Genomic DNA, 288358 nt, shown 5'->3' on the forward strand with positions numbered 1-288358 from the left:
CCTGAAGTTGTGTTAGGTACTTGACTCTGATTGGTCAAAACCCATAGCAACAATTAACATAAGTTATTTTCAGGAAACTGCTGAACTTTTGTTTTAATGCAGCATTTTCACAGTGGGGTATAGATACTTAAGTGAATACTTCCAATTTTACACATGAAGCAAATTATTTTTCAACCTTATGAGGATGATTGATGTTATGAATGAAAATACAAATGTCGTAAATTTGATCATACAACTTGTTAAAAAGTTAATTTGACACTTTAACCTGTTGATAGCACATCTTCCTACATATTGTATCATTGTTTCCTAAAAGCATGTAGCAGTTTTCATCTTCTCCAGAACAGTGATACATTTGCATGTTCTGTTGCAGAGCCAGGGATGATTGCACCTGTGTATATTCCCCACTGGATGGAGCTAGAGTACCATCAATATCGAATAATTTAAACACAATGCAGCTGCAGAATGGGCTCATGAATCAGTCATTATGTTTGTTGACCCTTTAAATAAATGCTGCTTTTCTGTTTTTAACAAACATATTGTACCTTTAAGAATCAGGAGGAAGAACTCACTGTTCAGAATGTGACTTTGCATTCTTATCCATACTAGTTGCTGTTTTTGTTACTATCTGTCCTCATCACAACACGCTGGAAGTGATAACATGAAATGATTTCTTTTGCTTTAAAGCATGAACTTAAAGAATAAGCCGTGCACTTCCTCTCACTTAGACAAAGCACTCTCTCCACCCAGCAGCAGTGGATGAAGATTTAATCTCTGCTGATGAATGACCCACCGCTCCTCTGTCACAGGCTGCTGAGGAAGACCGCACTGAATCCAACAGACACAGCCAAGTGACAGGAGGATTTGTTTCTCTGATTCCTTTATCTCTCTATCCTGTGTGTCTGGGTAGGGTGGTGAGGGAGCAAACTTTGGCTCCAGTGTGGATAATCTCTGGTTAGAAGTCAGTTAGTCATCTGATACAAGAAAAGGAACTTCTGGAGATCATATTTTATATCTTGACAAAGTAAAATGGAAGCAGTGTACAGTCAGAGGTGTGAAGCTAAAACTTTCACTTAGACAAGGCTTTTATCCTGTCTCATATTTTGTGCTGAATCTGCTATACTGCAGAATTCAAAGAAAGGAGACAAACTATCATAATATTAACATAACTTTGTGATCTTAAAAAGAGACCAGGCAGCGTGAAGCAACTCATAACATCCATTTAAAATGCCATCTACATGAGCCTATAACCTCATAGTGTCACAATTTAAGACCTTTCTTTACAATCATGAGACTCAATTCAACGCTGATTTCCATCACAGCCTGTCTTCCTAGCTAGTCTTACACCTGTATTCTTGCCCACAACCAGCAGTAGGTGACCACTGGTCTAAAGAAAATCTGTTTTAAAGATGTCAGGAAGAAAATATTGTAATTTTTGCACTGTTTGAAAAATAAAGTAAGAATTTTATGTTACGATTCCACAATTCTACAGTTTCATTTAGCTGAAGATTTTGTCCAAAGCTCGTACATCTGAGATTGAATACAAAACCATCAGTATCTAGGCAAGTGGGAACAGCATGAGTAAGTGCAACCTTGGACACAGGTGTTGGCTTGCAGAATTAGCGGCTATGTGCACAGGGTGTTAAGAAGCAGGGTATTCACTACTTACAAATGTTCTCCCCCACAGCATGGTGCTAAATTAGTTATTTCCCTAAAAGTATCTATCAGGGTTTGCTTTAGGATGTAACTGCCTGTGTTTAACAAGTCAGTGCTGCAGTGACCTATAAATCAACCAAACCAATATTAAGGTATTAACAGAAAGCATGAATGAATAAGAAATTAAGACTGAATAATTAAATAAATAAGAAATAAATACTGAATGATTTAATAAATTAAAAATAATACAGAAGAACAGAATATTTACAATTAGTAATTTACCAATCGCTAGAAATTGAAGTGATATAAACAGAGCAAATGTGAGGGATATTACAAATGATAAGGATATTGAACAGTAAAACAAGAACTGGTTAACAATCAGATGAATCTTTAAAGGGACTGGAAAGTGTGATACTCAGAGGGAGGAGTTGTACAGTTCGATGGCCACAGGCTGGAATAACTTCCTGTGGCATTCTGTCGTGCATTTAGGTGGAATGAGTCTTGCACTGAATGTGCATGAGGTGCATAACATTTCTGGTCCAGGAATACAAAGATGGTGAAACAAGAAAGGGAGCATTTCACTCCAGAATATGACCACTGGATATCGTCAAATAGTCCAATTTCATACACACAGTATACCGTTAGTTAAATTAAGTCAGCCAAGTTCAAAACATAATGTATGTTGTACTGGAGCAGTCATAGGGGCTGTTTACTTTAATTATTTATCTATTTATTATTTTTCAAGTAATTTGGGGGGGATTTTTCACCTTTAATAGAAAGCACAGATGAAGAGACAGGAGATGTGGGGAGCAGAGTGTGGGATGACATAGAGCAAAGGGTTGAGGCAAGGAGTTGAACCTACAACCCCTGTGACAAGGACTACAGCCTGTGTACATGGGGCATCGGCTTGAACCATTAAGGCAAACTGGGTCCTCGTAAGTAGTTTCATTTAGATATTTCAAAGCGTATATATACGTTACCCATCCTATTACTGTCCTTTACTCTGTAGGATTTTAAAAGCAGAACATTTGTATATGCATGTATTTAAAGGTGCTGTTCAGTGGTGGTCAGGTGTAGATTTTTCCTGTTTCCTGGAGTATGTTACGCCTTTTATTTGACCACTGCCAATCAATTTGCAATGTTCATAAGAACTGATGAGTCAAGATGAGAACAGTATTGATTCTCACCATGAAGTCGCGTGTACACTTTGTTTTACATGATGATTCTTTGCTGGGTAGCTTTTCCAGTTTTGGCTTGGTCCTTATCTTTGTTTATTGAAGCTGTGAGTGCTCTCACTGTTCGGGCTAAATTGAGTTCATATATTCTGACTTTGGGTGGACATTTTTCTCTCTGTGGCACCACGGCTCCCCTCTGGTATCTGAGCGAGTTGCTGAAGTTGGAAACTCCATTAGGGCGGGCCCCTGATGAAATACCATTAATGGCTCTGCAATCTGGATTGAGGTCGGCGGGAAAGACCCGGCAGTGCAAGCGCACACAAAGCCATAAAGCCTGATGTAGCTGGCTCTCATCGAGAATCCACGGCTGTGGAAGAATAACTGTCCCGGCGTCTGCAGACCTGTTGAATTAAAGGGGGCATTAACTGCTGCTTCCTCTGCATTATTGATGGCTGGCTCCATTCCTGCAGCCATTATGCCTCCTATTTTTCCTCTTGCAATTTTCTGCTAGACGTCCCACTGTCTTCAAACACACTTGGGCGGTGGAGGAGAGCGCGAGTTCAGGCAGAGGGCTCGCACTCCTCCCTGCAGGGTGCTGTTATTTTAAGACCCACCACCACAATCATTGTCGAGGCCATGGTGCCTCCACAACTCCTGTTTCCTGTGTGAAGTGAAAGTAATCACAAAATGACAAGTAGGGGATGATGAGTGTTATGCAAGGTGCCATCTACTGTAACAAGCCTAAAAGAGGCAGTGAGGTTTCCTCTGTGAAGCAAAGACTCACAAGACGCCTCGAAAACACAGCAAATGTGCTGTTTTCATTCTCCTGCTGTGTGACCTCAAAGAAACAAAAGCAGAGACTTTTATTAGATTTCGATGTCACTAACCGGGATTACTTCATGACTCACCTCAGCAGCCACCTACAGTACATTTGTTGTCGAGCTCTTTCTCTTGCAGAAACTAATGCTGCCAGCTTTATCAGCTCTCACACAGCTTGAGACACCTTAGCGCACGCCTGACCTCATCCTGTCATATGATTTAATGAGCAGAGCTGTGTCACAAACCACAGTGTCAGGCCTGTGACAGGAGAGGTCTATACAATGCACTCAAGATTAATGAGGTCATCTCCTTTGTCACTGTGTGTGTGTGTACTGTATGTGTGTGTGTGTGTGTGTGTGTGTGTGTGCGTGCGTGCGTGCGTGCGTGCATGCGTGTGTGTGTGTGTGTGTGACAGACAGGGAGGAAGAAAGAGGCTTGATGACTTTGAGAATCATATGGTGAATGACGTAAATAGGATCAAAATAGCAGCAACTTGGTGAAGCTGTTTTTAAAGAAAACCTTTGAAATGCAGTGTCTTTAAAGTGGAGGAAGTTGAAGCACCAAAGCTACAAATGTCCATGTTCACACAGATCACATTTTTCTCTGAAAGAGAAACTCAAATACTTCTACTCCTGGGTTCCCAGTTTTTAAACATTATACATGTAATAAATTTGAGTCATTTTATTCCATTCTCAATCTGAAACTAGAAAGACAAGGGGTAGTGAAAAATTTGGAGAACCATATTTCAAGGTAAAATATATTTTTAGATAACACTGAAGCTACTATAAGACATTAGCAGTCAACCATTAACATTAATGTTGGAATTTTTTTGTTCTTTCATTCTTTATTCTTTATTCTGATCCCCATTAGCTTCCAAAAAGTGGTCGCTAGTCTTCCTGGGGTCCACACATAACAACAATTGAAAACAATGATTTAAGGCCTCATAATTCAAAGCATCTTAAAAAGATATAATAAAATATTCTGAACATGAAACTATCATGAGTTGCTTTTGTTTAGTGTTTTCTTTGTTGTTTTCTGTCAATTTCTGATTTCATTCTGTGGATTGTCCTTGTGTTTCTTCTAGGGATGTACATTTTAAGTATTTTCCGTGATCGATCTTTGGAAATGTTGACGATCAATTATCGATTAATTGATTAAAAAAAAAACATTATTATTCTTACGTCAAAAAAAGGCCAAATACGTTGTCTTCCCCCTAAATTATATTTTCTACAGCAACAAAATGCATATCACTGACGGGATTGAATACGGGTACATGTTTGACACGCAGAATATCAACGATCAGGCTCATTAAAATATTCTACGCGGACATAGTCTTATAAAGTGTAGGCTAAGACTACTAACAGAAAAGTACTTCAGACTCACAGTGTCCAGTTTTCTGTCTACTCGTTCTTATTGAGAAAAATAATCATGTGTATTCAGTCAGGTGTCAGCCGGGAGCGCAATCGGGTCACTATCAGTCCAGCTGCAGAAAAGCTCAGACGGATCTGATGTTGCTGGTCTGTAAACGTAGCGTACCTGAATTTCCCACCTGTCTGTTGCCTTCGTATCCAAAGGTTAAAATGTCCTGTTTAAAGCTGTCACTCTTCGTGCCCGTGTTGTTGTTGGCAGCAGTTGCGTATTGATCCTCTTTAAAAAAGCGCACGTGCAGACCTTACGCGCAGCCCCCAACTGAGCGTCTCCTCTGTAGCGCAACACCTTTAACAGCTGATTCACATCCAAACATGCTTTAAACTTAAAACACCTCCCTGATAGATGAGTGTAATATGAGACCACATGATGTTTGTTCCACGTGACGGAAAATTGATAACAAAAATGCGTGTTTCGAGTAATTTCTTAACAATCAATTAATCGATAATCGATTAATTGTGGTCATCCCTAGTTTCTTCCCTGTTTGGTGTTCAGTATTGGTTGGGTGATCTTTGCCTTGTGTTTATTCCCTCCTCGTTGATTGTCCTCACCTGTGCCTTGTTGGGCTCACCCGTGTCCTGTTAGTCATTACCCAGTGTGTGTATATAGTCTCAGCAATCAACTCTGAAAAAACTGGACAAAAGTAATTCAGTTACTTGAATCACTCTGCAAATGTGCGTGAAGTTGAACTATAAAATAATAAAAGTATAGCTTTTTGATTCTGGTCTGCATATCTGCTGTAAGTTTTAGAGCTCGACTCAGTCACTGATAGTAGCCTGACATTTTTTGTATTGGCTTCCCTGAGATTTGTGCATGCTGCCCTTTGATTCTGCTTCTATATGTGTGTGTGTTTGAGTGTGTGTGAGCTGTCTATGAGGTAGATGTCCTGGCTTTATGATGATAACACTCTCTCAGGGTGTCCAAAATCAATCAAATCCAAACCCAGATGCCCACCTCTCGTCTCCACAGGCTGTTTCAAAAAGGTTGATATTGATTATTTCAACCATTCCTGCCTTTGAGGGAGGAGGGGGGGACCAAAGTGGGGAACACTGCTCATGAGATGAAGAGATGATAATGCAATTACTGAGGAGAAGCCTTTGAAGAGTGGACAGAAATGCTTGAGGAGAGCGGAAGTTGAATGTCAGAGGTAAACAGATGTATCATCATAACCCTGATGAGTTGACAGGAGCCTAATGCATGCCATAACATGCAAGTTCTTCTCAGTAAGGGACCGTCCACAAATTTGTAGTTATATTTTCATGTTATTTTATCTAATGGGACACTAATCTTACTTTGTTAGGAAGACAGGGAAGGTCTATTTTTCAGATTTTTGACAAATTTCCACTTTATATTATTGCTGTCAAACGATTCATTTTTATAATCTGCTTTAATCGTAGAATTTCCATAGCTAATTGCGATTAATTGCATTTTTAATCACGCTTAAATTATTAACATTTTTTAGTTTGAAACATTTTCCACATTAAAAATGTAGAGGCATGCTTACCAGTGTCTTGATTTGGGAATCAAACGATCTTGGTTACAATGGAGGCTCAAGAGGGCAATCCATGTGTGCAGTTGTTGGATGCAATGGTTATTATTTCAAGCAGACCTTCATCCTACACAATGTAAACCAGCCTGCAAGCTGTCACCACGCATGTAGCTCTAACTGTTGAAAGCTTGTTGCTTGTACAGTTGTCCATGGGGCTCCGTCGCAAACTATCCAGCGTGGCCTGCCCTTGGTGAGGGGGAGGAAGGCTCTATGTACCAGCTGTGTGCTTGGCCAGCAGGTGGTACTTCAGATTCAATGTACTTTGGTGGTAACTCGATTCACATGGGCTGTAAATGCAAATATCTTTGGTCTTGTGGAAAGAAGCATCTGGCAGAGCTTTGAAGTTTGAAGTTTATTTTCTCTTTCTGCTCAAGAGGTTTGTTTTTGCTCGTCATCCACAAAGTTACTGATGCATCACTTTCTGATTTCCCAAAGTACAAGGTGGGACAAAGGTCATGATCACAGCTCCTTAGAGCTTGCTCTATCGCTTGTTTACTTGTTTGCTTTCTGTCAACTCCTTTTTAGAGTATCTATTTTGCCATTTTGTTATGTGTGTTATTCAGAATAAATCCTAAAAATGTCTAAAAATGCTGGGAAGCCTGGCTCATATTCACATGGCAGACATTTTTCTTAGTGACTTACTAAGGGAATTTGAAAAATGATTTCTATCTTGTTCAGAAACATAAAAGAGTATCAGTAGATAGAACATTAATCTATCGACATGATTCATACCATGACCTTTTTTCTGTATTCAGTGGCACAGTGCAACTAACCAGGGTAGCCAATCAATTTTCAAGGAGGGGTCATAGCCACCTCTGGCACCTCTGGATCCCCCCCTGCCAAAACCATCCAGTTACCATTCTTGAAACCTGTCTCAGATTAATGTCTGCACTCTCTCCTGTCGCCTCTATCACCCTCTACCACAGACCTCCACTGGGTGGCGCTAAAACACCAGCTCTGCGTCACCTGCAGCCTGCACACACACCGGCATGAATCCGGCTGCTCTCTCATCCGGCGGACACCTCAAATCCATTTCTCTGACTGCACGAAGACGCTGCCAAAACCCACCTGGAAGAGGAGGATTGTAACCAAAATATCATGCGTAAAACCAGAAACTATGCGTGAATGTCCGTGGTGTTGTCCAGCTGCTGAGGCGCTTTGGTGGAGGGGAAGTTGTGAGTCTGAGGCGGAGGACCAGCAGCAACTTTTATAGACTTTTAAGTCTACAGAGTGCAAGTAGAAAAACCGCCTCAGTTTAGACTTGTTTGACTCGGGGATTTCTCGCGTGGAGAGCTTTGAAATTCTAGCAGCAGAGTAAGGTTATGTGTTTTCGAGGGCGTCAAGAAGCGGAAAGGAAATGGCAATTCTGGTTTTGGTGGTTGACAATGGAGAATAAATGAAAGGGACGTTTCCGGGGGATTAATTGACAGCACATCGACAGGTGAGTGTCATATGTTTTATACACTGAAGTGATACATTTGTGGCTTTTGACGACAACAAAATGTGTGCTATCAAACAATTTGCATCCTGTGAATTTCCAAATCCAAACACCTCACGTGCAATTGCGAAACACCCAAGAAACCAAACGTATTAATAAACAAACCCAATCGATTAGGTCATCGATTGTTTCCCCCGTGATAGATAGTTATTAACTTGTGAGACATCAGCAAGCTACAGGAAACTAATGAGTTGAAGTGTCGTGCAGGTGTAGCTGCGGGCTGCTCAGCATCATGCTGACTACATTCAGAGATCTGTGGAGCAACATGAAACCGTCACTGAAAGCTCAAATTAGAGCAAGAATAACAAGTTTTCCCCCAGAGAGATATGTCTACTCATAGTAGGTGCACAAAGGCTCCGAAGGAGCTGCTCTCTTTGTGCAAATACATGAGGAAAGTTTTTTGGTAACCTACATACAAAGGAAATGAGTGATGTGTGAGAGTGCAGAGTTATGCTATTATGGATTCAGTCAAGAATCCCAAATCTTCCATCTGACATTGCACATACAGCTTGTGAATGAAAGGCATTTAAAAAAAATCTATCTATCTATCTATCTATCTATCTATCTATCTATCTATCTATCTACACATCGTATGCTAAGGATGCAATATAATCCATTTTACAAGACATGTAGTGGAGCAACTTGCTCGTAATTCCTCCCCAAAAAATAGTGCATAAAATTTCTACATCCAAACTTAATTCACCTCTAAACATAAACATGGCTCCTACAGCCGAGTCAAATCTGCTCTGAAATTGGAACCTGGAGCTGAATCACAGTGTGGGCCGTGTCCTCCATCAGCCTGATCCCCCTCAACTCTAAAGTAAGATGAAAAAGAGAAAAAAGCAGAAGAAGAAGAGAGAGGAAAAAGGCAGCCCCAGTTATAAGCGGCTTGTTTGTGACTTAAGAAAAGTACAATACTGTTATCTTGTTGGATTACACTGAGAAGACATGGATGGACTCCCTAATGAAAATGGCTCTTGTGTTTGCTGTCAGCTGCCCTGCACGCTTACACATGCACCCAAAAAGACACACACGCTGTAGATATTCATGATTATGCTTACACACCACTGTGAATATTTCTCTTTCTCCTCACTCTCACTCTCCCTCTCCCACATCTCCTCTTTCCTCCTTTTTCTCCCCACCCCAGTCTATCTTCCCGTTCTTTCATCTGCCCTTCATCCCCTTGTCAAGCCTTGTGCGGTCAGCTGTTTTTTTTCCTCCTCCCTCAATTAGTGCTATCATCGCATTTCATCCTGCGGAATATGGGGATGGTAATAACCTTACACTCCTATTGCAGGGTGATACAATTCTGCTGTGATTAATTGAAGCCCCCTCAGAGAGTCAGAGGAGGCGTACATCTTCCCTTTCACACTCACTGACAGGCAACCCATTATATTGTTTTATAGATCGCCGTCAGTAGCCCTTGAAGCCGCCTGCGGCCCGCTGTTGTTCTGGAGGGTTTTATTGTGCGATGTTATTGGTCGGTATTGCTGACAGGCAGAGCAAAGGCCACCCTGGGATTACTGGAGATGGGATCCCTGTGACTGTTCCAGTGTATTTGACAGTAACGCAGGAAACTTGGAAAGATTTGTGCTCTACGCAGTGCTTGTTGTAAAAAAGTGGGAATTTTTTATGTACCTAAAGGCTTTTAATAAACTTGAGTGTATTCTTGTTAAAATCCTGCAGCCATGACCTTCCTTACTGCACTGTGGCATCCCAACACATTCTCACTCAAGACTTTAAAGTTATATTTTGAAGCCCCAAGCTTAAAATATGACCAAGGTAAAACTTTACTGTCTGCTTTGCACATTCAGGGTCCTGTGGTAAGGTGAACTATAAGAAAATATGCAACTTTTTGTGAAGAGTTTGAAATAAAGCAGTCAAGTTAGTGAAACAAAGCCTGACATCTAATGATTCACATTTTGTAACTTTTGGTAATGTAACATCCTAAACAGATGTTGAAGATGTTAGCATTTTTTCCTTCCTGATTTCAATCCCATCGCAAGACTTGAATACTGGCTGACAACAAGTAACTCACCAGTGCCAGTGGGATTGAAAAAATGTAATCTCTGCTGGCACCACTCTATTGTCAGAATCAGAATCAGCTTTATTCGCCAAGTATGCTTGAACACACAAGGAATTTGACTTTGGTAAACTGTGCTCTCTTTGTACAAGGCATAAGAATAGGAATAAGAATAAGAACTACAATAAAAAATAAAATGAAAATATAATAACAATAACCTTAGCTATAAATACAAAGAAACAGCAAATAGCTTGACTAATATGTACAGGCTAAAAAAATATGATAAAGTGCAGTGGTGAGTTGCAGAGGTAGTTTTACATTATAAAATAGAAGTTAAATAATACAAAAAATAGAAATATGGAATTCTGCTTGAGAATTGTTGCATTGTATATCTACATGTATATTTACAGAGAGTATTTATCTGACAGGTATGACACTGTTATGGTTTAGTGTTCATCAGAGTGACAGCCTGGGGGAAGAAACTGTTCTTATGGCGGGTTGTTTTGGCGCACAGTGATCTGTAGCGCCTGCCGGAGGGGAGGAGTTTGAAGAATTTGTGTCCAGGGTGTGAGGGGTCAGCGGTAATGCTCCCTGCCCGTTTCCTGGCCCGGGACCGGTACAAGTCCTGGATGGGGGGCAGGTTGACACCGATGATTTTCTCTGCAGTCCTTATAGTCCGCTGCAGTCTGTGTTTGTCTAGTTTGGTTGCAGAGCCAAACCAGACAGTGATGGAGGTACACAGAACAGACTGGATGATGGAGGTGTAGAACATGATCAGCAGCTCCTGGGGCAGGTTGAACTTCCTGAGCTGACGCAGGAAGTACATCCTCTGCTGGGCCTTTTTTCTGATTGTGTCTATGTGGGAGGTCCACCTCAGGTCCCGGGAAATAGTGGATCCCAGGAACCTGAAAGAGTCCACAGTAGACACGGTGCTGTTCAGGATGGTGAGGGGGGGGATTGGGGGGGGGCTTCTCCTGAAGTCCACTGTCATCTCTACCGTCTTGAGCGGGTTCAGCTCCAGATGGTTCTGACTACACCAGAGGGCCAGCTGTTCCACCTCCTGTCTGTAAGCAGACTCGTCTCCGTCCTGGATGAGACCGATGACGGTGGTGTCGTCTGCAAACTTCAGGAGTTTCACCGAGGGGTCCCCTGAGGTGCAGTCATTGGTGTAGAGGGAGAAGAGCAGTGGGGAGAGAACACATCCCTGTGGGGCGCCAGTGCTGATGGTCCGGGTGCTGGATTTGATGCTCCCCAGCCTCACCTGCTGTCTCCTGTCCGTCAGGAAGTTGGTGATCCACTGACAGATGGAGGCCGGCACTGTGAGCTGGGTGAGTTTCTGGTGCAGGATGTCTGGTATGATGGTATTGAACGCAGAGCTGAAGTCCACAAACAGGATCCTAGCGTAGGTCCTGGGGGAGTCCAGGTGATGCAGGATGTAGTTCAGACCCATATTGACTGCATCCTCCACCGACCTGTTTGCCCGATAGGCAAACTGCAGGGGGTCCAGCAGGGGGCCTGTGATGTCTTTCAGGTGGCTCAACACTAGTCTCTCGAAGGACTTCATGACCACAGACGTCAGGGCGACGGGCCTGTAGTCATTGAGTCCTGTGATGGTGGGTTTCTTTGGGACTGGGATGATGGTGGAGCTTTTGAAGCATGAGGGCACTTCACACAGCTCCAGCGATGTGTTGAAGATCTTTGTGAAGATGGGGGCCAGCTGCTCAGCACAGACTCTCAGGCAGGAGGGGGACACGCCGTCTGGTCCTGGAGCCTTCTTGGTCTTTTGTCTCTGGAAGAGCTGGATTACCTCATCTTCACAGATCGTCAGCGCAGGTGGGGGGTCAGAGGGGGGTGGGGAGGGGCTTGTGGGGGGGCCAGGTAAATCAGAGTGTTCGGGTGTGGGGTGTGAAAACCTGCAGTAGAAGCTGTTCAGGTCGTCAGCTAGTCTTTTGTTACCTTCAGGGTGCGGGGAGGGTCTCCTGTAGCTTGTAACTTCACGCAGGCCTCTCCAAACTTCTGAGGGGTCGTTGGCAGAGAAGCTCTGTTTTAACTTCTCAGTGTAGCTCCTCTTAGCTACCTTGATTTCCCTCGTCAGTTTGTTTCTGGCCTGCTTGTATGCCATTGTCATGATGATGTGCCTCAGAACAATTGAATTTTGGGAGGCAAATTGTTCATGGTATTAGTGCATTGACTAGTATAGTGGTGGATTTAGCATTTTAGGTTGTATTGATATAGGCACTGTTTACTACCAGTACAAGTATCAGGCTCTGATACTGGTATTGATATTGGACCACTTCAAATATCATAGTGCCGGCTAGACTTTCAAATTCAACAGTTTAGTTAGCGATTAAAATAAAGCTACATCCAGTAAGGTAAACAAAGGTATCATTCAATAATTACAAACACATGTTTAACTATTTAGATTTAGTGCTGTGTGTTTAGTTATGATTAGGCGAGACTTTAAGATAAGTAAATGGGCTTTGTTGCAACATGCTGCTTATGGTTTTTTCTACATTTAAATGTAGCATGTTTCAGTTTGTTGGTATTTAAGATAATAGAAATATACATCACACAAAATACAGGCCATTTAAAACAATGAATTAACAAGTAATATATGTCTGTATAAAAGACAGTGTGCTGTTTTTTAAGTACTTTAAATTGTGACTTCTGAAGTGTTTTTTTAGACACTGAAGAATTAAGCTTTGAAGGTTTATATGTTGCCATTCTGTTGTATTGCTTTGTAAAATGTATTAAGTTATTAATCACAAATATTTTTAAAATTATTTAATATTGAAACAAATTCAATATTTGAGTACATAAAAACAACTGTATGTGTTTTTAATGTTCAGAGTGATATACTAAGTGGAAACAGAAAGGTTAAGTAAATGCTATGTATTTGTGTGTGCATACACTCTTTATGCTCTTTAGGCCAGTTCGGCCATCCCATTCAAAAAATACTGGACACGTTCCTGTTGGACACCAAAAATACTTCTTTAAGATTACCTTTGGGCTGTATAGTCTCTGTATGAGAGGACAGATGGAGAGAGGTAATGTGGGGAGAGAGAGTGGCAGATGACATGTACTACATGGATCAGGACTAGTAGTGTGGCCAGTGCAAAGGGGACTGTAACCTCTTTGCATGAGGCACCTGCTCTACCAACTGAGCCAAACCAGCATCCCCATGAAAACTACTTGCCTATAATAAGACACTAAGAGCTTGGTTATGATTATTACTAATGTCCCTAAGCTATGTAGATACCTCACAGGACTAGCACATGTTATATAACTTAAGAAGCCATCCACTGCACCAAACTGTCACCCTAACTGGACCATTCACTACCCGACTTGAAAGCCAAGAGCCTGAAATACTCCACAGGGATACCTACAGTGTCATATTTTGCCACAGTGGGCTACATACTAAGCTGTTAGGAATGGGAACAGAGAAGACATACATATCTCCCAACAAGTGAAAAAACAAAAATGGTGGCCACTGTTGTTCTCTTTGGTGCCAACAAATATACTGCATCCTTGGCCAGAAGACCAGCAGAGGTTGGACAGATTATCTTGCAATTTCAGTTGTGTGTTTCCCAATCCACCATTACAAAGATGTTGCAACAAACAGCAGAGCCTGAGGAAGGCAGACTGAGGCTTGGGGAAAGTACTTGATATGCATGAGCCACCAGGTGATTTCCAGAGGAAGAGAACACCGTGGATAAGAGGCTTGTCTCTAGTTTTAAGGAGCCACCCCAGGCAGTATTTCTGTTCTCCGCCAGCTTCCCGCTCGCTCTGTCAGATCAATAGGGCATGATATGAGAGTCTGGCGTGTGTTTGCAGGCATGAGACAAAACAATACACTTTAGGATTTTGCTTTCTATGTATATGCGTGTAGGCAGAGCCCTGCTGTAGTTTTATTATTAGGATTACCTGTTGAGACTGCATCACTGGCAAATCTCCTTATGTAGGACTGGTATTTCTTCAATTGTCCTATAGAAAGGGGAGGCCTAACCTGCTTGGGATGCATGTACAGTACATGTGACGGCTCAGGGTCTTGTCACAGAGAACATATCACTGCAGCATGACGAGTTAACCGTAAAATCCAGGATATTGCATCATTTTAGATACTCTGCATTCAACACCAGCCTTGCAGATTGGGCTTAGCCAAACAATAAAAAGTCAGCCATCTATCTACATGATTACACCCGATTTCAGCACCTCTGGATTTGCTGCTCATAGGCTAATGTGTTTAGAGAGCACAGTTTGTTCCACCTCTCAAAGCGCCTACTGGAGCTGCTGAGGTGAATCCATCGAGTGTTTAAAGGGAAATTCAAAACTCAACCATAGCGAACGATCTGCAGCATTGTTACGCTCGTGTGCAGCACTTTCATGTACAGAGGAGGAGGAGGAGGAGGTGGAGGAGAGTACATCCCATGTTTTATAGATGCCATTTAAAGGAGCATGCCCAAGATGGGCTGACTGCAATGAACTGTAACCGCCGACAAAACACCAAGACAATAAACAAACAAATTGGTTTCCTGGAACCAGAAGTGTCCCTCTCACTTTTCCGGGCTTGATCCTTGCCGATGCGGCAAGCTGTTTTTTTTTCCTCCGAGATTAGGCTGGGAAGCACAACTCCATCTCTTATTTATTCATGCTGATTTGCTGTGTGCTTGTTTGGTTGTGGGTGTGTATGAGTGTGTGAGGAGGAGGGAGAGGGTGTGTGTTCACAGCTGAAGTGCAGAAATCTTCCTAAAAGTGTCTGTTTTTGATGAGTGTTTATGAGAATCATGTTTTTTTTTTGCATGTCATGCTTAGAGCACACAATTCTGGGGCTCTCCTTCTTCCGTTTATGCTGTGTTTGTGTGTTGTGATGTTATTGAATTATATCAGTTTTCCTGCTGTTCACTTCAGTGTACATGACTGAATCCAGCCTGCAGGGCTCCATCATGTAAAGTTCAGATGACTCTGTTGTAACAACGGGAGTTAACAGCTCATGTCATGCATCTAAAGGCATCGAACCAAGAGTGGAGTCAACCCTTCCCTTTAACTCCTGAATTTTTCATGGGTGTTTGTAAGCAGAATTTCTCTGCTATGTATGTGGAATTCAAAGTAGGAAGAGTCTCTTTGGTTTGTCGTAGTAAACAGTGTTGGGCTGCTGACTCGTGGAGACCTATTTGGCTTTTGAGCTAATGACATTTTTTTCGACTGAATCAAAACTAGGGTTGCAAACGGGTGGAAAATTTCCGAAAAATGTCGGGTAAATTTCCATGGGAAGTTAAACTGAGGAATTTTGGAAATATTCCAAAAAAAAACTTTATATGGGAATTATGGAAATGAATGGGAATTTATGGGAGTTAACTGGGAGTTGAGGGTAATTTAATGGAAAGGTATCATGTCCAAGCATTGATATTTGTTTTGTTATAAGCAGACATCCATCCAAAATGATACAATTAAAACAGATTTATTTGTAAGTAGAACTTTATCAAGTGTTAAATATTTGATTGAACAATCAATTATTTCATTGAAGAACAAAAACATGAATGTTGAGTTAAATTTTACTCATCCCCCAGACCCAACCCATTCAACAATTAACAAAAATGCAATCCCAACAGAGTCCCATTCAAAATGTTAAATGAAAAGAGCCCCTCTCCCTCCAAAAAAGTCCCATTCAACAGGCAAATAAAAAAGCATCTTCTTGCACGAAATCTGGTTGTTTTAGTCTGGATTATGCTAAAATATATTTTCCCCAACTATATAAAAGTTCCCTATTAAGATCCAACCTTCAGTTTAGTAAGTTCCTGGTTTATTCCCGTTAATTCCCATAAATTCCTGTTAATTCCCATGGAAAGTTTCCAATTTTGAAAATTCCTGGAATTTTGCAACCCTACTACCGGGCTAGCCTGCTAGCTTATATTCTAGCCTGAGGTGTTTTTTACTCCTTGAAAAAGTCTGGATGTCTGTCACTGAGTTGCTTGGTGTGGTTTGAAGTGTTTCCTCCCTTATATGACAATGTTTTGTAGCATTTTTTGCACACAGGTTTTGATAAGTCAGTGGGTTCATCATCAGGGTCACTGTAGGAAAAGTGGTCCCACAGGAGACTCCTGCAGCTGGTTCTGTTCACCATCACAGGGTGTGGAGGGATGTTTACTCAGATGATGGCTCGCTGTTGTAGTGGACATGTTGAGGCAGACGCATTACTTTTCTCTCTCTCAATGGAAGTGGAGGTCCACGCAGTGTAAACATTAATGACTAACAGGTGCATGCTGACTAGCCTTCCTTGCTGATACTGCTGTGGAGATAAGAATATTCCATCTTCTTGGCCTTGAAAATGCTGCTTCTTAGTCTTAGTCACATACATCAGAGCCACATTGAACTATTTGACTTACGTAAAGTACAGAACTATGGGAAATTTTAATACAATACCGTTTCGAGTTAAACGTATGAAAAACGTACTGGATTTCTATGCAATGTTATATGCAGGGATGACATCATGCAAGCAAACTCCCTTTTTCTAAACCCACATGTATCTCTGTGTCCTGGAAATAGTGACCGTACAGTAACAGAGCCATGTGACTCAGCTTAGCAACTCTTCCAGCTGACTTTTTGAGTGGTCCGGATGCTGTGGACAATGGGGTTTGAGTGGAGAAGAGCCTCAGCAGAGCTTAGGAATCCACTCTTCCATGGTGCTGGTTTTGGGCATTAGGCTTTTCTACCAGCTCCACTTTTCTCTCTTTTACTCTCTTTCTATTTCTTCCTCTTTCAGTCCGTCGCTCCGTTCTCTTTCCTCGAGGTAGTCAGTATTTGGCAGCTTTCACTCCTGATACTGTGCCTTTCAGCTGAATTCCCATCAGCCCCTTCTCCAGCACAGTAGCAAGGAACTCAATTCTCCAAGCCCTTAACTGTTGGCCTTGTGAAAAGGTTGGGGAATTGCAGATTTTTAGAAGCCCACTTCTAAACCCTGGCTGCTGTCGGGGTAAGGGAGCCTTCATTTTTTGTTGGCAGACCTCCTCTCTTTCTCTCTGTTTCCCTCTCCCTCTCTTGTGTTGCCTGAGGGCCCTATGCAGTAGGTTTTTTTCCTCTCCCTCTCTGCTCTTGTGTTGTTGTCAAGCTCCACCTCATGCCTGTAATCATTAGACTGCAATTTGGACAGAAAATTGCAATTACAGTGTTTTAAAAATGAGCCTGTCATTTTCTACGCTTGTCATTTCTTTGTGGAGAAAACAGGAGAATGGCGATTCTGTTGTGATTGCAATTAAACCAATCAGACTTGATTAAATTGGCAATTAATGGCAGAGGTCTTTATTTGTTCTGGAAGAAAAATGAGAGCTTTTCTCCTTATTTGACTCGGACAATTACCCCCTGTGGTTTGCTTGCACGATTTTTTGCCGACCCTGCTTCAGTCCTTCTGCCCCTCATCATGAAACAATGGCAGGCCGGCCGGGTTTCTTCATCATCTGATTCCAGCAAATGAAGAGCTGAGGACTCTTCAAAGCAGTCTGCCATCTTCAAAAGGAAATGAAACCCTGTCATTAAGTGTATTGTGCAGAAGCCAACGCCTGAGCCTTGATCTAATGTACAAGATGAGAATGAGAAGCAGAAATCTGGGTGTTATCTCTCCACCATGATAGAATTAGCTCAAGGGTAGCTGCAGTTCAAGCTTCTCTTTCATCCGCTCCAACAGGCACCCTCTATCAGTCAGTCATGAGGATATTACACTGGCACTATAAATACATACAGGATATTATAGCTGTCGTTCCTAGTTTGATTGATTAATCACATGTTATTGTGACTAACTAATAAAGCACAGTTATGTGTCTAAGGGATGTACAGGCTTACTGTGCTCTTAGATTTATGAAGTTTTCCTTCAATGCAGAGAAACAATATTTGTTGGAAGCAACTTAAGAGCACATTACCTTATGGTAAACTGAAGCTAACATAAAACAGACACTGCTATTGGGATTAGGAAGACTTGTCTGGCTGATATTAGAGTGAAGTAGGTGTTCGTTCCCGACAGTTCCTGCCTCCTTTTTGCCTTCAACAACACAGATAAGTGGCTCTAACAGCTGATAGCTTGGTATAACACCCAAAATATGGTCCAGCTCAATGTAGATGGGGCAGTGATCTCACCACGACTGTTAGTTTTGAGCAGGGGTCCATCTTGCTCGGCTGGAAGTGAAGTTAGCAGCATAAGTTAAAAACTCAGTCTCCCCCATTCATTTGAATGGGGCTGCGGTCAGACTTAAAAAATAAATACACGTCGTACAAATGATAGGCCTCTTTTTTCTGAAAAGTTTCTTTTTCGTTATTTATCAGAGGTTAAAAAACAAGGTTTTACTTCTGGATTCACTTTGATTGACAGCTGCCGTAGAGGGAAACTCCATAGGATCTCGTGACGCTACGCTGTAGGGCGGATCTCGTTACCGTGGTAACATAGAAATTACTGTTGCAACACAGAAATTACCGTGGCAACACAGAAATTCTCTACTGCACAGACTGGCTACAGAAAAATGTACAAGATGGCAGCGTTCAGGGACGGGTTTTTTGGCTTCAAAACCATTCAATGGGAAAAGGCGGAGTGACGCTGTCTTTTATTTACAGTCTATGGTTTTGAAGCTCTTAACTTTTCAATGATACTGCAGCCATGTTTAACTATTTCTATCGACATGCTTTCTAACTGTAGACTGTATACAACATGGTTGTAGTCTCAGTGACGTCACCAATTGGTTTCTGAGGTGGCGTTTTTAGGCCCAACAAAGGCGGTCACTTGATAGGAGTTGCTTACTCAGCCTAACTTTCAGTTGACCTAGCAGCAGGGAAAGAGATGGAGTTGAGGCCTTAAGCCTCCTTGATAACAACTACAACGAATCCATCTGTCAGTCAAGTAAACCGCCTACAAAGTATGCCTAATTATGAAAAACTTCCAACTTTAATATCTTCAAAACGAATGAGTTAAAGACAAAATTTCCACCAAGCAGTTGGTACAAATGGAGGAACTGGCAATTCAGATCAAAACAGTTGGTTTAATTTAATTTAATTTGAGTTTATTTGATTAGGAAAATAGACATTAATCAACATTTCAACAGTATGCCTCAATGTAATTATACTGGAGTTAGCACGATAGCTAAATTTCATCCGTAGTCCTAAGGCAGTTACTCGCATAAAAAATAAAACACAAGTTTTAAAACTACAACAGGACACTACACAAACTGACTTACAAACAGATTTTACATAAAAAACATTTGTGACATTATAAAAACAGGATGGACCACATGTTTATTTCCACTCTGAAGATGGGCATTTTAACATGGGTGTTAATGGAGATTCCTCTGCTTTTGAGCCAGCCTCAAGTGGACACTCCAGGAACTGCAGTTTTTGGCACTTCTGCTTTGGCTTCATTTTTTAACATCAGAAATGATACAACCCCTTAAATTCTGCTTGTACAGAAGAGTCACCCAAAATACTTCTACGATCTAACACCTCACTTTTCCTCCACTGTCATCGCAGCTATCTTCTATGTTGTTTTCATGGAGTGCGAGTAACTCCAGCCCATCTGGCCAGAGCAAGACAGTGAGGAATGTTGCCGAAGTTGCATGCATTCTGATGCAGATTGACGTGGCATTTAGGGGTGCAACGGATCAAAAAACTCACAGTTCGGATCGTATCATGGTTTTGAGCCACGGATCAGATAACACGCGGTGACCCGACCAAAACACAGAGTGAAGGAATAACAGTTCGGGGGCCACATATAGGCGGCCGAATGCGGCCTGCGGGCCGCGTATTGACGGCCTCTGTGGGTGCGCAACGGAATTTCATAACGTAGTTCAAGCACATTCAGCATTCACTGTATTCTACAGGGAAACCAAAATGCTCCCATACATTTGACTTACAAGATGCAGGAGGGTTTTCGAGTTCCTCTGCTCCTTCACTTGCCATGACTACCGCTGCGCTTGACGAGTGAGTGTGGATTGAACATGCGGTCATCACGTGAACACGCGCAACTTTTTTTATTTCATCAACCAATCCGCGGACCACGTCCGTGCCGAATCGTGGAGAGTCATCCATACGGATCATGGATCAACGATGATCCGTTGCACCACTAGTGGCATTGCAGAAGATTAGCCCTTTATCTAAATCAGGGCCCCAAATAATGGCCTCACCCCAGAAAAAACAACCAAACTAAAACGGATCTGAGCCAAATATGAGCACAAAAATCTGATTTGTGACCTCATCTCGTGGGAAATACTGTTGCTAACTAGCTTAAGAGTCAGCTAATGAATTAGACTTAAGTATAGATTTGACAACTGTAATACTTTGGGAGCTTATCATTAAATTCCCTTTCAATCGTCCATCCAAATTTGGTCTCAGCTGGTCGTGGTTATGACCATTATGCTGAGCCTGAGCTGTCACAAAGGCTGTTCACAAAGCAGTGCTTAAGTCAGGGAGGATACGTCCATTTCTTTATGCAGTTAATGAGAGAGATCTGTGGGCTAACACCCTCTGTTTTTTCTGCTTAGGTTGACCAGGACACTGTGAGGAGCTTTACACATGTATCTGAGCAGAATCATAACTCCAGTTTAACACTCCAAATACAATACATGACAGCCTGCTTACCGCATTGATCTTGCCATTGATTTTACGAGGGACAATTAGGTGCATAGGGGTTGCAGTGAGGGGACATTTCATGTTGTAAAGGGCTCCTTTCACAGTTGAGCTCTCTGGCTCACACCCAGTTTGAGTCCATGTGAACATATCCTAAGCTTTGAGGCTCTTGTAGATTCCCTTATCATTTTCACTCCTACCTCTACAGTATCTGTTCAGCACAGCAAGGATTTTCCTGTTACTGCAGCACATTTCTGATGCTCAGATTGATGTCCTTTTTTCCGACCAGCATCAATTTTCTGATAAAAGGCGGAATTATAAGCCTTGGGATGGAAAACAATTTTGTTCTCTCTCCCTCCCTGTTCTCTTTCGTCTTGTTTGCACTATGTTTTTCCTTCAAACACACATGATCACACACACACACAGACAACACGCAGTGCAGAGTGACTAATTTCTCTTGGGCTTTGGACTTTGGCGTGAGGGAGGGTGAGAAGTAGAAAATGAAAGACGGAGGAGAAGCGGTGGTGCACTGGCAGCTCAGAGGAAGCCACCCACATCCAAGGAGCCTGATACAAGCGTCTTATCTCATCTTTTTTGTGCCTCCTGTCTGTCTGTTCTGTCTCTGAAACCTGTGCAAGCCCAGAACAACCAGCATGCGTGCAGCCTCAACGGGACTGTGTCAATTTGATCATTGTTTACTCCCCAGTTTCAAGTACTGGAGACACATCACAGGCAGTGTGTGCTGTGTGCCCATCTGCGAGGAAAATCTGAAATCTAGTGTCATGTTTTTGCATCCAATTTGAGCCGTCTTTGCTGGATTCTGTGGAGAGGAATGGCTGCCAGTCAGTAGGGCTTTGTTTACTCTCTGCAACCTGCTGACAACTGGCTGCTACAAATATCAGCTGCTGCAGAGTTACACACTCTGCCTTTGTACAATTCAATGCGATATCAGGCTGAAATAGGTTTATTTAGCACTTTTATATTATGTTACACTCGCATCAGTTATTTCAGACAAACGGGATGTTTGGGGCCCAGCAGTCATTTAGCAAACTGTTGTATTTGCAGAATTTTATTAGAATTATTTTTTTCTACCTCTAGTGAAATAAAGTCTCTCTCCCTGCAATCTGTAGATTAAAAAACAGAAGTGTACGGGCTAGAGCTGCATGATATTGGAAACAACCTTTTAATTCCTGTTACTCTGCCGTTTGTGTGGCCATAGCATTTACAAGCACCAGGAGGAGGTGTTGCTGATAAACATGCTCTTAACACGCCTCTCTTCACTGAGCGTCTGCTTCCAGCTTCATGCCAGAGTATCTGTGGCAGCAGGAGCATTGCGTGAATATTTGCTTCCTACAGGCCTGATACACACAGGCTGTGCATAGCGGTTAGTTCTCTTTGATTTGTACTTATATGACATCACACAGACTATAATTGCAGGATAATAATGAAGAAAGAGAAGCTTGTAAATTTTGGTTTTGCATCAAGCAACAAAAAAGTGGCAGCATGAGATATTTCAGGTCATATGATTAACAATGCACAATTAGGGCTGTGATTATGGTGCATGCACTTTACGTATATATTTATTATATATACATACATATATGTGAATAGATACATTTATTCACATATACAGTATATATTTATATCTTTATATATATTTGTATTTATTTAGATATATATACACTTATTTATTTATATTTATATATATGTATATTGGGATGAATTTCTGAGAGTCCTTATCATACATTTTTACCATTCTTACCGGACATCTGTTAGGATAATTCTTTGAAGGTGCTCCAGTTCAGCCGTGCAGCTTTTCTTCTCTCTACTATAATTTATCAGAAAAAATAACTGTAAGAAAAACATTTTTGCCAACTTCTAGCTCCTCTTTGGTTCATCAGGGAGACTGTTTGATCACTAACCTCTTGGAAAATGGATGAATAGCATCTGGACCAAAACCATTTTTATTAATGGCTGCAGATTTGATGGCTCATTATAGAGATGAGAGAGTTAGAAACCCATCACACCAATGACAGTCAAGTCTGCAGCTACTGCTAATGGCTTCTGGTAGTGAGCCACTGATTAAGTGGATAACTTTATCACTTCCTGACAAGTCATTTAATCTGCAGTCATGCAAGCGAGTTCGTCAATAAAATGCTCATACCTACAGTGTGTCTTTTTGGTGATGCATTTCGCTGACAGAAGAGGGAATGAATGGTTTTGATGTTGGAGTCCCAGTGTCAGAGTCTGATGGTGTTTCATGAAAAAGTCTGTTTACATTTTTAACTGTAATTACAGTAGAACATCGATGTGGTGGAAGGGCTGTATCAAAATCAGTCTAGTGCAGAGGAAAAGAAGCTGCCAAAACTACCAATGAAAAAAAAAAGTTTTAAAAAATTGCATGGAAAGTGTATGAGGCAAAGTCATGTTATTGCTCATTAATTATTGTTTGTTGATTTATTAAACGTTACTGTTGATTAAGAAATACTAATTATAAAGAATATGAAACTTGTTATTGGATTTGGGGATTTGGGTGTCTTGTAGGCTATTTTTGTTCCTTTTTTGGAGATTTTGAGTCACTTAAGTTAAGATAGAGTGTTGTACACAGGCTGTGGGGGGAGTCAGTGAAGGCTCGACTGTTGTACATTTTTTCTTACTGTGTCGTGTCTTGTCTTGTTGTGTCGTCTTTTGGCATCATCTTGTGACACTATTTGAATAAAGTGGTTTGTGTTTTGCACTTTAAAAAGGCCTTAGAGTATATGATTGCGTCAGATACATCAGCAAGACACGTGCAAGCCAGGACTACCAGCTAGCTTACATCTTTATCGGTTATAGAGAGCGTCTCAAAGCGTCCCAATCGACAGTTGTGTCCGAAAGTTGAAAATAACTTGCTGATCTCTGAATTCAGTTATAACCTGTGGAGGATACGTGACATCTTTTATTGTTTGCCTCTGCTTACAGAGTTTCCAGACTGCTGTTTGTTTCGTGCAACAATAGAGTGAAGTGAAGAAATTGGTACATTAGAATACACTGGAACACAAATAAGCTCTAATTTTTCTGGGGAGGATCCCCAAAAATGTTGTCAAAACAATGAACGCCTTTATAATCGTGATAATCATGAACAGTGATTATTACTCAGACTATAATCATAACACCAAAACCTCTAAACGTTGCTTTTCAATTACAACTCGAAGCACTTTATTGTCCCAGTAGGAAAATGTGTGTTGGACTTGAATGCTGCACGATACCTTACAGTAATACGGATAAGAAAGAAAAAATAGAACAACAATCAACAATTCACAGAGAAGTTTATATCAAGGACAAAAAAACATTTTATTAAAAAATAAAACTTTTAGTACATTCTGTATACTGTCTGGATCCATTACTTCTCATCATCCCTGCTCCACATGAAAGCAGGCTTACTGTACTACGGTGTAAATCTGACTTTAATACTCTCAGAATATAGGCAGAGACTCGAGGGCAATGTCAGGACATGCATGTATTTGCCTTGTGTCAAAACGAAGTGACTGTTTTTCAATGCTAGTGCGTAGATGGAATTATGCTGTCAGAATTGCCACAGCAAGTATTATGTAGCACTTAACATGCACTTAAAATGTCACCCTACTCACACTGTGACTTAGCAGGTTTTACTCCTGACACCGAACACCTCTCTGTCTCCTGATTAGAAACATAATGGAGATAATTCTGCTGCCATCCCCTTCCTCCCTTTTGTTCATCCCTTAACACCTCTTCCCCGGCCCCCTAATTCATTTAAACATTTAAAACTGGAGTCTCAATTATTCATGTCCCAGAGCTGTCTGTGGCCGTGGCACGGCCCCCTGCGGCACCCCGAGTGTGCAGAATGCGTCTGGATGGGCATTCTCAGGCTGCTCATTAGTCGATGCCTCAGTTGACGCCAGAGGTCTAATGCACTCTCTCTGTCTGCTTGCTGTCCCTGCCAGTCCTGCATGTCTTCACCTCCGTCTCTCAGATGGAGGGTGTGAAGGTTATTTTTTTCAGAAACGTCTGAAAGTCGTTTTAAAGGTTCAAAAAGTTGCTTCACCCTTATGGCCCAATAAAGGGAAACTATGTTAGACAAGGGGTTAGATCTGCAAGAAAAGTCAGTTCATGGCAGGACCACAGGAGTCAAAACTTGTGTAAGTGGACATCTCATTTCTTTCTTTTCTTGTCCTTCTGTCTCTGAACTTCTGTCATTTTTTTTTTGTTCTTTAAATCTGTATTCGCCTTCTCTCAGCTCAGTGTGTGGGTGGTACACGGTATCCTCCTCTGCTGTTTCTTAATTTAAAAGCAGTCTGCAGCAGAAGGAAAGGTTCAAGGGTTAGAATTCTGAACACTGTCCAAAGGGAACACAAGTTTAGTAATAATTAATAACCATACAAGAAAGACTGACTATCATTTCTGCCAATTAAAGAGAGTTTGTGTTTAGCAGAATAGATGGAAATGATCTATTTGACAGCTCATCTTCATAATTTTTGAAATCCCTATGTGCCAGAAGAAAATGCTGCGTTCTTTTCCCTGTCAAAGTGTCTCTGTAAAGCAAAGTGATATATATACTCACAACAAGTGCCAGAAAAATTGAACAAACAAACCTTTTCTGAGTTTCCATTTTCCAGAAAATAGCCACAGCATCAGTAGCACAAAGTACAACGATAATAAAAGCTCTCTTTCCGAACTGGCTGCCAACACTGTAATGGAAGCAATACAACACTTAAAATGTTCCAAACTCACTCAAACACTGTGCTGCTAAAGTTTAGCTTGCTTTAAGCAGTGTAAGTGGAGACTGACAGATTTTCTGTATTTGCGGCTTCCTGCAGCATTTCGGTTAACTGCAAGCATCTAATAGAATACTTCACCTTCACCTTTTTTTTCGGCTTATCACTTATTCAGTGCACCAGCAAGCATGACATGCAATTCAAATCACACACATTAAAGATGGTGTAAGACAAAAAGATGCATGCTGTGTCTCACTAAAAATCCTTATGGTGTGTTCTCTGGCTGTGACTTTTTCATTTAATTAGGAGTATCTTCACTGAGGTGTGTAGCAGCTGTGCTAAATGTTGTACCTCTATTTTCCATGAGAGAATGTCAACAACAGAATTGTTGGTCTAAAAGAGATTTTGGTTGTATGTGGGTTCAGATTACAAATATAACGCATCTCAAACTTGTGTCAATGTTTCTTGCAGTACTCAGCTTATGTAGCTGTTTCCATATGGTTACATATTTGCCATCTTTTCCTGTTTCTTCCAATGAGGCTACACTTAGGTAGTTGACGGTGTATTTATAATTTGTTAAGAAATATTAGATAATATATAAGTTCCAAAAAAATGTATAAGACGTATTCTCCTGGCTGCTAACTTCTGCTAGAGTCAGAGTAAACACTAGGGGTGCAACAATACGTGTATCTGTATTGAACCGTTCGATACAGTGGTCACGGTTCGGTACGCCCTATGAACCGAACAATACGCAATTTCATTTTTATTTTGTCAACTTCTGACGAGGCGCTCTGTGCTGAAAGTTCAGCGGATCTGCGCTCGACTCCTCCGGACTGCATTGTTGAGCGCAGGTCCACTGAACTGTGTGCTCCTCCCACATTCATTCAGTCCAAGCTGGTCACGTTTGTTTTAACTGTGCTTCATCTGGAAATATATATTTCACCATACGTCGGTCTGCTGGGTTCATATGTTCATGTATGTGTGTGTGAGCGCGCGCCCGCACGAGAGGGCAGCACGAGTATCTGCCGGGTCCCGCTAACCCTTGGAAGTCAAAGCAGAAGTGATTTAAGGTTACCTCTCTCATAGAGCAGGTCTATACCTTGTTCTAACAGACTAAATATCCTTATGTTATTTATCTTATTTAAATGACGGGATGTCATTTCTGTCTCTACATGGTCGCGCGTTCACAATTCTCCTCTGCTCTCTATCGCGCACGGCAGATGCGCACGCACGCAGACAGACAGACAGACAGACAGACAGACAGACACGCACGCGCGCACACACACACACACACACACACACACACACACACACACACACACACACACACACACACACGCAACCCCCCATAAACAGCAGAACTTGTCAAGTGTAGCTCCACCTGATACATTTAATTTAATTTTAATTTAATTTAAAAACTGTGCTTTTGAGCTGAAACAAATGTTGGTAATTTCAATAAACAACATGTAAAAAGGCATGGAAATTTATCTTTTTCTGTATCGAAAACGTATCGAACCGTGACAAAAACGTATCAAACCAAACCGAACTGTGGATTTTGTGTATCGTTGCACCCCTAGTAAACACCTGTTTTTATTATTTTGTTTTTATTCATCTCCATGGTCCCAGATTTCCTGATGTTGTGCTGTCGTGGACATCACTGTGTAGATTTTTGTCACAGATGTATTGATAGGACAACCTTTGTTGGAAATGCAAAACAGAGGTTTGAACTTTCCTCCACTGTATTTGGGCCTGTTCTCTGGTTGCACCTTTTTGGAGTAAAGTTGTTCGAGTTCTGAGCAGCTGGTTCGGTTCAAAGATCCCTTTGACCCCAGATCTATGTCTTCTGGGTGATAGATCTCAAATACAGAACGTTTCAAAGAGTGCTTTTTCTATCATTATGGTTGGTTTGATCACTGCATCCAGAATTATTTTAAGACTTTGGAAATCTGACACAAGCCCAAGACTGAAAGACTGGGTAGATGCAATGATAGAGACGGCATCTTACGAATCCATGCTGAACAGATTAAAAGGTAATACAGAAGGTGGGACCACCTCCTGGAACTGCTTTTGGGCTCTCATAAAAACTGACCAAGACACTGTGCAGATCCCAATAGTATCAGGATCTCCTGTATAACTATTGCTGTAACACTGTATTATTCCAGTCACGTTTCCATTTCTCGTTATCTTTTTGAACGGATGTCCTGTCTGTATATGTATCCTTTATCCTATGTTTGTGATTGTCTGTCTGGCCTGTGCAATGTATCCCAGTATTTTGTATTTCTGTTTCATTTTGTTCTTTCTTTTCATTGTTTTATTTGTAAAACATTGAAAAGTTAATAAAAACTTTAATGACAAAAAAGAGAATCCACTTGAGGCTGGTTGCAGAAACACCGGAAACCACATACACACCAATTCAAAAAAGACGATATTTGCAGCATTAATAAACACGTTTACAGCCTTGTTCAAAAAACGGCTTGGTTCTATGTAGCTAATCTATCGGCACACACGGTATGGGGGGTGAATTTTTTTCTAACGCGACGGTTCAGAAGATATTAAGATTACGAGTCACAAGTCACGGTCACATAGATGTTGGCCAGGAGGCTCAAACTCCACCTCTTTACGTCACACTATGCCTGGTTGTGTTCCGCATTTCCAATATGGCTGCCGCCGTCAATTGGCTTCAAAACAGCGCTCAGGAACAGATGGATGATGTCACGGATACTACATCCATTATTTATACAGTCTATGGGATATACCCTTTGAGATGTACCATCTCGCTTTCAAACGGATCCCATAATATAGGTATTCTAGCACACCAGCATTCAGTTGACGTGATAAAGATAAAATGCGATAAGATACGGTTATAAACATTGCCACTGACATCAATCCATGGCATATAATTTGTTGATGGGTCATTGGCCACGGTTACATGATGTTTTTTAATTCTGAATTAATAATTCCGAATTAAATAATTCGGAATTAAAGTATTCTCCTTCGTGTTAACATGGAAATAGTAATTCCGAATTGAGGTTTACATGGAAAACACGTTTAATTGTTTTTATCCAATTCCTCTTAACGTCTGGGGGTTGGGAAGGGTTCTGATTGGACAGGGGCGGGCGTGACGTATTTACGTTTACCGGAAGAAAACAGATACCAGTTCCTGCTTCTTTCATTTTCGGTTACAACATGGAAGACCACACAATAAGTTCAAATGTCGCTTTGATTTTGACTATAGTTGTTAAAAAGCAGCTCGACACAAACGTACTGCTTCACTTTCGTCAGCTGAGGAGGAGAAGAGAGATAGAGGACCGGAGAAGGGAGGCGGAAGACCGGACTGTGGCGATTCAAAGCCGGTTAGTGCAACGGCTGCTCTACCTCATCCTGAAATATGAGCCCGCCAGCGTGGAGTATGTGTGCGTCATCGCGACAGGACAAGGGAACGAGCATGTGCAGAACGACCGGAATTAATTTAAAGCGGAATGAACGTATACATGATAGAGGAATTATTCAATACGGATTTAAAATCAGAATAAACCAGCTACTTACATCGGATTTAAGTTTAATTCGGAATTATCATTTTCATTCGGAATTAGCTGTTTACATGGTCATTTTAAATCTTTTTAAAGAGGATTTAATCTTAATTCGGAATTAAAGAGGAATTAAAAGACTCATGTAAACGTAGCCATTGTCTGTCAATGAGGCAACTGATTTACTTTACTGATACCAGTGTTGAACACATATGTCCATGCAGCCCAAATTTTTTATTACATATTTTAATAATTACAGAACAAAAGGTATGCAATAAACACTTGTGTTATATAGGTTGCGACTTGATCGCAGCAAGAGAATTAATACATTTTATGTAAAGGCACCTTTCAAAGCACTCCAGGTCACCTTACAGGCCTTACAGGCCGGTGTTTGAAGAAAAGAAGAATACAAAAATTAGTCTGATAAAAGACATGATAAAGTTTAAACAATGAATACAATAAACAGGATGAGATATAGGACAGTGGAAAGGTGTCATGAACATTGTTTTTCATTCACTCAATACCTGTACGTAGGCTACATAGACTTCCCTGAAGCTTGTGGCTTCAGAGGTGCATAGTTCTTTCTGCTGTTCGTCCACAGGTCAGCACCTGATTGTGTACACAACACTCCCTGTGCTATTTCCAAAACTTTGTTCCCAATATTAACAAACAGAGGTTGATTTTTCTGAATGAGAACATGCATTATGTAAAGCGAAGATACGAGGGAGGTCATAGATTAAATGTTTTGTTTAGCAGAAATGTTTCTTAATGATATGTTGTCTCCTTGAGGCTGACCCTCCGGTAAGGAGTGCATGCTGTGTTGTACTGTTTATGTTCATTCAGTAGTTTTTTTAATCTCTTATTCTTCCCAGATTTTTTTAACTGACTCCAACTGTAAGAGCTTGGATGTCTGGATGAATGAATGGCTTTGCTCAGAGGGATTTCTGTTTGGATTGCTAATGCTCGACCTTGATAACAAGCTGTAGAAAGCAAAACAAAAGTCTGGTTCTTGAGGGTTTCTTTTTTTTCTCCAGAAATACAAAGCCTGCAGTACAGGGGCCTGTCACGGATGCCTGAATGCTGGCCTGACCACTGTATTAGAACTGTGCAAGAAATCAATTCAGGAAATATAGAGGCAATTATTTTGTCTCCCACACTCGCTGACAAAGTAGCAGCTAAGCGAGCCAAGAAGAAAATACAGAATTAAAGAGAAGAAAATAAATAAGTCTCTTCTGTGTTGTTTGGGGACTGTGTGTTGAGAAGATGTGGGTGATTTTAAATCCTGTATAGCTCTGCAAAGCAGCTGTAATTAATGAGGTTTGTAAACGTTATTGATTTGCTGAAACATATAGTGATATTTCACAATGTACATGGAGGGAATATCTGCTCTGAAAAGCTTGACAATTAAAACAGGATTCTTGAAGAGTGGGTGTTTAGCATTCATAATCCCTCTCTCACATGCACTCCACTCCTGACATTGTCTGGATGGAGGCATGTATGATTTCAAAGGCCAAAACTGTTCAGCCCGGCTTTATGCAGATTTTTTTTTCCTGACAGCCCCCTGGTAAAAAGTTCACTTAAGTCTGTTTGAGCTGATGTGTGGATGCAGCAGGTAATAGTCTGGAACATCCATCACAAGTAAGGGGCGGGGGGAAGTTGTCGTTCACGCTTTTCACTTTTCACTGCTCACCATAGTTTACAGCATTCAGTTTTCTACTTCTGTGTTTGCACACGAGTTGCTCCAATACCAGAAATGAGCAATACGATACCAGTAAAACAGAAAATTAAACACTATTAATACCTGTTTTTATACCATGGCAGCAAAAAATTAACTCAAAAATGGATTAAGTTTGCTTTAATTTTTGAATTACAACCTGCATATAATGCTGGTACAGAAAGAGTCACTGAACACTGACCAACATCTGACACTGTTTATATTTTATATTGCGTCAGTCATTGTGCATTGCTGTGAAGTTCAGAGTCAGCTGTCTGCAGATTGTGACTAATAGAAAACATAAAGAAAGCAGGTGATGTCGCTGTCTCTCTCCTCAGCTCTCAGTCTGTCTGCATCATTTTTTTTAACAGACCTGTAAATGAGAAGATCTAATAGTGTAAAGGTTGTGACAGTGGGCAGAGCAGAGACACAGCAGACAGAAAGGCGAAAATAATGTCTTATATTTCTGTCTCACTGCCTTGCGTCTGTAACTAGCGCTCCCTCTCCTCACTTTGTCTCCATGTTGATCCTACACTGCTGCTCTCTCTCCTGAGCTCATGGTAGCTTTGGGTTAAAAATACGACTTTAGATCTGCTTTTTTTTCTTAAGCTTTTTTGCTTTTCCTTTTTTAAAGCTTTTATTTTTGGGCTTTTGTGTCTTTATTCAGAGAGGACAGGACACTGGATGATATTGGAAGTCCAGATAATTCAGGACCTGTTTAGAAACAGACAGGAGTTCATGTGTGTAACAGGCTATCTGTCGATTCAGCACTTTGATACGGGTACTCTGGGATATCACTCCTGCAAAGCTTGTCTGTTTCCACGTCTTAATTTAATTTCAGACAAGCTAGAAGACAGATTCTGTTATCTTGTTTTTGTGAAAGCCAGGGTGTTTTACTTCTACATTTAAGCTCCTTATAGCTTCTAAAGAGTCCAATTTACCAGCAGCAGTGCATATGTAAATACATTTGGATGATTACCAAACACAATTGGGAAGTCAGCTGAAAACATTGTCTCAGGAAAACAACTTAAAGAAACTTCTCCATCTGCCTCTTAAATACTGTAAATTAAACCAAACTCTTCAAATTATTTCCCCTGATCTCTATTTTTGATTCATGATTCTGACTCCCGACCGTGAAATCATCCTCATTAGTATCTTTTAACAATTCAAACAAATTCCTGATTGATTCCATTTTTCATTTCTGCCATTACGTCGTGTGAGTTTTGCCATTTCACTCCCTAGTCGAATCTCAGAACCTCATTACGTTTCTCACGCAGAGCCGTTCAGACTCTTATTTTCCCGTCAAATGAGGTGTGCAGAGATCAGCTGTAAGCCATAAGCAACAGAGGCCAAATGGAAGGTTAATATACTCCTCCTTATGCAAAGATGCACAGCTGCCATCTATGTATTAGCATTTGGGAATAACTCAAAGCTCATAATCCTGGGGATAATTAAAAAAGGGCAATTTCCCCCCCTGTTCGGCCTATTATCTGCAAATGAGGTCTGTAAGAAGTGAAGGAGTGATGTAGCGAGGAAAGAAAGGAAGAGATAGTTTGACAGTTAGCAGTTTGTGGAGTCTCTGTAGAATTAACGGTGAGAGACTTGACAGACAGTGATTCTGTATTAAGATATGGAAGATCTCACCCTGCAGGCTGCATGGGCACCATTGGGACCACATAGTTGGACACGGACTCAGGCATTTGCATTACACCAAGGGTATTAAAGGGAATTTCCCCTCATAGAAGAGACTTGGCTTCAGATGGAGCAAGTCCTCTCCAAAGAGCGCGTTTCTATGAATCTGACAGAACATCATACTGACGGCTGTGACGACGAGAATAAATCCTCACTGAAAAGCGAAGAAAGAAGAAAATGAAGCGGTTCTGGCTCACTGCTAATGAACTGTGATATGTTATAGAAGCTGTCACTTCCATCTGTTCAGAAAAAGGGAAGGAAAAACTGAAAGACTGGAGGGAGGGTTGGCTGTATGTTTCTGGCTCATCCTTCCTGCTTGTGTTTTTGTGTATGGGAAAAGCAAAACATAAGATGACGTGCTCATCAAGTAGGGGTGCAACGGATAAAAAAAATCACGGTTCGGATCGTATCACAGATTTGAGTCACGGATCGGATCATTTTTTCGGATCAGCAAAAAAAAAGAGAAAAAAAGAAAGAAGACAAGACAAATACAACTTTGTCCCTCCATTTGTTTTGCAAAACACTGCCCAATAAATAAAAACAACATTCAACTCAAAATGTACTGCATGTGCAAAGCACCCCATCTGTGGGCCCAGTCGTGCCTCATTCCCTGCATTTCATGGCGTGGCAAGTGAAGGAGCAGAGGAACTTCAAAAGTTTCACTCCATTCTTCTCTCATTTGCTGATTTTCACCGTCCACTTTTCTTTGAGCTGCAAACTTGGAACACACCGTTTTCGTGCATTCTAGGGTCCTACAGCTGGCAAAGTGCCAATATGTGAACTGCTCCATAAACGAAAGTGAAAGTTAAAAATTGCACTCCAGCAGTGGACTCAACCCAATAACAGCATGTCTGCGTATCGTAGACATGGAGACAAGTCCCGGTAAACACACGGTGACCCGACCAAAACACAGAGTGAAGGAATAGCAGTTCAGGGGCCACAAATAGGCAGCCAGATGAAGCCCTGCGGGCCGCGTATTGACGGCCCCTGGTCTAGTGGGTGCGCGACAGAGTTTCATAACGTGGCTCAAGCACATTCAGCATTCACTGTATTTCACAGGGAAACCAAAATGCTCCCATACATGTGACTTACAAGATGCAGGAGGGTTTTCAAGTTCCTCTGCTCCTTCACTTGCCATGACTACTGCTGCGCTTGATGAGTGAGTGTGGATTGAACATGCGGTCATCACGTGAACACGCGCAACTCATCAAGTCTACCCTGGATGAATAAAGGTCAACTCATTCAGCTCTTCAGACATCAGCTGTGCATCACTTTAAACACATACTCCAAATACTGAGGCTCTAGTACAATCATGTCTTTGTAGTTCCTTCACATTGGGTTTATTTTCTACAGGAACATTACCTTTTTTTTTTTTTTTTTTTACAACATTAGTTTTCTTTTGTAGCTCTAGCTCTCATTTCTTTTTTCATGATAACGTGTACCCAGCAAATTAAGGACTGCAATTTGGGAAAGCAGAACCATTGCTGGAAAATTGGGCCAACAGATCAAAAAACATGAGCAGAAATGATCCAAACAAACATCCTATTGTAAAAATTAATCACAGTTAAACCAAATTTGTGTTGTATCTCCCGAAAACTGGTTGTTTTTATAGTCTGTGTTGAATGAAATGGACATTGCCACTATGGTAGCATCGACAAGTGCAAGAAGTGTTGTTTTGAAGCCTTATTTTTCACATGTTGGCTGTCAATTTTTTTAGCCTTAATTGTAGAAACCAGTATCTGCTTATTTGTGACTACATGTAATTATGTTATTTCATTTTATTCCGGCCATATCGCCCAGCCCTGTCCAACATTTCGAAATGCCTACTCATCTTTTGGTCAACCCAGACACAAGGTTTTAGCCTCCGTGTAAACAGCTGCAACATGCCTACCTGTCAGCCAACTTAGCTGTTCCACAAATAATACAAATTTAAGTATAACTCTTAGTCTTGATATTATTTAAAGAAATGCATTATACCAATCAATCCCCCTGTACTATGTGGGCAAATAAAAAAATACCTACCTGTCGGCTTGTCTATGTACTGCTAAGCTAACTTGAAACTAAAGAATTTAACATAAACTCATCTTAATTTGAGGCATCAAATGTTAATACTTAAAAACGGGGCGAATAATAGTTGTGCTCTAAGTTATGACCTCCAAAGTAAAGAAGCGAAGAATGTCCTTGTTTGTTGTTTTTACATTTGTCCCTGCTCATGTTATTGCCACCTACTGGCCTGGCATGTTTTTTTTTTCTCAAGATTTTCTCATTTTTATAAGATTCATCACGTTATAAACAGAGGCCTGCTTTAAACCAACATAACTCTCTTGTGAGATAACCAAAATTATTCTGAATTTTGCATGACAAATGTTTGTTTAGGACTTAACCCCTAATAGTTAGACACTGTGAGAAAATGGGTTTTCAGTCTCTATATGTGTAATATTTGTTTTTATTTACAACTAAAGTAACACTAGCTGTTGACTTTTCTCTAGTATTTGTCTTGTGAAGCTCCATGTGGTTCAGGCTGATGTTTATAAGCTCTTTCATCTTCCTGTGTTTCTCATCTTCCAGGAGTCACAGTTTGAGATTTTTCTCCAAGAATATTCTGTTGCATTCATCATATGTATCATGTATTCATGTGCAGAGATACATGTTTGTTTGTGTTCATTATTAGTATACATGGTAAATATGATATACATTCATATTTATGTGTACGAATGTGTGTGGGAGGCACATAGCTTTGCTGTTCGAGCACCCTGGTAGTTGATCTCTGTGAAGGGGTGGAGCAGACTCCAAGCTCAAACACACCCATTCATCACTGAGAAGCAGGAGTTCATTAAAGGAGCCCACGCAGCCTCATGTGTGACTCCTGAACTACAGCCAGCTTCCACTGCTAAACAAACAGGGTCACAGAGTGAGCGAAGCACAATGGAAACATTTCAACAAAAGAAAATGTTGAAGAAAACATCCCCAGGGTAGAAGGGCTCTTAGTTGTATGATTAGACAGATAAATTGCCCAGTACTACTTAACTTTACAAGCATCTGGTAGTAGTTTAGATGATGATCTCTTGATTCTTTTTGCCATTTTAATTCAACGACACAATAATTTCAGTTCTTTAAGTACCAAGTTCAGCTACTGTTTTGGCGCCCTCCATCAGATTAAAAAAATCCCCCCCCCCCGCAGCACGTTCCACCTAGCGTTATGAAATTTGACGGGCTATTATATCAGTACACTACCTACCAATACGTCTCTTGCACCAGTATTTTAAAACCAACAGGAAGTCCTCCATTATGATTTTTTTGGGTTAAAAAACAGGCCAATTTCCAGCCATTTCTAGGGGGCCATCTAGAATTTACTCCTCCAAGGGCCCAATCCACTTCAAATTTGGTGTATAGTTAGAAGAGACCATTGAAAGGGCAAGTAATTTGGTTTGTGTCCAAAACTCAAAGGGTGCAGCTGTGGCGGCTTGTCAAATTTTGACACCTGAAAAACTGTGATTTTTAGCCATAATATGGGATCACACTTAGATTCACTTCAACAATGTTTATCCAGGCCAAATCATATTTGTAGTATCACTAGACAACACTTAAAGAAAGAAATTGTGTTTAGCTTGTGTACAAAAGTCAAAGGGTGTGGCTATGGCAGCTCATATAATTTTGATGACTTAGCATATCATATGAAGTTACTATAACTTAAACATACAGGGTTTATAGCGGCCTTAAAGTTCAAGCAAGATTAGAAACCATCTCTGAAAACAGCTGTAGGCTTTGTATTTTTGTTAAAGCACCTATTAGTAAGAGGCAGGAAGTCTTGCATGACATGATTCAGTGAGATTATATAGCATTTACACTGAGGGCCCAATCAGTGCAGCGTACAGCCCTGGTTCCTCTCGTTCTGCGTATTGACTTAAAGAGTCTAAGTGATATCAGGATATAAGGTATCATGTTTCACCAGTTTATACTTTGCACCAGTGTTCAGCTGTAGGTAAGTACAGCGGATGCAGACAAACAGTTAGAACACCTAATATAATGAAAACATGAAACAAAGAAAATTTAACAGCTCAATGTGAAAGCCTTTCTTTTTTCAAACCCAAAACTTATAAACATGCCGCCATATCTTACTCCCTCCTGGTGTAGAATAAGTAGATATGTCCAAGGATGAAAAACCAGACACAGAACAAAGCTTTTAAAAGTTTCCAGCCGGGAGTGATACTGTAAAGTTGATGGAAAACCCCTATCATCAAAGTAAAACGTGCATAATTACAATATTAACTTTTCTATAGCTAGTGTGTGAGCAGAAAACTCAAATCCTGAGGCATCCAGTTTTATCTCTAATGTATTCCAGTTTATAAGAAATACTGCTAAATAAACCAGCTCTACAAATACTTGCCTCTGGCCCGTTTATTGGGGTTAATAACAAAAAAGCATATGTAGCCATCTGCAGGTTACTATAGCTTGAATTTATTGGTTTAATTAAAAACGTTATATTCTACTACTTAATGTTACAGATTTTTCTTTCCTCTGTGTATATGTTGATGTTAAAGAGCTTGATTTAGGAAGTCAGTGCAGAAGCAGATACAGAAGTCTTATTTGAACTTTATGATAAGTCTGCTTTGTGAAATTAAACATAGAAAGAACATAACTGAAGCTGTTTTAACGGCCTCCAAGGAGTCTCAGAGTAACCTTCTGTTTTAACTCACATTCCTGCATAGTAACTGTTTGGCGTCTTTCACCTTGTTGTTTTCCTGTGTTTCTCTCACTTTATCTGATGATGTAGTATGTGTGTTTGTCTGTTTGAAGTTACACTTCAGGCACAGATAACCAGAATCATTCTACCCCTGCTTGGTGTGTTTCTAAATAAAGAACCTGAGAAAACGTCCCCCTTTGAATCCAAGTGTGACACTGACAAACACACAGGGGAGTAGCTGACAGCAAAGGGCCAGATAGACTCATTTTTTTCACTTAATGTTACACCAGTATCATTATACAGTGAAGCCTGTAGCTTTGCTTTATATGTTTAATAAACTGCAGCTATTTTGTAGCTTTTTGCTTAAAAAAGGATTTGAACCAATTTTTATGCATAGTATAGCATTGCCCTACAGCTGTAAAAGCTCACTGTAAGCTGCCTTAAAACATTTCTAATATCTCACTCTCGCTGTTATTGTCCAGAGTTAACCGTGAACAGTGCAGGTAACATCTTTATAGTTACATTTAAGGGCAATTAACTACTACCTATATGACACTGTCGTTAAAACTCACATTTAAAGGCTAATTCCCTGGATGTATTCTTTAAATACAAAATCTGAAGTTGAAGAGAAGCCATGAGTGTACAAAAACTGCTATTGATTGATATTAAGTAAATTTGCATTTTCTCTTACTGAGGGTAAGATAAAAAAAGATCCACACCACTCCTATATTTGTATGAATATAGAGGTTTAGTAAGTGCAAGCAGTGAAAGAGGAAGCTGTTGAACAAGTAAATATTCCAATGAAAAACTCCCACAATTGTTAAAACTTTGCTTAAAATATTTCATTGTTACATTGTAAGCTTCAACCTTTCTTTAGGTACAGTGCATCCTGTGACAGATTTCTTCTTCATTAGGTTATAGTTTCCTGAGTTTAATACAAGTGAATTTTTTCACTTGATACAGTAGTATCTCCCTAAAATGTTGAACTGTTCCTTTATCATGAATACAGTTTTATACAAATACAAATTTAATTTATTCCTGCATCTTTAAACCGTATCCACTTGAAGAGCAAGACATCTTCTTGATAGTTATTTATTATTGCAATTTCAAAAGAAAGCGGTCAAACATTAGTGGTGCAATGATTAGCCAGCATTTTCAACAATATTGAAGAAATGTATTTAAACCCCTTGATAAACCCCCTTGAGATGTGTCATCTCATTTTAGAGGGGATCCTAAAAGCATTTGATGACAAAATTACTTGCAGATTAATGTAGTTTATGCATAGCCAGTGGGTTAAGTCATTGCACATGTTTTATTTTTACTAGGCATAACTTTGTTTTCAGAGGCTGAATTGTTGGGGAGTGACCCATCTTGCATTCTTACCATCTATTCTGAGAGTGGTGCGTGCAAAACAGGGACCATAAACAAGCCGAAGCAAAAAGGTAACCGCCAATGCAACACCATCGCAATCTTAAGACCTTTGACGTCTGAGAACTGAAAAAACGAAACTTCATCTGTCATCCTGCTGCAAAGAAAACCCTCTTGCTTTTATGAGAGCGCGTTGGTAATACACAAGCATTTGAAGAGGAGGCATGTTGGTCGTCTCCTTTTCAAACATCATCTGTGACATTGAATTAACAGTCTCTAACTTTAAAACCTTTTCCCTGAAACACTTCATCATTTCCTCTCCTTTTCATATGATTTTCTTGTTCCTCTCCTAACACTAAAGAGTGCAGCAAACTCTCAGCATATTGCTCTAGTAACCCCGCTACACATTTGAACAAAGTCATCTATCTTTCATTAACACTACTTATGTTAAAGGCACGATGAAAATATGGTTTTAATTAAGAGTTTTAATGGCATGTGTTGACTTAAAAAGAGCAAAACTACATTTTAAAATGGTAGCTAAAAAGGAGCCATTTGGAAAATTATGCTACTCCCATACTGATAAGTTGATTAATGGTTTCAAAATTGGCTTTCAGCATGCAGAATTGTATCTTTTTCTTCTTTTAAATATTGCATGATTTGCATCTTCACTTGCTCTTTCTCCCACTGCCTGCATAAGATATCATTGAAATCTTGTTTTGGATGCACTGCAAACACCCTATCAAACATCCTGCAGGTCAGCACACATAACTAACATTTTTCTGTCAGAGGCAAACACCCATAATTCAGCGCTGCTTTTTGTTAGGGTGTTAAGGTTTTTGTTCACACCAGGGCAGCTCGGTTCACACAGACAGTTGGAGCAAACCAAACACGGACAGTTGGTCAGATTGTGTTGGACTTCATGTGCTCTGTGACCAGTGGGCTTTTGGCTCTTAGCGTGTGCAGCCTCAGTGACCTCTGAAGTTATCCCCGGCCTTTTTTACAACACACGACAGCTGCACATGCATCACTTGGCTCCTGTTGGGAGCAAAGAATTAGGTTATATATGTATTTTCCTCTTTTTGAATGGCTGTCAGAGTCCTGTGTGAGCTGTTCCCTTGTGTCTGAGAATACTGTATGTGCTTTTTTATATAAATATATATGTGAAGTATTTGATGTATTCTAGGGGTGCTGTATGGTGCTCCTTTGTGTTTTACAGCTGGCGGATGGTGTTGCACAGGAGCAGATGTGGAATTTAAATGGCCTTCTTTTTGGGAAGCAGGTGGCTGAGTGTGATAGATCATAGATGTCATCTCTGGCTTGGCTTTGTCCTGTATTAGCACCGGCAGAATGAATTCCTGTCTGTGGTGCTTCAGTGACACCTGTGTGCATGCACAAGGACATCCAAACATGCAGGCGCACGTAGACACACACACATAAATGCACAGACTCCAGCAGACATTTGGATTATTTTTTTCGTGGGTGTTCAGTGTTTTCGAGCCCGCACACACCTGCAGGGATGAGCGGTGCAGCTATGATAAAGCAGCATTTTCCACCCTGGAATCCCACAGCAGCCCGGTGTAAGACCTTTTCTCCCCTCTAACGACCTGTAAAGGTCCAGCAGCACAAAGAGCTCACAGCATTATCCAGCCTGATGTGGAAAATGTTTTAGCCTCATGTAAACACGTGATTTCCTACTCCCAGCTGATGGAAGTCTTTCACTTTGATGGAACAAGTTTTAGGAGCCTCAGATGTTTTCTGCTGAGGTTCTTAATGGAGCTTCACGGAGGAGAATTAAAATGAACACAACTAAGTGATGTGTTACAAATCTAAATGAGGCCTCAGGAACCTTAAAGCCTGGTTTATACTTCTGCGCTGACCCTACGCAGTAGTGACCGATGCAGACATGAGAACTACAGTGTGGTCCTCCTGATATCCGGGTCACTTGTTTCTGGCCACGCTACGTTATCTGCTCTCTTTTTCACCGTGATTTCAAACATATCATGTTAATTTAGAGCTGATACATGCTGCTGTTTATCACACAGCAGTGATTACATGGAAGAATAGAGAGGAGACGTCGAAGGTGATGAAATGTACAGCTGTTGGACGGCGATTCTAGAAGTGCTGTAAATGCAGGAAATGCAATGCTGTCGAGTAGCCCAATTGTCTTGTGGTCCACGTTGATTCAACACGTAGTTACATTTTGGAGGAGGTGCTCATCGGCTATACGTACATAGGCCTCTGCATAGGTACTACGGGGGCTACACAGTATTGCTACGATGCAGACATGATCACTACATATTTGTGCATTGATGTGTCCGTGTTGTGCAGCAGTACTCCACCGAAATGCTGGAGGGCAGTGTGATCTCTCTGATATTCGGGTCACATGTTTCCGGCCACGCTACGTTTTCTGCTCGCTTTATCACAGTGGTTCCGAACATATTATGTTCATTTAGAGCTGATAAATGTTGCCGTTTATCATACAGAAATGATTACATGGAAGAATAGAAAGGAGTCGTCGAAGGAGACGAATGTACAGTTGATGGGCGGCGATTCTGGAAGTGCTGTAAATGAAGGAAATACAATGCCGTCGAGCGGGGCTTCAATGTGGTTACATTTTGGAGGAGGTGTGCGTCAGCTACGTGCGTCGGCTTCTGCATAGATTCTAGGGCTACGCAGAAGTTTAAACCAGGCTTAAGTCATGTTGCATGTGTGTCAGTACAGGTAGATCTCAAAGCGAGCAGCCCTGTCCCTCACATGTTTTAGTCGTTTATATTTAAATAGCAGCAGCAAAAATGTCAGGAAGGAACCTTAATGCTGACATGTTTATGTTTTCTAGCACAATGAAAAAAATATTTTAGACATTATAACCAGTATAAGTAAACATGCTGATTTGTAACATGCAGGAAGCATTTCCTGCTCAGTGTTAACAGTAATCGTCACGTAGGACTCTGGGGCTCTTGACGTCTGCCCATTGTCGTTGAGTAAGACTCTCTGCAGACTAGGGATGTACATTTGAAGTTTTTTCCGTGATCGATTTTTGGAAATGTTAACGATCAATTATCGATTAATTAATAAAAAAATAAAAACATTATTATTCTTACGTCAAAAACAAAGCCAAATACGTTGTTTTCCCCCTAAATTATATTTTCTACAGCAACAAAATGCAAATAACTGACGGTATTGAATACAGGTACATGTTTGACACACTGAATATCAACGATCAGGCTCATAGAAATATTCTCCCGGACATAGTCTTTTAAAGTGAAGGCTCATAATACTAACAGAAAAGTACTTCAGACTCACAGAGTCCAGTTTTCTGTCTACTCGTTCTTATTGAGTAAAATAAACATGTACGTGGTCAGGTGTCAGGCGGGAGTGCAACCGGGTCATAATCAGTCCAGCAGCAGAAAACACGCTCAGACGGCTCTGATGTTGCTGCTCTGCAAACATAGTGTACCTGAATTTCCCACCTGTCTGTTGCCTTTGTATCCAAAGGTGGGAAATGTCCTGTTTATAGTAGTCAACCTTCGTGTCTGTGTCGTTGTTGGCAGCAGTTGCGTATTGATCCTCTTTTAAAAAGCGCACGTGGAGACCTGACGCGCAGCCGCAGCCCCCAGCTGAGCGTCTCCGCTGTGCGTAACACCTTTAACAGCTGATTCACATCGAAACATGCTTTAAACTTAAAACACTGCCCTGATAGATTAATGTAATATGAGACCACATGATGTTTGTTCCACGTGACGGAAAATTGATAACAAAAACGTGTGTTTCGAGTGATTTCTTAACAATCAATTAATCGATAATCGATTAATTGTGGTCATCCCTACTGCAGACTGATGTGCATCTTTCATCTTTTCTTGCTTCTCAGCAGAAAGAGCTTGAATAGCTACTTCTTGCTCTCTTCTTATTGGTTTTGGTGCATCCCTTAGCATTAGCAATGTCTGACATTAACACTCCGTCTTCGTCTTTTAATATCCAATCGTCAAATCTCCTTCAATTAACCTCCATTCCCTTTGCCTTCATTTATGTCATAGCATGTATAATGCAGTAGCGTTGCAGTAAGTCAGATTGGAGAGATGAATCTGTTTCAACAGCTCAACTTTTTCTGTAAAAATAAGGGGTCCGCACATTTACAAGGCAATCACACAAGTCAGGATGATGATACAAAGCTGTATCGATATTCCCTCCTCCCCTAATGGTACTCAAAAAGAGATGGATGAAAAATGAAATTAAGATAGCATGCATTTAATGCAGTTCTGCGTCTTGTACGATCTTTTAGAAATAATTTCACATACTGCTCTTTACAAAGACATTTTTGTACTTAAAATACTAATAATTCATAATTATTGTGCCCCTGTTTTTGCATCTTTAAAGGTTAAAAAACCCTCTGAAATGACAGAGGTTATTTTTTCATTTTTATAGTAGTTTCTCCTCGTTTCAATCCTGCACTGTAATGACTTTTTACAGTTTTCAAAAACAAACAGAGATCTTAGTGATTATAAATAAAGCTGTCTCTGATTTGATATTGATGCGTGTGCTTTCCCAGGGGCCTTGTTCCATTCGTCTTCTCCTGCTGCTGCGCTTTATCCCTGTGGAGGAAGAGAGGGCGTTTGGAAGGAGCCCACAGCAAACAGGACTAAAAATAATGACTCTGTGGCTCTGTTTGAGCTCTGCTGCTCTTTGCCTTCCCCTCAGGAATTGCTCTCTAAATACACACAGCTCTGAAGCCGTGGCGCAGCTCTTGGCTGTCTGCGTTCCTCCTCAGTCATTTTTCTTAAAATATCCAAAAGGCTTATTGATCTGGCCCCCGTCAGACGCAGAAGCATTGGATCTCTCCGCTGCCATTTTCAATATAACTGTGTTGTTTTTTTGGTGTTTGTGCGAGGGGTCTTGTTTGCTCAAGCTTTTGCAAACACTGAAGAAAAAATCAAGCAGGGAATTGAGTGTAAGTAGCAGAGAAAGTCTGCTAAATTATTGTTATTATTAGCCTGTTATGACATCATCTCTCCGAGGAATCGACAAAAGAGGTTGTGAACAATTCTTACAAAACATCTGAATCTTGTGCCGCCTGACGGAGCTCCTCGATGCTCAATTGAATTTAATCAAATGTTTACAATGCACTAACAGCTTTGAATTTCATGTGTAATAATGATGCAAACCTAAACTTTATTTCAAATGATCGCCCCAAAACGAACAATAATTAGTTAGCAGCAAGAGGTGATGAATCCACGGTGTCCAATCACCGACGGAGAGAGGAGCAACGGGGAATGTGCTTAATTGAGCTCCTACAATTCTGTCTATCTGTCGCTATAGATCCTTGTGCCATATTTGTCTTTCCTCTCCTCCTCTTCTTTCCTTTTTCCCTTTTTTTTCTCTTCTTTTATTTAAAAAATACTCCAACCCAGCCCAGATTCTCTCCCCCCTCTCCTCAACCCTCCACCCTTTCATGACTTACATCCCTAAATTTCAGCCTTCCTCCCCCGACTCCGTCTTCCTGCCTCTGTTTAATTCTTCATTTTCTGCCTCACCTCCCGTGCTTCTTCCTCTCCTTCACTCTCTTTGCTCTGTCAGCCTCCCCCTCTCTCTCCCTCCTGAGTATCACTCCTCCAGCTTCTCCCACACGTCTTCACTGAGAGGCTCCACACGTGGGCCCTTGGTCTGAGCCTGAGTGTGTTTACTGTTCGCTGGTGCTCGTCTCAGAGGTGGCTGATGATACACGTCGACCAGGGAGAGAGCCGTCCTCAGTTCAGCTCCTTTCTATATCTGGATTTTTTTGTTACTTGACTCAGAAGAAACTTTCTGAAGTAAATATAGTTACAGGCATTTAAAAAAAGAGAAACCTCCTCAGGGAGAGTTAATTTCTGAATGTCACCTTGAATATAAAGTTTTGCAGTTGTAGGCTGTTTTACTGCATGTTCCTTTATTTAAATAATGTAAAATAATACAAGTAGGGACATTTCAGCTCCAATGATACAATGTCGACTTCTTAGGGAAAATAATTCAGTCTTTGAAGGATTTATTTTTTATAAGTTATATTTTTGGGGCACTTTGCCTTTAATGGATAGGACAGCTGAAGAGAGACAGAAAGTACGGGGAGACATTCAGCAAATGGTTTAGGCTGAGAGCTGCACCTGCATCCAATGCGACAAGAACTATAGCCTCAATATATGTGGCAAATTCCACCAGATTCATGTCCGGTCTGTCTTCTCGCTCGTCACAGCATCCAGATCTGTAATGTTTCTAATCTAGTCAATGTATTAACTTCCACTGGATCCGCTCCGTTGCCTTCCAGCTGCATCTCTGATCTGGCACTTTGGAGCCATCTGGATCAGATACACAAGACTTCTATTTTTGCTGGATGCCGGAGCACAACGTATAAATCTGCACAGAGCAGATCGAGCAGGACAGGAAGTCAGGCACCAAAATAAAAGTAAAACATCCGGTTAACGCTCTGTATTGTTGCTAAATCGTATTTCACTCAGAGATAATCGTTGATTCGTAATTACGGCGGGGAAACTTCAGAAAACGGTTAGACAGCTATGCCAACGGCCCCCCAATATTTGAAGGATTTTTTTACAAAGAGATATGGACTATGACACTTACTCAACATCAACAAAATAAAAAACTAGAGGCTTACTAATTGGACTCCAATGTTGGCAGGTTATAAAATATCCACAGAAAAAATATTCCAACACAGTCCAGCAGAAGCTTAAAACCACAAAGTGCTTGAGACATGGATGTAGTCTCAGAGCTGTCACTCATTGGTTTCTGAAGAGGCCTTATGAAGCCCGAACAAGGATCTTGCCATATTGGAAATGCTAACTCCAACTAACTCCAGGCTAATCTTGAAGCAGGCGGAGAGATGGAGTTCAATTGGGCCCTAAGCCTCCTTGGAAACCTCCACAGTTTGCATGAAAGTCTGTTGATATTCTGCAATCAGACAGTTAGTCTGTTAAAAAGAGTCCTCACATAAATGTTCCGTCTTTGATTAGCAAGTTTAAGCTTAGAGTAAACGTTTGAAACGCTGCCACATTTGTATCCACAGTGTGAAGCTTCAAGGTGATTCTGTTGATGCATTAATGCCTGGTTGATACTTTTGTGACTGTGCAGAGCATTTCCTTTCTCTCAACGTGTCTCGGAGAGAACAAACAAGAACACAGAGATCACACCTTCGCTGCTGAACTGAGCTTGTTCTTTCAGCTGAGGGTTGCATGTGTAGGTGGAGAGAGCAAAAGTGACTGTGATCGCATAATAAGGGTGAGAGATAAAGTGTATGTCTATTCCAGGAAAAGTGACAGGCTCACTCTGAAGTCAGATCATTACATGTCTGGTGGTTGCACTGTGTTATGGGCTAATCGTGGAGAGCTTTGTGCTGGTGACTCTGAAGAAAGTTTTATTGTTTCTCTTTCACTGCGAGTGACTAACACCTAGGGTAAATCTGATATTTACTGGTATGTTATATAACTAAAACTTTTCTACTGTGAAAGTTGGTTGTAGCTGCAAAAACTTAAATGTCATGTAGCTTTGACAGCAAGCGAGAAAAATAAGTCACCAAACAACAGGCTGGGAATAATAAGCTGATAATGCATTGCAGGTAGTGTTTAAAAATCACCTCGGGGTTGTCAAATAAGGATATTCTGTTCAGGGAAGATTAAAAAACAACAGATTGTCACATATTTCTGGGGTTTGAAACTTGCTCATCCGCAAGACATCATTTGGTGTGTCCCTGTTTGGCAAAAAATTATATAAAAACCGTAAAAAAGGTGATACTCATTACCCATATGGGATTTTTTTTTAATCATACTTAGAAATCCCTTGAATTGAATGGTGAAGGGCTCAACAAAGCACATAAGATCATTACTCAGCACAAGTTGGATTGACTTACACCACATATTGGCAAATTGTGTTCATCAGAAATCAGATGTTACAGATTTTTAAGTCCACTCATATGAAGTAAAACTTAAAAATATAGACCACCAACCTTCCGATTGTTAGACGACTCTACCCACTGAACCATAGCCGCCCTATAAAGACATGAAAAAGTGTCCATTGATTCTGCCTTGTCTATTCGGCTACTTGCCCAAGAGACGGAATGCCATCAAACCATAGCAGACGGCGCCCTCTGCTGTTTAAAAAAAGAGCGCTGCGTTTATTTTTTGTCTTATTTGCATCCATTTTTAATTTTACATGGAGGTATTGTTATGTCCCTATGACATCAGCCCATTGACTGTGATGTGCCTGCCTGGCTCCGAGTCGATCTGCTCAGTTTTTTTATAAATGCAAAATTTGAGAACAATCTGTCTTGGTTTGTCTTCTGAATGTCTGCATGCTGACTAGAAACTGTGAAATGAAAAATGTTGAATCAACATGCAGCCTGAAAGTGGCCAGACAAAATAGCATGTAGTCAATGTTCAAGAGACCCCCCGCCCTGGTTTGAGCACGTGATCATACCCCACCCCCGTGGCAGACAGTGACACAGAGCGGCCAGAGAGGAGTAGACTCTGTACTCGTTTAGTTGTGCATCCTTTGACCGCAGCAACATCACTGTGATGACTGCTCAGGAAAATTCATCCAGGGTTTAAATGTAGCTGCAGAGTCTTGAGCGTAGCTAACAGCTCTTGGCTACTTTACACAGAACCAACAAACATTACAAACTCAGTGAGAGCAGCCAGGACAAAGCAATCACCTCACACCATTGATTCTCTGATTACAATATTAGCCTTGTCGACAGCTGTACTCGCTATGCCTTAACTAGCAGGAGGTAAATATTGCCCACCACTGGGGGCTGATTGAATATGTTTATTTAATTTCCGGCCAGAAGCGATGCAGACAGCCAGATGCCTGATTACCACGACTGTTACCGCAAACTTTAACACTGAGAGACTAAAGGAATGGTATGTCCTCCACTCTGCCACCAGCAGAGACAGAAGTGCAGAGTTGTTGTTTTGTTTTGGTGTCAATGTAATGGTTACCGAGAGTTTGATGTATTTTGCAGACTAATTAATTTATCTCACGCCTCTTGAATGCATCCTCCAGGTGATTCAGCGCTGCAGATCAAACTTTTCTCTCCGCTCTTTCATGCAGGACCAACTCCCTTTTAAAAAGATTCTTCACAGAGAAGATAGTCTGACAATAAAAGCAGATATTCATGCCCAGGCGAAGCATTTTGTCAAAAGATAAAAGCCGTACTCCCCTCTATCTCGCTTTTTCATCAATAGAGAAGAACACAGTGTGAAGGCGAACCCCATTTTCTTCTCTGCACTCCGTGTATCTCTGCAGTGCAATGTGGAGGGTGTCATCTGTAATGAATAGCCCTGAGGTAATTAGAAACACGCTGCTCTTCCAGGAGAAAAACAAGATTGTGAAAAAGTGATGATGAATAAATAGAAAGGAGAGAAAAACATAAATGGTTGTAGTAGGGACGGGCCCTCCTGGTTGAGAAACAGATGTCAGGGCTTTTATTGTGATATCCTCTGCTGTTTGGCAGAGGACGCAGGGGGCTCCTGCCAATTCATTAACCAGCCGAGTAAGGAGGCTTCACACTGTCGGCAGCAGCACTCAAAACACCGCCTGCGTGTCTTGTCACTCATGAGCGTGTCTGGGTGATGATGGGGTGTTTGTGTGTTCGAGTGTGTATATGTGTGTGTGTCTTATGACTGTGACATCTGTGTTTGAATCTCAGAGACTGAGAGGTTTAGTACAGTTTACTTCACTAATATAAAGAGTGATGTTGTCTATCAATCCGGTCTCCTACAAAATGTATCAAGATATCACTCTTTGCTTTGCCAAATGTGTCGTACAATTCTGTGAAAGTGTTGCTGCTGCCTGAGTCCCCCTCTCTGGCAGGCAGTGATTGGTTGGATGCGAGGGGAGACGTAGTGATGTGCTCATGGTTAGGCCTGCAAAACACATCATTGTGACTCAGTAGAAAGTGTTTGGATCCTCAGTTTTGTTGATTTTAATTGCACAGGCCAATATTTGTACATCAATGAATCAAGGTCTGAGGCTTGAAACTGAACTGAGTAAGCTCATATTTACTGGCCAGTTGTTTTTGCATGCCTGGCTGTTGCATGAATTTGCATTTTTGAGGATTTTTGAAATTTGGGTGAGCCTTCTATATCTACAAAAGGAGCAGATCCCCTTCCATGGAGGCTGCCATCTTGCACAGATAGGTTTCTGCAGTAGCAGAAGTAGTATTATTGTTATTATATTTTTTCAACTATGTCAGTACATTGTTGTTTTCCCCTGTCCTGTGTTGTAAGCTGCTGTAAAAAACATAATGTCCCCCAATGGGGGACCAATGAAGTACAGTTGAGGTCAAAATTATTAGCCCCCCTTGTGAAATCAGATAAAACCCTTGATTTCTCCATGAAAATGACCATTAAAATCAAGTGTTTATAGTTTATGTGTTTCCAAAATAACAAAGACAAATGTTCACTATTTTTGATTTGGATATTTTATTGATGCAATGAATTGAAACAAGAAAAGGTAAAAATGGCATGTCCAAAATTATTAGCCCCCTGGCCATTAGTAGTCAATAGTGCGCCCGTTCTGAGCCATACCTGACAACAACCTCTTCAAATAGTTCTTTGCAAGGTTGGCACATGTCTCTGGAGGGATTTTGGCCCATTTTTCCAATGCAAATTGTTCTAGCTGGTCCAAAATACATGGTTTCTGAGCATGGACATTCACTTTGAGCATCCACCACAGATTCTTCACAGGATTTAGATCTGGGCTCTGTACGGGCCACTCCAGGACCTTGGTTTTGGTGTCCTTTAAGAACTGTTTGACCAATTTTGATGTAAGCTTTGGATCATTGTCTTGCTGGAAGACCCAGCGCTGACCAAAGCCTAGACTAAGAGCAGAGTTCTTCACATTATCCCTCAAAATGTCAACATAACTTTCTTTTTTCATGATGCCATGCACCAGAACAAGGCTCCCTGTGCCTGAGGCTGCAAAACAGCCCCATAGTACGATGCTCCCTCCACCATGTTTAATTCTGAGGACCGTGTTCTAAGGGTTGAAGGACTCTCCCTTTCTTGGCAAAACATGAACAACATCCATATGCCCAAAAAGTTCCATCAGACCAAAGGATGGACTTCCAAAACTCATCTTTACCTTCTAAATGTTTACGGGCAAACCTCAGTTTGGCTCTGATGTGCCGCTCTTTGAGTAAAGGGGTTCTTCTGGGACGATGGTCCTGAAGCCCGCTATGATGAAGATCCCTCACAACTGTGCTCCTTCAAACATCAACTCCAATGGAGGTCAGGTCAGCAACAATCATCTTGGCAGATGTCCGGGGCTTCTTGCTTACATCTTCGACTACTTACATCTCCTAAGTCCTTGAAATCTTGCATTTCCTACCACGCCTAGGTTTGTTTCCAACAGAGTTTGTCTCCTTGTACTTTGCAATGATGCAACGTACAGCTGTTCTAGACACTGTAAAATGCCTGGAAATGACAGTATAGCCTTCCCCCTTATTATGAGCCTCCATTATCTTCTTTCTGAGCTGAAGACTGATATCCATTGTCTTTGGCATGGTGAGTAAGAGTAGTCTCTCTCAATAACGTGTTCAAGTGCCCTGTTTGGAGTCCCTTAAGTAAATCTCAATGCTGTTTGAATGCTCAGGTGTTGTTAGGAAGCCAATTGACCAACAGGTGTTGTTAGGAAACAAACTGACTGCTCAGGTGTGTTTTAAAAGGAAAAAATCACAGGGGGGCTAATAATTTTGACCACCCCATTTTTCACTATATTTGATATAAAGTTATCCTAAAAATGTATTTTGCATTCCAAAATGTACCAAAGCTACTAAAGAACACTGGTGAATGTTTGCTTATATCAAGTTTTATCAATGATTCAAACATTAGGCAGATTTTAAGGAAAATGTTCCAGAATTCCTGGGGGGCTAATAATTTTGACCTCAAGTGTATATCTTATCTTATCTTATCTTAGCACAGCACAGATTAACTAGTAAGGCACATGCCTGTCTATGTACTGTATTTAGTTAGTAGCTGACAAAAATGTACTGGGGGTAATGATAATAATTCGGGATGCTAATTTCGAATGCTTGAACATATGTTCACGTATTAAAAATCGAAGAGTTAATGCAAATATTATCTAAATTTAACAGTACAACTTTTCATTGTTTTCACCGGTGCCTGGTTGTAATACGGTATTCCCGCCAGACGGTGGCTATAGAGCATCATAAAGCTGTTTGCTAACTGCATTAAGTAACAGAAGAAAAATAATGCTAACTTCATTGAACTGAAAAAGAAGACAGAAACATTTGTGTGAATTACGTGTGCTATGTTGTTCAGAAATTGAGATAATTGTGGCGACTGAGCATGGCTGTAAAATGTATACAGACACGCTATTGTGTCACAGAAACACCGACACAAAGATCGAGACAGACGCTGCCATTGCCCGCTAATAGCAGCATCTCGTCCAGCTCGATTACGAATAATCGTCGAATACATGCCAGTGATAATCGAATAGTATTTTGGCTTGAAATGCCCACCCTTAATAATAATAATCTTTATTTATATAGCAATTTTTAAAACAGGGTTATAAAGTGCGAAAAGAAGTGACGGGGATATAAAGGAAGATTAAAAAGGTTATGACCGCCAACAAATAAAAGGAAATTAAACAATATTGGAAGAATAAAAACAACAAAAGATAAAAGATTTAAACAAAGATCAGAAATATAAAATATAAAATATGAAATTGTAAAATCCTGCCACTAATACTGCCTGGAAGGAATAAAAATAGTAGTTTTTTTATGCAAAAAAATGTGATAAGAGTTTTTGAGTATAACACTTTACAAATGGAGGGTCATGCATCATGCACCTATCATGCATCACAGGAGCTTCAATCTAGAATCAGACCACCAGATATGGCTTAATATTCCCATTTCTACACACTGCACCTTTAAGGTTAGTTGGTAAACTAATTTACCAATGTTTGGTTGTTTATTCCAAAAGAAGTAAAGCTCCAGTGAGGAACTTACTGTTGTGTTGATTTTAGCGCCCCCTGTGGACAAAGTGATGCCTCTTATCTTGTCCTGTACATAATGAGGTTTTCTGGCAGAAAATCTCTTCCTGTTGTCTTCTAACAGTCAAATGTATTACTCACTCACTGTAAATCTCTGCAACAGAGAAAGTGTGCTGTCAATCATTTGGTCTGACACAAACCCCCTCACAGCTGAAACAGGCAGTAAAAATGAAGATTTAGAAATTGTCAGTCTTATTGCTGATGGATGGTCTTGTTTGCTGTTCTAGGTCAGAAAAGGGCATTGATCTAAATCTGAGTCTATTACATAAACACTTACAAATTCCTTCAAGTAGCTTTAAGCCACAAGGAATACAATATATTGACCTTTGCAAACTAATGATGAAAACTGAGTTTCTCACCATCTTTAGTAAAACAGGACAGATGTTAACGAGAAACAGCAAGGTTGTTTTTTCTTTGTTCTTTTTCTCTTCTACTATGTAATTTCCAAATTGCTATTTTACCCTTTTATATATATTTCACCTTTTTGTAAGAAACATTCAGTAAAAAACCTGCACCATCTAGGGTGTTGCATACATCACCACTCCTTGTCAACCTGCTGCTTTGAGCTGTCATGCTGTGGGGCGAATTGATCCCCTCTCAGTAAAATGCAGCATAAGCTACATCCACTCTGACAAGGGGAGGAGGGTTAGTCATCGCTGAAGGTGAGGTGGATTGGAGAGGAAAGATGCAGACACTAATAGACAAATCAATATTCACCATTTTGAATGTCAAAGCAGCCTGTCTGGACTAAAGATGGCCGACTCTCTCTGATAGCAAGCCTTGTGTTCGTCTAGTCGGATGTTTGTGCTTGTGCATTTATTTCAGAACTCCAGAATAATCCTTGCAGCCGGGGTTCTGCAGTTTAAAACCTGCACATTGATGTGTTTCCTCTGTTTGTGTGCTTTTTCTTTTGTATGTTTGTGTGTGAAAAAAGATGGAGGCAGATTTAGAAGTGAGAGAAAGATGTCATCATCACACACCAGATGCCTGTGTGGAAACCTGCACGCTTCCACCCTGCGAGTCTGAGTCATGTGCTTGTATGTGTGAGTGCTTGCAGGTCACGTCCACACTCATAGATACGTAGATTTGTTTACGGGTGCCCATCTACCTCATTTAACATGCATTTTTCAGTCTGAAAAAAGTGGGATGGAAGTGCTACTAAAAGACAAAAAAGTTGTTCCGCTTGGCTGAGGTGGAAAAGTTGGTGAGTCGATAAAAGCAAAGTGCGACGAGAACATCCAGTGAAGCCGCTGCTCCAGTGAAAAGACTAAAAATAGCAGGAGGAAAAAAACCACAAGATCTGTGCGGGGAGTGTTGCAGAGTAAAATGTTCCTCAAATTATTACATGGAACAAATACAAAGACCCTATTTTCATCAAGCTTTGGACATTATTTTTATAGCTAGAGGCATTTCTGGTGCCTTTTTTAATCACACCATCTCCTTTTTTATACAGCAGTTTATTGGCACAGGACTAAAGAATCTCTGCGATTAACTGCTCATCTCCAGGCACATCATTATATTATCGTACTGGTTATGGATGGAACATTATTTTGCCAATTAAAATTTAACCACCTTTGAATGAAGTTAAAACTTAAGCATCATCTGGATGTAAACCTGTCCTGTGTGTAGCAATACAAGACAAATCTACACATCTTGATTTATGTTCAGTCATCATGCTCAGAGTCAAGGAAACCAGAAGTAGTACAGCCTCAAGTTGTGTAAAAAAATGGACATTCACTTCTCCAGCATCTACAACACTGTAGTTGCCTTTAACAGATAAAGTAAAATGTTAGAAATTAGAAAAACCTTTCCTCCAAATGTGACAGTTCTGTCTTCACTATAAGCCAAACTCTGCTCAGTCAAATACACTAAATGAGTTTCCCTTTCTCTCTAAGTTTGAGCTCCTTCTCATATAAAAGCTGACTCTTTTCTAATTTTACAGACTAATTAATTGAGCTCAGCCAGTTCCCGCTGAAACCAAACTGTACCTGTCTTTTGGAGCATGCCAAGCTCAGGATGACTAGAGAAGGAACCCTCATGAGCCAAAAACTGAGAAACAAGTACCCCAGCCAGGGAACAGTGTCCCTGCTTGAAATGAACTCTGAAGAGTAAAAAGGCAGAATAACAGAGGGAAGCTCAAAGGAGGGAGTGACTCAGCCCAGCTGGACACTCACCTGCATAAGAAAGCGTTCTAGCACGAGGTGATTAAGGCATGAAATGAACATGTTTTTTATTCAATCAAATTCTATTTTTTCCTCTTCAGCATATCTTAGTTCAGCCAACGTCTTCCTGCTTTGTGCTGCTACCATGATTTATATAAGGACACGACTGCTTTTTAAAATAGCACATCCTATTTTTAAAAAACTTCACCAAAGTACTGAGAGTTTGAGTGACCAGCTACGAGCCAAGCATACAGGTGCAGCTAATCAGACACATGTAAGTGGGCAAGTACATCACAAAAGCTGGCAGACGTCCTTATGTTGGCATGCGTTACTTTACATGTATGGACTTAGAAGGTTTTTAGAAACGCACAATACTGGAGATTTAAATTTTTGATTTAAAATATGATGAACTACAATTAAAGCTGCTGTTGGTAGTCGTGACATGAACATCAGTTCTGAGAGATATTTTGAATGTCAAAATATTCTATTAATAATAATTAATAATAATCTACTCCCCACCAGATTTACACTCACCACCTGTAACCCCGCCCACAAAAGATTGTTGTGCTTGTTCTATGAGAAAGTAGCGGCTTCTCAGCCAATCAGGGCGACAGAGTGGGGCCGCCACTAGACCAATCAGGACAGAGGGTCGGGGAGTAGCTCTGATTGGTCCGTGATAATTGGAACGAGGGGAATAATAACATTGCTTGATACAAAGGCATTGGAAAACAGAGATTTCGCCATAATCTCAAATTACTTCACTTACAGATGAGTACCGATGGGTATTATGACCTTTTCTCCAAACCCAGCGGAAAAAAAGTACATGTTTTTTACACCACTCCTACCAACAGCAGCTTTAACTGATGAAATTAATCGCAGTTAATCATATCGGGATAAAAACTGTTTTTTTTGCCCTAGAAATGATAATATCATAAACACCTTTTTAAAAAGAGTGTCCCAACCACCTCTTTTGTGATTCCTGGCAGTAAGTTTTAATATTTCCAGTTGTGCTGGTTTTGACTCCCAGTCGTCTCCAATGGTATGAAAAACATGACCTATGATGATTCATTGCTTGACTTGCAGCATCCATAAAAGTTAAAATCAAGAGTGTCTGAGTCATTGTCACACTAGGCCACCTGCTCCATCACACACACCTTTAAACACCTATGAGACAGCTGTACTTTCATGAATGTTGTTGCATTGAAAACTCTGATACAATGTCAAGTATTAGGGAGGAGGAGAGGACATTCAGAAATCATTATTCAAAGTAAAATGTCTCATACTTTGAAAGTATAATTTGGAAAACAAAAAACAAAAAACAAAAATTCTGCTCTGGCTAAAGCTGCTCTGCCAACATGAGAAACATGACGTCCATGTGAGGAATAATTCAAGATTTGTTAAAAAAAAGGCAACTCTTCCAAAAGAAGCACTCTGAGTATTTATTTATTCTCCTCCGTACACTCAGAGCTGCTGTCCTGTTTGTATCATGTTTGTGCTTGTCTGTGTCAGTGACACATTTCCGTTGTTCTTTATAATGCAGCACAACAGAGCTGAGCATGACTGGATATGACAGGCCTCTCAGGTTGCAGGATGATGTCAATAACAGATCGCTACTTAGCTCCACGTCTGGGACATGATCAGTAGGCTGCACACGCGTGCAAGGAATCTGAGCCTGACTGGGATTGTTCAACAAGGTAGTCTCATCAAAGGAGTTTATCTTTATAAGGCTATTTATTTCAGCAAGTCTTTCAATCTTAGAAACAAGTCATATCTGCCAAAATCTTAATTTTGGCTGCAACAACTAAGGCCTCGTGGATCTTAGCTGTTCACCCACTCAGCAGCGACCGCATTTTCTAGGGAAAGCGAGGTTTTAATTTAAGCAGTAGTTTAACTTTTTGGATACTCAGTCTTTTGCTTTCGTTCAGAAAGTAGTACAAGTTGATGAATGATACTCTAAAAGGCCAGTTTGGAGTCACAGTCGGGGAATGGTTAGTCTAGCTGTAAAGACTGAAAAAAGGGACAAGCAGGCAGCCTGGCTCCGCCCAAAACAGAGAAAATCTGCATCTATGTACGTTAAGTTGTATCTTGTTCGGTTATGGTGTCATTGTTTCATGATGGTAAACTCCCATGTACTGTGTTCATCATCATATGCATACCTGTGCAGGGGAACATTTTGTGAGGGTGTCGTCGTCTCAAAATCTCAGACTTCTCCAACCAGAAATGACAATCTTTATATTTCACCAGCTCTTTTTCATGGTGCCCCATGTACAGAAGATGCAGTCCTTGTGGCACTGGTCAAAAGATCGACTCCTGGTCTCATGATTTGGTGTATGTCATCTAGGGGTGGGAATTGATAAGATTTTATCAATGTCGATGCTGTTGCCGATTCTGCTTATGGATACAATTCCTTATCAATTCTCCTAACGACTCCTGAGGATTTTTTTGAGGGAAAAAAAGTAGTTCTACACAGTCTTCCGCACCAAAAGGAAAAAAAAATTCCCCCAAAATTATGTCTGCACAAGACTGAACATGAACATATTCAACTTGAACACACTGAACAATAGGTTGACCTCATTCTCAGCCGCGTGAGTCCTGACGTGGCCCCTCGAGCCTGGATAGTACTTTGAATTTGGAGAGGAAAAACGCTTTTCCTCCGGGGGGTCATCGCGGAGGTATTTTACCTCCTCTCAGTGCCTCGATTTCAGCCGCTTGAGTCCAGACGTGGCCCCTGGAGCCTGGAGGAAAATACTTTGAATTTGGAGAGGAAAAATGCCTTTCCTCTGGGGATCATTGCGGAGGAGGTATTTTACCCGCACCAGTTGCCTCATTTTCATCCGTGTGTGTCCGGACGTTGACCCTCAAACCTGAGGGAAAGCGTCCCGACTCCGGAAGGGAAGAGGTAGGCTGGGGTTCGCATCCCCGATGCGAACATGTTCACTTTGAACCCTTCTCCACTTCGGTCCGACGCGAACCCCAAGCTTCGAGGCCGAGTCGACAAATGCTTCAGCAGCATATTTGAGGTTTTTGGACCTAGGAGTTCTGCGTCGCAGAGTGTGTGACATAATGCAACGTACCGCGACATGACGCTGTGCTGGGAAATGCATCGTTGAGAAGAATCGATAACATTTGAGGTGTAAAATTCCGATGGAATTGATCAAATGGAACTGGTTCTAAGTCAGTTCCGGTCCCCCCCCCACCCAATGTCATCCCCCTCTTTTGCTTTATTTATCCTGTCTCTCTCAAGCTGTCCAATCAAGTAGGCTAAGATGTCAGGTGTAGTTTCAGACACAGCACATGTGAAGGTCACTATAACTTCTGTCCAAAAGTTGGCCTTGACAAAAGCCTTCACAAAACCACAACATTTAATTATTCTCTTTGATTTGAGTGTATTACACAGCAGGATACATGCTTTGTCTAACACACATTTTTATTTTGAGAGGTGCTTTTCAGTGCATTCAATCAACCTTTGAATAAAGACATGCCAGCTTCTTGCGCCTGCAAGCTAAGCTCTGCTAACAGCTTGCTGGGGATGGTTATTATTAATCATACAGAAAAAAGCCAACAGTAGGAGTATAATAATTACCTTCCTGTAGCATGATTTTTCTTTTGTCCTTCAAAACAAATCCAGAATTATTCTGCTTGATTCATGTCCACGTCAGTGTTTCAGTCAGGACCATTTCCGGACTGAATAATTGGTGTTGAAGAACAGGAATTTCTCTCTTGTCTTGGGTATCTGTTTCCCTTCCTATTTCAGATACCTGTTATTGTGACCTGCATCAGTTCTGTTTTTCTTATTCATAAAAAATGTGTCGTGGGTCATGTTAAGTGTGACTGTATTATTCAAATGATATTCTCACAGAGCAGCGTGTTATTCAGCGCCGTCTTACCTGAGAGAAAGTGATTGGATGTTGTTTTTTATGAGGACTGAATGCAGAGTACAAGGAGAGAGGAATAGTTGAGGTGGAGAAGCTTTGATCAGATTCAAAAGAAAGTGAAAGTGAAACCTGATGAAAGAGGAGAAAAAAGAAAGACCAACAGAAACATGCACATTTCGAATAAGCTCAGAATCAGCATTTAGAAAACATTGCAGGTGTTCCTGGAATATTTTGCTCTTCAAAGAAAGCAAAATATTTTTATATACATGAGAGGAAGGAAATCTTGTGTGCATATTTTACATCAATGTAAGCAGATTATTCACTTAAGCCATGCTAATGCTAATGCTTTGGCGTGCTTTCGCTTTTTTCTCTCCAAATGAAAAAGAAAAAGGTCATTCTCTCAGCAGACCCCTCTCCGCCTTATCTGCACCTCCGCTGCAGAACAGTTGTACAGAAAAGAGGCTTATTTCTGTGAGCTGTACTGTACACTTGGCTGTCTGGAAGGTGATACTGTATGTGCAGGTTTGGGAAGAGAAAGCTGCCAAAAGAGGAAGGTGGAAGAGGAAGGGAGAAGAAGGAAGAAGGAGAGGAGATAATGGTAATAAAAATAGGGTAGAAGAGGAGTGAGGATATGAGGAGGAAAAAAAACATGGAGTCAGCAGTCAGCAGCTTGTCAAACGGCTCTCCAGATTTGCCCTGCACACTCAAAAGGGCAAGAAGGTAGCCAGGCATAGTAGCACACCTCCTTTACGTTGTTTCTGTGGACACATAGAGAAGATCTCATCGTTTTGGAGGAATTCGGTAACAGAAGAAAAATCGAAGAGTTGCTAATTAGATAAGTACGCCTCTGGATCAACTGACGGTTTAGCATCTGTTAGCTACAAGAGTGTGTGTGTGGTTATTTTAGCGTGCTGCGATGCATATGCTTACACCTGAGATTATGCAAAGCAAGCTTATACAATCCATTTAGCATAAAGCTGTAATAAAGTATTAACATGCACAGTCACATGGCAAATAAATCCTGGATAAAAAAACTGCGACTATTTTTGTCACTCAATAAGAGGATGATCAAAGAAAAAACAAAGACAGTTTTCCTTTTTTTCCTTTTTTTAATCAAAGTACAAATATACTGAAACATCCTTTATTTGATTTTTCTATGCAAAGGGAAAAAATCCCTTCACATAAGACGGCACAACGCCATGAAAATGTAATTGTCATTTAAGACAATGTAGAGGTCCATATGAATAGGTGTATCTGTTTTTCATTCCTTGAAGCGTCTCATTAAAACACAATGACAAGCAATGTGATGCACGTCATCTCCATCCTCTCCTTGAATCACACCCAGAGAGGTGTCAATCATTACAGCAATTTAAAAACACATGTAGAGATAAGCCTGCATTGACTTCCCATCAGCTCAGATCAGCTGTCATCACGGTGCTGTGAAGCCGTCAGCACGGTCTGTCATGTTACACCAGCTTCTGTTCTTCCTGCTGCATGATCCTGTCTCCTCCAAGAGTTACTCATTTGTGAATCAAGTGTCATTTGTCACATTATGGATCTAGTTAGGTGATGACAGTTCAACCACATCAAATCTGATGCCGTATCATACCGTGTTTACAGTAAATCACTGCATAAAGAACAAGTATAGAAATGATTTATTGTGTTTAGGTGCAAATGAACTTTTCACTTTTGCACCTGCCAGGTTTCTTTTCTCTCACAGTTTATTATTCAGTTAACATTGACAGGCATATTGGTGGCAGTCAACACTCAAAATTCAGTCTCATATTGAAACAACAAATCTTTGATTTCATACAAAAACAGGCACAATCAGCTACAGGTGATCAAGCTAATGTTAGCTAAAAAAAAATAGGTAACTTTTTGATGCTTTAAACCAGCTTGTTTTAGAAGAGCACAATGTTTAAGGGATTTCAGATTTGGATTATTCAGAAATGCCTTTACTCCTAACCACAATGGATGTGTGTTTATAAAAAAAATGATTAAACGTTGTCACCCATGCTAGTCAGCAACAGAATTTCTAGTCGGATAAACAATTTATATATATATATATATATATGTGTGTGTGTGTGTGTGTGTGTGTGTGTGTGTGTGTGTGTGTGTGTGTGTATTTTACTATTATAGGCCTGTAGTATGCACTGTAGGTCTGGTTAATAACGGCTACTAGGGATGTAACGGTATTGTAAATATCACGGTATTTCGGTATCAAAATTCTCACAATAATACCGTGGCGTGTGACGGTATCAAACAGGAACTCGGAGTACTCCCGCTAATGTAGTTTTTTTCTGGCACCATTGAGTGGGCCGGTCTGAGAAGCAAACACCATCTCCCATGATCCCCTGCGCAGTACAGGAAGAGATGGCGGAAAGCACAGAGGGGGAGCAGAGCGGAAAACTTAAACTAGTGGGACCTCCCGCAAAGTTTAAATCAGAAGTATGGACGCATTTTGGTTTTGCAGGAAACAAAAACGATAGAGGAGAAAACATGACGGTCATGCAAAAAAAAAAAACCAGTTTGCAGACACTGCCAGACCGCGATCGTCTAAAAAGTCGGGGAATACAAGTAGTATGAGAACACACCTGATGAATCATCACCCTGCAGCCGTTTTCACTGGGGGACAATGAGGGATTTAAAAGAGATTTTTTTTAATTTGCTTGTTACTTGAAACACTGGATGTGCCTGCACTGTTCATTGCACTTGAAAAGACCTGTTGGCAGTAGGGCTGTCAACGAATAGTCTAAATTTGAATATTAAAAAAAACGGAGATTCGATTGTGAAAATTAATATTCGACTGTGGAAAAAAAACACATCGGCGGCTGCTTTGCGAGTGGGCGCCCTGCATGACGGGTCAGGGACAGCTCGCAGGAGTCACACATGCACAGCATGAAGCAGACTGCAGAGAGAAATCTTTCCGTCCCCAGATCCTCAGTGCGCTCTGAACGCGTCTTTTCCACCGTTGGGAATATACTGAATAAAAAGAGATCGGCACTGGCCTCTTCACACTGACTGTCTTGTGTTTTTGGCAAATAACCTGTCAGGGCTAAGACCCTACATTGACAGTGGACTAAAAGAGCCCGACAATCAGTGACACTGGGATAGAATGCAGTTTTTCCTCTTTTTTTTATACGAGCGCCAAGAATGTAAGTGGACTACTATTTCGTTTTTAACTTCAATTGATGTGAATAATATTTGCTTCAATCACTGAATGAAGCCTGCCTATATTAGGGACAAGAGTCGGGACCTTTAATTGCTCGCACAAGTCTTGTTCAGCACCATAGACTGTTCAGCACTCACTCAGCGCATTGCGCACAGAGAGGGGAGGGGGGCGAGCGAGCGAGAGGTCTACGGTCTTAAAAGTGTTACGGTATAGACCATTAGCTCATTTACTTGTTTTGTAATGTGTAGGTATGTTTTAGGCATGTTAAATCTGAAATAAAAATACATATACAAGAAGTTATGTCTCCTTGTATTAGTTTGTCCACCTGTTATTGACATAATGCACAAATATAGATATTCGAATGGTTCGAATATGGGATTTTTAGAGCGAATATTCAAACGTCATTTTGGAGCAATTTTGACAGCCCTATTTGGTAGTAATAAATATATGATTATAACATTTGAGCATTATGTTTGTGTTCAATTACAGTAAGTGTGTTTATCCTTATCATTCCTGGCACTTAACTTTCCACACTATGACATTTTTTCAAAGTCATCTTTTTTTTTTGACAATACTGCAATAATACCGTACCGTGGCCTTAATAAGGTGACGATACCGTGAAATTTTGATATCGTTGCATCCCTGATGGCTACTGCCATGATGCTGTAATGCTCTGCTACTCTGATGTAAAAAAGTACAGATGACAGATGGCAACTCCCAGCACGGTGCAGTTTGGCTGTATTTTGATCTAGAAAATGGAGAAGGAGTTGTAAGTAGGCTGTGTCTGCTTAAATTGGCATTTAACTAAACTAGAGCAATACATAACCAGCATGATACGTAGATGTTAACCTGCAAGGAGAATTAAAGGCTGGTGGTGCTAACACTACTAATGTTAGCCACACTAGTCACACACTTTGTGATCCCCACGTTCAGCCGTTTTTTTTTTTTTTACCTCTGGTCAGTTAGCTTGGTTTAGAGGCCAAATCTACTAAATAATTAGGGTTGCAAAGGGGTGGAAATTTTCCAATACATTTCCATAAAGTTTCTGTTAAATTTCCATGGGAAGTTAAGCTGGGGAATTTTGGAAATATTTCAAATTGGAAACTTTCCATGGGAATTAATGGTAATTCAATGTAATTCACTGGAAAGGTATCATATCCAAGCATAAATATTTGTTTTGTTATAAGCAGACATCCATCCAAAATAATACAATTAAACAGATTTATTTATAAGTAGAACTTTATCAAGTGTTAAATATTTTATCGAACAATCAATTATTTCATTGAAGAACAAAAACATGAATGTTGAGTTAAATATTACTCATCCCCTCGACCCAACCCATTCAAAAATTAACAAAAATGCAATCCCAACAGAGTCCCATTCAAAATGTTAAATGAAAAAGCATCTTCCCTCAAGTTTCTCAAGCCTAGCCCTCCATTTTTGCTAAACTCTTTCAGGCAATGGGCTCTTCCTGGGTTTCATCAACATCCTCCATGTCCACTTCCTCAACATCCAATTCAGACTCTTTCTCCTCAGTGTCAGACTCGTTGAGGATGGCTCTGCATAGATATTCAACTGTACTTGCATGAAATCTGGTTGTTTTAGTCAGGATTATGCTAGAATATATTGTCACCAACTATATTTAAGTTCCCGATTAAGAGCCAACCTTCAATTTAGTAAATTTCTGGTTTATTCCCGTTTATTCTCATAAATTCCTGTTAATTCCCATGGAAAGTTTCCAACATTGAAAATTCCCCAGATTTTGCCACCCTGTAAATTATTGACTTTGGTGTATTTAGAACTTCCACAAATCAGAGCGTCTTCAAGTAAAAGTGCACTAAATTAACTGACACCCTTTGTATAGGAGTGAAGTCTGAGCATGTAGTCTGTGTAAATCTGCAACATTATACAGCTTTGTTACTTGACATTTAAACAAAAAATACTGTCCATGACATTAAGCCTACACTCATGTCTTCTGAAGTCATACAATGCAATGGGCTGCATTTTTACAAACAGAAATGTGTACTGTGTCACTCCACAATTGTCATTTATAACGCAAAATAAGCATTCAAAGCTGTCATCCCTATGTTGAGAGAACTATTGGTCATCAAAAGGGAGAAACAAACATATAGGTAGGCTAAATGTAGGTTGTAAACTAGTGTACATTAAAGGAGTTCAACACACATTTTATTCCCCTCTCTACAATTTTGTCTTTAGAGAAAGATAAAGAGAAAAGAGACATCTCTGCTCTCAAACTGCTCTTTCTTCTGCCTCTTGCCCCTGAGCTTCAACATGTAGTGAAATCCAAAGCTTGACAAACCTGCCATGCCTAGTTAAGGTTGTTCGGTTATAACTGGCCAATCTGTGTACTGCAGAAGGGCTCATCAAACAGTCAGTGCTTCATATTTTGTAACCAGTCTGTAATTTCTCCTAGTGAAATACTTTTTTTTCTCCAACGTGTAAACAAGTGTGCAGTGACCTGAGGACAGCCTGTTACTGCTAGCTTAATGATCCCAGCTGTTGCTACATGCTCTCTGCATGCTATTGGCTTCAGGCCACCACACAAACGCCAGCCCAGATGCCAGTTTTTGTACTCACAGAAGCTTGTATATGTGTATGTTTTTGGAATCTTTACAGAAGCTTTTGTTTTTGTTTTCACTGGAAAATAGATTCGTATAGGGTAGACTGTTAACTCTGAAGCCATGCGGTCAATCGAAAGCCAGACACAACAACAAATAAATCAATTCAAGGATGTGAACATTTATTTTACAACGTATATCCCCCAACCTTCTAATCCACTTCTTTCTTTGTAAATGATGAACAAACTGGATTGATTAAACCTCCTTTACTTAAACTCATCTGTTCGGCCAATGTGGCTTCTCAGCAGCAGAAAGGAGTCGGGGCTAGCTTTGACTATACCCCTCCTGTATAAAGCTGAGCTTGCCCTAGACCTGGCTGCATTAATAATAATGAAGAAAGTTACTTCTGTCATAGGCTGTGGGCCATAGGCTGATGCTAGTGACAACTAGCTGGCAGCTGCTAGCCAGCAAGAGTTGTGTGGTGTTTTTTTAATTTTTTAATTTTATTTTTATTGAACATTATCCTATATACTCTACATACAGTTGGTACACTATGACTGAGTGTTTTTTTTCTATCTTCTTTTACAAATGCATTATCTTTAACTTAAAATCAAAATAAAATGATCGTACCTTTTCATGTACACAAATAAAATTATGCCCAGGACATAGTGGTTATTCACATTCAGCCATGTATTTTAGGCAGTTTGGCTTACAGAATTTCACTATCATAACAGTGTAGCGAATATAGTAAAAGGTGAAATTAAATAAATAAATAAACTCAAAAGAAACAAAACATTCCAACTTCTGTAGCTATGAGTGGTGTGGGTTTTAACTAAGCTGGCTTGCTATCTTAGACTCACAGCTTAAGTATTTTAAACAGCCCAAAGATCAATCTAGTGAATTGGAGTGGTTATTTATTTTTGTTTAAATTCCAAATGCATGATGGCTTGTGTGGATTGCCGATGAGTCTTCCTGTGTGTTCTGTTCAACCGGCAACCTCCGGTCTCAAACTATGAAGCCCTTGTGGAAGTGTTATAAACTGCAATTCATTGAGAATCCGCTTGAGGCTGGCTGCAGAAACACCGGAAACCACATAGACACCAATTCAAAAAAGACGATCTTTGCAGCAGAAATAAACATGTTTACAGCCTGGTTCAAAAAACAGCTTGGCTCTACGTAGCTCATTTTCCTACCAGCACACACTGTACGGTGGGCATATTTTTTCCAACGCGACTGTTCAGAAGATATTAAGTTTTAAGTTTTTGCCCAAATAAGGACATTACTGACTTGACTCCCAGGCGGGAACACATAGCTGTTGGCTAGGAGGCTCAAACTCCGCCTCTTACCCCCAACAGATGGGTGACGTCACAGATACTACATCCATTATTTATACAGTCTATGGTTCTGTCACTGAACATGTAACCAACATTTTGCATTTTGGGAGACTTGTGCTTTTGATTAGGAGCAACTTGGAGATTAAAAGCGTGGGAACTTAACATGTTTCGCCTGAAACCAGATAACATGGGGCACCGTTGGATTACCGGTCAAAGCGGGTGCCCCCTATACAGTGGCTGTAGCCCTCGTTACAGAGGTCACAGGTTTGATTCCAGCCTCGACCATTTACTGCATGTCCTCCCCCACTCTCTGCTCCCAAAATTTCCTGTCTCTCTTCAACTGTGCTATCAAATAAAGGTGAAAACCCCCAAACACACAACTTAAAAAAAAAGAGATTGTATGATCGCTGCTCTTCTTTCTACCATTGAGGGATGGAAGGAGGATGTGTAGAAATGTCTTGAGATAATGTGCATTAACAAACACAGCTATTTTATTAGCTCTGTTACTCAAGATGGCGAAACAATGAATGACCCGAAAAGCTTTAAGGCTTATCAATACTTATCAACACAGTCATAAGATCCATCTCACTCTCATCAGGTTCACCTTAGTGTTCAGTACCTTTCATTATTATTAGAGCAGGAGACATTGTCTGTGGGTAGAGTACAAAAATCAGATAATTTATCACAGGAACAATCTTTTGTGTCCTCGGTACAGGTTCAAAACAACCCTGTTCAAGCCACAAATTTAGCAGATAATAGTCTGATTATCAATGCAACAGTGCAAAGACTCAACAAAGGCATTTAAAAAAAAAAGGATTGTTACAAAAAAAGCAGTATTTGATAAAAGGTGATGAATTCATTTCAGAACAACTGCTAACCCTCTGAGGGAAACTGTTTTATCTCTGCTGTCACTAAATCACTGGAAGCTCCACCCATAATCACTCCACCCCCAAAATAGGTTGTAGGTATACTTCTGATGACTCAAAGTGTTTTTACCTTTTGTACTTTTCCTTTATGAGTAATGTTTATCTAATGACGTTCATTGGATTTATTTTTCCACAAGGTATAATTTAGTTTTTATTGGATTTGCCAAAAATAATTAGTGCCTCCTCTAAATAAACCAGCCCCTTGAAGCCCCCCCCCCCTCACTCATGCTTTCTTGTCGCTGCTGCTGGACCTTCACTAATGCATCACCAAATCTGTTTCCCGGAGCTGTGTTTAATCCTGCTGCTTACATTAAAAAGAGCCAATGCAGAGTGGCTCTGTCACCATGGAACTGTCAGGCACTAACACCAACAGGGTTTCCAGAGCAGTGGTGAGCGGACTCTGTGAGACTCATGCACAGATCGGAGATAAAGTGGACTCCTGGATTTTTCTTTTTGTATAATAGCTCTCCCTCTCCTCTCTCATCTCTTCCTCCTCCAACATTTGTGCACTGCTCTCCCCTAGAGGGAGGGGGCTGCTGAATATGTGCAACACTAAGTGGAAAAGAGTGTTAAGTGTGGTTAAAAGGGATAGAGCGGATAGGAAACAGGCACAGAGTGAAATTGGCTTCAGCAGTGTGGACAATGTTGTTCACAGTGGTGCTGCAGTGTAATGTGATATATTTTAATAAACGGCAGTTTCGAGATCATCACCTGAGCTTATTCTAAACCAATCCAGCTGTAAGGTCAAAGGTCACAGGAGGGGCATCAGAGAGAAATCCTGCCTCTTCGCTGTCACCTGGAGTGGTTTGAAATGCTAACAGCCATTGTTGTTTGACAACATGACTTGTTTCATTTCACTCACTCTGGTGTTGACTCTCTGTTGATGTGTTTTCATAAATGTTGCAGCCTGGCTCGGGGAATTGGCGCAGTGATTACTGTACATCAATGCAGCATAACCATTTACAGAGGGATTTGGTGTCTTGTATTGTTTAGAAGAAGTGTTTTCACAGCTGATCTCAACGCTAATGGAAGCTACAAGACTCAACACACACTGTTAACAAGATTTCAGAGGTGTTTGGGGACCACAAACCAATGTCTAAGATAGTTCAAGAGCATAATTGATGGCAACAGCTCCTGATTTGTTGGTGGCTGCTTTAAAAAGCAGTGATCACAAAGACATATTTAATGAGACAGGACGTCTAAGTCCTATGAGGGGGATTTTTCCAGGCAAAGCAACTCCAGGATTTCTAACATTTCTGGGTCAGAAAGCATCCATAAATCTTCCTTATTGAAAATGTCATTCCTTCCTCCGCCTCACCTCATTCCTCATTCACAAAGGGACGGAAAAGAGTGAGAAATAAACAAAAACCCAAAGCAGAAATAAAAGGAAGGATGTCTAGACATATGTTTTATAGAGACAGATTATGGAGCCTCTCCGTCCTTGATCTGCAGATTAATTTTTCATTTACTGAATAAAGAACAAAGCTGAGGAGAAAAAAAAAACGGCTTCAAAGAGTCTCAGTGAAAGTGATAACACAGCACATATCAACATTCACCTGACGTTAGGTGAAATGCCATTAGAATATATGCTGTGCTATCGTTTCGGGCCAAACGCAATGAAAGCAGTTTTCAACCTCGGGGCCTTGAGCTCGCCTTGCGGGCCGGCAACTACACCGCCAATTATTTCACCACAATATCAAGGTTGCATTTTCAAGCCTTTCACGTGCTAATATCTACCTGGGAAAGTGCTTAAATGCAGCAATACTGCATTTAAATCAGCTTCCTTTATGTTGGATTTTTCTCTCTCTCTCTGATTGGCACTCGAGGCGTGGAAGTAAACGTCCTTTGTAAAGTGGTGTCAAATGCTGTCCGAGCTGCAGGATTAGACCGAGACAATGATTAGAGAGTGGGCTGGAGCTAATTAAGTGTTGCTTATGTCTCCGAGTACAGTTTCATATATCAGTAATCCTGTATGACCTCGGCCACTGGAGACCTAGGATTGTTGGCTTTAGACGCAGAAAGCTAGATTATATATAGAATGATGTAATAGATTTCACTTTGTCCATTAACAGATCATTTGACACTGTAATTAAAAACAGCTCGCGGTGATGAATTAATCAATTCCCCTGAGTGGGTTTGTAAGATAAGCTGAGAGAAGTTTTTTTCTCACACAGGAGAGGACAAGGTGCATGATGAGCAGTATTTAGATACTTTGGAGAGGAAACTGACAGGGAGTGTGATTCAAGAGGTGCTGTAGCTGAGTATGTAAGAGGGGGGAGGCAGAGTGAGTGGAGTGTTGGATGAAGATGAAAAAGGGAGGGAAGATGGGGCATGTATGTTAGCAATGCATTAATTATTCATTATTATACAGAGCAGTGTTTGTTCATTTGGCCAGATCAAACAAGATGGAACAGAAACAGAGCAGATAAGTGCGTTGTCTTTTCCTCTTTGACAGTACTTAATAGTACAGCTGTCAAATTTTGAGATCTTAAAGGGGTTATTTGTTTTTTTTTAAGTGGGCTTGAATGGAGGAGATAACAGTTACCACGGCTTCTGTAATGAGAAACTGCCTTGAGTTCCTACACAGAAGCTAAGATGTGTGCTGCTGTGTGGACAAGGCCACAAGAACTACTTTGTCTGCTAGAAAAATTCCTACCGACCGTGATATCCGTAAAGTGACGTTTAATTTGAAGTCTTTCCTAAATACAACACTTTCTGACTCTGATGGGTTACATATGGCATAGTACATTGCACTGCATGCATCACACATGTGTGGTTAACCCTAGAACACTATCGCTAAAATTAGTAACACCATCACTAACGTCTGGTGTTTTTTACCTGATATAATTTACCCAATAAAAAGTACTTGTCATCAAAATATGACAACACGTGACAAATTAGAGTAGTGTTCTTTTATTTTCAACTGTGCCATGTCTAACAAAATGTAAAAATGTATCATGGGGAGACCGTATAAAAATGCTCCAAAATAACAGAAAATTTGGAATTCAGGACAAAAAAAATTCTAAAACAAAAAATGACGAAACTGGAATCTTGGTGTTCGGTCCACCCATTCCTGGGACATTTGAGACTTCCCTGGTGAAGGCACAGTCTCCTTGATGTTGCTCCTCAAACGCAACATATAATCGTTACCCCACAAGAAAATCTCAAGAAGGTCAAACAGCCTAAAGTCGCTGACTACAACTCTAAAATAGAACAGAAAATGTATGGTACACTACACAAAAAACTTCAAGGTGCAAAACAGAAAGTACCATTCCCATCTCACTACCACCCACTAAGTCATCCGCCTCCCACTTATACATCCAGCACCATATGGGTGACCCTCAGGCTCTTCCCGCTTGCCTACTCTGTGCCGTGCTAACACAGTGACATGCTCAGGGAGGACCTGATTATCGCTAAAGTGTGGTGTGAGAGCTGCAGCTTACCCGTGAAGGTTTTTGATGTAACTCTGATGATGCTTGAAGAGGTGTTTTTGGCAGTAAATCACAAATGCTGTGAAACTTTGCTAATGTGCACTGTAGCAGGTACCAGTAGCAGGAGGTACCAGCAGAACATGTTGATGGACCCTTTGTGTTGCTGCTTTAAGAAGTGCAGATGCTTGGAAATTATTTAGACAATTTCTTGTTATTCCCTGACCCTCTTACCTGATAACCTGCAGCACCTTAGCATGCTCGGCAGGTGATCAAGGAGAGAAAGAGCAGTCCTACAGTGCGTCCCTCCTCTTAATGTATTGATGGAAGCGCCTCGTCTCATGTTGAATATGAACCTTCTTGAACCTCTGTTTTACAAGTTACACAAATCAATTGTTTTGACAGGTAATGTTCAGTTAAACATTTCAAAACGCGAGTTGGGATACTTCGGGTGTCTTCACAAAACATGCTGTTGATTAATGATAATAATAATTGATATGACTTACATAGCGCTTTTCTGGGTGCTCAAAGATGCTTTACATAATGTGTGAAAAAGAAAATAGAAAACAAAACAAAACAAAGACAGGGTTGGGCGGGAGTAGAGGTTATGTGTTGTAGGCTTTTTGGAAAGAGAAGGTCTTTAGATGTTTTTTAAATGAGTGAAGAGAGTCAGAGTTGCGGATGTTTGGAGGAAGGGAGTTCCAGAGAGTTGGGGCAGCAATGGAAAAGGCTCTGTCCCCGAGGTGCACATTAATATTGTGAAAAGATGCACAGAGAGAGAAACGGTAGGAGGCCAGGTTGGACACAATGCTGTGTGTGTATGTGCAGTGTGTGTTATTGGTGAAATGACAGAACTGAAAAAAGCACAGTTAATGTATACCTTACAATATGAAATTATATAACATAGATGACAAAATGTGACATACATTTAGGTTATTTTTTAAACAGTGTGAGTGCAGTGTAATCAGACACTGAGACAGGTTCTGCTACTTTGTCACTATTAGCAGATACACGGCTTATCACAAAACGATGAGAACTCACAGGAAAGCTTTTTAAAATTGTCATACTTGGTGTGTGCAGCTTATTTACGTAGTGGATTCACTTGATGTGGCGAACGTACCATATGTTTCGTCAATCATGATCTGCATCAGCACGCTGGGTCTGCATTAAAAATGACTTCATATGTGACTGTGTGTGAGCATAGAACTGAAACAGATAGAATGTGCTGATACTAAGATTATATTTGTTCACAATCTGATATAGTCCTGTTGCACACCCCATCACTGCCACAGGTACAGCGTTTTTCAGTGGAAAACACTGCTACATTTGCTTAACTCAACTATCTAAGCTGTCTACCAGTTCAATTCAACAGAAGTATATGTTCCATAATAAGAAAGGGATTTTAACTGACTCCCAGGGAGGAACATAGTTTTTTCACATAACTCACCATGGCAATGTCATTTTGTATTGAGAAGTCATGGTCATTTTAGGTAATTCTGAAAGGCTGGGTTAAAAAAGAGGAATGCTTAGTGCTAACTGAGATGAGAGAGCAGGCACAGTGTTACTTTCTTGATGTCTTTTGCTTACTCACCTCACCACCTATACAAATGTCCTATAACCTCCAGCCTGTCTCCTTTTTTTATGTATGAATGCCTCTGAACTTAAAATGGTCTCTGCTGTGACTTCAATCCAGGCTTAAATGACATTTCCTTTATAATGTATTTGGCAAAGAAAAGGTGAGATCTTTGTAAGAGTAGTAACTAAACTTTAATGGTGGGCTGACTATTTAATTAGCTTATGATTGAAGTATTTGGTTTATATGACTCATGAGATCTCCCTTCCTGCAGTACATGTTGTTAGTATGATGAATTAATTTTGTTATATCAGCTTCACTTTAGTCTTTCTTTGACCACTGTGACCAGAGACAGTAATTTGTTTCTGGTAAGTCCTGTCTTCTGTAATATAAAATCATGTTTAAAAAATGTTTACTGTAACACAGTCACAGGAAACTCCACTTCATATAAAGCTGCTTATGGATTACATTGAGATGTGTAATTATACGCAGAGCATTCTCAAGAAGTCACAGAGGAGGAGATATCCTTGCTCAGCTGACTATAGGTAAAAGAAATAAACAGTCAACTCTATTCCCTCTTGTGATTGTCTGTGAACTCACTAAAACTGCAGCCTCATTTATACTTTAAATTAGCTTGCATAAATAGGCTGAAGTGTGCCCGGAAAACACAAACACAAGGCTCCCCGCTGCAGAGGCACAAAGGAGCAGCACAGAACCAAATCTTTTGAAGGGACTCTAAAAGGGAATTAAGCAGGCCTGTCAAAAAATGAAACTGGCTCGAGTTTGAAAAGGGATTCTTTTAGCTCCTCTCTTCTGCCTCGCCGTTCCTCCTCCCAGAATGCACAGGGCCCTGCCAAGACTGTGCAGTCCTCCCTCTGCCATGGAGGAAAACCTCACACAGTCTCCTAATACCGCTTATTGTCTTCTAAAGAAAACACTGGAGCTTCCTCTTTTCTAAAACCAGAATTTAAAGACTTGAGCTTGTGGCAAATCAGGTCATATCTTGTTTCTATAAATCTGCCTCTAATATGCATGGATTGATTTTGTTCTGCCGTTTCAAGCAGAGTAGGGATTACCAGATTCCAGATTTCCAACTGGATGTGTACTGATGTGAGGAGCTGTTTAGATATCTGCCTCAAATAATAATAATATGAATGACTTTCTTTGTGCCTTATTCTTTTAAGTCATCTTTAATTCTTTGTTCCCGTTACAAGGAAAAATTATTTTGTTGGTGAAGAATTTAACGAATGTTTCATCTGGATGTTACAAGTAAAAATAATAGTGAATGGCTTGTTTAAGAAGAATGAAATACAATGATTCCTCTGCTTTAAAAGCAAGATATCTATACATATCCCAGCTTATTATATGGCTCCAAACTTAATTAAATAATAACACTTAATGTTGTTTCAGGGAATTATTTATTGATTTAATAGTGATAATATTTCTTCCACTTAAAAATCCTGTCACATTCACAGTTTTGAGCTGCAACCATAGTCACAGTTAACCCTCCAGGCCTCTTAAAATGATTTAACTTAGCTGTTAGTTTATGAATCAGCATCACACCTAATCAGGTTTATCTGCCTCGTCACCTTCGGAGTCGGAGACATTTTCTTCTTTCTCTGTCCTTAAACCGATACTGTGTTCCCTTCATTGTTTACTCCAGTTTTCTATACCTCTCTGTCTTAGCCTACAGTTTTTCGTGTCTTTAACCTCTCTTGCCTTTTCTCCACTGTTGTTGTCTCTTGTCTTGGTTTTCCCAACGTAAACAAACCAATGTCACATCATCTGGACTTCTCTCTGCACACTGAAACATTCACAGTTTGTCCGTCAGAGTCTGTGATGAGAACCGCATCAAGGGATGAAACGGATCACAGATCTTACGGTTTGTTTTGGTTCACGGAGTGAAGTTCATCATGGTTCTGTTTATTTTTTGGATACGCCGAAAATATATAAAAGAAATTAAGATGTGTATAAAACTTTTCCACTCCTCAAACTGCATTTCAAGGCACAATCAATCAATATGCATCTTAATAGCAGGGCTTTCCACTAATGTTATTCAATTAAAGTCTTATAACACCTAATGCAACAAAGATAACATTATTTTATAAAGACCATTTCAATTTTGCGTGAACACTTTATTGTTACATACATTTAAAATGTGTAATTACTACATAAAATCACTTTAGCATAATGAAACATGAAATCAGAACAGTTTACAAATAACATCAGCCTTTAGAGGTTGGAGGAAAAAATGAAAGCACGCAAACACATCAGCCTGTCACCATTTATCACATGCTTCAAATCATGGTTTACCTGGTGTGAACTGACCACATTAAACATACATCACTCTCATGCATCAGTCATAAGCTTGTTTTTTTTAACTGAGACGAGTCAAACTCTGTGAACTGGAACAACTGACGATGTAAACAACTGCCGACTGAGCTAACTAACTCGTGTGTTTGAAGTATTTTTTAGTATCACTGACAGACGTAGGCTACCATAATAATAGAAACTGATGTGTTAGAGGTAGAACTCAGTAAGGCACATTGTACTGACTTCTTACAACAGTATGTGTTTTTGACTGAAATAGTAAATAACACTAAGCATTGCAGCATCTGGCATGCGCCCCATGTAAAGAGACTACAGTCCCTGTCACAGCGGTAGCTAGTTCGACTCCAGACCTTGACCATTTGCTGCATGTCTTCCCCTGCTCTCTGCTCCCCACATTTCCTGTCTCTCCTCAGCTATTCTATCAAACAAAGGCGAAAATGCCCAAAATATAATTTATAGTAAAATCTTATTGGCTGGACTTTAAGGGGTAAAACATCTCATGATGGCATTATCTCCAGACCACAAGTTAAATTCAGTGAGCAAGTAAAGGAGCTGCAGTTCCTAAAGTGTCCACTTGAGGCTGACTTCACAAGCAAGTTAAAGCCTGTATTAAGATGCCCATTTTCACAGTAGAATCAAACATGTTTAAAGCCTGGTGGACCAAAATGTTTGGTCTCTACACCTTTTTTTCTCATGATAACTCAACTCAATTTGGCTTTATTTATTTAGCAATTTTCATACATACAAGCATACAGCCCAAAGTGCTTCATAAAAGAACAGAGAGACAGAAACATCAGAAATTAGTTAAATAGTGAAATACCAAGTCATTAAAAAAATCTTAAAAATAAAATAAAATCAATACAGTAAAATTACTGAAATAAATAAAGCTAGAAAGCTAAATTAAAAATCAGTTAAAGTTATATTATATCAGAAAGGTCAGATGATAATATAATATAAATTAATAATGATATAATAATTATATAAATATAATATTAATAATAATAATAATAATAATAATAATAATAATAATAATAATAATTGTTCAGGTAGCTCATTGGTTTTTGTTATAATAAGGCTCAGAGTTATGTGTTATTAGGCATAGTTGGGGGCGTGGCTGATTTGACTATCAGATTGGCAGCTGTTTGCCGGGCAGCAAGGCCTCAACTCCACCTCTGTGCTGGTATACACAGAGATATACACTATATACACTGAACAAAAATATAAACGCAACACTTTTATCTTTGCTCCCATTTTTCATGAGCTGAACTCAAAGATTTAAGACTTTTTCTATGTACACAAAAGGCCTATTTCTCTCAAATATCGTTCACAAAGTTGTCTAAATCTGTGTTAGTGAGCAATTCTCCTTTGCCGAGATAATCCATCCACCTCACAGGTGTGGCATATCAAGATGCTGATTTGACAGCATGATTATTGCACAGGTGGGCCTTAGGCTCCCCACAATAAAGTTCACTTCAGTGTAAGTCAAAGCAGCACTTCCAATATGGCAGCAGCCATTGTTGTACTTAATAGCGCCTCTTCTGAAAACCAATGGGGACGTCACCAAGACTGCGTTCATTTGTTACACAGTCTGTGGTTGGCTCATCTGACAAAAATACTTAATCTCGTTAAATAATATTATCAAAAATGCAGATGATGAGACTCAGAAGACTATGAAAGTATTCTGAGTGATTGAAACTCTGAATAACCCAGTCCTGTAAAACTTTAGACTGAATGTAGGCTGCCATACGAGTTTGCTGTGGTGTAAAACTGAAAAATAAAGAATAAGCAAGTCTTCTTATTGAAAAACCAAATCCAATTTAACTGGCGAAACGGTAAGTATGGCACAGCCTTATTCTTCTCCACACTACATGGCTTCACTCCAAATTGGTGGAAAATGGGTTAAGCTGCATATTTTATCATTCCCGAAACCAACAAGGAATTTTAGAAGATGTATTTTTGGCAAGATGTTCATGCAAACTCACAAAAACAAACACACATACATTAACTTAACAATACACTGTACCCTGTAAGAGGATTATCACTCCAGAATATTATATTAGGAGGAAGATTTCTCCTTTTTTGGCAGTTGCCTTTTAATTATATTTTGTCGCCTCTCTTCTGTTTCACGTTCACACATTATTGCTACCAAAGTCTAAAAGTAGCAACCCCCTGCAGAGCCAAAAAAGCATAAATGTGCAATGCAGCACATAACTAAGACTCGTGTAAGAGTGTGTCAGGAGAACACAGCGTTGGTGCTTTGCATGAAGTAAAACTAAAGTTCTAAATTGCTCTGAGAATTAGCTTGTCCAAACATGTCAGACGACTCAGTTAGACATCCAATTACATCGTGCTGCTCTCCGGGGCTATCTGCTGTAACAACTTTTATTATCTTCACTCCTATGAAAAATGAATCCAAAACATTCTGCAAAATCCTCTCTAGAACTGGTGAGGGGTCTCCGGGTTGACGTGTAATCCTGAGTTTGTTCATTTTTTTATGGCACCAGTCACGACAGTCTGGGACCCTCTCCAGCAGCTCAGGAGAAGAACTGGATAAGTGGCAGTTGCATGACAACTCGCAGTATACCGTGTTTCAGTGTGTGTCAGCGTCATTGTCAGGGAAAGCCTCTCATTGTAAGCTATAGTACATGAAATCTCCATCTCAGCCGGAGCCGCCCCTTCTCTGCTTTCTTCCTCCTGCCAGACGCTGATTAGATCAGTTTAGCACGGTGGCATCGAGCCCAAACGCCGCCAGAGATGCAAATTTTGTTTTCTTTTTTGTGGCCTGCTTGCCCTTGTTGTTTTCTCTGTCTGCGTTTTGTCATCTGGCATTTAGTTCTTCATGGGTGACTCACTTGCATGGACAGTGTTTTTACCAGATTAAGCAGCCTTGTTCTCTTTCATGCTCTCTGACTGGGCTCCTCTTCATGCTCTCTCTTCCCGTTCCCACGCGTTGTGCTGTGCATCTATTATTTATGAATGCATGCAAAGCTACTTCTGCTGAAGCAAATGGAACGGGAACCCTGCCTTGCTCCAGTGTAAATAATGCATTTGGCACGAAAACTTGCAGCCGTTCAAAGGTATGGGTGGACTCTGGGAGAGAAGTGTTGTCTTGGAGCCTCGTGAATATAAAGCCTGTGTTCCAAAGTGTCGCCCTTTAGAGTCTCTGGCACACAATGAGCTGTCCTAAAGGGGGGCTAATGAGGTACAGTAGTCCAAGTTATTTTTTCCTCTCTACACTTATTATGATGCAGAACAGAGTCTAGCAGCTCCAGCTCCAGCAGCAGCCGCAGCAGCATGGGGACTCATTATTTAAGTGCTACTGTGACTGCAAAGGGTGGCTTGTTTTCCTAGAAAGCTCTGCTCTGCCACAATCCACTCATGAAAGTAGCAAAACAAGCTAATCTTGCCTCTGAGAGCAACAAAACAAACTTTCTGCTCCCAACAGAGAACAATCAGGACAGCAGAGACTCTTATCGATGACCCAAAACTGATTGAATTGTAGTGGATTCAGGAGCCACAGCCCCTCCGGTCTGCATTAAAGCAGAGGACAACCCTGCTCCCATTCACTTTGCCAGGAACCCACTTTATTAGAACCTTATTTCTTTTAACAGCTCATCTCCAGAGCCGAAATTGACCTATTTCAGAGGCAGTACAGTAAGTGCTGAGGTGCAGTGAATAAAAGGGTGACATCATGAAGCTGTCACTATCCTGAGAGGCACACAGCAGTCAATTTAATGTGCTGAATATAGGACAGGAAAAGTTTAATTTCACCGGATTTGAAGCTCCTGGAGCAGCGCTGGCAAAGATTTGGTTTCTGTGTTGAAAGGAATTCAAAGTTCGGGTCGGAATATAGCAGAGAGGCGGGTAAATTATAGGTTTAAATGTAACAAGCTGCAACTCTGTAAGCTGCCATCAGGGGTAGAAAAGAGAGTGATTTATGGAACACTAGGTTTTTAACATTTACTTCTATGCAGAAGTGCACCATTGGGATGTGAATTCTGTGCAATTGAAACACAATGGTATTAAAAAGAAAGAACTTAATGTGCATGTGATGAGCATTTATATTCAAAATGAGAGCTCTTGTCACATTAAATGTCCTGAATGCAAGGAGCATACATTCACAGCATCTAGAACTTTCAACTACTACCATTTTGAAGTATTTTCAATTTAGGGGGTACTGTGAAAATGTGCAAAACTCTGCTTTCAGGCAGAAACCTTGTATCTCCATATTTCATTATTTATTTATTTGTGCCTTACAAAATGTCAGTCAATGAAAAGCATTAAAAAGAGCTTGTGATTGAATCCTGCTCAAAGTTTTGTTATTTAAAAGCTGTATTTTTGGAGATATGTGGTTTTAGCCTGACAGCAGTGTGCTAATACTATTCATACTGAAAAAAGTCAAATCTTAACAGGTGTACTTCTCTGATGTCTTGTCTATAATATTTCATTAGACTCAATAAAGGATATTCACAATCCAAATCCAGACAAACATCTTATTTCAAGATATTGCAGATTAAATATCAAGACCGTGAAGTGAGTAAAAATATCTGCCGACGCAGTCAGCTAATTTTAGGATATTTTTCAGGATAATGTCATATTTCAAGAAACTTAACAAGTAACATTTTGCATACTGCAATAGCAGATATTTTTACTCATTAAAAGCGCTTCAAGCTCATAATATCCTGAAATAAGATGTTATATAGCTGTACTTTTTATATGAATGTGACTTATATTAGCTCTAATGAGAGATTTTTGGCAAGAAATAAGACAAACACACTTGCCAAGAACTGAGGTATTTGCACATCAATTACACGTTATACCGTCAGACAGTTTGACCATAGGTCAAAGATTTTACTCTTACTGTGCACACCTTCTACATTTTTTATACACCCATCGTAAAGGGTCATTCTGAAATTTCTACACATGTACAGAATAAAACATGGCATCTCTTGGATGACTGCTCAGTGCTTTCATGTGCCAACATTCTAATTGATGTTATTTTCAAACCAGGCAAGAATAAGCAGTGAATTAATAAATTAATGAAAAGAAAGCTTTGTGTCTGGACATTTAGTGTCCGATAGGAGTGTATCTTGCTCTGGAGAGAGAGCTGCTCCTCTACTAATCAAATGACAGTGAGAAAGATATTGAACCTCAAAATGCTCCCAAAGGCACCGCCATCGTTGAGTGAGTGTCGTTCTTTCTGTGGAGATTGTCTCAGTGGACAGGTTAGCAGCCTCTGCCATCTGTACGAGTGTGTGTGTGTGTAAGGGGTGACTGTGACATGTAGTGTAAAGCACTTTAAGTGGTCGGAAGACAAGGAAAGCACTCTGTAAGTGCAGTCCATTTGCCATTTACCATGACACAGAACATGGATTATAGAGACCTATTTCCCTTTTTGCATATTTTATGATGCTGTGTGTCTGCGAGGTCGGGCCATCATTGGGAAGAACTTGGGTAGTCTCCATTTGGCAAAGGATCATCACAGTAATCAGGTTGCAAACACTCGATCTGTCATTTTTTTTGCACTATCATTGTTCAAAATTGAAAAATGTACACATAGAAAGGAGGCCCGATGGTCTGTCTTGACCCTGTTGAACTGTGAATAAGTTTGCAATGTTGACTGCATATAAAAATGGATGACAGATGCCTCCTCAAGTTGTAGCAAAGTGAAACCAAAAAACTTTTGCTGTCATCTTGTGCTGATGACGTCATTTGGAGCTAGAGTAGAGATCAGCTAGTGGAGCTGCCATATTGATGTTTCCTCCCTTTAAGACCCAAAACCCACATTTAACTCAAGAACAAAGCAGCAAACTGTTGACAGCACGTCAGGTTTGTTTTTTTACTTATAAAAGTTATTTTTTATAAATATCTCTTTCACATTTCTTTTTATTTATTTTGTAATAACAGTAAATAAAAAAAGAAATGAAATCATGTACTTCAGTAACTCTAACTAACTGATTTTGTTGTGGAAAATGTGGATTTATTCTCTGGACTCTATGTCGACGTTGAAAACCCACCCAAACCTCCTCCTTGCAAATAAATGTAGTGTCTCATTTGCTACAATAAGTTATCTGTGAACATTATCCAGGCTGAAATGAAGTCATCATCACAGAGGGATCAAGCAACAGTTCAATTTCTATATACAAATGTTGTATTTAGGAGGGCAGAGGTGTGACGGCAGGAGCTTGTTTCACGGTTGCTTTGTCTCCACTTTATCTCCAGATTTCGGCCTTTATCTCTCTCTGCCCTCATTTCCTGTCTGCTTCTGCACCGCCCACTATCCAATAAAGGTGATAGTAGAAAGAACAGTCATATCACAAGAGTGACATTATAACAAGTAATGTCATGACAGCAGGACTGTATTAGTCTCTGTCTTGAAGCTGGGAGCTGAAATGCTCTTATAATAAAATGTAAGCTCTCGTTAAAGGTCAAAAAGGCTTGTCCATAGAATCCTTTCATTAATTTAAAATTACAGTATGTGAAGCCACTGTTTCTGAAATCATTATCAGTGAAGTAATTCACACCACACCAACCATAAAACTTATATTGTATTTAAAAAATATGAAACTCAAGGCTGTTTATTAGAGGTTTTACATGCATTGCAATCTTGTCAGAGAGGTTAAAGAGGGCTGCAGGGAGCAATCAGGACTGTTTATGTTATTCTTGGAGGGGAAAATTCATGTTTTATTTTGGAGGAGGGAATACTTCAGCACCACACTTCTCCTGCAAATCATTGAGGGGCAACATTAATTCCACATACGAGGATTGTTGCTGTGCTGGTTTAGTGCTTTGTCATTGTACTCGGGCTTGATAGTTCTTATCTGCTCAGGCGCTCGTTGGAGCTTAATTGTATGAGTGTGAGGACCTGAGTGAACACTGTTTATTCTGGAGTGACTTATATTGCTTTAAAGCAGCAGAATAATTTTCTGCTTCGGTACACACATTGTTGGATGAAATGTGGAAATAAAGCTTGGAGATCCACTTAGCATTACTTTGATCTTATTACAGCTTATGCCAGGCTCATGAATTCAGTTTATGTCAGAATACTGTTCACGCCTCTGAATATTCATTTAAGGCGGTGGTACAGACGGCACACGCAGGCCAACACAGCATTCTGTGTCTGACTCCATATCAAACATGACAACATCGCTGCTGCTGCTGAGGGGAAAATAATTTGGAGAAATAACTCCAAAGAACTTAACAAAACTGTCTCGTGTTTAAAATGCAAATTGCTCAAAAGTGTCCACAAGATCATAAAATCTGTGAGCGGGATATTAATGCAGCCACGGCAGCATTTATCACCACAATTTAGTCTCCGAATTCTGACTGAGTTTTAAATTTTGCATGTGATTATTCTTTTGCAGCTCTGCCAACATTCATGAAAAGGATCCTCACTCACACCAAACTTCAACAAGAGGCACAAAACCCATAGAAATGAAAATCTGTGACCTGACAAACATGCTATGTTAGTAACTGTTCTGCAGACAGGAAGGTTTAGCCCACTCAGGAACACATAAAACAGGCTTTTAACATTTTTAAAGGACTGACTCAATATTTGTCCAGCTGTCTCCTCAAACAGGAAATGCACAAGGAGCACTTTCAAATGGAATAAAACAGCTGTAATGACATAAAACAACCGTAATCAAATATTATGATGTGTAATTACGCTCATGAACAAATCAGTGTGCCTTGAAACAAATCATCACAGGTGGTTTTAACAGTTTGTAAATGTGTTGAAGAAATGAAAAGTATTTTATTCATTGTCAGCACAAGGTTTTGGGAGTTTTCAGCAGTAACTCACATATTTCATCAGCCTAGTCAGTTTTCTCAAATGGGATTCAGAGAAAATTGTTTGCATCAATACTATAGAGCGTATTTCAAAAAATGGATGACATGACAGCTACCCAAAAGAGAAGCCAAAACATTCATCACTCCCCTTTACCACTTCCCTTCATACATACAGGCTGCACACAGACATCTTGCCCCACCCCGTGTCTGTCCCCCTCGTGCATTTCCAGCTGTCTTTATCAGCAGAGTGTTTTCAAATAGTCATATGTTTTTGAGCTGCATGTTGAGAAGGATTGTTGGTGATGACGTATCAAAATGATTGAAAGCAACATGCTTCCTTTCTTTTACAAGATTTTAAAACCGCAACAGGAGGAGTGTTATATTAAACTGTGCGTTAGTGGAGGGAGAGAGACAAACAGCAGACTTCTTAATCGATCACAGATGCTGTTGTTCTCTAAGATGGACAAAATAATAAAAATAGCAGATTAAATTTATAGCTGTTGATTTTTATCATGCCAACATGTGTGATTTTTATGGTTTCTTGTGATCAGTGATGTTGTGTGATAAGAGTGATCATGTGATCAGCGTTATTGTTTTGTTTTTTCTGTGATTAAGTAATGGAAATTTTGATTACTCTCGAAATAAATACACACATTACTTTTCATGTCATGCAAAATGTGAAGAATATATAAAGTGATGGTTCTTTTTTGTTACAGTTATATTTATATTGTCAATCAGAGGCTCAAGACTAATTATTTACCTACTTTGCAAACACCAAAAGATCCAACTGTTTCACATGTATTTTGGGGAAGAAAACCTGTCTTATATTTGGACCAATATGGTTATCATAATTTTTTTTGTCATATATTTTGGGCATTTTTGCCTTTATTGACCTGACAGCTGAAGAGAGACAGGAAATGTGGGGAGTAGAGAGAAGGGGGAAGACATGCAGAAAATCATCGAGGCCGGAAGTTGAACCAGCGACCTCTGTGATGAGGACTATAGCCTCTGTATATGGAGCGTGCTTAGACTGCAGGGCCACCGGTGCTACTAATATAGTTATTTTTATTCAGTATTTTTCCCACCGGACATTCTTGATGATGAAATCTCTATCTGCTGAGCAACAGTACATGAAACCAGCAAAAAAGTAGATACTGGTCAACGGACACTTTGCACCTCATACTCACACAGTCACAAGTAGCCTAAAATGTACCAATCCAATACAGCAGGTAAAGTTTAACTAGATTACAGTGAGTTGAGTGTACAGGTGTGGGGTTAGGGGAAAATTTTCATTGTTGCAGCAGTCCATGGGACCACAGTAAAGTAATCTTTGGTCCCATGAACCAATTTGTTTTTTCATTCCTCCGACTCACTGTTTTTGGCAAAAGTAATGTTTTTGCTACCTCATATTGGTCTGAGCTTCAAGGTCACCTAAAACTGGATTGTTTCATTCGATTGGAGCATTTTAAAACTAGAATAAAGGATCATCTGATCAGCTTGGTCACATGTTTTACTGCCTAACACTGCTAATTTATTGATTGACCTAATAGTTACTTTTTATTGTTTGTTATTTTGTCTTGTTCTCTTTGTGAAACTTTGTATGCTTCTGTTTTGGCCAGGACTCCCTTGTAGAAGAGACTGTGTATCTCGATGGGAATATTCCTGGTAAAATAAAGGTTACATGAAAAATTAAGAATTAAAAAAGGCATAATTTTTTATTCAATAACTTGATTAATGGGCAGAATAATCAATAGACTACATAATGGATCATGTTTAAAATAATGGATTACTGCAACCCTAGTTAAGAATGCTATTACTTCTCAATCTGCAGCTCTTTTGGTCAAATTGGTCTTTCTGTGTCCACACACTAAAGGAACTAAACCGTTAAACCTGACACTATTAGTTGTCTTGTTTGAGGTCTCTTACATTTTCAACATCTGATAAGAGTTTTCCTTCAGCTGTTTATCAATGAAGAATTTGAATTATGAAATATCAATTTAGGATTTCCAGACTGTGATTGTTGAAACTGTCCTTCACCCTCCCATTTTTGTCAATTAAAAATTAACATATCTTTTTATTTGCAGTACATTATAAAGTACTGAGCGATGACTTCTGATGTGAACATAACAGCACATCAACGATCCATTTCCCTCTTTTGAATTTCTATGCAGCCCTCATTGAGATGCTTGAATGGAGATGTACAGTGTGCCAAATGCACTTCAGAGGTTAATTTACATAAAATCTGGCTGAACAGGAAAACAAAGTGTGCTTTTATGCTGGTAGCCCTCTTTAAAACCTACTGTTTTCAACTCTTCCTATGTACCCTGCTCCCTGAGTGTGTGATGATGCAGTCGGACAGCTATCTGATCCCGCTGTGCTGAAACGTGTGTCCGGTGGCACAGAACATGCTGTGAGGACACACGATGAGTCAGAAGCACAATAACAAAGGAGATAAAGGGAGATAGGGAGGAACAGGGTGAGATAGAGGGACGAGCCGACTGTGTCAGAGGACTCCAGCTACACTGTGATGACCTCTGACCTTGCATCAGCGGGATGTTTTCCAACAGGTCTCAGCCTAATGTTGGCTCCTGGAAATAAATACTCTGCATTCCCCTGGTCTGCAGCATCCAAAAACCACAACAAGCCCAAAGGGGAAACACTGGAACATAGCTCCGCTGTGTGTTACATTTACCGCTTTTTTTTCATAACTCCAATTTTGTCAGTTAGCAATACAAACAGTGGGAGTCTGCAAGTCACATGGAGTGTGATGGCTGCAGTACGGAAGCAGAATATTCTATAACAATCCAGTTCGTAACAACACGATCTCCATGGATCCTTGGGTCTTACAATCCTTAAAATGTACTCAGTAGCTACAAACATAAGGAAGAGATAGAACCTGTAATGGAAGCCATGTTGTTCACTAGATGTCTACGAGCTGTTGTTAAATAGTGCAGAGCAGTAGATGTGTCGACTGTGTTGCTGTGGTTTCTGTGAGCTCAGCGGGGTGAGCTCTAATTGATTGGTTGAAAAACCAACAGAGGTAGAGTAACACATCGCTCCTCTCACTGAATACTTTCTGAATTTCTGACTCCGTTCCAAACAAAATTCTTCTTCATCATGTCTTTTATTATGTTTCTAACTTTCTACCCCTATTCTCCCTCTTCTTTTCCTTTTCCTTCTTCTTATTGTTTATCTAGTACATGTGCTTCTTCTACTACTACTGCTACTCAATCATCTGCTTTTACCCCTTCCATTTCTCTACTTTTTCTTCTACTTCTTCTTTCTCCAATTATTTTTCTTCTTTTCCTTTTCTTCCTTTCCTTTCCTTCTCCTTCTTCATCTTCTTCTTCTACTTCTTCTTCTGCTTTTTCGTACTTCTTCCTCATATTTCTCTTCTTTTCCTTTGCTTCATCTCCCCCTTTTACCCTTATTTTCCTTCCTCCTTTCCTTTTTTCTTTTCCCTCAACTACTTTTGCTTCTCCTTTTTGTTTTTCTTCTATTCTCCACTTCTCCTTCTCCATCTTTTTTTGTTTCCATGATCCTTTTCTTTTTCTTCCACAGCATCTTCTCTCTCGACTTGCTTTTCTGTCCTCCCTTCTTTCTCTTCTTATCTTTCTCCTTACTCTCCACCATCTTACACTTCTCTTTCTTCTCATTTTTTCTTGTCCTTTCCCCTCTACCTCTCTTTCTTAGCCCTTCATCTTCTCCTTCAATTCAAAGGTGTGTTTTGTGTTAGAAGTTCAGGCAGATGAAACTGTTTCACCTCGTCTGACGTCTGTTAAATCAGCAGTAAACTGTGACGTCACTCTGCTCTCATTACTGATGGTAGAAACATAAAAATAGATGTGCTGAATTGTTCATTAATAATAAATCAAACCTTAAAACCACGCTAAGTTTCCTCAACAAACAGGTATCCCTGCAGCTTGAAGCGCTGACCTTTACTGGATGGTAATGGATTGGAGTTTAATTCAGGTGTGCTGAAAGCAAAACATGACTCTAGGGGATCACGTAAATGACAACATGCACAGGTGTGATTCTCAAGCCCAAAACTATGCCCTGTAAATCTCCAGTGGAAGTTAACACATTGACTAGAATAGAAACCTATCAGATCCGGTGCCGTGACGGATCAGATCTGGCAGAATTTGGCCGTAAGAGAAAGTTACCTGATAGGCAAAATCCAGGGCTCAAAAATAAGCACTTTAAAGGCACCTCAGATTATTTTACTTCAACATTTGTGTTGTATTTAATAACAGATTGCCTTGGAGTGTTTGGGGATTTTTATGTCAGTATTTTTGCTCGACTTACTAATTTATCTGGGTAATAGCATCTGTACAAATCTAATCAGAGTCAGTCTGTGGGTGAAGCTGAAACTGTAACAATGGGACTAATATAAAATCTTAAATATTTAAAGGTTATTGTCCTTTTACCACAGTTGAAATTACTCCCCTGCACAAAAAAACAATTTGGGAACACTGATTGCTTTAAATAGGAAGGCCTGATTTGTGAAACATCTGGCATTTTTACGAAGGAGGATTCATTGTTAAAGAACTGAATCATGAAAACTGTGTTCCTTTAATACAGCAATAATGAGGCTATATTAGTGATCAGGGAATATGTCGCAATCAAACCTAAACCTGCATGTTGAACCCTTTTTTAAATGTCATTTATGATGTTTGAGCAAAGACAAACAACAAATGAGCGTGAGTTAACTTAACTTTTGGATTGTCTAATGTTTGATCCACCTTCTTTCTGTGATCCTGTCAGATTTACATACCCACAACATCTTGAACTCGGCTGCCAAATGAGCCATATGCTGCTCTGTTAATTGTGCATTTGATTACATGCCATGCACTATTCCCTGAGAAGTTATAATTTTGTCAGGTAATCAGTCCTGCTGAGTTAAAGCTGTCGCTGACAGCCTGTCTGATGCTCACTTGTTGTGTGATTTTTTTTTTCCCCCCATGGCTGCCAGTTGTGTAATGTGCTAATCTTTTTCTTGTTTCAAGTTATCTGGAGGATTGCAGGGGATTTGTGGGTACAAAAACACGCTTGGGGCAGATTCTATCACTTTATGGAAATGGCCAGTCCCTCAATCCATTCATGCAGGGATTTAAGAAGCACGCTCTCCCTCTCATCGCGTCATTGCAGTTCTTTTGTGAAACAGTTGTCCAGACAGCAGTGAGGACAACAACCTCGTCACACACACTGTATGATAGATGTTAGATGATGTTATTATGTTTAAGAAAACTGAAATTTGGAGAGCCGGTTTGGTTCAGCACTAAAGGTAAGCACTCCGTATTACAACAAGGACAGATTCTTCAGTCCTTGTTGTAATTAAAACCCTGGCCCTTTGCTGCCGATCACCCCCCTCTCTCTCCTCCCATAGATCTGATCTTTCAAGTACTGTACACATGCAACTACCACTGCAGCAGTATTAATACATAACAGCAGCATTGGTTAATACTATACTATAATTATACTCTGAACTCTTGAGTTACAGCCTCTGTATTGTAAAGGTTGACTTCTTTTCTCTGTAATGTCTGATATCTTATAAAGTAAACTATTAATGAAGTAAACAAAACAAAAAAATGGATGAATGTTGAAAGAAATAAAAACTCAGCCCAATAATGCTCAAACTAAGATAACCTTGTTTGAAATTCTAGTGCACAGCTGTGTCCTTATCCATGGGCTGCAACCTTTGGAGAACCCAGCCTTCTTAGTCTGCGTAGACCGGTCAGGCTGAACTGAACTGAGATGGTCTGGTCGACAGAGGATTCTCTGTTTAGCCATTCTTGCCCATACGCTAGCGTCACATAGCAGTGACCCTAATGTCTTGCAATGGGTTTGTAGCTATGGGTAAACTAATGTGGCTAAATACCTGGAACCGCTAGTGTCGCGTAACTAATACAACCATCACCAACATTTCAAAGAAAACTTCAAGTTCCAATTCTTGTGTCTTTTATAACAATCGTAAAGCTTGCTTTTGAGTTAAATCCAAACTATAATTTAACAGTGCGCACCAATCAAATAAAATGGTAATACAAAGAATTATGGGATATGTTGGGCTAGAAGGTTGCTCACATCCTCTTCAACCGTGAAAAGTAGGACAAATTTGTTGGTCGCATTTGGAGAAGCTTTCAAAATGGGACAGCCTTCGACGCCCCACAGTGATGCATTCGGTCTTCAAATGCAGCCTTCAAAGGCTTCAGGCCCTAAATTGAGGCACAGCTATAGAGAACATTGGAGAAACGAATAAATCATAAACATTGTCATTAAACTGATGATACAACCTTAAGAACATCTGGGATTTGAATTTTCTTGCTGAATGCAACACCAAAAAAAAGTCTGGGATGATCTGATTCACAGCTGGTATACATTGATTAGTGTCTCACAATGTAACATCACAATGTAAGATCAGGTTTTAATTTCTATTAAAAAAAAAGGGAATCTGGATGTAGGGAGCTGTAACTGAATCAGAAAGTCCCATTCATGAAGACCTTAATGTAAGGTTGATTTTTCTGTGTTGTTACTACATTCCAGCTATCTCCATGTTTTCTCTGTTAGTGTAAAATCTGTTTCGTGTAATTGAGGAATTCTTGGCCTGGGGCATGACTGCTGGCACACAACACGCTGTGTGTCACACTCAGAGAAGGGGTAAACAAAACGCTGCACAGAAAAAAGCAGCGTTGGTTTTTGTTTTGCCCTCCAACCAGAGCGGCCACCTCCAGCTCGTCCACTCTGTGTCATGTATCACAGCTGTAAACACACTCTCTGACTTAGTGCTCCCATTAATTCATGGCTGCCACCAAACAAAAGGTGCTCAGAGGGAAGTTTGTTGTGGGAAAGATGTGCGTGAGTGTGTGTGTGTTTGTGCACATTAATTTGTCAATTATGTCTATCTGTGAAGCCATTATCAGAGAGGAGGCTGTTTCCTCAACGAGGAGCCCTGAGACTCACTAATAACAGAAAGAGCAGCAGATCAAAGGCTGCCAGGAGTGTTATGTTGCTGTGGTTGCTAGGAAACTCTAAATTTGCCAGTAGTAGGATATTTATATAATATTCACTGATTCCCCCAAAATAACAAAGTGGATGAAGTTAAACACGACCAAGAGTTTACAGTCATGCTGGTGTTTACTTACGGCTGTTCTTCAGCACAGCGCTTCTTTTTGAATACCAATATTGGTGTGCTTACAAGCTACCAATCATGATGCTAATACGCTTTTTATGGTCCCCATGTTCATCATTCTGGATATTAGTATCGGACAGATCTCAAGTGAAATGCATGAACAGTTGCTGCAGATGGCTGATCATCATGAGTGGAGTGTCTGTCTGTTAAAAAGGATGTTTTTCTTGGAGCTATTGCCAAAAGTTGCCAAGTGTTAGCGTAAGTGTCATGATGGATTAAGATTTGGTCTCTGTAGATGATATACCAAAGACTACAGTTTAGACCAGAGTTTCTTGAGATGAGGGATGTGCATAATCAGTCAGTTAAACTTTTGGCAGCAATAATCAGCTAATAGTCTGTATATACTAGCGTTTTGGTTTACTGTAGGTCTGAACGCACGTCAAAATTACATATTGTATCTTTAAGATAACAATGAAAACCAATTTCTTAAATGTGAAATCTTAATGTATGTGCTCAATCACACTTCTGCCATCTAATATAATGCTACAAGCGTCAAATAGGTATGTACAAACCTTAGACTGTATAAATAATGGACGTAGTATCCGTGACGTCACCCATCTGTTCCTGAGCGCTGTTTTGAAGCCAATTGTTGGCGGCAGCCATATTGGAAATGCGGAACTCAACCAAACTCAGTGTGAGATAAAGAGGCAGGCTTGAGCCTCCATCGCGTTAGAAAAAAAGAGACTGCTTGCCGCTTGGTACAAACACAAAAACTGCAACCTCTCTTGTTCGTTAGCAGGCAAACTTCTAACTTAGTAAATAAACTGACAAATAAGACAGCTTACATTTTAATGGATGCACCTTAACCTGAGATGAAGTACACACTAAGCAACAAAACTTTTCAAAGAACTGGGAGCTTATGTATAAACTCTCTATCCCCCATGCTGCAGGCAAGCTGGTGTGAGAGCTGTGTCTGGGCAGCTCCCTCTGCTGGCCACCAATGGTAATTACTCTCCACCGTCTTAAAGCAACAGGCAGCCTTTTTTTTTTACAACCTGGATGTAAACAAGCACAGATGACCGATGGCGTCTGGCAGCATGATGCGGTTTGGCAATATTTTGATTTAGAAAATTAAGATAAAGTTAAGCTGTGCCTAGTTAAACTGGCATATGACCAGCACAGACATGTGAATGTAAACCAAGAAGGAGGACCAAAGCCTTTCGTGCTAGCTCTGCTTTCATTAAGCATTCTCTGCAAACCAATTTGCCATATTTTACACACAGACTCCCGTGTGTAGTTTTAAATAATTCGTGCTCAATTTTGGCAGGTTTTTAACTTTAGATGAATCAATCACTCTGAATTCAAAACTGAAGTGTAAAAAAGTGGACAATTCATATAAAGTTTGAATGTGTTAAGCTCTTTTAATTGACCATATTAACACAGTGGCCATTTTTCTCTGGAATCACACTCAGGGTGGAGTTATTGTTTGTCCACACCATATCAACTGATCTAAGTGATTTACATATATAGTAGTATATACTGGTTTTATTTATATATCCTAAGCCTTATTTACATTACAAACATAATTTAAGTTGTCAAGGTTGATTATGCAGGCAACACAAAACGTCAGGCCAGGTCTGATGAAGTTCTCAAAAAGTAAATAAGAATTAAATTAAAGTATAAGCTTTGTGTGAATCCTTATAAAAATGAATTTGAAAGTTAATATCTGAGGGAATATTAAATGTGCAGGAGGTTTTCAGTCCTGCTGTGGACAAGCCAGTGAAAACGACTTGATGCAAAACTGATCTCCATACTAAACGTGTGTGTGAAGGAGTGAGTGTGTGCATATGTGTGCCGGCAGCATGTAAAAATCAGGCTTAACCTCCCTCTAAATAGGTTTACCCTGATCAGGCCATTTTGTGATGAGCCACCTGCTCTCAGTGCCACATCCATCAGGTGGAGTAATTTTCCTGTTAACCAGCTCCAACAGGCCACCTGAACACGACCAGACACAAGATGGAAATTGTAGAATTAGATGCTCGAGTAGATTTAAATCATGTTTAGAATAAAACCTGGCGTCCTGCTGCCTGACGCCAGAATCTACACTCTCAGACATTTCATTTTCAGCAAGCAGCATGCACTCAAATTCCAATTATATCTGGAGTTCAGCTGTCAGAGTAGATTTATTAGTTTTCTCATTTTCTTCTTATCATGGACTGCTAAAAAGTTTAAAAATGATGGTGCACAGAAGGTGAGAAATGAACGTGGATCTGACTTTTTTTTTAAGTAAACAGAAGTAAAATTGAAGTTAATACACTGAGAGTGAGATGGACCCTCGAGCTGGTCTCATTAGAAGTCCTGCGTTTCAGTGTTTGATACATCTGGTCATGATAAGGTCAGGTGGTGCAGGTGCTGTGTTAGTTTTGCAAGAAATATTGAGTACAGGTGAAATATTGTTGCTAAGCGAAGAGAGGAGATTCTGCACCATGTTAGTACTTGAAGCTTCACATATCTTTAAAGTGTTTATCTTTTCTCATGGAACATATTGCTGATTCAACTTTTCAAGAATCTAAAACCCTTAAAGTTGTACATCCATGATATGTTATTGTAGCAGATCTGCCTCCTTGCTTTTGTTGGACAGTTTGCCATCATCCACCTTACATGAGCTGTTTGCATGGGCATCATTTTTATGCGATCATTTGATATCAATCAAACCGTGTTCCACTCTGTAGCAATGCACCTCTGACGGTGCTTTTAACATCCAAATACTTTTTCATTGACCTAAAGGTTGATTTATACTTCTGCATCTCCCCTACACAGCAGAGGCTGACGCGGAAATGAGCACCACATACTTGTGCGTCGATGTGTCTTTGTCGCACAGCAATTCTCAGCCGAAACGCTTGAGGGCAGTGCGGTCTCTCTGATAGCCGGTCACCTGCTTCTGGCCTGCTACGATCTCTGTTCACATTTCCACAGCGATACAGAGCGTGTTATGTTAATCTACAGCTGATACATGTTGCCGTTTATCATACAGACATGATTACATGAAGAATAGAGAGGAGGGCATGAAATACACAGCCAATGTGCGGGGATCCCAGAAGTGCTGTAAATGCGGGAAATACAAAGCCGACCGAGCGGACCACAGTACTTGCGGTTTGGTCGATTCTACGGGTAGTTACATTTTGGAGGAGGTGCACTTCAGCTACGTGCGTAAGTCTCTGCGTAGAGCTCTGCGGACCTCCAGCGTAGGCTATGCCATCCATTTGATGCAGAAGTATAAATCAGCCTTAAAGAGCAACCCCCAACATCTCTGAAGAAATATAAATCTGGAACATCTGATGCCTTGTTTTCATTGTACACAATTGTCATAAGAAACTGGAGCAGTTACCTTGAAATTTGAGTTTCCAGATGATGTAGAGCAAAATTACCGGATAAGAAAAACAACTCAGCCCTCACCTTTGTCTGGGTGTTTGTGAAGGTGTGTCCTTGTCTTTTTAGTCGCTAACAAACAGCAGAATAATGCCCCAAAGCTGCTGTGTTGTCAGATACAATACCAACAAGGGGGAAAACAAAAACAGAGCTTATTTTTAGAAAGCCATTGTACTGAAAAAAATAAGTCTATGATCTTGATTTAAAAAGTTGTGCTGCCAAATTAACCTGTTAGCTTTGATTAATTAATCAGAGAAAAATAACATCACCCCTTGATCTCTACTTCTCCACCTGTTGTGAGGAAAGGCACTCTCTCCAAACACACACATAAAGAGACACTTGTCCAAACTCTACATGCATTGATTTACGTACAACCCTTCCCGTTCCATTGGAATCTCCTCCTGTGGCTGTTTGAAGTTTGTAAAATGTTCCGTTGTCACTCATGACCACGTTCTTTGGTCGCTTTGAGAGAAACTCAACTTCTATGACTTTTAAAACTCTGCTGATGAAGAGAGAGAGAGAGAGAGAGAGAGAGGGAGAGAGGGAGAGAGAGAGAGAGAGAGAGAGAGAGAGAGAGAGAGAGAGAGAGAGAGAGAGAGAGAGAGAGAGAGAGAGAGAGAGAGAGAGAGAGAGAGAGAGAGAGAGAGAGAGAGAGAGAAGGGGGGTTAGGCAAGCAGCTGTGCAGAAAGCAGTGTGTGTGGGGGGGTAGTTTGGGAATTTACACTTAATAAGGTCAATATATGGTACAATTAAAACGTGGAAGCTAAGTAATAACTATCCTTATACAGGGTTATGCAGTATGTCTACCTGTAATGCAAGTTTCTCATGTTATAAATATATGCAATTAAGAGCACTTAATTAATCACAAAGCCTGTAATCATTTAGGTTAATTTTTTTAATCGCTCGACAGCACTATTTAGGAGACCAAATGGAAACAGGCAATTAGAAGTGAGGCAATGAATAAAGCAAGATAATTAACACAAAACATCAAGGTAAACGGAAACTGAGACAGACTGATGGTATTGAGTTCCTTTTTGTGTAAATGTTAAACACTAAGATAACACGCTGAAATCAAATGTTTGAGGCGTTTTATCAGCATTACTTGGGAGTATATAGTGGCACAGATTGTTTCTCATCTGTTTGGTGTGGTTTTAGAGTGACACCTTTTCTGTTGATGCTTAGATATGTGTGTCCTCGCAGGCTTGTCTTTGATTGACAGGTGTCTCAGACTATCACAGAAAGCTCTCAGGGTTGATGCTTGTTTGCCTCACATCAGATCCAAACCTTCGCCAAAATCTTGCATCAACACCTGACAGAAACAGGCGTCGACCAAGAACCTGGGCTTTAAATCATCCCTTTAGAAATCTATGTCTGAGTTGTCTATATTTTGAGCCCTTACGATGTCCAGATTGCATCAGCTCGTCTGATACTGTACAGAATTAGAGCCTCTGGTAAGATCTCCCTCAGCTCTTCCTCTCAGTACAAAGACAATCATAGCAAACATCCGCCTTCAGATGTGTGCCTCTGCCAGATAAGCAAGAGTTAATCTCTTTGCGTGAAACCAAACATTTCACTAATTTGAGTGGCTGCAGTGTAACAGAGTTCAAAGCAGAGCTGTGATTTGCAATTGCTTTTTCACAAGAGAGGATAGTTGTGTTGGCAGTAAGATGAGCCGCTGATTGCATTGCCACTCGGCTCTCTGCAGGCCTCTCAGATGGAGATGCAGAGTATTACTGGACAACAGCCCCTCCGAAAGTACATGAAGATTATAGAACTGAGCACATTAAGACGGAGCACACAAACAGCATTACTCACCTCCCAGGTAGCAGGATGACAGCTCGTGGGAGAGGAGGAGACAGAGAGAGTAAACAGACTTCATTTGTTCTCGCTCTCTCCACAGTTAAATTGGCATTATAAATTGCAGTGTGTTTATGCAGGGTTGCCAGCTCTCTCACTTGTGGTGTGAGACGAACGCATTCAGCTTCTGTCTCACGCTGCTCAAACAAATCTCACACTAAGCCACAAAGCCAATCTTTCACGAAAAAATATATTATGTAGGTTATCAGGCTTCACTGCACAGGAGAAGTCTGATTATCAGTCTTTTGTCTGCATTATGACCTCAATATTGTTCCATAGAATATTAAACGGAGCAGAAAAACATACATTATGCATGACTTTAGTTGAAGTAAATAAATCAAGTTTACAGGTAAAGTTTGGTTATGTATTATAGGCCAATTTTGAAGTTGCCTTTCGGACCAATTTATCAGATTCCTGCAGCAGCAAAAATGATACATCTCCAAAGACTGCACTAATGCAGGTGGCACAGCAGTGGTAACTTCATTAATTATTCCAAACTATTAATTATCCCTGACACAGGGACAGGATCAGTCAGGATCTTGGGGATCTAATTCACTCTCCTTCTCCACTTTCCAGAGCTTCAGACAAGCAATCCATTGCATACAGATTACATTTACACGTTACAGTCAGGTCATTTGTAACACAGCACATCGGATCACCAGGCATCATCCAGTCCCGAGAATTCACAGAGCTTCTTATATCAGATACATATCAGGTTTTATTAGGCTACATTAGATGTAATTTTACCAAGAATAACACTAAAATTACTATTTTCAACTGCAGTAGTGGTACATCATCTTTTTGGATCCAAGTTAGCTTTGCAAATGAATGGAGTTTTATTTTTAATTCAAGAGAGGTCAGGGCTCTCAAGTCACGCATGTCAACCTGTTCACATGCTCACACGCCACACTTTGTATTTCTCAAGCAGAATAATTACTAGGACAATGCCAACCCAAGTTGTGCCGCTTTTCCTTAAACTGTGGAACAGGTAGGAATCAAGTGGGTTTCCCGTAGAGTTCAGAAAGAGCCACGCACCAGCCAATTTAAAAAGAAAGAAAGAAATATAGCTACCCAACAGCCAATCAAAAAATAGCATCCCTGTATCCGGATAAAACAACGCAACAATGTTACGTTCCAAAGAAAAGGATGCACATGTGCAATGCAGACTGACCGCAGATTAGAAGATGCAGGGAGCCCCGTATCAAATGTGTACAGTCATCTAGTCAATTGATTTCGTAGAATATTTACTTAGCGAAATTACTACTTTTTCACAAAAATAAAGAGAGCTAGGAAGAGATTAAGAGAGAGGGCAGTGAAATTGTTAAGATAAAGGACAAAATAAAGCCTATATAAATCTGGATAATTACGATGAATACAATCCGCTGTCAAAATCTCACTCTAAACTGAGTTCAAAACTTGAGAACCCTGTAACACTGTATTTTACATCAATACACATCTAGAATTAGTTCTTTAATACGTGTATTTGAATATATAAATAAAAAAATAAACTATCTTCTATTTTTGTGAGACTTTCTACAGATACTTTCAGGGCTAGCTAATTTACAGCTGTAGATAGTGAGCTAATTGCTAGCATGACAGACAAACAGAAACATGCAAACTATTTAATTTCAACAGGGCAAAGAGCTTTCATTTTTTCTTCTTTCTGCAATTTTTACTGAAAACTGTGCAGATTCATTCAATAAAAATCTATGAAGATGGAGGAAAAATATCTATTCTGACTAGCTTGCTAACTGACAGATAGCAAGCTGGTTTGCTTGGTTGCTAACAGAACAATGGGTTCACACAGTTTTTCAGAAGTTTGCGTGTCATGAACTGATTTCACAAAACTGTCTCTATATTAGTCTTTTTCTGGAAGAGTTTTTAGATGGTAAACCAACAGAGTTCAAAGTTTATAGGTGGTAAAATGAATGTGCAGCACAGCTAATTTGTAGCTTCCTCCATTTTAGTCTGTGCTTTCTGTTGCCTGAGGTTAGCGCTGTCAAGGCTTCCTGAAATCTTAACACTGAATTTTGATGCAAGTGTTGACCCTAATATTAAACTTGATGAGCTTGAAAAGGTTTATTTGTCCTATCTGGAAGAAAACACGGTCATGCTTGTGAGATACTCGGTCTAAATAGGGCTGTAACTGATATGTGTTGTGATGGTGTTTATCCAAACTTCCTGACGGCATGCACCTGTGTATGTCTCACAGCAGGCTTATCCCTAACGCAACCAAGGCATCCAGTTTAAGCTCTGTAGATCCAAGCTTTGTGATTTCAGGAGTTACTCTAATTGACTACCTCTGACTGCCAAGCTAAAGCTCTGGGAGCTTGTTGGCATGCGCCCAAACGAGCCAGCCTGCACATCTGAGTGTTTGTGTGATGTAAATATGGCTGACCATCGATGTTTTTTTTTTCTCTTTTCTTCTCTTCCAGAATGCAGGAGAGGGACCTCCAGAGTATGTGCAGAAAGGCGCTGCTGCTGACCGTCTGTATGGTATCTCTCTGGGGACAACTGACCAGTGCATCGTCACACAGAAGCCACATAGGTACAAAATCATTGTTATTTTTCCAGCCCAGAACAACCAAAACCTGCTACTTTTGGCTGATCAGCAGCTCCACTGCAGGGGCTGAGGGTTAAAGATAAGTACTTGTGTAATATAATTCATTCATTTTTCTTTGTTATTCGTCTTTGCCCAAAAAAAGTCTAAAAAGGGTGACCTAGAAAAGTGATTTAATGTATTCAGGAGAATAATGGGAGCTTTTGACTTCCAGGAAGGAAGGAGAACAGACGGTAGCAGAATCAAACTGTGGAAAATACATCAGCAGGAGAGATAATTATAGATATTTTACGGGCATTAATGGCTTTTATAAGAAAACTAACAAACATATGTAGAATTATGCATGCAGCACCCTGGTATTATTCCTGCTGAACTGACTTTAATAACCATTTTCTAGGGAAGATAGATCATTATCTCACACATTTTTTTCAGATTTAATTCTCCTGGAGATTTTAACCTGCAATCCCTTCATCTTTAACTATTTTTATAGACCTCTTATACAGACTATTTTCTCTTTTTTGCCACTTTATATCTCTGCATGTGTTGCTCCCAAAACAGAATTTGACAGCATTAACAGCCTTTTTGTTTATCCTTTACAAAAAACTATCGCAATAAAAAACACATGATGGAACTTTTACTCATTATTAAATTGTAACACATCATGTGTTGGATGATTTGTCGAGAGTTCTCCCACTGACTGTATTTTGGATACATTTCCCTGGCTTTTCGAGGAAGCAGACATTTTTAGTTGAGCTTTCTCTGTTTTTCTGCTCATCAGTGCGGCAACGATGGACTTTAAGGTTGTATTTTATTTTGTGCACATTGAAGTGAAGCAGTTGGGCGGTCATACAAGTCAGGCCTCACCTGGAAAAATAATACCAGCACAGTTAGTGTGTGCATACTTGTGTGTGTTGGTGTTTAAATGTTTGTGTGTGTGTGTGTGTGTGTGTGTGTGTGTGTGTGTGTGTGTGTGTGTGTGTGTGGTGAGACATTTCAAAGTGATGTCCCTTAATGGAGCGATGGCCTGATCCCCGAGTGTAACGGTACAAACTGTGACTTCACATTGAGATAATGAGCCTTATTCCACTGGAGGACGAACAGCACACGATGGCTGGAAGGGAAAAACAACTCCATGTTATCAGGGAACAAAATCACAACCAGCACACGAGTTTGATAGAGCGTCAGAAATCCAGAGCCATGACGGGTTAGACAAGACAGGGAGAGGATGCTTATTGGTGTCATGAAACAAGTAAGGGATAATATATAGTGAATGTATAGTGGAGGCTTATGCAAATTAGTATCCCAACTAGGTGGGTGGGATCCAGGCACAAACTGGAGAGGCCTTGTTTTGGCATATTGATTTAAAAATGATCATTCAGAATTTGTTTTATGCCACAGTGTCAACGGCTCAATATGCTTTACATTGAGGATACAAACATAGAAAAACAGTAGATACACCCAACATACATCAGACACAACAAACAGCAATCAAACAAAAAGGCAAGTGTTGCCGCACATGCAGCCAGTCACATCAGTCATCATATTTACATGCACACAGTGTAACTTTTCATACGCTCTGGAAAATAAGGTTCTGAGTTTAGCTTTCAAAGTAAGGACAGCTTTTATGGATCTGAGGTCAGCAGGCAGTTTGTTCCAGAGAGAAGGGCTGCAGTAACTAAAAGCCCCTTCAACAGAGTTTGATCTGACTCTAGGTACGGTTAAAAGTCTTCCACCTGATGACCTAAGGGGCCGGGTCGGGTTATAGCCTATGAGCAAGTAAGAGATGTACTGATGAGGTGAACCATTGAGCGCCTTGTGGACTAAACGATTTTGAAAGTGATTCTGTATTGAAGAGGAAGCCAATATGTGCTGTTGTGTGGCATTAAGAAAATAGACAAATGTTCAGAAACGTTATTGAGTTTGGAAAAGCTTCTACAAAGGTAAAACTTTTCAAGTCATAAACAAAAAGTTAAATCTTTGTCCAAACATTTACCTCCAGTATCTCAGTTTTTTTCAGTTTTTGAGATCTTCAGAGCACTGTTAAACCACTGCCAACAGTTGTAAGTTTTCCATCTTTACACATCTTTGTGTCTGATATTGTGAGACAGCAGTACTTAAATGGAGGGCAGAGAAGGTAGTTGTAACCGCTGCAGAGGGAGACAAAGGCAGAGACATGATGTCAAAATATTGCGATTACTATCTTGCATGTATAAATGTTGAAGTAAGTGCAGCAGAGCCACTTTGAAATCATTGATAATGACACCTGTGGGATGCTCTTTTTGATAACAGGAAGTATAAAATGTGAAAAAGGTCAACAAGCTGTAAATGATTGTGAGCAACTTTTGAGTATGTATTATGTTCACTCTTGAGTAGTGTGTCTAATTTGTGTTAAAAGGTCAGTATGCATATCAGGAAGCTTTGAGTGTATCGCTGTGACCTTTGTTCTACGTTCCTATGCACAAAGGAGCTGGAAGAGCTCACCTTTGCAACAAAAGGGCAAGGTGAAGAAACAGCTCCATGGAGATCTCAGTTGACAAAATATAACTTATGAAACTTTGATAGTTTGTCTTTCACCTCGGGAATCTTAATTAGCAGTGGTGGAATAAAATCTTGTTGGCATATGTTGTACTTCATATTCAGTATAAAATAGATTCATATTTCCACTTGTCCTTTTTCTTATTAATATAACTGAGGAGCATGAGATAACATATTCTTTCATAGTTATAAGACACTGTTGTCCACATACTGTTGTGTTAATAATGATGTGTGACATATTGTGTTCTTACATGACGATGCCTCCATGCACAAATGAAGTATACAGTATACTGTATAGATATAGTTTTTAAAGTTTGAGTAGCCTGCAGAGTCCTGACCTCAACTCTGTCCAAGACCCTCAAATCATCTGGAACTTCGACTTGATCCGGGCTTTATCGCCCACACTAATGCTGCTGTGGCTGCAGCAAGAGGCCAAATCTTTTTCTCCATGGAGTGCAGACTTTTAAAGCGGCATATGAACGGTTTGGTTAATGTGCTATGTTCAGCTGAATTTGCTGACTGAACTTGGACTGTGCTTAAATAGCCCTTTCTCTAGTTTTCTGACCACTCACACAGCACTTTTACACTATATGACACTCACCCATTCAAACACTGATGGCAAAGGCTGAAATGTACAAATCATTTACAGTCTCCTGGAAATATATGCCAATGGGAGCAATTTGGGGTTCAGTGTCTTGCCCGATGACACTTTGGTGTGTGGACTGCGAGAGCTGGGATCAAACCTTCTGATTTAGAGACAACTGACTCTGCCACTGAGCAACTTCCACCCCTTATTCTGGTGTACTACATCTCTACGTCACTCATGGGGAAACACCTAGTTGCAACCTCTGGTGTTGAAAAATGAAGCCACCGTTAAAGTGCAAAAACTGCAGTTCCGGAAGTGACCACTAGAGGGTGGCTGCAAAAGCAAATGAATCCTCATTACAGCTCATACTAAAGAGCCCTGAATTACAGAATTAATCCTGTTTTCAGCATGGAACCATAAACCTTGTTGGTCCCAAGCGTCTTAATTGGTGGAAACATACAAGGGCAGAATTTTTTTAAACATCATCTTACATTTATGAAGCCTTAGAGTTATGCATAATTAGGCATACTAGGACAGACAGGTGAGTGTGTTGTAGCCGTATGCTAGGCAGCAAAGCTAAGGCATCAACTCCACCTCTTTGACAGTGTCTAGATTCACCTGGAATCAGTTGGAGTCAGTATCTAAAATATGGCGCCATCTTTTGGCTACATAACGCCCTTTACAGAAAGCAACGTGTGACGTCACTGAGACTACATCTATGATTGATAGTCTGAGTATCACATTTTTACTTTATCACAGTCTCATGATTATCTGATCATTTTGTTGAATATTTTCTGAGCACCTTTGATAACTGTGGACTGACTGTAGAGTGCTTAATCCCTCTTGTTTGACGGATATGTCAGACAGGCCGTTTAACCTTCAAGCTTATGACGCCATCTTTGCTCTTCCTCCCATCCTCCATCTCTCCTGGTCTGTGTGCTTATTCCTGTTGATTTATTAAGAATGAAAGAAAGAGGGGGCCAACACAAGCAGCCCGGTCCCCCCTGTTCTCCACGGGCCACACTGACACTTGGGTAATCACGCAGTCCGTCCCCGAGCTACGGAGGTCACATCAAGGTGGGCTCTGATAAACAAACCTCTTTAGCCCCTCTGTTTATTGAGGTGGGGGGCTTTGCCAAAGCAATTGAACCTTTCACCACAGCCTGAGTGAAGCATGCTGAGCTCACTGCACACACACCAACACACACACACAACCCCTGTAATAAGACCACTGCATCCCCCAGAGCACCATCTGCATTCATTAGCCAGTCATGAAAGAGTGGAGAGGAGGAGAGAGGGCGAGCGGAGAGTGATCTGTGGAGGGAGAGCGAGTGTGATAACAAGTACCTTTCGGCTGTGCAATTTGTTTTGGTCCTGTCGATTGGATTTAGACTGATGGTGTGCCTGGGTCAAACAGCGGCCTCATTACTCAGCTATTTAGATACTTGGTCACTTTTTTCCCCTAACAGTAACTCGCTCTGTCTCATTTGAAAAGCAGTAATCAAGCTCTGTCTGTGGTTTGTTGGTCAGTGTAATGCGAGGGCAAATGCTGAGATGTGGTGAGGAGGAAAACAGGCGTGAAAAATACATTCCCTGCTGAGGCTGTGTGATGGCGGCGGCTCTACTTCTTCTTTCTCAGATAAAAAACGCTCTAAGCAGCGCCGTTTACAGGTCGTAAACTCTGTTACGTTTTTTAAATATGAGGCATTAAGCCGCATAGCTCACGGATAGCTCCACAAATTGGAGGCAGAATGACTTTGGAGCTCAGGTTTAAATCAAGGTCCCATGTTATATTCACAGAGACACACAAACACGTATACACACACACACACACACACACACACACACACACACACACACACACACACACACACACACACACACACACACACACACACACACACACACACACACACACGCATACACACACAAGGGGCTTCGCTGCCTTGTTAGTAAGATGAAACTGTGCACTTGCTCTCATTTGCATTCAGAGGAATATTTCCATATTTGCTTATGGTAGAGACTTTCTAAAAACCGTGCGACAAAACCTCTAATGGCTCAGTCTCAAGCTGATTTTTATACTTCAGGGGATTCTTTTGTGTTTTATGCAAATTGGCTCAAATTTTTTCCCTCTTTGAAATTTTTAACTTTTTTTGGTTTCACATTAGGAACAAACCGATTCTCCAGAGACCAAACTAGCAACACACGCATGCTTTCTTGATGAGAGTATCTTTTTCTCCTATAGCTGGTAAAGATTAAGAGAGATATATAGTATGCCACATCAACAAAGTTTTTAAATCAAATTGTCTTCACCTGATAGTTATCCTCGCTTCACTGTGCAAGCCTGAAGAGAAAAGGTCTCTGAGGAACGCTTTGAACACTTGATAGGTCTTGAGGAAAACAAGCAAATAGGTACATTTTTAGTGTGGAATTATTTTGGAAATACAAATTAATTTAATTTGTGACACTCTGTCTCAAAATTGCTTTGGGAAAGAGCAACTTACTGTTCTTTGACCAATGAAAACCATTATTTTATAATTAGAGTGAACAAGAAAATAAATTCTGTAACAGAAATGATGATGAAATTATTTTGCACTGCATGGTTGTCTCTTCTTTTTATTCTTAACCAGAATTTCCTCTGCTGTCATTTTTTATGTTTATCTGAGCCTCAGAACAGTCAGAGTTCAATTAAAGTTCAACAGGAAGTCAAATGTACTGTATGACCATATGTGTCTACTGAACACCAGACTGACTCTTTTCCCATGCAGCACAGTGATCAGCTGGTCATCTGAGCTCACAAGTCAGTGGGTTTCTTTTGTGTTGGTTCAGTCTTAACAGAAGAAGTTGTGTGATTGTGGGCAGTAGAACTTAATGAGTTTATGTAATATCTATCATCATAATACAGAGCTATAAAGGAGACTTCACAGGGGCGTGTCGAGAGAAGTAGCATAAGGTGGCCTGGACCTCCACTTGAAATCTGATAGGCCAGTCCACAACCCCAAACTATGATCGACTATTGACCCTGTCAGAGGCAGGACTTATGTTAAAATCAGCTACCTTAGCTGTGTTGCAACTTTGCTTGTAAGTGTAGTGCATTTCCTCTGGTTGGTATTTTTTAATTGTTGAAACATATCTTCTTTTGAATCCCTGCAAGAATAAGCTTGGAAGAGTTTTATGGTGCTACTCTATCAGGTTACTTTTTTAAAGTAAGAAATAAATATATTCACATAAACGTAATGTCTGTATGACACTTGATTGTTGTCAAAGAGATATAAGGGGAGAATAGATGCTTTTTGTGCATCCAAGTTCACACACACACTTCATGCCACCCCTGCATAAGTCAGCCATCCAGTTTGTGCCGCCCCGTTAAAAAAGTCTGGATCTGCCCCTTTTTACACTTACTTCAGATTTCTATAACTTGGGCTTTTTATCATGAAATATCAATTATCCAGAAAACATACAATACACTGCATATCGGCACTGCAGCTGGAGAAAAGCTGGATGCTTATATTTCTCATTTAAACTAATTTTAAAACAAACAAAAACATGAGATATACTTAGCTTTGTGATGTTGTTTTTTTTTAGAATATATATAACATGAAATAAGTTGCTTTATTGTGCTGGTGATGAGTCAGATCTAATGCAGACTTTTAGCATATAAACTGCTAACTGAGCCAGCCGTGAGCTCGTCAACACAAATTAAAACTTGTGCACATTGATTATGAAATGACCCCTATGGTGGGGATGGTGTTATTTGGTATTGCATATCATTTTTCTGATCTACTTTGGACAAAGCTACGCCCACTTCCACACAGAACCAATAGCTACAATAGTTCACTAAATCCATGAAACAGTGGGGCGGTGCTTTAGCTCGGCTGCTGAAGCATTCACCTCATGTGCCGAGGGTGCAGTGAATGTGGTTATTGTTCAGACCGCCACTTTGCTGCATAATGTACCCAATGTTTCCTGTTTGTCCTCAGATGTCCTGTCAAATCAAAGAAAATGCCCAAAAAATAATGCACTCATAAAGCACATTTCTAGTGTACAAACCACTCAAATTGAGTTGATTATGAGCTGAAGCTATAACGATGACAAAGAAATGTCTCACCAAACCATTCTCATTATCTCAGGTGTGCGAGGGCTTTCATGATAAGAAGAAGTAGACATCATTTCATCCCAACTAGACTGGAAACCATTGATGCTTTCAGCCTTTTGACTTCATCCAAATTGTGTTTACAACTTTGAAAAGATTTTAGACTTTAAAGTTAAGGATAAGAGATATATATGTTTAAGTGGATGTTATTATCATATTCAGTCATTGGTATAACAGAAATAAAGCTTTTTGTGCAAACTCATTGGGGTCTGGAAATAAAGTCATATATTTCTAATCTCAATCTTGGTATTTCCTTTTAAAGTATTCAATCACTTTTAGAAATGTATTTATACTCAACTTTTTTGACCCCAGATGCACAGCACTCTCTTTTGTAAGACAAAGAAAAAGAGAAGGGCATTAAAAGTAAGCGCAGAGTGAAAAGCAGATAAATCTTGCCTGACTGTAGAACAGGCCGCTGGTTTAGTGTCTGTTCACAGGTCACAGAGTGCCTCATTTGTCAGTTCAGCAACACAAATTACAGCAAAAACATATCGGGGCATCATTTTAAACTCAGCTAACTCAACCATTACCCTGCGCAGTGCATTTTCCTCCTCATTATTTCCCATTGAGAGCCTCACTCTATTTATTCCTCCAGTTTACTGGCCTGTAAGGACCTGAGTAATGCAGTACACATATCTGGATGCCTGTTGTTGTGTTAGCATATATCATCCTGCTGCAGACTCCACGCAGCAGGTCAGCGTGGAACCTTTGCCCAGAGGTAGCATGACATTAAACCGAGCAGCAGCAGCAGGTCACCCCCACCCCGGGGATGTGCAGGGATGTGGCTGCGGAGCATCCGTCCTGACATTTGGAGAGCAGGTGGACGACACAATGCTGGACGGAGATAGCGAGCAGGGGGAGATTGAGATGGAGATGTGGGGCTGTTTGAGATGCACTGCGGGGATGACAGGGGTCAGCACGCCCCATCTCCTGGTGGCAGCCAGCGAGATTAGAAAACCATCAAACGTCCTCTGCTATACGCGTCTGAATGGCAGCTGTATAGATGAGCCCTGAGTGGCTGCGTGTGGCCTTGGTTGTATCCTCTGTGTGTGCAGTTGTATTCTCTGTGTGTGTGCTTGTATCCACGGTGTATGCAGTTGTATCCTTTGCGTGTTTGTGTGTGTGCAGAGAGAATGTCAATAGTGTTATTCCCATGCTTAGAGGAAATCAGAGTTCACTCCTGGGCTTGTTCTTTTTACCATGTGGGTCATGTTATGGTGATAAAAAACAAGAATGGCTTTTTATACATCTGCTTTGAGGCAGAGTTTTAAGTGGAACTTAATTTCAGATCATTCAAATCATTTTATTGTAGTTTTGACTGTCCTCATTGTGGGAAGAGTCCTGAATGGCTCCTGATTTTAAATCTGCACCCTTCCACACCTGAAAAGCTCAGACCCAGAACAGACTCATTCTTTGAACCATCTCAGAATCAAACACAGGCCCCATCCTACATTTAATACATTAAATAGGCTAAGTTAAAGGGGTTTAAATTTCCATTGCAAGAATAAGGCCACCATCTTTAGTTTAAGCTGTGGTCTTATTCTGCTGACCTAAGTCCTTGTAGGAACTGTGACAACCTACGATTTGGCACATTTTAATAGTTGTCAGTAGGTGTAACCAAATATCTTTAAATTGGCTCCATTGGTTCTGAACTCAACTTAACCAGAACCAAGGAAAATGACCTCAACACACCTCCTTGTAATGCCTCCCGTTTTTTTTTTTTGAGAATTGATTTTTAAATGCTCACCATTAAGCCTATTCATGGCTTCTCTCCATGCTAGTTCTGATCTACATTGTCACAATATAAAGAAGTGACAGGTGACTGAAATATTGCAGTGAAGATAACTACATGATCATTTTTTATTTCTTATTTCTCCAGAAAAAAAACAACCTAATGTTTTCTCACAAGCTGCCTCCCAGTGTTTAGTTATTATCCCTTAAATTTATGAGCGATGATGATATAAATGAAGTCCAATTGGGCATGAAACACAAGCTGTCAGATGATCGATGCACACTACTTCAACAGATGAAGATGTTGTTTAAAAGAAACTCTTAAGGTTGGCTGACGTGATATGAAACAAAAGAAGGAAGGCTCCATCAATATGTGCAACAAATATCCAAGTTTCTTCTGAATGGAAATGTTAGCTAGAAGTTTGCTAAATGATAACAAAAGCCTCGATAAAATTGAAGTGCTTGAACGAATGCCTCTGTACTTAAACATTGAAGACTGCAAAGGCGGAACTATTTTAGTCTCAGATTGTGGATTCAGATCCCATTTAAGGAAGCAGGAGAGGCACGACTTGTGAATGCACAGTGGGAGCTCAACACACACTTAGACATGCACATACACAAAGCGCTGTTCTGCCCTGCTGGCTTCGAGGCTACACATTGCCACTGTCTTCCACCAATTTCACCTCTGTTACTATCTCCAATGGAGGATTAGGTGGAAAGGCTTCATTCAACTATCCAATGGTGCCCTAATCCTTGTGCTTTTATTTTACTGATAATTTACATATCCTACAAATTGGCCTGTGGTGGCCTACGCCACCGGAACAGCATTACCATCTTTAAAAGACCCAGGCCTGGTTTATGTGAGCTCCTGATTTTGGTTATGCTGATACTGCCAACCCTAACACTTGGCCTCTAACGGCCCTGAGAACTTTGGGACAAGATCTCCAGCAAGAGCCAACATCTCAATAGGGTAATCATGGGCACCTCTCTTCACAGGTGTTGCTCCAAGTTAGGCCCACAACACCTCAGGGAGGCTCAACAGTTAGCTCCTGCACCCCATAACCACACCTATCATGTTAGTTCTCATTGGTCATTGTGCCTACATGCAAAGATGACAAAGAATAGTGAGAAACAGAGAGGAAAGAGATGCAAGAAAGAGGACAGGGAAGGCAAAGCCAGGGACAGAAGCCTGTTTAAGCTTGTGCTCTCCCCGCCAGATTAGACTGTACGCTCTACCTCTCCCTCCCCTATTGTCATGAAGGATGAGAGTAGAGGAGATAAAGAGATGCACGGTTATCTCTTAACTTTAACTTTGGCTCCAAATGGCATCTCCTAATCCAAAACCACTGAGTTGTTTTTCATCTGACACCGTCTTTTCCATCTTTTGCTAACTCCAGGTCCCCTGTAGTAATCCAAAATTTTGCCTACTCTTAGTGTCTGTGCTCCTCCTACATAAAGGTGAATCCACATGTGGCAGCACTGTAGCATAGAGTGAATTACTGCTCTGTGTCTCAGTGTGGCAGATAGGACTCACACTGTGTCAGAATCAGATACGCCGGCAGCCTTCTATCTCCATCCCCGCTCTAATTACAGCTCAAATGTAAACCCATTATCCCTCGCCACTTTATGACTTACCTCTAGCTATTCTCCAACTCAAAGAAATGAGGATTTTTGGATTTTGATAGAAATCGGAGTTGAGCCTGGTGATAACGATTTAAGCTGATGAATGCAATTAGCAGAGGAGTGCTAACAGCATGGCGGTAATTGGGTCTCACAAACTAAGAGCCTGCCCTTACTGAGCAATTAGAGCAACCTCCTTTAAAGTTACTCATTGTGATGCTGTTAATGACCCATGCTTGGTTGAAGCCTAGCAGGAGGAGGTACAGTCCTCTTTTAGATTGGTCACAGCTCTTTTCATTGTTTTGTGTTTTAGGCGTAAATTTAAATGTGTTGAAGAATTTGTGAAGTGATTAATTAGTAAGTGATGGTGATTCTGTGCTCCACAGACTGTGTCATATGAGAGGCAGCTCGGTGCATGTTGCTACATAACATTAACTCTTGAATTAGTGACTTGGTACAATTAATGTATCTGAGAGAGTAATGGTACAGTGCACTTGCTTTCAATAACACTGTGCCCATGCTGAGGCAGTGTTATTATGAATGATAATAAAGGTGGGAGGAGAAGGCTGGTGGTGAAGCCTCTTTATTGTTATCTTTAAATTGGATACAGACCACAAATCTGTTGACTGACAGATGGTGTATGGACAGATGATCATTAGCAGAGAGTCTGCACTGAAATAGACCAATCTATACAACCATTTTTTGCTATTACTTTCTATTTATTTGCATTTTTAGATGGAAAATTGCTATATTTAATGATATTTTTGTCTTATGAGGGAGAAGGAAATCATCTTTTTTTCTTTCTATCCAAAAGTTGTGTTTTTTTTTCTTTTGTACCCCAATCACTAATTTGAATGCAAATGTGACAATGTGGGAGGACTTTTTTGACTTATTATGAACCATATTTAAATGTTTAACTCAGTTTTAGATTTAAAGCTGAGGTTTGGTTGGTGTTTTCCCAGGTTTACTTCTGCTGTAGATAGCAGCTTTTTTTGCTCTTTTTTAAGAACACATTATGTATTGAACACATTATGATCATTTAAACCAGTATAACAAAAAGTGTATCTAAATCTGACTACCAACCCCAGATTTAATCCCAATGGTAAGAATCTCATTTCACCTTTATTTTTTATTTCAAATATGGTGTTCCCACATGTCCTGGAAATCCCGGAGAGCCTGGAAACCAGTTGACCAATTTTCTAGTAATGGAAAATACATGGACAATAAAGAAGAGGCAAAGTGTCCTGGAAAATTATTTAAACATTCTCCTCATTTAATGTCAAAGTTCCTCAAAACACATGACATTTTCATTGGGAATGGCTTTATTATATTATGGATAATATCAGATAGTGACTGTAGTTTATGGACAGTAGTATTAAGAATTGGCTACACGCTGCTAACACCCCCAATTTGTATCACACAGTAGCACCTGCAAGTTGGATCACATTAAGGTGATATTACAACTGTAGTGGCCGAAACTTCAAATGATGTAAAAAATATAATATTTCAAATGTAAAAAGATGAGTCACTGCTTGCTGCTTACTGTGACTTTATTAGGTGTCTAGATTAATGTCCCTTTTTTCTCTCTTGTATAAACAAAAGACGAATAATGTTAAAGCTGACGTGTTTTTTCAAAGCTCTTAGGTTTGTGAGTCAGTGAGAAGAGAGTTTAGCTTTGACTTGCCGGTCTCTCCGAAGTTCTCCTCCCCAGCTGTATTATTCTACTGTACAAAGTATCTCATTTTCTATTTATAGATGACAGCTCTATTCAAAGTGGGACAGAATAATGTGTGATGTAATACTTTTTGTTGCTGGTTAAGCAAGACAAAATATAAGAGGGTGATTTAATAAGGATTCAGCATGACATAAAAAAAACACAGTGAGACAATCATGACACTGCAAAAAAATCTTGTTAAAAGTGCAGGATTTAGGTGCATTATGGTGGAGAGATGTATACATTAATTGACTTAGATTGCTTTTGAGAGAAGTATACACAAAAAAAATGAACATGCCACACATAAATAAAGGAGGCAGAGAGGTAATATCTCTGTAGTAACATATGTGGAAGATTTGCTGTTGGGATACAAACATTTAGTAGCAGCAGCATCTGTACCTCCATTAAAACACAGATTATAGCTCCTTTTTTTTTTTTTTTTTACCTATGTCTCCTTTTATAGAATATTTTGAGCTTACACATGTTAAATAAGCCGCCCTAAGCTGCACAAGTTGTTCACATTAATGGTTAAGTTAAGTTGTGTTAGCGTAAATGCTCTTCAAATGCTTTCAAGACGAGTAGAGTATTTTCTGGAGTGGCAAACACACTATACGTCTGTGAAGTGTATCATAGGCATGAGACGCAGCTTTTATTCATAGCAGCTCTAATAGCTTCAGAGGAGCAGGCAGGGATATCTGAGGCATGATGGGAACAGAAGCAGACAGGTGCAGCCATACTCAGAGAAGCCTGAGACGGGCTAGTGCAGAGTCAGTCAGATGGAGGAAAGACAGGAAGGCTGGAAATATAGTAGTATTTTCACCCACAGAACTATTTTAGGACTGTTTTTGTAGCCTCTCTGAATATGGCTTGAAATGGTAAAAAGTATACTTAGAATTGACTGAGTGTCTCTTTAAGAATTCACACAAATGTGTGAAAAATAAATAAACACACCTCTTTTAAACTTAGACCAGAGGCAGCTCATTTAGCTGTTTATTTCTATTACTGTGTGGATGTTGTCCATCACATTTGACAGAAATAACAGAAACACATTAACGGCACATGTGATAACTGGCTTTGTAAAGCCCATGACAGTATGTCAAAGTCTTTTAAAAGCCCTACCAAGAACAATATTGATGTTTGTTAGTCACTGTTGTGTACAGTCATTTACTGCATGCTCTCTACTTAATGATACAAGGTGGTACTGTTGTTGCAATCTCTAATTGACACACTGAGTACAAGGATGAGGATCCAAGATGGCAGTAACACTGGCCCACATCACTGCCAAACATGTAACACATGAGCAATAATTGTCTATCATAGTTACTATAGCTGAATGGAGCCTGAGAAGGAAATATATTTACTTGTGATTACCCTACAATTGACAGGTCTTAAGTTTTCCGAAATAACTTCACAATGCAGATTTGTTAAAAGTAGAAATGCAAGTTTCGTCAGGTCTGTCCTCAAGAGTGACAAAAGAAAAACATTTCTTAAGATGTTTGTTGAACCAGTGTTAGTTTTGGCGGCTATTTTAGATTTAGTCTTAGTCTTTAGACGAAAATGCCTGTTATGTTTAGTCACATTTTAATCTTTTCAGCCCTTTATAGTTTTAGTGTAGTTTTAGTCGGCGGAAACTCAAAACATTTTAAGTTAAATAATTCAGCCTGTCCTTGCTAAAATGTCAAAAGAAAACATTCTTGATGTGACCTCTGTGAATGTATCTTGATTCTCTAGATTCACAGAAAAATGCCATGAAATGACTATATCGCACATTTACGACGGTCCCTAAATGCACCTCGCAGCGACAGAGGCACTGGACAGTCAGTCAGTTCACGGCACTCTGAAATGCATCTGCATCTTTCAACAAGTAGTTTATCAAAACTTACTAATTGTGTCTGATGTTTTAACCAAACTGGATTAAATCAAGCTGAAGACACAGAGCTTTTCACGGTGATAGCGGCAACAACGTCAAATAGTAAACAGACGTCCCCCAGTTGTGTCTTTGTCACTAACGCACACTGGGGGTAAAAATCATCAATGAAGATGAGACAGATGCATGGAGGTGAGGGGAGCTGGTTCATGAAGCACACCTGCTGCAGGTAGACACCAAGCTGTGTCCCTCAAATAATATCTCAGCCTGTCCCAGGAATGCATTACTTTTATTTCTAAAGATTAGACACAGCGGGAAAAAACATGGATTTTGAATATCCGACAGTCCGCCACTAATGTTTTCGTCTCGTCATCATCTCGTCAACAAAATCAAAACCTCCGCTTGTCTTAGTTTTTATTATCAGTGATGCACTTTAGCTCGTCATAGTCTCGTTTTCGCAATGAAAAAATGAGTCATTGCCGAACATTTATCGTCAGAATTTTGTTGCCGAAATTAACACTGTGTTGAACAGAGGTCGAATTCAATCAATCAATCAATCAATCAATCAATCAATCAATCAATCAATCAATCAATCAATCAATCAATCAATCAATCAATCAATCAATCTTTATTTGTATAGCGCCAAAGCACAACAAACGTTATCTCAAGACACTTTTACAACCATAGGAGGTCTAGACCACTCTGTGTCAAATTATTAACAGACCCAACTTCAAGACAGGGTAAGACTCAGTCTTGCCCCACCTTAATCCACCATGAGCATTGCACCTCGCAATATTTAGCGAACTGAAACCTACATGACCTTTGAGTTTTAAATGGGAAATAATTCCTAATATTTTGAAATGCCTACTTTTATCTTCGTAACTTACAAGGCTTTCGCAGATTTGGGTTCCAGGGGCTCTACAGAAAAGTGGCACTCTTGTATGAAGCTGCAAAATATCACACATTGCAACAATATCTTCGCTACAGCAGAGTATCTAAGCTAGTGCAGTGCAGTTTGATGTTTTTATGCAAAGCAGGTGACACAGAGAGAATGGGTGTGAGTGGATTGTCTGGTAGTTTTATGGGGTTTACAATATCAGTCTTGCAAACTATGATTGACTCTCAGACCAGCGTCCCCTGACTTATCAAACATATTTGATATTTACAACCTGATGTCCTGACGGCTCCCGCGGTGCTCAGGGATTACAAACTTCAAAGATCTACGACTTCATGCTGAGTTTATAGTGAGTCGAGGCAGGAGAATCATAAAAAAAGTTACAAGGATGCAAGAAGTAAATTTCTTTTCGGTCTGCTGCTGGCTAAAAGTTACCAAAGGTGAAATGGTTAGTCTAATTAAGAATCAGTCCTTTGAACGTTGAAATGAGCTTAACATGGACTTCTAATTGGTCATCAGGCCAGTTAATGTACAGAGCACATTTTAAGAAGAAAAATGTTAACATGTGCTTTTCAAAGTAGGTACATGCATGATATCAGGCAAAAATGAAGCAGATTATAACTGAAAAAATTCTGGCTTAATGGTCATAATGTTAGAGTTTACAAAAGACTTGCACTTTTTGAGAGAATAATTTGATGTCTGAGCTCTGTAGTTATCAAGTGCCCACTATAAATGAGTAGGATGGGAAAAATGATAACCATAGCTCCAGTTCACTGTGCATCGAAAATATTTTGAAGGAATACTTTATCCTTCAACAAAACAAAGGGCATAGCTAGCCTCCATTGGACAGGAGAGCTCAAACAATAGCTTATGGCAAGAACATTACCCCAAAGAGCATTTCTCTCCCTCTTGGTGTCTCTCTGCAGAGTGTGTGACGCTAGATCTTCACAGAAGAACAAACCCGTACACCAGGGATACAGAGGAAAGAGAGTCCACTAATCAATCATGGATGTTGTTGTTCTCTAAAATGGATAAAATCTGAAACCAGATGTAATAGAATTCCCTCCAGGCGTTGCTGAGGTGTCACTTTTCTGAGAAAGAGATGGACATGAGGTCCCAGGGACGGTGACTTTTGAGCTTTGCCCACCAATATGTAATTAGCTGATCCAAGAGTCCAAGTGGTGTCATATTTGAACCTATTCCCTCCAGGTGTCTCTGAGGTATCTTGTGATAAGACTGGCCATAGAAGTGCACTTATGGGACATTATGCCGTCACATTAAAGCTGATCTTTGATCTTTTAGGGATTAAATGTCATCACTTGAACATTTTATCCCAGTAGACATTTGGTGAAATGGTGTTCAAAGGTAAGAAGGTGGTTAGCCTAGCAGTTTAAGTGCTACAGGCTACAGTCTTTGTCGGAGCAGTCGCTGGCCATGACCCTTTGCTGGATGTCTTCCTCTGCTCTCTACTCCCCACATTTCCTGTCTGTCTTCAGCTGCCCAAAGAAGAGGTAAGAATTCTCAAGCTGTGACTCTTTTTGAGTGATCACTGAGAATTTGACCTTTAAGATTTCACCACCAAATTGTTATTGGTTCATCCTTGAGTCAAAGTGGACGCTTTTGTGAACTGTGCAGAAATTCCTACAAGACTTTCAAGAGTTATATGGATAACAAGAATTGGGAAAATGAAGCAAATAATGCTATTGGCCACAGCTTTGATTTGTGCAAAGCATTAAAAAAAACATACACTACAGAACACCAGAACTAGAGGAAAAATAATGTGTGTAAGTCTTGCCATTAATCCCATGATAGCTGTCATACTCATGTTGCAAACAAGAACTGCTAATTGCTAATTCAGCATATTTTAATGATGCCGGTTTTCAAACAGTGCGAACAAATGCAGACTAAAAAAAACAGGAATTAGTGAAGGCTGCAGCGTAGCTCCCTGAAGTCATGGCAACCTTTCTGTTTGTATGGGACATTTTTCAGACTGTAAACTCTGAGGTGGAGATAAATAAATTCTAGACAAGAAAGTGAAACCCTAACAGCTTGCTTCGAGACATTTTAGGTGTTCGTCACGATCCACTGAAATTCCTCTGATTGTTTCTTTTCTCCCTCTGAGGGCTGGTTGTTGTAGCTCCGCCGTCATTAAGCTCAGCGAAGGCTTTCCAACAGCTCCACATCTGTCTCTAAATTAGCCCATAGTCTTATTTGAACATGTGGGAAAAGTTTAATGTCCTCTGTAAACGCTAATTCCTTGTACTTAGTATTACAGATTTGCAGCCCCCCGATCGTAAATATAACACATTTGCCTTAACAACTGTCCCCTGAATCCTCTTTTTCCTGGCAGTTTGATGATATAAATCCTAACAGACATTTATGAGCACTCATCTGTATTCAGGCGATGCTGAAAGGGAAGTCTGGGCAAGTCGTGAGCCGTTCAGCCTTGGGTAGTTTCCCTTTTTATTTTAAAGTAATGCTACGCTATAGCCTGGTGGTTATTCACTAAAGGCTGGATACTGGCTGAATAAAGTGAAATGTAAGCTTCTTAAATGCAGTCTATCACTTGCTTCCCTCCGTCTTCCAGCTGCGCTCCATGACTTTTTCGCCTTCTGGCTCACATCTCCTCAGGAATGAAGTGCAGCGCCGAGTGTCCACATCGGACCATAAAAACAGCAAAGCGAGGCTGAGCATCAAGTTTATGTGAATGGACTGGAGCATAAAATGTAATGGGTGGAACCATTGGAGTTCGCCTGAAATGGCTTTTTTAAAAGGTTTGTCGACATATTTTTCAGCAAGATGGTCTATTAAAAAGAGGAACATTTATATTGAGCTGTCAGCGGGTGGACAGGTCAGATGCTCCTTTAATAGCGTCCTCGGGCAGTCCGCAGTTCAACAGGGGGATCAGTGCCGATGGCTGACTTACGGCTAATGAAATAATATTGTTTTTTGGGGCAAGGTTTGATTTAGAGCAACTGGTTAAATATACCTGTCAGTTAGCAGCATTGTTAATGTAGCAGCCTGACAGATTTAGGAGGGAATAATCTGTAATCCTCGGCTACGAGTAATTTAGAGCAAACTGTTCTTACATCTTTAGATTTTTCTCGTTGCTCTAGTCGGAGCACACTCTGTCGTCCTCTCCGTCTAATGAAGATGGATCAGTCTGCACTCCGCTTCATTGTGCCCCTGTCATTGTTACAGAAATGTACAGTTTAACAAGGGACCATCTTCCTCTTTTTAGCGGCACCAATCCTCCATGTTTCATGACACAGTGCCTGTCACTCAGCTCTGAAAGGCTTCGTTGGAATCTGCTCAAGATGAAAAACACGGGAATCCAGTTGGATAGTGGGATGGCAGCCGTTTAGAGTCGACATGACATCTGCTTGACAGATAACCAGCGTGTGTGCATGCCAGATGAGAGACCAGAGAGAAGAGGGGATCTCCAGCCTCTCTATTGTCTGCTTCTGTGCTGTGGAGACCAAACACAGTCACGGTGAAGCTGCACAGTTCAGGCTGTTTATCCTTATTCAAACACGCTATAAGTCTAGTTCTAAGCAAGAGCTGTTTACTTCTATATAGACATTAAAACAACTAACTTAAAGCTCCTGTGAGGTGTTTTAGCTGGTTATGAAACAGACTGAAATTAATACAGATTTAGCCACACTATTAGCAACAACACTGATTACTACTGTGTTGTGTAACCTGTAAACGCTGCTGCGGGGTAGCATGATGGATGAGGCACACTGTCAAAACAGCCTTTTTGTACTATTACTATGATAAAGATTTACTATATAGGATATGTTTGACAATTAAAAGGAAGCTTGAATAGATTGTTTGGGAGTTGAAACTGCTTACATATGTACAGAACCAGATCAGTCAAGAGTCAAGAGTGCGCTGCTTTGGCCAGAGGGGACACCAAGATCGATACAAAGTGACAGTTCCTTACAGGTGGACAGGTCTTTTGTTTAAATCACAGCTTCAGTGCCTAGCTCAAGATGAGATCAGACTGAGTCCTGTCTGTAAGATGGGACTGGATCTTATCCTTGATGTTGGGTCTTTGATAATATATAATAATATAACAGAATACGGTCTAGACCTGCTCTGTTTATAAAGAGTTTTGAGATAAAATTTGCTGTGATTTGGCGTCATATAAATAAAGATTGATTGATTGACTGATTGATTGATTGAGTTAATGTGAGCAATAATAACTCAGTAAGATCGTTTTAAGAAGGCTTTGGAGTTAACCACTGCTATGGACACAGCCGAAACTTTAAGTGTAACTAATGGACTATTTTCAACGAAAGAACAACAACCATTCAATCAATTAAGAAATCAATTTGAGATGTATAATGTTTCATTTTTTAAAAAGTAGCCATGTAAGAGATGGAGTAATGTAAAGTGAACCACGTTTAGGGTGGGATGCCAATTCGCATCGGGGTCTTGTCTCATCCTGTCAGGATTCTATTTTCCATAACCACCCACTAACCACTCATTATCCCTTACGTATCAGAACCTTTGGATCATCCATTCACTTGAAGCCACTACCAGGAGTTTTGGACTCTTAAATCCTTTCACTGGCTCCCTGTTACTTTTAGTATCCACTTTAAAACTCTGGCACTTACTTACAGATCCCTACAAGGTCAGACTCCAGATGATTTGTCCGAAGTCGTTCACCCCTACCAAGCAACTCGCCCACTCAGGTCAAACATGCTGTTCCATGTACACACCCCAGCATTCATGGTGACAGAGCTTTCCAGGCTTTAGCCTCTGGACTATGGAATGTTCTGCAGAATCAGTAGATGCTTTTAAAACTTTGTTAAAAACAAGAATTTGGCTAATCATCCCACTACTTTTAATGCTCTAAGTTGATTGTTCGTTGTAACCCAGACCTTGTTTCTCAAATTCTTACACTTAGACTACTAACGTTTTAAATATTTGACCACAGTCTCTCTCTAACTGTGAGGGTGCCATGTCAGATTTATTTTTAAAACTCATGTTTTCTTACTAAAAGCCATTTTGTTTGTCCTTGAAGTGCAGCTAAAGACCATCAGGAATGTGTTCTGCTTTGCCCATTTGCTTTTGAATGTCCTTGTGCAAGTGACAAGATATACAAATGAGATACAAACAAACCACTCACCAGAAAGTCTCTCTGTAGCTTGTAATGCTCAAATCCTCCAAACTGTGAAGGTGTTTCAAAAGGATGCAGCTCCACACCTTCAGTCTCCTCTTTTAAGTCCTGTGCTCTGTCGACTAAACCATAAAACCTCACTTTCTCCCTTCGAGCCCGTCTCACTGTCTAGATTGGAAAAACAGAATTCAGGAAGCAATTATACTCCCACTAAAACATATTCTAAGCTAGGCAATTAAGGGGCGGGCAAAGATTTCCCCTCAGCCATGCATGACCTTTAGCCGTATGTTAGATGTGAGCGGACAGTTAGGAGTCATATTTGTTTTCTAGATATGAGCTAATAACACAGGCTGACTCACCAATTTCCTGCCTATTCATGCAAGATAAATATTACTTATATTGCAAACAGACAAAGTTGTACCGCAGATGGTCTAATTTTTGTCAGTGATACGATGAACTGGGAGTAGTACAATTAAGAATGAAGAAAATAACTCTTCTGTATTCACTGTAAGAATTTTAAATCAATTTGCCATATCTTCAGACTTGCTGGCTTCAGTTGAACTCCCAGTCGCAAAGAGAACTCAATAAATGTAGTCTAGACTGAGTGTGACAACAAAACACATTCTTTACACAGATGCATCAAAATGATTGTATCAGGCTTTAATACAGGAAGTTCTCTGGTTTCTTTTCTTATTATTGCACAAATCAGTGCATAGTCTAAGAGTTGATATAAGACAGAACACTGATGCTGGGCCTTTTCTGCCAGGAAAGCAAAATAAGAATGACACCGTGGGTGTTTGCCAGCTTCTCCTTGCCAAATAAATCCTTTGAACAATAAAGAAAACCTCTCAGTAGTTACAACTCTGCAAGAAGATAGACTACAAGACAAGGCAAGATATGTTTGTGTTTGTTTGTTTTATTGTTTTGTTTTTTCACTTATTCAGGCGGTCAATGAAATGAAGCAGTAACGTGGCGGTGCAAAACAAGAGGGAGTGCTGTCATTTGGTCACAGATTAGGAGAGTACTACAATATGACCTTGTATTTGATCTTACTGTCATAAAACAGTGATACAAGCAACATATGGTGGTAAACAATAACAAACAACATTTTTTTTTCTTCAGGGATATAATTATCATAGTGTTTCCACCAACACAACGCAACTCCTTCACCTGACTGGAACTTGGCTGTTAGCAAGCAACCAAACATTTTCCTGCACACTTAAGTGCACATTTCAATTATTGTAATGTCCATATTTATACCCTACAGACTTGACAGGACAACTCTTTGCTGTAAGAGAACTTATTCAAAATCAATTAATGGAGTTCAGAAAATCCATGGCTGAGTGATACTGAAGCAACATCCCATTAAAGGGAGTGATGTTGTACTGAACATCAGCCTGCAGCCTTAGACCTTCGACCAAATCACAGCAGTACTGATATGCAGGACAACATCATGGCCTTGAATGTGATACTGCATTTATAAAAACAGTTTAACAGGTGGTGTTTAGTGATCAGTTGTGATAGTTTGGAACAGATTTTCAATTTTTGCTTCACTGAGTCAAATAGTTCCCCAACCTAACTGCAGCTGATGACTGTTAAATGACTGTTAGATTTTCCACCAAGCTCAGAGTAGTTGTATTTTGTATTTTGATCTGAATTGCTCATTTCTCTGTTCACACATACTGTTCCAAGGAGAGTTTTTTAAGAGTCATTATTTTTTAAGGATATTAAGGTTACAGGTTTTGCATATTTAGGGGCAGTGCTGACTTTACTGACAGGTGGGTACGTTGTTGCTTTTAGCTATACTAAAAAGGAGGTAGTATCCGTGTCTGAAGTGTTGTTTTGTTGGCGAGTGCCATATTGGAAATGTTAATCACAACCTAACTTTGTCTGAGCTAGTGTGAGGTAAAGAGGCAGGCCTTTAGCTTTTTTGCGGACAGCGACAGGGTGCCCGCCTGTCAATCAAGTCAGCCATGCCCCTTAGTTGGGCAAAACTCATAAGTTTAATATCTTCAAAGATAACGAGTTGTAAAAAAAATTAACTTCTCGTACAGTGTGTGCCTCTAGAGAAATTAGCGATTCAGACTGAAACCATTTTGTGAACCAGGCTGTTAACATGTTTACTATTGTTGAAAGATCGTCTTCTTTGAACGGGTGTGTATGTGGTTTTCGGTGTTTCGGCAGCCAGCCTCAAGTGGACGCTTGATGAACTGCAGTTTTTAGAACTTTCGCATGGGCTTCACATTTTAAGACTGGAGGTTGCTGCTTGCTGACAACTGGCCTCAACTCCGCCTCTTTGCCTGTTGTTAGATCAATCAAAAAATAGGTTGAGTCAGCATTTCCAATATGGTGACTACTGTTGATAGATGTTATGATTATATCTTTTGGTGCCTTGTGCACAAACTTAGGAACAAACATTGTGCTGCAATGTATCTGTGAACAACATTTGAAGAGGAATTATTAATAATGGTAATAAAAAACTAAATATGAAGTTATTCATCCAGCGAGGTGAGAGCGGGGACACTAACAAACACAGAGCTGGCAGAGCTGAGGGGACTGATTTTTACCATTTCCTGTTATTGTCTTAAAAAGTCTGCATCAGAAACCAATGGATGATGTCACCAAGACTACTTCCATGTTTTATACAGTCTATGGTAGTGTTAACTTATAGTAAACTATCTCAGTGATGATGAATACAATGGCTATTTTCAAATCAGATCACAAGGTCAGAGCTACCTGTAGAATAAATACAGAGTTGAACAGCTGTAACACATTTGGCTTCTTCAGTGGTATTCCTCGTGTGCAGCAAAGAAACTTGGATGAAAATATTAGAAACATAAAATATTTTATTTTTTGTTACAGCTTTGGCACTTTTTTTCATGTTTTCAGAACTTAAATTTAAGGAAGGAAAGACAATATTTTTATTCATGTATCAAACTGAAGTATTTCAAGTACTTGTGGCTTATGAGGAAAATATAGAAAAATGCTCCATTTATTTTTTGTTTCTTGGCATTTAAAGATGAGGTGATGAAAAATTGCCTTGCGCTGGAAAACCACACGATGAAATGAGAAAAGGACTATAATGGTTCTCTGATGGTGTGTCTGAACATCCCTTATTACATTTCCAGCGACTGTCTGGAGAATGAGTAACCATGTCAAGACAACACTTTCCCTGCAGAGGGCTGAGTCTCTCTCTGCTGCTGCCGCTGCTGTCCCCGGGTTTAATAACTTCAGTAGCCTTTCACTTATAAGGCTGTATGATTCCTTGAGGGACTCCAATTGATCAGTCAATAGTGGGCTCTAACATCTTGGCAGCCAGATGAATGGTACTGACATGGACTTCATCTAAACCACTAAAGCATACACTCGGGGATTGTGAGGGCCCACTCATCTGTTTCTATATTCTTTCTCTCTAAAGATTGTCCTCTGTGAGTCAAAGATTAAAAAGTAACAGAAAATCTGCCAACAGGAAACTGACCTAAGAGAATAAAGACAGATGAGCAAGCAAAACTCACTTTTTATATTTCAGTAACTCAAACCAGTTTGATCTCAAAGCCTTGTGTTGCAGCGGGATTATGGTTGGACTGTCAAATAGTTAGGGTGCTTCCAAGGGAAAATAAACTGCTGAACATAACATGCACTCCTTTAACAATATCTTCAGTATATTATTTCAACTAGGACTATGACTATTATGATAGTTGACAAGTTACCATTAATAGAACTATTCATCTAATTTTTAGATGATTAATTGCTCTTTTTTTTTTTTAGCATGGCTCAGCATGTGAGTGTGGGAGTTGAGCCATAGACAGCCTTGGACTGATTTAACCATAGACTGTATATATAATGGACAAATGGATTTGAAACCAAAATATCCCATCCCAGAACACTGCCATCTTGTAAATCTTCTGCAGCCAGAGTCTGCGCAGTACGGAATTTGTGTGTTTCCACGGTAACAAGCTCCGCCCTACAGCGTAGCGTCCCAAGGTCCTACGGAGTTTCTCTCTACGGGAGCTGTCAATCAAAGTAAAACCGGATGTAAAACCCTGGGGAGCAGTTTTTGCGGCGGCCCTAACTTCGAGCCGAGTGAGATGAAGTCCATTTTATGTACAGTCTATGTATTTAACTCCTGATTATTATACAAATAGTCATTTCAAAGTAATTATAACAGATTTAATGCACATATACATTATTTATTGGTCATTTGTGACGAGTTTTGACACTTATAAATACTCCAGCGGAGTCACGAGCTCTTGGCAGATGGTAAATGTTTCACTCTAACTGTACAAGTTTGTTAGCACCACTGTTTGTGCATTAGGTGTTTTTTGCAATGAGGCTTAATTGCACAGAAAGGGGCACATTTTCCTCCAAATTAAACCATAATGTCTCAGTTTAACGTGTGCAAACAACACTTGTTCACAGAGACTTTATTTGCTCTGCAGTGCAGTTTGTGGAGCATTTAACCCTTTGTGCATAATTTGTGAATTTGAGTGTCTTTCTGGCTCATCTGCACAGCTTTAGCCAGTGCAAATGATTCAGGACCCAAATTTGTAATCCATCAAAGCAAAGTTAGGTGAAGGATATTGATAATTGGTGAAATTGTTTTTTGATGAGGACAGAAATGAACATGTGCTTAAAATGTCCCTTTACTCTTACCTCCTGCTTCAGTCTGTCACTCAGATGTTGACTTGTTTCCTGGGTCCTGTTTGGCTTGATTGCCAGCTTAGCAGGTTTACAGCTCAGAAGAGATCAGTCAATCTTTTCTGAATATGTTAATCCTATTAAACACAAGTCTTTGGAGAGTTCTCACTACATTTCCCAGCAGGCAGATGAACAAATATGTCATAAACCAATACCTCAGTCTGTGTCTTTGTCTTTGCTGCTACATGAACAAATTTAATGCTGCCAGTTGTATTGTTCTACCTGGAACTATTTTTAATACCCTCTCTCACTCTCCTCTAATGAGTGTTTTGTTGGTGTGAAGCTGGCAGCTTTAGCACCACAGGCTCAGCTTTACCTGAAAAATATACTGCAGGTGTTTTTATTCAGCATGTAGAAGCTTTTGAGTGGACTCAAACGGGTTATCAGCATCAGTAGCAAACAGTATGATTTGAATCATTACTTATTCATGGTCTGTCTCCATTGTATGGCCTAAAACCTCTGTTTTTATGACTGCCGCTGTTTCTGCGGTCTGGGCCTGTGGCCAGGACATGACTCTGTTTTCACTGTTTTGATCTGCCTCCACATTTTTCCGACTGAAAAAGGCCGGCTGGCGGCTTGCTCTATGAGGCCAGATTGAAACAGAAAATGCACTCTGTATATTTTGCTCTCCATCCCTCTGTGGTGAATAGCCCATGGATGCTGGACTTGTTGCTTCATGCCTCAGTGGATAAAGAAGTTTGTTGCCTGTCAGGCCGAGACATCCATTCATGTCAACAAGGAGGTCAAGAAATAGCATCTGATTTGATGTTAATCCAACCGAACAGGTCTGAGCACTCACTTTCTGCTTCCTGTGATTTGTTACTGAAGTCTGTCAAGTGCGCTTGTTTGATCTCTGCACTTCAGATGACCAGGTTGTTGATTTGTCTGTACTCTGTTGGTGACTAGCTGCCAGTTGCTGTATAAGTTGTTTAATTATTAAAGCATTTAACAAGTTATGTACTTCAGTAATTATGTTTCTCCTTCCTCCTAGTCTTGGCGCCCTCAGTAGTTTAAGGATGTTCTGGAGTGTAAACAGCTGATAACAGTGTAAACCCTGTCTCCGGTTCACTGGTTCATATTGATTCCTTTGCTTTTCAACACAGTCATTAAAAAGAAATCAAGCTGTACGTCTGCTTTGCCGTTATCAGCTTTCTTGTAGCCCTCATGTTAGACTTTTTCCTCTGAGCACCAGAAAGAACACTCCAGAGTTATTGCAGTTCACATCCTTGATAACCTGCACTGATTCTTCCAGAAATAAAGCCCTTGGAAGATGAAGTAATATTCAGTTTGTAGTAAAGATTGAGTCACGCTCATGTTGCAGATTTGCTTTTATGGCTTTATAACTGTCATAAAGATATTCAGTTATAATGCTAAGTCTAGCACCAGTGTTTGAGGGTGTCCGATATTAATATTTGGGTGTTTTTGTGTACTTGGACAGGCACAGAGAGTATCATCCGACCCATCTCAAATTCTTCTCTCAGACTTTGAGCTTATAGCATCTGGGGGACGATACAGATCTCCTCAAATCATACTTAACCGTTTTAAGAACTCATTTATACCTAGATCAATAAAAATGTGGGATGGTGTTCCTTGAAGCTGTAAGGTTTGTGCTAAACTAGAGCTTCATTGTGTTGTCATCTTCTTTACTTTATCCATTGTGTATAATGCAGATCATGTGTGTGATGGGCAATGTGCAATAAATGTTTGTTGTTATCCTGTTATCCACTTCCCTGCTTGGATGTGGATTGTTAATTATTTTCCTTTTTTTTTTTTTTTTGTATTTCTTATTATTATTATCTATATTATAGTTTCATTTTGTTTCATTTAATTTCAAATTGTATCCTATAGTATCGTATTCCTTCATTTTGTATCGTATAATATCCCTTAGTTTAATTTATTTTCACATTGTAGTGTATTGTTCATGTCGTATCTTATAGTATCCCCTCGCTTCATATAAATAAAGCTTGATTGATTGATTGATTGAATGATTGATGTATCCTTTTGTTTTGTTTTGGTTCATTTCTATTTTTTTTTTAATTGTTAGCAATTCCAAAGTAAGCTAAAGCCTAAAATGCTGTTCCATTAATCTGTAGAAGGAAACTATGTCACATAGAAGCTAGAAGTCTAAAGAAAGGTTACTGTTTTTCAGTGGACAGGTTGACTTACTGTTTGTTTACTGGGCAATTCTTGGTGATGATGAGTCACTCTACCACTGTGATTTGTTTTGATAAATCACATCATCATGTTGAGTACCAATGTTTTTGTTTCTGTGTACAGATATTCAAATAACAACATCAAATTGTGTGTGTGAGCTCACTTGGCAATAAGGCTTTCTGTAATCTCGAATCTTGAGTAACATATTGACTAAAATATATTCAGAGTGATACACTTCTCTGATACAATGAACCTGTCATTGTTTTGCACCAGCTTTTACATTATCTGTCGAATGACGGCACATTTGCTTGACTGGAGACGCACCTCTGCTGTCTCAAAGTGTTGATTGGGTTTCACAGGCTGTAGGTTTGAACTTACTAATCCTATTTCATTTCTGTAAATGATAGATTAGAATTTTGATAAAGTTCACACTGCTTAACAAGAAAAAGGGGATGAGGAGATTTTGCAAAGGTAAATTTAATGAGAGCTTTGAGGTGTTAGAAGTTATTTTGTATAAAATGAGATTTTCTTACATTTTGAGTAGACAGTGTTGAAGTTAGGTCTCAGGAATGATTCAGCCTCATACTTAGTCACAAAGCATATTATTTAAAATGAGTAAGGACTCTGTGCGTGCTGTTAGATTTTATGTCTGCAGGTAGATTTAACCTTGATGCAGAAATGTAACATAAAAAAAAGGAGCACAAAGAAAATAACAGTATTTAAGAAGTCTTTGGATCATGTCACCTTAATGACACGCTCTGAATACTTATTCACAGACTCTTTTAGACATGAAGCTGAACAGAATACTTCCTCTGTTCCTCAATGAAAACAGAAATGTCCTGTGTGTTATGTTAAGCTCAGTTAGTATAATTGATTACAGCTTGGTTCGGTCGGTGAAGTCTCCCAGTCAGTATCACAATGAAAGCTGTGCCTCTGATGTTCATCTATCCCCTGTTGTGCTTCAGTTACTGTATCTTGTGCTTGACTGGCCATGTGAGGCTCATACAGCTGGTCGTGCTGACAGGTGGAACGGCGTGTTGTTCTCGATGCCTCCCCACCTCCGTGTTATATCAATTGTTTGATTGCTGTACCAGCTAAAAGGAACCTGTGGCTTGGCTCTAACCTGTAGGATTAGGTCTTTGATAAGTACAACAGGAGAGCACTTCACCCAGAGACTGGCAACAAGTTTTAAATTGACATGAGAGAACAGAGATGCTCCATAAGGTTCAGTCTCCAGAGGAATTTCCCAGTGCCTTTTTTGAACTGGAAGCAGATTTATTTTTAAACATAGCTCAAATGACAAGTTGTTTTTTAATGGATATGAGGCATATGATATCTCTTTGAAGATATCAGCTTCAAAACATACCTGAATCAAAAAAACAACTAACCTAACGAAACTATGGTGTGCAATTATTAGTTGTGAGTTAACACAAGATGACATGTAACTGCATAAAACATCCTCTGAGTACTGACACTAACCACACACAGAAGAAGAAACGATTGCAAGTTTGAGGACTATAACAACAAGCTCAACAAAGCAGTCATTCAGAACAATGCAAAACATGAAACACAAGAAACTTTCCAGTGATGGTGAGAAAGTGTAAAGTAACAGAGAAGGGTCCTAGATTCATTGTTCGGGATGAGAAATGCAACTCATTGAAAACAAGGGATTCCGTGCTTGGTTGAACACCAGGAACCCAGTTAGAGTTTACTATGAGGTATTATTGCGACACCACTCTGCTTTAACTCAACAAAACAGTGTGCCAGCACTTATCAACAGGTTTAAAAGACATTACAGCAATGAGCTTCTCCTCAGATATCTGTGGCTCTGACGTTTGCCTGGTGTCGCTCTTTAGTCTAACAGTAAACTGGTAGGACATGAGTTACTCACCACACAGTGCAGCGTTACAAGCTTCCACAGATCTCACACCGGTGATTCACTTCAGACTGCCATCAAGGAAATGCTCGACCATTGGCAGATTGTGCTGGATAAAGTGCATGTCAGTTTGTCTGCACTGTTTTCTGACACAAATGTGATTTAAAGTTTACTTTTTTTTTTTTTTCTCGTATAATGACATTTTTCTTTTGTTACACAGTTATTTTAATTCTCTCTTTAGCTGACCTATCTATTAAAGGTGAAAAATGTCCCCAAAAAGAACTTAATTTAAAAAAAAAAATCAATCCAAAATAATAATATGTGTGTGTATATATATATATATATTATGGCAAGCCATTCAGGAAATTAATATATTGAATGAAGTCTGTATATATTGAATGAAACTCGAATATATGGAATGAAAGTCTGGATATATTGAATGAAACTCGATATATATGGAATGAAGTCTGAATATATGGAATGAAAGTCTGAATATATGGAATGAAACTCGATATATATGGAATGAAGTCTGAATATATTGAATGAAATCCTGAATATATTGAATGAAACTCGATATATATGGAATGAAAGTCTGAATATATGAATGAAAAAGACGTCATGTATGGCCTGCACCATCTTGTGTTTCTGGGATGTGATACTTTTTCCGGTTAGACGTAGCATTTAGTAAAACAACCATAAGGGAGGCACGAGAGGATTTCACTACAATTTATTTAAAGAAGGGCTTATCAACCCCTTGGGTAATGCATGTGCTGTTTAGTAAAGCTGTATAGGAAAAAGAAACCCACTCCTCCTCTCTGTTAAGTTGGTTTCATCCAAAAGTGATGATTGGACCATCTGCAAAGACAGACGAGAGAAACACGGAGCAGTGGGCTGCAGAAGCATTTAGCAGGGTGGTGCCAGTGAACATGTGAAAATATTAATATCACAGGTTATACACACTTCTACAGAAGCTGAAGATATTGCCCCTTCCTTATTCAGGTGGTTCAGTCCTGTGGCTCGCTAACTAACTTTTGTTAAGACTTGTGATAATGTAGCATCCTGTTTAATGTTAACAGGTGGAGCTCATACCTGCGTGCATCATCTGACAGGTCTCTTTGATTACAATGACACAATACGATTATAAGTGGTGTATTCATAGAACTTATTTTAGCTTTCATTCCATATATTCAGACTTTCATTCAATATATTCAGACTTCATTCCATACATATCGAGTTTCATTCCATATATATCGAGTTTCATTCCATATATTCAGACTTCAATCCATATATATCAAGTTTCATTCCGTATATATCCAGTTTCATTCAATATATACAGACTTCATTCCATATATATCGAGTTTCATTCCATATATTCAGACTTCATTCCATATATTGAGTATAATTCAATATATATTAATTTCCTGAACAGTTTGCCATATATATGTATATATATGATAGTAATTACAACCATTTAAAATATTGTATTTAATATTACTTTTATTTAAGTTTTATTTAATTTAAAGATGTATTTTATTTATTATTATTATTATTATTATTATTATTATTATTATTATTATTATTATTATACTACTAATAGCCTGCAGTCTCATCCTTAACTTATGGAATTCAGGTTGTTAATTTAGTCCTGGTATCAGATCAGATCAGTATCAGTGACAGGTGATACCAAAGCCCCAGTAATCAATATTTGGGTCTAAAAGTCAGAATGTGTGCACCCCTCCTTTTTTTCACCCACATTACAGATATCAAACTAAAAAATCACACAATCTTGTCTGCAACCATTTGTCTTGTAAAGAGATTTAACTGAGCGTCTATTTTTACATTTAATGTTTGAGATTATTTGACAGCTAAACCCTGCAAATGTAGCAGCTTTGATTATGTTGTCATTTAATCCACTTGTGTGTTCAGGTGCTGTTTTATTTTCATGTTTACTAAATGAAATCCTCTAACTTTGCCTTTCATGTAAAATCTCTAAATATAGACCTTGTTGTTAAGCAGACTTTGTCGACCACTTGAATCCTTTTATCGTGTTTTACACCAGCTGTCACAACACACCTGTCACATGTTCAACCCCTCTGCAGGGAGCTGACAAGGAAAGATATGTACCGACGCAGAGAGGAACATTGATTTGAAGCTGTATTATGTTCAGTGACAACACTGCTAACATTAATACCAAGTAGTTTTAAAAACTGCTCCAAAATGTGGATTGTGGGAATGTATCGGCAAAGTTACATAAACATGATTATAAGGAGAGGTTTATCACCTCACCCTAATTCTGTCTATTTGCTGTATTGATTAGTTGAAACTTATGTAGATTACAGTCAGATATGGAAGGGGAGGATAAGTTGAGTTTCCTCCTCACACCTCTGTTTAGATTCAGTTTGCATATTGGTGTTTATCAATCAGCGATCGATGAATCTGATTGTAGAGCTGAGTGCTCTGCTGAAGAGTGGTATTGATCGGTTGGAGGGTTGGGCCTTCTGCCAGTTCTCATTAGTGGTCTCTGTCCTTTCACCTTTCTTCCCCTCTCATCTCTGCCTCTTGCTGATGCGGGGCCCGCTGATTCAAACTGATGACAGTCCTAAGTGCTGTAATAGAATGTATTGATCACAGGTGTTGTGAGTCATTTACACAACTGCCTGGATACACACACAGAGAATACAACCAGGCAGACCTTTCTCCTGCATGTATGTGCTACACATCCTGGCTGCTGTATAAAGAGCAGGTTTGTGCAGAGAACAAGGCTACAGGGTGACCCTGTGGTTAGACAAACCATTTAACAAGCAGACACTCAAAGGTTCAACAGTCCCTCTTTCATTGTCAAAGTGTCCTTGAGTTCAACATTGACCTCTTCGCCGCCATGAGCCGCAGCTCTCGCACATATATGCATCATGTGTGTTTGAGTGAAACATAACGCTGCTGTGTGAGATCTGCCCGCAGCGTTCTCTAAATAATGAATGAATATTAAATGATTTATAGAAACATTCTAGCACATTTTCAATTACTCAAACACTCTTTAAAAGTCTTTTCTTTTATTGTCAAGTAACATTTCATCAGACAGAATCAGAAATTCATGACAAGTACGTTTAAAGTGAGAAATAAAAGATGTGTTAATAAAACATGAACATTCACTAGAGGTTGACAGATTTTTTTAAGGCCGATACAGGTACGAGTAATTGGTGAGTCATGAAACCGAATACCAAATATTCTTAACCGATATGCATCAACAGGAAAAATGTCCAATGTAAATCTGTCATTCATAACACGAGACTACTTCATCACTAATAACTATAGGTGCATATGTGCAACACTAATAAAGCTGAGTTTGTATCTCTGATAATGTGCAGCTCTAATCGTTCATGTTTGTTTTAAACCGGTCGTACAGGTGCTCAGATTTATCTCTTAAGCTGCTGTTGGTAGTTGTGATATAAATATTAGTTCGGGGAGAGATTTTGAATGTCATCACTACCCCTCCCCACCAGATTTTGCCTACTTCTCATGCTCATTCTATGAGGAAGTAATGCCGGCTTCCCAGCAAATCAGGGCAACGTAGTTTTTTTTTTTACCCCATTCCTACCAACTGCACCTAAGTTGGTGTTGCTGTAGTTGATGGTGGGACATGAGGTGAGAAAGGGTGGTGTGAAAACCGACCGAGAGGGAAAGACACATCTGCAGCCTGGCCAAAGCAGCACTTTTTAATCAGTTCATTAATTTTGTTAACGATTCGTAAAATGAAATGTCATTCTGGATAATCAGCCAAATACTGAATATCGGCCCCTGATAATCGTCCAGTCGACCCCTAGTATACATAATTACATCTGCTTTCAAATCTATACAATTATAAGCAGTTAAAACACAGTCAGAGAAGTATCCTTATATTTTAAAGAGGTAAAAAAAAAAAAAGTATGTTATTGATTTTCAATTATTGATATATTAAGGTGACCGGACTTCTTCCCTATTACTGTTGAGAATGAATCACTGTTGTTTGGGGCTTTCGGCAAATCAGGATCAGTATATAAACCAGCCTTGTAATAATAAATTAAGTGTTAATTCATCCTACTCCTCGAGCACATGTACTGTTTATTTATGATAAATATGGCCGATGTTGTTTTTGTTGATTGTTTATTTCTGTGCTGTTTTTTTTTAACATGTTCCAAAATAAAGACATCAATTAAGAAAAGGTTTTTACAGCTGAGTTAACCATCACCTGGATGTTGCTTTACTAGAAAGAAGTGAGATCAGTGTCAGTCTTCTTCACTTGCTCTTCCATAAACGTCAAAACTATTTATGAAATGTTGGCGCTCTGTGAACAATTTTATTTTCACTTCATTTTTCTGTATTTTCTTAAAAAAATTTCAGTGGCATACTTTAATGCTTCTCAGACTGTGAAGTAATATGTCCTCATCCTAGTCATGTTTTTCTCTCGGGCAAAAGCCTCACTATAAATATCTGACCAGCAGTTGTCAGACAGTTCATGCTTGTTTCTTCTATATGGATCGTTACCAGCTTGGCTTGACCCCGGCGCCCTGCTCTCTGACCTCACTTCCTATCCACACTGCATGGTGGTTTCAGCTCCAGCCTCAAGAGTGAGCGACCTCTGCACGCAGCTCCACTTTTAATCAGTAGCTCTCTCCACACGGCCAGACCCGACCAGCCGCTTCCCGCACCTTAATGAGCCCGAGTCTCAAGCTGACCAGCGGCTGCTGGCACTGTACAGCTTTCTTCTCTCAGCACGGCAGAGTGGGTGGACATACAGTAAAAGTACAACCAAGGAGAGACAGTGTATAAGACTTGCAGACAAGGTGAAGAAGACAAACTGAACGAAAAGGACATGAATCAGGGATGATGCAGAAATATATAAGTCATAGGATCCACCACATATCTATAACATTTACGAAGAAGATGCAGGGAGGTCTGATCCGTCACGGATACTGGAAATGATACAGTAGGATAGGATTTCTGTATCCCTCAGACTACCAGATTTATTCCTTACAAAAGTCACACATCATTCAAATGGCATTACAGGATTTTCAAGCAACTGCACAGAGAGATACCAAATAATGTGATTATATCATTTCACTGATCTGCAGTAGTGACTGTAAAGCCCCCCCCCCCCCACCCCCTTTTTTTTTAAGATGTAGGCACAGACATTTTTTTGTGGAGGAAAATCATGTTTGCTGTCTGTCAGAGATGCTAATACAACAAAGTTTGTTTGTAGCCTAATCTGTTGCAAATGCAAGAGTGTGAGGTCTGGAGTAGACTCCTGGAAGAGATTAAATATGTTTAATTGTGCAGGCTGCAAGCAAAATGGTTTCAGGACTGAAAAAAGAGAGACCTAGCATGAAGGCTGGGTGAAAAGCATCGCTCAGTGTTTGTTGATGAGAAAAAAAAATCATATACAAACCTTCACAGGCAAATGTAATATTTATGGGCAGATGTGAAGACCATGTATACGTTTGGTAGAGTGTAGTGAGTTGGGGAATTCAATGATCCAAGGATACAAGATGGACCATGAATGACAGAATGTTTAAGCTTGTGAAATAGCTTTGGAATTAGTGCAGGCATTTTTTCCCTACCCATGCATGACATTTTCAGGGTTGAATAAATCAAACAAACTATACTTATTTGCACGTTTATATCTTTAGAGATTTATTTGTCCATCACCTTTGTGTGTTTTGGTATAAGCAGAGGTATGTGTGGAGGTCTCAGGGGTGGGGGTTGATGGGGAGATACACTTGCCTTAACTATCCGTACTCGTGCACATTATAGCTGCTGCAACTCTCCTATTGTTGCATCAGCCGCACATGTCCTCCAAAATTAACATGAAGCAGACACAAGACGCAGTGTGCACATGAGCGATCTGACAGCAACACGTGTAGTTTGTCCTCCCTATGATCCGGTGATTTGCATCTAGTGTCTTTGCTCATCAGACCTCCTGTGCTTGCCTTTTGTCCACGTGTACCTATCACTAAACAAAGTTGGAATATTCCATCCGAGCCTTCTAACTTCTGAGATTCACTTTGACCGAGGGGCGTGCTGGTGGCTTAGGGATAATAACATGAAGGGCAAGGAGCCTGACCTGTTAGTGCTCAGCAAGTTTCTCCTGGCTGAAAGGCACTCGATCGCCAATTGTTGTCTTGCCTTTTGTGGGAATGTGAATAGCACCTTATTGATTGGTGGCAAAATGTTTTTAATGTTGTAGATGAGATTTTGGATTGCTAAGCTAATGGGAAGATGGAAGCTCCTTTGCAATCTATTTTGCAGTCCAGTCCCAAATTGAACATCTTACGGGTGTAATTAAGGCTTATCTGACGGGAATGTCAGAACTTTTCAAATGCTTTTTTTGTTGTTTTTTTCCCAACAGCCCAATCTGATTGTTGCGTGTAAATACACAAACACGCTCAGAATGACGATGAGCCCATGCAGAAAAGTAATGAATATAAACTAGAGAGCAGTATTGATGTTTGATCAAACTTATTAGCAGTGAAAACAGTGTCCTCCTAATTGATATTGTAATGTTCTTTCACACAAATAAGCAGTTTAGTGATGTTCATTAAGTCATTTTCAAGAGGTATGTGTGTATTTTGATGTTCTGTAACTACATTAGTGTTATCCCATCGGAAATAGTTCACCGCTCGTCCCTCTGGTGGGGTTACAGGGTCAGAGGAGAAGGTGTGTTTCTCAAGGATACAAAGACAGGTGGAGCTGGGTTCAAAGCTCAGCTCCTTCACCTGGGGATGACCTGGATTCACGCAGACATCATGATTGGATGTTTGAAAACAAGAAACAAGAAAAAAGAAACAAGACTGTGCTGTGAAATTACTCAATGCCCCCTGACAGACCTGCTGTGTCCCCCTGTTATCATAGTCTTTGTCGAGCTAGATAACAGGCTTCTTGTAGAAGCTTCAGTTTTACTGTAGAGACAGGAGAGGGCTCATGTTTTGCTTTCTACTTCCTGAAAGAGGCGCGAGAAAGGGTATTTCCTGTTCATTTTAGGATCTTTACCACTACAAAATATTAGTTTAAGATGTATGTGTGAAGTATTTTCACTGTAGTGGAATGATGATGTGGATAAAGCACTAAACCAAAAGTTCAATGTACCGTCTTGTTTATTGTCCTTTGAGCCAAAGCTGTGCTAAATTCTAGTTTGCCAAAGATTAATTTGTGTCCATAAATAGATTAAAAGAAGTCAAAAAGCTTGAACCGCACTGGGTGACATGTTTTTTTACAGCATGTATCTAAACAAATAATAAGTCTGTGTACACCAGAACAGCATCCTCAAGGTTCAAGGTTACTTTATGTCCTGTGAGGGAGGAATTAATCTATAACCCAAATTTCAAAGAAGTTAGGGCGCTGTGTAAATGTTGATAAGAACAGAGTTTGATCTTTTCTCGGGAGTGATCGAGTGAGCGGTTTGTTTTGGCGTAGAGAACTGTCCTATCTATCAGAGGTCATTCGATGTGTCCTTTCAAAATAAAAGCAAACGATATTTAAAAATATAGCGATAATACTGGATATTTTCAAGCAGAGATTATGAACAAAGAAGCCCAGTTCCACTGACTCGTTTTTAATTGGACTAATAGTGGAACACTATTTCAGTGAACACAGATTTTGTTCATAACTCTGATTGAAAATAACCAGAAATCCTTGTTTGGCTTTTATTTTGAAAGGACACATCAGAATGGCCTCTGCCAAAACAAACAGCTCACTTGAGCACTTCTGAATGACTTGCGGTAATTGGTACATTCCTTTTTCATCAGAATCTGCCGTTTGTACATTTGTTTTGGGCTAGTTAAATGTTCCATCGCTTTTAAATTGTCTCAATAAACAAAACAAAAAAGAAAGTGTAAAGTTGAACATCTGAGCGTACAAAGCAGACTTTATTAAGGCCAAAACCTATGATTAATTAATTTATTTGTTACTGCATGATGCTTTGTTAAAAAAGTATAAAAAAAACCAACCTGAATTCCTGTCTCTGAACACCGTCATGTATTCTAACCCTCATGTGTTTTTCCTGTGTTTCAGTTCATGTGAAAGCGGGTACCTGTGAGGTAATTGCTGCACACCGGTGCTGCAACAAGAACAAGATTGAGGAGAGATCCCAGACTGTCAAATGCTCCTGCTTCCCTGGACAGGTGGCGGGAACAACGAGAGCAGCTCCATCATGTGTAGACGGTACGCATGCCTTCTTCTCATTATGGTTCTGGTAATGATTTGTGACTGTCTGTTAATTAGGGAGGAAATGTGCTTCGAAATGGTGCGAAAATGTCACACCTGTCGCTGTATTATGGCAGGAGCGGTTTATTGTTGAAAGCTGAAGAAGAGGAAACACAGAGATATGTATTTTATTGTTCTTACTGTTGTGTCCTGAAGGCTTTATAATCTTCCAAATCAAATCTCCCAGCAGTTATTTGTTCACCCTTTTGTCTGTAGAGGAGATATCAGAGCAGAAGGCCAGGTCATTTCATATCACGTCAAAAGTGGCCTCAGTTACGTGTGAATCGATCCCTATCTCCTCTCCTCACACAGAACGGGCTTCCTCTATTTTGACACTTCTCTTTTCACTTCAGAAATGTCAGGGGAAGCTGTTTTCTCCCCTGCAGGCCTCCTCTGAGCTGCTAAGACCTTGATGCTCCAACCTCTGCTGCACGCTTTATTACCCCCTCCTACGTACAAACATCCACCCGGCTCACACCTGAGCACCTGCTCACAGCGCTCACCGGCTTGACATTGACCCCACAACCCTTTAATTCAGACCTGGAAACACACAAGGGCAGGACTGACGGATCAAAAGACGCTCTCTTCAATCACTGGGAGTGGAGAGAAACCAAAGGCCCTTGTTGCTTCAGACGAGGCTGAACCAGCTACACTTGGTTGTTAATTGCCTCCTGTTCTCCCCTTTCTTCCTGTTTTTTAAATGACCATCTTCTTTTTCCTCAGCATCCATAGTTGCACAGAAGTGGTGGTGCCAGATGCATCCCTGCATGGATGGAGAAGAGTGTAAAGTGCTGCCAGATCTGAAAGGATGGAGCTGCAGTACGGGAAACAAAGTTAGACAACCAAGGTGGGTTTTCTTTCCTTGAATGTTCCTCTCGATATCCTTCAAGTATTCTTCTTTGGAGCCAATGAATTAGAGCCAATGAAATGGACTGTAAAATGCACTGCTTTGGATAATAGTTGTGACCTGAGAATAATGGAGGAGGGCTCTTGAAGTGTTTGAAAGGAAGAGCTAAAGGAAAGAGAGCACAGCAGACTTTTTTTTTTATATCTACTTGAGATGAGAGCAGAGCGGAGCAGAGTAGAGTAGGAGGCAGCAGGAGAAGAGATGTGACTCACAGGGGAGAGGCAGTGAAGTGTTTCTTAAAGCAGTCGGCTTACAACAGTAGAAAAGGGTCAGTTAGGTGCTGCTATCTATTTAGCATCAGCTGGGACTTTGTTGGGGAAGTGTTACTACTTTTCTTTTGTTGTATTTGTACTTAAGTAGCTTATTTCATAGTAAATCTGAATGTGGATCCAGGAGCTCATTCTGAAATGTCGAGGAGAGAATGAGCAACTTTTTGGAGGAGTGAGGTCTCTGGTTAAGCTGCTGCCAAACTCCTATGCAACACTCGAAATCCAAATACCTCTGAAAAAGTCTAAGATTTTTAAGCCCTCTTCTACAGATGTCCTGCCTGCTTCTGGTTAAACGTTTTCTCTTAAGATATCAAGTGTGGTTTAGTTTGTTTAACAGAACAATTGTCTTCATTTAGACTTGAAAATCATTGAGAACAAAGCCCTCATTTACAATGACGTTGAGCATGTAAAAGAAACATTAAAATGCAAGACAAGCAAATAAAAAAGAGATGATCAATCAGAGTTTAAAAAGTTTACAACTTAGGATTTTTAAAGTGCTTTGTAGTGAGTTCCAAGCATCCATCCATCCATCCATTATCTTGACCGCATATCCCGTTAGGGGTCACGGGGGGTGGAGCCAATCCCAGCTGACTTTGGGCGGAAGGCAGAGTACACCCTGGACAGGTCGCCAACCTATCACAGGGCAAACATGCAAAGACACAATCATTCAGCATACACTCACACCTATGGGCAATTTAGAGTGACCAATGAACCTTGTGAGCATGTTTTTGGACTGTGGGTGGAAGCCAGAACCCGGAGAGAACCTACGCATGCACAGGCGAGAACGTGCAAACTCCACACAGAAAGGCACCTGCCCGATTGGGGACTCTAACCAGGAACCTTCTCACTATGAGTCAACAGCATCATCCAAGCTCTGGTGCAGTTTTACAAAAAGGTACATTGCCTGCACTCAGACAGCACTCTTTTGATCTTTGAACGATTCAAAGAACTTTACATCTACGCAATCTGATTGCAGAGGCTGGTATGCACAGTGCACAACCACTCACTCAATCACTACTAATCACCCTCACACATCCACAAACCTCTGGCTATACCATTCAGTGTCTTGCCCAAGGACACACAAACATGTAGACTGATGAGCTTGGATTGAATCACTAACCTTTCAATTGCTGGACAACAACCTCTAGCACTGTGCCACAGCCTGAAAACATATATTTAAGTCATCCTTCAAGTTTTAAGAATATGCAGAGTAAGAACTAATGAGATTAGAAATAAATAATGAATGGTCTAAAGATTTTTTTTAGTGCAAAGAAGCAAAATGACTTTGCAGATGCTTCAGTGGGTTGTCTTTGATTTTTGTTTAGTTAGAATTATTTTCTGTGTCTGATGTTGAAACAAGGGATGTTTGCGTTTAGTCAACTAATGATCAATGAGATAGAGCCGTATGGAGGCTGTTTCTGGTTAGACAGGCAAGTAGCATAACATCTCTACCAGAGCGATGTGTAACAAGCATAGGCAAGTGGATGTTAACCTGCAAGGCGGACTGAAGGTTGGTGGTGCTACCTCTGTTGATGTTAGCCACACTCAGCAAACTAATTTGACGTAATTGACCTGCAGATTCTGTGTCTCCGTGTTTAGTTGTGAATAATTAATTGTTGAATTTGAGTTTCCATTTTAACAACTAGGACTTTAGTCACTTCAGAACATCCCTAGTGGAAACTGTCTACTGAACTCTGTAGCAAACTTAACAACCAGACTAAGGCAGCTTCAACAAATGCTGTTTTGTATTTCCAGGTGGAGTCTGGGAATAATATGTCTATTTGTCCCACTTCAACATGTCTGTCACAGGTTTAGATATCCTGTATTTAAGAGCAAGCTGCAGTCCAAATGTATAATGCTCTTACTCAGGTTATTTCTGATTTAGCTTATCCAAGAATCTAATGGATTAGCTAAAGCAGTTTTGTGATGAACGACTTGCTATCAGTCTGGAAAATCAGAAACCCTGATGTGGACCCACGCAGTGCAGACACACTGGATGAAAGCCACCAGAAAACTGTCAGCATAGGGGCTCTCACAAACCGGTCCCTCCTCACTTCCTCTAAAGTCTGTTTGAAGTCCCTCCCACAGCTGAACGAAGCACCCTTCTTAAGGTGGAGGGATCAGATGCAGTGCAGGAACTTTATGGAACCTAAGCAGTTGACTTGATTGAGCATTTAGCATTAGCTTATCACATAAGTCCAAAACATGAGAAAACATCCCCATCTTCTTTGGTGATATTTCTTTCTCATAGAAATCTGATTATTCTCAATCTGGTGTTTATAATCTGTCGAATTTTTAGCCCCTGTAGAATGTAAAACACATGGAGGGTGTAAGACTAAAAAGGGGTTAATAAGAGTGTAATGTAAACTTTAAGATTTTTGCACCTTATGATTGCATCATTTATCTGATAAAGCAGTCACAACACAGATTTTGATTCACAGTGCGCCTTGCATGACTAACGATGAAATGTGTGACGCCTAGTGAGTAAGCAACATCCAATGCAGACTCGTTGTTCAAGGGTCTGACAACCCCCTCTAACTCCAAACTCTGAGGTTTCATCCAATGTTGCAGACTGTAAGTGTGTAGTAAGAGAGTGTAGGGAGCGTTTTGAGAAAGGCCCAAAGAGTTAACTAACATTGATCACTGCAGCTTCATCATAAAACTACAGTGTGAAGACAAACAGAGCAGAACAGCTAGAAACAAATATTCAAAGATGTCTCTTTGATTCTGTCTAATTGAAGTGAACTACAGCTGTGATAGAAGCCTTCTATTCAAGCAATATTTTGTGTCGAGACAAAACCAGAAAGCAGCCAGCTGTTAATGCTTCCTGAGAGAGTGAGTGCAGAAATCATTAAATATAGATCAGATATTTAATAACAGGCTTTATCTTTAATCTGGAAATTTACTACATGAATAAAAACTTCCCAAACACAATAAATGTCGAGTTTGAATGAGATTGGATTTGTTTCTCTGAAATCCAGAGATACCTCTGCATTATTTTTATTATTTTTTAGCTTTTAATATTAAAAAAGAACCTGTGGAGCTTTTAGTAACTTTGTGACATTATGAAGACTTTTCTGTTAAACTGATGCCACTTTTACAGCATTGATGAATTTTCATGCCTGTGATTGAACAGTGATAAGCACTCATGAATAATGTGTACTTTGATGTAAAAGCTGAGAGCCGTTGTTATTTAAAGAGACGAACTGCAAACAGAATATTTAGTGTCAAAACTCCTCATGAATAAACATGATGTGTCATATTAATTTATGCAACCAAACATAAGTGTTTGTGTGGACCCGCCGTATAATCTCACAACACGTCTGAATTACAGGGTTGGAAGAACATGTGTCAGTTTGATTCACTTGGAAAGTGATAATGATATATATTTATTATTAATTAGAAACAAACTCTCAGATGAGAACAGGAATCATATGGATATTAATAGATGGAATAAACAGAGGGAGGATACTATCAGGGGACTCGGTTCTCGCCTGGTGATTTGGGTGACAAATGAGATATGAATGCACGCAGCACATGACAGCTTTACAAATGGAAAATCAATTATCACGTCTGTAATAAACAGCAGGATTGTACACCCATGAGTTCATTGGTACAAATTGGAAAAAGCAGCCACTGGGGAATCACACAACAACACTGTTGACTGAGCAGAAATCTGCCGCACATGTTCATCATCTTCAGGGTGTATAGCATGAAAACTACAAGGGACCACATTTACAATGTTATATAATGTCTGATGTAGTAACACACTATATATCATGTAATATGAAATTACTCTCAAATCAAAAGAGTGACATTTATCTTCTCAGAGCAGTGTTTCTTTGAAGCTCCTCTGAGAAACTTTTAGTTAGTGTCGATTTTGGCGCCCCCTGTGAGCAAAGATGTTCATCTCATCACTTTTCTGCTCTTATTCTGAACCCAAGGTAACAATAAGAATGCAAATAAGTGATATGATTCTTGACATGTTGTGCAAAACAAATATAGGTATAGGTTACAGAAAGACAGATCAGAGATAGGGGGGGAGTAGAAGTCACGTGTTGTACGCATTTTGAAAAGGTAGGTTTTGAGTCGATTTTTAAAGTGATGTTTTTGGGTGTTTTTGCCTTTATGGATAGAAAAGCTGGTGGGAGACTGGAAATGTGGGGAGTAGAGAGGTAGGGGAATACATGCAACAAATGGTAGCGGCCCGGAGTTGAACCAGGGATCACTGCGACAAGGACTATAGCCTCTGTACGTGGGGCCCACACTTAGACCGCTAGGCCAATGGCGCCCAAGTGGATTTCTATATGAGAGAAGAGTCAAAGTTGTGGATGTTTGGAGGGAGGGAGTTCCAGAAAGTTGGGGCAGTGATGGCAAGGGCTCTGTCCCCCAGGGTGCGGTGCCTGGTCTTGGTGATGGGAAACGAGTTAGGGAATGGCGTTTGTGATGATTGGTCAGGTATGCGGGGGCAAGGTTATTTAGGGCTTTGGAGGTGATGAGCAGGATCTTGAAGTGGATTCACTGCTGCATGGGGAGCCAGTCAAGGTAGTGTTTCCGTCAAAAAATCTCCTCCAGCTTTCTTTTTAGTCAAATGTGTCACTCATGTTGAATATTTGCTGTTGAAAATCTAAAGACAGGCTGTTTCTTCAGTGTGCCGTCAATCATCTGGTCTGACACCTTCCCCCCTTCAGCAGTTTGTTTGTAAAAATCACATGGTATGGATGGTTCAGTCTTGTTGCTGATGGTCTAGTTTGCTTTTATAAGTCATAACAAGGCTTCAGTATAAATTACAATCTGTTCACAATCAGTTAAACTCCTGACAGGGACCATAAATAAACAAGCTTCACGAAAAGACGTCTGAAATCTAATCCAGAGACAGATTGATAATTATCTCACTCTCTTAACACAACCCCAACTTTTATTCAGTAATTGCAAAAACATGGTGTCCTATTTTATTGATTAATCAATCCTTTAATTTATAAGTTTTATCCAGGGTTGACCCTGCTTAGCTTCTTGTATCAGATGAGATATGTTTGGGGTGGTATCAACACGAGCATGTAGAATTGTTTGCAGGCGAGATTCTGTTTCACTGATCTCCCTGATTGCCATGAGTAATGAGTGTCTTGCCTGTTTCCGGCGTCAGGTGTGAAGTAGTAGTCAGCCAGATGTCGGTCAAAATGTCAACAGCTACTCCAACACAGCCTTCAAAAATCTTCTGAACCACAAATTGTTCTTTTTATCTACAATTTCTAAAATATGTGAAGGGTCTTTTCAATCAGTTTTTCTACTGATGATGAAACTGAAACTTGATGTCGGTCACTGAAACCTGAGTGGGAAAAAAAGCATTTTTACCATTTCAAGCCCAATTTTTTCAGAGGTTGAAAGGGTAAGAGAGAGCAGGCCTGTGCCTGGTCCTGCCTTTGAAAAGTCAGAGGAGGGCTTGCATATGACTTCAAAAGTGCCAGCCAGAAGCAAAACAATGGGAAAGCCAGCGCAGGGAAAGACAAACAGACAACAAACAAAAGTCCCCCAGGAAGTCAAATCGTCGAGTGGGATGTGCTGAGACAGGGTGAAGGGCTCGAGCTGTAGCACTTCCAGAGATTAATAGAGGTTACGTGGACGTGTGTTTTGGGTTTCGGGCGTGGTAGACCTGAAGTGGATGGTAGGTGAGAAAGGGAGGGCACTGTGGGCCCTTGGCCATCCATCACAGCCCAGTGTTTGACTCACCAAACGCCTGTAGTTGAGCCGCCTCTTCCATTATTCATGGCTACAGGAGGCCTAGACGAAGCAGAGCTTTTTATTTTAGCCGGGTTAATAATTCATGCCCTCTCACACAGCCACAGGAAAGCAGAAACAGAGGCACAGACAAGCAGGGGTCCAGGTGGCTAGTAGAACCCGTCAGAACCTTGACTCCTTTTTGATTTGGGAGTCAGCGGGGGTCGCTCTATGCTTGTGGCCCTGCTGCCTCCCACAGAGAGCCAGCGAGGGATGGCCTTAGTGTGCTGGAAGGGCTACGTGCCAGAGCTTCCTGGACTGTTAACATCACTCTGGGGAATAAATAGAGGCTGTACTGAGGATCAGGATCAGGCACTCAAGTATTTCATTTGTGAGGTGGCAATTTCCTCCAAGAGGAAGTTCCTAATAAATGTACCTGGATATTCAAATATGGAGATTATCAAACTTTTCCTGCTTAGTGAATGGAATAAAGATTTATTTGAAATACTTTTGTTAAATATATCAGAGTTTAGTCAAATCCAGTGTCAAGTTGTCAAAGCAGGTCTCTTAGATTTATAGATGATGTCCAAGTGGAGCTTTTATTTGCAAGTTGCACGTCCACGACAACCCTTTTGGGACTATCAATGCCAACTGTTTAAAATTAAGTTGCATTTCTACATTTTGCAATACTGCTGCGTCTTTTCAAACAGCAAAACAAAAAAAGACAGAAAAAGCAATACCAACATTTAAGTTGTGTCCATTCAAAGCCCCCAGGCAGCAAGGTGAAGATTCAGACCTACAGGTTTATGAGTTTTTAGTCTTTGGCAAAGTTTAGTCCAAAAGTGCAGAGATCTAAGTCTAGTCCCAGACTTTACTTATAAGTGCAGTTATTTCTTCCTTGCAGTGGAGTGTATATTAGATCAACTTTTTTGAGTGGGGACTTTTATCCTTTATTAGAAAGTTAAGCTTTGAGAGAAAGGAAATGTCAGGAGAGAGTGGGGGATGACATGCGCCAAATACTGCCTGGACAGCGAATCGATCCTGTAATGAGGGTGGTAGCCTCTCTACATGAGCCACCTGCTCTACCAACAGAGCTAAAACGGCACCCCACAAGACAGGGTTTCCAAAACTCCATTTGGGGGGGAAAAACAGACTTTGTGTCTTTCAGTTGATTGTTTTATTTCATTAATTTCATCTATGTGCAGATCACATGTTCTCCCCTTGCATGCAGGGGTTAATTAGGTTGAACAATTAATTAGTGAAGGTAGATTGACCCTAGATGTGAGTGTTGGCCTCCTTGCTAACAGCTACAATGTGCCTACCCGTCGGTCAAGTCAGCTGTGCGACTTATTATGCAAAAATTGTAACCTTGATGTCTTCAAAATGAATGAGTAACAAATAATTTACCAAATATACAATGTGTAAGAAAAAAAATCTATTCAGGCCATGAACATGTTTTGCATAAGGCTGGTAACATGTTTATTCCTGCTTTGAAAGTGGTCACTTCAGAATGGTGTTATATATTGTTATAGGCAATTCCATGGCTTTTAGACACCGCCTCATGTGGACAGTTGAGGAACTGCAGTTTTGAGCACTTTCACTTCGGCTTCACTTTATTCTGTATTCTTTATTAGGATCCTCATTAGCCTCCACAGTGTTGTTGCTAGTTTTCCTGGGGTCCATACAACAACTTTTTAACACTGGTGATTTTCACTTGGTTGGGATATGCTCAATATTCCTGGAGACGTCAAACTTTAAACCTGAACAGCCAAAGCTCGGCTCTGGCTTTAATGTAAGATTTGTCAATCTTGTCCTGATATCCTGATTTTACTTGACCTATTTTTATGGTTCATTTAAATAAATTATAAGGTGATTTGTTATACCTTTTACCGTCACATTATTGGATAAGGTGTTGCCTCTTTGATCATAACTCCACTGACTTATCTCTTTCTTTCACACTGTGTTAAGTCTGAAGTCCTCAGCTTTGTTAAATGCTTTGTCTACATCAGATATATTTTTGTATGGTTGGTTAATTTTTTAAGTAGTTGTAGTTCATGTTTTTTTTTTTTGAATGATTACACAACCCTCCATTTCAGTGCGTGCATCATATAAATAATTTATTTTGTGATGTGCAGCGGGGGGCTACTGTTGATAAAAATGATGGTGTCGCTTCACCTCATGATGAAGTCACATCAATAAATCAGAAGTCCTGACACCCTGCAGGCCTCCTCCAGGACAAGTGCAGTTGTTCCCTCTTTCTCTGCATGTCCGGGAGTAGCCAGTTTTATAGTCCTGCTGGTAATGTCAGGAATTATAACCCCAGCAGCTCCTGCTTTCACTTCCTATCAATCAGAGGAGGAGAGGGCAAAAGAACCACTGAGCCTGTCCTCCTGACAGGTGCTTTGATGCTTGTTCAGAACGTGTGGACGGCTGATGATGGATGGCTGTCTGAGGTACATGGATTTTCAAGGCGCAGTGGAAATATGTCTTAAATTTAGTGGACCACTGTGTGTGTTTTGCCCTGGTAACCTTTATGACATTCAGCTTAAAAAAGTTTATTACACTGCAGACTTAAAATCTTGTTTAATTTCATACCACTGATTTTGAACCGTGTGTCAGTTTTTAGCTTTCACTCCTCTCCATCAGAAGCAGGAGCTAAATAACTCTATTGGTGATTGATTTGGTTTTTATGGCCCATTAAGACATCACTGGAGGCTGACTCTGACCGTGCAATTTGCAAATTTAGAGGAACATTGCAACCAGAAATAATACATTTCAATGAAAGTCTTAAAGTATAAGAAAAGACGATTTCAATCCAAAGAAAAGTTCAGCTTTTTCATACCTTTATTCAAGTAGTAATGATACATGAGCATATGCACACACATGTTGTGCATCAGCAGCTCTCCATCAAACGTAGGGTCTTAGTTTGTTTGTCAGTGTCTTTGAACCAACAGCTGACCAGTCAAGTGTGCTCTTTCATCCTCAAGCGATTTAAGCCTTAAACTTTGAAGAGCTGCTCTCTGTTCTCCTGATTCCTTTTAGTGTGTTTACTCACCGATAACCCTCACAGTGACACCCACAACACTGCAGCACACTAATTGCTTTAATAAGGTTACTCTTTTCTTCAGTTCTTTTCTTTGCTTTATGCAGGGTTTTTTATACCTCTTATCCCTTTCACTCTCCCTGTATAAGTAAACATTTCCTGTAAAAGCTGCTCCTGTGACGAAAACTGTGTTTTATTTGTTTATTTTAGGGCTGGATCCCATTTAAGGTTTTCCTAGTTCATTAGCAACTGTTTGTCAAAGCCAATAGTTGATTCTTCTTTGTACATTTATAATTGGCCTGTTATTTTTGACTGGCTATGAAACAGACCTAAATGAACAGTGATGCCTCATTTTGACCTTCAAAAACAAACAAGACCGTTAATGAAATGTTTATTTATCTATATTGTCATTTGTAACAACTGTGAGGGGGTAGGTTTAACAGCACACTGGAGTAGCAGCCTTTTTTACTGCAAATATTTACAGTGAGGGATACATTTAACTATTAAAAGAATATGTATAAAACTAAAATCTTCTAAAATTTATATGGTACCACTTTGATCAGGGGGGGCGCCAAAATCAACACAAATAGAAACTTCCTCAAAGCAGCTTTAATTATACAATGGTTTTATTTGTCGTTGAGGGCTGAAAAACTATTTTGGCCTGAGAGACATTGTAAAGACTAAAACTGTTACACTGTGCTACATTACAGAAAATAGCCATAAACAAGCCTTAAGAATATCAATTTTATGGCCAAGGCAGAAAGTCGGACATCAAACAACAATGCCAACAGCTAATGTGGTTTTATTCTGGATGTGCCCAAGAACCAGTACAGAGACTCAATGTTATTCTGACGAAGTCTCTGTGCGACCATGTTCCTCTCAACTGTAGTTGCGACACTGCTGGTTTTTAAAGGCTGTTTAAGCTAGCTTTAGCATGCCCCATGGCAGTTAATATAAAAAAAGAATGGTCGTCAGTTGTAGAGGTGAATAGCTGTGTGCATTCAAACAATGGTCATTTTTCTTTGATGCCATGCTGACAATGGTAAGCTAAGATGCTGTTAGCCAGGCTGCAGTAGTGTCAGGTTTATGATGAACAATTAACATATCGCTAGGTTTGAATTTCACCATTGATTGTTTAAAAGACACAAAATAGGGATATCTGGTCTGATTTGAACCTAAAATAAGAAATTTGATAGTCCATGAGATACATTCAGGCATAAGCCAATGATAGCATTAAGTTACTAACTTGCTGGTGTTAGCTAGGTAGCAGGTGAAGAATCACAATGCTTGTTTGTGTTACACCATTAAAATATAGAGTGGTACATTTCTTGCTAATATAATTATATCTACAAAGCATCAGACTGAACCAAGTGATAGAGCCTAAATACAAAACTCTGGACAGATTCACAGTTGGAAATCTGTTTAATGAGAAACAAGGTCCAGAAACAGCACAGACACAAGTGCCCAAAAACAAGAGACAAAAGAAGAATCGAAAAAATATACATAAACGGGTCAAATCTGTAAAACTAATAGTACAAGGAATGTTGGAAAGCTTACATAGAGGTACAAAGCAAACTGGCACAGAAGGAAATGAAGACTGATTTTATTCATGCATGGGTAGTGGGGACTGTTAGACCCAGGTGAAACACATTAGGGTAATCACAGAGGAAGGAAACACAGAAAGGCAGGAAGTAGAACCTCTGCAATGAAAGACAATATACAAAAATAAAACGGAAATCACAAGACATGAAACATGAAGGTAACAAAAAAGCTTGACTATCCTGGAGACGTGACGGGAAGTAATTGAAAGCTAATGTTAGCTGTTATTTAATTGTAACTAATATACTAATTAGTCATCAAATGTGTTGTTTCACCTTCAACTATTGCCTGATAACCTTACACATTTTCACTGTCAATTTCCCTTTTCAGTTGCCTATCAAATGGGGATGAAGCAGTGCAGATGTCATTCATACAACCTCTGACCAGGAGCAAAGCAGTACATACATATAGCATAGCAACATTTGAGCCTCCCAGTCATCATCAGAGAAAATTGGCGGCCATATAGGCATTATAAAACGGGAGAAATCTGTCTCTGATGTTTAAACTGAAAAGATAAAAACTTTCAATATTACAATAATCCGCTTTCATGTTCGTGTAATTTCTTTCTGTGTTGAATTTGGGGCCACTACAGGAGATCCAAAATATTGCTGCCAGAAAGAATGTGCCAGTGTCCTTTTCTAAAAATGTTTGCCTACAACAATGCTGGAACCAAACAACCTGGATTAATATCACGCATAAATGTTTGTCTACAGCCTGCTGCTGCAACAGTAGCAGGACCAAATAATTTTCATACGCTCCCTCACACCCATGATTCCCGAGGATTGTCACATGGAGGTGAAAATTAAATTGTGGCTCCCCAAACAGCGAGCAGCGTGTTTCAGCTGCAGCTCAAAGCAGCAGAAAAATCACACTTCCACAAACTATTAGAAATGCACTGCTTGGAAGACTGATTGTGTTTGGTAAACCTGTTGTCGGTTCATCTTGTGTAACCCTGTAACTCTGAATTTAATCACAATAATTCCCTGATATTCTCACATGAGCACCTGTGTTCAGTCTGTGTGTGTATGTGTGTTCGGCGGTGCCTCCTACATCAGAGGGCATGTCAAAAAGTTACCCGTGTTCTACTTTTAAAGGACAAACCAACAAGGAACAACATTCACCTCGCAGAGTATTTTTAGAGTTATGCTTAAAGTGAGAATAGTACAAACTGAATCTTTCAGTCTTTGGCTTAATATTCATGGAAACGTCTGAGAATACTTATGCCAGCAGTATGCCATCATGAATAATAATATTCCTCCTGTTTGCATGGGAATCACTGAGCATGATGTACATTGCTTTACATCTGACTCGGAGCTACACACTATCTTCTCACTTTTTCTCTGTGTAGCACCACAGATGTTTGAATTCTAAACAAGCCATCTGGGAGTATACACACCTTGAACCTGTCAGGCTTGTGACAGACAGGATGTAGATGGGTGTGAAGCACAAAGCAAGAGTTTGTATGGATGAAGAAGCCACTAATGGAAGAAGAGCTGAGGCGATTGATCAACCAAGAAGTCGATACATATACAAAAACAATCTGTGTGGCTGAGCTAAATGCTACTAGCAGTATGTTCATGTTTAAGCTGACATGATGCTTTTCTGATGTTGAACAGATATTGTTCACTATGGTCCATATGGTAGCTGAGGGTGTTCGCATGGAAATGGTAGCATTTAGAACAACGTATAGCTGGCTTTGCAGGAGTCTGAACATGAACTGGACTTTTGGATACCTTGAATTTGTGTTTTTTTTTTTGTTTTTTTTAGAAATATATATATATATATATTTTTTTTTATTAACAGTTTAAACAAAACATATACACTTGGCTCACATATATCATGGTTAACAATGAAGTTAAGTTAATAAAGGTGTCAGGCCCAGGATTGACAATGTGTATTGCAGAGGTGCAAAAAATAAAAGGAAAAGAAAGTATAGGAATAGATAAATGCAAAATAATGATAACAATAAAAAGTTGTGTCTACAGCACAAAGCCTCTTGTAAGAATAGTGGAAACATTTAGCCCAATATATACCAGGAAGGGTTCCCATGTTCTACGCAAAAAACGTCTCTGGAATGTAGTTTACATGTTAAGCAGTCCAGTAGGACATATTCAAGTATAACTCTCTGCCATTGTACCTTGGAAGGGACTCTGTAATCCAATTTAAAATAATACATTTTCTGGCACAGAAAGTTAACATCTTATAAAGTTCCCTCTTATATTTGTCAGTAACAGTAGCATTAGGTATACCAAGAAGTAATGACAATGGTCCACCTTTGGTATTAATATGTAGGATCTTGTTCATTTCTTGTTCGATGATCTACCAGAACCGCTGGATTTTTCTATGACCATAGGCAGTGTGTGAGACTACCGGTTTCTGTCTTACACTTTGGACATTGTGGGGATGCATTTGGGTTAAATTTATGGCTTGATGTGTATTAATGATGACTGGTGCTAGATGGACTGTAACGGGGGAACCACAGTGATTCCAAGGGAGCATGAATAACATCAAATTCAAAAAAATTCAAAATCAAAACCAAATGTGTATCCCTCCTGGGTGCAAATGTGCATCAATTGTGTGCTTGTCAATAACTACTTGGGTTAACAAATTATTATACCTTTTGTTTTTCTCTGCCCAGAATGCTGGTCACATATTATGTCTAAGCTGTAGCACAGCCACTCTCCAACAGCCAAGGTTGTATCTCCAGTAAATGGAAACTGCTATAATGCTGATGTAAACAAGCATTTAGGAAAGATGATTTAGCAGTGTGGCACAGCTTGTCAGAATTTTGATCTAGAAGATGGAGATAAAGTTGTATGTAGGCTGTGTCTGGGTAATCTGGAGTATAACGACTATACCAGGGCACAAAGGTATGTGGATGTTTACCTGCTGGAAGGACCAAAGGATGGTGGTGCTAGCTCTTCTAATGGTAGCCACACTCAGTTTGTGTTTGATACACTTTGCTATTTTGACAGTTTTTTTGCGGGGGTCTTTTCTCACCTTTAGACTGGTCAGTTGTGATTTAAATTTCCATTTGAACAACAAAGAAAATCACACAGTGTGGCTTTAACATTGGGTTGTTAAGTTGAACGTGCCTTCTCCTTAAATTTTGCTAATTTCTGACCTGCTCCCATGAAAAGCACGTTCTAGTTTGAGATCTTGAAGGCAGCTCTTTCCTTGGCAGCGTTGAGTCAAACGCTTCCAGACTTTTTGAATATTACAACAAGATGTTGTATCAGTTGCTGCCATGTCGTTGTGTTTTACCTATTGTTTCCCTGTGGCTGTTTTGCATATGTTACACTCAGCAGGGGTAATAAGGCGGTGAGATGTCTCACTCCTTATAACTTATTTTGTAATGTTTTGTTTACCTGTTGCCTCCCAGTTGCTGTGTCACATGCCCCTCTCTCAACAAGGGTAATAAGGATGCAAGATTTCTCATTCCTCAGCAATTCAACTCCAGAAAAACGATATTATGTCCGTGCACAGCATGAAAACATGTGCAATGCCGTCCCCAACGACTCGTCAACTTTTAATTCATCAGCGGCTAATTTTGTCATCGATTTTTGTTGACTATGTCAACAAATTGTTGCACCCCTACTTGGGATTAAGAGGGCCAAAATGATCTCTGAATTAATTGAGAAGTTATCTTCAGACTAAATGGTGATGAAAATATTCTTGAGGTGCAGCCCTTATTAAGACAACGTTATAATGTCAAGCCTTTGGCATGGAGACAAATTATTACCGAGAAAAACTGATAGTGTTGTCTAGACAGTGTTTAAAAACAGTTATGCTTTTATGCTCAATTTGTATTATCCCTAACATATTTGTTTACACATCAAACTAGTTTTTTATCCAGATTTGATCATGGCAACAATTCATATTTGTTAAAAATGACTCAGCTCTAATAAATACAGCAATTTCATTCTTCCTCTCCTCTCCCCCTGCTCTGTGTCACACTGCTTGTCAGACAGCTCTGGTTCTGAGAGTGTTACTACTCTTTGTCATCAGTAATGACTCAAATCCCTTTTTATCCCCTGCATCCATTCATGTCACCGACACAATTTTTGTCTGACTCCTGGCTCTGTTTTCTTTTTCTCTCTTTTTTGTCCTCTCCAGGTCACACGATAGTCATCATCTGATCCAGGATAACCTTGTTGGGAACCAGGCATTGTTTCTTCAAACTTCAACGTAGGACATTTGGATATCATGTGTTTAAAAGATTGGGGGAAACCGGGGACCAACGAGGACAAAAACCACGGACATTCCTCTGATGGGATGGACAAAAAGGAGCAGGGAGTTTCACTTTAAGACTACATTTCCAGAAAAGATTCCTGACTTTAGATCCAGCATCAACAGTAGCTGAACTCTACTGCCCACCAAATCTCTCTTTGTATTATAGATTTGTTCCTATTGACTCAAAGACTCCGAGAACCATGAAGATATTTATTGACTGACAGACTGTGGAATACACCAGAAAAGAGAAATATCACCCTTAAAAACAAAACCATGTGATGTGAAACTTTTGTGTTACTTTATCGCCACAAAGAGCCCTGAGACTCTTGATGCATATCTGTGTTGAAGATCAAGTGAGATCATAAGCTTTTTCATTCCTTTTAGCCTTATGAAGCAAAAATCTCTTATGTTTCTTTTTTGTTGGGAAAAAAAAAACTTTAAAGTCTTTGGCTTTCTTGAGTTTGTTAGAATGTCTTCTTTTTAAAGACGAAAGACGATGCCACAACAATAACACCCACAAAAACATGTAACGATGTTCGGCTAAAAGTCACCGAGGGTTAATACAGCTGAGTTCTGCCAAAATGTTTTAATGGTATATGTTGTTTTCAAAGCCTGGTGACGACCATTGATACAAACATGTCAATATTATCTCAATAAATCTAACTAAATGGAAATCAGTGTTTGGAAAAATCTGAGTCTTTACAGTCTGTGTTAATGCTCTTTGTGTTTCAGACCTACAGTAAGAGCTGTAGAGGCTTTAAATCTGCAGGTCAAGCTAATTATGCGCCAAAAAATCAGAGAGGTTAAAGCAATTGAATGTTGTGTTCAAGTGAAACTAAGGGAATACAAAATCACAACATGTTCCTACAAAGAGAAAGTGAAAACTCTCTTTGTCTTAGGGTGTAAAAACTGTATTAAAAGTCAAATAAATCTAGTCCAAAGAAGAAACTGTTCTACTAGTGCGCACTCGAACATAACCTCAGCTTACTTTTGCTCATTAAAAACGGCCCTGCTTTTATTTTGTTGAATTAATGATACCAACCAGTGATTTGTGATGGGTTGTTCTGAATTCTTTCCAGACATTGCCGAATCAAACCCAAAATCTGTATATGAGAAGTGAACTTAAGCTCCAGTGCCTGTCTCCACAAACATCCTCAGAGTCCTCTCAGAGAGCTCACACCTTAGCTTCAAACTTCCAAGCAAGGAGTCCAGCTAGGAGTGATTCAGGAACACTATCAGAGCAGATCTGGGCAAAGCAGGGATTAATACTTGTACCGTAATGAGGAGGCGTTGTTGATTCCTTGGCTAGGTATGACACATACTTTCCAAATCTGTGATTGGCTGATCCACAGAATGAGAAAATATATAATAAACTCTCCTCGAGATAATGAGCACAGAAGAACGGTGTCTGATTTGGAGAAATACAACCAGAAAAGAGGTAATGCTTCCAGGGATGTCTAGCCTGCTACTGACGAGTCATTACCACAGCAACTTGTCAACCAGAATAGAGACATAACTGCATTTCCAGTCTGTCATCCAATTATGGTCACTACTGGCTCAAAAAATCCTGAAATACATAACTCAAGGTTTCAAAATTCTGTTGCAGTGGCTTTATATAAGTCTTTCTGTAGAGTCCGTGTTCATGTTTTTGTTGGTGCATCTCATTAAAAGCTTACAAAGCACAAACTTTCCATGGAATTCAGACCTTGTAGCATCAAGCAGGTGGTGGAAAAGAAATGAACAAAGACAGAAAACAAAGCACAAAAGAAAGGGATTATTCGTCCCTGGTGTTCTGAGTGTGGTCTGTCCAAAGGGGAATAAGATGTCCATCCATTCTGACCTGTTTTCACTTCTCTTATTGTTGTTACATGTTGCTCCATTCTCCTCTCTGTGGGAGCTCAAAATGGTTACAGGCAGGCCGCTCAAAGGAGGTAGAAAATGGTCTGAGATGTATTCATATTTCACCCGTATGTGGCATTTACACCTTTGGGACAGGAAACCATGGATTAATAATGCATGGGGCCCTGTTCTGACACGTATCTGAAATGTGATTTTTCTCTATAGCTGACATGTATTTGGCTACTAGATCAACATCAGCATAACATCTGTGTATAAATAAGTCTATTTGTTTCAAAAATTTGCACATTGAAGCAGAGAAAGCAATTACGAGGGCGTCTAGACTCCAAACAAAACACCTATTAATGTGGGATTTTATATTTGTGAGTCAATTTTCCTCTGTAATTGAAACAGTGCATTCACTGCACAATGCACTGCTCCTTAAACTAAACATAATTAATTAGGCAAAAATGTAGATGGCACGCTTCCAAAGATCAGACCCAAGGGACCAGCGCTGAGGGGGGCGGGGGTTGCGGAGGGCTGCTGTGGTTAGCGATCCAGGTTGCCTCTTGTTTGGTTTGAAATCATTAAATTACAGTAATGACTAATTTCTCATTCCTGCATGCAATACGCCCGAGACCACCATGGATTTAATAAAGAGCTGGCGATGAATTACAAACAGCAAACGGCTAAGGGAAAGGCTACGTGATTATACAGAGTAATTCAAAAGTGCATTAATAAAACAATACAGAAACATTGCTAAATCATTTGAGATAAAGGCTATTTGCATAATTCATTAAGATTAATCAGACCAGGCAATCCACCGCAGTGCACTGAGGAACAGAGAGGGAAGACATGAATCCAATCCCCAGGAAAAAAAGCCTTTCTATCTACAAACAATGATACAAATCTACCCTTGGATCAGAGAATTAACCTCTGTGCACTTTACAGCCCCTGCAGTGTTGGAACACAATCCTTCAGTCATTCACCTTTATGTGGGCTAATATTCTATTAATATTGAAAGATCTTTTCATGCCATAGCTCCTGTGGGTTTTGTTGCTCTGCCATAAAAGACCTTCACAAAAGTTGAATGGAAATGTATTCTGCGTGTTTGGAGGCCGCAGTGTGGATGTGAGGGCTGGCTGTTTGATAATTCTGTGTGCAGCTTTTGACTTCAGTGTTTCATTCTCTGCAGTACAATGAGCCGGGCAGGATGCACATGGGATGAGTTTGGCAGCGGTCACGGATCACAAATTGTAGATAAGTCACCTGTTGTGCGGGCAGAGACCACCTGTTCACACCACGATCCTCATTCCAGTCATGTTGACTTTCATTGATGTTGAAAGGAACAGTTATGCCTGTAAGATTTGTTACTTTTAGGATGGGAAAACAGCGTACATCAACTGTTAACAGCTTTTTTACTGTCGGACAGCTGATTAGATGTACTTTTTTGCTTCAAGTGGATTACATTTTCTAGTTTTAACAAGTCAAAAGAGCAGCATTGAAGCACTATTTAAAAGATACACAGCTCAGCATCCAACTACCCCAGTATTTACTACATCACATTTTCTTTTCAGTGGTCTTTCATTAAGCTTTCAATAAGAAATGGATATCTCACAGCAGAGCTGATAAAAGGGCTGTCGGTCAGCACTGCTGAAAGCTTCTAATTCATGCAGTAATAACGTTAATTCACTAAACTCAGAGCGACTTGATGACATTGTGCAGATTTGTTCTTTACAACTCTCATTTACAAGGGGCAATTTTCCACTTATGGGATTGAGCCCTTTGATGTCATAAAGTTGTATTATATTCCAGGTTACAAGTCTCATAAACACAGATAAACTGACAAATTGTTCCCACTTTACTTCTTCAAGTTTGATCAGGAACTGAAACAACAATACTTAGCTGTATAAAGGAGGATATTTGGCCTTATGTCAAGCTTAAAAACATGTTTCATAAGTCATTAGCTGACATAGACGGTAGTTAATATCCAGGCTAAACAAATTCCTTGCTAACATTCCAGTTAGCAGACTTTTCCGCTAGTTAGTTTGTTTACACCAAAGTCATGTTTTACTAAGCGAGTTTTGGAATATTGAGCGTGAAGAACCTGATGCTCTGCTAAAGAATCGGTTACTATGTGGTGTGCCGCATAGTGCCCACTATAAGATCAGAAGAGAGAGATCTTGTACGATCTGTCTTTTGTTATCATTAAAGTGTGTGGTCAATCAGTAGGCATGGAAGTGGCATCATTTAGTGAGATTCGGTATGTTACAAAAGCAAGGAACATGAAACACGACAGTATTGCAATATCCTCTCTGCGCTTTGCACCCTAAACCTTACCTCACAGGAAAATGGCCACCTTATGAATACAGCTGATATGTACAGCAAAATGAGACTTGACTTATCATCTTATTAGCTTAACTTAATAAACATATTTCTAGCCAACAGTGAATCTACAATCAGTCTGAGAAGAGCTCTAAAGCTGAAGAATCATAATTCAATTGCCTGTGAGTGTAAAGATGACATGTTAATATTATTTACATGGGGTTATGTGCCAGACTTTTTCTTGGCCCGGTGCAGTGACTCCTTGGACTCTCTGCTAGACCCATGGCAGCCTCATGGCAACAAGGAGCGTTCAGCTCCCTGCTGCCTGCCAAGAAATAGTCTGGCACATATGTCTTTGAGCTAAGCTAAGCTAACTATCTTGCACTGATAGCTTAATTCAAACAGACATGAGATTGGAACTATGTTTCTTCTCACCTATTTTCCTGCAAGAAAATGAGTAAGTTTGTTTTCAAAAACAACTCACTACTTTTTTTTTAAAGCAAATATAATTTTATAGTTCTGACGTTTTTTTATCTTAATAACATTTTCCCAGAAAATTATTCATAATTGTCTCCTATTTGATTCCCATCAGTAAGAAAAACAACTAAGAAACTACATTTAAATCATCTGGCACATTAATCTTCCCCAGCCTCACTCTACTAATGAAATTATTTAAGGCGGGTCACAGTGTGCAGGTTATTAGCTTATGGCTGGTTTCATTGCAGGTTTTACAGACTGATGCCTTTGAAGCTGTTGATTAAAGTCCTCCCACTCCTCCTCCATGGAATAAATTCCCTGGTCAGCCATCCGAAATAGAAAATATTTGTAAAATGGCATTTTCTATCTCTGGTCAGGGAGCTGCACTCATTTTTATTGGAAGTAGATGACATGAGTCACCAATCCTGTTTTTAATGGAGGGCCATATGAGGGCAACACAATCTGATTTTAGTTTCTCTTTTTTTATTGAGGAATATGTCGAATTAATTCAGGTGACAGAATAACTGAATATAAAACCAAGAGCACTAAGTAATTAGTCTTTTAAGGCTTATCAAACAACAGATCGGATCCAGAGATTGATAGTCATTTTTTTTTTCCCAAAATAAAAAAAGGGCAACAAAAACACATTTAGATCTATATCAAGATAAGGTCTTGCACTTTTCAAAAACAAAGCTCTCACTTGCACAAACACCATCTGGTGGGTTTGCCGAGGCTTTATCTTGACAGGAGAAATTAGTTTGAAAAAACTGTCAGATACACCACGCAAAATTAGATTTTCTCATTTCATAATGAAAGCTGACGGACTGTAATGAAAAAACGCTCGATCTCGAAAACACCCGAGATGAACTGTAAGAGATGGAAAAACTTTCCCACTGCTTTTTTCTTAATCCAATTTTGTTATCCTCTCTTTTCAATATCTGGAGTATTTTTCATCCCATAAATTGGATGTTCTAATTCAGTTTGGGTCGGAGTTTGATGTTATTTCTGACGGCTGTTTGTGTTACTCTTGTCATCCATAAGCAGTTTATTTTGAAGTGAGTTGTGCCTCTCCCTCTCTCTCTCTCTCTCTCTTTCTCTGCACCGCTGTGACCCGAGGCATAATGGGATTATCCTTCTCAAGGCAAGAGGTAGATGCCTTGAATTCTAATATCAAAGTATTCCTCGCTGTACCTGACCCCCCCCCCCCCCTCCTCCTCCTCCTCCTCCTCTCTGTGTTTCTCATGCCTGACTGGACCAGGAGGCGATTAGCTCATGAATCAGGAAACAGCCCCAAAGCTGCTTCGGAAAGACTTTCACACATCTTGTTGAAGCTTCCTATCCAAAAAGTTGTTTTTTTTTCTTCTTCTTTTTAGGCTATTTTAAAAAAGCCTATGCTGTACCTTTCATGCATCAACAAGTATTGTGTGAAGCTAATCTTTTTCTGTAGCTCAAAATGCTGCAGAGGAGTCTGACAGAGCTGCCCTGCTCAGCAAATCTGAGGCCGTGCAGGATCCTTTAGGTACTCGTGTCCAAGTACGCTGTTGACAAGACATTAGTGCTGGCGAGTGCATTTGCTCTCCCCCCTCATCAGAGACACTCTCAGCTCCCACACTGCATTATCACAAAGCCATCGGGGTCAGTGAAGAGGCCTGCTGTAATTTGAAAAGGAAATTATATTTAGTGGGACTTACTTAAACAGAGAAAAGCAGAGGAGAAGAAAGAAGAAGAAGAGAGATGAGGGTGAGGAGTGGGTGTCTACATGCATGTGGGAAGTTTAACAAAAGGTGAAAGAAACTACTTCCTTTCCTGGCATTCAGTGAACAGGTTAATGCGAGTGAACTTTTGCAGTAAGCTGAGATGTGTATCTAGATGGGCAGAGAGAGAGGCGGACACACAAAATGACAGTCTGATGGATTTCTAACGGCCTTTTCTCTCCTTGGCCCTATTTTGCAGCGTGTCACTGTGCTATCATTCATTTATTTACTTACCTCATTTCTTGACACCTTGAATGACATTCATTTCTGTGTTAATGTCAGGTTACAACATACCAGGATGGAAGCAAGCTGCAATTTTGTTGTTAAGGGTAAGTTAAGGTGAATGGTGTGCCATTCCTTTCTTAAATGTGTGGTGTGCAATTGTTTGTCACTGCTGTAAGATGCAGCTCGATCCTTTACTCGGCCACATGACCCTCAGGGTTTTTGTTCTGGGTTGAAATATTTCAAAAAGTATTGAAAAGATGGATGTGTAATATAGGAGGAGCTGGATAACGTTGCTGGGGAGTATTATGTCTGGGGCGACATGCTTAGCCATGACTTGAAAAATGGAATTGGATGTGATTGAGTCCACATCTTTATGTATCCATCAGAGCTGACACTAAGATTTTCCAAGATAGTGGATTTAATGAAACTCAGTGCTAAAATTCAATGTTATCAATCTGATAATAAATTCAGGTATAATGACAAATTAATCTGCAATCAGGGTTGAACACGGCTTTGCACCATGTTCTTATTTGGGCAAAAACTCGTAGTCTTAATATCTTCTGGACCATCGAGTTAGAAAAAAAATGAACACCCTGTACAGTGTGTGCCGATAGAGAGATTAGCTACGTAGAGCCAAGCTGTTTTTTGAACCAGGCTGTAAACATGTTTATTAATGCTGCAAAGATCGTCTTTTTTGAATTGGTGTCTATGTGATTTACGTTGTTTCTGCAGCCAGCCTCAAGCGGATTCTCTGTGAATTGCAGTTTACAACACTTCCGCACGGGCTTCATAGTTTGAGACTGGAGGTTGCCGCTTGGTGTCTCAGCTACAGCTTGTGTCTTAAGCAATGTCATCAAACATGTAGAATATGGATCAGATTGAACATTGTGTACATGTATTACTAATGCATCCACGAGGTATCCAATAATGGAAGTCTGATATTTTTGTAAAGCTCTGTTTGGGCCGGGACTGCAGTCATACATGTTAAAACAAGAGAAGATTGAACATTGTCAGGGAAGGTTTGTACAGCTTTCCATAAGGTGGCGCTATGAATCTGACTTTATATTTATCTTGAGCGCTGTTGTGACCAGAACTTTCATGATGCATGAAAGATTTGGAGTAGATTTAACATTGTGTGTGGGAGTTTTGTACAGCAATTCCCTGTTTTATGTCAAAACAATGGCATTGGGCATCTTGCCATAATCTGAAATTTGAATCAAAAACGGCCGACCTCCTGTTGGGTTTTGGGTATGGGTCCAAGAGACGTTTTATCCGGTCATGGTCTGAAACATGGCTACCAGATTTCTTTCATGTGGGGGAAATTTCCTTGAGGGGCTTCTTGATTGAAAATGTTTAGTAATTTTCTTCACCTGCTTGGTCTTCATGGGACACCAGAGGCAAATACCAACACAAATAGTTGGTATTTGGCATTATGGTAATAAGAAGTGGTTGGATAATCTTGTGACAAAAACGCAAAGTGGGAATCTAACATTTCTTGTGTTAAAAGCAGTTTGCAGATGTCTACATATCAAATCAAATGCCTGGGAAATAGCCCATAGTACATTACCTAAATATACTTGAGGCTATTTTAACAAGTATGAGATGAGTGATTAAACTTTTAAATGAAAACCATGAGATCCAAGAAAGTTCAGACTTATTTAAAATGTTTAATTTAGTTCTATCTTGTTTGATATTTTGGTTGGTTTTTCACCACATTGGGACCAACTGAACTTCATATACCATCCCCACACAGCCATATGGTGGTGAGCAGGTGGACCGTGGCGATTAATACAAATGATTTATCAAAGTAAATAGCTCGAGCTGCTCACTCTTCATTCCAAGTCTGAGAGTGATTTAAGATCTTCGGCCCTTGAGGTTCGGGGGAACTTCCTCCAACAGATGTTCTTCACTAATTATCTATTGTAGCACAGATCCCACAATCCCTCAGTTCCTCCGCTGTCTTCCGGTGGGAGCATGGTCATCCTTATTTTATATCCTTGGCTTGGTCTTCACTTACCTGGGGCACTCCTCTCCATCTGTGGAGGGAACCAGAGAGACACACACACTGGCTTTAGCTGTCATTTTTAAGTGCATACACCCCTTTATCCTGACGTGTAAGCTTGGGGAAGAGTTATTTAAAGTGCAACAGTTCACAGCTGGTATGTTTCAGCCTGTTTTGCAAAAAAAGCAGCTGTGGCGTGCTGTACCGAGCCTCTGATGAAGATGTGGTTATTTATGGAACAGACCTTTAAACATCTTTGCAAGGAGGGCATTTTAAAGCAAATTCAAACAAGCAATTCATTCAGATTCAATTTATGCATTTCAATTATTGGAATGAGTTCAATGAAGGTGAAAAAGCACACAAATGAAAGACAGAATTCTGCTTTTTGTGTGGCGTGCTAGCAGATGTGACTCGATTCAAAGGTACTCCTGCTGCAGAGTTAATGCTGTGTGACTCCTCTTTTCAACAGAGTTTAGCATCCAAGACAAAAAATGACTTTTCTGCTCTTAAGACCATTCTCTCCAATGAGCATGTTGGCACATTTCTTCCCCATGAATAATTCAACAACAGAGCTTTGAAACAGTGTGCAGTCTTTCACAAACATGGCCTGAATATTGCAGTAAGGTAAGGTCAGAGAAAAATGGCAAGTTTGGTTACATAGCATAAGACAATCAGCTGGCTAAAACTGCAGCCTTTACTAGCAGACTAATGGTCTAGCTGGTTGAGAAAACCCTGATTGTACACACAGAGAGGATTCCAGCAGCAGTACCTTAGACAACCCAAGCCGGGGCAAAGCAGAGCGAGAATGGATTAAGAGATGCTTGGCTGCATTTCGCAGTCCTGTCAATGTGGGCTGTGGCTGTGGGCCGGTGCAGATCTGAGAGACGCAGGAAGGTCATCGCCGCTGGGAGAAGGAGGCAGTGAAAATATTGTCCTGACAAGATGTAGAGTGACTTTTGCAACCCGAGGCTTTTGTTGCAGATTAAACCGACTTGGCTGATAGAGGAGGTGAAGTCAAAGGAGGTGTAAAAAGGGGGGACTTGAAAGGTGTTGATGCTGCCACCTTGGAAATTGCAGTGTCATTCTCAAGATCAGTTTATGTAAGAGTTTTAGAGGATGCATAATGAGACACTGTTAAATTTCCTGTCAATCTTACTGGAGTGTCACCTCTGGGTGCTAAATGAAGGGGGACATGTTCTTCCACTTATGACTTAGTAATAAGTTAAAATATCTCATCAACAAAACTGCACAGTGTCATGTATATTTAATTCATGCTCTGTATTTTCTTAACACAATAGGCCCCATGGTTGATACAGTATATCAGCTGTAACATAACATATTTCCTGCACCTGATCCTGACTTTTGGGGACGAAACAAAGCTGATGTTTTTCTATATTTGAATAGCTTTTAGAACATCCAATAAAAAGGACAAATGCAACGCTTTAAGGTCAGTTTTTCCACACATCCATCAACAAGAATCTGCTCCAACTGAAGATGTGAATATTTCACAAGATATTACAAACATAGTTTCAAAGTTTCAAAAAGGCAATGTTTGTTTCCTTTAGATCAAAAGTTTCAGACACCACTTAATAAAGAAAGAGTGCTTTGTTGGGAATCTTTCAGCCATGATATTACAACTCCCTTGGCAGTGGCGCCCAGGGCATCAAAATATGATGATTTAGGCATCACCCAAGCATTGGTTTGGCATTTTCAAGGCTCTGCAACCAATGAAGCTCAAATTAATATGCAGTGCCCCGTAGAACCTACAGGAGTAAGACAGAAAGGTAGCAATAATAACTGAGCAATATCTGATTAAAAAACAAAATAAAACTCACATTTTATGAGTTCTGGACTAACAATAATACATATGAAATTAATATTGAATAATTTCCAATCCTTGATTATTCTGAGACACCTAAACAATTTGGTTATCTTGAGGCCCTACTATTTGGTTTTATTTGGTTTCGGTCAAAGAGTATGGTTTGGGGTTACATAAGAGTGTGAACGGCATGTATGAAACTAACATTACCATGTTATTTTACAAAACTACGAAAAGCACCTAGATTGAAAAGTGGCCATGCCAGGTGCTGGTAGTTCAATGGCCGGTAGTTCTGCATCACTGATCACCAGACCAGTGTGGCAGTCCTCTCAGTGGTATTCGATCAGTTGGGATAATAATAATTTCTGTCTTCATTGACGCCATTAATTAAACAAAGTGATGTACGTAAATTCATGTACACGTTTCTCTCAGCTGTCTGTCATGTGTATCGAAAGTGTGGTTGTTTGGTTTTTCTGTGAGGACATAAAAGTATTTCAGCCTTGACCTGTTAGCCTAGCCATCATAGCCAGTCAAAGCAATCGATAGCAGACAGAATGCAATCACAAATCATAAAAACCTTTGCTTTGAGGTGAAACTTTAAACATCTAGTCTATTGTGATCAATGTAAAGTTCGCTGTTTTTATTGGCATATTTATAATTCGCATAGTCGTTGGGTTGAATGTAATGATGTAATGTGTAACTGCATTTTATCTGCTGTTAATTATTCTGACTGGTTATAGTGGCCATCGACTCAGGCTAAATTATGTTTATTTCATCACAAAGGTACCAAACTTTCAATACATATGAAAGATGGATGAGAGAAACATCTACATTTATTTATTTATATAACTATTTTGCATTATTTTGTCAGTTAGACATAAATATGTGTAGTTGCATATTGGGGACCTGCACACTGGTCCAGCCAGCTAGCATTTTACACAGCTCAGCAATAAACTCATAAGTGTTTTGATGGTTGAAAACAAAAATAAATATTCAAAGAATTAAAATACAATATTTCAAACTTCGGCTACACAGGGAATCTTGTAATTTGTATAAATTCATTATTTCATAATGGTGCATATTTCTCTTGTGACAAGCATTGCCATACAAGAAGATGTTTGTTAAAAATAGTAAGCCAATAACAACAACAAAACATTGCTGTAATGAGAACTTAGTGACCTAAATATCTGTGTTTACACTGTATCAAATTAATTTATTTGGGAATCATCATATCAGATTTCAGTAGCTTAGTTTAAATCTTCACCAGTAGAAGTGTAAGATTAAAACACCCAGATTCATTAAAGACACAACAATAATAAAAACAATGGTTCAGGAAATCGTACAGGGATGTTTTTTAATTGAGTAATGTTTTACGATCCTTTCTGGGCTTTTTCCCCCCTCTAATCGCTCATTAGACTTGCCTGTTATGGAACCGTCATGCAGCTCTTCTGTTTATGTTCTCATTGGCAGTTTAGGTGCAGTTCTGGCTCAGTCCAGAAAGGCTTCAGCAGCTCTCTCCATTAGTTTGGCTGATTCAGGGTTGTTAGCCATTTTTAATTTCCCATTAGACCCACAAAAATTCTTCATGTTCCCTCTCAGGTAACTCATTAATTTGCTGTGATGCATATGAGATGGTGAGTGAGGGCCTCTTGCCAAGAGTTGGTTAGCGTTTTTATGCATAAAAGAAATACAGAGTGGAGCAGATGGTTGCATTAGGGACTGATGATACTGACACAATCTAGCGTGTGAATGTGTCTGTGTTTTTGTGTGGGTGTGAATAAATTACATACACTCCATGTGTGCGTATTGTGTTAGGATAGTGGGTGTGTAGATCCCGTATTTCATGCTTTTGCTGTACCTGCATGTGTGTACTGCACACTTCTGCACATTTAGCTTGACACTTGTGAACACTGGTAAATAATGAATTTGCACACCTGTGGAGAATGAAAGCAGAAATCAAATACTGGGAGATGCATCGCAATGCTTCAATTTATGTTTGGACCATAACTGAGGGGAATGCTTGCTCATTGACAGCACATTCTAGCCTTTAGTGTCAGGAAATGTGAGGACTAACAGAAGGCCTGGTTGGCTCCACACTGCAGGGCTTCTCTTTCATTTAACTTCATGTGAGTCTCTGTGCATGTGTGCGGTCTGTTCTGTGCTCTGTACCTGTATCACCATTCCTCCCTGTGCGGTATCTCCCCATGACTCCATTTTTATAAACATACAAAAAGGTAAGTTTGCTCTCTGGTGGATTTAATTATGTGGTATCACAGCGGTGGGCAACAAACCTCATCAATTAAGCTCATGTGAGCAGTGATAAATCAGAAACTTTCAGGTCTCAGTGATTTGGAGCTGCAACACAAAACCATAACGTTATTGGTTGATCAATAGGTTGGCATGCTGAGGTGAGGATAGCTAAATCTGTAGGGACTTGGTTTTGGAACCAAAGGTTGGCTGGTTCAAATCCTGTTAACCGCTGCCTGCTTGGGGCAATGTTCCAATGGCAGCCCTCTCACTCTGATTTCTCTATACATGTTCATACAGTCCTGCTTTTGCATGATTTCAGCCTGTACTATCACCTTTATTTTGGTGAAGCCAGTTTTCTGATTGTCGATCTGCCGGGCTGTTCTATTCTTGTTTGTGAAATAGTTCAGAAACTCATGGAGGAATAATCTCTTAAATTGGGTCAAATTTCCGCGTTGTCTCAAGGACAAACCGAGTATACTTTGGGGTCAAAGGTCAAGATCAGTGTAACTTGTAACTGTCCTTCCCATTCTTCTTCACACTATATTTTAGCAAACCTGAAATAAGTCCAAAGTTAGGCTTTATTTTCATGTGTCATAAGTAGGGGTGGGAATTGATTAGATTTTATCAATGTCAATGCCATGGTCGATTCTGCTTATCAATCCAAATCCTTATCAATTCTCCAAACGATTCCTGAGTATTTTTTTGAGGGGAAAAAATTGTTCTACACAGTCTTCCACACCAAAAAGAACCATTTAATTTTTTCCAAAATGATGTCTATACAAGACTGAACATGAACATATTCAACTTGAACATACTGAACAATAGGTAGACCTCATTCTTGGCCGCATGAGTCCAGACACGACCTCTCAAGCCTGGATGAAAAGACTTTGAATTTGGAGAGGAAAAATGCTTTTCCTCCAGGGGTCATCGCGGAAGTACTTTACCGGCTCTCGGTGCCTCGGTGCCGGTGCTGGGAAATTAATCGTTAAGAAGAATCGATAACATTTGAGGTGCACAATTCCGATGGAATTGATCAGTTGGAACCGGTTCTAAGTCGGATCTGGTTTTCGATTCCCACCCCAGTGATAAGTAGCTTTAATTTAGTTTTGTATTTTCCTAGTTCGAGGTCTCTTGCAGTCATTTCCTGTTTAATTTTGGTAAATTGAGCGGTGTGTTTCTTGTTTTGTTTGTATTTCAGTAGCTATTTCATGCATTCCCTCATTCCCTTTCCTGTGTGTGTATTTTCGCTCATGTTTCCTAGTTAAGTCTCTCTTGTTTCCTGTCTTTTATTTTGTAATTTTTTGCTTCCTGTGTGTCTGGTTTACTTCAAATTCCTGCCCATGCCCTCCCTTACGCTCATTAGTTTCACCTGTGTCTTGTGTCACACCTGTATTTGATTACCCTGTGTGTCTATAGTTTCTCTATTTTTTGGTTCTTTGTGTCTCTACCATCTTCCCTGTGGATTTTCCTTGTGACTCTTGTGTTTCTTTTCTTAGCTGGGCTTTGTGGTTTTTCTTGAACTTCCTGTTCATGAACATTGTTGATTTTAGACTTTGATAGGGTAAAGGTTTCATTTTGAATTGGATTTCTAGAGGTTGATGAAGGATTTGAATCCAGTGGAGGACTCAAATTTGATTGACATGTGGCTATAAGGGCCGATATGTCAATATATTCGAATGAACCTTCCAATGACTAAAAATAGTTGCACAGCATATTTATTGACGTCTTTAAACAAGAATTTATTAGCAGTGAATGAGTACTTAGCTGGACAGATCAATTGATAAAAGACAGATTGAATAACTGACTCATTATTGATTATTTAGAGTTTAACCTTGGCAGTGTGGAAAAGCCTTTAAACCATTCAGACAAGGGTGGAGAAAGATGTAATAATACGTGGAAAAACAAAATGTCACATTGACAGCAGATCAGCTCAAAGGTTTCCAATTTAAAGAAACCTAAGTTTATTTTAAGATAAATACATTTACTTAAAGGGCATTACGTCCAACGTTGCTGCAGGGAAGTCACAGCCTACCTCTAAAAACATGTTAATTGATACCCAAGGCTAAATACCTTTGCTTCAGTGCTTCAAATATTTCAGAGTGAAAGCCTGCATGTCTTTAGTGAAAGAATTGTAAAAGTCAGAGGTTCATTGTTCCGAAAGTTGACTTACTAAATGGAAACGTTGAATTAAAGTGAAGTTTGGAGTTTAAATGCAACAACCAAGCGCTTTCTGAAAAGAAATAAAATACATATTTTTGTAATGTGCAGACTTCTCAAAGATGATGAAAAATCCGAGACGTGGAAATAGTAATCAGAGTGAAGATGAAAAGAAGCAAAGGAGCCCTCATGAAAGAACCTCCAAGGGGCTGGAGACATTGCAATTATAGAAACTATTGACTTGTGTTTCCCAAGGTATGATCAATTGCAGCGAAATAATGACATCTCTGTGTTGTTTTGACCCATTCACAGTGAAGGCAATTTATTTTGTGTGACAGGAGGCTTGCTGGGGACAAACTGGCTGATGTGTGCCAGAGATCGGGGAGAGGAGAGGTGTCAGCTGCAGAGGAAGGTCGTTTCCGTGAACATCAGCCTCTTTAGGATGTGTCCTCCAATGTTTCTCTTTCAAATGTTTTTTTTTAAGGAGAAAACCTCTGTTGATCCTCTGCAGTCGTAATAAAAGATAGCCCTGATGTTTCTTGTGCATTTCTACTCATGTTACATTTCTGGCATTAACTGGGTACTATTATTAAAAGGCAGTAGTAGACCTTGCTCAGGCAGTTGAATATGATCACAAATACCATATTCTGCTCTTCCTATTTCTAATGCACTGGCCATGACTTTTTAATGATTACTAAATATAAATTTTACCACTTTGGAAGCTATGAGAAATGGTTTAGTCCAGAAAGGCCAACTGACTGCCGACTTCTTTGGAACAATAGAAACATAAACAACATGAACAAATATATAAATATATAAAATCCTTTAATCAAACGCTTGAATGGCATTTCTAATAGGAAATAACATTTCCTTCCTGTCTTTTATATTTTCCATCTCTGTTGCTCTTTGATTGTACAATGAAGACATCCAAACTGGAGATGCTAAGCTGTTGAGTCACGTTGTCACTAAAAATACAGTTGCAAGTCTTTTTGGATATCTTTTTCTGTGAAGCAATTTTGTAACTCTACTGAATGAAGTGAAGTCTTGCTGTTTATTTACTTTCTTGCTGGTTTGGTGCTTGTGTTGCAAATTTGTATCGTTTATGTTGTTTATGTTTTGGTGTCTGCTGCTGGGCTGTAATTTTCTGTCTGGCTGCTGTTCAAACATCTGTTTGAAGTATTTTGCATTAAATTAATGTAAAGTCAGAGCTCTTTAGTGGCTGTTTGTCTTTTGGTGTTTACTAGGCATTTTTGGTGTGATACTTTTAATGTCAGTGATTACCATAATGCTGAAATAAATCTGTTCATATTGAATCATGGTGACTTATTCTTGATAATCATGCTTTTGTTTATTGTTGAGCATGAAGAGTCTATTTGAGTTGGTTTTGCTGCATGTGTCCACCTCTTGTTGACTGCGATTTGCCTCTGGTGTAGATAATTGGGCATGTAGTAAAGGGTACTATTGTGTACACAAGGCTTGTTAACAGAAGTGTCCTGTTTTTGCTCACAGCCAATTACCATTACTTTATCATAGTTTCATAGCACAGAAAGTAAAGGCCCATCAAATTATATCCCCACTCAGCCGATAAAGCAACAAAAACTTAACTTTAACTCGAAAGCTACTGATTTGTTTCATAGCTTGCTCCAAAATTAATTGCTTGGCTATTGTACCCCACTGAAATGCCAATTTTGGTCTTCTATAAATGCTCTGATGGACATGCAACAACAACTTCATGTCACGTGTTTGTAATTTTCTGCATAGCCTGTGGCAGAGTGTAACGTTTACTGAATTAAGACTTTTCTGTATGTTTTATATGAAATGGATCTGAAGTACTAGGAAAGTATTTCAGCTTCTGTGAGGACTTTTCAGATGGTAATAAAGTAGACGGATATTAATACTGATACCTGTGTATAACCTAAAAACACAAATGAGACCATCTGGGAGAAGACTGATTATTTCTATGCAGTAATTTTATATGCCTGTCACCCCTGCTGCAGGGTATAGGCATCAGTCAAGGTGATTAATAGGAAGCTGCCAAATAAGTTAGTTTTCATTTTCCATGCAAGAGATTCAATGTGATTGGTGCGTTACATGTTTTAAATAAAGAGGGATGAGATGTTTGTCTGAAAACACTACGTAAACATTAGGGATGGGCATGTCAAGCCAAAATACTATTCGATAATCACTGGCATGTATTCAGCGATTATTCGGAATCGAGCGTTTCTGACAGCAGGTTTGAAATATCAAGTTGAGACAGTAGCCTCACTAACGCATCATTTGTTGTGCAGCAGGTATAGACAGTACAAGAAAACACTCCATGACACACTTGTCCCATGGGGGCACTGGCAGCGTCTGTCTCGACCTTTATGCCGATGTTTCTGTGACTCAGCAGCGTGGCGTGTATGTTTACATTTCACAGCAATGCTCAGTCTCAGCAATTTTATCTGTTTCTGAATCTCACACAACTACACACACATTTCTAGCGACTGATGTTTTCTTTTTCTTTTGATATTTAATGTAGTTAGCATTCTTCTTCTTATCCTGTTGGCTACTTATTGCGGTTAGCAAACTGCCTCAAGACGCTCTTTAGCCACCTTCTGGCAGTAATACCGTATTACAACCAAGCGGCAACCTCCAGTCTCAAAATATGAAGCCAATGCTGAAGTGTTATAAACTACAGTTCATCGAGCATCCGCTTGAGGCTGGCTGCAGAAACATCAGAAACCACATACGAAGACGATCTTTGCAGCAATAATAACATGTTTACAGCCTGGTTCAAAAAACGGCTTCAGTCTGAAGAGCGAATTTCTCTATTGGCACACTCTGTACTGGTGGTGAGTTTTTTTTTCTAATGGGACGGTTCAAGAAGATATTAAGATTGTGAGTTTTGCCCATTTAAGGACGACTGACTTGATTGACAGGCGGGAACACTGTAGCTGTTGGCGAGGAGGCTCAAAGCCCACCTCTTTACCTCACACTAGCTCGACAGACGTTAGGTTGAGTTCAGCATTTCTAATATGGCTGCCGCTGACGATTGGCTTCAAAACAGCGCTTCTAAAACAGATGGGTGACGTCACGGATACTACGTCCATTATTTATACAGTCTATGATTACAACAAATTAGATAATATTCGCATTATGTCTTCGATCTTTAATAAGTGCATGAATATTTGACTATTCGAAAATCATGTCTAGTAAACATACAAGAAAAAATGGCATAGATGGACATCCTGCTTTGACCACAGGGGGTGCCAAAAATGACACAAACAAAGAGGTCCTCAGAGGAGCTTTATGATATAGAAGCAAGACGGGGTACATTTGGTGTGGATTCAGAGAGTGCACTGTGGTTTGGTTGTTTTACTTCATTGTGGCTGTATGGCGTCCTCTGGGGTGAGTTTTATTATAGGCAAAACTCTGTTGCTTGTCGCCAAAAAGAGTGTTGAGAGCCGGCAAATGAATAAAAACATCACATTTAAATTAAGAATCTTTATATCATAGTAGAGGTATGAAATCTCGAGTGCATGTTAAGGTTAGAACTATTCTTGCTACAGTCTGTCTGTTCAATCATTGATGTGTCAGTGATTTTATTCCTGCCCCACATAGCTTGCTATTTAAGGTTCATATACTGTAACCATGGTAAAGGTATCCACAGGCCTCTGTCTGACACAGTGGTAAGTGCGCGGCAATATTTCAGACAACTGTCACGCAGAATAAGTTTGAGTCTGTCCTCGCTCCTCATGGACTCACTCTGAGCGTCTTTCATCCAAGAGAGTGAGCTCTATGTTTGAAATGATCTTTCCGTAGGGCTTTCACTAGCCATTAAACGGCTTTGTCAAAATTAATGTAGTAATGATTTATTGATGGTAGAATGCTACATGTAGCTCCTTTAATCACAGCTAAAAATGTTTAGCATATAAAAAGAGCCTTCCTCGAGGACTTATAAGTGACTGTCTGGTTGAGAGCAGCAGATCGAAGTGATCATCACATGGTTTGGTGCTTTTCCACCGAAAATGAACTCCTCTTTTACACTCGCACATCTGTATTTCACTTTGACACAGACAAATGGGACAGCGGGGACAGTAGAAAAAGTACTCCAATTCCTCTCGCCTCCTCACAGAAAACGATCCATCAGGCTCCCAGCGACCCCTTCGCCTTAGCGTCTGCCTTGTCTGCAAATTGCTGAAATCCCAATCCCAAATCCACTCACACATCCATCCTAGCTTTATTGCTGCTCTCTCCTATGGCTGGAAGGACACATCTTGGGTTCACTAATCTGTAATCCGTCCACTGGAGGAGTCTAGAGATAAGCTGAAACTAACTAGTACCCTGTCTCATGGCTGCTTCACCCATCATCTTATAACCAGCCAGATGACTCCACTCTTGAGATAGATAGTTTTTTCTGTAGTTCTCATTCTGTGGAGCACTGTGGAATCGATGCACTTTTATAGCTCACTCACTTTTCCAAACACGGCTGAAAAGTGGGTTATATCAGGTGATCTTCACTTTTTAACTCCTCCGAAATGTCATTTCCCTGCTGTTCGCCGCGGCCTGGAACAGCTGACACAGATGTTTCTGACATATGTTGTCATGACTTTCAAGACAGTGCTGCTAAACAGAAAAGTCAAATAAATGTGCAGCATTTTAGGTCACTGCACCTGAAGGCTCCAAACAGATGGTTTGACTTGAGTTCTCTGCCCGACCTTTTCCTTGGCAAACATGGATATTTAACAGTAGTTTGTTTGTACAAAGTTTAAAAATAATGTTCGTACATTTAAAAAATAAATAGGAACTCACTACTCCAACAATGCACTGGTTTCAAGGCTTCATTTTATCCAGTTTTTGAATCAGCTGAAGAGCTCTCCCCTCGACTCAACTACGGCATGTATCAGACAGAAATGGGGCGCCGTCCCCCGCCATGCAGGTGCTGATGTTCTCAGGTTTTATACAAATGAGGCTGTCAGCTCTGAGCTGTCATTGCCATGCAGTCATGAGAAAGTGGGGGAATTCTCTCCAGATGTCAGTGATTATGCTGCAGTGGGATGATGGTTTTAGTTACAGATCTCCCAGTGGAAAGCTTCTGTTTGTTTGTGTTGATGTTGTTTAGTTTTGAAGCAAGATCATATTTATGTTATGTTTACAACTCAACGACTTACCTTATTTCACTGTCTGTATATATATTTTTTGGGCTGGGTTAACCATACCTTTTGCAGATACTTTGATCAGAGAGGAGAGGGGATAGAAGTGTGTTACTTAACACTCATGATAAGACTAGAGTGGTTTACTATGAAGCAGGGTTTGTGGTTATTGAAGTAACTTCAGGGTTAACTTTTGGATTTTCAGTACTATGAAGGTGGTTCACTCCTTACCTCTGTAGTAATCATACAGGTAACTTATAATGAACTCCTAACCTGCTCTGGGGTAGGTTGTACTCAAGATCTGAGATCATTTAGTAGAAAACTCCGACCACTGACCAATCAGGTCACTCGATCGTGGAGCTCAGTGAGCTGATCATGAGGGGAGGGGAGAGAGATGGACAGGACACTTTACCTGAATGATCTGATATATGAAAAATACGGATGACAGTTATTGATTATCTTTCCTGACATCTTACCTCAACAGTGATAAAAACAGGTTACTCAGGTGAAGTTGTTGTATTGTATTGAATGTTAAATATGCATGCTTATCACTTTGAATCATGGTATCATTTTTATAAGTCCTATCTCCACACAGCTCCACTTGATACCGTCAGGTTTACAGCTTAAATATTAGGTCTAAAACCATCACACATGCCACAAGATTCAATCAGAGTTAGAGATCATTCCAGGGATTAAACAGGAGTTATTATAGTCAGATCTATCCACAATAATAATGGGAAATAAGACATAATTTGCGCATTCACTCTCAGAGTTTTTGTCTTATATCTCAGTTCTTCCTTTATGTTTCAAACACATCTGTGTTGATGTTAGTCTGGATTATGAGTTTAACTTCTTCATCTCAGTGTTCTGAGTTTGAAAAATATGATGATGTGCCGACAGCACTCTATCCATGTCAGTGATTGGTGATATGTTGCCTACTCTGGGTAACTCTAGTTACACTTAGCCTGATCTCCTTTGTTCGGTTAAGTGAAGCCAGATCAGGAAAAGATGTCTGGGATATGTTGAACTGGCTTTGTTGTATGGGCTGCAGGTGCAACTACAATCAGTCTCAGTGAGGCTTGGTTCACTCGGCAAGTCTGAGTGGAAGAGTCAGTTGTAGCTAAAGCCAGGTTCATACTTCTACGTAGCCCTTTTTTGCTGCAGGATTCAACGCACGCCTGACATGCACCTCCTACCAAATGTAACCCCGGGTTGAAACGACATGGACCGCTAGTACTGTGATTGGTCTGCTGGACGGCATTGTATTTCCTGCATTTACAACACTTCTGGAATCACCCTCCATGGGCCGAACATCTTATCTCCTCTGACATCTCCTCACTATTTTTCCATGCAATGATTGTTGTTTGATAAACAGCAACATGTATCGGCTAATAAGCTCAGAATTGCTGTGAAAAGGAAAGGAGAGAATACAGCAGGACCGGAAACAGGCTGTCAGAGAGACCACACTGCCCTTAATCGTTTTAGCGTAGTACTGCAGAGCTATGCAAACACTTCACGTAGCTCTACCTTTCTGGTGCACTCAGACCCAGAAAGGGAAAAGGGACAAACAGACAGGAAGCTGAAATGTGTTCTTAACAAATGCTCTGTTTAGAAACCACTTACAAACTCTTTCATTGGCCCTTTTTCAATACTTTTTATTTGTATTTAATTATCGGAGAACAAGAATAACATGGAGTATTGCCTCCTTAGTCTTCTATGTGTTTTGTATTTACATGTTGTAGGAGTGCAGTTACAGTACCCCGAGGTGAAAATCACAGACTCTGTTCTCCCTGCAGCTCTTGTAATTGTTTCCTGCTTCCAGCCTGTGTCTGCATCTGTGAATCAGAAACTGTCCCACATGTTTCACGACAGCAGACCTCTCAGCAGTGTGACCTGCTTCGTCAGCAGGGCCGTTTTTAATAATGCACACAAACATGACTTCATTAGGTTTTCTGGACTAAAGCTCAGCTGATACCTCGCCCTTGACATTAAACAGAAATCCGCTCTTCATTCCGTGCACATCTGCAGCCTCTTACGTCATCTTCACCTCTGAATCACAGCCTGCATTGATAGTTTTCACCCTTTTTTTAATTGACGTGTGAGAAACCCTGCAAAGGCCTTAACATTGCAAGCACAACTATATCTTCTCATAAGTGGAGCAGAGAGAGGGAGACTGAAAAACACTCTCTTGTTCTTTCAGTGATGAAGGACTACAGAGTGATAAGAAGGAAGCACACATTTCATGATGCAGTTTCTTTAATTAGTCGCCCAGAGTGTTGAGAAAACAAAGCGGGGAAGAGGAAAAGGAGGAAGAAGACGGAGGGAGATGAGGTTGTTAATTCCACCGCTGTCTGCTCGCATTTGAGCACTCATTAATCTGAGACGGGGCACACCCTGTTGTCTTGCCCAGCATCTTTTTTTTATAAAAACCAGCATTAGCACTTGTGCTGCATTGAGAAATTGTCAGTGATGTTTTAGCAGGAGAGGGAGAGATGTACGCTTGTAGCATACTGAGCTCCTCAGCACTTGAGGCCTCCTCGCCGGTGAGTGAATCCATAACAGTTTTCCACACAAGTAGATCTCCTGGACTGTGACCTTCAAAGTTTGCCACGAATACCAATGATGTGTGACCACTTCCACACTGAACGTATCGTTTGCTGCTAATTGAGTTATTGTTGGCAGAGACAAACAAGCTTGCTCCATTTGTCTCGCCATTAGCGCTGATGTGATATCAGGAGCAATTTGGACATATTTTATTTTTCCCTCAATTAGAGTAATGTAATCTATGTTTACAGAATACATCACCATGCACTAAAAATATCCATTGTAATTGGGAGGCAGACAATTAATTTAGAGCACAATAAGTCAATGGAAATTGAACAAAGGGTTATGTTTGTGTCATTAACTCAGTGCAATTGGCAATTTATATGCTCTGTGTTGAGCTGTGAACATCATCTACGCATGCATGCATATTCATTACCATGGCCGCTCAATTCACAGAGCAAGAAGTCTGAACAAAGGTGAATGAGAGGCTGAACCCTCTAACCATCCATCATTATGCCGGCTAGAAGCACTCTGGGAGCTGAGGGTGGCTGCAGTGAGTGTTTTTAAGTACGTGTGTGTGCGTGCTTCTGGTTGGCGCGAGAGTACGGGTGCAGAGGGTTTCTCCTCTCTCAATCCTCTCTGCTCTCCACCTGAGGCTTTGGCAACTCCTCTCCTCCCGAAGCCTTGTCAATAGCAGCTCGCCACCTCCCTTCTGCCCAGAGGAGAGCACCACTCGGCCGGGTCCAGGGCGCAGCCGGGCCCCCCTCTCCCACTGCCATTAATCCACTCCTTCGGCAGGCGGAATCCATCTCCCCTCGGCACCTGTTTGACAGAGGGTAAAAACAGGGATGAGATAGCAGGCCGCGGATCAATCCCTTCGATCCCCTTCTCCATCACAGCGGTCATTCATCAGCCAGTGGTTGTTGTTGTTGATGTCGGTGTTGTTGTTTGGCTTGACACTGCCCCGTGCCCACTCACTGAAAATGGGGCTGTTGAATTATAGCTAAGCACAAAGATGTATTGTTATTGGGCACGTTTTTAGTAGCTATGTGAAGTTACCTTAAACAAGTTACCTTGACAACTTTGTCAGTCTGTTTGAACAGTGACAGCTCAAGGAATTGTAGTTTAGTTGTAGTCTGTAAAAAGTCATCACATCTCAGTTGCTACATTTGAAGTCATATTTTTGGGGGCTTTATTGCCTTTATCACAACGCCAAATCACAACAAATCTTATCTGAAGACTCTTTACAAACAGGGCAGATCTAGACTGTACTGTTATATTATTAACAAAGACCCAATATCAAAACAGGATAAGATCCAGTCCCCTCTTGCAGACAGGACTCAGTCTGATCTCATCTTAATCCACCATGAGCAGAGCACTTTGCAGCATGTGGCAAGGACAAACTTCCTTTAACAGGCAGAAACCTCGAGCAGAACCAGACTCATGTTAGGCAGCTGTCTTCCTCGACCGAGTTGGGATTGGAAAGAGGGATAGAGGGAGATGAAGAGAGAGATGATACTGATAAGAAGGATAGTAGTAGTTGTAGCAGCTGCAGTCTGGCAAGTCTACAGCAGCAGGCCGTTTATGGCAGCGACTCAGAGGAACCTATGAGACAAGGGAGCTCAGGGACACCTAGACAGGACAATGGTTAGTAACTTTAATACGGCAGGGAGAGGAGAGAGATAGGATCCCAGTGTGCCAGTATGTCAGTTCCCCCCAGCAGTCTAAGCCTATAGCACCATAACTAAGAGCTGGTCCAAACCTGAGCCAGCCCTAACTATAAGCATTATCAGAAAGGAAAGTTTTAAGCCTAGTCTTAAAAATAGAAAGGGTGTCTGCCTCCTGGACCCTTACTGGTAGATGATTCCAAAAGGACATAGGGTATAGAGGGACATGATTTATACGATATATGTGCGCATGAAAATGCTACATCCTGGATATGATCAAAACCAGACTTCTAACAAACTACTCACAAAGAGCTACTGAAGTCCATGTAAAGGCCCTCAATATGTTTACTGTTTATGTTGTTGTCTTTGTTTCGTCATGAAAAAAACCATTGAAAAATCATTGTTGTTGACAAAATGAACAGCTTTCTTTACGTCTGTTTTCAGGCAGCTGATCAGATCAAAACAGGAAAATTAACCGCTTCTCTTTGGTCTCTGAGAAGCAGTGAAGGGCATATTTGACTATGTTGTGACATTTTGTTTGGAGAATGTCTTTGAATTTTTTTGTTCCTCGCTTGGCAAGTTTTTAAAAAGGATTAATTAAAGTGATGATTCTTTCATAAACGACAGCTGCAAAAACAAGATGATTAGTAGATGAGTCAGTTGGGAATAAATTACTTGTCAACTTTTTTTCCACCAAAAATGTCAAACGTTTCCCGGTTCCAAATTCTTAATGATTAGAATTTGCTCTTTTTTTGTCTGTATTATGATAAATGAAGAGCCTCTGGGTCCGTTGGGTAAAAAGCAGCCCCTTTAGTGAAGTCATTTAGGGGTAGTATATGGATTTCAACATAGTATACAAACTTTTGACACTTACGATAAAATGATAAATGATTCATCACATAAAAGAAAGTGTAGATTAATCAAAAATGAAAATGATCTGTGTTTGTAACCCAAAAATAAACACAGATACTTCAAAGTAAATGTTCAGGATGGGATAGTCAGATGGCTGTGGATTACACAGTGTTTGAGATTATTCATCAGTTTAGAGGCTAATCTTTCTTTAAGATTATAGCTCAGGCCCAATGACGTCATAACTTTAAAACTCCTGGTGATTGTGTCCATGCTTGTCAGGCACATCAAGGAGAAACTCTCCCCTCCAATAAAAACTGCATTGAGGTGTATTATGTTTGTTTCTGCAGTAACCTGGACGCCCTAATGTTCCTGTCCCTGGCACTTTGCCCTGTGCCTTTAATGATACATTACTCTGTGTTGTGCAGCCACTGCTGACAAGTTGGGACGGCAGCTTTGAAGTTTGTCCTTTGTGTGTCCTTAATAACACGCTGCAGCTTTAAAGTGATTGGTGGGGCAGCGGTTCACCTCCAACATGACGCCAAGGTGGAAGTCAGAAATAATAAAAGATAGTTTGAGTCAAAAGTATTCAGTTTTATTACATGTGATGGTGTCATAAATACTCAAATCATACACAAAACACTGAAAAAAAACATTCAAGGGTTTCCTTGTTTACTTGATAAAAGAAAAGCATTAACACATTTTATATTTTGACACTTGAACAAACTGTTTTGATTTCTCAGTAAATCTTCTTTCATGATGGGGGGAAGTAAACTGACTCTGTTTTAGTCATGCACGTCACTCATGGTTCCAATCGCTTGCTTTTAAAATGACAAACTTTGACAAACTCTTTAAATCGTGCAAATTTTGTTTTGGATGATGAAGAACTACAGCCAGGATGTGTTTTTGATTTTTCCATTCTTAAAGGAACATGTGTCTCATGTTGTGGAGGATGCTTTCAAGACTCTTTGTATGAGGTGCTTGACAATAGTATTTCAAGCAAAAACACTATATTGGATAAAAACTGGCATCTGTTTGGGGATTATTCGTAATCATGCCAAAAAACGCACACAGAGTAGGGCTGATCATTATTAAATAAAGCTGGTATGTCAATATGTTCATCTTTTTGCTAAATATATTCCGATATAACTAAGAAGCTAGTAGCTGGGGTTAATGTAGTGTGATTTTATGTTTATCAATTGAGAATTCAATCATACAATCACAATGTCACATAGTCTGTTTAATGTTGGATCCAGCTCTCTCTTTTTTTTTTTTTGCCTTGATTGATAGGACAGCTGTAGATAGACAGGAAATATTGGGAGTAGAGTGGGGGAAGACATGCAACAAATGTTAAGTTGAGACAACAGCAACTAACACAATGCAACATCTGTCCCATTAATGCTCCGTTTGTGTGTCATGTTAACCAGCACTGGGACGGCAGCGTCTGTCTCGACATTAATGCCTGCGTTTCTGTGACAAAGCAGCCTGTCGTGTATGTTTACATTTCATAGCCAGGCTCAGTCTCTGCAATTTTCTCTGTTTCATCTTATTCAATGCGGTTTGCAAACAGCTTTAAGCTCAATAGCCTCCTTCTGGCAGGAATACCGTATTACAACCAGGCCTAAACAGAATGTTGTGATGACGCGAGCAAAAACTGCGGCCAGTATGCTCTTGTCTGGATAAGGGCCAACATGTCTGCATCCGTTATTCCTTCAATTGCAGCACTAAAGCGTCTTCTAAGCCAAGAAGTTGAGACAGACCACGGAGTGAAAACAATAAAAAGTACACTCTTAGAGTCTGTCAGCACACGTTTCACTGAGATCCATTTGGATCCTCTGCACTTCATCGCGACTGTACTTGATCCGCGTTTTAAAGATCATTACTTAGCTGTGAGAATAAAGCAGCGCGCACGAGAAATGATCCAGGCCGCGATAGATGCGGAGAACCCGCTTGCCTTGATTTTGCTGAGGTTAGTACACAGTAATAGCCAAAAATATAATGGTACTAATAATTGGCATAATCATTTTTTTCGGTTTTTGGCCTTGGTTTCCTCATTTTCGGTTTTCAGTTTCGGCCAAGATTTTTATTTCGGTGCACCCCTAGATAATATCCCCATTAACTCTTTGATTTTTGATAAATGAACTAATATTCAAACATTTGAAAATCATGTCCTATCCCTAAATGATAAGTATATCATATACAGGGAATGCCAGTCAACGAGCCCCCTATGTTACGAAACTGGCATGGAAGCTATGCTATCATGCTGCAGACCGGGTCAGATCTAACATATAATATACAGTTTAAAAAAAGGTCAACCCAAACACAAATATCGGTGTTAGTGTACCCTATATTTAGTCATTTTTCAGGGCTTTTGCTTTGCCATCACAACGTCCATTAGTCTCTGCACTATTAGTGGATGTGACACATGCGTGTTCCTCCGCCTGCATGTCACTGACCTCTGTTCTGATGTAAGTGCTCTGCAGGGTTTCTCAACAAAGGCACCAGGCTGACAGGGATCCCCATTTACTATTCAAAGTACAGCATAAAACCCCCTTAAATAACAACTAACTATTCCTTTAAGAAACCTAGATGATATAAATGTACAGCTAGTCAAAGTGAAATGGCAGCTGACAGAATATGCAGGAAAGAAGAGAAGCTCAGGTTTGATGAGAGTCTGGTGTTATAACCTTTAGGGAGCGCATTCCTCTGCCCTGTCATGCACATTGCAGCACAAAGAGTCAACAACATCTCAAAGATCCCAAGGACCACTCGGCCACACAAAAGAGCCAGTCCCACTGCTCAGCATCAAAAAGGCGAGAAGAAACAGCTGCAGCTGAGGCTGTGCCACACCCAATCCTGGATGGCTTCAGAGGCTGTGAACTCAAGATAGCAGCCTTTGTTGGTGGGATGAAAGGGGGCATTCAAAATTCACAAAAAACCTTCACTATACAAGTGAGTTGTACTTAACTTTAGAGAGAAATTAATGAAAGGCATCAGTGTGCCCTTTATTCTCTTGCATGATGAAACCGTCAACAGGGGGACAGAGCTGCTCAGAGATTCTTGTTGAAATACAAGCTGCTTTGCTCTCTATGAACAAAATGTCTACATTAGAAAATCCACAATATGTTGTTGTTCTAGGGAAGTTGTTTTAACTGTTCATGAAATGATCCCTATTGTGCTAATCCTGCTAAGAATCAACGTCCGTCTCACCAGCTTTCCTCAGGTTGAACTTGATCATTGTGTAAGGAGCCTTTCTTTTTCACTTTAGTGCTCTGCAGTCCATTTACTTTGGTACAGACAGATAGAGAGAGGGAGAGAGAGAGGAAGAGGGGTACTTCTGATCAGCAGAGTTCTTTGAAATATTTCTATAACACAAAAAAGCTGTATAAATATTTAAATTTGTAGGGTTCATGGCATGGTTAAGTGTTTGTTTGTCCTAAGCCAGTTGCAGCAGCAGTATCGTTTTCATCAAGTTCTCCGTGCTTTAAAAAACATAAATGTACTGTCTTTGATGTTTGAAGAAGTCCAATGTTTTCCTGTTAAAAATTAGTCACACACCACTTTCTACAGGGAAGTGTGTAAGTTTCTATAACAAGAAGACTTTATTTCTCACTTGTGGCTTGGAGAGATGGCAGTTTTCCTCTTGTGGCTTGTGCTAACTAAGGCTAAACATGGAGGATGTTGACATTGATTTGGTGGTCAGACTTATAAGGCGGTGAACAACTGTTTACCAAAATGTTATAATGTCAGAGTCGATGGTGGGTTTGTTTTGTTTTACAAAATGAGAGTTAAAAGCACATTCTCTCTGCCCACTACAGCAGCTTGATCTGAAATCTTATGCTTAAAAACATGGGCATTTGGGGTATGTCTCTAACATCAGTATGACTTGTGGAGCACTAAACATGTATCAGTAATGATCATGCAGTGAATTTACAAAGAAATAGATGTTTGGTTCAGTTCTTTCACCAAAACTACTTGGTTAGGTTTAAAAAAAAGATGGCTTGCATTGAAATATGTACTCACACTAGTCATGGCAATAACATATACGTAACTTACCCTATCTCATGTATTATACGATCATCACAGTGCACAGTATTTGACAGTGTTTGAAACATACATGTGATATGATATATCTTAAAGGAATATAAACCTTAAAGACAGAATAGCTGGGCAAAAACAAGACCACATGCAAGATGTGCAACACAAAGCAAAAATATTATGGAAACACTTCAAATCTCCATAAACTGTTGAGCAAGGCATCACTCAGACATAAAATGGGCAAAATCTAAGAAAGACCTTGGAGAAGGCATTTACATTTAAGTTACCATCGCAACTAAAGAAGACCAAGGTTTGTTCTGACGGTGAATTATTCGTCAGTAGAGTTCATTCTTTGTGCCAAAACTTAAATGAACTGACATGGAGGGCAGCAACAGTTTACATTACCACCGTAGATGTACTGTATGTCAATGTTTTTTTTTTTTAACTGTTTATTTAGATTTTTCACAGCTTGACACAGAATTTCTACATTACTTACATCTATATAGTGAAGAAATTAAAATAATAATAATGAAGAAAAAAATGAAAAAATAAACAGTTACATATAAATTTAATATATAAAAAAGTTTAATAATAATAAAATAGTAACAACAAAAATAAAACATCACCCTAATGACAGGCATTTTCGGCAGGGGTCAGGGCCAACCGTACCTTCCAGTTAATAGTAAAAAAAAATTTGTAGGTCATTGTTTTACTATTCTACAACATAGTATTGCTGCTTAAATAAGTAGATGGGGTGTAACATCATCAACATCTGGCCAGTGAAAACAGTGAACGTAGAAATGCATGTGCATGGCCAAAAGTCCAGCGCAGTATTGAGTATTAGGGAAGACGTTTTGTGCAGTCTACAGCAGCCTCATCACAAGTGTTCACAGCTGTACAGATCAGTTTGCATGGTTTGTCTACTGTTTTGGTTATCATGAAATACAAAGAATATTCGTGTCACTGCTTTGGGGTAAATTCTAAATGCAAAACTTACTATTTTTGATAATGCACCCAGTTTGAGGATTCCTGCACGATTAACAGCATGAGTTCACTGAGAATCTCAGTCACATTGAAACAAAGCTGGTATAAGATAAGATCCGATAATCCTTAATTTGTCTCCACAATAGGGAGATTTGCAGTGTTACAGCAGCGAAGTGGATAGTGCAAACAATAAGAAGCGTATAAAATAGTAATTATTATAAAATTATGAACAATTAAAAGTAAATTAGCATATCCTAAGAAAAGTATATACAGAAATAAATAAGTAAATTTACAATATATTTACAAAACCAGAGATACAGTAAGAAATGTGCACATCTAACTAAAAAAACCCAAATAAATGAATATTAGATTCAATCATATCAGAAATCAGCACCTTGTGAATCAGATTTGAATCTGTTCGGGCAATCAGCGGTGATATCCAGCCCTGTCATTGACATGAGGGAAGAACCAGTGGACGACCCTCCCACTCTGCTAACCCACTGAGCATGTGTCAGGCACTGTCGGTCATCAGAGGAGAGGGTTACAGAGCGAGGGGTCCATTAGTTCATTGATACTAATGGTCGGCAAATACACTGGTGTGGCTCGCCAAATTGGAAACACTGTGACAAGAAAATATTCACAGTTTGTTTACCTGTGTTCAGCCCTCTTGTTTAAGGCTGCCTTCTTACCTTAATGGTACTCCATACTAAAGGCACATGCTGTTGCCCTCACAGCTTGGATGCTGCTGTTACATCGACTTTAGGGACTGATTTGCCATCTGGCGCCGAATGAGGGGCTACTATAGCTGAGTTAGAGGAGTCGGTAAACCATTCATTGTAGGGTTTCTGGTCCTCTCTACATTGAACATTGTACATCAGATCTTTTCTTTACCTTCGACACACTTGGGTATTCTTTCTCTTTACTCTGTGCGAGCATCAGCAGAAAGATTGCGTTAATGATTTTTATTTTCTTAATGTTTGGCACACAACACCGGTATATTTGAAGCACCATTTGAGCACTATATTTTTTGTGCAGTGATGTGTAGCCTGCTGTATGCATGCTAAACCTCTGGTGTCTGAGATGCCCTTGTGCGTCTGAGTGGGCCATCATCATGCCCGGGTGTGATGTGCCGGCTTTCACAGTGTGCTCTGGGTAAGGTGAGAAAAACCGGGGAAGTGCTATGATGTACTATATCAAGAGCGAGCTCAGAGGGCCGCTTTGAGCCCTGAGATGAGAAAGATGACAGTTCAGATGAAAGTGTTTCACTGTATTGAAATAAAAGTTCTGAATAAAACAGATGGTGAAAGAGTTTTAAATTTACAATAAGAGCAGCGGGTGGTTTGAGAGTGTCATCCTGTTTATTTGAGGACCAATGGAGATGGAAAAAATCCAGATGAAAGCCCACAAAGCAGCATAAATTCGGTAGAACATCGTTCACTGGAGGCTAAATCATAGTTAACATTAGTTGGCAGTGGACCTTTAAGAGTGTCACAACGTCCTGTTTTAGCTTCTGGGATTTAAGCTAGGCATGCTATGGGGTCTGATCCAGCTCTTTGTAACCCAGAAGTGTTTCTCCTCTGCGCTTTAGCTGGCAGATAATTATTTCGTGAAAGAACATAAAAGCAATATGTTACCAAGCTTTTAATGACTGGAAAAGTCTTGTTTAAGACGTGACAGACTTGTTGGTGTCAGTGATAAAAGGTGTGATTGCTTCCATAAAGAGAGTGTACTAAACCCCAAGGATTGGAGTTAAATAATTGCACCAATAACTTTTGCTGAAGTTTCCCCCTCTCTCTCCCTTTACGATTTATATGCTAACCATGTCCCCAAGGGTCCCTCCCTTTTCTCTTTAATTTCAGCTATCCCTTTTTAATCAATTTTCTTTTATCTCACTGCAGTTTGAATGCAGATACTATTCTATTTAATTTTTTCAATCAAGGGTACATGTGTGTGAAGCATCAATTATTTATTGAAAAAGGGACCCACAGAACACGTCTGTGTGGATTAAAGAGTCTCTCACCCAGAGAAGATTATGTTTTCTTAGAGTAAGTGAATGTGATGCTCGGTGCGGTTCATTGGCTCATGAGGTGAAAGTCAAAAGAAACAGTCTTCCCTGACGAAAAGAGAGAAAGACAGAGTGAGGAGGAGGAGGAGGACTGGGCCGGGCATGCTGCAGGGGACTGAAAATAAAAACACAAACAGCGAGGAAACAGAGTGAGAGGACAAGCACGGGATAAAATAACAGCTAGTTGGTAGTCACCGAGCAGAACAGGAGCGATGTAAGCCTGCTGTTCTGATGACAGGTTGCTGTGAGGATGGCGCACACACCCAGAGAAAATTGACTCACTGTAAATGACACAGAGAAAAAACATTCAAATAATCCATAAAGCTGCACATAATGCAGCCCAGCATCACAGTGCTCTGTGTGATGCAAATCTTAAGTATCAAATGCACCTGCCTAAGTATCTTGTGTACCATACCACGCCAGTAGAAATCCCCCATGGCCCTTTTAGGTAAAGTATTTAGACTTCTCCTGACTACGGCGGAGGCAGCGGCTTACATAAATACACTCAGGTTGCCCCACATTGGGTTGGGGGGCAAACCACCCACACTCGATTCAGTTCCTTCCAGTAATGAGCGTCGTCTCATTTGACCCATTTAGTGTAACATTATGCTTACCCAGCTGGTACGGTTTCAGCCTCCTCTGCCCTCCCCTGCCATTTCCTCCCCAGCAAAACTACCCAGAAGAGAAATTCAAGACACTGATGAACAGACAGGCTGTTAATAACCCTTCATATTAAACCTGCAGAACATTAGCCCTCCTCTACCTTGCTCTCCTAATGGAGGTACCGCAGTCCCAGTTTGCCATGCAGCAGCTGCAGCAGCAGGCCGCCTCTGATCTGCGTGACCCCTCCAGAGAGCAGTCCAGCAGCTGGGCTGCCTGGGGAGGACATAGATTCCTTCCTTCCTTCATGTCCTGAACCCTGCCCTCTGCACTCATTACCTCTCACATTCACCTACAAGGAGGTGTGGGTGATGCTAAAGAAACCTGTTGGTCACATTTGGCACCTGCAAACGAAGATGTGGAAGATTTCTGTAGCACAATAATGAAAAAAAAAAAAAAAAAAAAAGCATTTCACAGCCTGAATATCACAGTGCTGTCTTTGTGTTGTTTTGTGCAATCAGTTCCTTCAGCTGCTCCAAGCTGGAGGACTTCTCTGTTGTAGCCTTTTAATGTAAGAGTTAATAAACAGCTCTCCAGTGTGTCAGCTGCTGTAATTGCCTACAGGATGACTCATTCCACAATCAGATTGATGTGTGTTTTTTGTTTTTCATCATGTAAAAAAAACAGTGCTTCAGCTTGATAAAAAAAATTTCCCGTAGCATCCCACTGGAATCAAATTCCTCCACAAAGTTAACTATTAATGAGGAACAATAAACAACGGAGAGAGCTGTTTATTTGCTCAGAGGACCAGTGTTCAGTGCTCTAGTAGTTTGGTTTCAGGGTTGTGAAATGTTTCTACATTATGTAGTGACGGGTCAACCCATAAAAAGTGGACACAGTCAGTGCTTTGGGACCTGTAAGACGAGTGAAGTCCAGAGCTGTGTCTGAAACTCTGACGCTCTTTTCTTTTCTGATACAAATTCAGATACTTAGACCTGAGCATTGGTGATATAGTCTCCACCATTAGTATACCAATACAATCATGCATATCAGTGGTGGACTAACTTATACAGTACTACAAGTCATTGTTTTGATGACATTACAGCTAAGAGTTTTGCATACAGTTGCACTTACTTTAACTCTTTCTGTCCCATTAAAGTTAATAACCATAGACCTTTCTGGAGTTCCTGAGCTCCCTTGTCTTGTAGGTTTCTCTGAGTCACTGCTGTAGTCAAACAGTTTCTGTGGATGTACCAGACTCCAGCCACTACAGCTACTACTATCCGTCTCACCATTATCATCTCTCTCTCTTCATCTCCTTCTATCCCTCTTTCCAACCCTAACTCGTCAAGGCAGATGGCTGTCTAACATGAGTCTGGTCCTGCTCAAGGTTTCTGCCTGTTAAAGGAAGTTTGTCCATGCCACTGTAACTTGCTAAATGCTGCAAAGTGCTCTGCTCATGGTGGATTAAGATGAGATAAGATTGATTGATTGATTGATTAAGGGCATGGCTGCTTTAACAGGCAGTGGAAGGGTTGTAGCTGTTCACCAGGAGACTAATAAACCACATCAGCTCCCTGTCGTTTCTTGGTTGATTGAAAGTTTGATTTAGTCAGCTTTCGAATATGAGAACACAATCTTTGGGCTTCTCTCTAGAAACCAATCGGGGACGTCACTGAGACTACTTTGTTTCATATGGTCTGTGGCTAGCTCCAACAACTAATTACAAAGAAATGGATAATGTGCACTGAAGTATAATCTGCATTGTGTTAAAAATACTTATTTTCACAGCCAAAGTCTCATCCTTCGTAGGATTTAGAGGTGGAATTAAAAAGCTGGCAGGTTAATCTTTTTTTGAGAACTTTGGTCAGTTTGAATTCATGTCATTTTCAATTTATTCCAAAAATAACAAGTTGTCGCTGCTACAAAAACCTCTCGAACCAACTCTGCAGGGTGATCTCCTTCCCTGCTGTCCAATATTGTACTTTGTATATCCCAGGCATTATTATTTGCAAAATATTCCAGACAGCTGTGTTCGAAGCTCTTTTTTAGAATCTGGCCACTGCTTTTAAATTTCCGCAAAAATGTAACATAATACTATTAAATGTTGTTCCATGAGATGAACAGGGAATTTGTGTTGGTGAAATATGATTTCTTACAGTTTTCATAGCAAGTTTTTGGCATTCAGTTTTTTTTTGACAAGAAGAAAAGAACAAAACTTAAACCCATTTTCAGCCAAGATGACAGAACATAGTAAAATGTTCTTTCTTTTTACTAAAATTTGACAACCAGGCAATTTTTTTCATTTAAAAACCTATCATAAAACTGTCTGAGAAAACCATGACTACAATTACACTAAATTGAATGCTGACTACAATGAAATTAAAATAAAAACTGAATTCCACTGACTAAATCTCTACTCAACAACACAAGAAACAAAGAATAAACAATGACTGAACTAAATTCAAATTACTTGTAAGAATGAACACAGCACGTAAGATGTTTTTGCAGCTGTGTTCTCACTTTGTTTTGTTTCCAATCATGAATTAAACAATAAATCCAGCAAAACCTGCAGACTCTGAAATCCATGTCTGGTGGTTAGTGCCACAATATGCAAAAAAGGGCAGGGATGCAAACAAATGACAACGGCTAGCAATACAAACACTTTATTTTAGGATGTCAAATATTGTTTTTGCATATTAGCAGCTTATGTCTACCAAACTGTCTCAATCAGAGTTGGTCTTTCTCAGTCTCACTTCCAGCCAACTTGTGTGTTGTAGAAGTTACTCCACTAAATGGCCACAGTAGATATGCATTCACTTCTAGAAACATATTCCAAATAGCCATAAAATGCCAACACACGACAAAAAGATCAAAGGATGCCTCACAAAGCTTTATTAATGTCAACCTCTCCAGTATGTTGGGTCAAACTAGAATTTGTACCTTATTTAAACATATCAAAGCAGTAAAAGTCAGCTTTAACACTACCCTGTTCCCTCATTATTCTATTTATGTCTCTTAAATATGTTTCTCTTTTGGTTTTTAGATCTGGACTCTCATTGGGGTTTGTGCAGCTCACCACACTGCAGCTTTAAGACCTTTTTCTGTCCTGCCAAAAGTGTCCATGAGGCACTTTCAGGATGCAAAGTCAGGAAAGGAAAGACTGATTGTTTTCCCCTCCAGGTGTGGGCGGAGCTTAACTGTTCCTTGTTAGGTGGAGATGCACTTTTGATCGGGGCATCAGCATAAAAAATCACCTGAAAATGACAGGGATTTCAGTCAGTGAGAGGGGATGGAAAGTAGAGCAGCATTACACCTGCAGAGCTGGATTTATTCTGCATCCAGGTTGTCCAGCTGTGCAAGCTCAAACAAAGCCCACTTCATCATAATGGAGCTCTGTCACAGTGGATTGAAGGCTCTTGTAATGAATAATTATAGCACGAGGAAAGAACATGGCAGAATACAAAACAGAGAGAGAGAGAGAGAGAGAGAGAGAGAGAGAGAGAGAGAGAGAGAGAGAGAGAGTGTGTGTGGATGGGGCACTGTTGAGAAAACAGGTGTGTGACATGAATTATACATCTGGAGAAATGCCACAATACTTCAGATGAATTCATTTCACATCCTCTTGAGCTTGCTTGTGTTTGCAGTCACAAGCTGCGCCTTGTTTGGTAGATGAATCCAAAACATGCGAAAAGCTAAATGTGGCACAAGAAAAATAGATATACCGCAGTGGTTGTTTTCGAGGAACACGACACATTTTTAGATTCAAGTTAGTGATGCAATCCACCTATGGGGTATTTTGTTAATTATGCTCCATAAAACTTAATTAGAGAGGACACATGCACTGAATGCACACGCTGCCTTTGCTGTGCTGCGGTCCCCTCTGTTGATGACACACACACACACTAGAAGAACACTAACACACACACACACACACACACACACACACACACACACACACACACACACACACACACACACACACACACACACACACACTCACACACTCACTCTACTCTCTGTGGTGTCCTTGCCTGAAGCCACGCACCCTGCACCGGGGGTCGCAGAGGTGGGAGCAACAAGCCGTGAAGCAGGGACTTCCAGCCCAACAGTTGTACTAGCCTCTGACATCCCCCTCTGGCCCCGGTAATGACCAGATACTCTGGGACCAAGGGGGGACCTGGTCCAGCTTTTAAAGAATGAGGACCCAGCAGTGTTTTTAGTCCAACAAGTGTACAACCAGACAAGATTCCCAAAAGGACTGGGTCATGTGAAGTGATGCCGGAATAAAACCCTGTCAGTCCGTGATATCACTTGTCACTTTTATTTAATGTTCACTGAGGTGCAAGACAAGTGGTTTATAGGTGTATAAAAACCTCATTGTGGATTAAAAATCAAGAATGATGTTGTTAAAATTACACTTCAGGACAGCCTATGCTTCCCAGCAGAGCAAATAATTGGATTTGTGAACTGCTGGCTGCAGAAATGTGCATAATTAAGAAAACTCAAGGATTTTTGTCACCTCAAAACATGTTTACAGATCAATTGAGAAAGGTCCTCTCCTGTCATTATGCAGGACATTTATCATACACAGTCAGAAGTGGAAGACGAATATAAATCTCTAGTCCACAATCATTACAACAGATTACAATTTTTTTAAAAGACTGAGCACCCGTCTGTTTCTGGATCTGTTGTCACTTTTGATTAATCTGCTGTAGTTCATCTCATTTCCAAATATTTTCACCCAACTAGTTTGTCACTTAATAATGTCACGAGGAACACAATCTTGGAACCCACTGGCTGTTGTCCAATGATGACATCACCCCTTGGAGTGATAAAGCACGTCCTGCCTGGAATTGTTTATTGAGAGGTGGGGATACAATGTCAATGAGCTGATAGTTGTACTTGCATGAAGCTTTCTTTGTTAATTAAAGCTAAATCATTGACTGATAACTGTTTCGGTCAGGAACACTCATCATAGATTGTAACCATGTATTGCCAAATGGAAATACAGTTATACTTGGTGCTGTAGGCTCTGCTTTTTAAAGTGCTCCCCAGGTTGGCCAAGCAACATGCTTTGGCTTTCCAGGGAGTGCATCGCAAAGTTCCCTGCAAGGGTACAAACAGACATTTAGAGAAGATAGGAGGAGGTAAAGCTTCACCAGCAGCAGCAGAGTGTTGGCAGCATTGGTGATGCGGTGATCGGTGAGAGGGAAGACGTGTTTAAAAGGACCGCCTTGCTGTTAGAATGAGCTGTGATTGGTCGTTAGTGATTGGAGCAGGGCTTATGACTTTCTGTCTTGCATGAACTAACGCAACGCATCATTTGACTGCAGATGAGGTTGCATTGCAGCCAATGGCATTCTGCCTCTTTTGCGCTCCAAATTGTTTTCCTTCATGTAGCCAGAGTCTAAATAATAATAATAATTGGACTACAAATTGACTCTAGAGCACTTACAAAGTCGTAGTATACCTAACAGTTTACCTTTATGTTGCAATTGTTGTGCTGATAATGAGGGATGTTCAAAAGAAAGAAAATTAAAAATCAGACTTACTGACGAGTCTAATGCTCAGAAAAGTCAGAATCGAGCGCAATTTCTTTGAAATAGGGAAACACAGGATCCAAGAGTCTGTGAGTAAACTATGTCAATTTGGTCTCTTGAGTATGGCTTACATTAGCAGAGCTAGCACCACCAGCCTTCATGCCTCCTTGCAAGTTACTGTCCTCATGCCTGAGCTGATTACACATCACTCGACTGATTATATGGCATTTTAACTCGGCACAACCCTAAAAAAACTTTATATCCATTTTCTAGATCAAAACACTGACAAAATTCACCGTGTTGTGAGAGATACCATCTGTACTTCTGTACAGATTAGTAGCTTATTAGCTGGTAGATGAAGCCATTAACCAGAGCTACAACCCTAGCTAGTGGTGGATGGCTGTGCTACAGCTTAGTTACAACGTATGATCAAAAAATATAAATAATTAGTTGAACCGACGAGTCATTCTGTTGCCATCTAGCAAGGTTGAAGGGATTTGTTTAATTGTTTAGTTGACTGAGAGTTCACATCCCAATTACCGATTTTCACTGTATATTAAATCTTGATCTCTGAGGTTACACATTTTTCTCAAAACCGCATTATGTCAGCGCCCTTCAAAGCAAAATTTTGGCTTCAATTTTTTGTAAGTATTGGAGGAGATGGAAGCGTACCGTCCATATTAATATACAGACATTGTCATCAACACAAGAAAGTACATTTGTATCTGTTTGTAAAAATATTGTACATTATAATTGTTTCTTTTAGTTTTTGATTTGAAGTTGGCAGTGATACAAATTCACATCAGTGGAATGTGACAGCAGATGAGAAAGGACTCACAGAAGACAGCTGTGTGGGGGACTTCAATGATTCATATTTCTTGTTTCTGCACCCGCAGATACCCGCACAGAATAAGGTGAAAGTGTAATCTTGAATGTCAGTAATTGGTTGCCTTTCACTCGCTCTTATGCTGTGATTTGATCACTTATTCACAATCCAGAGTAAAATCCCCCTCTTGTAATGACTTGTGGTTTCCAGGATGGATGCCTTTAAACCCTCTTATTGTTGGATTGTGCAGAAACCTCAAGGCTGGTGTATGAATATGTGTGTTTGTGTGTGTATTTATGCACATGTGCACCCACCAAGGACATTATGCTGTCTGGGGCTGCCTCCTGCCTTACCTTCGCCATCCTTTGCCCGTCCTTGACAGATCGCATGGATATTGGCTGCCTGCTTAAGAAATAACACCTCCCGTCAAGTTGATAGAGGAGCTCTGAGGAGCCGGCTCCTCTTCGTCTCTCTCTCTCCGGGATGTTTACATCCAATCCTCCAGGTCGCCGTCTCAGCAGTGATCATGTATTCAGTGGGGATTTGGTGAGGGGGGTGCGATTGGAGAGAGATGGGTTGTAAGTGCTCCTTTGGGAAATAAGGGTCACCTCTTTAATCTCCGACGCGGGGGATCTCTCCAGCCTGTGTTCGGGCTGTGTGCGTGTTGTTATTCGGCCCGCATGCCAGCCTCTCAGTGTATACATTACACGTGTGTTGGTGGTAATCTTACTGTTAGTGGTGGCTCTCTTGTTGATGGAATAATAAGGGAGGTCACAGGCTGCTGGTGTGTGATACAGGGCTTTTTGATTATCTCCTGGATTATTGGATCGTATAATATGGGAGGTTCACTTCAGACTTGAATCAGGACTCAGTGCTGAGGTCTAATTGTCCTGAATTTATTTGTCCACCTGACTGGAACATTACTATGGATGGGATCAAAGTAGTTACACAAATACCCATTGGTTAAGACAAATGAAGGAAGCACTTCAGAGCAGACTTTACAGTGGACGTTTGGTAATAGTACAATATTCCGACCATACAAAGCAGTTATCAAACATTAGCTCTGAATAGCCATATATGCTATTAGATTAATTCAGAAATTGATCTTACACTCTGAGACAGCACGCTTTTCTTACAAAAATTGGACTTTCATACAAATTGTTTTATTCATGGATGAAAAAAATGTGTTATCATGCTACAAGTTTTTCTCTTGTGTTAAACTATGAAACTTTATATAACAGCCCTGTTATGTATGAGTGATGCAGAAAAGATGTTAGTTTTCATCCTTGTTTAAACGTTTATATCCATCTATACAGCCTGCTCAAGCAGCAGAGTCCTCCCTGTCCCTCCTGTCACTCATAGTGGTGTAAGTTTATCTTGTCTTCATCCTAATCAGCTTGTGGAAGATGTGTTATGTCGATCAGTGCTGTGCTTGTGTGCCGTAGATCCACTCACTTATATTACAGTATGGAAGTGACCTTTTTTACCTTGTTTCTCGTACCGAAGTTGATATTCGACTATGTTTCATCTCATTCTTTAAAAATCTAAAAAGAAGTGTTTTCCTGCTGCATTTATTGAGAAAACTCGAGAGCCTGACAGCCTTCTGACACTACTGTTTTGTCTGTGCTGTTATGTCAATCAGAAAATGTGACGTGGGGCGTTGATGTGAAAGGGAACAATGAGGTACTTCACTGCCTCGTCCTGAATATATGTTGGCACATAAAAATGTGGACTCTGAATATAAGACGCCAAAAAGAGTTCTCTATTTGGACCTTAATGGTTTGTTTTTATTTCATTGCATTTGGGCCAATGATGTCTTGATCTGCCACACAACTACATGTAAAACTGTCAAAAAGCTGGCAGATACTGGCTTACGTAAAACCTGCTCCAGAGAGTGAAAGATGAACCAATTTTGTTGAGACCATCTTTATCTGAGGATTGGTAAGATGTATATGATTACTACCATTAATACAGTGCTTAGAAAAAAAATCAATGGTCCAGCTCAAGAGGACTAAAAGCTTTAAGCATTTTTATGGTTTAGTATCGGCTAAATAAAGCAGATCAAAATCCTGTTTTTCTAGTCTTCAGTTTTTCTGAAAAACATGCTAATTGTGTTCCTGCACTGCTCTCATTAACTGCCGGACTCCGAACTATGACCATTTCAATTGATATTGATATGATAATTACAGTCTGTGAATGTCAAATATGACAAGTGCATCTGAATTCTGACCAAGGTTGGAAAAATGCATGTCTGACTCTGACTCCAATTATCTCCTTCTTGTTAGCAAATAACAGCATATGAGTCGTTCAGAATGCTTTTGGTTTAATCCTCCGCTCCAGCACAAAATTAGACAAAATTGCTAGTTTTTAAGAAAGATCCTCCTCTCTATAACATTGTTTTTCTATCTTAAGTTGATTGTTTTTCGTCTATCTTGCATTATTGTGCTGACTCTACTAAGATGCCATTAGCTTTACTTAAACTTAATCTATAGTTTAAGAAGATCAACTTCCCAGCTTTGGACCTGGACCTTCAATATTGGTTCAAGTAGTCTGAAAAGTGGGCGACTCACCCATATTCGCATCAACTTTATTGGATTGTCCAAACATAAGTGTTAGAATCTGTTTCTCTTTTAGCTCAGAGAGCTTTGATCTAGTCTGCTTGAACTCCATGCCCATTGCTGCTAACAAAGTTGATGTCAAAAGTCCCGCCTCTTTTTGATTTGCTTGGTCAGTGATGGAGTCACTGACGCAAAAAATAGCTGGGGTCCAGGTGGTGAAAATGCTGTAGTACAGTGCACTCATTTTGAAAATAGGTGCTGATTAAAGAAAAGAAAAGTGGGCTCTGACTTTGATTTGATCTTTGTTTCTGTAACATCCAACATCATAGCAAAAAATTAATTACAAACTTGTAAAACATGCTTTTAAAACATGATTTCTTTTTTTTTATTGCTCATGAGGGATGTAATAGTATTGTAAATATCGCAATATTTCGGTTTCAAAGTTCTCACAATAAAGCCGTGGCATGTGACGGTATCAAACAGGGACTCGGAGTACTCCCGCTACTGTAGTTTTTTTCTGGCACCATTGAGTGGGCCGGTCTGAGAAGCAAACATCATCTCCCATGATCCCCTGCGCAGTGCAGGAAGAGATGGCAGAAAGCACAGAGGGGGAGCAGAGCAGAAAACTTTGGCTGTTTCCGAAATCGCCTACTATACTAGCAGTACGTACTGATATGTCCAAAATTCAGTATGTAGTAAGTAGTATGTGAACAAGAGCAAAATCTGCAGTATGCCAAAACTCCCCAGATGTCTACTGATACGGGAAAATATCTCAGTATGCATCGGACCAGTCTGCCTCGCGTACTGTTTCCCACAATGCACAGCACTCGTTTTGCTTTTTCTTTTTCCTCATTTTTTGACGGGAGGAAATCTGTTTTTGGGTGCTGTGAAAGTTATCAAATTACATATAAACCACTTCCTAACTTTTTAAATCATAAATGGATGCTAAATAAGCATTTTATTTATTGGCTTTGCCGTTGTTTACTTCCGCTTTCCGAAACCGGAAATCCAGCGAAGTCTGGCTCAGCATGCTGCATGACAGATCGAACAGAACAGTCATACTACATACTGAATTCAAACGCAGTATGTAGTAGGCAATACCTACTGCCTACTACATTAGTAAGTAGTATGTAGCAGGCCGTTTCGGAAACAGCCTTAAACTAGTGGAACCTCCTGCGAAGTTTAAATCAGAAGTATGGACGCATTTTGGTTTTGCAGTTAACAAAAACCATCGAGGAGAAAACATGACGGACATGCAAAAAAAACTGTTTGCAGACACTGCCAGACCACGAACGTCTACGAGTCGGGGAATACAAGTAAAATGAAAAGCCACTTGATGAATCATCCCCCTGCAGCCGTTTTCAGTGGTGGACAATGAGGGATTTAAAAGGTTGGTGAACGCGCTTGAGCCAAATTACAAAATTCCAGACAATGAAGACACTTAACTGAAAGATTTTTTTATTTGTTTGTTACTTGAAACACTGGATGTGCCTGCACTGTTCTTTGCACTTGAAAATACCTGTTAGTAGTAAAAAATGTGATTAGAACATTTGAGCATTATGTTTGTGTTCAATTACAGTAAGTGTGTTTATCCTTATCATTCCTGGCACTTCATTTTCCACACTATGACATTTCTTCAAAGTCATCTTATTTTTTTGACAATACCGCAATAATACCGTATCGTGGCCTTAATACCGTGACGATATCGTACCGTGAGATTTTGATATTGTTGCATCCCTATTGCTCATATAACTTTTCTTAAGGGGCCCATCCATTCGCATAAAACATAAAAATATATTACTACAATTTATCAGTATTGTTATACAGCTTTTTTGTCCATTAAAGTGGAATAAAATCATAGAGATGATCAAAACACTGCCACAATGGTGCTTTCCATCTGTAACGTTTGTTATTTCTTTCCCTTGAAATGCTCTAGTTAAGTCTGTGTTAATAGAAAGCTGTTTGAGGATCACTGTGTCTTTATAGTGCACACTCTTCAGCTGACTCTTAGTGCTTATTGGGTCTCCTATGTACTGTTATTCCGCTATACAGAAAGTCTCACTCTATGAACGTTAGCATGGTTATTTCTGACTCCTCTCCCTCAGCTGCTTTGGCAGCTTTAGTGTGAAATCCTCTGAGAGTTGTTTCTACTGGAGTCACCAGCTTTTTAGGGTTGGAGCTCTTAATTATGCCGCGTGTAAATGAGAGGACTGAAGAGAGAGCTGGCGTGGCTAGCCAGCGGCCCCATGTGAGGGTGACAAAGCTTATAGCTGCACAGTGGCACTCTCAGCCTTAGGCCCTGCACAGATGAAAAGAGGACAGAGAAAAAAGACTGAACATAAGGCATGTATGCTAATGTGTCAACTCAGTAAGCTGGCAAGAGGAGGAATAAAGCTGCTTCATTTCCAGCACTGCAACCCAAAGCTGATAAAGTGAGACACAGACATTTTACTAATTACACATGTATGCTTTTACATGTGTTTGTTGTCTCATATTTTGGCATGAATTAGAGTTTGAGAACCTTTAACAGAAAACTAATAGAAACAAGATACAGGATCATTTACTCTGCTCTTTCTATATCTTGGGAGTCATCTTATAGTATTGCATATCCTATTTTATCTCTGTCACTGCATAGGGTGTAGAACAGCTAAATCAATGTGGCTTTGTCTTGCTGAGTTGAGTGTTTGTGTGGGTATCAGTGACGGCAGCAGTGTTGCATGCATGTTTACATTTTACAGTCACGTGACACAGACTCTGTATGCTCAGTGGTCAGTTCTCTGTGTGTTCCAGTGAGGGGCTGCATTAAAGTAACATCAGATAAGCGTTTGTTGCAAAGTAATCATGGAAAAAAGAAAGTGGTGATATCATGAAGGGTTCAGGTCATGTGACTGACACTTCTTCAGCTGTCAAAGAACTTCCTTAGAAAATAATATATAAACAAAACTGAAGTTTAGGACAACCTTTGCCAGGCAAAACTAGCTTAACATAAGTCTCTAGCAAGCAGATATCACAAGTGTTGAAATATGAAGCCAACTAACGTACTCGAAACTGCATTCCTTGAGTGTCCACTTGAGACTGGCTCCAAAAGCCCTGGAAGATATGATACGATACGATAGGCTACTATACGACAAGATACACTATGATACAAATGATATGATATGATATGATACGATATGATATGATAAGATATGATACGAAATGATATGATACTTTGCGATGCAATGAGATACGATACTATACTATGCAATACGATACGTGATACTGTTACTTATTGGCTGATCTCTATGGCTATCAGGCTAGGGGTTGAGCTTACCTAGTTAACACCTGTGTAAATTGGGAGGTGAAGAGTTGATTAGATAGGTAGAACAAGTGGGAGACAACCAGAGAGCAGCAGCCGTTTTGAGAGTTTCAGGAGAGGAGAAGATTGTAGCAGAAGATCCTCCTTCTATGTTTTGTGTTGAGTCTTGTCTGCGTCTATACATAACCAAACTGTCCCTACTCTCTAGGACTTTTAATTGAGATAGCTAATAATTGAATTTAACTGATTTTAGTTTAAAACTTTTATCAATACCTTAAAAATTCTCTGTTCCTCTAACATGTATTTATTTGGAGGTAACAATTAGAAACTTTCCCGCTTGACTTAAGAAAAATGTCCAACTGTGTGAACTCCATTACCTGAAACATTCATTATTAATGTAATAAATGGATTGTGCTAGTGATAATTTGCAGGTTTACTTCAGGGGTTTGGATGTCTCATTACTCAGGTTTGTTTTAGACCTCCTGTCATCTAAAAAGGAAGCTGGACCAACAAACACAAAGTCTGTAACTTACAAATTCTTTCACTTAAGTGCTGGATTCAAGAGTTTCATTTCCACAAGGCTGAAAGATGTGGGAAATGGGAGTCAGTCAGTGAGCGGGTGATGAAGAGAGAGAAAAATGCGGTAGAAAGCGAGAGAGACAGCGAGAGTGGGAGATAGAGAGAGAGATAGACGCAGAGATGCAGGAGAGACACAGCGAGAGAGAAAGAGAGAGGGAGACTGAGAAGTTTGGAGAAAATGTGATTTGGTCTGGGTGTTTTGGGCTGCATGCTCCATTTGCCCTCCCTTACAGAGGGGGAGAGTGACGGGCATTGGCAGGAATTGAATCAGTAGATTAAACACCCCCTCCTCCTCCTTCTCTGTCCCTTCTTTTTCTCCTCGCTGCTCATTCTCCCATTCCTTTGACGGGGGAAAGGTGGTGGAGATTGCAGGCAGAGATGTTCTTGCCAAGTGCAGCTAAGGAGCCTTTGTCACAGGTAAGATTGATTGGGTGATTAAATATCCAGCAGTGGAGTATTAGTAGCCACTCTTGACCATTAGTGCCAGGCAGCAGCAGAGATGCATTAAGAAGCTGTCGGTGGCAAAGGCTGAAGCTCTCCTCCAAGTTATCAAATCCTCCGTGCTATCATGATGGAATTCACTCGGGCCGTGTAGCAGCGGAATCGAAGAGTGGAGATAATAAAAGCAAAGGCCTTACATCGAGTCAGACTGTGGAAGAAACTGATAACCCTCAGCACATTCGGCAAATATATAAAGCTCAGCTGACACGCAGCAACAAAGATCTATTCTTTTACTAGTGTCAAGAGCGAAGATCTGTATGTAGATCCCTCACTCCCTGGTTAAAGAAGACTGAATACTGCTGAGGCCTGATGAAAGTGCAGATGTAGGAACAATCTTAATTTCAAATTCAGCTGCTTCAATGTAAACTACTATTGTTTGATCTGTAAAATGACAGTGCAAGGTGCCAACCAGATTAACACCAACTTCCCTTTAGTTTGAAACATGCTTTCTTTCCCCAGTCATAATAAATCAGCAGCTTAGAGATGCTCTCACCAGCTCTGCTGTCATTGCCTGGATTGCAGGACAAGATCTTGTTTCACTTTTCATTGTCAGAGATGGTTGGAGCTCAGTAGCTCTTCAGGCTACTCTCACATCTATACTATAAAACTTTCATTATTTTCTGATTCTTAAGATCAGCCCAAGATGTGAGTAAAGCTTCACAATGAAATAAATTTCAATTCTGTCACGATTTTGGCCTTCCCACAATTAGAAATACATGATTGCAGTGTTGTAGCACTCTCGTCCGACTCGAGTCACGTTCTGCAGGACTCGTGACATGACTTGGACTCGAGCACTGATGACTCTTGACTTGACTTGGACTCGAGCACCGATGACTCGGATTTGAGCTCGGACTCGAGCATTGACTACAAAAGTACCTGGATGACAGAGAGGAGGACTCGGGCTTATATATTGATACAGACTGTCTTAATGTTCATTTTAGATTTTGTATGTTTCATTAAATGTATTCCATTCAGAGCGAGGGCTGGCACGAGCATGTTCACGTGATGTCTGCCAGGATTAAAAGACGCTACCAGCTGAGCAATTTTCTTTCAAAGATTTCACATTAAATGCAGCAAGAGCAGAGTAACATGTTGGATATTTAAGAGATCCATTCAGGAAAGAGACAAGCTCAAACTTTAACAGACATCTGTCTAGGATGAACTGAACAGTGAGAGAGATGCTTAAGTTTCTTGAGACCGTTCATCACTTTACTGTGTTAGTATAAAAGTAATATAAGTGACTAAAGTAACTAAACCATAGTTATTAAGTTGTTTGGTTAGATAGAATTCTGATTAATAGTGTTAGGGCTGAGTTTATTAGACACCAGCAGTGATCCCAATGCAGCAGAATCTCTGAGCGTGTCCACTCATCAACAGAAGCGTGGTCCGCATTTACGCACGGCACACAGCGCTGTGGCTTCATTCATTAATTAATCTCCAGACACACTGGCCGGATTTCATTAGAATCTCACTGCAGTGGCAGTTAGACCTTGTCAATTTACTAAAATCAAAACTGAAAATCAAACCGTCCACAGCGCTGGGGGAGAGCGGATCGTACAGGATCAGACACATTATAAATGTCCAGTAAAAACTGCAGATTCTCTGATGTCATATTAATCAAGATAGTTTCTCACCAAACAGTCTGTAGCGTCCTTGTGCTCTAACGTCTTCTGGTAAAAAAAAAAAACATAAAAACATTCACCTCTCCCTGTGTTCGCCCCTCCTATCTTACCTGCCCATCCAGGTGAAAACCATCAAACTATCAAAATGCTTACTAAAATAAAATAATAATAATGCACATGACATTGCCCTTAATATAAACAACAAAAATAAATGATATAAAGTAAAATGATTATGAATATATTATAATAATTAATATTTATGACATAAATGATGGAAATAGCTCCAACACTAATGTTAATGAAATAAATGTGTTTCCTACACAGCCAGTCTAAGAGTCAATAGTTTGGATTGAAACGGCTGCCCTCCTTGTAATACATAATATTACCAGTGAGGACTCAACTTGGACTCGGACTCAAGTAATGAGAACTCGACTAAGACTCGGACTCAGATTTTTCTCTGGTGACTTGGACTTTACTCGGACTTGAACACAGACGACTCAGGACTCGACTCGGACTCGGATTTGGTGACTCGACTACAACACTGCATGATTGATGGTGATTATGTAAGGGATAATCATAGCCTGTATAAATAATGGACGTAGTATCCGTGACGTCACCCATCTGTTTCTGAAGCACTGTTTTAAAGCCAGTCGGCGGCTGCAGCCATATTGGAAAAGTTGAACTCAACGCAACTGCTGGTGAGGGAGTGTGAGGTAAAGAGGAGACCTTTGAGCCTCCTAGCCAACAGCTACAGTGTTCTCGCCTGTCAATCAAGTCAGCTGTGCTTCTCATAATGGAAAACTCGTAATCTTAATATCCTTGAAATTGCCACGTTAGAAAAAAATTCACCTCCTGTACAGTGAGTGCCAGACCAAACAAAAGACTATATGGTCTTCTTTTGGAAGTATTTGAAGAAACACGATTTATGTTACGATTGGTTCTCTTTGTAGGCTGTTTTCTAACTAATATCAATGTTTTTTCAAAGACTCACTTACATTCAGTTCTCTACAAACACTATTCCTCAGCAGTTCACTTTGCAAGAACATATAACTTCTTGTATTGTAACAGGTCTGATCTCACCAGACTTATCATAACTTAAGATGTAAAAGCTTGTTAAGTGCTCATCAATTATCATCACATCCATCATTCATCAAGTGTTTCATTAATTATGTACACAACCAGCACAACTTCTGAAACCCTTTTTTTCATCAGTCATTTCCACACTTTCTCTTCAGAGGAGTTATTACATTTTCACTTTAATTGAACGCATGCAGCCATTACATTTCTCTGTTCTCAAGGCCCAGCTCTTTAATTTCATCCCCTGTGCTGTGATTCCACAATGTAAAGAAATGCCTTGAGACGATATTTTCTTTTCAAGACCTTTAGGTGATGGAAGGATGAAACATTTTGTCCGCTTGGATCAAGGCTGTTTTTTTCAGTTGAATATCTGCACTACTGTAAAGTCTTTTTGCTGCATCATTCAACATATTTTGATTTCAGACTTTTACCTTTTGTGCTGAAAGAAAAACCCCATTGTAGAATTTCTTGTATCGAACAGCCAGATCCTGATTCAGGTATGCAGCTGCAGCTGGTGGAAAAATTCCACACTCAGCACTGGCTGGCCTGTGTTTTCTCTCCTCTGCCCTCTGATATCAGAGCTTTGATCTCTATATCTGTGAGGTGGAGTTAGAGACTGCAGATAGACAACTTTTCTTCTCAATCGATGAAACAATGCTGGAGGGGTTGAGTCACCTCTTCCAGATTTTTTAACCCTTACTTCGCCAAAAACCTTCCATCAGAAACCAGCACCTTTGAAGAAGCAGCTTCATTCAATGAAGGGATGGTATCTTATTCAGTAGTTCACTTTAAATGGATACAAATATGTGTTGATGTGACAGTTTTAAGATTTATTCATTGGTCAACCACTAATTATTATTATTAAGCTTTCTTAGATTAAAGCTTGGAGAGCATTTTCCTAATTCAAAGGGTAAAGGTGAACATACTTTATTAATCCCAGTGGATTCCATTTTTCACTCTTGGTTCTTTGTGCTCTTTTTTTGAACATTTTGCATACACTCATAGTTTGATATACATAAAATCATGCACAAACATGCTATGGACATGCACTTAGCAGAGATGTCAGAGTTTGGAGGCTGCCATCAACCAGCGCCACCCGAGCAGTTGGGGGTTCGGTGGACCAGCACCTTGCCAAACTTGTCGACTCTGGGACTTGAACCGTTGACTCTCCAATTCCCAAGCCAAGTCCCTATGGACTGAGCTACTGCGGCCCATGTTTATGTGTTTATATTATTAGGAAAATAAGACAGTTACACCCACAAGGCGAATTAATCTACAGATAGGTTAAAGGTTACATTTTGCACATTAACATGTTTGACCCAACTGAACTTGATTATTTATGAGCATTGCCCCTGCTCAATTGCTTTCTTTTGACAGGATGTGGTTATCATTCTACAAGGGACAACCTGATCACACAAAAAATCATGTTGAGATCGACACCTGGTGTTAGCTTGTTTGTATATTAATTTGTTAGCCGTGTAAACAGCAGGGTAATGTGTAGTTAGCTGGTTTCCTGCTCTATTCACTGTCCTCTCCTCTGTGAATAAAGGCGTAAAAGCCCAAAAATATCACTTTAAAAAAACAACAACGAAAGAACGGTTTTGGGGACTTTTGTGACCCAGTTGAGCGATCAGGGTTTTCTAGCGCAAGACTTTTTTTCCGTACAAGAAATTTGAGTCAGATGGACGAATGATGAATAAAATGCTAAATAATCATTATGATATTGGATGAGTCTCAGGATTACATTACAGCTGGTGGGTTGCTGCTCTTTTTTTCTCCATATAAACTGTTTTTAAGCATGATACCAAAGCCCTCAGAAATGCAATACTGTCCTAATAATAAACAAACACCAGACCTTTACGGACACCAAAAGATGTGTCCTTTTCCAACAGTCCCAAACTGAAGTCATCTGTAAAAAACTGTTGATAGCAATCTTCTTAGCATGAAGCCTAACCATTGACAGTATGGTATCAGTTGTTTATGTACAACCTGAGAGCCCATTGACTACCAACTGTTGATGACACAACCTCTGGGATTGAGGGCCAGTTTATGGGGCTTTAGGTGTAGCAAGAAGTAAGCAATGATAGACTTCAGACTGAAACTTGTGTTTCTGTGCTTTGCCATTCAGGTTGGTAACTGCAAAAGATTGTACGGCTGCAAAGAGACAACTTTTAAGACAAGATTTTCATCTAAGGTTGCGTGCAGGTATCAGCCTGAAGGATGTTTGATGATTGCAGATGGTGTCTTTGTAAGTAATTTTTTGGGGCGTTTTGCCTTTATCTTATAGGAAAAATGAAGAGAGGGAGGAGTAAAGTGGGGAGTAGAGAGTAGGGGGTGACATGCACGAAAGGCTGTGGCAGGGTGCAGGCTTTGGTTTAGGCTAAACTGGTGCATTGTTTTTCATCCTGAATGCTCTCAACGTGGACCAAAATCTGTCTCTGTGCCTAGACATTCAACATTTTTACGTAGAATCTGAAAAACACATTATATTGTATATTGTGTATTGACTTCGTGAATCAGCACTATCTGAATTGAATATGACTCTCTGTAGCAGCATTTTTCCAGCTGTGAAGCCATTTCTCCTGCAGCCTGCTGAAGACATCTTGCAGCTGACCAAAGTGGACTCAAGCCGCTGTGAGGTAATATGTCATTTGCCAGGTAGATAAACCTCCTCGCCATGCAGTGTCTCCATGTTATCGTGGACTCTGGATGCTCCTCGCTGACCTTTTCCTTTGAGGTAGTTACGCTGACCTGGAAATTTTACTGTGCTGATTGGTTTAGGGGCTGGAGATGCAATCTGGTGATGAATACTGAAAAGGTCAAGGCAGCCTCTCCGAAGCAAAGCCGTTCTGTTGGGTTACATGCTGTCTAAAATGCATCTGATAACGTCTCTTTCGGTGCTTGCGTGTCTCTCGTTCATTTCCTTTATGTGTGTTTGTAGAAGATTGTGTCCTGGATGTAGTGTGCGTGTGTGTGGGTCTCTCCTCTGGTGAAAACTCATTAGCATCTAAAATGATACAGGAAATAGAGTGTGCTTTTCTGTTGAAGGGTTTGACATCTTTATTGACACAGAAGGAAAAGTGATGAGATACTATTTGAAGACTCATCATCACTTTAATGTACTGCACAAGTTTATACAATGTACTGCAGGGTTGGTATTTTTAATGTAAACCTTATATGCTTGAATTTACTTCTTCAGTGACATTACTGCTCAGTTCACTAAGGACTAAATCAAACATTACCTCTGGTGTTAAATTCTTATTTCAGGTTAAACATTTTCTACACTTCTCTATTTTGGTTAGTGTTTCTGCAGGAAGTTTTATGCTAAGTTAAATACATATTTAATTCTTATGCTTTATATTGACAAAGAATAATGAGACTGAAGTTTGTTTTTTGTTCAGTTCTCAACCAAGAAAATGTTCAACCAACTTTGCAGCTGTGAACTTTTTCAGAGGAAAAAGACTGAAATAAGGAGAAAGATATGAGCTGACTGGATGTTAGCCAACAATGGCTTTCAACCGTAAATACAGCGTCTGCATCAGTGTCATTATAGACTTTAATGTTTTTGTCATCAGACTCATTCCTTTATGTTCGATGATGCCATTAGAGAACACCTATGGTACCAGATAACAGCTGTTAGGCCATCATAACTGGTACCTGAAGAGAGGAAGTTGTGCTTGAGTACTCCCTCAAGCCTTTTTGACTCATCATTTTGATTTGAGCTCACTCTTTTGGCTTTTGATTTGGTTTCTTTAGGTATGCTATATTGACTTGATGTGTCAGTTTCAAGAAGCTGCTCACATACAAGACTATAGGTTAGGGTTGCAAAAGGGTGGAACATTTCTGGTAAATTTCCGGTAAGTTTACGGCAAATTTCCATGGGAATTAAGCTAGGGAATTTTGGAAATATTCCAAATTAGAAACTTTCCATGGAAATTTATGGGAATTAATGGGAATTGAGGGTAATTTAATGGAAAGTTATCATATCCAAGCATAAACATTTGTTTTGTTATGCAGACATCATCCAAAATAGAAATCATCTGTGCATGTGATGGAGGAATGCACAATGCATGTAGGGGGCGTAGTCTCAATAGCCCTGCAGTAAGCAGTGTACTATGTGAATGTGATTGAGGAATAGCATAGATATTCAACTGTACTTGCATGAAATATGGTTGCTTTAGTCAGGATCACCTCTGGTTTTTAACTTAACTCTAAAAAGTTCCAAGAGTGAGCTGCCGAAGGATCTCAAGCAGCAGTTGGGTACATACATTTTTAGACACTCGCTTAGGTACTCAGGAGCCAATCCATTTATGGCTTTAAAAGTGAGTGTTAAAATCTTAAAATTAATTCTAAAACCGACAGACAACCAGTGAAGAGAGGCTAAAATCGGTGTGATGTGTTCCCTTTTTATCTATCTATGTATAGATAGATAGATAGATAGATAGGAGAACCTAGAACTAGACAGATGTGGAGCTGTGGTGGGCAATTTGCCTACTGACTAAAAGCTACATTGCCCCTGCCTGTCAGTTAACTCAGCTGCACCCCTAATTGTGTAAACTCTTTGTCGTAATATCTTTAAAATGGATGAGTTTTCATAAAAAAGACTCCCCTCCTCCACTGCCTTCTTCATAACAAGTTATTCAGACCGAAACTGTCTTTTTGTACCAGACTGTAAACAGGTTTTTAATGTGGACACAGTTTTTTTGCACTTCTGCATTGTCTTCATTTACAGCACCAGAGGTTGCTGATTGCAAAAAACAAATGTATGCAAAAGCTTCTTAATTCTTCTGCCCATAAGTGGTTGAACCTTGCTTGTGTCCTGTTGTTTGCCATTTTTACCCACCTGACGCCTACTCTGTTATTTCACAACATTTTCATAAAGGCAGAATAGAAAGTGGTACCCATTTGTGCTGTGTAATATTGACACAGTATATCTCACTCAGAGCCTAAATGTCACTCCGGGAAAGTCAGGGCCTTTTTGGTAATGGCACATGGTTGCAAATGTCAGGAAAAGTGCATTGCTGATGAGTTACTGTTGTCTGGCAGCTTTGGGCTCTGATGCACAGAATGTCTTTGATATGAGGAAAATACTCTTTCCTTGAAGTGAACCGGACATATATCAGGATTAAAGCTGGACTCCATCCTTCTGATATTTGCTCTTACCCAAATGTGCTCTATTTCTGTCTGACTCTTTGAAATGGGGCCTGTAATGGTGGACTTAAGAATGAATATTATGCTTTCAGAAAATCAAGTCACCAGATGAAATGAAAAATGAACATCTCCCGCTTTTATCAGATTAATGCAGGCTTTGATGCTCATTCATACCACATTATTAAAGCTGTCTTTATTTAGCTCTGGAAAATATTGCTTCATAACCTAAGTAATTTATTTACCAGCAGTATTGATGACTCAATAAGAAACAATCACAGTAATAGTTTAGAGTCATCCAGGAAGAGAAAAACTAAATTGACATCCGAATCTGCTTTTTTTATTTCAATTCTTGGTCTGTAGAGTCTGCACATTTCACGTCTGCCTGTTGACACTGTGGCAAAAATATTATATCCTGCCGGTCGAGAGATTGAGGAAATAATGACAGAGCAGCCAGAGGAGCTACTGGGCCCCAACCTGATGTTAAAGTGGCAGTGATAATAACAACAATGCTAAAAGTTATTTGCGTCATTTATGTTAGAAGGCGTGACAAATGCAAAGCCCTGAGGAGAAGGAGATAAATGTTCCTGCAGAACTCTCACCTTGTCTAGTGTTAGCTTCAGGGGAAATGTCCAGTTTAACGTGAATATTAACAAATAAGCAGGCTTTTGGGTGTGAATAGGGATCCTTCTTCCCATGTCAGGATACTAATTTGCATAACCACCTGTTCACCATACCTTACACCTTATATATGTCCTTATAACACAGTGGTAAGCAGTGCACTTCCGTATTTTGCTCTTCCAGGTAGAGCACATAGGAGGCAGCTAGGTGCAACCAGAAAATAAACAGCAGACACCAAATGCTGCACAGTCTTTGCTAGCTATACTTTTTATTTTGATGCACAACCTAACTTGAAGCTGGTTAGCTTCTGATATGCATCTCACTGTGGCTTATTTTATTGTGTTTTTACCTTTACAACATACCATCTTTCACTCTGTTTCACAGCTCTTCATAGTAGATTGTATGTAAACGAATAGTCAAATAAAATAAGTAACAAAAAAATGGCATGACACAGTTAGGAAGAAATGTCCCCAAAGGATCCTTTGTACATCCATGAAGATAAGTAGCCTTTGTTTTCAATGATACAGGGTCAGTTAGCTTGCCTGTTAACAACTTACTGAGGATAGTGTCTCTATTTTCTCTCTTCTTTCATATTCCTCCACCTCATGTTACTTTGTTCTCTTAATTTCATCAGTTTATTCAATAAAAAAAATTGAAGTGAGATGCTACACCTCTCCATGCTAACAAGCTTGCTAATAGATGGTATTTGTAATACAAGCTCCTGTCCTGTAGCTGTGTGTATGTCTGTCCTCCTTTGTAGAGAAGATTAGACTCTGGCAGAGGAGAGTAAATGAAAGTAAAGTGTTCCTCACAGCTAATGAGCTAAGATAGCTTCTTCTCTGCTCTCTGTCCACACAAAGGTCAGCTCTGTCAAAACACACTGTTAACAGTGTAAATTCACAAAAACAACTGTCACAACAAATAGGCTTCTTCATGACTATGTGGGTGTGGTTTGATCAAATTTACTTGACGGTGAGGAAACAATTCAGTAAAACACAACTACCAAACTTATGCACATTTTGGTTTACATTGTGCTAAAGCTACCATCATTTTCCTTCTTAGCCCTACTGACATCCTGACAAACGGATTTTATGGAAATGGCAGGCCAAATTACCAGAACTGCTCCACTTTGACATAATAAGGTGTGTTTATGCAGGAGCCTGTTACCTATATGTAATGTTGTCTTTATCTGATTCCTATATATAACCCTAATCTCAGGAGTCATCTGGCAAAAAGAAAGGCAGAACACTCATTACATTTTCTATTTTCAAGGTTTTTATTTCAAGTTTAGCTATTATTTTTTTACTATAATGGGTAAAATGTACTATTTAAAGATAACTTAAAAAAAACAAAAACATTCTGGAAGACATCTCACGACCCCCCCGTTTGTGTCTTGCGACCCTTCAGGGGGTCCCGACCCACACTTTGAGAACCCCTGCTCTAGGAGACCGATACCGTATCTTGTATTGGAATAACTCTATTCAGGATCTTCAGTGTCTTAAAAAATGATCTGGTTTTGTGAAATTGTTGGTTTTTAAATAAAAAAAGATGAACTCCCTGAGGCAGTTTCTGCAGGTGAACTCTTGTAAGAATAACAGTCTTCTTTGTGCGATTCATCCTGCAGAAACTTCTATGAAGATATCTGCAGCATCTTATTTTGCTGTTGGTTCCTAATCCTTGTCACTTCAACCCTGAACAAGACAGGATGCTGTAAAGCTCTTCAATCCTCCGTTACTTGTATTGGGTCCCATCATCCTTCTTTTTTGTCAGCAACTCAAGCCTCAGCTTCTTCTCCTACAGCCGAGTGAAATTCCATAGCAGCTGAGATTATAATCTATAGAAGAGGAATGATTTTCTCTTATTCTCCCACCCCTTCCCTCTCTCTCTCTTTAGTGCTCAACTTGCCTTCTTAGGCCTGAGAATGATTCTGACTTCAGAGGGATATCTCCCCCTCACATCCGTGGCTCGCACTGTGCCAATGCAGAGTTAGCCTTTCCTTTCATGCTGTGCCCCTGGGATTATCATATCAATCTGCGTGACCTGATTACCAGCCTGCGGTTGGCTGCTGGAGCACTGGATCAAGCGATCCCTCCATCGCTGCTGTCTAATTAACACTAACATGTCATTTCTGCACTACATCACTGAATCCTCCTCAAACCATGGTTTGGCAGCTCTTCTCGCTCCACCCGCAGGGTTCAGATAGGTCAGAGCTCACAGGATTGATACAACATGTGCAGCGTGCAGTAGACGGATGGTTTACCTGCTGTGTAATGGAGCTGAAACGATGAGGCAATTATTCTGCAGTTCTGCGAACATTAGAGCCATCTCAAAAAAGTTATAATTACTGAAGTGTAGAACAGAAATGGTTCTTCCATAACAGAGATAAGATCGGTTTCAGCTTCTGGCTCCACCTCTCTGTGCAGCGCTGTAATCTGAAGATCTTTGGGCTTTGTTCTGGAGATTCACCGTTTTCTGATTTCTGATATTTTTAAGGTCTGACCTGCAAATTTGGAATTTAGGCGAACCTGGTTATCTTTCTTTAAGGAGCTATAATGATATTATCTTGAGGCAAACTCAATTGTATGGTCATAATATAACACTAATTGTTAATTAGCTTTTAATTAATGTTATTTAAAATCCTCAAAACTGCACCAGATAACATGACCATCTCTCATTCTCACTCAAACAAATTTCCCCTGGAAAGTTACAAGTGCAGCACCCTTTACTTCCTGTATTCTTGTGCATTTTTATGCAATGGTCTTTATACATGTACAGTACAACACAGGGTGTATTAGATTATTAATTAGAATAGTACTTGAATTAGCATTGTCTGTATTAAATGTGGCTATGAATCCCGAACAGATCTTTTAATCATGAAGCCAACTGAAACGCTTTTTAACTATCTGTGTTGTCAATGAAATGTTAGAAATTGATAGGAGTCAGCAGTCTGGTGTCTGTGCTCACAGTGACACAGAGAGAGAAAGAAGTCTCGTATGAACGAGTCATCCACAGATTCCAAGGGTTTTTGTGAATCCACACGACATTTAATGACCGAACTAAATTATTGGTGGTCACATTCCATCGTGTCAGTGTTGGTGCTGCTGTACCCACAGTATGACTCTTGTGACTCATCACAAAATCAAATATATATGTCACCAATCATGATCCTAACTGTGTGTTTCTGGTCACCGACCTACTTTAGTCTCATAGTTGGAGGAAAGAAGCAGTATGAAGTCTTCACCTGGGGTTTGGGAGTCATAGTGTTTCATTTATTTATTATCATTTTACTTTGAAAACTATTGAATTGATACATTTGAGAACTTCTGTTAAATTGGTTTAAGCACATATTTCATTAGTTGCAATTTTTTTTCTACATTTCTTTTCCATGAGGATTAAACACTTTTCTGTGTCTTCACAGTATCAAAACCTTTCCCGTGTTTGAATTTTGTTCACATTAAACCACTACGTTTGCAGCACATGATGGTTTTCATTGTCAGTCAGCCTCCCAAAAATATGATCTTTGAGTTTTTGTTTTTTCAAAGCTTTTTGATACTTTCAATTTTTGGTCTGTTTCATGTGTTTTTCTTTTGTGTAAAGTTACATCTTTATATAACTCACTGCGATGCTTTTATGTTGAAAAGTTTCACTTATTGAGAGAGCAAAATGAAAATTCCTTACACTGTCCTCCAACAGCATCACTATTTTGTTTGACCATACCAGTTCAACCATTATCAAGGAACAAAAACACTCAACAGAAGCTCAAGAAAATTGTGAATAATGCCCATTACAGTATACTTATGTTGTCTTTTACATAAACGCCCAAGATCCAAAGGTAGCCCAGCATTAAAAACTAAGGTAACCAAAGAGCAGTAACTGAGTCATTAAGTGTTTTTTCAAAATATTAAATTTTTCTTCAAAATTCTTTAAAAATGTCTGAATACCAGTTTTTTATTTTTATTTGTTTTTCGAATAATAATAACACTGATAATAATTATAGGAATAATTATTATCATAATTGTATCTCATGTAACAATTTTTAGATTTTTCTTGATTTTGGCGCCCCCTCTGGATAAAGCTACTCTTGTCCCATGTTTGTGTTTAAGTTTTTTTTTTTGGGGGGGAATCTAACCTTGCTTCAACAGTCAAATGTATTACTCACTGTTGTTGTAGCAGTGTGTTGTTAGTTATTTGAACTGACACCTCCCCCTGCAAGTGGTTTCAGGCACTGAAATTTCACATTAGAAACAACATTACACTTTTTTGCTGATTGTCTGCAGTGCTCTTGCAAGTCAAAAAATAGCATCACTGTTAGTTTGAGTCAGCTTCATAACGAGCCAAAAACTCCTCACAGGAACTTTAACTAATATAAAGCTTTTTATAAAACGTGAAGAAGTCACCTTGGGCTCCGGGAACATTGCAGTGTTCAGTTTTCTAACCAGTTTTCTTCTATTTTGAAGACTTTACTGTTAAAATACCAAACACATAAACCAACAGTGTAAACAATCATTAGTTACAGCCCTCCTGTTCCACTCAGACGAGAGAAGGTCATGCTTTTGCTCCTCATTTATGGGGTTTCATTCCCCACCGGATCGCCCATGCTGAAAATGATGCTGTCATAATACTGCGGTGCCTCACATAAAAGCTTCTGCAGAAACGGCATATGTTGTGGTAGTTAGCATGATCACAGGCACATCGGTGGATGTTTTGATTACTGGAAGTAGCGTCATGTGATCGGGAATCTCACCCAGATGGATATTAGAGGGAAGCGTTCCAGCGGCCCGTCATTAACAGGTGTGTAATTAATTCCCCATGATGAGCCGCTGTGACATTAATGCGGGCTGACTGTGTGGTGGTCCGCTCTGTGGGACTTAAATGACGACAGCCAGCCAGACGTGTCCTTGTCATCGCTGTGTCTGTGTGGCCTCATTACTTCTCTGGCCACTGACACCTCTCCTCCTCCTCCTCCTCCTCCTCCTCCTCCTCCTCCTCTTCCTCATCTTCTTCTTCTTTCCTTGCACACTACACTCCTACTCGTTGCTCCGTGCCACAGGATCGGGGTTTATTTGTGGAGCTGCGTGTTAGGACTGGATTCACTTTGAAGCTTTTGGAGATAAACAGGTCAGCCTCTCTTTGCTATTGAACCAGGTAAAGGTGAATCATCGCCCCTGACAAGACAGGGGTGTTTGCGTGTTTGTGTGTGTGGGGGAAAAAAAAGAGGAGCAGACAACACCTCATTAGGTTGCACAGGCTATGCATTGTCGTAAGGACAAAGTTGTTTGAGATGTCAACGCACGCCCAATAAATATTTGAATTATTCATAACAAATTGAGAAATTCATAATGTCCCCGATTAGCATTTTAGCATAATTGATTCTCAAGAAAAGATGGAATAATAAATCATTGCTGGTCTTCTTTTGCATGGAAGATTCACCTACATTATCCATCCAGCCCTTCCCTCCTCCTCCCCCCTTACTTTCCCTTCTCCGCAATGCTTTTTTCATCTGCCATTTGTATGCTTTTCATTACCTATCTGCTCCCTCATGACATACCAGTAATAGCCTTGGAGGCATGCTGGTAAACAGTTTTGACAAATTAAAATCACCCAGCTCAAGTGAAGAGACTAAAGCTGTAAACCAGGGGGGAGAAGAGGAAGGGGAGGAGGAGGGGGAGGAGGGTGCTAGCTCTGCTTTCCAAAGACAAGGCCGGTCCTGAGTGCACACCGTGTACTCGTCCACGGCTTTACTTAGCGAGCTGTTGCTACACACTAATCCATTTCCCTTAAATCTCCAGTGTAAGCCCAAGACAATTGCCCACTCAAATGTGTCATCTGTGAGGATGTTTAGAAACACGGTGATGGAGAAAAGTATTAGAATGTTTTAATGAATCTCATCCTATCCTGCCGGTTTCTGCCATGATTGCAGGAGTTCCCAATACAACGATTAGCACCTCAGACTCCTGGGTTTTCATCACAGGGAGAGAAAATGTGTGTGACGGTGACAAAGACATAGAAACGAGTGAAGAGTAATCCATTAAAGATGAAAAACCTTATTAATCCTGTGAACAAAAACATGTTTGTGACAGGCGTGTTAAATTCAAAGCAGGCTTATTAATCCTCAGACCACCAGTCATTATTTTCTCCTCATATAAACCTATTTTAACATTGATTTAATCATGTTGCTCAAGTACATCTGTAAATTAAAATGTGTCATAGCTAGTCATAAAAAACGAAGCTTTTAATGGAAACTGGCAGAAACATTCACCTAATTTATGTTATGTAAGCATGAAATAGAAATGATTATAGCTGCTTTATACAATCAAAATGAAAACAACAAAATTAAAAAAATACACAAAAAATATTTCACATTGGGAAGGGGATCGAAACCAGGTTCCTTTAAAGACGCGGTCCTGCATTTTTGTCATGTTGAGCTCACCGGTTCTGCCGTAAAGTCTCATGGGGCAGATGATAGTTGCTTGCAGGGTGGGCTGAGTGTGCAGAGGTCTCAAGTTTGGCGACATTCTACCAAAGCAAAGGAAAAGGAGCAGCAAAATGCAATTTATGTTCAAAATAATTTCTTAGAAAGGGAGGGGACACAACCTCTATGGCCAAACACTTCAGCATCAAAGTGCTGTATCCTCCACTCCTCCTGCCATGCCGTCATCCTCCTCCTCCACCTCCACCTCCTCTCAATGCAGCTGTGATAACTGTGATCAATTTTTGTAGCAAGTCTTATTAGTGAAAAAAAAGTGATCCAGTGAAATCTGTGTTAAAACCAGCTTGGTGTGGATTTGGACTTTTGGTTAACTCCTGGTGTGATAACCTTTAACACACAAATGACAATGTGTAATGACAAGCATAACAGCATTGTGCATCAGATTAAACCAAAGAAGCAGTACCTTTGACTCCTCCGCTCCAAGCAGCCATCGCATCACAACCAAACTTTACATGTCCTGTTAGTCCATCCATCCATCCATCCATCCATCCATCCATCCATCCATCCATCCATCCATCCATCCATCCATCCATCCATCCATCCATCCATCCATCCATTTTCTGCTTATCCGCGTCCGGGTCTGAGAGGCAGCAGTCCAAGCAGATAGACCCCGACATCCCTCTCCCCAGCAACATTTTCCAGCTCCCCCTAGGTTATCCCGAGGCGTTCCCAGACCATGTGGAATATATAATCCCTCCAATGAGTTCTTGGTCAACCCAGGGGCCGAATGCCTGAACCATCTCAACTGGCTCATTTAGATGTGAAGGAGCGATTAGTTCTGATAGTTCAAAATAGTAATCCAGTGTTGAAGTCTGTGTTGGAAAGGTCACATTATGATGTGTTCAAGTTCAGGTCAATAAAATGACTTTTAGGCAAAGATAAACAGAAAGTCTTCGATAAAGGAGGAGGATCTATGCGAAGGCCCAATAACCGTATCGTATCGACATCAGTGTTTTTTGTGTAAGCAACAAAACTTTGTTTGCATAGTATTTTACAAAATCACTTATTACCATCAATTTAAAACTATTTCAAAAACTAATTTTTCTGCCTTTTTTAAAAGCTGAAATCCAAATCAATAAGAAATATAACTTTATATATATTTAACTGTTTAAAAAAAATACATTCAACTTTTTGTATGCAGACAGCAAAAAAAGTATTGAAATACATTTGTTATTGAAAATTATAAAGACCACTTTTTATAAACCTTAAAAACGTCATCTAAAATGTTTGTGGTCAGAAGCCCAAGTTGCTACTCCACTGGTGGTTACTGTGAAACGTTATTAGTACAAAAATGTTTTTAAATTCCTGCTCGACAAAATCACTTTCCATCCACCATCTGAGACTTATTTTTAAAAATCAATTTTCTGATTCATTTTTAGGCACATACCCATTTATTTTTTCACTGAGTAGCTAACAGGAAGTCCTTAATCATCCCTCTTTAAACTGTAACCAACATGTTTACTATGCAATCCTGGTCACCAGCAAAAGTATAGATGATTACGAAATGAGTCTCCCAAACAGAAATAACACGACAAAATGAAAACATTCACACTTCATTTCTATTCATCTGGAATTTATGTTGTCATGAGTTCAGAATGATGCACTGCAGGCAGTTCTGGTGCAACATTATCTGTACAAAAATGTTCTTAACTTCCTTCTCGACAAAATCACTTCCAATCCAACACACTATCCATCTTCATTTCCTATCATGGCTGGCTGACAGGGGTTTCCATCATGTGTCATTATTGGTGCATGAGGCAACTCAGCGGAACAATCCACCTCTCTGGGAAATGCATCAATCACCGGCTCCTTGTCCCGCCCTGACAGCTCGACAGAGACAACGGGAGCCAGGTCCCAATGTTAAGGATGCACTTGAACCTGAGTGGGATTGGTCTGAGGAAGGCTTGCTCTGTATACGGGAGGTAATTAAGATTAGGGACTGAATGTGTGACAGCTGTAATACCTACCTGAACACCTGACAGGCTTTAGTTTGTCTGACATTGTGGACGGATGAAGGAGGCAGAGCTGTCAGAGCAAAGCCTGAGCAGAGACAGGTGTAAAGACCCCCCAGTGGGAGAGGAAAACATTGGAGTGATAGATGAGTCAGTCTGTTTAAAAGAGACACGCTGCCAAATGATACATGAACAACATGCTGTGCAGCTTACTGTACAGTGGAAATGAAACCGTCATTTGAGAAAACCAAGGATGCGTGAAAACACAAAACACGATAGTAACCATCTTTATCAGAGAAATTAGAAACCTCAAAGCCTTAAAGCTGGGGTTGGTAGTCTCAGAAAACTAGCATGAATTTGAATGTAGCATTCCCTCATGACTCCGTCTAACCCCTCCCCTCCTCCCTTGGAGCTCCTCAAAAACTATCAAAACTCTGTAACATAGGCACCAATGCCACTGTTTGGACCTGTGATGACACCTGAGGGGTATACTACGAAGCCGGATTTGCAGTTATCGAGGTAACTTCAGGGTTAACTCTGGATTTTCAGTACTACGAAGGTGTTTACCGTCTTACCAGGGTAGATAACCATGGTTACTCATGCTGAACTCCTAGGTTATGCTCAGGATCAGAGATCAGTTTGGAGAAAACTCCGCCCACTGACCAATCAGCTCGCTCGATCACAGAGCTCTGTGAGCTGATCGCGAGGGTAGGTCAGTGGAGAAGAGATGGGCAGGACACTTTGTCTACCTGTATGATTTTATATATAAAATACTGATGACAGTTAGGGTATTGATTATCTTTCACATCGTACTTAAACAGAATCTGAAGTCAGATTATTCAGATTCAATTGTTTTACTGCATTAAATATAAAACTGCGCGTGCTTATCACATTGAATCATGTTCTAATTTTTATTTCTCCACAGCGCTCAGTTTGTAACGTCAGGGCTGCAGCTGAAATATTACGTCTAAGACTTACACACATGACACAAGATTAAATCAGAGAGAGAGGTCACTGTCAGGGAATAAACAGTGTTATTACAGTCAGATCTTTCTGCACTAGTGATGAGAAATAAGACGTCATTTACGCAACAGTTTTTGTCTTATCTCTCAGTTCTTCCTTCATGTTTCAAACACAGCTGTGTTGAAGTTAATCTGGATTATGTGTTTAACTTCTTCATATTTTTCTTATATCAGTGCAGTGTTTGAGATTCATTTCGATGTGCTGACGGCAGACTGTCCATATCTGTGATTGGTCAAATGTTGCCTTCTCCGCCTTGTTCATGTGAACGCGCTCAGGGTAATTCTGGATTGACTCAACATGTTGATAACCATCTTCGTGTGACAGTTTAGCGCGATCTCCTTTGTCAGATTCAGTGAAGCTGGACCAGGAGAAGATATCTAGGATATGCTGAACCCGCTTCGTAGTATACCCCTCTGATGGGTGCAGGTATGAAGGACTGCCAAGGTGTGACACAAAGGGGTGTCATTTTCTGAAAAAAGTGTGACTCACCTCTTTAGGTAGATGTTGTTGTGTAACTGACTTTTACTGAGTCCGTTTGCTATGAATCATCCCTACCTGTGTTTTTCACACCCTGTTTTATCATTAATAATGATCCGTCATACCTCAGCATAAGTTGCATTGTCTCAAATTTGGGTTAACTTAAAGGTAAAAATAGAGCGTGCTGCCTGACGTGATGCATCAGTTCGGTGTTCAGCATTAAGACATACATCAGGGGAGTTTCCTAGCTGCAGGTATGACATAGAGTTTATTGAATGCTGTTGTTATAAATTGGAAACTATGATAACTGTATAGCCATATCATAACCTGAGGATTTTAGGTGTTGGACTCACACTGGAGCAATATGATGTGTTTGGACGAAAGCTGATTCAGATTGTTTAATCTGAGTTACAGGCTGGAGTTGAATCACTGGATCTGTCATGTTTTATGTGACTATTTGCCTCAATAAATGTCTGTCAGAAAACCAAATACGGTCACATCTGGGTTCATAACACCACCTGTACTGACTTTCACCCTTGACTCCTTTAGGAACTGTGACTACAATTACTTCTGCCTTTTCCAGCACTACTAGAGGTCAACCAGAGCCCTGTTTGGTGAGCAGTTAGGCTCAGATCTATGAATCTTTGGATGTCAACCAACTTCCATCATTGTGTTTTATCTGTGGAGCACCTGTCCGTCTGTCTCTGCTGATTGGCAGTGGCACTGAAACTTGAAAATCAGACAATGGCTGTAATGTGGTTTGTATTACAGCAGGAAGGTAGCAGCTCAAAATAAACAGGTTTGCTGTTGTTAAGTTGCAATAAATGGATCCAAGGGATGCCGACTGAACTACATGGTAAAGCAGATTTATTGAACATCAATCAATCTTTATTTTTATCGCACCAAATCACAACAAACATTATCATAAGATGCCTTTACAAACAGAGCAAGGCTAGACCATACTCTGTTATAATATTAACAAAGACCCAACATCAAGACAGGATAAGATCCAGTCCCACCTTACTGACAGGAGTCTGATCTCATCTTAATCCACCATGAGCAGAGCACTTTGCAGTATTTAGCTAGTTACAGCAGAAAGGACAAACTTCCTTTAACAGGCAGAAGAAACCTCAAGCAGAACCAGACTCATGTTAGACAGCCATCTACCTCGACAAAATTGGGGCTGGAAAGAGGGATAGAGGAGATCAAAATTCTTGGATTGTAAGGTTTGTCTGCATTGAGACAAGCTTCATCTTTAAATGCTTTTAATGTACTATAGAGATCTGCTCAGCTGTTCTTAATGCAGACAAAGATCATGAGAACGTGAGGAAAAGATCAACATTTATAGGCTTTTTCAAGACAGGGTCACATAAATGTTTTCCTCGTGCATCGTTAGCCTTTGGATTTTTTATTTCCCCATCACAGAAAAATGTGCTTCCATTTGGTCAAAAAAAAAAAAGCCTTTACAAAAGCACTACGTTTTTTCCTAAGTTTCTTGTCCCACATGTCCATCACAGCAGGAAGTCTTCCCTGTTGGACGAGGAAGTTGGTAAGTGGGGGAAAGGAGATGAGTCCTTGGAGGTGGAACATGCCATCAAAAGCACGCTGTGAAAGACGTGGTGTGATATTTACAAGGTGATGGTGAACAAAGCAGCATAGACCCACGCTATGATGAAAGATTTTGCATTTAAAGACGGGTGCAAATGGACAGATGTGTGGCTAGTGGCTCTGCCTGAACATGATTCTCCTTTTTCAACCTTTTTTTTTCATGCCGTTACATGTCCCTCTTCTGGACCAGTTGGTTTAAAGATCATCACCCTTGCCTGATTGCTTGCTTGCAGTGAATTTATCCAGATATCTACTGTTGCATTCTCACACCAGCTCACCCTCACTTCCTGCAGAAATTTTACCAGGGAGCTGTTGGCATTCCCACAATCGGTCAACCCTGAACATTTTAGGATGTTTTTTTAGGCATTGGTATTTCAAGCAAAAACACTATTTGATAGGAACTTTTCGATGGTTAATCAAATTGTTCCCAGCAGTCAACAGTCAGCTCTATCGCAGCATCATAGCCAAGAAGAAAGCAGCAAATTGAATGGCTCTTGTGTATTTTAATAAACAATAAAAGTTTGAGATCGGAGGCATACAGATAAAACAAAGAAAGTAAGACTGAGTGTTGCTTGGGTCATCTTTTAGATCTGAGATGTTGTGACTTGGTTTGACTTCAATTAAATCCTTGGGGAGGCTCCCAGTCAATCTGTGATCTTTATCAACGCGCTGCCTCAGATCTCTATCTCCCTCTGCGACCCAGGGGAAACACAGACGACTTTCATGACAATGCTGCGGACTCCCCGCTATTCCTGTGCTGCCCCCCCCTCCCTCCTCTGCCTAACAATGCTCCCACTCTATTGACAGCCTCAACCTTGAGTCCCCAGCCTCATTTCTTTACTCGCTCTGGGTATCAAACTAAGTGAGAGTGGAGGTTGAATTTGTGTTTTTATGCAGAAAATGAGTCAGCTCACCTGGGAAATTTACTTGATAATTTGACTGATATAAAAAATATCATTCCTCCAAATGTCCATTATTATTTTTGGAGCATCCAGAAAAATGATTTGCATAGCTATTTAAAAAACAAGCCACGTTTGAAACTTTGAAAAAAATATATGCACCCAGATAAACACACGTAATTTATACACTGTAGTGTTGCAGCAGCTGCTATATCTTGATCGATGCAATCCTCACCAACATCCCCTAATCTCAGGCTCTCCTCCCTCACAGAAACTGTCCTCTGATGGTTAATTACACGCTTTGATCTGGGTTTGTTCCATCTGCATCATATTTCATGTTCTGTAATTGTGTTGAATATTCACAGGAGCTGTCATCAGCTGCAGAGCTCCAGCACGGGTGACCTGTGCGGGTGTTTTTGTTATTGTATACAGGCTGCACTCTTAAAGGTACAGTGTGTGGTATTTAGTTGCAGAACAGACTTGTTAGAAATGGAATATAATATCCATAACTATGTTTAAATGAGTGTATAATCACCTGAATTTAAAAACCATTTGTACATGTTAACTTAGAATTAATTTTATATCTACTTAAGGAGCAGATCCCCTTCCAAGGAGGCCGCTGTGTTTCTATGGTAGCACAGAACGGACAAACTATTAACATATGTATTTTTGCATTTAGTGAGAGGCTGCACAAAATGCAATGGTTGGAAAACAAAGACAATGGAGAAGAAAAAGAGGGTGGTTGTAAGTCACATTGATAGTAAAAACTTGACATACTAAATTCAAACGCCGTATGTAGTAGGCAGTACCTACTGCCTACTACATTAGTAGGTAGTATGTAGCAGGCCGTTACGAAAACAGCCATAGATATCACTGAATATTCCCATTGCTACACACTGTACCTTTAACTCTTTAAATACAGAAGCTTGGTCTGTTGGCCTGAGTTTATAAATTTGACATTGAAGCTACAGGAATGACAGGGTTCTAATGTGACAATCAGTGTTCTATTAATAAAATGTATTCTTTGAAACCTGTTGTAATTGGAAGAATGATTAGTTATCAGCTAATAATCAAGTCTAGGTATTAAAATCTGTATTGGAACATCTAAAGCACCTAATGGACAATATAACATGTGACTTAAAAAACTTTGGTAACTTTCAATGAACTTCACTCCTTGAAACGATTTAACAATCACTGGGAATCGTTTCAAGGATGCTCCATCACATGACCTCAGTGCCATTTCAAAACAACGATCCAGAGGACGGCATCAAGAAATAACTGCAGAGGTTCACATACAGTCACATTTTGAAGCTTTTGGCCGCTGTGTTTAAGGACTTTGCAGTGAGAACAGACTGATACAGACTGTCTGTGTGAGAGAGCCTGAGGAAGTGTTTGACTTTAAACTGCATCTGGAGATATTTGATGCTGTGAAATACATCTCTCTCTCTCTCACACAAACACACACACACACACACACACATACTCGTATTTGCCACTTTGCGGGGCCCCACGTTTTTTACCCAATTGTGGGACCCACCCTTTCCAGTGGTCCCAGGCTGCTGTAAAAAATCAGGCAAGCTTAAAAAAAATTAACAAAATTTTCAGTGACTTCAGTTAATCCAAATTCTAAACTTTTTTCTCTGTGCTAGTTTTTTGGCTACTTATGGGACCCCGTTTCTAGCATTCGTCACTTGTGGGATCCACTTCCACACACACACAAATATTTCTAGCCTTTATATCTTAGCAGGGACCATTAACTAAATGGAGATATCAGTTGTTTCTTTAGTTTGTTTTTTATTAACAAACAAACTGCAGGGCTGCAGCAGAGGTTTACATTCAGATTTACATCCTGCATCTCCTCTCCTCACATTAGGTAGACACAGCAGTGATGTGATGATTAAAAAACAATCACCCGCTGAAAACTCTCTAAAGTATGGTGACTTTTCTTGACAAACGAACCCCTTTATCTTATTTAAGGTTAACATTTTTCATTCTGGAACTACCATCGGTCATTTTTTTTACAGAAAACATTCCCTAAAATGAACTCTGCAACACATTTTGTCTTCAGTGAGCATGTGTTGTTTGTGGATAAAGACAGAGTGACTGTCAGACAATATTTGCATTTTAAATGTTAATAATACAAACTAAGGTCTGAGTAAAGTCAACAACAAAAACAGCTCTGTCTAAACCAACTTATGATGACTGGAGGCAATGGCTAAAACAACAACTACACATAGTGTATTTAACTTAAAAAATGTAATTAACTACACATAAAGTAATTACTTTAGTGTAATAAAAGCTCATTATGTTATAATCTGAACATACTACAAAACAATAAACACATTACATTACAACAGCGTAATGTGCCTGATGAAATAAGCTACATTATTAAAAAGTTATAATATAAAGTAAGCCAGAGTTTTGTTATTTTGAGAAAAAAGTAAAAAAAGAATTGCTGCATGCTTAGTTTATGTTATAATTTTCTCATAATGTAATAACTGATAACATGTATGCAGAAAACTGTTAATGCTGCAAATCAAGTGCTGAGTATTACAATGAGCTTTGGTAACAGGAAAACAGCTCCTTGTGTTGATAAAAACACAACATAATAACATAAAAACATGATAACATTGGAGACTTTGACGTACTTTAGTATTTGAGACGTCCTTACCGGAGGTAAAACAGAGCACAAACATGTTTTCAGATCCTCTTCAGTCTCAGCTATATGAAGTAGATTATGATATAAACATATTTTAACATAAAGTGGTTAAATTTATGACTACTGTAACACATTCCCTAAATCATTTCAGGAATAAATACAGCCAGACTGAGTGGGACATTGGTGCACCTGAGCTCAGTTTATGTTATAATGCAAGAATCTATTTTATATGTGTGAGACTTCAGAGAATATAAAAACATTGTTGAGCTTTGTTTTGCTTCCAGTAGGGCTATGTCAAATATTATAGAACTTCCTCCTACTAGCCTATCTTTTACCCTGTTCAGTGAAACACTTTCACTCTATTTTTCTTCGCAGAGAAGAAATTCGATTTTTAATAAAGTATTTCACTGCCCTCCAGTCTCGGCTCTTCAGAGCTTGAGGTTCTGCAGTGATGCAGCGCTGACAGTCCTCCTTCCCTGGGACTTGCGCCATCACAATGAATTTCTTTAAATGTCGTCGTACTGCAGCACATTCTTCTGGTGTCCAGTTTCTTTTAACAGCGGTTTGTTTACCTAAATGGGCATAAAAAGGACAAGTTACAGAGTTTTGAGAATTTTAAATCATAACTAGAACTGAAACAATATCAGATTGATTCCATTGGTCATCCAATGAAGTACTGACTTGGTTGAGAGACCATACAGGACTCTCCCACAGTCAGAAAAATATACATAGTTTTACCAACCATTAACTAAATGGGTGCCTTATAGCTCTTTTACACACAACCCCCTAGGTGTCACAGAACTAAAACCTAATAAACCCAAGGTGATGGAGGTCTTTTAAGTTAGCTTATCCATGGTTTAGTCAACCCCAGATTTAAAATATTATCCAGTCATTTTAGTTCCCAGGCTGACAGTAGTGCCATACCAATGATGACCCTGTGAAGGAGGTGGTCTATACTCTTCATGCTGAGCTTCTGGCTGTAGACCCTACTATGTGCTAATGAATGTTCACAAATGCAAAGTGTTGTTCATCCACATGCAGAAAAAAAAATCAAAAAGGCTTCAGTTTTTGTTGTACTCCTACCTGTGTTCAGAACTTCTGACATGTCCCCTTTATTAAAATGATGTCCTTCATTTCCCTTTTAGTCACTGAATTCATCCATGAAATAATTCACCAAATAGACAAAACATCTTAAAAGGAATCAAGTTAATCCCATGTCACTGTCTACCTACTGGGTGTGCAGTGTTTCCACTGCCACACGCAAAACATAACCCACGACTTTTGTGACTTACCCAGACAGCCTTACCCTGGTCCCCCACACATGCATTACAGAATTCAGCGCAGGTGAGGCAAGTAAACTGAGTAGTTTAAGTAAGCTATGCTGTGTCAAGTATTAAGAGAAAATAAACTGATAAAATGATGTAGTCCAAGTTAAAGTAATTATAAACATGTTTCCAGATCTATGGCTCCAAGTTAGAATTCAGCTGAGGGATTTCTGGTTTTAAACTGCTGTAATTGGCTTTTTAATTCGACTCATAGACATTGTGGTCTAGTTACTTAAAGCACAACAAAGATGAGACTGCTGAATACTAACAGGGACTCAAAGGAGAGTGTTTCCCCAAAGCGTGTAGAGCTTATACTGTATATCAATGGCAGTCATCAGGTGAATTTACTTTCTATATTTTCTGAAAGTGAAGCTATTCTTTCTACTGCATAAAGTAAAGATAACTGTAAATCCAATAGGTTTAACATGTCTGACCACATTTTATTACACTAGGCATGTCCAAGATGGCGACCCAAGTCTTTCTTGGTTCAAATCTCACTTTTCAATTGTTTTGGTGAACTTATTTCAGCCATTTAGTGAGCTTGTATTTTTTCCTTGATTCAAAGATATCTTAATATCAGTTAAAAAACTTGGGAACAAAATGTTGAAGCTTTTCAACATGGAGGATTTTACAGATAATTAACAAATCTGTTTAATCCCACAACTCACCACAGTTCTCCTAGCTTTAAATACATGCATATTTAGGGCTATCTCCCTCCCTCACCTGTGGTTTTCACAGCCTTAAAACTTTATCATATAATAGAAATCCATGTAGCCTATGTGATACCATGATGCAGATACCAGAGCTTCAAGCTTGTCTATAAATCACAATACACATTCACAATCCACAACTACATGAAACTTAAATGTGTCTATTCCTTTGACTTAGCAACCCACAGTTTGTGGGATTGCATATCTGTTCATTCACTATTTTGATGAATTTAATGACTTTTGCAGTGAAAAGAAAAGTATGACCAACCATTTCATAAAGGAAACAAGTCAGAGTTATGAAAAAACAAGAACAAATTTTGTTGAGAATTAAATTTAGTGGATTTAGTTCCTGCACCTCTGATTGCAACAGATAGTTACAGGCTAACTTGGTCTGCTAGAAGTTTTTTTTTTTTCTGTGTTCTCCATCTATCTAGCTTACTACACACTAGGCCTTAAAGTTGCATATTAAATGTCACACAGTCAAATAACCTGCCTTGTTCTTCTTAACTTACTTCTCTTTTTTGCAAACTTCCTCCTATGGTTTTGGGCAGACGCTGTAGGGATGCTTTTTTGCAGTGATGCGGTGCTTGCCTCATCTTCTGATTCCTGGGCTTCTGCCATCCTGGCTTCTGATAACAGAAAATAGTTTAAACAAATAAACAAGACAGCTATTGACTAAAATATGAATATAAAGTAGCTCTCAGTAAGCTGGCTGCATTTTGGTCTTTGCATACCTTGTTTTGTCATTGTGACAACTATGAAATTGTAGTGATAGACAGTAAAGATTTTATACAATTATATAATTATTACATGGTGACTGTGTCTTTTACAGATAAATGGACAGAATTCGTCCATTAACCTGCCTTATTCTTCTCAGCTCACCTCTAGTTTTTGCAGAACTTCTCTGGTTTTGGGCAGACGCTGCAGAGGTGCTGGCTGGCAGTGACATCATACTGTCCTCATCTTCTGACTCCTGTGCCTCTGTAATGCTAGCAACTGTGTACAAAGAGAGGCCATTTTTAAAAAGCAACCGTGCAATGAGGAGGCCACTGAGACCTTGCAAGACAATGAGTGCACTGACTGGGAAATGCTCATCTCCCAGACAAGTATGGCAGAAGCTATTGATGTTCTCACAAATTATATTATCTTTGTGAACAAATAGTTATTGTATTAAAAGTGATAATGATAAGAATCCAGGACCACTAACAATTTGAAAGACACAAAAAAGAAATCAGCTTTTGCTTCAGGCAACAGGACTGAGGCTGAACTTATTCAAGGCAGGCTAAATAATGAAATAGTACAGGAATTATCAGACAAAGGTTTTCCGAGAGGCCAAAACCAGGGATCTCTGGAAAGGTGTTAAGACATTTGCTGGCCTTCCAAACACTGAAGTCCAAACTATGCACAGCTTCAAACTGGAGTGGGAGGAACTGAGTACCAACCTTGTGTACAATGTGCCTGCTTACACTGATATATGTAGAGTTTTCACCCAAGGGATATTGAGGGGGTGCTCAAGAGAATACATGTGAATAAAGCCCCTGTTCCTGACAATATAAGCAGATGCCTGTTCGGAGCTCGACTATAACTGACATTGGAGGTAAAGGGCAGTAAAACTAAGCATGTTTAAGGGTGTAGATATCTTGGCAACCCCATCAACGACAAGCTTATTCTGAAGAGCAGCAGTAAACTGTTATTCTAGAGTTTCTTGGCCAGCCAAAAGTATTCTGAGCTTTCTATGGATGCTTTGTGGAACCTTTATCAACCCTTTAACAACCCAGTGTGGTTTGGTTCAATAAGTGCTGAACTGAACCCCTTGAACAAGATTGTGAGGACAAGTAACAAGATCATCAGACAGGGACAGGAGCTTCTCAGCAGCATCCACAAGAGACTTACAGGAATACCTCATAAATTGCAGAAGAAAACACATACCCAACACCCACTAGGCCCCCATGTCCTAGTTATTGGCAGTTAAAGTGTCAGAGCCATACCTGAATGCTTTTTGTCCTTCTCAGCTTTGGAACAACTTCAATGTCTGATTGCACATCGGAATGGTCCCTCATTTGAATCACTAAGAGGTTGACAAAAATCTTGTAATGTCTCCATCTACAAATGAGAGTTGTGTTGGGTGAAGGTTATCTCTTTTTGTTTAGTAATACAAACCTAAATGTTAGAAGGAAATACTCTAGTTATGTCAGAAAAATTTAGTAAATTTATCCCAATATGTTGTCAAATGTGGAGGTAAGAATTAAAAAGGCACACTGTTTGCAGAAATGTACTGAAATGTTTGAGAAAATATGAATGGAATGAATATTTACGACTAAAAGGGCAGCACCTACAAAAAAACAACACCAAGCTCACCAACTAGAGCAACAGACGTGCAATTATGACTATCTGACCAATTATATGTATGTCTGACAGTGTAGTTAGTAAAAGAGGTATTCAGTTTGGAAGGTTTTAACCTTTAAGTGATAATACAGAGCAATAACAAAGAGTCTTTCAGGACAGCAACAGCCTCCACTCACCCTTTGTGAAGCCATCTCAGACTTGGACTGAGTTGAAGGGCCCTCTGTACCGTCATCACTTGAATCGTAGAGATCATCAGAAAAATCTGGAACTGTTTTCATCTGCAGAGTGATATTATGGTGCGGTTATACTTTTTTGTTTGCATTTATCAAAATCAATTACAGGGAAAAGATTAAAAGGGTAAATGACTGATCAATAAATTATTGGTATTTTAAGTGTCAAGGGCATACCAGAATGCTTTTTGTCCTTCTCAACTTTGGAACAACTTCATCACAGTGTGGACCCAATGGCTGGTCATTTAAACAATTCTCATTGGTTTCATCACTGTCGGAATAATCCACCAGGGATGATCCTCTGACAGTAAATTCCTAAACATCATAAAAGACAAAATAATCAGGTGGGTTGAGCATAACATCTCTTATAAACACTGCGGTGCAGTTACCACAAGCAGACTATACATATTTCACTCCAACTGTGCTGGGCTGTTAGCACCAGTGTTTGTGATTTAGCTGTTATTTGTAATGAGGCACAGGTAATTATGAAAAAGCCTGTTTTTTCAAAAAGTGCAAAAGTTGCCCAATCCTTTAGTACAACAGTCCCTCAGTATCGACAAAAAGCTAAAAGATATATTCCTGGACGTAAAAATATTCAAGAGTTAGAAAGTTTTGCGTATGTGATGAGATTTTTCTAATAAGCATAAAACTTTTAGCCAAGCAGAATTATTTTTCTAGGAGTCTCATAAACTCTCACAACATCAGAAAAGAGGCTGCACAGTTCTTATTCCAAAAAGTTTTCTTCATCATGCAGCAGTTTAGAAAGTGTAAAATAAGAACAGGGAATAATTATGGTAACTTTAATAGTGAGAGGTGTCACCCATTGAGAAATAATTACAGAAAGAGAGATCCACATAATGGGCCCCATGAGGGTCATTCTTAGAGGTCTCCCTATCATGACATCACAAAAGAGGCCTAAAATGGGATCTCACTTCAATAAATTTTCTTCAGTATGCAGCAGCTCAGAAAGTGCATTATTTGTAGTGTAAATACTTAAGTTTTGATGGTGAGAAGTGTTTTCCTGTAGGTTCACAATCACTAAAAAAGCAGTTCATACGGAGGACCCCATGAGGACATGAACTGAAACTTGTGTGTGTGTGTGTGACCAAATGGCAGTCAAATAGAAACTAGTCTGTCAAGTTAATAGTGTACCCTGTACTGAACTCAAACACATTCATTCTTTCCATTACCTTTGGGCTAGCATCATCATCATCATCGTGGGAGGATAGATTAACAGGAAGCACAGCCATCTCTTCTTCTGCTGCTGCAGGAGCCTGCTTGTATGTCACCTGGTGTTTAGATATAGAACAAGATGTGAGGGCCCCATGAGGGTCATTCTTAGAGGTCTCCCTATCATGACATCACAAAAGAGGCCTAAAATGGGATCTCACTTCAAAATATTTTCTTCAGTATGCAGCAGCTCAGAAAGTGCATTATTTGTGGTGTAAATACTTAAGTTTTGATGGTGAGAAGTGTTTTCCTGTAGGTTCACAATCACTAAAAAAGCAGTTCATACGGAGGACCCCATGAGGACATGAACTGAAACTTGTGTGTGTGTGGAAGAGAAAAGTTGGAAAAATCCTTTGCATGAAGAGTAACATACAGGGCCCCATGAGGACATGAACTGAAACGTGTGTGTGACCAAATGGCAATCAAATAGAAACTAGTCTGTCAAGTTAATAGTGTACCCTGTACTGAACTCAAACACATTCATTCTTTCCATTACCTTTGGGCTAGCATCATCATCATCATCATCATCACGGGAAGATAGATTAACAGGAAGCACAGCCATCTCTTCTTCTGCTGCTGCAGGAGCCTGCTTGTATGTCACCTGGTGTTTAGATATAGAACAAGATGTGAGGGCCCCATGAAGGTTATTCTTAGAGGTCTCCCTATCATGACATCACAAAAGAGGCCTAAAATGGGATCTCACTTCAAAATATTTTCTTCAGTATGCAGCAGCTCAGAAAGTGCATTATTTGTGGTGTAAATACTTAAGTTCTGATGGTGAGAAGTGTTTTCCTGTAGGTTCACAATCACTAAAAAAGCAGTTCATACGGAGGACCCCATGAGGGTCATTCTTAGAGGTCTCCCTATCATGACATCACAAAAGAGGCCCTAAATGGGATCTCACTTCAAAATATTTTCTTCAGTATGCAGCGGCTCAGAAAGTGCATTATTTGTAGTGTAAATACTTAAGTTTTGATGGTGAGAAGTGTTTTCCTGTAGGTTCACAATCACTAAAAAGCAGTTCATACGGAGGACCCCATGAGGACATGAACTGAAACTTGTGTGTGTGTGTGTGACCAAATGGCATTCAAATAGAAACTAGTCTGTCAAGTTAATAGTGTACCCTGTACTGAACTCAAACACATTCATTCTTTCCATTACCTTTGGGCTAGCATCATCATCATCATCATCATCACGGGAAGATAGATTAACAGGAAGCACAGCCATCTCTTCTTCTGCTGCTGCAGGAGCCTGCTTGTATGTCACCTGGTGTTTAGATATAGAACAAGATGTGAGGGCCCCATGAAGGTTATTCTTAGAGGTCTCCCTATCATGACATCACAAAAGAGGCCTAAAATGGGATCTCACTTCAAAATATTTTCTTCAGTATGCAGCAGCTCAGAAAGTGCATTATTTGTGGTGTAAATACTTAAGTTCTGATGGTGAGAAGTGTTTTCCTGTAGGTTCACAATCACTAAAAAAGCAGTTCATACGGAGGACCCCATGAGGGTCATTCTTAGAGGTCTCCCTATCATGACATCACAAAAGAGGCCCTAAATGGGATCTCACTTCAAAATATTTTCTTCAGTATGCAGCGGCTCAGAAAGTGCATTATTTGTAGTGTAAATACTTAAGTTTTGATGGTGAGAAGTGTTTTCCTGTAGGTTCACAATCACTAAAAAAGCAGTTCATACGGAGGACCCCATGAGGACATGAACTGAAACTTGTGTGTGTGTGGAAGAGAAAAGTTGGAAAAATCCTTTGCATGAAGAGTAACATACAGGGCCCCATGAGGACATGAACTGAAACGTGTGTGTGACCAAATGGCATTCAAATAGAAAATAGTCTGTCAAGTTAATAGTGTACCCTGTACTGAACTCAAACACATTCATTCTTTCCATTACCTTTGGGCTAGCATCATCATCATCATCATCATCACGGGAAGATAGATTAACAGGAAGCACAGCCATCTCTTCTTCTTCTTCTGCTGCAGGAGCCTGCTTGTATGTCACCTGGTGTTTAGATATAGAACAAGATGACAGTGAGCTCTGACAGGAATCATGAGTCTGGACATATTTATAGGTCACAAAAGTTTGCTCACATAAAACTGTCTTTGAAACAGCATGTCACTACTTTTTAATCTATAATATAAAAGAGACATGACTTTATGATCCATCTCTATGTAAAATCTCATGTAAAAATGGAAATAGAAGACTTGACTATTTTTATGTTTGTAACGCAGATCTCTTTAGCACCAACACACCACTTTTTAAGTGCTGGTTTCAGCCTTGTGTAGACAGTTTCATTAATTAGAATGAAGCGTGATGCAGCAGTTGCTTTAGGAATGGTCTGTATACCTGATATGTTCAATGTAGACAGCCCACAAATGTATTACAAGAACTACTGGTCTTCAAATACAGCCATTAACCAGTTTCAGGAACTTCCCATGTCACTATTTCTTCTTAGAAAAATACACTTTGGACACTGGTCTTACTATGACTCAAAGATTCTCAATTACAAGACCTAAGTTGTGTGAAGTAAACTTAACATCTTTAAAAATCATATAGTGTGACCAATGCATGATCTAACAAGCTCACCTTGTTACGCCATGGCCATTTTGAATCACCATAGTTGTAATCAAGTTCACTTCCTATTTCTATGTTCTTCACAGCAAACAGACACAAATGTGGCTTGTTGTTTACTATAACTTTTTTCATGATGCAGTTTGGAGATGTGTGGTTGTCATTCACTAATCTTCCAAGGGACCCATCTTCTTTGGATGCATCAATACTAAAAGATAAACAAAAACAATACATCAAACTAAGTGCTACTCAAATATCAACTTTTATAAAGTGTATCTTCACAGTTTTATTTGAAGAGCCACTTAAGATTTAAAGCACATTAAGTCTAACATTTTACTCGTTAATTTATACATATTTAAATATGTTTCAGGTCTAAACAAGAAAACCCTAATTGCTACTAAAAATACATCTCATATACTTACCACCACTGGCGTTTCTGCCAATCAAATTCATACAGGAATGTACTCTGTGTCTCTGAGTAGTGCCTTGATCGGCATTCTTCCACTGATATGAATTCACCCCTGTACTCCAACACAAAAGAGCCTTGCTCAATTGGTTCGGTAGCAAACACTCCTCTTCCTACAAGGACACAGAATTAAATAAACTTCAGTGAAAGACATACCAAGTTGCCTTAACCTTTCCCATACAGCATGAAAAAAAGTCTGTACTCTGTAGCTCCCTTGAGCTGACCCCAGATTAATATGTCGTCCCCCTCCTTTGGGAAGATCTGTGAGCTGTATTCCGTTTCCTAAATGCTCTGGAAACATACCATCTTAAATAAAGAGATGACTTTATCTAGTTATTAGCCAAATTGAATGCATGATGGTCACTGGTCTAATGATGTACCATCATGTGTTAACCATGTGACCCACGAGTCTGTATTTAGGCTCTCTGTTTGCTTAACTAATTCTGCGCATTAACTTAAAATGTAACCTCTGAATATGCCTGACAGTTGCAGTGTTCAGTCCTTTTTACATTTTCATTACTGTCTTCTATTGGTCTAGCACCTACCTTAATGGTATTTGAATGTGCTGGACACTATAAATACAGCAGAAATAAAATTAATAACTCAAACCGGCTATATTTGATTTCACCAGTGTGTACTTGAAACTTCTTTGATGGAAGTCAAGCTTATTTAGACATGCCTATACCTGAATGCATTGGATTTTAACAAAACATCAGATTGAACACAGTTTTTTTCTGTAAGATATCTTCTGACAAGTAGCTTAAATATTTCTTCATTCTAAATGTGTGTGTTAATGAATAGTATTTAGAAATGCACTGCTGTAATTTGCAGCTACCAAAAGGGCTTGAGGTCATACCTTTGATATTGTTGATAAATCTTTCTGCAAACCATGGCTTGTCTCTGGAAGACAGAATGTACGACATTGCATCTTCGACAGGCTTTATCCTGGACTTCCTTTTGGACATCATGGCTCTGTGAAAATATTTTTATATCATTACACAGCTGTGCTATATGAGAAAACAGATGGTCATTAACTAACTTAGTGATTTCAATGAGACATATTTATGTTCGAAGGTTTGTGATATTCGTTGCAAAGTTATCAGAGTAGCTTCGCACCGTATTTTATTTATTTATTTTCTCAATTATGAGAACATAACATGTGGTACGAGTATCGCTATTTTGTATACATGCTTCAACTACTGTGACTCCTCCACATAGATCATCACCCCTGAATAATTACATCGGTTGATTATTTCATAACTCGTGTTACACTTTAAAGGGTGGCTCGGACCACAGGTTGTTTACCTGACTAGGCCCGAGCCTGCCGTGGAGCATTTAGCATATACCGAAGCACAGAGTTTGTGTTACAATGCTTTGTCTGGCAATATGTGAACCTTTGTACCACTCAAACATTACGTTACGTGTGGTCGGATGGCCCCTTCAAACGCAGTCAGTTGCAAAATACAAGCCTGCGTTGAACACTATCAGCACTTAGTTGTAAATCACCTGTACGTTAGCTCGTAGCTTAGCACAACAGTTTCTACCATAAATCAACACTTTCATAGTAAAGTACGACGCTAGTATCCCCTCAGAAAACGGCAACAACACATTTATCTAATAGCTCACCTGACGTCTTTTAACGTTAGACACCACGTTGAAACTCCGCACTTTAGGTATCACGATAGACTATTCCACCGTCTTCCCCTCGGGTATCTCATGAATATTCACGGGCTTAATTAGCCATGTGCTCGGCTGCGCGCATGACACACGGGGCCCGCTCAGAGCATCCACATCACTTCTCTACATACTCAGAGCATCCACATGCCCTGAGCATGTAGAGAAGTGAAACACAGAAAGTAGGTCCATCTTATTTATATGTTTTTAAATGTAATAGCTCTCAAAATAACTAAATGTATCCCATCGAGGAGTTCAATATGAAATGATGACAATGTAATTTATGCCCAAGGTGACAATATCCATCCAACTATCATTCATGTTGTAATCCATGTACCAACTGGAACATATATATATACCCTAATTACATCAAAACACCATTTATATTAAATTATGATCAAATTTCAATGTAGGGTTCACTGCATTGTCATAAATTAAAATGGCAGGCTGTATGCAAGTGAAAGCACAGTCTCAAAAGCTATTGGTTAGCAGCTAACTAGCTTCAGCTAACAGACGCAAGCAAACAGTCTGACATAGTTGTATTTCAGGTGACAATATCCATCCAACTATCATTCATGTTTTAATCCATGTACCAACTGGACCATATATATATACCCTAATTACATCAAAACACCATTTATATTGAATTATGACCAAATTTCAATGTAGGGTTCACTGCATTGTCATAAATTAAAATGGCAGGCTGTATGCAAGTGAAAGCACAGACAGTCTCCAAAGCTATTGGTTAGCAGCTAACTAGCTTTAGCTAACCGAAGCAAGCAAACAGTCTGACATAGTTGTATTTCAGGGAACAATGCTATCAGTACTCCCATATTCTTCTGTTATCTATCTATCTATCTATCTATCTATCTATCTATCTATCTATCTATCTATCTATCTTCTTATGTAATACATTTTAAAATATTAATGAAGTTTATGTAAAATAAAATAAAAACTAGCAACCTGTAGCTAGCAATTAGCATTCAGTGATCTAGCTGCTAATTTTAGCAGCTAAAATTAGCAATCTATATAGAATGGTACTTTTTATATATTTTTAAGGAGAATCGTTTCTTGTAGTTGCACAAAACTCTACACAGTCAAAAAAAATGAATTTTAAAAAAAGGAAACTCAAAATAAACTTACCTTATGTGCAAAGTTCTTCAGTCAGTACAGCGCATCGCTCTGTGTTGTTATGACAAGTGCTTCAGCTCACAATCAAAATCCTGTAAAATCCCGCGAGACTATGACGCTTGATGTTAAAGGCGTCTCATTGGCTAATATGACACACACTTCAGGAAGTGTGTGTCAGGCTGCAGTGGCATGAACAATCCTCTAGGGGTTCAGAAAGCACACACACTTCACACCCACATTTCCACTTTTTGTCACCTTGTGGGCCAAGTAAAAAAAAAGCATGAGGAGTATCAGGGAAGGCTCCTAAGCTATTTTAAATCAATAAACGGTTTGGGGTCCAGCATTTTGGCCCCACAAGGATTCATGGCCTCATACCGTTGGTGGGCTACCGGTGGTATGGCCCCACCAAGCGAGAAATGTGAGAGCACACACACACACACACACACACACACACACACACACACACAAGTTAAACAATGCTCAGAGAGCAGAGCAGGAAGCTGGAGGAGAGTTTATTCTCGATGGACTCGCAGAAAATTAAATTTCCTTTTGCAAAATCAATTCCTTTAAGTTCTCCCTCAACACTAAGAGCACATGCATTTATTGCACACATGAGAGGAAATATGGCATTTCCAATACATTCAGTATAAAGTACTATAATATCTGTCTACTCGCCTGATGTATTATAAACTGTGTGTCTTTAACAAGTCTACAGCTGTGATTTAAGAAGAACACTGTGCTGTGATGAAAGTGTTTGTTCGGTAGTGATGTGGCAGTGTCTCTCAATCTGTTAGATCTGTGGATTCTAATGAGAATGTTTGTGATGAAAATTATGAATCTGTTTCTTTTTATAATTTTAATTGATTTGATTTAGTTTTTTGTGTAAGAAAGGAATCTTAGCATAAAATCTGACAACTCTTATGGATCGGGTTTGGTCATTTATTATGGCACAGTTTGATAATATGGGACTACGATAATGGTTACACAGCGAGTGGTGATGAAATTAATACTCTGGAATTGTTTTGTTAAAGACATTTTAAATAAAAACATTTAAATAAAATTAAGCTAAGGACTTTGTTATTGAAAAAACATGATTTATCATACATTTTCAACATTTTCATCAGGTTATTTGGACACTTGTGCATTTATTGATTGCTTTTGAATGAATACTCATCATTGCAGCTGTTTTTATTGGTTTCAGTGATGTTGCTGGGTATGCACTATAAACTCACCAGCCTTGCTTCCCAAGGGAACACCTCATCTTGTCCATACAGAATGATTCCTTGCAGGGTTTGCAGTTTTAAAAGTTGGGTAAATCATGTATTTATAAAAGTCTGAATTAAACAAAGATGCTTAATGAAGGAAAACACTATCCAGCATTTTTGCTCTGACATGTCATCACTCAACTGTGCGCAAGAGTACTCTTGAGTGCTCTTAGATTTTGTCCTTGGCTAAGAAGAAATCACACTTAATTTTATAAGTTTGTTACTTTGATAAATGTCAGAATCTTTTATAAACTTTAAGTGGGTTTCAACAAAATTGATTCTGAAGAATGGTTTATGAATGAGCCCAATGTCGACAGTTTTCTTCTGTCAAGTGTTTTCTTACCTTCCGACCAGTCAGATAGTTTGTATTTAAATTTCAGTTTAAATGATGATGAAAAGAGTCGCCTCAGAACATCCCAAGTGAGTACGAGCACTAAAAGATAAAATAGTCAAAAAGGGCAACTTTGAAGTGTTGTTTGGGGAATTATTCCTTTAAAATAACTGATTTCCTAAGTACTTTAGATATAAACTAAAGCTTGCAGGTAACCTTACATTAGAAATGTTAGGATATTCATCACCCTCTAAGCCTAAATGCATTATACAAATCCACACAAAGCCTCCCATGTTCATTTCACAGTATTTGCAGCTAAAAAAAGCTTCTCCAGCATCAGCAAACACGCACCATTAATTCATTATTCCTCTGGAAATTGTGCCACCGGCTCTGAAACCCCAGATCGCTCACATGTTGTTAGTTGGGGGACAGCAGCTCCTCTCTATCAGCGCTGGGTGCGTTGGTGGCACATGATGGATTTCAGAGCGCTGCTCTTTCCATCTCCTGACTGCACAGATTGCCTGGGGATGCTGGCGGGTCCCTGACAAGCACGGCCTCCTCCATGCCTCACCTTGATCAACATTCAGCGGTGCCCCTTGAATCCATCACGGGCCGTGACAACACGCCCCATTTTGGGGCTTTTTATATCACGGCGGATGATGTGGCGGCTGCTGGTCGCTGCTGGTGGTCGTCACAGCAATGATTATGATGTAGTGGTGGTCTCAAAAACGGATAGGGAGCCTTTTATTGAAGTTCGATGTATAGTGTATTTTTGATTAATAAATAAATAGATGCACTCATCATTTAGGTGCCTGTCAGGGTTGTAACATGGTGAGTAATGTACCGTATGAGAGCAGGAAATGTCCCTGAAGCATGCTGGACCTTTTTTTTTCTTTAGTGATTCAAAGAACTGATTAATAATCGTTAGAAAAGATGAGGGCGCTCAAAGCCTCATGTCCTTCCTTTGTCCTGCTGGGAACAACATGACTGCTTGCATTACATCATACTGACTTAAAATGGACCCTGACATGAAATTTCTATGTAGCACATACATAAGGATGTAAATAGAAAGCTAAATCTGGAGCACAATACCACAAAAGCACTTAAAGCAGATGTCAAGCAGTCATTCCTGGCTGTTTGATTCCTTAAAGAGTCTCTGTGTGGTTATTCATTTGCTGGAGAAGAGGAAGGTATTTCCGCTGCTGGAGTGAGAAAATTAAAGTCCCCCCTTCAGTGTTATTACGGCTGGATGGTCTAAACTGAATCAAAAACAGATGACCCAGATAGCTAATAATATTTCTTTGATAATTGCACTTTTGATCAAACATGATTATGGATTCTAATCTACTCCTCTGCACGAACCCGTCTTGAGTAAATGTTTTTGTACAGATTAACTGCCACAGTTTACCTCATTAAGCTCCATTTGTCACATGGCTCTGTCATCAGCAGGCGGGATATGTTGTGAATGAGACTGCGGGACGATTAAATAAAAGCCTACATCATGCAAATGCAATTCGTAATTATGATTGCACGTCAAAAAATAATTTGCATGTTATTTGATCGTATCCCCCACTGACTGGACTGATGAGATGAACGATACCGCCGAGGTAAACAAAGATCTGACGGCTGACACTTGTGTTATTTGTCCAACACTCATTTCGAATAATGCTTTAACAATTATACGTCATGGGGGGATGCTGTGCTGCAGGAGTTAATCACCTTCCCATTAGTATATTTTACAAAGCACCTGGTGTGATAAAAGCATTTGTGATAAGAAAAAAACGGATGAAGGGTAGAGATGTTGTGACACCATTTTATATTTTTTTTCCTTTGCTATTCTGATACTTTAATTTGTTCAGTCGTTAATACAGAGTGTGATCCAACACTAATGCAAGCCTGTTTGGATGTCATGGCGGCTATCATTTATGTATTACCTGGCTTGAGTTAGACACTTGATACTTCACATCAACACACAAATATAAAAATCTATCCCCGGGACAACAGCACAGACTGAGCTAAAACATTTATGAAATGATAGCTGATATTGAGGTTTCCAAAGTGGGGGCGGAGACCTCTTTGGGGGTCACAAGATGTATTACAAAATGTTTTTTTTAGGTAATCTAAAATTGCACATTTTACTAATTTCAAAAATATATATTGACAAAAATGGTTTCATTTGAAATAAAACCATGCAAATATTTTTTTTCATTAGTTTTCTGCCTTTTCTCTGTTGCCTGATGACTCATGAGGTGAGGGTTAGTTTACAGTTAATTAACAAAAGCATCAGTTGCAGCAGGTTCATTCATAACAGCATAGGAAACACAGCCAAATGTGCATGTAGGTAGGCAAATTGTCTGCAGACCAGCTAAATGTAGTACGAAGCAATGTTTAAACACTTTAAGGGACAGTGGGGGTCACAACAAGAGTTGAAGTTGCCTCTTAGCAGGCATTACTAATCAACCACTGTTGCATTCAATTCAGTGCTCCCTTGGTGCCGATGATGATGATGATGTGATGAATGTGGAAGCATCATTGGCAAAGAAGGCTCACAGATTTCAGAGTGGCTGAAAGGCTTTGAATGGCTCAGCTTTGGAAACGGCACAATGCACTGCGTTCACTGTAAAGCCTGTGGGACGGAGGTTATTAGGGCCCGAGCACTGCCACGCAGTGGCGGCGAAGGCCCTATTGAAACCCTAAGGAATAGTCTTTCTAATATTCTTCCGCCAAGGAGATTGCATTTTTGGAGCCCTGAACGTGCATGAAAGCGCGGATATTTTTGCACACGAATCAGTTCTGGTGAAAATGTTATGGGTTTCGCTAAAAAATTCTCAATAATGTGCTCACTAGCGCCCCCTAGAGTTTTGAAAAAACCCTCCCCATAGAGGTTCTTTTGAGCTACATGCATGAAAATTAATACGCATATTCATGGCATCAGGGCGCACAAAAAAGCCTCTTGCACCCATATCCGAAACTCAACAGGAAGAGCGCCACCTAGCTTTGAAAATTATAAATGCCGCCCAAACAAGGGTATATACTTTCTCTATCTCCTCCTAGGGCTTTTCTCTGATTCAGTCCAAACTAGGCACATTCTATAGTAGACACATTGACGATTGAAAATTATAAAAGGAATTCTGTTCAGACTAAAATTGTGGGCATGGCACACTGTCAAGTTTGGAGGTTTTCTTGGCAATCTGCCAATAACTTTGAACATTTGCACCACCTAACGCAGTATATACTCTCAGATCTTGCTTTCACATCATGTGGTGGCAAATATCAGGCGGTGGTTACATGTGGCGGTGGCTCACATAGGCGGCGGCTGCAGGTGTTGTGAGGCCCGTTCATCGCCCCTTGCGGCTTTAATTGTGGTTGTATTTGTTGTGCTCCTACATTTTTGCTGGTGCTCCTGATTTATTGAAATTTCGAGCACCAGCAAAAATGAGTAAAAAAGCTAATTTGAGCCCCAACAGAGTAAGAACCATCAGGAACACAGCGATTGAAACACAAGTAGACATTTCTTTAAATTTAACAAAAGCAAGTAGAGAACTTTGTTTTTCTTAGTTTTCTGTAATTAAATTAAGTATGCGTCTAAAATGTTTCTCTACAGCAGTAAAAGTGGAACAGTTACGAATTACAATTATGTGGCCTTCACTCATCCATCATAGTGTCTTAAGCAAGATTTGAAATGCATCAAAACTGCGAAATGACTAGAGATAGGGATAGAACGTCCAACATCATGGTCCAGAATTTTCAACACCCTAAAGTAAAATAAAAATTCAGCTCATCGAGTCTACTCTGGAGTCTGGTGAGTCCTAGAATACAGTTTTATTTCTGAAGTAACAGTCACCTCAATCAGATAACTGGACTGCACAAAAGTACAACAATTGTCTGAAGTTTTGGGATAAAACCGACCTGCCAGCCAAAAAGTATTAAACAGCACAAGAATTCTAGTAGCTGTCGATGATGGCAGAGCGTGCAAAGAGGTCTGAAGTTTGGAAACATTTAACTAAAGAAAAAGAAAAGGAGGAAGCAAAATGTAATTTGTGTCCCAGAATTGTTTCTTAGGAGGGAAGAACACAACCTCCATGGCCAAACATGTCAGCATTGTGCATCAAATGAAACGTCCAACATCATGGTCCAGAATTTTCAACACCCTAAAGTAAAATAAAAATTCAGCTCATCGAGTCTACTCTGGAGTCTGGTGAGTCCTAGAATACAGTTTTATTTCTGAAGTAACAGTCACCTCAATCAGATAACTGGACTGCACAAAAGTACAACAATTGTCTGAAGTTTTGGGATAAAACCGACCTGCCAGCCAAAAAGTATTAAACAGCACAAGAATTCTAGTAGCTGTCGATGATGGCAGAGCGTGCAAAGAGGTCTGAAGTTTGGAAACATTTAACTAAAGAAAAAGAAAAGGAGGAAGCAAAATGTAATTTGTGTCCCAGAATTGTTTCTTAGGAGGGAAGAACACAACCTCCATGGCCAAACATGTCAGCATTGTGCATCAAATGAAACTAAAATGCAGCCCCCGTCCACTGTCAGAGACTGAAGAACCTCTGTCAGCTCCAGCTGCTGCTGCTTTGTCTAGTGTGTCAACAGTCTGTCATTACTGGGTCAGTTTGTTTTAGAGAGGAAAGGATCACTAAGTTTTATTTGTCTTCAGTTAAAAAGCTCAGGAACGACCAACAATAAGAGCATCCTGACTTTAAAAGAAGCAAAGCACATGCAATCAGATGGAGTTTATGTTAGCAGCAGATTAGCTTGTAGAAAGCTCAGACTTGGTGTGATGGCTGAAGTATCGTAGACAGATCTCAATCCGAAACGGCAGTGTAGCAGCTTTCTGTGTAGACTGCTATGTCAGAGCTGCAAAGATAGATCAAGATATTTGTTGCTTATGAATCATGGTATTGAAATTATAAGGTTAGGTACTCAAAAATACCTGATTCTGAGTTTTAGGCTGTATTGGATGCATTTCACATGCTGGCTTGTAATTTGATAAACTCAAGTTTCTCAAGCAGAGTAGTTAAAGACACTGTGTGGATTTTTCATGTTGAGTTGAGTCTGTAGCGTTAATAGACTGTATAAAATATGGACGTAGGATCCGTGACGTCACCCATCTGTTTCTGAAGAGCTGTCTGAGGCCAATCGGCGGCGTCAGCCATATTGCTTCTGTCGAGCCAGTGGCTGTTTCCGAAATGGCCTGCTACATACTACTTACTAATGTAGTAGGCAGTAGGTATTGCCTACTACATACTGCGTTTGAATTTAGTATGTAGTATGACTGTTCTGTTCGATCTGTCATGCAGCATGCTGAGCCAGACTTCGCTGGATTTCCGGTTTCGGAAGGTGGAAGTAAACAACGGCGAAGCCGATAAATAAAATGCTTATTTAGCATCACTTATGATTTAAAAAGTTAGGAAGTGGTTTATATGTAATTTGATAACGTTCACAGCACCCCAAAACGGATTTCCTCCCGTCTAAAAATGAGGAAAAAGAAAAAGCAGAACGAGCGCTGTGCATTATGGGAAACAGTACGCGAGGCAGACTGGTCCGATGCACACTGAGATATTTTCCCGAATCAGTAGACATCCGGGGAGTTTTGGCATACTGCCGATTTTGCTCTTGTTCACATACTACTTACTACATACTGAATTTTGGACATATCAGTACGTACTGCTAGTATAGTAGGCGATTTCGGAAACAGCCAGTGTGACGTAAAGAGGCAGAGTTTGAGTATCCTAGCCAACAGCTACAGTGTTCCCATAGTCAGCTATGCCTCTCATTGGAAGACTCGTAAACTGAATATCTTCGAAATTGCCCCCTCACAGTATGAGCCGATGGAGAAATGAGCTATTCAGACTACAGTTCGTCTTTTGCAACAGGCTGTGAACATGTTTATTTCTGCTGTAAATATTGGCTTTTTCCCACTCATGTGTATGTGACATCCAGTACTTCCGGAGCCAGCCTCACGCGGATCCTCGATGAACTGCAGCTTTTAGCACTTCCCCATTGGACTCATATTTTTAGACAGGAGGTAGCTGCTTGGTAGCGTTCCAGGATGAGGACTCTACTTCCCATGAGCACCATCACTCACTGTCGTGCAGATGTGGCTCTAACCCAAATGTGCATTTTTTGTGGATGTGAATGAAACATAGGTCTACTTCATAATACTTCTTTTTAATACAACTTTTTGCAGGATGCAGAGTGATGAAGTAATGTTTTGACCTGTTGCTACATAAATCATTAACTAGAAAAACACTAACAAAACTGTGTAAACTCTGATTTATTACAGTTAATGAGTTTGTAAAGAGGAGCAGAAGTTCCAAATTAATGATACCCGTCATAGTCCTCGTGTCATGACGTGTGCGCCAATGTCTCAATAAAAGTCTGAATTTCTGAAACATTAAATCCTGTTCATAGCCAGTTAGCTCTTTTAGCTAGCAAAGCCCTGTTTGTAGAGGTTCTCCGTCTAAAACAATACTTCAACAGAGAGCATACGTCTTTTTACTAATCCTGCTCCAGTATCAGACATGAGGACAAAACATTATCAAAAAATAGTATCTAAAAAAACCCAACTCCTCCTGTTTGCTAACTCACTGCCAGAACTCTAAACATAGACGCTTCTGGGTGAGTGCCGAATATCGACTATGTTTTATTCTTTGGAAATCTGACCCAAACACAGACACTAAAACTCAGTATAAAGAAATAACCAATCCTGTCCCTGATAATCTCATTTTACTATGTAGGTCATGAAGAGGCATCAGTGTAAGAGTGAGACTTTCAGAATCTGACTCCTCACAGTGCCTTTAAGAAAACAACAGCAATGAAACGGGTGTGAGTTACATAACAAATAAAGCCAGCATTGCCACTGTACTCTGCACCTTGGAGGCAAACTTCGCAAGAACACACATGCTGCCTCTTCCAGGACGAAACACAGCTTGAAATAGCCTCAAATTTGCTGTGTAAATACGGTTGACTTCAAAGTCAGATTCCCCTCCTTCTCCCTCTGTGTCTCCGCTCCCTCTCTGCGGCGCCGGTGTCTCTCCCTGCAGATGACTGCTTTTATTTGATATTAAACTAATGAGATTTCCATTCTGAAAGCATATCCTCTCGCTCTCCAGTCTTAGAGAAGATTTCATTTATGTATATACCCTGGAATGATATTTGTTTTGCATATTTACATAAGACATATCCACCCTATCTATATGTCTCCCAAATGCTAATGTTTTATTCATATATTTCTCTGTCATTTGCTTTTCATATCCTCTGCCACTTAAACCACATAAACTGTCAAAAAGACTGATATGTGTTATTGGTGTATTGAACATATAATTCAGTTTGCAGCTTATGTGGGCGAGGGCTTATAAGCCTGAATACACACACTCTCAATCAAATAGAGCAATTATAATTGATATTCTGTGAAAAGAAGTTATTGAAAAAATTACTTTGCTCTGCGCTCTTTTGGGATGCCTGTTTTCTTTATCTTTGCGGAGAAGAATCATAAATTAAAATAGCTTTAATTAAAAACGCGACATACCATTAACTCCCAACGCTGCTACGTATTGTGCTGCTCTGCATGTGGCAGCAAGAGGGACCAATAGGAGGCTTTACCTCAGAGCTCCACAGTGAACTTATACGATGAGTGTGATTGACATCACAGTCAGGAACATGACAGTGAACGCCTCCTCGCTCGCTCAGGAAAACATCAGTTTGTGAGCGACAGGAATCATCGCTAATATCCATCCCTCTTAGGCCAAACACACCAGTGCACGTACACTACACACACACACTAACACACACTCACAGGAGTTGTCTTACATCAACATACACAGCGTCAGAGAGCAAAGTGTTCAAAGTCCAAGTATAAAATATGTCCTCCATAACTGCTGAAACATGTCCAGGTTGTGCTCTACCCGCCGCCTCACTCTGTCTCTCTCCATATGTCTCCTGTCCTTGGCACATCACACACTCTCTCTCCTCTCGCCACACACTCACAAAAACAAGCACACAAGCGCTGAATTATGGATGAACCCTGTGACACTGTGATGATACATTTGTCACATCTATACAAAGTCATTCTTTAAAAGGTTGTCCCTCTTTATGCCGCCTAGAGTTCACATTTTGTCACTTGACATTTACGGAGAGGCTTATGACGGCCGCGAGTGCTGATGTCTCACTGCCGCTGACACTGAATCCAGACGCCGCAGACACCGACACAGACAGCACCTGAGGGCAGGAGACGGTGCAGAACACAAGCTCCATTTAGAGTCTGCTTTGAGGTCCAACTGAGCTGTTCTGTGTTTGTACCGGAGCAATCCAGCGTGGCAAAGACAATCATAGACTAATCATAGTTTCTGAAGCAACAAGTGAGCAAAGTTCAAATAACAAATAGAGTCAAGATAACTCATCGGATAAACATAGTTACATCTTATGAAATGTGGGTCCAACAAACGGCTTTAATATCACATTTTCATTTCTTTTCACCCAGCATGCATAAATTTTACTCTTTGGATGGAGGCCATTGTATAATGCCATGCTTCCACTACTCGTTTGAGTTAACTTTTCTAGTCTTTCCGACCACTCAAAGTGATTTTACTCTGCTAGTTACATTCACCCATTCACAACACATTCACACACTGATGGTAGAGGCTGCTATAGTAAGGGGCCGTTAGTATTGGCTTATCTAATTCGTACACATTCACACAATTTGAACAATTTGGGGCAAGGACACCTTGGCATGTGACTGCATGAGCTGGGATCGAACCGCTAACCATCCAATTGATGGACGACCAGTTCTCTCCACTGAGTCACAGCCGCCCCATTACAAAGAAATTTAAACTCAAACTAGCCGACTCCTCTGACAGTATGAAAATGCTCATAAAACAGGTTTGGCCTGACCAATCCAACATAAACTCAGATCACAGAGTCTGCAGGTAAACTATCTCAAATTGGTTTGCCATAAGCAGAGCTAGCACCACCAACCTTTGGTCCACATTGCAGGTTAACGTCCACATGTATGTGCTGGTTATGCATTACTCAAGTTGAGTGGTTATATGCTAATTTAACCAGACACAGCCTATATACTACTTTATCTCCATTTTCAAGCGCAAATAGGCCGTGCTACAAGATGTCCATGTGCCATCTGTGCTTGTTTATATCTGGGTAGTAGATAGGGATGCACCAAAATAAAAATTCTTGGCCGAAACCGAAAACAGAAAATGAGGAAACCAAGGCCGAAAACCGAAACACCCAAATAAATGATTATGCCAATTATTAGTACCATTGCATTTATGGCTATGTCTGTGTACTAACCTCACTAAAATCAAGGATCTCATCGAACATATAAGACAACAAGGGTGCGCTCTGTTCTCCTTCCTGCACTGTGTGCTTGCTGTCTCCAAGCGGGTTCTCCACATCCATCATGGCCTGGATCATTTCTCGTGAGTGCTGCTTTATTCCCACATCCAAGTAATGATCTTTATAACGCGGATCAAGTACAGTCACGATGAAAAACAGAGGATCAAAATAGATCTTACTATAACGTGTGCTGATAGACTCAATTTTTTTTACTGGTGCATGCATTTGCACCGTGATGAGTGCCTGGACCATAGTTTCTTAACTTTGGCAAAATTACGTGAAATAGGAGGCCCCGTCCGCAGAGAAAATAGCCTAGCTTACCTGCCGGTCCTCTGGGAATTTTCTCATTAAAGGGGAAGAGCTCACCAGCACACATTGTGGCTAACAGGAGCACTAATGTACTGTAACTCATACGACCCCACTTCAAGAAAACTGAAATAACCCTTTAACATAGACAGTCAGCGTATTAGCATGCACATACTTAACCAGGGCACTGTTGGCTCATTAAAGTAACATAGTCCATTAAATGTCAAATTAATAAGTTTCAAGTTTCTGCATAATTCTGATTTCTGATAAAGTTTGGAATTTCACCAGTTTCAGAGCAAAAACAATATTTGTTCAAACTCGATGAATGACTCCCTGCGAACTGCTCGCTGGCTGTTCTTTGGGCATTCTGAAAAAAGAACAACAATAACTGATGTTCGTCCACAGCCCTGATTCTGTATAAAGGAAACCAACAAATTGGCTCAGACCGAGCATCACAACATAAATTCAGCCAAATAGCAACAGGTACCAGTCGTGCACTCTGACCTCTGCCTCTACTGGCTATTCTCCCTCATACACATTTTGCTAACAAGGAAATGAGCTACATCAGGGTGACTGCAAAACATTTCCCCCTCTTTTCACAATGTGTCACCATGTGCCAAACATTTCCAATGGGTGACATGTCAGGACTGCAGGTAGGTTGGTTAAGCACTTGGACTCTTCTCCTACTGAGCCATGCTGATGTGATACAGGATGGTGTTTGGCATTATTTTGCTGAAATAAACAAGTCTGTTCTTGATGGTCTTTGTCTACTTGGAGAGGTATGATGCTCCAAAACCTGCATTATATACACATCACTACACAACTATTCCAGCCTTCGCTTGCTTGCTGGCATCACAGTCAAAATGGGCGTATCATTTTCAAAAAACTTTTATATATCTCAGTCTAAATAATTATTTTTGGTTTTCAACATTTTCGAATCATCACATGCCGTTTTTATTTACACAGCCTTCCAGGTCTGGTTGTATATTTTGACAGGGTTATCTCCCGAGCACCATACTCATCTTTAACAAAGCTAAGAGATCAGAGGTTTGGCTGTTCAAATCTCCCTCAATAGCTTTTACCCCCCAGAGGTGATGTAGCTAATATGTCATTCTGGCGTCTAACAAATGCCTTGATGTTTTCTCTGCATTTGGGAAAAGGAAATAAGCAGGATTTATTGTAGTGTGAAATAAAAACCGAAGCTTTGATATAAATATTCAATTTATAACATAATGAGTCAGATTTATATTACTATTCCAACTGAGCTGGAACGTCAAAGCTAAGGGAAAACTCGCATGTTACAGTATAAGGCAGTGAAAATAGCCCACAAACCTGTAAATGAGCCTTGAGACCTGTCTTCAGATCTACTTGGCAAAGGTTTGCATTAAAAACGGTTTCTTTCATTTTGCCAAATGGGGCCGCTCTCAGTGTCTCCTGGCTCACAGATGGCCGGTACGGTTCCGCCTGGCTCTGCGAATGGGCATTGATTCAAATGAATTTCCATTACAGAAAACTGGCTGGCTCGAATAAATCATAATAAAAATGGAACTTGTGGCCTGTCATCTCTCAAAGATCGGCTACCTTGGGACACTGCTGAAACCTCTCCCATCATATGCCCCAGTGAAGCAGAGACGATGGGAAAGAGCAGAGAGAGAGGATTTCTGTGCCAGAGGGGAAGATTTTCAAAGGAGATTAAAATACAGTTCACTTTTAAGCGCTTCCTTCCAACTATAGTGTCCACTGGTTACAGCTGTGAACGTTGCTGGACAGTGCATTCACTCCTTCATGCTGCTTTATCCTTCTTACAGAGACCATATCATCTGAAATTAGTCTGATAAATCATCCACGCTTGATGTGGACAGTTTTAAATGCTCAAAGGTTTAAATGGCTGTTCTGGAAGCAGGATGAGGTGTGTGCCGTGAAATACTTAAATTAATGGGATGGATAAATGTCAGGCAGTGAGGTAGTCTGTTACTTAGAGCAGTTGTGTGATTATGGTTTGTCACTTCACACAGACAATAAACATGTCAGCATGTCACACTGCAAACCGCTGCTTCTTACAAATTGGTCCTCTGGGAGTTGGTGTGTGTTTTATTTTTTAAATGTCAAAACTTTGGTCAAGCCTCATGAGGAATGGTTTCAGTCTCCACCTGAACACTCCCTGCACCTTTAACAGACAGAAGGACCTGTCTATTTAATTCTGTGAGGGATTACTGTAAAAAAAAATATGTTTTAAAAGTCTCAGAAGCTGAGAGCATTGTTTTTAATGTGTTTACTCTGTAGTGGAAATCACTACATATGTTTGCAGTCAATTCTCTTTGCCTTCAGTGTTTAATCTTGCCTTTATGCTTCACACCGGGGTGGTGTCTCCCCTAGTTTGGATTCTATTTTGCATTGTGACCCACTCACTATACATTAACCTGTACTTAGCAACATAAACCATGTGTTAATGTTTGTGTCATAGAAGTGATGATATCAGCAAGCTAAATTTTTAAAGCTCATGGGAAGTTGCTTGTTAATAACCCTCACCATGACTTCTTTATTATGGAAATCTCATCATAAGTTAGCTGTAATTTTGAAACGTAATGCCACTGACCAAGCTGTTGTGTTTGTAGAGTTTGGAGTGATATTCATTGGCAATCCAGAGAACTAACCAGTGGCGGCAGATGGCTGTTCCAAATTCTGCTCGAGGTCTCTGCCTGTTGAAAGGAAGTTTTCTTTGATGGGACTTTGTTAAAGGCACATTAAGTTTTCATTTCTAACCTAGAACAATGGTTAACCATTATTTAAGAATCAACGACAAATGGTAACTGCTTTCATTTACACAACTTGGTGTGTTTTTTCCCCATTTGGTGATCCCCATTGAAAGCAGGGACCTCAGCACTCTGAGATCTACCTTTAGGAATGATCAGAAGGTGTTTGAGCCTTCAATGAACAGGAAGATTAACTAAAACGTTTAAGGGTCTGGGAGACAAAGTGCTGAAAATCCTTTGGAAAACACATAATAATTGTATATGTAATGGACAGTAAAACGGTGCTATAGACACATCTAATGAGCATGTTTATTTTCTAGTAAGTAAAAATCATACTGAGTGGATTCAGAGATTTGCATGCTTTGATGAATATTTGTTAAAATTACAACTGCAAATCAGTGAACTACCACATAAATACATTTGCATTATTTTTCATAATCCTTTGCTGTTTGTGGGTTTGTTGCAACATCAAAAGCTCTTGATTCTGGCACTACATGGAGACGAGTCATGTTTTAAAACGCTCACTTTCAAAGAACAGAGGCTCATTGAAGTCCAACTGTTCATCTCGTGAAATCCTCCGGCTGTGTTCAGTGATAATGTTGTATTTATGTCATCATTGTAGTAGCTCTGTATCATTTATATGCTTAAAGAAAGATATGACTTATTAAATAAATGTTGTAGTGGGTATTTTGGGTTCAAATGTGTTAGTTTCATTGCAGTGTGCTGATTGCTGTTTTTGTGCCTCAGTTTCATTGTTGGAAAATAACTTTTGCTCAGCTGCAGGATATTTTCAGTCAAGCTATATCATAATATCTGCATTTAAGATGAGATTTCTTTCCAACTGCTCATTGTACACACAGAGGTAAGGGCTCACACACATCTACAGGCAAAACAAAGTATTTCATTAAACTTAAAGATGCTATAAAAGAAAAGAGATGAAAAACCAAAACAAACAAATGACATAAAGCAGAATGAGCCGTATTGAAAACACACAATAACGCTTCATAATGTGAACACATGGCGCCTGGATGCAGCATTAGTCAATGAGCAGACGTAATAATGCAGCTTTTTGTCTTGACTCAGCAGCACACACTGCGATTCCCACCTTCATCCACTTTACTTGGACAAGTTTATGCCCCAAACATTGTCACTCATCTTGATGAAGAGTCGACACCCAAACAACATCTCGCCCCAGGCTTAGCAGCTAAAAAACTCATCACAGGAGATGAAGGAGCAGATGGCAGACACAGCCGATCTGTGAGTGCAGATGCTGTTTGGTCCCATCATGCAAAGCTAGGTGCACAGCGTGAGCTGCTGCTGTACCTCAAATTGTCACTGTCATTGAATATTCAAGATAATCACTAATCAGGATAATCAGATATAATTAGAATGTATATGTACACACTGTACAGGAGGTTCTTTTTTTAACGCATCTGTTCTGATTTTGTCAAGGCTGAGACTTGTTCATAAATTTCTGTAATTGGTAGCATGGCTGAGTTGACAGACAGGAGGGAGCATTGTAGCTGTTTCTCAGGAGGCTAAGAGTCGCAAAGTTTTGATGAGTCAGAATTTTCAATATGGCGCTTGTGTGACAGGTTGAAAAGCATTATATATGTTAAAAAGAGTTTAAAAAGAGTTTTCTAGGTTCATTGTTTATAACAAAGCTAAAAACTACATTTGGGATAAAAACAAAATGATTTCATACATTTTAGAGAGTGATTAAAAATCATCTAGAAACATTTAAGTCATTTAAAATGCATAAAATCAGTTAATGGTTAAAAACAAACAGTAATGACGAGTGTTTAAATATACTCTTTTACTATGTTTTCTATTGTGGAAAAGTAAGGTTTATTCATGTTGATCTGTGATCTACTTAGTAGTCTGAGTCAGATATTCATCTGCGATCGATTGCTTCGGTCTCCACCTGCAGAGTGGGGACATTGCATTTTTTTTCTGCATTCTATTAAATGCTCTTGATGAGGAAACACAACACGATCACGCTCGTGATTATTTCTTCGCTTTTTCAGGGGTGTAACACTTGCTGTCATTGGGCTTCAAAGCAGCTATTCTAAAACCAATGAGTGACATCACGGAGAGTACGTCAACTTATTATACAGTCCATGAAGAAAATGTAACAAACACTAACACAAGAATTATTGAACTTTCCATAATGTGCGATTTGGTTAGCAAAAGAGATGCAGTGTTAGTCCAGCCAGATCGCTACTGCGCATGACTTGGATTCAAAATCGGCAAACATCAAGGCCGTATTTTGACTTCTATTTTTTAACACTGGGAGGATATGGAGGTACAGTCAATATTAAAGTACAGTCAATGGCTGGAACACTTAAGGCATGCCATAATGACACATGGACAAAGGGGTGGCATAGCTGAGTTAACAGATAGTCAACTTTTGTTGAGTCAGAATTTTCACAATGGCGCTCGCCATCTTTGGGCTTCAAAGCTGCTATTCTCAAACCAATGGGTACCATCACAGAGACTATGCCAGCATTTTATACAGTACATTAAGAAAATTTAACAAACACTAAAACAAGAGTTATTGAACTTTCCATAATGTGCAATTTGGCTAAGGAAAGAGACACAGTGTTAGTCCAGCCAGATTCCTTTTAACAGGCAGAAACCTTGAGCAAAACCAGACCCATGTTAGACAGACACCCGAGTTGGGATGGAAAAAGGGATAGAGGAACGTGAAGACATAGATGATAGTGGTGAGACGGATAGTAGTGGTTGTAACAGTTGGAGTCTGGTATGTCTACGGCAGCAATTCAGAGGAACCTACGAGACAAGGGAGCTCAGGGACTCCAGAAAGGTCTATGGTTAGTAAATTTAACTCATAGAAGTCAGATTTGACAGCAGAAATCTTTTATTAGAAGTGTTCATAAAGCAGACAGGTTGACTTAATACGTAAACCAGATTATGAAGGTCAATTGTCCCGCTGCACATTAATGCAGACAGTTCACATTAATAAACATTGTTTTAGATTTTCCAGCCAAATTGCAAGTTTCGACTTAGTTAGATGTTGATAGGCACCCTACAAAGATTAAAAGCTTAGTTTAATAATTTCATATTTAAACAAATGACCCAAAAAAACACCACATTGTCAGAGTGAGAACCACCCATGGGTGAACGTGGCCTTTGGACAGCAGCTCAGTGCAGACTTCCAGAAGCAGAGCAGTGGACAGGTGCAGGTGTTACATACAAGCTGCCACACAGCTGTGGACACTGATGCCACGGGAGAGGTGAGAGGAGCAGACAGACAGACAAACAGACAGACAGACAGACAGAGAGACTGACAGATGGAGAGAGGTTCAGAGAGGGACACACTCGGTGCTTCACAGTTCAGAAATATGCACTGAACGAGACAAGATGTAAATGTATTTACTTTAAATTTCAGTCATTACCAAAGAGGCTGGTTTCCAATCCCTCCAGCTGCAGCAGTTCATCTCAGTGAACTTTGACCTCTAAGCAGCCTCGCTCTCCCACTCTGGCTGTAATCCCATCAGGCTCCTTTCAAATGCTCGGCTGCTTGTGAGGGAGAATAAATGGGAGGCAGAGTTTAAAAAAATATATCTCAGAATTTGTGTAAAAACTCAATAATTTTTCAGATTACTGTGCATGCTGATGTTTTGATCTTCGAGGGTACATTTGGAACTCAAAGAGGGAATATTCCCTGTGCATTTCTCTGACCAGTGATGTTTTAAATTTCGAGAGCAAACACACATTAATATGTAGACCTGTGGAGGCATGACAGCCCAGACTCCAGTGCACATCGCACCATATGTTGCTTATTGGTAGGAAAGAAGTGCTACCAGATTTTCTTTGAACATGCTCTATTTTTTTTAGTTAATGGCATGTACATTGCCTCGAGGACATTCTGAAATACTTACATAAAGGCACGATTAAACGAGTTCGATTGCAAACAGAAGTGACTGCAAGCTCTTCAACCTCTGTTTGTTGAAACTTGAATGATATTTAAGTCACCTGACAGTCATGAGAGTTTGAAATAATCACTCCACGTTTGACTACGATTGGAGAAAGAATGTTTTCTTTTACTTTTCCAAGTTTTCTTTCTTTGGCTGATGTTGAATTTACACAACTTCACTTATCCTAACTATTTGATAATGTAAAAATGATCCATCACTGAATCCAGTGAAACACTACACAGAGTGTTGAACGCACTCGTGTAGAAGGAGAGTGGAAAGAGAGCCAGACTGAGAGACTGTGTTGAGTTGATGAGTACAGATCCGCCTGTGGGTAGATCAGACTTTCCTTATTGAACTCCACGCTGAAAAAAGGAGATCATCCATCTCTGAGAGAGACAGAGTGCTATTACTTGAAGATGGACTGATTGTGCTCGTGTAACAAGTACTGCTGCTCTCTCAGCACCAATTTAACTTACACACTGCGTTTCTTCTCAAGTGTGGTTTGTACATCTAAAAATGAGAGTATGAAGTGTGTTTTATGTCTGTTTGTTGCATCAACATAACAGTGTTTGGCAGGGTGACTCTACTCTACATAATTACATCCCAAGACTAGGTTGTTTTTATTCAGCTTATGTTCTTTCCTTTGAAAACCATGACATTGAATCAGTCCCCTGCTTTTCAGCTAGTGAAAACCCTGAACAACTGCACATCACATGTGCATGCATGATTTATTTTAGGGGAAAGATGTAAAGCTACCTTCATCTTCAGTAACAAAGGCCATACATATCCATGCGTTGCATTTATACCTGGACACAATGCAAACACAATGCAGGTTGCTTGTCTTGATGAAATCAGGCCGATACTCAAGAGCTTATTACTACATTATCCTCATCCTAAAATGCAGAAACAAATTGCAAGTGGTCTTATTGACAAGCATAGATCACACTATAAAAATCCAGCATCCTGGGGCATCATGAGGCATAGTGGTTAAGTCATGCGCCCCATGTACAGACGCTATAGTCCTCGAAGCAGTCAGCCCGGGTTCAACTCCAACTTATGGCCCTTTATCGCATGTAATTTGCCACTCTCTCTCCCAGTTTCCTGCTCTATCCACTGTCCTATCCTCTCAATAAAGGCATAAAAGCCCAGGAAAAAAAAACACAAAACATCAACAAACACAGCATCCTACAATGCTAATGGATTGTAATGGACTTTCTGTCATGGCGAGGGTTAGGTAAGGTTCAGGATGAGGTAATCGAACACACATGGAGTAGGAATGTGCATGTTTAGTCGACTAAACAATACAATGTTGTCCCTCTTGTATTTTTGGCGCCAGAATTTTGATCAGTACTCATTATTAATACTTATTGTAGGCATGAAATGACGGCCATATGTTGTCGAAGTTGGCTGTAAATAGGCTGAGTCTGATTAAACTGGCATATGACCACTCGACTGGAAGGATGTGTAACCAGAACAGGTATGTTGACATTAACCTGCAAAGAGGGTCGAAGGCTGGTGGTGCTAGCTTTGCTAATGTTAGGCACACTCTGCAAACCAATTCAACATTTTTTACCTGTTGTTTCTCTGAACTGTAGTCCAGTCAATTGATCTGAATTTAGGTCTCTGTGTAAACGACTGGGAAAATTCGTAACGTCCCTTGCATGGATGTATAGATTGAGAACCAGTCCTGGGAACGGCATTGGAGACATGCTGTTGAGCCAGAATGCGGCGAATTATTTGCACAGTGTGTCAGATTTTCATATTCCCATGAAAAGACCAACTTTATTTCTGGTTTAAAAATGAAACGGCACTTAAGCTGTGTCTTTGCTGGTGTACACACACAAGTATCAAAGACAGGTATTTGCCAACTGTTATTAGCCAACTGTTGTTAGCTGAAGGTGGTTTATTTTTTTAATGGATCAGAGGATGGATACTCTGATTCTTCTTTGACTTGAAATTCATTAATACCAAAAACAAACACGGCCTGAAAGTTCTTGTGCTGGTTTCAGAAATGCCAGCATATAATCAGGTCCTGCCCTTTTTCACGTAAAGGCCACAGTGCACCAAAATTAATGATCTCATTATTTTAATGACCACAACTCCATGCACAGCTGGTTCCCGATGCTGTTGTTTGCTGCATTACTTTGCTAAATCATTTGAAATGAGTCCTCACACATGTTATAAAGCTGTAAATGTCCGTCATTCTAACGCTCTATTATACAAGTCCCAGCAGTGGAGAGTGAAGAGGAGACGGCTCTCACAAGAGGCCGCTGACCAACACGGGCCTCTGGCCAAGATGTATCATTCTGTGGCATCATGGATAATTGAACAACAAAATTGTAATTTCAGGGACCAGTGCTCAATGTCTACCCTCTTCTCCTTTCAAAGCAAGCGGCTGATTGTACACATCTGCTGTGCTTTCACATTACTGTCCAGCTCAGTGTTGGGTTTAAAGTATTGTCAGAGGAAATGAAAACAGATCATTGGAAAAAAATTAAAAACACTCAAGGTTAATGATGTTTCTGCTCTGCAAGGCTTTCACTATCAATACAAGCTTTGTCTTAATAAGCTGAGTTTATAATGAAAACTACACGGCCGCTCAGAGAGTAGGCCAAGGCCAATAATCCAGTCCTCAATGAAATCTGCAAACACAACCACTATTCATGTCTCACTAGATTTACAAGAGTATTGGAGTTATGCAAGTTCCATCCTTTCCATAGACCCGTGTTACAGTTTGTTCAGAATTATCACATTTTCAGGGGTCTGATACGGATCTAGGTTCAGTGTTTTTTCCTCGGCCGTGTCATAACAGTTAGGACAGTGATAGGGCTGCACAATATTGGAAAATAATAATATTGTGATATTTTTCTTTTCTAGAATATGAAAAAAAACACATGAATGCTGTGTCATTTATGTTCTTCTAAAAAATCTAAGAATTAATGTTACAGTTAAAATTTTTACAATTTTGAAGTTTCTAACCATAGACCTTTCTGGAGTCCCTGAGCTCCCTTGTCTCGTAGGTTCCTCTGAGTCACTGCTGTAAACGGCCTGCTGCTGTGGGTGTCCAGCTTCTACTATTCGTCTCACCATTATCATCTCTCTCTCTCTCTCTCTCTCTCTCTCTCTCTCTCTCTCTCTCTCTCTCTCCCCCTCTCTTCATCTCCTCTATCCCTCTTCCAAACTCCAACTCAGTCGAGGCAGATGTGTGTCTAACATGAGTCTGGTCCTGCTCGAGGTTTCTGCCTGTTAAAAGAAGTTTGTCCTTGCCGCTATAACTTGCTAAATGCTGCAAAGTGCTCTGCTCATGGTGGATTAAGATGAGATCAGACTGAGTCCTGTCTTTAAAATGGGACTGGATCTTATCCTGCCTTGGTGTTGGGTCTTTTTTATATATTCTATATTTGTAAAAGCATCTTCAGATAACGTTTCTTAAGATTTGGCGCTATATAAAAAAAGATTGATTGATTGACAGATACAGACTCCACGTACAGCGGTCAGCTCTCTGTTTGTTCAAGTAAACAACCTCCACGGCACAGATAGAGAAGCAGATACTTCTCTTTTCACTTCTCTTTCAGATTATTTTCATTAAATGTAAAACAGTGTCAGAGTGCAAATCTCTTGTATCCTCTTAGTACACCCCCAAAAATAACCCACAGCATGTGCATGCACAGTGAAAAAAACCAAGTGTCAGATAAGGACTCAAAGTGTTTGATGCAAAGACTTTTTCTTCCTTTAAACCATGCCAAAACATCAGGCTTTAGGTAGAATTTTCTTCGTCTTTGAAATTAAATACGAAACCACGCCATGAGGCGAAGTTTTGTTCAAACCCTGCAGAAAATGTGCACTGGAAGACTTAATACATTCAGTAAATATACTAATCTTCTGGCTGACATCTTTGACCTCAGATTTTATGTTCTGCAGGGTCATACTGAGGGTAAAACTGTTTTAAACTCTGCTGACATCTTCAGCAGCCAGACACAGTTCACATTTACTCACATTGTCTGACTTACTGTGCTGTGGAGGAGTGATACAAAGACAAGCTTCTGAAGCTGTACATTTCTTCTGATTTTATAACACAAACATGCTCATTGGAAATGATTTTAAAGTGCTTAACAATAAATAAATGACATACACAAAGTAATCCAGCTTAAATACACAGAATAAGCATTTTAAAAGGGATAGAGTCAAATTATAATAATGATGAGATGAAATGGGAAAACTAGTTGATATATTAACTCAGAAAAAAAATAAAACTGGAAATAGAATTCATAACAAGAAGTGGAAAACAAATCCCTCTGAAAGTACATGAAACATACAAATTCATGTAAAGTGAAACATTTTAGAAGAAGTGCATGAGTGGGAAGCAAGGTTCAAAAGCTGCATAGTAAAAGTCAAAGATTTCCCGGTAAAGAAAAGCTACGTCTTTTAAGTATCTACCGAGAAAGCCTCACTTATTTCTATAAGCAACATTATCTAGCAGACTTCACACAGTGTTTCTTTGAACCCCTCAATATGGGATAATGTCTGTGGATTATGGATATACTAACAAAAATATGAAAGGATAAATAACAAAATGACCTGTTTCTATTTGGAGTTAATCCAGCATTTTCAATGTTATGGACAATATAATGCATTATTGTTGAAGAGCATTTCTCCTTATTGATTTGCAGCATTAATCACAAAAGGATGAAACATCCAAAGACATCAGAGCATAAAGATCACATCCTCGTGAGTGCTGGGAGTCGTCTGAATTATTGATGCAGCCCATGTTTTCAGAAACTCGTACTTCCAAAATGTTTTCCTAGCAAAGCAAGGAAACATTTGTTGTTCTGTGCTTGATGGTTGCTGGAAAGTTGCTGCATTACACTGGAAACCTTCACCCAAGTGAGCATTTGGCTCATCGACTGGGTCAGAGTGTCTCCTCAACTGCAGCTCTTTGTGGGGTGTTTTCGGTCTGTAGTCATCAGTACAAAGAAAAGTGGTCCAAGGCTCATTGATGAGGAGCAAAGGCTTGCCTGTGTGGTCCAATCCAACTGACAGACAATTTGAGCTGGAGCCCAAGTCATTGTTGTTTGTTTTGATAAAAACGTGTCAGAACACACTGTGCATTGTAGCTTGTTGCATATGCATAGCCGCAGATTGGTCAGGTTGCCCATGCCTAACCCTGCACTGCCCAAAGTGCCTACAACAGACACATGAGCATTTAATTATTCCTACCCGGATAGTACCATTCAGTTTATCAGTTTGTGGCCCTGTCACAGGTGGTGCAGTGGAGAACAGGCAGAGCGAGGGGGTAACATTGGGTTACGTAATGTAACTAATGGACTATTCAGCACCTTAAAAGACCTGTGAGAAACTGAGCAAGTCTTCACACTGCTGCAGCAGCAGCAATCTGGGATAAGCCAGTTTAATACCAGCCGCTTCAAACACAGTGCCAGAGCGAGTCAAAGGTTAATGAAAGGGCACCTGGTTGGGAGGATGAAGACATGGCAGCAGGCAGAACTGGAGGGATTAGCCCTGTTCTCATATCAAAGGCATCCCCAGCCAGCAAGGCTCAATCTGGATTTGTGCTGAAATCTGTCTCCATTGCATAGATACTGGGTCCAAGAGCGGGCGAGCGGGGCTCTTCATCTGCTCTCATACCCTCCACTCTCTCTGAATGAGCTAGAATCCACTCCTTTAACATTATAACCCAGCAGCCTATGGATAAAAGTTGGTGAAACAGTGAAGTTTTTACAATTACTTTGAGTTTTCAGAGTTCAAGTGAACAAATCATTTAACACAATGCAAAAACGCGTGGCATAACATCATGTATTTAAATCACCTTCATTCTCAGTTATTCAACAACTGACATGTAGTTATGTTGACAATTTGTCTTCTGTTTCTTGTTTCAGGCAGTTTGCCTTCAGTCTAATCTCTTTTCAGACAACTGTGGGAATTTCTCTGTTTGGCACTCAAACACTCATGGGTTTCTGATTTTCTGTGCCAACAGCAGCCATCATGATCAATGACCACAATAGTGCTGGTTTCACCGGCGGTCTGTGGCCAAGCCAAAACACCAGGTCCAATAAGTTTGACTGATAACCTAATATGTCTCATTTCACGAGCTGTTCCTTTACTTCCTTCAATCCTTCATCTTTCCTGTCACTTTTGGACATTTTGATTTTTTCATATCTGGTCCAAACATCTTGTACTACAACTCTGAAAGTTTTTTGCAACTCTTTCATTTTTATAACTTCTCTTTCAGTTCTTGATGCTCACCAGAGGCAGGCATCATGTGGAGAGGCTTTTGTTGGTCTCTCAATAGCAGGACAGTCAGAAAGAAGTTTAGCTTCTACTTCCTGTAGAAACAATGGTTGAGCAAGATGCGGGGCCTCTGTGAAAGGGGACCGGCTCTTTTAAAAGGCTCATTCCAGGCAAACAATAACTAAATTATTTTTATATTTATCAATTTCTTCCAAGTCTGTTCTGCTAAATGCTGCTGAATACAACACAGTGTAGCTTTGAAAAAGAGTCAGGTACAAAATCTTTGTAAAACTCAGTTCAAGAACGTAAAGGTAGGGTAAAACGATAGACTGTATAAATAATGGACGTAGTATCCGTGACGTCACCCATCTGTTCCTAAGCGCTGTTTTGAAGCCAATGGTCCGCGGGAGCCATATTGGTAATGCTGAACTCAACCAAACATAGTGTGAGGTAAAGAGGCGGGCTTTGAGCCTCCTAGCCAACAGCTACAGTGTTCCCATCTGTCAGTCAAGTCAGTCATGTCCTTAAATGGGCAAAACTTGTAATCTTAATATCTTCTGAACTGTTCCGTTAGAAAAGAGTCACCCTCTGTACAGTGTGTGCTGATAGAGAAATTAACTACGTAGACCCAAGCTTTTTTTGGACAGGCTGTAAACATGTGAATTGAATGGGTGTGTATGTGGTGTCCGGTGTTTCTGCAGCCAGCCATGTAATTGCAGTTTCTAACACTTTCCGCATGGGCTTCATATTTGGAGACGGACGTTGACGCTTGGATAAAATAGAAATCACTGTCCAGAAAAGATGAGACAATTGTCCAGCTATTTTCATGTTATAATGGGCAAAATCCCCTCTCTGTGCAACCAACAGTCATTTGAATATCCTAAAACTGTATCTGTCAGTCAGTATTTCAACCTTATGTGGGAGGGGTGACGGCGGATGATCTTTGTGTGGGTCTGTGTTGTTAAAGAAAACAGAGAGTGTGTGCTGACTGAAGGGAATAGTTGTGGCAGAGATGGATCTGCCGTTCTATAGGCATCTTCATAAATTGGATTTAGCAGCATAAGACAGAGCTATTTAAACAGTGCAGCTGCTCCCTGTGGTCCCACTGTCTAACAGCATTTCTCCAATATGCTCTTTAGAGATAGGACTACTGTATTTTCATTAAAGCCAGCACAGTTGTTATAAGAACAGATTTAATGCTTTTACTGCAAAGTCATTAACGTCAGGCGTCCTTGTTTTTTTAAGGTGCTTTTGTCCTGAAGTGTCAATGAAATGAATAATGTGGAAGTTTATCTCTCTCTGGTGGTAAAATGCTGTAAAACATATTGAATTTGTATTTTTCATCTTACTTTTCAGATGAATTTGCTCTTTTATGACGGGTCAAATTAATCATGATTGCTCATACATAAACATATTGACAGATTACTTGTGGTAGGCTGGTGCATCATCAAACTAAATTCCTCATTAATTTGCATCTTTCTATACAGCGTTAATCCCCAGGCACCAATAAATGAGCGTTTATTAAAATGGATGTTCTAGTTTGTTGAAAGTAATTAATGAATGAAAAATTCCTCACAGAAGAAGAAAGTGACAACAAATCAGACATTTGTAATTGGTTTGGACATCATGCATCTTGTCTTTTGTCCATCACTTTATCAGGAAATATGAGTCTAATGTTTCTAACAACATATCACTTGTTGCAAGAACAAGGCTGATGTATTTGGATTTAAATATTTTGTAAAACCATAGAGGATTATGGAGCAGAGATAGTTAAAGAAATGTTTCTTGGTGTGAGTATTTTGGACTGCTTTTAAAGATATAAAATATATTTTTGCCCTCTAACATTAAAAATCAGACATTTCCTCCAGCAGGTCAGAAGTTTCAGTGATCCTTTAAATTAGCTTCTGCCTTTACTGAATGGTTACTTTGGATGATAAGATTAGAATTTGCTCCCCTTATAAAATCCCAGCAACCTTATTTTGTCCCTTATTCTGTTCATCCACATATTCTAAAAAATAAAAGTAAAGAAAGTGAAAAGTAAATAAGTAACAGAGCCCACATTTCGACTCCAAGATTATCTCATGTCTTAAAAATGTATTCTTACAATTGCATCTTAAGAAATATAGAACATTGTGAAAAAGCTCAATGTTTAAACATCAGTCATTGAAAAGTGGTAATTTATATATTATAGGACTCATTACATGCAGACTAAAATAGTATCAGCATTTTTCTATTTGATTTTGATAATTAATACCTACAGCTTCAGAAAGAATCCCAAAAGTATTGGAATATATTTTTCAAGTAACTTTACCAATTTTTAAGTTGATATGATAAATAGGACTTTTTTTTTTTACAATATTCTTATTTTTTGAGCTGCAATAGTGTGTAAAATCTTGGCCCCAGTATTTAAGTAACTAAAAGAAAAATCTGGTCATCAATAATTAAAGAAAGATTTTAGAATTCTCAGTGAAAACTCTTTTGCCTGAGTATTTTTTTTTTGCTGGTCAAACATACAATAAGACTGAAATTGAATACCTACGATACAACACATGACGTTACAATACCATACATTGCATTACGCTACATTACATTACATTACATTTTGTTAAGTTACACTACGTTAAGTTACACTACGTTAAGTTACGTTACGGTAAGTTATGTTAAGTTAAGTTATGTTAAGTTATGTTACGTTCCGTTACATTATGTTACAATAAGTTAAGCTACGTTAAGTTATGTTAAGTTACGTAAGTTACGTTACGTTAAGTTACGTAATGTTACGTAATGTTATGTTACGTTAAGTTATGTGGACATTAAGTTACATTACGTTACATTAAGTTACGTTAAGTTATGTTACGATACGTAACGTTAAGTTATGTTAAGTTATGTATGGATACAAAACAATACCATACAAGACAATAAGAAACAATATGGTACAGTATGATGCAATACAATACAGCATGATTTGATAGGATATGATATTGAACGAGAGAATACAATATGGTATGATACGATACAACCCAACATGACAGGACATGCCATGACATGCCACGATACAATATGATATGAAATGATACAATACACTTCAGCAAAGTTTGCCTTGGGCCCAAGTGCTCCACACATTTGGCTGCCTCCACAGTTATATTTATGAGTGCAAACAAATAATAATCGTCAAGTTAACAGAGAAGCACATACCAATGAGAACAACAAACTGATAAATATATAATGTACATTATCCATGCTCACATAAATCCATTGGTGATTATTATGGAGTGTATGGGTAATAATAGTGTTTCATGTACAGAGGACACTTAAGCAATGTGATTCCTATTTTATTATTGTATTAAAGATGACATATAATGCAAAATCGACTTTTAATGGTTCTCTACCTGAAATATGTGTCCCTGGCATGTCTACAAACCCCCCCAAAATGAAAATAATCCATTCTGCCCCTGTTCTGATTTTCTCCACCTTCTGTAAATGTGTGCTGAAACGAGCCGTTTCAGTTTTCAGTGTTTTAATGCGTGACAACGCCATCTGGTCTGTAACGGTAACGGTCAGAGCTCGGAGCTTGTCAGCCCATAGACTGTATAAAATAATACTGAACCCCTCTTCCGTTTTTCATTTCCTGCACACATGTGTGCTAACAAGCTAACAACTTAGGAGGGAGGCATGCTAGTTGTAGGCTGTCTTAATAAACACAAAGGTCGGTTTTACTCCCCCACGTCTGCAGATTTGAAGATCTAGTGAATGATTTTTATTTTTCATGGAAAAATGTTAGTGCTAGCTAGCATAGCCACATAGCTACATGTTCGTAGCTGTGTACCAAGACCACACGTCGACATACTGACAAATAAAACAACAAGAAACACAAAACCTGTGACCAATCGTTCAGAAAGGTCCTGCTGCAGGCGCCTCTCCGTCAGGATCAGATTCTGGATCAAATTCAGAGGGTTGAAGTAATGCGGGTCTGTGAGCAGCCATGTATATTCAGCCAACATGTAAACATTAGATCAACGTGCTGGAGAGCCGAGGCCACATCCACTTCTGGAGGGGGCGTGGTCAGAGAGCTCATTCTCATTTAAAGACACAGACACAGAAAACAGCCTGTTCTGAGCAGGGCTGAAAAAGAGGGGTTTACAGGCATGCCAAAATCTGATTTCAAAGTGGGTTTTTTTAGCAATAAACTTTAAAGACATGTTTTGGGGAACTCTTAGACCAATATATTTTGATGAAAAAGAGAAGAATATGTCACCTTTAAAGCCCCTGTGAAGTTTTTGACTGGTTATGAAACAGAGTGAAAAATAACAGATATGCCTCTATGTGACCCACAAAAACAAACATGACTATCAACGACAAGACTGACGATGCCTGTGTTATAATTTTTATTGCCCACTGTCAGGGGGAAGGTGTGAGACAAGTCAATTTACAGCATGCTGAAGAAACCTCACTGTTTCCACAGCAAATATTCACAGTGAGTAATTAGATTTCATGTTAAAACAAGAATGTACGACTTACACATGTGTAGAACAAAATCAGCAAAGGTGTGAGAGGTACCACTTTGTCCACACAAGCCAGAATCAATACAAAGTGAAAGTTCCTCACAGGAGCTTTAATAGCTTCACAAAAACAAGGAATGAGAGCATCTTGAGGCTATAAAAAAATAACATCAGAAATTGTGTGATTAAATGTCTTTTCATCAGCATCTTTTCAGACTGATGAGCATTGTGAGAACAATAAAAATCTTATATTTATTTGCCTGGTTGTCCCGAGTGTTTTATGATAGAAAGCTTCTTGGCATGGTTTAAGAATTAAAGCTTGGCTGTAAGAGTTGGCAGGCTAGTAGCAACTAGATGAGGTTTAAAATAGCCATTTTTAAATGGATGCACCCTTAAGAACAGAGAATGTAATTTAAGACAGATTGAGCTGGAGGAGATATTTTCCCTGTAGATAAAGATATCAAATATGTACAAGTATGATGTTTATTTCTTTCAGCCTGCCCACACACTTCATAAAGGTTATGCATCGACCCACAGCAACACAGGAAGTTGTTATCAAGTAAAAGTATTATGCAAATAATTTCGCCAAGTTTTCTTTGATGTTTAACCTGGGCAATTTGTTGGGCGATTACTGCAGCAGAGTGTGAGACGTAGGCGTGAGTAATATCTCCAGAGATGAGACAAAAGGGAAAGATTACATGTGTTTTTTATAATTTGACCAACACTTCTCTTCAGTCCTCTGTGACTCTGCAGCTCGGCAGTGTTTAATGCAGCAGTCTGAATGATCCCTACATACATGTATAATGAAGCCGAATGCTAATCACCTCCATGTGCCTCAGAAGTCTTGAAGGAGAGAAAATCCTCTTAGTTCTTCAAAGTGCTTCTTCTTTTCACCCTTTGACAAGTTTTTAGAAAATGTTATCACTTTTAGGTCTTTAAAATATCTGTGGTGCCTCCCAGTACACCATTACTGCTCTTCAGCTTCTTGTTCCCTTCAATTATGTGCATTTGTGCACATCAACTGTACTAATTACCATGGTTAGTGAATGTCAGGGGGTTAATTTAAAACTTATGTAACACAGATGTAAGACTAGCTGTGAAGTTAGACATTTAACAAACAGATTTGACAAAAGTCTCTGTCACATAGATCCCTTTGATTAAACTGCAGTTACATCTCAGGTTCATCCCACAAGCCCCCTAACCTTCAATACAAACTATTTTGTTGTTCCATTTCTTCTAGCATAAGACATTTTCTTTTTTTGAAAATATAAAATGTTTACCTTCCCAAATCTCTGATGTAGAAATCTGGTTAAATGAAATTAAGATGTGATGGGTAAGATTTGGTCTGAGGCACAGAAATAACTTGGTTAGGTTAAGAAAAGATGATTGTTCGGTTAGTATAACTACCTTGTTTACCTTGGAATGTCTGGGTTGCTGCAATATCTGAATTCCCCCCGGGGATCAATAAAGTAATATCTTATCTTATCTTATCTTATCTTATCTATCTTATCTTATCTTATCTTATCTTATCTTATCTTATCTTATATTATATTATATTATATTATCTTATCTTATGGGACCCTTGTCATCATTTAACCTGAAGTAATCAGAGTCGTATTAATCTAGTTGTCAACCTGATTTCTTTAAGAGCTTTTCCAATAGACTGTTTAAAACATGACGTAAACTCAGGGACATCACCCATTGGTTTCTGAATAAGTGTTATGAAGCCCAAACATGGCGGCCGCAATATTAGAAATACTGACTCCAACTAACTTCTGTCCAAACTGTAAACCAGCAAAGAGGGTGGGCTGTGATGTGCCCTTGATTTCCTGCTAACAGCCACAGAGCGCCCACCTGTCACTGAGATTGGCTCGTCCCTTGTTAGGCCTAATTATCCAAACTTTCAGTTTTAATATAATCAAAATGGATGAGTTAAAAATGTTTTTACCACCGTACCATTGATACAAATTATAAATGAGGCATAGAGATCATACTTTTTTGTACCAGGCTGTAAACATGTTTAGTTCCTCTGTAAAAATGTACATTTTAGTATGGGCATTACTAGGGATTTCTTGGCTTTTGGACCCTGCCTCAAGTGAACACTCAAGGAACTGCATTTCTTTGCACTCAGGCTTTAGCTTCATTTTTCATGGCATCCCTTAAGAGGTTTTAGATGGTGTCAAAGGACAATCACCAGGATGATTGCTGAGAATTCAAAATATAGACAATAGTTCAAATCCTCCTGTAATGTTTTAGCCATCCGATAGTAATCAAGCATGTTATTGAATAATGAAACCAGCAGAAAGTATGCTTGAATTCCAGCTAGGGCAGTCAACTCATGGTTGTTGTGGCTGAAAGCATTTGCAACAACAATATTAATGTGAAAGGGGACACGTTACTTGACAAACTTTACTAATAAACACAACAAATGTACTTACGTGTCATCGCCTACTTCACTGTCTTCTTTCACATGCGATTCTGCGTTACATGTTTTCTACAAACAAATTGTCTTTATCGTAAATAAGACCTCCCAAACTTGCAAGGAAACTTTTGGGTGGGGGTAAAGTACCTCCTCATTTTTATCTGTTATTTCCTCTGACACAATTTTTGCTGCAGTACAAGCCCTGCCCTAAAGGCTAGCTAGCTAGTCTTCTTCTTCTTCTTCTTCTTCTTCTTCTTCTTCTTCTTCTTCTTCTTCTTCGTTTTCCTATGTTTTATTGTGGGTAGTGAACCACATTTACCTCCTACCATATACCAATTATTTGTATGGTATTACTATACATTTTTATTTTTAGCACATTTAGCATATTATTTAATTTATTTAAAAACAGGATTATCCTCAATACTGGTACATTGCAAAAGCCCCATTTCCAGCAAAGGACCCCATCATCCACAGACTGTGTTTGACACTGCCAGTTTGTGCTGAATAAGTCAGTTACGCTTCATTGTTTTGACTGAGGATGATACTCAGCTCTGAAGTAAGTGATAATGAAAGAAAAGATATCCTGTGATTTTGCATAAAATAGAAGTCAAGACAGAAAAAACAAACAATATCTACCAGGTTAAATTACCTCCTTATCTCACTCCTCTGCTTTTTGTCTTTGTGGTCATGCATGTGGGGTTCAAATAAGATAAATAAAAACAGTAGGCGTGTCTTTGACTGAGGGGGGTTGATGTTTAAAAACAGCAACCAACTAATCCTACTCATTCTTCCTTTGGAAACTGACTCATTTAATCCGATGAATCACTTTTTTTAACGAGAGGATCTTGATTTGAGTTTTTGGACCTATTATACATTGATGACATCAGGAAATCATTTTGAAAATGGTCAGCCATAAAAAGAAATGGCATTCAGTCCTTTGAAATACGGTAACAAAGAGTTGTTGCCTGTATTGTGAGCAAACCAATCCTGCTTACTGCTGTGCGTAGTCACCACAAAATACCCAGTATGAGCCAGCACGGATCATGCCAACAGTTTTGGAGTCATAATATCTTATTTTTCTTGGCTTTAAAAATCAAATAACCACTGAAAGACATCCTCAGTTAAACCTCCTGCTGAAACTTAGTCACTTCCTGTGGATAACAGTTTCTGTTCTTAACTAACTGTATTATCTTTTGTTTTTCTATAATCATGTACATCAAATTATTGAGTGTACGATTCATTATAACACTCTGCTTGCATTAGAGCTTCCTGGTAATACTCCTGTCTGCCTCTTATTTTGTTAGCCTTGTGTTTTTGCCTCTTGCTTTAAAGCTGTAGAAGTGCTTCTCCTTGGAGCCATTTTTGGGGTCCTCTTTCAAGGACTCCTTTGCCTCAAGTTGCTGCATACACTTTTTGATTTTCCAATTGGGTCATTGGTCATGTTCTGATAGATCTCAGTTGAGAAGGCCAGTCTGGAAAAACAAGTCAACAATGTCCTGGCATTTTTAAAATGGATTTTGATCAGAGTTTAAAACCCTGAAAACTCATTAGAGCATATTATTTCTGAATATGGTCATTTTGAATCCAACAGCTCTTTAATTTTGAGACAGTTATCCCTCCAGCACAATAAAATATAGAAAAATGCACTCTAGTAGTTCTCGGACATGTACAGGGACAGTCTGAAGTATCTGCAGGTATTAGAAACCTTAAAACCATGGAGGGGAAAAGGTACACCTGTTTTATTCCCCTGCAAAGTCATCCTTAGAGGACATCTGTGACATCGACTAAAATTCCCTTTCTAGGTTTTCCTGCCGAGTGCCAAAATGAGCTCTAATAATTGCTTGATGGTTTGAAGTATAGGCAGTTTCTCTCTGACCCCCTACAGAACGAGCAGGGCCGGATGGAGAGCAGGTATTAGCCCCATAGATCATGTAAAATTAGCAGCAGGAACCCCTGTCAGCCCAGACATTGGCACTTAATCTTGGACTTTTGGCAGACTGTTGCCTTAACAGGTCAAATGATATCTATAAATCAAGGATCCCCTGGCGGAGAGCAAGAGGGAACCATGGAGAGAGAGAGAGAGTGCGAAACACGCAGAGCTGCCACTGAAACTCCAAGGGATTTAAATCCTGGTCATAAAGCCTAACCCAAGGAAATAATCCAGTCTATTTCATAAAGGATTAAAACCTTTAAAGAAGATTGATCGCCTCTTTTCCTCCTCTACCCGATGTAATCCTAGATTATGGAGACCACTTGGGGTTAGATTTTAAGGAAATTTGCTCAGGATTAATGGAGAAGGGGGCATCCATTCTTAAGATTGGCTTTCTGGTTTGTCACAGTGAAAAATTCTGTTTTCGGATCTCATCCTCCAGCCTGTCACGAGTGAATTATGTTTCCAAACCGGGGGGAACAGAAGAGGATATCAAGGGTTCCTTTTTGATGTCTCTATCTTTGCTTTCATTTTTTTCTTTGTGCTTCACTTGTGATGCATGTGATAATTACAAGCAAGTTTACTGTGAAATTAACTACTCCAACCATAAGGTGAATAATTCTCAAAGACAGATGGGTAGATCTTAGAATGACAGTCGTATATTTAAATAACACTTGATAAGTTTCTTGTTCTCTACTCTCAGAACCCATCATCCATCATTGACTGAAAACACAGGCTATATGTCTCACTTATTAGTCAGTGACACCATCTGTGTGGCACATGCAACACAGTGACTGGGAAACGACAGATAAACAAAGCATTGCAACGTGGCAGTGGCCGATGCAACACCATTATGTCCTAATAACTCAAGTCCAGGAGCATTTTAACCTCAACAATACACAGAAAATACACATTCAACATTAACTGTCCAAAGTTTAGGTTCTGGTTTAGCTTAGTTGGTAGAGCCGGCACCCCATGTACAGAGGCTACAGTCCTTGTTGCACTGGTCGTAGAATTGAGTCCCTGTTCCGGCGTGATTTGGTGCATATCATCCCCCCACTCTCCTACTTGGCCTTCTTCCTTTGAACATTATGTTGACCACGGCAGTTAGGCTCTGATGCAGGCAATTACAATATCATCTGATAGTTAGCAGAAGTATAGCGAGCCCATTGGTTTCTGAATAAGTGTTGTAAAACCCAAATATGGTAGTCACGATACTGGAAATGCTGACTCCAATTAACGAAAACTAACTAACGATAACTGACCAGCAATGTGGTGGAGCTGTGATGAGCCTTTGGTTGCCCAAACATTCACATAGCACCAACCTGCCAATAAAATTGGACGCATCCTTTGTTAGTGACTCAAAAACACAGACCTACTGGTTCAACAACTGGTTTAGTTCTGACAATTTTGTCCTGCTCATCGAACTAGAGGAATTTCTCCTTCTTATCACTGTAACCTCTACCTTTTCCCAGTTGGTCTTGTGCCTTTTACATCCTGCTGTCAGAGTTTCTTGGCCCACACTTGCCTAGCAGTGAAAGCCACTCTCATTGATGTGCAGACTCAAGTTTGTAAACATGGCATCTAACATTCGACACATGTGCTTTTCTCTCCGAATGTCAAAGAGGCACTCAACCTTCTTGCTGCTCCAAGTCGACCCACAACTCATTTTGTTGGTAGGTTACTGGCCAGCGTAAGCTAGCATCTTATAGCCAGATACTCAAGTTGAAAGTACAACCAGTAACAAGGAACCAGGAAATCTGACTGACTTTAGTAACACATTTTCAAGCAGAGGTGTTATTTGTAGCAGAATATATAGTAAATGTAATTTGTGTAAAGCATGGCTGAGGAGAGAAGACAGAAAGGATTTCAAACCAAATCATTCCACAGCATGAAACAGTTCACTTGTCGTTTTGCTAGTGGATGGACATAGGTTGTGGTTTTCCTGCGAGTGCAGAGTGTTTGTTTGATGTCCACAGTGGGACAGGAGGAGACTGTGACAGACAGACTGGATGATCAGGTGAAGAGAGCCATTAATGATATGTAATCACAGAGTCTGGTTGGCAGAGGCAGTCAGAGCAGAGGAACAGGAGGTGGTGATGGAAATGGGGGTTTGGGGAGGGTGTGTGTGAGTGTGTGTGGAGAGAGAGAGAGAGGGCTAATGTCAAGCGAAATGCTCCACCACCCATGGAACTAATTTAAAGTCCTCGTTTAGAGGCTGTCACACGACGGGCTCTGACGACCACTGATCTCTGCACATTTACCGGCACAGGCAGCTGTCAGGGGGCTGACAGACAGGCCCCACCACTGACTGATTACACACAGGGCCGGAGTGAACTGTGATCTGGTGAACTTTATTTTCCCTGGCAGGCCCAACGTGCGGTGAATTCCTCAGTTCAGTGGCCGGTTCCATGCCACAGATAGACTCTCCATCTCATCCATTAACACCACATACCTGTATGAATAATCCCTGAGAGGGTATTATTTATTAAACCTCATGATGGGCATCCTTTAACACCTTTTGTGAATGAAAAAATAAACACACAACATGCTCTCCTCTAGGACACTCAGCTATTTTAAGCGCTATTAATACGATCATTCTGCGAAAAAAACAGAGTTATTTTAATACCACACTCATCCTGAAGTCTTTATTTTTCATTCTATGATACAGACCTCCAAGTGTAAAATAGGATTCAATTTTCAAGGAACCATGCATCAGGATATTGCAAATGAAAGAAGTGTGCCAATCCCGTCACCTGCTGAGATGCTGCCGGGCTGTGTGAGCGGGTCTGTGAGGAGTTTATTTTAAGGACACTCAATTCATGTGCATCTGCTGGGGATGGAAATATCTCAACTAATTTCCAGATTAATCTGCAATTACATCAAAAATGCTAATTTTATACACATTACATGTTGAGGACCGTTGAACTGATTTCAAGGAGGCAGCAACAGACGTTAAACAGGGAGTGGAAATTTAAGGAATAATTGCAAGAATGTTCTTCTCCATGTTTCTCCAAGGTTGTCTTTAACTCTAAAAGCATAAAGGAATATTAAAACATCCCTCAGGTCTGTACATTTTCAACACAGATTTAGCTTAATTATAAACTAACCTAGTTTGAATGTTACATTACAGGGTGAATGGTTTGCCTGCTTTACAATCACAAACCAGGAAAGAAAATAGGATGAATTTTCATTGCTGACAGCGAAACAAGAAAGTTTCATGATAACATAAATGATTCCTTCCTTCCATTTTTATAATTTTTTATCAATCCATCCATCCAACCATCCCTCCATTTTTATCCATCAATCCATTCATAAATCTATTTCTTCAGCTGTCCATCCATCCATTCATTCTTCCTAAAATCTAGTCAACCATTTATATCCATCCATCCATCCATCCAGCAATCCATCCATCTAACCTTCCACCCATCCAGCCATTTATTTATCCATCCATCCATCCATCCATCCATCCATCCATCCATCCATCCATCCATCCATCTATTCGTCCATCAATCCACCCTGATGCTATCCTGTTGTTATTAAACTGAATGATAAAATGCAGTAGGAGTGTGTTCATAAAGGGCCTTTGTCTAATTAGCTTATCAGCCGAACACTTTCTTGCAAAGGATGAACAAATGGTGAGTTTGAATGAAACTTGCTGTCTTGTTTTGGCTGTCTTGTTTTAGCTTTTCAATCTGTGTCTTGTAGGGGTTTTGCTTTGCAAGTTTATATTGTGCAGCCCAAATTCTTTAATTATCTTAAATAGTGATGACCAAATAAAAATAAGATCTCATTTAATGTTTGGAGAGCTCATTTAAACATACTGGATTTGTATGCATACACAGACACTGAAACAATGACTGTAATTGAGTAGTTGGCCCACAGAAAATAATCTTGTAACCATTTGAATAATAAATTAAGTGCTGAAGTTATTTTTTTTCAAGACAAACTTTTGACATCTTATAGACCAAAGATTTATCAAATTAGTGTGACAATCAGTTGCAGATCATTTGTGGTAAACTCAGTTGTTATTTTAGTTGCAGCCTTGTGATACACTCAAACTTTAGAGAATACACTCTATCACTGTGCAGAGGGAGCTGCTGACATCTCTGTCTGCCTGGAAAAAGAAAGCCATCAAATAAGAATTCCAGCCTGTCTACCTGCAAATCTTCCTCCATCTGTGGATTAGATTTAAGTCCTCCCAAATCTTGTGCTGGTGCTACATCAGAGGATGTGCTGTGCCGGGGAAGTTACGTAACTCATTAAGACCTCAGCTCTCCCTCCTGGGTCGCTTCCTCATCCCTCTAAACTTGCTGCCTTTGAGCAAATAAAGCCATATAAGAGGGTTGAAATATAAGACACCCCGCAAACTCTGTGAAACTTTCTGATCTAACAGCTCGAATTCAAGTCGAGGGCAGCGCGTTTGAACTGCGTCATTAAGCATCGTTACAGCCATACTTCTGATCTCTAATCAGCTGGGTTACTCCCATCCTGCACGGTGTAGATTAACGTCAGACGGGGAATAATAGTACACTGTTGGTTCTTAATTACAGACTCTTAATATAACCAGGTGATGAAGAACTTTGTGAAATCTAACTCTGAGAGTATGGATATAGGACCATATTTAAAACAATATGTACTTTTCTAACACTGTTGTAGTTAGTGAACCTCTCTTTCTGGAATTGCAGAAGTTCACTTTTATGGACATGAACATCTTTCAAATCATCATGTGTAGTGACACAGATTTAACTGTTGGTTTTCAACATTATTTGTTACTAATGGCCTGACTGGAGAGCCTACAAATCTCCCTTGATCAGTTCTTGATCAAGCATCAGGGAGCCTTCTTGTGCAATGAAAATGCTCATTGAATCAATCATTATTGTTTATGCACATGGAAAGACTGAAAGACTGTCAGAAACCATAATTTGTAACTGTAATGACTACTTTAAGAAACTGCTGGTCATACCCTAGGACTGTGTCATCTCTTGCTTCATTTGTTTTCCTCAAATTCAGCATATTTTATGATATGTCAGGGTTCCCACGCGTCCTGGAAAACCTGGAAAACCTGGAAAACAGTTGACCAGTTTTCCAGTACTGGAAAACACCTGGAAAATGGGAGAAAAAGTAAAATGTCCTGGAAAATCACATATAGTCCTGGAAAATCATTCCAACATGGCTGCGTTTGACCTGACCCTATTAACAAAACACATCCCCATTCATTGAAAGTTGAGTGCACGCTGTGCTGGAAAAGACAGCGACACTGCGCAACTTTTTTCACATCTTTTCTCCTTCACTTCATAATCATGCATTCACAGAAAACGGGGTATGTTGTTTATGTTTTATGGTACACTTGGCTCAATTACCGTACTCTAGCTCAGTTGTTCTCAAGGTTGGGTCCTGGGACCCCTGGGGGTCCGCGAACCATAGCCTGGGGGTCCGTGAAATAATTTGAATACATTTCTAGTAAATTATAAAATTGTGCTGTGTCATTACAAAACAGCAGGGTTAGGGTTAGGGTTAGGGTTAGGATTAGGGTTAGGGTTAGGGTAAGGATTAGGGTTAGGGTTAGGGTTAGGATTAGGGTTAGGGTTAGGATTAGGATTAGGGTTAGGGTTAGGGTTAGGATTAGGGTTAGGGTTAGGATTAGGGTAAGGGTTAGGGTTAGGGTTAGGGTTATGATTAGGGTTAGGGTTAGGGTTAGGGTTATGATTAGGGTTAGGGTTAGGGTTATGATTAGGGTTAGGGTTAGGATTATGGTTAGGATTAGGGTTAGGGTTATGATTAGGGTTAGGATTAGGGTTATGATTAGGGTTAGGATTAGGGTTAGGGTAGGGTTAGGGTTAGGATTAGGGTTATGATTAGGGTTAGGGTTAGGGTTATGATTAGGGTTAGGGTTAGGATTAGGGTTAGGATTAGGGTTAGGATCAGGGTTAAGGTTAGGATTAGGGTTATGATTAGGGTTAGGGTTAGGGTTAGGATTAGGGTTGGGGTTAGGGTTAGGGTTATGATTCGGGTTAGGGTTAGGATTATGATTAGGGTTAGGGTTAGGGTTATGATTAGGGTTAGGGTTAGGATTATGGTTAGGATTAGGGTTAGGGTTATGATTAGGGTTAGGATTAGGGTTATGATTAGGGTTAGGATTAGGGTTAGGGTAGGGTTAGGGTTAGGATTAGGGTTATGATTAGGGTTAGGGTTAGGGTTATGATTAGGGTTAGGGTTAGGATTAGGGTTAGGATTAGGGTTAGGATCAGGGTTAAGGTTAGGATTAGGGTTATGATTAGGGTTAGGGTTAGGGTTAGGATTAGGGTTAGGATTAGGGTTAGGGTTATGATTAGGGTTAGGGTTAGGGTTAGGATTAGGGTTGGGGTTAGGGTTAGGGTTATGATTCGGGTTAGGGTTAGGATTAGGGTTAGGGTTAGGGTTAGGGTTAGGGTTAGGGTTAGGATTAGGGTTAGGATAGGGTTAGGGTTAGGGTTAGGATTAGGGTTAGGGTTAGGGTTAGAATTAGGATTAGGATTAGGGTTAGGGTTAGGGTTAGGATTAGGGTTAGGGTTAGGGTTAGGATTAGGGTTAGGGTTAGGGTTAGGATTAGGGTTAGGGTTAGGGTTAGGCTTAGGGTTAGGGTTAGGGTTAGGGTTAGGATTAGGGTTAGGATTAGGGTTAGGGTTAGGGTTAGGGTTAGGATTAGGGTTAGGATTAAGGTTAGGGTTATGATTAGGGTTAGGGTTAGGGTAAGGGTTAGGATTAGGGTTAGGATTAGGGTTAGGATTAGGGGTAGGGTTAGGGTTAGGGTTAGGAATAGGGTTAGGGTTAGGATTAGGTTTAGGATTAGGGGTAGGGTTAGGGTTAGGATTAGGGTTAGGATTAGGGTTATGATTAAGGTTAGGGTTATGATTAGGTTTAGGGTTAGGATTAGGGTTAGGGTTAGGATTAGGGTTAGGGTTAGGGTTAGGATTAGGGTTAGGGTTAGGATTAGGGTTAGGTTTAGAACCAGAACTAAATTTAAGCATACAGAACCAGAACCAAACTCAACCAGAACCGAACCAGAACTGAACCAGAAACGAATGAGAGCCCTACCTCAACTGAACCAGAACTGAACCAGAACCGAACCAGAACCGAACCAGAACCGTACCAGAACTGTACCAGAACCGAACCAGAACCGAACTAGAACTGTACCAGAACCGAACCTGAACCGAACCAGAACCATACCAGAAATGAACCAGAACCGAACCAGAACCATACCAGAACCGAACCAGAACCGAACCAGAACCGAACCAGAACCGAACCAGACCCGAACCAGAACCGTACCAGAACTGAACCAGAACCGGAACCGAACCGAACCAGAACCGAACCAGAACCGTACCAGAACTGAACCAGAACTGAACCAGAACTGAACCAGAACCGAACCTGAACCGAACCAGAACCATACCAGAAACGAACCAGAACCGAACCAGAACCGTACCAGAACTGTACCAGAACTGAACCAGAACCGAACCAGAACTGAACCAGAACCGAACCCTGAACCGAACCGAACCAGAACCATACCAGAAACGAACCAGAAACGAACCAGAACCGTACCAGAACCGAACCCTGAACCGAACCGAACCAGAACCATACCAGAAACGAACCAGAACCATACCAGAAACGAACCAGAACCGAACCAGAACTGAACCAGAATCGAACCAGAACAGAACAGAACCAGAACCATACCAGAACAGAACCAGAACAGAACCAGAACAGTACCAGAACAGAACCAGAACCAAACTCAAGCAAACATTATTAATGTCCTCAGGTTGACATTGAGAAAAATCCGATGCCTCAGCTTGGATGGGCTGATCCGATTTCTCCTCTCAGTGAGTATTTGCCCGGTCTTCAAGAAGACTCTCTCTGAAGGAAAAGATGTAGCCACGATACACAGCCTCCCCTCCATCACCTCAATCCTATATCCTCACATGTGATTGGCTGCATGGCCGCCATGCTGACCAATCACAACAAAGTTCTGCTGTGAGCAGAGCTGGGGCTGAGCACTGTGAGAGCTAAGCAGCGAAAGGAAAAAACTGGGAGCCGGCTCTCTCTGGATGCAAGCCGGCTCTTCTGATTCACTATAAAGCATCGGCTCTCAGAGCCGCAGCTTTTGATCATGACACATCACTAATGTGCTTAATCTGTGTTACAATTATGAGGGGGCCATGGACAATTTTCTCACCTGTAAGGGGTCCCTGGCTCCAAAAAGTTTGAGAACCCCTGCTCTAGCTAGTAGGAGTGCAACCTCCCGATAGTGAAAACAAACAGAACAAAAAGAGCGACACAGAAACTCCACGTTGTAGACATCGCTGATCATAACAGACATCGCCGTGCAGGAAGACAGTTTACGTTTTTTAATTCTCTGAGAGATCTTCAAATACAGAGTGCGTGTTTACACTGGTGCGATTTTTTCAGAGTTTACGGTAACTCAAATAAAAAAACTTGACATTTGATTTGTTTTATATCGACCACTAAGCAGGATGAATATCATGATGAAGCAGGTATATTTTGAGTCTGAGTTGAGTTGAGAAACATTTGTGGCCATTTTTGTCATTCAGATCTATTTAGGTCATTAATGCACTGATCCTCTTATCATTATTATTATTTAATTATTTCAATAAGGCAGCTTCCTGATTCCTTTGCTGGCTCTTTTGTTTTTTTCTTAGCTCATTTTATATTTTTTGAGAAAAGAGAAAGCTGAGATGAGAGTTGCCTATCATTGTTACTTGGTTGCACTAATAATGTGAAGTGCTGTACATCTGTGGTTGCATTATTCTATCATCAATTTGCCATAATTTTTAAGTATGTAAGAGATGATTTCATTGATAGCCATAGACTACATGTCTTTCAATGTAGACTTCCACTGAGAGGAACATATTAGACTATTTAGGAACTAAATTAGGAACTAAATTTAGACGGTCATACCAGCTTGATCATCAATGAAAATGTCCTGGAAATGTCCTGGAAAATGATCTCTGGAAAAGAGTGGGAACCCTGTATGTGCAGAATGATATTTATGTTGTTTTGGTGGTTTTGTATTACCATATATAACCTGTAGGTGTGGTTTTCATACAAGCCTTTTACAGCTTTCCACCACATGCTGTTCTGACAACATTTTAACTTGGATACCAAGTTTAGTGTCATGATTAAAGCGATAATTACAAAATCAATTTTCAATGATATCTTAACTTTTTCATTTTAAGTTCAGGGAAAATTACAAAACTGTATATGATATATTTAAAAAATATATATCTTGTATTAATGACCTGCTCTAAACAATTCTTATGTATTATCTAAGAATAGTATCTAAATAACAAACTAGCTAACTACCCACAGTCCATTTCCAACTGATCGTTGCTCCAACTTCCCTGTCACATTTTACATACGTATCCATGATTGATGTGTTCACCATGGACACTGTTGGCTCAATTTCCACTGGGAGTGTTCCCTTTTTACAAGCCAGTCTGTCTGACGCACCCACAGTGTGTTGAAATGAATGTCGTGCCTCCATCTCCTTCCATTGTAAAAAAAAAAAAAGAAGCCAAAATAAAGCCTCGATGGGAGGTGACCCCAAACTCGGTCGAGGCAGGTGTCTCCTCTTACATGAGTCTGGTTCTGCTGGAGGTTTCTGTCTGTTTAAAGGAAGTTCATCCTTGCCACTGTAACTTGCTAAATGCTGCAAAGTGCTCTGTTTATGGTGAATTAAGATGAGATCAGACTGAGTCCTGTCTGTAAGATGGGACTAGATCTTATCCTGTCTTGATGTTCGGTCTCTGTTAATAATTTAACATAGAGTACGGTCTAGACCTGCTCTGTTTGAAAAAGCATCTTGAGATAATGTTTGTTGTGATTTTACGGTATACAAATGAAGATTGATTGATTGACACATTGCACTGGTGACACATTTTAGAACCTGAAGCTATCTTCCAGTGGAGCTGTGGGATTTACGTTGCATTTATTTTGCTAACAGAAACATTCATTTAACTCACCAATAAAACAGCAAAGATCCCTCTGGTCAGAACAGTCCAGCAAAACTGATTCTTGTTTTGATCTGAAACAGGAGGTGAGCATTAGATTCTGTGCTGCAACCAGTCACCAGGGGGAGCTCTAAAGGTTTTGGCTTCACTTGGGGGAGCTGTTGTGTCATCCTTAGCAGCCTGTTTTGTTCACCTGTGCAGAAAGGGGCGGTGTTCTTTTTGAAGACTTACTGTTGTTGTTTTCTGTAGTGGACCTGTTGAGGCCTGACCTCTCTCTCTCATTGGAAGATGAAGTTTGTGTTGTTTAAAAGTGAACAAAGTGGAGACACAGATAATAATATAACATTAGTGCTTTTGTATGTTCTTTATGTGCTTTGTGTTTTTGTCAACTTGTATAAAACAAAGAACTAAACTACTAAAGAGCTACAGGAGATCTACTTGGACAAGTTTTGCTGAAGAACTTTAATTAATTTTGTCTTTTTTGCATATTTTCTGTGCCTTGATCCACCTCTGTCAGCCCTTTCTCTCCTAATAACTTCTTTGTCCTTGAGGAGGATGGTGGTCTCAGGCCTCCATTACCTGTCTTTCATCCAGCACATTAGAACAACATTGCTATGATTGGCATTCTGCATTAGCAATCCCCTCCCTATCCCCTTCCCTATTGTCATTCCTGCAGCAGCGCCAGGCTGAAATGTTCCCCCCTCACTCTCTCTGAACTGCCATGACAACGTGCTGCAGCAGCCTGACGAAGCCCGAAGGCCTCCTCAGTCAAGAGGGCTCTGCTCGCCTCTGCAGATGACTGCACTGTTTCATTTATTTTCATGAAGGAAAACAAAAGGCGAGATTGAACAGGGGATAAGGCAGCCCAGCTAAACACGCCTGAGAGACTGACCCCACGCGCTGGAGTCGGCAGAACACAATTTGCCAAAAGGATTCTCTGCCGTCCTGACCAGAAATGATAGAAATATTTCAGTGTGGGTTTAATTACAACGGCTGCTCTGGGTCCTGAAATAATGATGCTTGCAGGTTCATATTTATGTGCAAAACTTGCAGAAACTTCTTGATGCAGATCAGAGCTGCCTATGAGCTCAAAAGGTAAATGATGCTGCTAATTCTATAATGTATCACAAGTCCAGGATTCATTGATTGAGATTTTGATAAAAACAATAGTTCAACTTTTTGAAAACATGAGTTTGAACTTTTCTGCTGAGAGACAGATGAGAAGATGGGTCTCCTTGATCTCCTGTGTGAGTTGTATATGATATAAGCTAAAACAACGACTTAAAACAGAGTGAAACACAAGGCCTATAGCTTCCTCTGAAACTAAATATACCAAACAATACCTCAGAAGATCACCAATAAACACAGAATAACCTGACTGTCTAGTACAATCAACTGTATTATAAAGATAGCAACACTTAGTTGATGTGAGGTTTATAGAACTTTTGCATAAGCTCGCTTTGCCCTCCAACATCCAGGCATCAAGTTAAGCAAAGCTAAGCTAACTTCACATCAAGTCCTAACCCAAGAAATAAAACTTTTTAAAAAACACCCTTAAAATTTTAAATTGAAAGTTTCCAAAACAAGAGTAGAAGTAGTTATAGAAAATATCATCCATGTTGTTTTCTGATGCTATCAGAAACTAACATTTTGCCACATTGTCAACAGAAAGAGATGAAACAATAATCTCAATGAGCCTGCTTTTTGCATGTTGATGTGATATGACTAGTTGATCTGGTTGTCTCTTGTGTGGCTCTTGTGTTGATAATAATTGTTTTGGGGTTTTGACCAATCAGATTTAAGTATTTAACACCGCCAGGTAATAGGTAAGTCGAGCTGGGTAATTATAATTATTTTGAAACATTTAATAATTTCCCACAAGCCATCTGTCAACATCCCCTTAATTTGTGAAAATAATTAGAAAATTCATTTTTTTTAAATGTTTTTGCTGTGTTTTTTTTTCAATTGTCTGGTACCTTTTATGCCGTATGTGTATAATCTTCTTTCTTTAATTGTAACATTTTGAAGTGACATGTTTTATTAGCTACCATGTAGATATGGTGCTGGTTGTTGATGTGAGGTTTATAGACCTTTTGCATAGCCTAGCTTTGTCCTCCAACATCCAAGCATCAAGCTAAGCTAAATTCACATGTAGTCCTCAAATTTCAACTTGAAAGTATCAAAACAAGAGTACAAATAGTAATAGAAAAGATCCTACATGTTGTTTACTACAGTAGTACTATCAAAAACTGACTTTTTGCACATTTGTCAACAGGAAGAGGTGAAATCCTAATCTCAGTGTGCCTCCTTTTTGCGGTGGTTGATGTGATGTGACAGGTGTTTCTTGTGTGTATAATCTCCACTCCTTTAGTAGTAAGATTTGTAGTCATTTCTTCTTTTGGTCTGGTGCTGGTATTGGGCTAGTAAACGTGTTCCTTAGTACCATACCATGATTCATCTGTGAGTCTTTTATCTTCCAGCTGCATGCCTTAACTTTGGCGGGGGGGGAGGTTGTGGTCATGGTTAGAATACAAACAATAATGGCAGATAGTGAGAGACAACCCAAATACTTATAGGTTGTTCTTGTTATATAAAATATGTATATCTTTAAGTAATGAAACTCCTAATATGAGGCATGAAAAACCTGAGCCCCATGGAGTACATTATGGCTGATAACCAAAACAGTTTTCATCTCTTTTCTGTTTCTTTTGAGGCAGAGAGAGCAATAATACTTAAAAATATGAGGCTTGAGCATATTGTCATTATTTTAGATTTAACTGTAAGAACAAATGTCCATTGGTCTTAACTTTAAATTTATTCCACTTGTGGTATCTGACTTCATACCAAAATTGTCCGTTTTTCGATCTTCTGACTTCCCTGTTAAATGAGCTTGCTGTAGAAAGTCACCTTAGTTTTTTTACAGTAGACCTTTAACCCAGGAAAATAAAACATAATACATTTTACCAATTACCTTTGCTGAAGTGCACATGAGGAAAGGCTGGCGTTGGCAGCCTGCTCTCCTTATGAAGCCTCCGACCATCATTCATCGCCTTTTTTCGCTTTCAAAGAGCCGCACCTGCCAGACCTTCAGAGGAAGCGCGCCGAGGAGGCCTCTCCTTTCAGAGATCCCTTGCTGCTTTGATGCCTCATTAAACCTGCGGCCAATAAGACACAAAGAGAGGTGGGGAGATTACTGATGCAACATATCTGAGTTTATAGCTGGATGAGACCCTTCAGGGCAGTGGAGGAGAGTCTGCAGAAGAACTTTCACATAAGATGAAAAGTTTGAAGACGTGTCATAAAATCACTGATGAACATCCGTCGTGGCTGTGGTGACTTGTTCTCTTCTCTTGATTTGGTGAAGAAAAAAGAAACGTGACCTCTTAGTCTGTTTTATTAGGTAAATTAGAGCTCCGTTGAGATGTATTACAAAGAACTTGACCAGTCTAAAGAGAACTGAAGTTTGCTGAGCTAAAAATATTTGAATTTTTCCTCAAAGCATTCCATCGCCTGCAGTCTCAGAGATTTTGTAGATGCTAATTTTTACTGTTTTCTGCCTTGTTCGAACAAGGTTATGAGCAAAATTTACGATGTATTTCATCTATTATGCACCTCTAATCAGCCGTTCTGCTCGCATAGCTCATATTTCATTCACTGAGGTTTTTACTGTGCAACAAAAACGTCAATTTTTCTTGAATATGAAACTAACCTGGGCGAGATAAAAGAAGAGATGAGAGGTGCAGAGAGGATGTGAGGCTGTTTCTGTAGATAATCTCAGGGATATGATTGTGGATATGCTTTTAGCTGGTGTACCCTCTGCCTCAACCTTGCCCGGAGCGAGTGTGGAGTTAGGGCAGCATGCCTGAGGCCTGGCCATGTCTGAGTGATTAGATAAAGCAGAAGAGGCCAAGCGGTGGGAGCTGGAGCCAAGTTTCTGCTGCACTGACCACTCTGAGACTGACATTGCATCGAGTGAGCATAGCAGGAGGCTGTCGCTGCTTTTAATCTTTCACAGTTCCTTTAAAAGCAAATATAAACACTCCAAGCGGCCGTGTTTATTCCTGTAAACATTATCAGCGCTGATAAATGCACCAAAACAAAATGTTTCTGCTCATTTGTGGCACTTGTCATGCCTCAACCGTGAGCGATGACAGCACAGCTGGCTGGGGGGACACTGTTATATATTTCATGCTGCGTAAGTGCAGCTTTTTCTCTTCCCTGCTTTATGGAAATGAGATTCACTGAGGTGTCAAATACTGCTCTGGGCGTATTCCCATCTCCTGGTCCAGGTCAGAAGAGACCGATGCATTGACGGCTGCAGATGTAGCCGTATCATGTCTGACACGACAGCCAGGTTTGAAAACGCTGCAGCAGAACAGTGAGGCATTTCCCCGCACAAACAGGATTTCCTATAGGGCAGTGAAGGCAACGTAATGTAGAAATTGGACATATTTTTGTTTGCATATTAATCCATTCCGATCATGTTATCTATCCATCCGTTAAATAAACCCCCCAGGTGCTGAAATGCATTTGGGGAAAATGTGGAAACCTGTGAAACAACAACAGTAGAGGTTGAGAGCTGACTGTCGGGGAGAGTTTTTAATGCGATTCACTCTGCAGCAAACCAGCAGTCCTGGACCTGGGAGGTGTCGTTCACACCGGAGGCTCCGGGGATTCATGATAGCAGTGATGAGGCAGCACTCACAGGATTTCTCTCTTCAGTATCAGGTGACTTCAGCCCAAATCTTTGAAGACAGACACATGACTGTAGCTACAGAAACATGTCAGCAATATGCAACTGCAACGTCAAAACCCACATATATGCAAATATCCTCCTTCTCAAGTGAAGATTCAGATGGAGTGTCTCCATTTTTCTTGGAGAAAAGAAGCTTATGTAAAAAGAGAAAGTCTTTCTTTCTTATTTTATGCAAATACTTCTAAAAGTGGAAAATAAAGTTGAATAATATTTCTGAAAATGCTTCTTGGCACATGTTGAAGGCACAAAATGATGTATGGTGAACTTGTTAGTGTGAACTCAAATATTTTTTTTTAACAAATAAGAATAAACTAAATTAATCCCTGAAAAACAACTACAACTACTATCAGTCTCACCACTATCATCTCTCTTTCTTCATCTTCCTCTATCCCTCTTTCAACCCCAACTTGGTTGAGGTAGATGTGTGTCTAACATGAGTCTGGTTCTGCTTGAGGTTTCTGCCTGTTAAAGGAAGTTTGTCCTTGCCACTATAACTTGCTAAATGCAAAGTGCTCTGCTCATGGTGGATTAAGATGAGATCAGACTGAGTCCTGTCTGTAAGATGGGACTGGATCTTATCCTGTCTTGATGTTGGGTCTTTGTTAATGATTTAACATAGAGTATTGTCTAGACCTGCTCTGTTTGTCAAGCATCTTGAGATAATGTTTGTTTTGATTTGGTGCTATATAAATAAAGATTATTTGATTGAAATATTTTCCACATTATTTTACAGAAGAACATACATGGTTAGAAAGTTAAGGTTGGCATACTGCTCTGGTTTTAAATCCTTCAACCACTGTTTAACCAAAAGCTCACACAGTTGTAAAGCCAAGATTCAAGACGGATAGAAAGCATCTTTCTTCTTTTCTGTTTTAACTCACTGTTTTAATATTGTGTTTTCTCAAAAAGCCTTCTGGGGTCATGTGTTGCAAATAAGCATTAGCTACAAACACTATGATACTTGCATGCGATGGCTGTTACACCATATCTTCTTCTTTTTACTTTTCCTGCGAACATTTTTGACGTTCAAGATTCAATAACATTTCTTGGAGAATGTATCATGGCTGTGGTCACTATATAGTGGACAAAGAAAAAAGCTACATAGCCCAGGCTGTAAACATATTTATTTCTGCTCTAAAATTGACATTTTAACATGAGACCTAATGGTGACAGCCTCAAGTGGACACTCATGGAACTGCAGTTTTAGATTCAATTTTCATGACCTGATTTTGCTGCTTCAGTGGCACATGCAAAAGACACAATGTGATGTCAGGAAATCTTCTTATGAAGAATGTTGACATATGAAATAATTCAATATGACTGGAATATTTCATTGTTACCTTTTATTGAAATTGATAAAAAGTTAGAAAGTTGCTTACTTGTTTTTGCTTTTTTTCTGCGATACAATAAACGATAAATCTGAAAAGTTGCATCACAGCACATCTAAAAACGAAATATGGCAGGTCAACATCAAGCACACTTTTTATATTGTAGGGCTAAGATAAATATATCAATAGATTTATAAATTTGATTTAGGATTAGATCAATAAAAACAAATTTGGCTTTCAAATATTTTGCCCATTATCTTTTACTGACATTCATAAAAGGTTACAAAGTTGAAATTGAAGGTGCTGGTTTGGTTTAGTGGTTATATCTCAGATCCCATGTACAGACACTGGTCCTGAAAATGGGGCGGCCAGGTTGGATTCCATTACAGCATGTCATTACCCACTCTCTCCATTGTCCTGTTCTCTAAAAGAAAGGTATAAAAAGCCCCAAAATAAACTTAAAGATGAAAATTGGGTTTGGCCACCAACTATTGTTTGTTCCTGCAAAACCTGCCTCTCATGTGAACACAGAAACAAAATGTCAAGATGTTCTCCATCAAAGAAGCCAAGAATGGGAATGTTTTAATGTAAGAGCTCCTTTTTTTTTGGCTCTTTCAGCAAAGACGTTTGAAAAATGGAAAACAACGTTGAACATTATTTCTGGGGAAAAATGCATCACAGCACATGTAAAAGGCACAATATGATAATTTTGAAAAACAACATTTGTTACGCATTTGCACAGCCGTTTGCGAGCTAATTGACAAGTTATAATGACAGAAAGTTATTTCTCTGAATTCCAGCCAAAGTGCTTCCACGCTCTGATGCCCACAGGAGAAGCACCATCTGCGGCACATTCCATAAACATTTTGCCATTTTCATTTTTGGACAAATGTGTTCTTGATGAGCAGGTTTTGTTTCATTATCTGCCTAAACGAGCCAAAGGTTCCTGGTCCCCACAGCTTTAGTGACATGTTTTTTTTGCAGTCTGCTGGATCTGTTTTTTTTACAATGAAGTATTATAATTACATGAGGCCTACTGCGTGTGTGATTGATGGCTTTGTGAGTGTTTTCTGGTTATGAAGTGGAGGTTTTTCATCATATGCAAAAAGAAATTAGCCATATATGAACGCAAGCCTCTTCAATCCCAAGGCTTCTATTTTGCAAATGCTCCTTTCCGGATTATGTTCCTCTCAGGTCGCTACATTCTTCTCTAATCCCCTTACCTTGCTCCCTGGCAGGTGTTTGCTTAATTTGGGCTCACACGGCTGTGATTTATTTCTTGTAAAAATCCTTAATAGCACAGAGCAGGTAAACAACAACTGCCTCTTAGTGAAATGGTAAACAGGAGCTGATACAGGGTCTAAAGGTGGGTCGACAGAAAAGCAAAGCGCTGTCTCTGCTCGGTTCTGCATGTGTAACCATGTTTGTGTGTCATTTTTTTCTCCTGTTTTGCCCCCTCAGCCCTCATGGGAACCCCAGGGTGGACAGTCCTCCCTCTACCTCACAGATGGAGTTTGCGATTGGACACCCCTAGTGAATAATCTTCTCATTACTTATCATGATGAACTGTGGCATGCAAATATCAATAAGGGACTGTGGTGAAGCAATCCAATTAAGGCCCAAAACCAGGAGCCTCATTAGTGCTAAGGCTCTGATAATGCAAATGACACCCTATGAGTAATCAACCTTGAATATAAATGGCACCAGCAAATCCACCACTACAGGTGACTCTGTCTACCTGGGTGTGATTAAAAGCCAGAGTCGACGCTGCTCAGTTAGAGATTTAAGAACAGAAATTAGCATTTTTTACTCCCTTTGTGTGAATACAGAAACCAGAATATGGTGCCTGTGAGGGAAATATGGTTTGAAATCTCATCTGTAATGCTACCCTGGGTTTTTCATCCAGGATTTATGTATGCCTGTCATGAAACCCCTTGCAGCGGATATTTTAACATACCAGCTCGGCTTGGTTCTGCAAAATTGTTTCTTTCCCAAAAACAGACAAATTCATTAATAGTCAATTCCGGAAAAACATAACATTCAATGGCGATGTTTCTAAAACTCCTCCTTTCTTCGATAGCTGCACATGAAAACTGCAGTTTGGTAAAGGTTAGGGAAATGTCACAGTAATGGCACACAAATTCCAGTTAAGGTCATGCAGCTCTTTTTGGGGTTGTTACCTACTTTGGCTCTGAATGTTGGCAGAAAACTTAAATCATTTTCAGTGGATGCTTCAGAGGGCTGTAGCATCTTTTGGCATACAATCACATACAAGGTATGAGTACTTGTGCTGGACATCTGCTTTTGTTTGACAGAGCAGTAATTTAAATGATATAACATATATTTGGAATATAGTCTCTCTTCATGAATACATTGAGCAAACAAGACAAAGATAACATGCAACATCTGCAATTAGAGATCTACTGGCATCTCTACATCTCTAGCAACCAGCAGATATAAGACTGACATTTGCGTAAAGCTTGATAAATGGCTATGCCAAAAATTGTCACGATATTTCAAGGAAATCTAGGATGAATATGATGATATAGGAAAAAATACTGAATAAAGTTGATTAGTGATTTCAGCTTGAAGGCACTATAGTTTATTATAGCAAACAAGGTCACAGGCATTTTCAATCAAAGCATTAACTTCTTTGTCCACCCGCCACTGTGGCTTGTGGAATCCAAGACCTACCAGCTACTCATTGTTTTTACCAGTCACTTTTTTTTAACCACATTGTGTAATGGCGTGTATCATAATAAAAAAGTCTTGTAGTATTCAATGTATGTGTTGAATTTTAAAGATAAATCTTTCATTTGTCAGTGGACAACAGCATCACAAGGTTGGTAATTACCACAGACCTGTGGGCGAGACTCAATAAAAGAAGTTAACTACAGTGCTTGCTAAATGGGCAGCAACTCACGCACCCTAGTCAAGATTGTGAAAGACTTAGGTCTAAGGAAGGTCCTTAGTTTAGCATGTTGTGACCGGTCATATAGCTTACCGTCACGGGGAACAATAGCTTTAGGCTTACAGGACCTGTATGAAACAAAGACAGCAACCAAACTGGAACTTCTGAAAAGTGTCACATAAACCAGGAATCACTGGATGTCAGTGAGTAATCAAAATGATCTTGGAATAATTGCAGACCAAATCGACAATGACTGGACATTACACTCCTTAATGTTTAGATATACAAAAGAACGACACTAGGCAGAATCATATGCCCAGCAGTTTTCTGAAGTTGCAAAATGCTGCAAAATACTTGGACACCTAAAGCATAGTCCAGCCAATGCAGCATAGCTTCATCAAGTACAAGGAGAGAATGAACAGACGGGAGGCTCATCTTTTAGTTGGCAGATAATAACCTGGGAAGAATTTCTTTATATTATTAATTATGGACTTAAACACTGATTTTAAAATGCAAAATAATGGAATTTTAAACATGCAATTGAATATGTGATTAATGGCAATTAATTATTTAAATTCTACTATTAATCTATAAACCTAGTTGCATGGATTATAGAAGGATACCTCCTGCACTACATTGCCTGTGTAAACCAAACAGGGTTAACAACTTCATTCTTAAAGGGTCAGTGATCACATTCAGGTTCATGCTGGCAGCAAACACCTCAGCATTCCCATCAAAAGCACAACCCTCAGAGAAAACAAGCCGTTCAATGTCTCCTCAGACATAGGCTTTGAAAGTGTTAATGACTTATTTCATTTAGTTGTAGTGCAGCGGTGGTGAGGACGGGTCAGCACCGGCAGCCGCATCACTGGAGGGGGAAGAGAGACATGATGCAACAAAAATGCAACCTGACAGAGAAATCCCTCAGAGTTATAGAGTCTGCTGGCTGCTTCCTGTGGCCGTTTCACACCAGATGTGAGGGCCACTTCAACTGCAGGCCCATGAACAACATGATAACACTGCTAACAGAGACATGGTTGACATGTTTTGTACATTAAAGCGCAGGGCGGGTTTGAAATAAAATGTATTAAGCCCATTAATCAGTATGTGATTACCATGATTAATTTCTATAAAGGCAATAATTTGGTTAATGAGTATTTTGTCAAGATACAACATGATGATTAGAAAGACTTTAACCCTTTTATCCTTGGGGTCAGTTGGACCCCATTCAATGTTTAACTTCTCTAAACTAATGACTAGTATCATTTTTTTGGCTTCATATTTCATTGCTTTTCCTAATTTAATGGGGACAACTGGGAAAACATAAAATTAAAATGTTGATGTGTTCCAATTTCCTGTAAAAAAAAAAATTACACATTGGTGTTCCTTGGGGTCAATTTGACCCCAGGCTGTTTTAGCTGTATATAACATAAGAAATATCAACATTTTAAACACATTTGTTGGTTGTTTTGGATGATATTGAGGTCACTATAAACAAGGACACTTCCGCATGTGACTGCAGGAGCTGGGATTGAACCGCCAACCTTTAGACTGAGTATAATATTTCCAGCCACCGTGTCTGTTAAGGCATTCAATGATGTGTACTGTGTCATACGTGTTGATAACATAGAAACAAGGCAGGGCCGACAAGAGAATGACAAACTTGCAGCAGTTTGATGTTCTGTTTTACAAATAAAGTCCTTCTGAATGCTTTAAACTGTGTTTATGCTTGAAATATATTTTATTTAAAAGGCTATTTGTCTAGTCAACAAAGAAACATAAAGTAGGCTACATGACACATAAACCTGGGTAACAATCACTTTCTGGAGGTTTAAATTGCTGGGGTGAAATTGACCCCAAGGATAAAAGATGTTAGTAAATTTGAGGGTAACAGGAGGGTTAAGATACATGTAATTTTTTCCTTGTGGTAAGAGCTGGCTTAGCTAGGCTAGCTTTTCCCCCTCTGGCCTTTAAGCTAGCAGGCTGACTGTTGCTTCATATTTAACCTAAAGTCATGACAGTGGGATGTGTTCTTTTATCAAACAAGACAATAAATTCAGTAAGCCTCTTTCCCAAAATGTTGTGCCTTATTAATACTTACATTAGTATTGCAAGGTGATCAGGAGGAGTGGCTTTGGGTAGTAACAACAAACACAGTTAGCTTAGTTCTAGCTACGTGAGGAAATATTTTGTGGCTTTAACTTCGCTTAATGTCTGGTTCAAGATGAATGAGCTTGTGTCTCCTCTTCATTCACAAAACACTTCTCTTGCTCTCCTCCTGCATTAATCACCCAATAAACCTTTACTATCACCCTCTTCTCCCTCTCTGTTTCCACAGAGCAAACAAGGCTTCAATAAGAGCTGTGTTTTAACCTACATACATTCAGGGAAGCTGCCAGGTTTTCGATGTAGTGAGTCCCAGGTGGGGATTTGAGTGGGTCCTAGGGAAACTGAATGCCCCAATAAAATGATGTTGCTTGAGATATTGTGGTGTTAGACTTGTGTTTGATGATGGTATGTTATGATACGGTTTTTCATATTGATGTATGATCAAAATTAGTCGGTACTAGAAAAATAGATAAAACTATCCAACTCTAAATAGGCTACCAGAAAACAACTCTCTGGATCCTCTTCTAAACTTCACTCAGTCACTCAGTAATGCTGCTCCTCTTTTCCACGAGCACAGATAGCTCTACACCTCTCTGAGCTGGAGTGAAACTTTTCAGACAGGTTTTATTTTGTCAGGTCCAGTCTGGAAACGCAGGCTTGCGTAAGGTGAAGCTGTCCAAGATTTAGAGAGCCGTCCTGCCAAAAGCCAATGGGAGTTCAGCTCAAGAGGGAGGAAAAGACACTGAACTGGAAGAAAAGTCATAGTTAACAACTTCCCACTCAGATTCCCAAAGTCCAGTTGCTCTCCTTTCCTTTCCCCCAGTTTTATTCAGAAGAAAAAACCAAAGAGGGAAACATGTCCACCAGTGGCAGATGCATATTTGGTGCCTTTCCTCTAACTTCCCTCCACTGCTTCTCTCCTTGAGTTTGTTCAGAGGCTCAGTGTATAATTGTTATAAAAGGAGTGTTTGAGAGACCACAACTGTGTGAGAAATATCATCGCTGTTAAAATGCTCTATGTGATGCACCATTACAGCAATTTTCAAGGCACTTCAGATTCGTAGCACTTCAGATTATAGCTACCTTCTTTCATAACCGCAAAAGCACCATCTGCTTCTACATCAGCAGACTTTGGAAAAGATGTGACGCAGCCTCTCACACCATCTTTACATGCACAGAAGCCAGACTGAAGAAAACACTTTCTGATGAGTGGCTGAAAAGAGTTTTAGACTTAATTATCACCAACTGATGAGGTGGAGGTGTTAACATAGGACAAACTTAGCAATCAATTAAAAATGAAATCAGTATTTTCAATAATAACAGACATGATCCTGCCATGTTTCCTCTTCTTGTACTCGCACTAGATTGAGATCCATAATGCAGTAAACACATCAAATAAAGTGTATCAAGATTTAAAACACAATTAAACATATTTTAAAGTTTAGTTATTTGTGCATAATGCAAAGAAATGTCATAATTTATCATATTAGTCAAGCAAAATGTTCAGGAAACAAAAATATCTACACCAAATTTTGCTCATTAAGCAAAGACTGCATGTTTTACAGCATCATCATCTTAGAAACATCACATTACTCTTCTCTGACTTACAGTTTTTCATATTATCCAGCAGCTTGATTAAAATGGCTGTCAGTGTCAGCATGGAACCAGATTACTAAATTATTCTTTATACTAAAAGAGGATGTTCAGTGAAGGGCTCCAGCTGCGAACCTTTCAACACACGTTAGACGTAAAGCAGAGAGCTCATTAGCAGGAGGTTCTGGGGAGGAGGGATTTGAAGTGTCAGCTTCCTATAGACTATAGGTGTTAACTTCACAGTTAATCCCATGTTTGATTCAGCCTCCTGCATTTTATCACATCCATATCATCAGAGTTCTTGTTTTACATAGTGAAGCTATGTGCTTCTAATCAACTGCTCACAAAGCTACAGTCACATGCTGTGCCTGTCAAGCTTTACATTCTGTGTATAACAATGCAGTTATGATTATATATATTGCACACTGGGACACAAAAAGGGAACTTCCCAACATTGATGTGCTTTAAAAATAAACGTATACTGTCTCTCTCCAGAACAGAAATACAAGCACATCAGCTTAGTGATGCAGAACATCTCAGTCCACTGAATGATGCGTGTGTAACACTCTTACTCTCTTGAACACACTGCAATAAATACATGCTAGTGCTGTAGTTCACATTCATACTTTCATAATATTCTGCACACTGACACATTAAATAACACAACAGGCTACAGGTGGTGACACTGCTGACTGCTAGCGAACAAGGCAGTTCAAAGATTATCAATTGACTTGCAAAACTCTAACATAAATAACTTATTTGCGTGGACCGAAGTCGGTTTTTTTCACACACACACATTATACATCATCAGTGTCAGGCAGAAGCCTTACATCTCCAAAATCACTACTTTCCAGGAAGTAAAAAAAAAAACACTTAGTTTATTACTTTTTATCTGTTAAATCATAGAAAGCCTCTTGATAAAAGCAGATCAATAGCATTGATTAACCTAAAGAAATTAAAATGACAAAATATGGAGATATGAGGTTTCTGCCCGAAAGCAACGACATCTGTGTCACTGCGTTTATACATTGTTTCATCACTGTTGTTCACCTGGAAATACACAACATCTCAGTCTAATGAATGACACGTGTGCATCAAGCTGCAACCTCTGGTATTAAATATTAAGCCTATGAGGAAGTGCTATAAACTGCAGTTCATTGAGCGTCCACTTGAGGTTGGCTGCAGAAACACTGGAAACATACACACTGATTCAAAAAAGACGATCTTTGCAGTAGTAATAAAACCGTTTACAGCCTGTTTCAAAAACGGTATAGGTCTGAAGAGCTCATTTCTCTTTGGGACACACTGTACGGGGCTTGAATTTTTTTTAGAACTTGTTTGTTTAGAAGATTTTAAACTTAAGTTTTTCCCGAATAAAGACACGACTGACTTGATTGGCAGCTAGCGAAAAGGCTCAAAACCCGCCTCTTTACCTCACACTAGCTTGACAGAAGTTAGGTTGTGTTCAGCATTTCGTATGTGGCTCCGGCTGACGATCAACTTCAAAACAGTGCTTCAGAAACCGATGGGTGACATTACGGATACTATACGTCCATTTATTATACAGTCTATGGTGTGCACCCCAAGCTGCCCAAAGTGCCTGCACGAGCCTCACTCATTTCAACCACAAAGTAACCTGCTAAAATATAACAAGTGCTTTGGTACAAGAATATTTATCAAATTAGGACTAAAAGCTGGGGTTGGTAGTCAGATTTAGATACATTTTTTGTTATACTGGTTAAAATGATCTTTATGTCCCGATGGCAATCAATACATAATGTGTTCCTAAACAAGAGTAGAAAAAAAGCTGCTATCTACACCTGCTCGTACACTTCATGTTTGTTTGTGTTTTTAACTTTCACTATGATAATGTTTTGGTGTTTTCTTACCACTGAGTGAGACATGAGTTGACACAGTGCAAAACACAAAAGATGTGCTGAGGACCAGTTTTGAATCAGTCACGATCATATGGTCTTGAAGCAGTGCGCTCGTGCATGTGAGCGTGGGCGTCATTTTTGAGAAGCTCCGAGGGGAAGGGTGGAGGGGTCAGATGGAGTCCTGAGGAAATGCTACATTCAAATTCATGCTAGTTTTCCGTGACTACCAACTCTAGCTTTAACAAGATAATGTAGGACATAACAATAATAAGACATAAGAGATACAGTTGTTAATTTGCATGCTAAACAGTGTTCATACATACTCTACATTATTACATGTCTCACATACAGATGCCAGATTTTGTGGAAAACATTTTTTTTTACCTGGCTGTCAAAGTTTTTGCTTCACTTCAGGGTGAGCTGTTGTGCCGTCCATGTTTTATACACTCAGGCCATGTGTCACCCTTTCTGCGGCTTTAAGAGCAGTGCATGTGGAGGACTGCTGTTTTAACAGAGCTGCTTGTTTTGTTGAATAGCCCGTTGACTTTTGAGCGTAATAGAATTATAAAAATGTACATTTAGACGTAGGTTTCCCACTTTGTGGAAGAATAACTTTTCCCTTCATCCTACTCCTCCACTCCATTTTGTTCTCTTTCACATCATGCTCAGCGTACACCCTGTGAATTCATTCAATTATCACAACACTTTGAATGGCCCTCTGTGTAAGCACACTGTAGCCTAACTGCAGTTAAAGGCAGGTACACATGGAGGTGTCCATTTTTCACCAGCTCCTTCTCAAGCTCAGTTGGCTTACAATCATTAATATG

General features: G+C 39.8%; 2 protein-coding genes and 1 long non-coding RNA gene across 7 annotated transcripts; 2 read left to right on the forward strand and 1 right to left on the reverse strand.

The window, feature by feature from the left end:
* Positions 1-7550: 7550 nt before the first annotated feature.
* LOC117828701 (chemokine-like protein TAFA-2) lies at positions 7551-149281 on the forward strand. 2 transcript variants are annotated; one of them, XM_034707073.1, is made up of 6 exons: positions 7551-8065; positions 38435-38533; positions 95525-95637; positions 132650-132799; positions 133565-133688; positions 148491-149281. In XM_034707073.1, exons 3-6 carry the CDS (start codon positions 95526-95528, stop codon positions 148564-148566), a joined length of 462 nt encoding a protein of 153 aa, XP_034562964.1. In that variant the 5' UTR covers positions 7551-8065; positions 38435-38533; position 95525; the 3' UTR covers positions 148567-149281. The 2 variants fall into 2 exon arrangements, with proteins under 2 accessions (XP_034562964.1, XP_034562211.1); XM_034706320.1 differs by lacking the exon at positions 38435-38533.
* Positions 149282-162742: 13461 nt separating this feature from the next.
* On the forward strand, positions 162743-163990 carry LOC117819937. Its single transcript, XR_004632659.1, has 3 exons — positions 162743-162856; positions 163564-163707; positions 163791-163990. It is a non-coding gene; the product is annotated as an uncharacterized LOC117819937 (long non-coding RNA).
* Positions 163991-217330: 53340 nt separating this feature from the next.
* LOC117819283 (histone-lysine N-methyltransferase, H3 lysine-36 specific-like) lies at positions 217331-230319 on the reverse strand. Of its 4 annotated transcripts, XM_034694413.1 has the most exons (13): positions 228731-229358; positions 227961-228076; positions 227061-227217; positions 226654-226846; positions 225961-226068; positions 225218-225322; positions 224553-224657; positions 224017-224115; positions 223004-223141; positions 222773-222874; positions 221133-221246; positions 220763-220879; positions 217331-218787 (listed from the first exon to the last, which is right to left on the reverse strand). In XM_034694413.1, the coding sequence occupies exons 2-11, from the start codon at positions 228070-228072 to the stop codon at positions 221199-221201; spliced, it is 1167 nt and encodes a 388-aa protein (XP_034550304.1). In that variant the 5' UTR covers positions 228073-228076; positions 228731-229358; the 3' UTR covers positions 217331-218787; positions 220763-220879; positions 221133-221198. The 4 variants fall into 4 exon arrangements, with proteins under 4 accessions (XP_034550304.1, XP_034549571.1, XP_034548826.1 ...); XM_034693680.1 differs by lacking the exons at positions 217331-218787; positions 220763-220879; positions 228731-229358 and adding exons at positions 222239-222353; positions 229922-230319 and having other exon boundaries at positions 221136-221246; XM_034692935.1 differs by lacking the exons at positions 217331-218787; positions 220763-220879 and adding an exon at positions 222239-222353 and having other exon boundaries at positions 221136-221246.
* Between the last annotated feature and the right edge of the window lie 58039 nt (positions 230320-288358).

Source organism: Notolabrus celidotus, chromosome 1 (genome assembly GCF_009762535.1).
Source record: "Notolabrus celidotus isolate fNotCel1 chromosome 1, fNotCel1.pri, whole genome shotgun sequence".
NCBI classification, from domain to species: domain Eukaryota; kingdom Metazoa; phylum Chordata; class Actinopteri; order Labriformes; family Labridae; genus Notolabrus; species Notolabrus celidotus.

Bases quoted from the DNA above. Each gene is read 5' to 3' on its own strand.
- LOC117828701 (XM_034707073.1), top strand. From the start codon at position 95,526: ATGCAGGAGAGGGACCTCCAGAGTATGTGCAGAAAGGCGCTGCTGCTG. The intron at 95,638-132,649 runs GTACAAAATCAT...CCTGTGTTTCAG, and splicing joins GTCACACAGAAGCCACATAG to TTCATGTGAAAGCGGGTACC. The intron at 132,800-133,564 runs GTACGCATGCCT...CTTTTTCCTCAG, and splicing joins AGCTCCATCATGTGTAGACG to CATCCATAGTTGCACAGAAG.
- LOC117819283 (XM_034693680.1), bottom strand. From the start codon at position 228,072: ATGATGTCCAAAAGGAAGTCCAGGATAAAGCCTGTCGAAGATGCAATG. The intron at 227,218-227,960 runs GTATGACCTCAA...GTGTCCTTGTAG, and splicing joins ATTTATCAACAATATCAAAG to GAAGAGGAGTGTTTGCTACC. The intron at 224,116-224,552 runs GTAATGGAAAGA...TCTAAACACCAG, and splicing joins ATGATGATGCTAGCCCAAAG to GTGACATACAAGCAGGCTCC.